The sequence below is a fragment of the Mytilus edulis genome, chromosome 10, assembly GCF_963676685.1.
Source record: "Mytilus edulis chromosome 10, xbMytEdul2.2, whole genome shotgun sequence".
NCBI lineage: Eukaryota > Metazoa > Mollusca > Bivalvia > Mytilida > Mytilidae > Mytilus > Mytilus edulis.
The window spans coordinates 37,600,234-37,841,962 of NC_092353.1; the positions used below are offsets into that span (position 1 = coordinate 37,600,234).

At 31.9% G+C, this 241,729-nt stretch overlaps 13 protein-coding genes and 1 long non-coding RNA gene across 20 annotated transcripts; 9 read left to right on the forward strand and 5 right to left on the reverse strand.

Moving 5' to 3' along the window:
• Nucleotides 1-7,914: 7,914 nt before the first annotated feature.
• LOC139491072 (uncharacterized) lies at nucleotides 7,915-11,726 on the reverse strand. Its single transcript, XR_011656456.1, has 4 exons — nucleotides 11,612-11,726; nucleotides 10,202-10,282; nucleotides 9,915-9,965; nucleotides 7,915-8,095 (listed from the first exon to the last, which is right to left on the reverse strand). It is a non-coding gene; the product is annotated as an uncharacterized lncRNA (long non-coding RNA).
• A 12,962-nt stretch (nucleotides 11,727-24,688) lies between these two features.
• Nucleotides 24,689-38,617, forward strand: LOC139491073 (serine/threonine-protein phosphatase 6 regulatory ankyrin repeat subunit C-like). The gene is made up of 3 exons (XM_071278378.1): nucleotides 24,689-24,909; nucleotides 28,572-28,669; nucleotides 35,829-38,617. The coding sequence occupies exons 2-3, from the start codon at nucleotides 28,627-28,629 to the stop codon at nucleotides 38,480-38,482; spliced, it is 2,697 nt and encodes an 898-aa protein (XP_071134479.1). The 5' UTR covers nucleotides 24,689-24,909; nucleotides 28,572-28,626; the 3' UTR covers nucleotides 38,483-38,617.
• Nucleotides 38,618-53,041: 14,424 nt separating this feature from the next.
• On the forward strand, nucleotides 53,042-57,604 carry LOC139491077 (uncharacterized). The gene is made up of 3 exons (XM_071278385.1): nucleotides 53,042-53,324; nucleotides 54,867-55,016; nucleotides 57,344-57,604. The coding sequence occupies exons 1-3, from the start codon at nucleotides 53,185-53,187 to the stop codon at nucleotides 57,462-57,464; spliced, it is 411 nt and encodes a 136-aa protein (XP_071134486.1). The 5' UTR covers nucleotides 53,042-53,184; the 3' UTR covers nucleotides 57,465-57,604.
• An 88-nt stretch (nucleotides 57,605-57,692) lies between these two features.
• LOC139491076 (uncharacterized) lies at nucleotides 57,693-62,251 on the forward strand. The gene is made up of 3 exons (XM_071278384.1): nucleotides 57,693-57,977; nucleotides 59,520-59,669; nucleotides 61,996-62,251. Exons 1-3 carry the CDS (start codon nucleotides 57,838-57,840, stop codon nucleotides 62,114-62,116), a joined length of 411 nt encoding a protein of 136 aa, XP_071134485.1. The 5' UTR covers nucleotides 57,693-57,837; the 3' UTR covers nucleotides 62,117-62,251.
• An 8,158-nt stretch (nucleotides 62,252-70,409) lies between these two features.
• LOC139491074 (copine-3-like) lies at nucleotides 70,410-94,320 on the reverse strand. 3 transcript variants are annotated; one of them, XM_071278379.1, is made up of 17 exons: nucleotides 94,196-94,320; nucleotides 87,080-87,379; nucleotides 85,784-85,863; nucleotides 85,164-85,276; nucleotides 84,395-84,519; nucleotides 83,477-83,571; nucleotides 81,385-81,468; nucleotides 81,082-81,147; nucleotides 80,238-80,339; nucleotides 79,816-79,894; nucleotides 79,009-79,065; nucleotides 77,629-77,799; nucleotides 76,348-76,500; nucleotides 74,965-75,075; nucleotides 74,243-74,371; nucleotides 72,371-72,569; nucleotides 70,410-70,579 (listed from the first exon to the last, which is right to left on the reverse strand). In XM_071278379.1, the coding sequence occupies exons 2-17, from the start codon at nucleotides 87,272-87,274 to the stop codon at nucleotides 70,503-70,505; spliced, it is 1,836 nt and encodes a 611-aa protein (XP_071134480.1). In that variant the 5' UTR covers nucleotides 87,275-87,379; nucleotides 94,196-94,320; the 3' UTR covers nucleotides 70,410-70,502. The 3 variants fall into 3 exon arrangements, with proteins under 3 accessions (XP_071134480.1, XP_071134483.1, XP_071134482.1); XM_071278382.1 differs by lacking the exon at nucleotides 74,965-75,075; XM_071278381.1 differs by lacking the exon at nucleotides 94,196-94,320 and having other exon boundaries at nucleotides 87,080-87,396.
• On the forward strand, nucleotides 91,666-93,010 carry LOC139491075 (uncharacterized). The gene has a single exon (XM_071278383.1). The coding sequence runs from the start codon at nucleotides 91,717-91,719 to the stop codon at nucleotides 92,386-92,388; it is 672 nt and encodes a 223-aa protein (XP_071134484.1). The 5' UTR covers nucleotides 91,666-91,716; the 3' UTR covers nucleotides 92,389-93,010.
• Nucleotides 94,321-97,120: 2,800 nt separating the features above from the next.
• Nucleotides 97,121-118,792, forward strand: LOC139492750 (uncharacterized). Its single transcript, XM_071280901.1, has 12 exons — nucleotides 97,121-97,238; nucleotides 100,464-100,621; nucleotides 101,169-101,408; nucleotides 101,755-101,893; nucleotides 102,362-102,661; nucleotides 102,984-103,306; nucleotides 115,599-115,748; nucleotides 116,016-116,255; nucleotides 116,638-116,776; nucleotides 117,113-117,412; nucleotides 117,660-117,779; nucleotides 118,440-118,792. The coding sequence occupies exons 2-12, from the start codon at nucleotides 100,484-100,486 to the stop codon at nucleotides 118,643-118,645; spliced, it is 2,295 nt and encodes a 764-aa protein (XP_071137002.1). The 5' UTR covers nucleotides 97,121-97,238; nucleotides 100,464-100,483; the 3' UTR covers nucleotides 118,646-118,792.
• A 6,406-nt stretch (nucleotides 118,793-125,198) lies between these two features.
• Nucleotides 125,199-131,889, forward strand: LOC139491078 (uncharacterized). Its single transcript, XM_071278386.1, has 4 exons — nucleotides 125,199-125,332; nucleotides 128,670-128,896; nucleotides 130,409-130,549; nucleotides 131,419-131,889. The coding sequence occupies exons 2-4, from the start codon at nucleotides 128,680-128,682 to the stop codon at nucleotides 131,589-131,591; spliced, it is 531 nt and encodes a 176-aa protein (XP_071134487.1). The 5' UTR covers nucleotides 125,199-125,332; nucleotides 128,670-128,679; the 3' UTR covers nucleotides 131,592-131,889.
• Nucleotides 131,890-137,884: 5,995 nt separating this feature from the next.
• On the forward strand, nucleotides 137,885-143,986 carry LOC139491079 (epithelial membrane protein 3-like). 2 transcript variants are annotated; one of them, XM_071278388.1, is made up of 4 exons: nucleotides 137,885-138,007; nucleotides 140,913-141,140; nucleotides 141,663-141,806; nucleotides 143,496-143,986. In XM_071278388.1, exons 2-4 carry the CDS (start codon nucleotides 140,924-140,926, stop codon nucleotides 143,654-143,656), a joined length of 522 nt encoding a protein of 173 aa, XP_071134489.1. In that variant the 5' UTR covers nucleotides 137,885-138,007; nucleotides 140,913-140,923; the 3' UTR covers nucleotides 143,657-143,986. The 2 variants fall into 2 exon arrangements, with proteins under 2 accessions (XP_071134489.1, XP_071134488.1); XM_071278387.1 differs by lacking the exon at nucleotides 137,885-138,007 and adding an exon at nucleotides 139,503-139,576.
• An 11,284-nt stretch (nucleotides 143,987-155,270) lies between these two features.
• On the forward strand, nucleotides 155,271-165,314 carry LOC139492417 (uncharacterized). Its single transcript, XM_071280617.1, has 4 exons — nucleotides 155,271-155,426; nucleotides 159,304-159,532; nucleotides 160,181-160,324; nucleotides 164,632-165,314. Exons 2-4 carry the CDS (start codon nucleotides 159,316-159,318, stop codon nucleotides 164,832-164,834), a joined length of 564 nt encoding a protein of 187 aa, XP_071136718.1. The 5' UTR covers nucleotides 155,271-155,426; nucleotides 159,304-159,315; the 3' UTR covers nucleotides 164,835-165,314.
• Nucleotides 165,315-177,523: 12,209 nt separating this feature from the next.
• On the forward strand, nucleotides 177,524-188,718 carry LOC139491080 (uncharacterized). Its single transcript, XM_071278389.1, has 4 exons — nucleotides 177,524-177,588; nucleotides 182,921-183,154; nucleotides 183,460-183,603; nucleotides 188,473-188,718. The coding sequence occupies exons 2-4, from the start codon at nucleotides 182,941-182,943 to the stop codon at nucleotides 188,664-188,666; spliced, it is 552 nt and encodes a 183-aa protein (XP_071134490.1). The 5' UTR covers nucleotides 177,524-177,588; nucleotides 182,921-182,940; the 3' UTR covers nucleotides 188,667-188,718.
• Nucleotides 188,719-191,764: 3,046 nt separating this feature from the next.
• On the reverse strand, nucleotides 191,765-200,225 carry LOC139491081 (uncharacterized). Of its 4 annotated transcripts, none has more exons than XR_011656458.1 (5): nucleotides 200,065-200,225; nucleotides 197,211-197,436; nucleotides 194,631-194,774; nucleotides 193,135-193,924; nucleotides 191,765-192,557 (listed from the first exon to the last, which is right to left on the reverse strand). XR_011656458.1 is itself a non-coding variant. In XM_071278390.1 (4 exons), the coding sequence occupies exons 2-4, from the start codon at nucleotides 197,413-197,415 to the stop codon at nucleotides 193,707-193,709; spliced, it is 567 nt and encodes a 188-aa protein (XP_071134491.1). In that variant the 5' UTR covers nucleotides 197,416-197,436; nucleotides 200,065-200,222; the 3' UTR covers nucleotides 192,101-193,706. The 4 variants fall into 4 exon arrangements, 2 of the variants coding, with proteins under 2 accessions (XP_071134491.1, XP_071134492.1); XR_011656459.1 differs by having other exon boundaries at nucleotides 192,099-192,557; nucleotides 200,061-200,208; XM_071278390.1 differs by having other exon boundaries at nucleotides 192,101-193,924; nucleotides 200,065-200,222.
• Nucleotides 200,226-205,734: 5,509 nt separating this feature from the next.
• On the reverse strand, nucleotides 205,735-217,965 carry LOC139491083 (uncharacterized). The gene is made up of 4 exons (XM_071278392.1): nucleotides 217,865-217,965; nucleotides 213,846-214,073; nucleotides 211,320-211,463; nucleotides 205,735-206,138 (listed from the first exon to the last, which is right to left on the reverse strand). The coding sequence occupies exons 2-4, from the start codon at nucleotides 214,048-214,050 to the stop codon at nucleotides 205,906-205,908; spliced, it is 582 nt and encodes a 193-aa protein (XP_071134493.1). The 5' UTR covers nucleotides 214,051-214,073; nucleotides 217,865-217,965; the 3' UTR covers nucleotides 205,735-205,905.
• Nucleotides 217,966-221,996: 4,031 nt separating this feature from the next.
• Nucleotides 221,997-227,572, reverse strand: LOC139491084 (uncharacterized). Its single transcript, XM_071278393.1, has 4 exons — nucleotides 227,420-227,572; nucleotides 227,068-227,307; nucleotides 223,094-223,246; nucleotides 221,997-222,275 (listed from the first exon to the last, which is right to left on the reverse strand). The coding sequence occupies exons 2-4, from the start codon at nucleotides 227,285-227,287 to the stop codon at nucleotides 222,058-222,060; spliced, it is 591 nt and encodes a 196-aa protein (XP_071134494.1). The 5' UTR covers nucleotides 227,288-227,307; nucleotides 227,420-227,572; the 3' UTR covers nucleotides 221,997-222,057.
• Nucleotides 227,573-241,729: the final 14,157 nt, after the last annotated feature.

Sequence of the window (241,729 nt, forward strand, 5' to 3'; positions counted from 1 at the left end):
TGTGAACTGAGTTTTATTGTGCTTACTGCTGTGTTTTTGTATTCTCCATTGGCTAGAGATATAGTGGAGGATTGAGACCTCACAAAACATGGTTCAACCGCGCCGCATTTTTGTGCCTGTCCGAAGTCAATTTCTTTGCCCGTCCAAAGTCAGTTACCTCTACCCTTGCATATCTTGTAGTTTTGTGTTTTGATTTTGGTTTATTTGTATGTTTCTGACGGATATGTGGGGTCAATTTTGCTTTACTGGTATACTTATTGGTGGTATTTGGCTGTGTTCTGCTCTTCGTTGGGTTGTTGTCTCTTTTTGGCACATTCCCCGTTTCCATTCTTTTTTCGAATGTGAATGGTAGTTCGATGGTCAGTATATATAAATCATGAAAGAAATTGACTCACCAGTGCACTCTAATTAAAAAAGTCGAAAGGCAAAATAAAGTAGGAACTTGAAGAGAAATAAGTATCTGAAATTGCGAAAGGTTTTGTTTATTACAGATGAGGTAATATGTCCCTGTGGTAACAAATTCTTAGGAAAATCATATCTCCCGTTTGAAAAAAAAACTGTATTCCAAGTGGAAAAACCTTATGAGTCTAGTAAAAAAAACGAACTTATTTCTAGGTGCCGCTTAATGTCCAATATTTAAAATGTATTACACTTTTTTCTCTACAAAAGATGAATCTTACCTTTATTATAACATTGTGGTTGTTGTTGTCTAGTAAACAACGAGTCCACTACATCTGAAAAAAAAGAAATAGGTTTCTTTAATATAGATTATTTAATATTTAACTTAAAAGAAAATCAGAAGTATACATTGTATATGGAGAGTTGTGTCCTCGGCACTCATACCACATGTTCTTATATGTATTGTATATAACTTAGATTGATACTAGTAATTGATGTTCACTTGTGAAATATGTCCTGAAAATAAAGTCATTTAATAGTAACATATTTCTAAATTTATTTTTTTCATCAATTTTATAAAAAAAAAGTCAGTTTAACCATGAAACATGTAAATTTACCAACATTTTAACCTAAACTACAAATATTGTATAATTGGAACTTACCAAAACTACTAATCAGAAACAACAGCACTACAACACCCATAAGAGCATTCTTTGTTCCCATCTTTGAACTATGTAGATTTCTTAAAATTGAAAAACGGAAACATTTTTAAAACAGATACACTTCTGAGTAATGCGTCCTTGACATTTTTATCGGGGAATTTTCTATTTGATAACTTTTTGATAATTACATTTGTAATGGTGACGGCTAAAATTGAAGGTAAATGATAATTCAACAGAGGATGACATCAACTTCAAAATATTTACAAAAACATATCTGAAATAACGCTTACTTTACTATGCCAGATAATGCAGTTTGGTATTGCATTTTTTATATACTTTACTTTTATAATGAAGTAGGCTTGTGAAGTATCCTTTTATGTGAATAAATATAAATATATTGAAGCGTTAAAATAAAAAAAAGTATTAATTTACTTTTGATCCGTACTGTTTATCTATGTTTTTGCCGTGTTTAGCTATTTAAACAAGCAGATAAGAAAACAAACGTATATAAAGTAATATATTATATTCAGTAAGAGCACGAAGCATAGACAGTGGAATAAAACATTCATTTCCCTTAGCGTTGAGAGATATGGAGATTTTTTCACCCTCGAAAAATCGGATTTCCCTCGAGCAAAGCCCTCGTCAAATATGAATATTCTTGGGTGAACAAATCTCTATATCTCCCGAAGGAACGGGAAATAAATGTAGAAACATACCCTACTAGATTACCCTGTATAAAATACGTCAGGAGCTACTGTAGTTTCCTCTCAAATTGAAATATCAACAACATCTTTAATTAGCTAAATTGTTATTTATATACATGAAAATAATAACGTAAAATGGTTTCCAAGGCTCAATTAATGTTCAGTCATGCGTACACCAACAAGCTGATATTGAATTGTTAGTTTTAAAATTGAATATGGAAACGTAACATAGAACAACACAATGCCACCAATTTGTTTTCAACACAGTAAGACAAAATCTAACTGGAGGCGTGTTTCAGCTGACCCTCTAAACAAAAATTACACCAGACTTCACACTACACTGCGAAATATTGAAATGAATCAAAGTAAAATAAATATGCATGCCTAAAAACATGAACGAAGGAAACAGGTTCCTGAATTTGGACAGGCACAACATACGGAGGGATAAACATGTTTTGTTAGATATCATACCTCTCCTAAACCTCTGGCTAATATAGATTTCATATCAAATAACGATAGAAGCCTGAATTATTTGTTTATATCATGTAAACAATTCAACGGTATACTGTTATGATGTTGTACCCGGTTTTAAAAATGCCACTGTTAATTTGAATTATGAACGCTATAACTTTATTGGGGTCTCATGGTTCATTCAACAAGTTCTCTTATGGTCGGTTGATAAGCATGGGATCGTACATGTATAACAAAAATCATTTGATAAGAAGTGATCGGAGTTAATACTGAAATCTTTGAAATTATTTACGAGGAAATACAATTGATCAAATGTCATTTAAAAATTGTTACACACAAACTTTTTGTCATCATGTCAACTACTATTTTCAGAAACCAAGCTTTCAAAAGTATTTTAAACGCGCAATACGAGTTATAAGCTCTTACCTGATGCAGTGTTACGGTGTTTAAATCTTGGATAAGGTATAGCTTGGCATAAAGTCTTTTATATACAAGAGTTTACACGAAATAAGACAACAAAAAGTATGATGTTTACATGTAAAAAATAAGTTAAAAATGACAATCAATCAAGAAATTTGATTGTGGTAGTCACAAACATACATATTTACATTGATGCAACAAAAACTAAAACCTTTAATATCTATAGCTAGCAAATGTTTATCATCATGCAAAGAAATGTAAATGGTAAGATTTTTCCATTCTTTTGCTTTTCCCTTTTATCTATCAATGTAGAACCTATTGATCATTATGGTTTCTTAAAGCAAATGTGTTTTGTAACTTGTTTGTTGTTCAGTTTGTGGTTTACCTTAAATTGTTTTCACTAAAAGAAGATTCATTTTCTTTGTTTCTCGTATGTATTACAGGACAAGTCAAAGAGACAAAGAACACAGTTGGTTCATATAGGATTGTTTAAAAAAAAACTAAAACCATTCGATTGTAGCAAAAATGTTGACAATTATATACTAGAAATCTAACATCTTGAAGATGTAAATTGTTTGATTAAATCCGATTTATTTGAAATTACAACGTTTGATTTATCGCTTCCTTTAAATAAATATTTTTATTTACGTTGTACATTCTTTTTTGATGAAACAAAGTTCTTCGAGCTGCATTTAAGTTAATTATACGAAAAACAGGTGTTAAAGGAAGAACAGTCAAATGTTGTAATGTTATAAAATGACAACAGAGACTTATACTGAGATTTAATCCAACACATCTTTTTAAATCTTAATGTGCACATCTGATTTATCACTGCCCTTAGAATAGCTAGGTTTCAGACACTGTGAAACCGGGAATTGATTGCTGATCAAATCAAAGAGTTTGTTGAATGAAATGGAGATGATCTCATGTTTCGGAAGAATCCTGATTCGCATGTGACACCTGTCATTTTGCTAGCTGAGTATAAAGAAGCCAGCAAGAAGTCTAATTTTGTAGTTTACATTCAGGGAATGTAGTTACAACAATTCGAACATATCTTCCGTCCTCAGTGAAACAAACATTCCGTAAAGGTCAACCTACTTGTGATGGCGTCCGTAAAATTAACGAAAGACTTATTTCAACTTTACCTCTCTGTGAGCAACAACTATCTTAAAGCAAACCTTGATAGGTAATATAAAACTGAAATAGCGTATCAACTTAAAGATATATACATTATTGCAGGCGCTGCTTGAATTTTACTAAATAGAAATGAAACTGAAATCGTTTCTTTCAAATTGTCGTAAAGTTTTGTTTTAACTTAGTACCCTCATTGTCAATTTCTACTTAACAGTATCTGTTTTATCCTTATCTCAAATTTGATTCTTTGTATAAGTTAAACATAGTCACTTCATATTGAAATGTTTAGTGAGAGGACATTATTTACTGTGGATTCATTATTTTTCGTGGGATATAAATAGCTAAATTGAAATTTAAAGAATATTTCATAAAAAAAAAGCTCATTGATGAACCAGGAACAAGGCAACATGGAGAGGAGCACAATTGGTCCCCATGGAAATTCCTATTGTTTATTGTAAGCATGTTTGTTGTCAATCAAGAAATATAGCATATTGATACTGTAAGTTTCAGATAGTGTTTTGTCTGCCTGCAGTGATGTAAATTTAACGGGCTAACTCAACACTACTTTAAGACACCATCGTTGTCATGGCCAAACATCACAACCAGCCTAATACTATAGTATAAAAAAGTCTTCCAAATCATGATAGCCCTCTGGGAGCTTTAATGACCTTCTTTCATCTGCTTGGGTGACATTATATAAGAGCTATTCTTATTTCCTGCCTAATAATTGTCTTACATGTTTTAAAGATTACGCTTATGAAGGGATGCATACATACATTTTCTCAACTATACATAGTGGTCAGTACAGTTTGTGATGTGACCATTAATGTCGTAACCTGAACATGACGAAAAATGAAAATTCCCTCCAATTTGGTATTAGTCTACTCTTTTACAAAATCTACAATGTTTGTAAAAAATTATAGGCAACGCCAGAGTATCGGTTTAAGCTAAAGTCAAACCAATCAGGTCTTTGATAAAACGTCGCTTTTATAAGTTGTAAAACTGTGTGAATAATCGGACAAAGTTCGTTTTCACTATAGATATTATCATGTCTATGGGTGAAGTAAAGTACGGTTTGTTTTAATGTATCATGTTTCATTCTTTTCATGTGTTGCTCAGAGAGTTCATTTCTACTTTCACTTTTATTTTCGTGTTCCGCTGCTCTCAGCTGCAACATATATGTTGTAAACGAAAAGGTTATGGATATGAACTCTTTTCATTTCAGGTATCGCGGCTGTATGTATATATTATACTTTTCTTTATAGAAAATATAGTTAGGACAGTGTTCGTTCTCACTGTTTGACCAGAGCCAGGGGGTACCTGGACATGTTCCCATCTGTGGTGTGACCTGTATATCGCTTTTAGCTCACACGTTTTATCTGTTAAGTATTCTTTGTAAGTCAATATCTCCCCTTTTTCCTCGACGGTTGTAAACTCTAATTTGTATTTGCGCTATTTTCTATTTATAACTGATCAAATAGTCATTGCTAAACTGTTACCATTACAGTCGCACAATTACCAGTGAAAGTAATTGAACGGCCTGCTATGAAGGTCGAATTTGTATCTCGTGTTAAAATCATTAATATACACACACATTATATTTAGCCCAGTAATGCTATGGCAGAGGCGTTACAATATGTTGTTGCTCAAATGGCTTCAAAAAATATTGTCTATGTGTCTGATCTTACTATACGAGTGTCTTATTTTTATAGGAAATTAGGAATAAAAAAGCACCAAGTTGATCCCACATACGAAAACAGCAAATCTAAGGACTAACCTTGTTTGTATTAGATACATTATCCTCACAAAACTCACTACATCAGGGGAAAAACTGGATCGATCCAATTTTTCCGGGAGGAAAACAAAAAACCAGAAGACCAAATTACAACAAAATTAACAATTATATGTCAACGTACGGCCTGCAACAATAAATAAAGCTCATACCGCATATTCAGCTATAAAATTCCCCGAAATGACAAAACGCAACACAATTCAAACGACAAAACTAACTGCTTAATTCATTTACAAAATAATGGACGAAAAACAAATATGTAGAACACCAACAAACGTCAACAATTGAATTACAGTCTCTAGAACCAGGACAGAAATACATAATAAACCAGGGTTAAATTATTTTGTAATGAAGTTCGGGATACTTTTAAAACTTTTAATATCTCTCGGAAATTAACTCTTTTTAAACTTTTTCATTTTTCAACCCTGTATATATGTACCACCATTTCCCATGTGAAATTGAATAATGTCTTAAAGATAGAATCGACAATGCATTTCAGCATGAAAAAGGTAGCATACTCTATTTTTTTTTAAATTTGGGATACTATACGGCATATTTGTTAAAAGTGACCAAAAAGGTAAACCATGGTACAAAAAGGAACGAGTATGCTGAAATTTTTGATTGACAGCATATTTGTTGAATTTGGAGGTATAATTTTTCAACAAATTATCGATATTCCTATTGGAAAGAACTGAACACCTCTCATTACTGACCTCTTCCAAATTTCATATGAGTCGAAGTTTCTTTGGACACTTGTCAAAAACACGAAGATCAAAATAGTCATTTTTTTTTTATTTCACATTCAGATATATTGATGATGTTCTTTCCATCAACAATCCAAACGTTTTTGGTTTGGATCCTTTGATATGTCCTTCAAGACTAGAAACAACAGACACGGCGGCGTCTTGCACCTCATGTATAGACATATATATACTTCATCCCAGTACCAGCGAAATGACAAACGAGACGATTTTAGTTTTGAAATTATCAATTTCCCCCACCTTCTTAGAAATATACCGACTTCACCGGTATATGGGATATACTCATTCGGTATTTACGAGTTAACAGCTGTTTTCCAGACTCTATACACCATCACCAGTGTCTGAGCATGAACAAGGATTTATTTAGAACTATAACAAAAAACGTCTCGTCTGTTTTTCTTAAAAAGATCATCGAGACCACAGTTATTTCGTAGTGTATTTCTTTTAGACAATAAATGAAATAAAAAAAAAACCCGACTGCGCTTTCTCAATAATAGTTTAACAGTGAGTTGTACTACTTTTTGACAAATTATATCAAAATTATAGAAAACTCCATCGGCACTAACTAAAAATATGGAGAAAGTTAGGTTAAGGGGGTCTTGAAATCTTTTGACAGCTTCCGAAGTGCCTCTTTTTAACCTTTTTCACCTGGACCAAATCACTACTTATTTTAATATCTTAATAATGGAATTTTAGGCGACTGTTATATAAGTCAGAGGTTTAGCTAGCTATAAAATCAGGTTAAATTCACTAATGTTAAGAAAACATATGACTCTATTTAAGTGTATCTACAGCATCACAGATCATTTGTAAATAAGAAGCGGTTGACAAAAAAAGTCGCAGAGTTCTTTAACATAGTAATGCCAATAACTTGTTGGAAAAAGCTTATATCCATGCTCGACAAATATGTTGTCATAAAGAAGCTTCAAAATGCTGCTCGCTTGTTCAACGGTTAAGCAGGTTTTATCATTTTTGTTCAATATTGACAAAATATGCAGTATGGTATTCAAAAGCAATAAATTGATAGAGTACGCTACATTGTACCGTGTTAAGCATCTTAAAAACAAGTCAAAATTAATATTAAGATCAAGACATTTTATTCGTCGTTCAAAATTTTTGCGGCGTACTTCCTAAAACTCAGTCTGGGTAGCTCATCTGCAAACAAAGTTCATCTTTTGCCACTTTGTTAACCATGGTTTGCCGAATGACTTAGTTTTAATCAGTTTTGAAATACCTCCTGCACTGCTGAAAACTGTTTAGGACTTGATTCATTCGTTACTTTTTTTCCTTTTTTTTGTTTCATCTACAAAAGCTTATTCTCCTGCTTTCGAATTCCTGTTGTATTTGATGTAAAGTTGTATTTGAAAACGTCACATTATGCAAAAGTCATGCCAAACTGTCGCAATTCAGCGAAAAAAAACATCCTACTACGGCGCGGACCATATCCCTTCAGCGTGATCATTGCACTCCATCGTCCCGATCACACCTACATATTTATTTAATATTACAAAGGACACATTTGGAAAAAAACTGACAAAAAAACAACAACAAAAAAAACCAACAAAAAAAACTAATGATAATTATTTATTATCGTTTTTTATGACTTTATGTCATTAATCGACTGTGTAGTCATATTGCCTTTCTTCCAATGTTACCACCATCTCCAGGAACAACGCCCAACACGACTCTTTTTAGAGAATGGTCGACAGACGCATCTTGGATTCCAACCGCAGTCCCATCTTCTCCAGCAAACTGAAATTTAAAAAACAAATATATAAAATAAACCATCAAGTTAACTATCAAGTTAATGTCAACAACAACAACAACACATTCAGTATTTAGTATTTAGTTTGGTACCAACTCAAGCTTCAAAGCCAGTACCATAATTGCATAAAACAACTTGTAATTTTTTTTAAAGATTATGAATGGTTGTACATAATGTTAAATAAAATCTTACAATATATAAACGAAAACGGTAAAAAAAAAGTATCAGATCTTGATATAAATATATATAACTCATGAATACTGGTTTAGACACAACAATGCTATATAAAGGTGAACTAAATGCATATACATGTACTAGGAGAAAAAATATCAATGTTAGAAGGTATACAAGCACACAATTACAAAATTTGAACATGCTTTAATGTTTTACAGATGGAGGAAATCTCAGACAATCGTGACGATTTTAAATATATTTCACATGATTTCAATTACTACATCAATTTCATCTGCGTTTTAAATAAAGATTTTTCAACTAGAGTTTTGATTTAATGTTCGGAATGTGTATCAACCATTATCAATGTAAGGTTTATAAATTATTTGATTGATAACATCTAACAAAATGTCTCACTTCCGATTGATTAACTGTTATTTGATGAATAGGTGATTTCTATTTTGACCTATTCCTCGGAAATATCGAGGTTTGAAAATAAAAAATAAAGCTGAAAAATTACATCTAAAGTTTTGTAAGCGCAGTTTGCGGGTGCGATCATCTACGCCAAATTTTATGGTGTATTTGAAGATTTCCACTTGAACTACGGATTTAGTTAAAAATTGTATGTTTGTGGTACAAGCTAGCAACAAATGATCAAAAAATATCGGGTAAACTGTATAAGTTACTTTGGTACATGCATAAGCATGAAGGTTATACTTTCAAGTTATGTAAAAATCTGTGTTTATTGATGTGGCTTTTGGGAACTATATAATATTCCGGTGCAAATTGATGAGAATTATATTAAAATTAATGTAAGGCAGCGTCTCCAGGACCAGTTTATTCAAAACTAGTTATCTGATATAAACAACTCATCAAAAGGGGGGGGATATTATTTAGACTTTAAAGAAGAGTTTTGCTTCGAAACATATCTGTTAAAATTAAGGGGGGGGGGGTCATAGAGTAAATATATGTAAATTAAGTGTATGTTATACAAAGTTTCCAATCGAAACAGGAAAATGGAGAAATGTACCGCGAAATGAGAGAATGTGTCCACTTTGTAAAGCTGGTCTTGGGGATATATACGACTATATATGAATGTACCAATTGTGAAGTTAAGGATTTAAGTGAGAAGTTCATTCCCCAATATTATTTAAGATATCCAAATGTAAAAAAAATACTAGGCATGCTCAAATATTGTAATAGTAATGTGCTGTCTAAGCTGTCAATTTTTATTCAAAAGGTAGAAAAGATGCTTGTCTAATTTGAAACTGTAAAAGACAACGATTTATTTCTGAAGATGTATAAGTCAACAATGTACACTGTTTGTCTTATGAACTATGTTGTAATAAAAATTGTGTATAATATGCCCCTGTTACGCATTCTTCTGTGTCTGAGTTTTCTTTAACAAACTATAAACTAACATAAATGTATATACAAGACAAAAAAAATCTCATAAACATATTTATAAAACTTTCTTCTTTTGCAAGGTCAGCAAACACAATTCCTATTTACACAAATCGTGGAAGAACTGGCCTTATCCCCTAACTCGGCATTCATTATTTGTACAGAACGATATCGTCCATTTGAAGAAAACATTCTTGCGCTTAAATTTACTCTTATCAAGACGAAACTTACTTCTGGGATAACATTGGGGTTGTTGTTGGTTAAAAAACGATTCTCCTAAATCTGAAAAAAGAACAAGTAAAAAATATATATATATAGTAAATACATAACATAAGCTATTAAAACAATTATATTATTTTAACTTATATTGCATATTACTTGTAACTTAATAATTACATACCTAATTTGCTTTTAACATCATTTTATGAAGAAAACTGAAGCCAGTGTTAGCATGAAACTTGTAAAATTTACAAAAAACAGCAAAAAAGAAAAACAAATATGGTATAATAGGAACTCACCAAAACTTCCAACAAAGACCAAAAGCATAACAGCAATCATCAGAGCATTCTTTGTTCCCATCCTTGAACTCTTGTGAATTTCTTAAAATTTAGAAAAGAGAAAAATTAACAGATACATTTCTTGAATATATTTCCTTGAAATTAATTGAAAGTAACTATATATTTGATATAAAAAAACATCGCAGGGATACTTTTAAAAATGACAATTGCTGGTAATCGCTTTCACCAAAGACACATTTCACTTAAATAATTTTGTTTTGTCATAGATTTCGAACAACGGTATACTACTGGTGCCTTTATTGAATAATCGATTAAATCAAATATCGGGAAATGCTTTTCAGTTGATGTTTTTCATGTCCTTATACTGCAGTTTGGTGCTGAATTTATTTTTTTGATTTTTTTTTATTGCATCAATATCATAGGTTAGCAGATGTTGACTAATTTAAAATAGATCACCGATTGTCCTAACTGTTTTTATGAAGAAGAAGGGCGAAGTATCTGTTTTATACGAACAACTGAAACACGTCCGCTACCAGAATACGTAGTAGAAAATTCTTCGGTGTTTCTTCGGGAATTATTCTCTTGGATAATTACAGCTTTAATTTTCTTCTAGTTTCAAATATTAGCAACGCACCAAAAAGATACTTTCCAGTGCTATCTAAAATGCTACATACAAATATATTTTGTTTATGGTTATTTTTGTTTTAGATGAGACTGTTGGTTTTCCCGATTAGATGGTTTTACACTACTAATAATTAGGGACCTTTATAGCTTGCTGTTCGGTGTGAGTATAGGCTCTGTATTGAAGACCGTAGTTGAACTATAATGGTTTACTTTTATATATTGTGACTTGGGTGGAGAGTTGTCTCATTGGCTCTCATACCATACCTTCCTATATCTGATTACAAAAATATATCTTATAGAGCATCACAAATTGAATGAATCTCTGAATAAACGCAAAGTAAGGAAAAATTGATGCTATTGATTGTTTTTTTTTTATTATTATTTTCCGCATAATTCATATGTAACCATGATAAAAGCCTTAATCATTTGCTTTTATAAGTTGAAAACAACAGAATAAATAACGGTATCCCATGATGAAATTGGGTTCATGTCAAAAGGCATTGTTATTTTTAAAAATATTAGATCACCATATCTTAATCAGGATCTTAAGGTAAGATTTGTAACCGTCGGTAAGTGATAAGCAGGTGATCTTTTCGTCAAAAGATCTTCTGACTAAAATTGAAAGTTAATTATAATGAATGATCAAGACTTATGAGGTAATGGAATTAATCAAATGTCTTTGTCAAATAATAACATCCATACAAAAGCTTCACATCTACTGCTGTTTTCAGATAACAAACTTTAAAAAACTTACTTTATCGAATAAAACGATTTAGCAGCTCTTACCTCTACAATGATATAGTGTTAAGGTGTCCGAATCTTGGAATAAGGTATAGCTAGGCTAGTCGTCTTTTATACGCAAACGTTGACACGCGACAAGACAACAAAAAGTATATTGTTGACATGTTCAAAATTAGTTTGATATGACAATCAATCAAGAAGGTTGATTGCGGTAGTGGTCACATAAATAATTACATTGATGCTACAAAAACTAGAAACCTAAATCATCAATAGCTAACAAAAATTCTCGTTAATGCCGTTTTTTATGAACGCATCAATTATTTATTATTTTGGTTTCTTTTATCTGCTACTTAAAGCTAATATATCTTTGATTTTGTTTGTTCATGCTGCGGTTTGCCTACTATTTATTTTACTTGAAGGTCATTTTTTGTTACTGATTCCGAGAAATGTCTGAAGTCTGCATGATATGAATAGCAAAACTAGTCGACAAGACGATGAACACAGTCGGTTCAAATAAGTTAGTTCCAATAGGATTGTGGTTTAAAAAAACACTTGTTCCAAAATTTACAAACATGTTGAGACCCCTTGGTGATGTCATTTGCAGAGGATTTATTTTACAAAGTATGATTTATTTATTCTTTTAAAAGCTAGATATAAGTTTATACGGTGGAGAAGTTGAACATCACTTCGTAAATGTAATTTTACGGACGCCATCATGAGTTAAGTTGTTTGACCATTATTGAATATTTGTTATACAGATGATATCGGATACGTTCCTTATATTTATGATGTCACTACAATCCCGTTCTCTATTCACGAATGTGACCTACTAAATTATACTATTTATCGGCTTTATAATAACCTGAGCAACACGATAGGTGCCACATGTAGAGGAGGATCTGCTTATCCTTCCGGAGCACCTGAAATCACTCCCAGTTTTTGGTTTGGTTCGTCTTGTTATTGGACCTCTATTTGCAAAATTAAGTCCTCGCATCGTTTTGATACGACTGTCGTACAAGTGAGAGATTAAGAGCTAAAAAAAACCAGGTTCAATCTACCATGTTATACATAACAAAATGTCTGTACCAAGTCGGAAATATGATAGTTTGATGTGTTTGATATTTGGTTTTGACATTTGATTAGAGCCTATCGTTTTGAATTTATCTCGGAGTAAAGTATTTTTGTGATTTAACCACAGATTACCATATCTATATAAATAGGGTGCAACTATTAATCCACCATTTGCCTCTGATGAAGGCCCTTTTCGACCGAAACCGGTCAGGCTATTAAACATCAACAGTCGCTGCTAATTATGTGTATTGGCATATATACTATATTTTTATGCTTTTACGTTTTTCCCTGCTGATACACATCATTGATATGGTTATTACTAACGAAAGCTCCATTTGGTGTTAATGTGTTTAGAGACCATTTATGTCAGTACACCTTTCCTATATTGGCTATTTTTGTGATTTTACTTTTTATTTTTGACATGGTACAAAGTTGAAATAGCTCTTTCAATCTGCCTTTTAGGTTTATAATGCGATAGAATGACGTAAAGGGTATAATGTTTAAAGCCTATTAAACGACGACAGAGACTTAGTTTGAGATTGAATCTAACAAATCTTTAATATTTTAGTATCCATATATACACCTCGACAAAAGTTAAGCAACACCTAAATATTGTTTCAAAATAAAATTTGATACTGCTTTGTTTCCATATATTGTGCTAATTTATTGTTTATTTAAGAATTCAGGTATATATTTTATTTCTATATATCTTTAAAAACATGTTTTCTTAGCTACACTCAAGTTTGTTTGGCAAGTTTCGTGCAATAAATGTAAGGTGTTTTGTTTTGGAAGATGCCTAGACGTAAGTTACCATTGCACAGAAATGTTATTGGTATGTGCACTACTGGTTTGAGTCTCAGCAGAATAACTTATCAATTTGGGGGTTGCATACAGTGTCATTTCGAGGTTATTTAAGACCCATAGAAAGAGTGGGACCATTGATGAGAGCGAACGTTCCGGTAGGCCACGTTAACATCTGCAAGAGAAGAAAAAGCTCATTCACAGTCAGCTCGCCGTCATCTATTTATTACTTAATGGCGCTTACGCGACAACTGATGAATATATGGTTGCTTGAGTCTACAAACTGTCAACAACAGCATTGATTGAAGAAGGGCAAATATTTCCTGTTAGAATATTTCGACGTTTAGTTCAAAGCACCAGATGACGTGAAGATGAAGTTTTCTTGAAGCGTGTAGGTTCCTCTCGCTACTGACCTAAATTGTACTTGCATGTATTCACAAATAGTCACTATTGAAATTTTAAGAGAATTTTGTGGATAGTACAGGGCAAATTTGTCAAAACCTTCAGTATTAGTTGAAATTTATCTTGTCTATTTTTTGCCAAAAATGTAATAGAATAAAATTCAATCATAAAAAGAATCTAACGATTCACATGGCAGTTAACATTATGTACATTAACTTATAAAAACACAAATTCAGTACACTTTATCGATATTTCGATTAGTTATGACTTCAGTTAAAACATTTCTGAAAAATATAAGGTGTGGCTTTACTTTTGGCGAGGTGTTTATGATTTATCACGTCCCTAGAGTAGGTAGTTTTGCATCAACTCTTAAGCCGGGGTATATTGCTTACCAAATGAATGTTTATGATAAGAAAGTTGATTATCGAATAGGGAAAACCCAGCAATATGACGTTGTTTTTTGGAAGGAAACTTGTCTAAGTTGGGTATCCAGTACATATATAGATGGTAGATTTGAAATGTAGCTCTTAGTTTTTGGTTAAAATTCTAAAAGAACACTAGTACTGAAAAGACCTCCGATTGATTTAAAAAAAAATGTCAATTAGACGCAAATACTATCACATGAATGTTGCTTTTAATTGACCAGTAAAAACTAACCTATAATTAATTTTCACATAAATAAGGCCGTTAGTTTTCTCGTTTGAATTGTTGTACACTGTCATTTCGGAGCCTTTTATAGCTAACTATGTGATATGGGCTTTGCTCATTGTTGTAAGCCGTACTGTGACCTATAATTGTTAAATTCTGTGTCATTTTGGTCACTTATGGAGAGCTGTCTCATTGGCAATCATACCACCTCTTCTTTTATATTTTATGTCCGTTGTAAATATGAAGAAGCAATGCACTAAATGGTCTAACATTTTGACAAATGTTTCTCTCGACAATTAAAAAAAGAATTATATGTCGTATAATAATTATATGTAATTAGTAAAAAAATACTGTCGTTAAAATATTTCCTGCTAAAACCTTTTATGATCTACGTTAAAGGAATTTGCATTAGGAAGACTGGTAGACTGGTATACTTGTTCATCGTGGTAATAATAACAGTAATGCCTGAGAGTAAATAGTGGTGTTTACTGATGCTAACTGAGTTTTCCGATGCATTTATAACGGATTGAAAAACAGCACAACATCGGTAACTATACCCAAACGGATAATACTATTAGTTAATAAATATACATGATCTAGGAGAGTACATTTGATTAGAGCATGATTTCAAGATAGTACGTGCTTGCTTTTTGCTTTTTGCGTAACAGTTATCGGTCTATATATATAGTCTTTGTAACAATTACAACGCATTTTAAGAAAAAATATATTTTTCTTTTTTTTAATTCAGCAGTTCTCGTAAGCTTTTTTCTGTAACTATGCTACTTTTTTGTATAGATATAAATCAGTTCGTTGGTTTCATGCTATAGTGTATTTACATTTATTAGCTGACTATATTGAATATTCATTATATCTATGGTCACATTAAAAAAGAAGTAATTTTCTTCTCTCATAAATTGATCGCGAAGAAACATTAAAGTAGAAATTTTTTTTGAGGAAATTGCTATAATTCCAGTTAAATGCATGTCGACCATGTCGACAGGGTAAGTGTCACTTAGCACTCATCCGTGCTATTCGAATCTGCATTCTTCAACCCATTCCTAATACATGTATACATTGAAACCTGGATAAACCGAATACTGCATAAACCGAAAACCTGTATAAACCAAAATGTTTTTAAGCACCGTCACACCAACTGTGTGCGTTGTGAACCTGATAAAACCGAATATTGGCCAAAACCGAACAAAATCTTAAGTCCCGCAGAGGTTCGGTTTATATAGCTATATATGTTTCACTGAACAAGCAAAATAAAATGCTGAGGTAGTAGGATGAACTCTGAACGAAGCGCGATCATGTTAGAGTATATATAAGTAAGCCGCCTACCAAAACCAATAACAAAATATAAGTACCTACTACTACACATTATTATATATCAGAAAAAGGGAATATTAAAACATCACTAAATTTACATATCAAACGAATCCTCTGCTTTTTTAAAATACCAAAATCATGTCACCTATATAAAGCTAGGAGTTGAGACCAAGACATATATCGGTTAAACAATTTATGATGATGACTACAAATGAATGTAGTATCCATATCAATCTCTTTTATTATTACCCTACTTAATTTTTTGTATTTAATTAGAAAGAGGAAACAGGTAAGGACGTTCTCTAGAAATATAGTTTATTTGTGTTATGTAGAATACAAAGCAGGACGCACACATAGAAAACTATTAGTCATCTTTCTTTTGTTTATGTTTTTTATTTCACAGAAATCTATGAACTTGCCACCGAATATGAATTCATTGCTAAGTTTTTAGAAACATAATTTGAATTTTAAATATGGATAAGTTTACAAACCAAAACCTAAAAAAATACCATACAAGCTTGAACAAAGGTTATCATGCGCAATTCAAGGTGAACAATTATTACAAAATTCATGGTTTGTAACAATGCATTGAGATGAATAAATTTAAAGGAGGTATGGTACGAGCTAGTTTGTTGCTCATGAAATCGCACGACTAGTAAAAGAATTCAGTTATTTCTAAATGATGTCAGTCTTATTGGTAATTGAACAAACTCATATCATCTGTCATGTTTTAGTTCAAAAAGATATTGTACACACATATATATCATAGTAAATGCATATTTTAGGACTTAATACCATTTTTGACCAAAGCTTTGGGTCATATCATTTTTGTTACTAGAAATTAATCAGTTGCATTATCTTATATATTGATAACAAATCAGACTTTATTGGTAGTATTAATCGTATTGTTTCGAAACATACATGCTAACTGTAAAAAAAAATCATGATCCAATATTATGCGAATCAAAGTAACTATAGGGGATTAAAGATACCTTTCTTGAAAGACACAATATGTAAACTTTCCCAAATCCATATTTAAAAAAAAGGAAAATAATAACATCACATTTGAAAAATATAAACAGAATGTACTTATGTGAGGTTTTGGCATTTGTGTAAAATTTTCAGACTCCTTGGTGTTTTCCCATACAATACATGGTAAAATATGTTGCCTCATAACATCTATTTGTTTGTTCAAACAAGATTAAATAGCTCATAAAAGATCATTTACCAAAATTATAGCAGATTGTTGATTTTCTTGCTTTTGATTTGAGACCCGAAAAATACCAATGCAAATATAAGGTGAAAGTCCGAGTCAGCCTTTTCCCGCCATAATTTATAAATCAAATATCTCGAAAAGGAGCTCCATGACCTATCAATATTTTTAGCTTATTTTGATCCTTAACTTTTACTCTTCCAACTTATGGTATCAATTTTAATTTCTTGATTGATTAAATTTTACCTAAGCTCACCTACGTACATCCTTAATGTTGTTTTATTTTATGACTTGTACCTGATGAGAAGATCTTGTTCATTCGGAAGGCATTAATGGATGGGAATTTTTATAATTAAAATGTAAATGATGTTTACGTAAAAAACATAAGTTAACAAGGAAAAAGTAAAAATATATGTTCAATCATTTTAACAAATTGGTATAAGTAATGTCATTAAAATGTATGCAATGTTTTGACAAATATGTTTAAACATAGCCAAGTTTTTTTTATCGACTGTTAACTGAAATTAAAAAAAACATTAAAGCATTATTTTTATCTACCGAAACTGTCATCTGGTATACCGCCGCACACATCACCGAATATAAAGTCATTACTGATTTATTAGAAACATAATTTAAATTTTGAATATGGATTGGTTAACAAACCAAAACCTTTAAGAACGTCATGATTATTTGAATAAGGGTTATCACGCCAAATTCCAGATAAACAAAGGGGATACAATCGTTACTAAAGATAGGATTTTGTAACAATGCTTTGAGATGGATACTTTTGAAGGTGGTATTATAAAAGCCAATTTGTGAGAGACATAGCCCAACTAGTAAAAGTATTCAATTATTTCTTAATGATGTCAGTCTAATTGGTAATTTAGCAGGCTCATATAATCATCCATGTCTTTAGTCAAAATGATATTTTACACATATAGCTCTTCATCTTTTATATAAGCTTTGGATTTCAAATATTTTCGCCACGAGCATCACTGAAGAGACATATTTTGTCGAAATGCGCATCTGGTGCAACAAAATTGGTACCGTTGATTTTATTAACATAATAGTAATATACATTTTGAAGGAATTCGTTCAATTTTTGATAACAAGTCTCACTTTTTTTTGTTGCATTTATCTTATTTTTTCAAACAAACAGTGTAATCTGCTTGGTCCGACACCTGAGAATTGCAAAATCCTGCTTTAACCAACACATTTTTTTCTGAACCAAAAATATGCCTCTCTTTGCAGAATAAACCTGAGTATTTCGACAAGAGTTGTTTTGGTTTTTTTTTAAACGGAAACTAGATGGTGGCTTTCTCTTATTGTTTTGTTTAAAATGAGTGAAGGTAAAGTAGCAGTAAATTAAAAAAAATAGAGATATTTGATTTCATTTAATAATAGTTTACGATGTTCCGATCTTATAAATTAGTGACGACAAATCATGGTAAAAAACAAATACCAACTGAAGGTAACTGCAAGAACCCTAAATGTGTCAGGCTGGGAATGTCGACTTGTTAAATGCCTCCTGTTTTGCATCGTCACCCGTCATGCGAATTTAAACTCAGTCGAAATGTCAAAATCGGGAATACAAATTGCCAATATCATAAGCACCTTTACACAATGCTACTCCTTTTTCAACTTTTAAACAGATATTTCGAATAAAGTATTTTTATTTACTTCTTCACGATGGTTGTTCTGGAAATCCATAGGTCCAAGAGATCATGGAGATTTCGTAAATAAAGGCAACAGTAGTATACCGCTGCTCGAAATCCATAAATCGGTTGAGAAAAAACTAATCCGGGTTATAATCTAAAACTGAGGGAAACACATCACATATGAGAGGAGAACAACGACACAACAGAAACACACTTTTTTTTATTGCATATAGGAGAACTATCCACCAAAGACCAAATGATGACTGTTAATAAAAATAACCCAAAAAATATACTATGCTTATAAATTGGTTAACTGGCCTTGTGTTTCGTCCACAAGAGACTATAAATTACGTTTTGGTAAAAATATTAAAGAAACACCTAACTGGTAATGGCAATTATAATGCAGAAAACGACCTGTTAGGTCCTGAAATGGAAGTTGGATTCATACAAAGACATTTTAGATTTTATGTTAAACAATATATATTTGCTCTTTGTGTTCTCAACAACCTTGAAATTTTACAAACCAAGAAACACACGTTCCCATTAAAGTACAATTGTACTGGAGAAAAAAAAATATTCATTTGCATGTAGTTTATCATGTTTACAAGGTTGTTTAATTTTTGTATGAAGTTTTTGTGAAATGATTTATTTTCCCTGCTCTATTAAAAACAAATAGATCTAAGCAATAAACATTTGTTATTTATTTTTGTTTACCTGATGAATGTTACGTTTTGTACATCAATTGAAGAATATATTTTTTACCGTGAGATGCATTTCTAATTCTCGTTTTGTAATTTTTTGTACTAGTAAATAGTTATGTAAGTCGTTTGTTTAAGTAAATAGTTATTTAAGTCTTTTGTATAAGTAAATAGTTATGTATGTCAGTGTCAGTGCAGATGCATGTTGTCGTTGAATTTGTCATTATCAATTATAAATATATCGGTTGGTGTTAGATTGTGTTTCAAGCAACTTTAGAGTGCAATTCTTTCTAACGAATACGATGCAAAACGGCTAAGCGCGCACACGTTTTGATCATTTGTTTATGACATACGTATGCAAAGTTTACATAAACTTTGACAAATTATACACTCGCTAAAAAATCGTCTACAGTTTGCATCAATGGTCTGGGCTGGAGGAAATCTTTGATATTACAAAATAGCATACAGTTAGACCAATTAAAATGTGTGAAATAAGACATATTACAAAATTGCCAATGTCAGTTTTTTGTAAAGTTTGCTTCCAAAATATTGTATGAAAACTTGAAAATCGTTGTAGAATGGCTTTGGGAAAAAAATAATTGTACATTTCTTTATTTCTGTGAAAACAATTTAAGTTCTTGGGTAATCCAGAAATGTCAAAGTTTTTATTTCACTGCTATTTACAAAAATGTTCAAGTTCACATACGACATTTTGGAAGCATGCATTTTGCCAAAATTTTCAAAGCCTGTGTGTGAGATATTTTTTTCTTGAAAAATTTTAGAAGCCCAGCGACGATAAGAGCAATCTGCAAAAAGACGAAAAATGCATTGAAATCTTCACCTTAGTGCCTATCATAGCATATAAACGTAACAAATATTCAAAACTATAACTCACTAAATAAAGGTTATAGTTGGGAGACTTTTGAAAAGGGACCCCCTTGCTTTAACAGTATAAAAATCCCAAAAAACTGTTTGTAATAATCTAAATTATAGGCAACATACTTTCATAAATATGAAATAAAATTAAACCGGTTTTAAGTCTTGAAATTTATTATTTAAGTTGGTTGAAGGAACCGTATTTAGTTATAATCCGCGTAATAAGTCTGTTTTCCAACAACATGCACATGCATTATTGAACGTTCAAACAGGGCCAGTAAACACTTAGAGTGCATTTATTTCTAATAGAAATGATGCAAACGACTAAGCGTGCACATGTTTCGATCATTTGTTTCTAACATACGTTTGCAAAGTTTACATAAACTTTGAAAAACTATGCACTCGCTAGAAATGCGTCTACAGTTTGTCGTTCGTCGTTTGTTAGTACAAACGCTACATTTGTTTCTAACTTCAACCTGATTAAATGATGTATTTGTTTCTACGTTTGTAAAAATTCTGTTTACCAACAACATGTGCATGCATTATTGAAAGTTCAAACAAGACCAGTAAACACTGATTGGACGATGTATTTGTTTTACTTCTGCAGCGTTTAGTAAAAACAACAACAAACGCCACACAACGTTTACAAATTTTTGGTTAGAAAGAAACGCACTCTGAGTAAACGATGTGTTTGTTTCTACTTTTGTAGCGTTCAGCAAGCGATAACAAACGCAACACAACGTTTTCAAATTCAGGATACAATTAAATGCACTCTTAGTAAATGTTTTACATGGGAAAGGCTTTTTTCATTCTTAAGTTACTTTTGTTTTTCATTGAGTTTTTTCTTGGACTCTTCAATTTCCACAGTTTTCAAGCCTAAATAGGAAGTAAAGAAATTAAAAATTTACCCCGAGCAATGAAACTTTAATACATGTGTGCGTTTAAGACAGGCTCGGTTATTTATCATTAATTTCACTGACAGTAGATTTGATTTATAAACTAAAAGAATAAAAAAAATCGTAAATGGCCCAGAATTTTGCAAAACAAACAACAATCACTAAATATAAAAATACAGTGATATTCATTATATCATTTACTGATGTAGTCACAATATCCCTACATTTTCTGCTGCCTCAAGGTAGTTATTAATTTGTATATATTTTTTTCCTCTTTTTTAAGATACTTTTATATCATTGGTGACTTGTCCTTAAATGGGCCACACACCGTTTATTTGACCGCTCGTGGCAATTTGCATTCGACCCATATTCTATTTTACTAAAATTGTAAGGTTTTTGTTCTGCTGGAAGTCGTTGGTTTCCTCAGAGTATACTGAGTTTCGCAACCAATGAAAACTGTCCGTCATGATAGAACAAAAACTGCGGAATGTCTCGTTAAAAACCAAGAATTCTGGTTTAATTTGATTACCTCATGTTTGACAAGATGGACCTGTAAAAAAAAAATCAGTGATCACTTAATTTATTTAGAAATTTTAAAAGAGCTCTAATGATTAATTCAACTATAGAAATATCCAACAAGTCTTTTTAGGCATTGAACAAAAAAGAATTGCAGTCACTTTCATAAGTTTTGAATATACATCAATGTCATCTTTCTCATTGTCAGAATCAAACCATTCTTAGTAATTTGGCCTTGTTTGGATGAATACTGTTTATATTCATGTATTCTAAAATCTGCATCGAAAGAGCTGGAAATGATTCCCTTGGCTTAAAAGAAAAGAACTTGATGTAAGCGAGATAACTTCGATCTTACTAAGAATCTGGATATTAAAACTCACTCTTATGATAATTCATTGAACTTTGAAATTTTAATGTCTAGATCGTCTATTTTTTAAAATTCTTTTCTTATGTTTAATCAACTAAAAGAAATGTAAGTTAATTAATACGGTATAAAGCATTGAAGCCAGGAATTTTTAAAGCTGACCTTTTCCTTAGAAAAATTAAACCACTTACTGAAAAGTGAGTACAAAATATCCTACGATAAATACAGTATCTTCTTTCAATAATATAGATTATCAACAACTCAAACTGATGAAAAGTTGTTATTTATGCGACAAAAAACGCAAGGTTATCATTGCATTTAATCAAACTCTAATATATTTTGGTTCAGAAATCATATTTATCTCACATTAAAGCTTAAGTTTATTGTCGATGATTCGCTGAAAATTAAGAATTATATTTTGAATAAACAACAAGCAGAAGCAAACTTGATTGGTTAAGAAAAGTGTGGACATGATAATATTTGCCTCAAGCAAGTTAATATTTACATATTAGAAGTAGACGAAAAATATATATTAAAACCATACATGGTTTCTACTTCTCTACAAATGCCTATATTTCTTTAATATTTTGAACCTGTCCACTCACAGTTATATTAACCACAACACATCAACGCAAATCTTTAGTATACTATGCATACTTTAGGGAGAATGACACGGATATCATCAATGCATTATTATAATATTTCATAAATAATAAAACTATTGTTTTTGCATGCATGGTAGTAAGTGCATTTGATAAATTATCAAACATAAAACATCTTATTTTACACTTAAAACGGCCTATAAGTGCCTATAAGTGCATCATTCCTCTTCCTGATATTCTACAAGTCAATTATAAAATATTAAAAGCAAATACAATTGAAATTAAATCTTATCAGTTAAATAAAACTTATTTGGTATATGGATTGCCTTAAAAAAAAGAAATGTACTATATGTATATAAAACATGCGTTTCTTACAAACCCATTTAAAATGTCATATCTATAGATTGTAAACGTATATTCATGTGCAGTGCAATAGTTTAGACTATGTGTGAAATATGGCATGTGCGGTAATACAGTAAACAAAAAGTATGATTTTTTTCAGCATATAAAATAGTGATAAGACCTTTGTCCTGTTTCAAAGCATAAAGCAACACTATTTATGCAATATGCTTATGAACGTACATGTACCAAGAAAGTCTGTATTACTCTATTTGGCCTTTTAAACAGTTTTTTTTATTCGAGCGTCACTGATGAGGCTTTTATAGACGAAACGCGCGTCTGTCGTAAATATAAAATTTTGATCCTGGTATTTATGATGAGTTTATTTTCAATTACTGTACAATTGACTATTAATCATTTAACTTAAACATACATGTTGGTGTGATTACAGTGTATTTCAATGCGACCAAGGCCATATCATTTGAACAGTCAGAAATACATTTATACATGAACCCTTACATCTTGTATCCTGAGGATAGAAAAGCCGTAAAGTTTTAAAAGGTTTTGATAGATTATCATAGCTGTATTTGGCACACTTTTACACCATTGGGTCGATGCTACTGCTTATAAACATTTCATTCCTGAGGGTATCACTAGCCCAGTAGTCAGCGCGTCGGTGTCAACATGAATATCAATTATATGATAATTTTCATAAATTAACTGTTTGAAAATTATGAACTAATTGAAATACTAAGGATTTTCTTATCTCAGGCATAGGTTACCATAGCCGTATTTCGCACAATATTTTGGGAATTCGGGTCCTCAATGCTCTTCAACTTTATACTTGATTTGTCTTTCTAACAATTTTGATTTGAGCGTCACTGATGAGTCTCATGTAGACGAAACATTTGTCTGATGTATAAAATCATACGCCGGTACCTTTGATAATTATTCACATCACATATTTTATTGTTATATCCTGTAAAAGCACAAAAACGTCATCATTCAGCTCAAAAACATATCAAACCTTTAAATTACTAGTAATTGATGAAGTTGACGTCATCTTTTTTTTGTTATTTAATGGACGTCACTCCATTTCTCAGATGACAACTGATATGTTCTAATTGTGTTGGCATACTACGGGTCATTTTCTAGTCGTATAATTTATGATTGCATGAAAATCAACCCGTAACATTAGGGGTTTTAGTTGATTTGTACAAACGGAAAATAAATATTTCAATTGAGGTTTCTGGAGCTAAATTGCAAATGCCTGTTATTAGTCCTGCTAAGTTTTCCTGTTACCTATTAATGTGCTTATAGTTCTGTGATTTTAATTGGAAATATTTGCCTCACAGTAAACATGTGTAGTAATTGCAAAACAACACATGATAGCATATTTGGGCGCATTTAAAGTTTTAATGACGATCTCAGTTAAAAGGAAATATATTCTTGCATATAACTAATCCCCTATGTGATTTTTAAAAATGAAACCATGTAATGCTCCTCATCCTTATATTTATCACAAATATACTTCTTTGAAAATCTCACTTAAACACTTAATGTCAATCTTGTACAATATATATATGCCGAGTAGAGCACTCGACAGGCCTTTACCTTTTGATACAAAAAGGAAATATAACTCAGTGTATTGTAATTGTAACGCGGTTTGATTTCAGTATGACGTATACTGTCGGTTAAATCTCTATTGTGTAACTATTTTATATATAAATATTACTTACAAGCACAATAACAAGGAAGCATTCAAATTTAGTTTTGTAAACAAAGTTATTCTTATTATCAAATTGATAACTCACGACAGATTTAAATTAGAAACTGGTTATTTCATCAGGGATAGCAGGAATGTTTCGTTAGACAAAAGAAGGTACCAGATGAGATATTCTCTGATGTGAACGGAAAACAAATCTTGAATGTACGTACTAATATGATTTTAATTGGCATACATATAGCTTTTTTGAATGGGAATTTTTCAAACAAATTACAAAGAACCTATCCAACTGAAACGGTATAGACATATTTGAAAGAAATTAAGAGATTTAACCATATGACATGAATTGTCATTGATATGGTTATATTTATAAATTTACTGTTTACAAATTTTTGAATTTTTTGAAATACTAAGGCTTTTCTACCTCAGGCATAGATTACCTTAGCTGTATTTGGCAAAACATTTGGGAACTTTGGTCCTCAACTTCGTATTTTATTTGGCCTTTTTAACTTTTTTGGATTCGAGCGTCACTGATGAGTCTTTTGTAGACGAAACGCGCGTCTGGCGTATATACTAAATTTGGTCCTGGTATCTATGATGAGTTTATTTATATAAAAGACATTCGTGCTATCTTAGAACTGGAATACCTTACATGATATGTATAAACTATATCAGCCTTAAAATGTGTACGCCAGTAGCACGTTTACGTTTACGTATTTACGAGACTCATTAGTTACACTCGACACAATACAGTTGAATGCATCTGCGGGTGCGGGAGTTTCTCGCTGCATTAAAGACCTATTGGTGACCTTGTGATGTTGTCTGTACTATAGTCGGGTTGTTGTCTCTTTGACACATTCCCCTTTTTCATTCTCAATTTTATGCTCAAACATTTGTCAAACAATATACTGAAATTATTCTAAAGTTTATTAAACAACGAATTCACCTGTTGTACGCTTCAGCATGTTGAAATTTATGTATGCTGTAACTGAAATTAAAAATATATGATTTTGAACACCGTCTTACTACTGTTGCCTTTATTTATTGAACAACATCCTTATATTTCGATTGAAAAATTTTGCTGCCGTCATAACGGTGAAAGGAAATCGTTAACAATAATATCATTTAAAATGTGGGTTAACATTGCGCGCATATTTGCACATGTATACTCCGTATTTTTGCTGTATTAGTTTTATAGTTTTTTGTATTACTGTTAATACGCGAGCAATGTCAGAATAGAAATATCTATATAGCTTATGTCTACTCAAGAAAGCGAGGTGTCAATTCAGTCTCAGGAATCGGGCGTTCACAACAATTCGTACGTTTACTATTGTACTCATCTCCACTGACGTGTCCTTAAAGCGTAAGCATTCATGCAAAACTATGAATGAAACTGCATTTTTGTAAGTGACTTCGAAGTTTGTTTAATAAAACAACAATACATAGTATACTTTCATAATTGTTTGCATCTGATCCTCAGGGTAACTATTTCTATATCTGATCATTATCAACGATCTGATTTGTTCATAATACTCAATGACAATTTATTATCCTGACTACATATATAATCATGTGCAAACATGTTTAATGAAACTATTTAGAATAACATATTCAAAACTGTATTTAAACAAATTTACATCTTGAAATAATGCTAAATATGTTAACTAATTCCCTTAGTGAGCACCAACACAGTAGTCAGCACTTCTTTGTTGATATGAACTATCACTGACTATGTCAAATGTTTAGTTTTCGAAACTATACGGGCTTTCTAACCAAAGGAAATAAAACCTTGTCAACGCCTTATAGATTTTTTAACTGTTATTATTCGAGAGACAATGATGAGTCTTTTGTGGACAACACTGCGTCTGGTCTACAAACTTTTAATTCTGGTATAAAGGAAGAGTTTATCAGTTATTGTACTGAGTGAACGATAAAAAAAAATGCAATACCGGAATATGCAAGCTGAGTGCAAATAGAAATGCGAATAGTTGACGTTAACGCAAATTTAAACAAAATTTAATGTTTACTTGTAGCGCCTTCTTTTCCTTTGAATAAATGATGATACGACGTACACTTGAAGTTAACACACGTCAAATTGTGTTGCGTCCGTTTTCATTCACTTCCTGACAAATACAAAATCATATAAAAAGAAGAAAAAACGGTACCAACAAGATAATCAAAATTCATAAGACCAATATTAAAACCTTGAAAAAATGAACAGAAATTCCTTTCTTTAAAAAAAGAATTAAAGATATACGTTAGTTTAATTGGCTGATTGGTTGGAAAAAAATACTTGTATATGCACAATTTGATATATTTTGTTATCGTTCATGAGATATGGCTACACAAATTGCACAGATTCTTTATATTACGACAGTTTATTGTTTAAAGTTATATTAATTGGTTTGCATAAACGGGTTGTCTATACAGATATATTTCGCTAGATAACACCACTTTTTTGCAATGTTGATGTGATGCTTTATAGAAACGCGGTTTCTCTCCGCCGTAAGATTCAATTTTGCATACGCTATCAATTTATTACTCTATGATACCATACAGCATAATTTGTCAATAGTGAACAAAAAGGTAAAAATGCAACACAGACGAACACGTGATCAAACACGTGATCAGTATGCTGGAGATTCTTAATGACAAAGTATTAGTTGAATTTGGAGGTAGACGTTTTCAACAAATTGTTGGAATTCCTATGGGAACGAACTGTGCGCCTCTCCTTGCTGACCTCTTCCTATTTTCGTATATATGAGTCCGAGTTCATTCAGACACATGTCAAAATCAAGAAGATGAAATTAGCTAGATAATTTAATTTCATATTCAGATATATTAATGATGTTTTTTTCATTAACAATCCAAACTTTTCTGATCGGGTTCGATTAATTTATCCACCCAGAGCTAGATATTACGGAAACCACAGACACGGCTTCCTGCGCTTCATTTATAAACTTATATTTAGAATGTGACATACGCAGACTCCTAAGTATCAGAATCAATGACAAACGAGCAAATAATCATTTTGAAATTAACAATTCCCTGCATCTTGAAGCAATATACCAACTTCACCTGCATATGCATATGGGATGAATATTTTCCAACTTATTCGGTATTCAACACCTTGCAGCTGCTTTTCAGACTTTTGTAAAACGTTTGAGTGGAAAATTGACGAACAAGGGGTATGTGCTGACATGAATTATCATTGATATGGTCATATATATAAATTATAATTGTTTACAAAATTATTTTTTTTAAATACTAAGGCTTTTATACCTCAGGAAAAGATTACCTTAACTGTATTTGGCAAACTTTTTAGGATTTTTGGCCTTCAATGCTCTTTAAATTCGTCCTTCATGTGGGCTTTTTAACTTTTTTGATTCGAACGTCACTGATAAAAAAAACCCGACGGGTACATCATGTGGAGCAGGATCTGAATACCCGTCCGGACCACCTGAGATCAGCCCAAGTTTTTGATAGGGTTTGTGTTGTTTAGTCTTTAGTTTTCTATGTTGTGTCTTCTGTACTATTATTTGTCTGTTTGTCATTTATTTTTAGCTATGACGTTGTCAGTTTATTTTCTATCTTTGAGTTTGACTCTACCTCTGGTATCTTTCGTCCCTCTTTTGTAGACGGGTCTGGCGTAAATACAAAAATTAATCCTGGTATCAATGATGAGTTTATTCATATTCATCGGACGGTACCAATACCTTGTTGATAAATATTCGATATCAACACGATGGTCTTGAAGTATAGATTATGGGAACTGACAAACTGTTTATTCTTTCAAGTAATAGTATTGATTGGTTTATGTAACAACGATTTGAATCAATAATCATATTTGTTTTTCTCAACAATAGAAATTCGAGAAGAAATATAAAATCCATATAAAAGAAGAACATGACAAATTAGACAATGGATTTAGAGGATATTGAAGTTATCTACAGGAGAACTGCAGGTAAATAGGAATATTTAATATAATACATATGTCGGATTTCATATGTCACCCATGACAGTATGTCCAACGTATACTTTTTCACAGTATATTGGGTCTTGAAAACAATATGAAATATCGACCGAACGATTTTTACCTATGGAATCATGTCCACAGATGTAAAGTAGTTTTTATCAAGGAAAGGACAATATTTGATATGAAAAAGTATCCATTATAGAGAGAAAAGTATTGCTCGTGAAAGAGTGTCTATTATTACAACTTATATAATGTTAATACAGCTTTATTTTTTTTATCTAACATGTCAAAACTGAAGTTAGAATTAACATGGGGATTTTATCTCTATTGTGTCTGAGTGATCAAATAAAAGCTGAAAATGGAAAGTATTAAGATAGTAATCTGGAGTATTGAATTCATACAAAATGTGATCATCGCCATGTGAAATTAAACCTACATTTTACAATATGTACTTATAAACACAAACAAAAATACATTAAGGTAGTTCGGGGGTTTAAATTTTCGCGCCGTCTGCGCATAAAGTTGCGCATTGATATCGTAAGTCATGTACATTGTCGTAATTTTCCATAACAATAAAATATGATCATTTAAATAATCTTTTTTATTCAAATACATTGAGAAAGAGTTGAATAACTTTTAAATGCCATTTTAAAACTTAATAAAGTTTATTGTTACTATTGTCATTGTCGAAAAATTACGTCCGTTCTAAAAATAAATATGGAGCATGTTTTGACGTAGGAGAAGAATGAAGAGAGAATAGCTCATATTAATCGAACACGTGAACTGCTTTTCATGCATACTGTAATGCAGATCGAAATTATAGATAACGATCTTCATTTTGGTAGCTTATGAAGCAGTTTCACCCTTGTCTTACACTAGAAAAGGTCCGACAAACATGCTAAAGATGGATGTAAATAAATCATAAAAGGGGGACATTTAAACTGAAAAGTAAGTACTAATGAATTGAATATACGTGATCAAAGAGCGATTCACGACCACTGAAAAATAATATGTAAGCGTAAAAATAGCGGATATAATTTAAAAAAAAATATCCGTGTCGAACAACAAAACAATGACCCACCCCTTTTCAGACTGAAAAAAAAATTATACATGTAAGTTAACCATAGGCATAGCTCATGGTACTTCTATCATGTAATAGATTTGAAAATTTGTGGACCTGAGAAATATCATCTGCATAGGGTTCAGACCATTTGCGTTTCTGGGAGAAAAGGTCATGATTCATGAAAGTAGGCGGTTTATATAATTACATTTATATGCAAACAGAATTTTCTTGTTGTAAACTTGGATTATTCGAACGCGAATGCAGTTGACTTTGCCCGGATTCCAGTTGTTACATTTTTGGTTTAAATAAGCATGCACTTAAAATTTAGAACATATCCCATCTATATAAAAAAGATGTGGTATGATTGCCAATGAGACAACTTCAATGTATCCACAACAGACCAAAATGACACAGACATTAACAGCTATAGGTCACCGTATGGCCTTAAACATTGAGCAAAGCCCATACCGTATAGACAGCTATAAAAGGCCCCGATATGACAATGTAAAACAATTGAAACGAGGAAACTAACGGCCTTATTTAAATAAGAAAATGAACGAAAAACAAATATGTAGCACATAAACAAATGACAACCACTGAATTACAGGCTCATGACTTGGGACAGGCACATACATAAATAATGTGGTGGGGTTAAACATCTAGACTGTAAAAGTCTGTATAAATTATTTTTAAAAATGAATCATTTCACAAAACTACCTTTCTTCCCCATGGTCTGAATGGAGGGTTCTTTATTTCATTCTTATCTAATTCTTTATACCATTTATCTCTATTTATTTTTTTGTTTTTTCCATTTTTCTGTAATTCTTATAAATTAACACCCGGTTTTTCTTCATTGTTACATGTATGTCTATTTTCTATATTTACAAATGTATTGTGAACATTACATGCATTATTCTCTATTCTTTAAACTTTTCCTGACCCTCCTATACTATATTTGATCCTACAGAACCTTCATGAGAGAAAAACAAAACTTTACTACCTACACAGGAAAAGGGGTCTTGTCATAAAATGATTTTTTTCTAAATTTAAAAGCTTGTTAGGTCTCTACAGAGTACTATAATATATATATATATAGTAGTTCAAAGTGCATATCTTTAATATGTTAAAGACATTAAATGCAAACTTTTAAAAATTACACCTGCGCTAAGTGAGTGTTATATTCTCTTGATGGCTTCAGACATTTTTTAACCTTTTTCAGCTGGTCAATTCATGATCAAAAGTTACAGTATAATTTCAACTCTTAAAATACTTCCTCTTTAAGCATGTTAAGGCATATTTTTTAAAGGTGTATGAAAAAAAATTGTAAGATGTGAAATGTTCACACAAGAGTCTATATTTTGTAAATAAAGATAAAATCAAAGGATAATAAATTAACTATGTTCCTATATACATTTGTAATAGGATAGTAGGAATTAACCGAACTTAACAAATTTTGTGTGACCAGAGCTTACTAAATTAAAAGCCTGTGGACCAAGTTTCATGCCAATTATAAGAGATATATTATAGACAAAATGTTTTTAAAGACTAATTTGATGTACATGTATCAGACATGTCGAATATATAAAAATTATTCAAAAGTCAAAATTATAAAAATGTATGAGTATGTGCCTTTTAGCATGTTTAGGAGGTTTTGAATAAAAAAAGGGGGGGGGGGCTTGTATGAACATGTGATATTTTCCAGTAATTTAAAACTCGTGAATGTTTTTGTTGAATAAATAATCCCAGTGGTGGATCCAGAATTTTTCATAAGTGGGGGCTCACTGACTGCCTAAGTGGGGACCCGCTAAGGTCATGCTCCAGTGATTCCCTATATTATTAACCAAATTTTTCTCAGGGCCGCCTCTGAATCCTCCCATTTGTACTTTAAATAGAAAGGAAATTACAAATGGCATAGTATATTACATGTAATAATTTAATAGTACGTTATGTATTAAAAAGTCTGAGGTCAAAAACACTTGAAATAATTCAGGGTCAATTTAGGCCCTAGCACATACATTGTATTTACATTTAGAAATGCATACTACAGCTGTAGTTATTAACATTTTCTTTTTTGGGGCTGATTTCTATTGCATGTAATTTTAGTCTCAAGAGGCATACATGTATATTTGAACCACTTACTATCCTACAGTAGAAAAGAAAAATAACATGTGAAATCATCAGTTACAAAAGATATTGTAAAATGGGAATAGACTGAAATCTTTAATTTTATGACAGACTTTTATGTACATACAAACATCGTCACATTTTTCTTGCTTCATAAAGGTTGTAAGACAAGAATCCTGACTGTCATGACATTCTGCAAATTTATCTGTGATAATCTACTTTTCGCCAGATTCAGAGTTCACAAATGAATAATACAAATTGATAAAACCCATATGTTGTACCAATTTACACCACTGTCCCAGGTTAAGGAGAAGGGTTGTCACCTTCAAACATTAAACCCATCACATTATGTTTGTGCCTATCCCAATTACATGAACCTGTAATTCAGACAGTGGTTGTCTTTTGTTGTTGTGTCACATTTTTTTTGGGGCATCATATTGTACATTAAAATGCCTTCAGTTTTCTCATTTGAATTGTTTTTCATTAGTCATTGAAGGGCCTTTTACACATAAAAACCTGTCAGATAGAAAGTCAGAATGAGACTTATGGATAAAAACTTAGCAGACTGTCAGCTCACACTTTTCATATGTTGTCACAATCATGGTTTAAGCACAATATTAACCAGATGCTCCGCAGGGCGCAGCTTTATACAACCGCAGAGTTCAAACCCTGAATGGTTTGGGCTAGTATGGACACATCATTCAAGCTGGATACAGCTCTGAATTTGGACTGTGATTAAATAGTTGACACAGCATAGGTTTCTGACACAGAATGAATGTGGTCTAATGAACTTAAAATATTTTTTTTGGCTTAAAATTGAGCAATTCACTTTGGCTGTTGAATATTAATCCTCTCAAAAAAAAAATATTTGAAGAAATTCAGATGTAGTTTCTGAAATATGAAAGAAGAAAAATTTCTAATGCAACAATTGCTACTCATTTAAATCCATCATAAAATATTAAAATATAAAATGCCATACAGTCATGGTTAAAATTAATATTAATTAATAGTAACTTCTAAAAAAAAATGGGGAATGTGTCCTAAGGGACACAGATGATGCCCCCGCTGTCATTTATTTTGCTCTGAAAATTCAATCAAAGAGATTTTATTATGTCTGTTTTCCCTATATTTAGCCTATTTGCACTAATTTTCAGAGGTTAAAAAATCTCTTGGATGGCCGGTGACCCCCAAATTTTATTCCAATTTTAAAAAATAGAGACATCAAGCTTTACAGTATGAAATAATGAGCAACTTCTGTCATTTATTTTGCTCTGAAAATTCAATCAAAGAGATTTTATGTCTGTTTTCCCTATATTTAGCCTATTTGCACTCATTTTCAGAGGTCAAAAAATCTCTTGGATGGCCGCTAACCCCCAATTTTTTTTTCAATTTTATATAATAGAGACATTCAGCTTTACAGTATGACATAATGAGCAACTTCTGTCATTTATTTTGCTCTGAAAATTCAATCAAATAGATTTTATGTCTGTTTTTCCTATATATAGCCTATTTGCACTCATTTTCAGAGGTCATTAAATCTCTTGGATGGCCGGTGACCCCCAAATTTTATTTCAATTTTATATAATAGAGACATTCAGCTTTACAGTATGACATAATGAGCAACTTCTGTCATTTATTTTGCTCTGAAAATTCAAACAAAGAGATTTTATGTCTGTTTTTCCTATATTTAGCCTATTTGCACTCATTTTCAGAGGTCATTAAATCTCTTGGATGGACGGTGACCCCCAAATTTTATTTCAATTCTATAAATAGAGACATCAGGCTTTACAGTATGAAATAATAAGCAATTTCTGTCATGTATTTTGCTCTGAAAATTCAATCAAAGAGATTTTATGTCTGTTTTCCCTATATTTAGCCTATTTGCACTCATTTTCAGAGGTCATTAAATCTCTTGGATGGCTGGTGACCCCCAACTTTTATTTCAATTTTATATAATAAAGATATTCAGCTTTACAGTATGACATAATGAGCAACTTCTGTCATTTATTTTGCTCTGAAAATTCAATCAAAGAGATTTTATGTCTGTTTTTCCTATATTTAGCCTATTTGCACTCATTTTCAGAGGTCATTAAATCTCTTGGATGGACGGTGACCCCCAAATTTTATTTCAATTCTATTAATAGAGACATCAAGCTTTACAGTATGAAATAATAAGCAATTTCTGTCATGTATTTTGCTCTGAAAATTCAATCAAAGAGATTTTATGTCTGTTTTCCCTATATTTAGCCTATTTGCACTCATTTTCAGAGGTCATTAAATCTCTTGAATGGCCGATGACCTCCAAATTTTATTTCAATTTATAAAATAGAGACATTAAGCCTTACAGTATGACATAATGAGCAACTTCTGTCATTTATTTTGTTCTGAAAATTCAATCAAAGAGATTTTATGTCTGTTTTCCCTATATTTAGCCTATTTGCACTCATTTTCAGAGGTCAAAAAATCTCTTGGATGGACGCTAACCCCCAATTTTTTTTTCAATTTTATATAATAGAGACATTCAGCTTTACAGTATGACATAATGAGCAACTTCTGTCATTTATTTCGCTCTGAAAATTCAATCAAAGAGATTTTATGTCTGTTTTCCCTATATTTAGCCTATTTGCACTCATTTTCAGAGGTCAAAAAATCTCTTGGATGGCCGGTGACCCCTAAATTTTATTTCAATTTTATAAAATAGAGACATCAAGCTTTACAGTATGAAAGAATGAGCAACTTCTGTCATTTGTTTTGCTTTGTAAATTCAATCAAAGTGTTTTTTTGTCCATTTTCCCTTTATTTCTATATAACCTATTTGCACTCATTTTCAGAGGTCAAAATATCTCTTAGATGGCCAGTGACCCCCAATTTTTTTGCATTTTTTCATTTACAATACTTCAAAGTTAAATTTCACAAAGTATAAGAAAATTCTGTCATTTTTGTTTCTATACCCCTGAACTACCTTAAATAGAACTAGATAGGAACTATGTGAAGAATAAAACATGTGTTTTTCTTTAAATTACCCTATCATGTACTATTCAAGAGTAGAACTCATAAATAATGTTCTTTCTAGATTTCACCTTCGTGCTCTTTTAATAAAGCAGTGCAGGAATAGGAGTGTGATTGTTATTGCTGGCTTTATTACGGAAGCCAGTTTTTATTGGTTTAGGAAGTTTGAATACCTAGAGAGAACCTACGACTTTCGTACATACAATTTGAAATACTTTTCAATAGAGGTCGTTTTTTATCATATGGTGATCGCTGTAAACGAGCTACTATAATTGCTCCCATCCGCTTTAATTAAACTGTAGGGGATAGTTATCGCATTGGCAAACATACCACATCTCCATTATTATACATATAAGTAAATAAAGAAAAAGACAAATTAGATAAATAAACATCTTTCATCGTTTTTAAATTGTTAAGAAAGTGGCTATCATACCACATATTTTATTATTTTATCAACTGCACCACATTCTTAAATGAATGTATAAAGAAGTTATGTCGTTCGATTTCTCGTTTTAATTGATTATTTCGCACGAATGACGGTATTGGTTTGGTTGTACAATGTCTGTTAACGTTGTTGTTTCATCTTTATGATTTATCGTGATAATTATAAATATTTTTTACAAAAATATTTTGCAATTTAAGAATGCAATAGAAGGAACGGGATTTATCTTTTATGAATAACCATGATAACAGTGTTGTACGTCAGAGGGGGGGGGGTCCGGTTTAGAACCCCATTTCTTGTTTTGACGATCATTGCATTAAAATGGGGACAAATGGTTGGAACCCATCCTTTTTCCTGTGTTGGAACCTCCTTTTTTAAAACTGGCTGGATCTGCCCCTGGCCAGACACGCGTTTTATCAGCAATAAGGCTCATAAGTGACGCGCGAATCAGTGAATTTGTGAATATTTATAGAAGTATTAAGAAAATGATTAAATTTGATTTTTATTAGGAGACCAGTTAGACGTTAGCAGTGATTCATCTCATCTCTCAACACTCATTAAATTGGGAGATATAAATAGAATCAGACAACTCTTAGAGAAAGGAGAATCGCCTGATGGAAGTAAAGACCAAGAAATACCACCACTTCATGAATCGGTTTATCAAGACAACATCGAAGTCTGTCAACTACTGATTACATATAACGTCGATTTAAATCAGCGGGATAAACATTCGTGCACCGCACTCAACAGAGCCGTTATAAAGCGATCATTTCCCATGGTTAAACTGTTAGTTACATCTGGAGCTGATGTCAATGCCACTACCTTATCTGGATTCACCCCTGCAATGTTAGCCTGCCATTCTAATGATATAGATGTAGCAGAATACTTGATCAATATATCAACAACAAAATTTGATATTGTTGATAAATATGGAAATAATATTCTCCATTGCTTATGCGCTTATGGAAAGGAGGAACATCTCGATATTATACTATCTTTCCTCAAGGAGTTTGTTGGTAGAGGCATTTCGATCAACGCTTTCAACTATGACGGGCATATGCTTTTAGACTTTAGTTATATATTTGGTGAAACATTTGCAAAGGAACTAATAACAATAGGAGCAGATGTAACGAAGTACGATGCTGATGGTCGTAACTACCTCAACCGATACTTAGATTTAGAGCTCAATGCTGACAACTATTTGATGGCGTTTGTGAAACATGGCTTTGGGATCATTCCTAAAAATATACTTAGACATTTAATGAATGAACCAGACAGAGCCGGGAAAACTGCTTTTATGAGAGTATGTGCTGACATGTTCAATTCAGTTGACGTCATTCAGATGTTTTGTGATGCAGGAGCAGACATTAATGCTCAGAATCATCTTGGAGAGTCCCCATTACATCTAATGTCACGTGACAAGTGGATACCAGATAAAGATGCAATTTTCTATCTTCTTCAACAAGGTGCAAATGTTAATGCTGTAGATATCTTTGGAAGATCTCCAATTTTTAAAATGAGAAAACCAGCAATCATACAAATATTTGTTGACTTTAAAGCTGATCTTAAAGTTAAGGACAAATGTGGCCGTTCGCCATTGATGGGGCTTCTCGTGCACGAAAATGCTGAACAAATTCAACTTCTTGTGAAAAACGGTTCTGATTGTAACCTTCAAGACATTTACGGTTCATCTCCGTTGCATTACATAGCGTGGTATAATTCAGTACCAATTGCAAACGTGCTTTTGCAGTCAGGGGCTGATATTAACCTTAAAGATCAAATGGGACGGACTCCATATGATCTTGCGAAGGCCTTGGGAAATTTAGATGTAGCTTTAGTTCTTATGAACGACTGCACGACAACATCATTCGATGCGGATAAGTCTATTTGTAGGTCTCGTAAAAAGAATGAAATAGAATACGATAACAAACTCATCGTTGAAGAAATAATATCTCCTACTGAAGATCCAAATGAAATGACGAAACACATTCTTCAAAGTTCGGGAATAGGAAAGTCATTAAATGCAGAAGCTGCTTCCATTGCGAGAACGGTTTTTGATTTTGTGTCTCGAATTTGTGATAAAATTGGAAAAATGGACTATAGATTTCAGTCGAGCGTTATTTTAAGTGGAAGCTCAAAAGAAGAAAGTAAAGTTGGTGATCCAAATGAGTTTGACTTTGTATGTTGTTTAGATACGTTTTCCAGTGTATGCATTTTGAAGGGACAAGCTTTATATGACAAACTTGGATTAGTACAAGTTCACCTGAACGATAAAGAAAAGATTAAAGAATTTCACCATTTTTTTAACGACGACTTCTCATTAAATGCGATCTACGTCAGTAATCGATTCTTCGAATTATTCCGACGAGTTTTAGAACAAGAGACCATGATCTGGTCTGATTTGCAGATTTTTTACGATGGAGAACTTGTAGATGTTAGTGAAAACCCGCCATTTAATATAGTTCTGATTTGGACAGGTAGTTTTTATAAAAACCTAAAAATAAGTTTAGATATTGTACCTGCACTACGCAAGGAAGGATGGTGGCCACAGTGTTGTAAATTTACAGCAATACCCTTTAACATCGACAATGCAGTAAAAGATGGTTGTTTTATTCTCCTGCAGTCAGGTGCGCCATCCACATTATTCGGTCATTTAGTATTAATGCGTTGCTCACTTGCACCAATTGAACATTATGTTGTTAACAATCTCCCCAGTATTCTAAAAGACAGTTATGCATTGGCTAAATCAATGCGCAGTGAATGTGTCTGTCCTCCAATCATGTTTAACGTTAATGAGTACGAGAACAATCGTGGTGCCGAAAGTGTTATAAGTAGTTACATGTTAAAAAATTCTTTACTACATGCAGCATTTTCACCAGAATTTTCTGACAATATGGCTGAGGCTATGGGTGACCTTTTGACAGATAGACAGAATGAGCTAATCAGACTTTGGACGCTTAATATATATAACACCCTTGAGAAATTTACAATTTCACAAAATCTCCCTGCATATTTCATGCCGGATCAAAATGTGTTTACCTTTGCAGATGTTTATACTTTAGATGTTTCTACAGAAGAGTTGGAACAAAAATGGGAAGAAAAGACCAAAAGACGTCTCATTTTCATTGCAATAATTAAGAGCCTTCTCAAAGGAAAACAATGATCTTCAGCGAATTTGTTTAAGTGTATTAGGATTTACTGATATTTATGAACACATAAAGCAAGAGGTCCATTTGTTTTCGTCGAAGCTACATATATGAGTTCTTTTCATATTTAAGAAATGATTTAAAAATTCAAATTGATTTTGATTTTCTAATATATTGGCCTCAAACATCACTGACGGAACAATTATTGTCTCAACGCAGATCTAGCTCTATCACAAGTGGTATCGATAGTGTTATTGCTACATAGAACTGATATTAGTTTGGAAGACAAAGTAACACATCAAGCAGTTCCTTCTTTTTTCCGATTTTCAGTTGTAGTTCATCGAGCCATGCAAAATTTTACTGAAATCTGTGGCATAGCCCATTTACTGTTTCCATGACCTTAAATATATCTATCCTAAAATCAAGTGCAACCTTTTTAGTCACTGGAAATGGGGAATATGTCAAAGAGACAAAAACCCGACCAAAGAACAGACAACAGCCGAAGGCCACCAATGGAACTTCAAATCAGCGAGAAAAACACGCACCCGAAAGTGGTCCTCAACTTGCCCCTTAATAAAATTGTGTACTATTTCAGTGAAAATGGACGTCACAGTAAACTCCAAAACATATAAATGAATTAAAATAAAACACAAAAAAAAACATACAAAACTAACAAAGTCCAGAGTCTCCTGATTAAAATGGCTATGATACATAAATTAACAACAGATAACAAATGATTACTACCAGTTACCGACATGTCAGCTTCATACCTTAATTCAACTGATTACAAGATTATGTCTGCATCCTATGAAAATCACGTACACCCCCCCCCCCCCCCTCCCATTAGGGGTATAGTATCATATCATAAACTATATGAGAAGAACGTAACCCCGTATCATGCCAGCAACTGCTTTTAGAATAAATGTGTTTATTACCGATGCAAAGACCCTATGAGTGAATCCATATTAATACAAAAACATGGTTAAATAAAACTACTGTGGATTTATTTATTTTCGTGGGTACCAACTTTCGTGGTGTGAGACATGCATATTCGTCGATATTTGATTTCGTGGTTTTCTGCATACATTTCTTTGGAAATTTTGTATTTCGTTGAATATTTATATTCATGGTTCCCCTGTACCCACGATATCAACGCAAATAGGTATACAACGAATATAAATGAATCTACAGTATTTTAATGCCTTGAATATGGTTCACTACTTAGCTTGATCAGACTGTACTGTATTAAACAAGTTATATTTCAAAGAAAATTATTGACACTTGAAATTGATATCATGAACAAATTGATTATTTTTTAATATAAGATTTTCTACATGTGTTTAATAATTATGTTTGTGCGGAAAATCAAGTATATTTGTCTAGTGTTTTAGAAACATTGTGATAAGCGTTTATAAAACATCATTATGAATGTTTATTACCATAATATTGCAAACAAGAACAATTGGACATCCCATAATCATCTAACTTATTCTGGAAAGAAACGACACAAGCACTATACAAAACTAGAGGCTCTCAAGATTCTGTGTCGCTCACCTTGGTCTGTGTGCATATTAAACAATGGACACAGATAAATTCATGACAAAATTGTGTTTTGGTGATCATGATGTGTTTGTAGATCTTAATTTACTGGACATTCTTCTTGCTACAATTATCTCTATCTATAATGAACTTGGCCCAGTAATTACAGTGGAAAATATATTCTAAAAATTTACAAAAATTTACAAAAATTTATGAAAATTGTAAAAAAATGACTATAAAGGGCAATAACTCCTTAAGGGGTAAACTGGCAATTTTGGTCATGTTGACTTATTTGTAGATCGTACTTTGCTGAACATAATTGAGTATCTATTATAATATTCAAGATAATAACCAAAACTGCAAAATTTCCTTACAATTACTAATTCTGGGGCAGCAACCCAGGTTGTCTGTTTTGTCTGAACATTTTTGGGCAGATAGATTTTGCCCTAATAAACAATTAATTCCCTGCCAGATTTGCTCTAAATGCTTGGTTTCCGAGATATAAGCCAAAATCTACATTTCGGGCCGGGCCACCGGACACATTTTTTAAACTAGATACTCAAATGATGATTGTAGCCAAGTTTGGTTAAATTTGGCTCTGTAGTTTCAGAGGAGAATATTTTTTAAAAGAATAATAACATTTTAGAAAAATGGTTAAAAATTGACTATAAAGGGCAATACCTCCTTAATGGGTTAACTGACAATTTTGGTCATGTTGACTTATTTGTAGATCTTACTTTGGTGAACATTATTGCTGTTTACAGTTTATCTTTACCTATAATAATATTCAAGATAATAAGCAAAACTGCAAAATTTCCTTAAAATTACTAATTCAGGGACAGCAACCCAACAACGGGTTGTCCGATTTGCCTGAAAATTTCCATGCAGATAGATCTTGGCCTAATAGATTAGTTTACCCATGTCAGATTTGCTCTAAATGCTTTTGTTTAAGAGTTATAAGCCAAAATCTACATTTTACCCCTATGTTCTATTTTTAGCCATGGCAGCCATCTTGGTTGGTTGGCTGGGTCACGCCACACATTTTTCAAACTTGATACCCCAATGATGATTGTGGCCAAGTTTGGATTAATTTGGCCCAGTAGTTTCAGAGGAGAAGATTTTTGTAAAAGATTACTAAGATTTACGAAAAATGGTTAAAAATTGACTATAAAGGGCATCAACTCCAAAAGAGGTCAACTGACCATTTCGGTCATGTTGACTTATTTGTAGATCTTACTTTGCTAAACATTATTGCTGTTTACAGTTTATCTCTATCTATAATAATATTCAAGATAATAACCAAAAACAGTAAAATTTTCTTAAAATTACCAATTTAGGGGCAGCAACCCAACAACAGGTTGTCCGATTCATCTGAAAATTTCAGGGCAGATAGATCTTGACCAGATAAACAATTTAACCCCCCTTCAGATTTGCTCTAAATGCTTTGGTTTTTGAGTTATAAGCCAAAAACTGCATTTTACCCCTATGTTCTATTTTTAGCCATGGCGGCCAACTTGGTTGGTTGGCCGGGTCACCGGACACATCTATTAAACAAGATACCCCAATGATGATTGTGGCTAAGTTTGGTTTAATTTGGCCAAGTAGTTTCAGAGGAGAAGATTTTTGTAAAAGGTAACGACGATGAATGACGACGACAGACGACGACGGACGCAAAGTGATGGGAAAAGCTCACTTAGCCCTTCGGGCCAGGTGAGCTAAAAATGAAAGAGAACACGATCATTTAAAGCGATCAGCATTTAATTATTGCTAATAAAGTATTGTAACATTTGGTTTCGAAAAGCAGACCAAAACCAAAAGTATTGTTACGGATTTGTTATTCTAACTTATTCATGTTTGATCATGTCTTTTGTGGGTCACGTTCTTTATATTGTGTAACAAAATGTAGATACTATAATAGATGGAAAGGCAAATGATACGGGAAATGGGGACAAATCCAAAGACTATATATTTTTATAATTGTATGATGTATGTGACAAGTGTAGAATTTACCATTTTAATGTACGAGTTGTACATTTAACTTACAGTCAAGTAAAACTAACGTGATTCTCTGGTTCCTTGTTGTAGTTATACCGGTATCAACGATCATAAGTCTCCAAGACATTTAGCTTTTATCCCTTTTTATTAACGGGTCACTTCAACCCTGGGGGGCCGCCATTGTTTATTTACAAAGTTCTTATAAAAGTCCCCGTATGTTTACAGTGCAGTTTGTGTCGTGACGTCATTTGACGTTAGAAACGTCAAAAGTGTGTCCAAATCGTGTCCAAAGTGTGTCGTGTAATATAAATTCATACGCGACATTCTCTCTTATTCAGTCTTGTTCCTCCTGGGCAGCCATATTGTTAAATTATAACAAACTAGCAGAAATAGAGAATTTATATATATATATCCAGTTATTTCGTTAAGGTTAGGTTCTAATAATTTAGGATTTTGAGGATTATTGCTAATATTTATTCTAGATCTTTTTATTATAAAGGCTCATTAGGATCACGCTAGCTAAATAAGAAAGTTCATTGTGAATATTTATACAGTACCGCCGATTGCGGAACACTGCGGAAACCGTCATTTTTAACTATAAACTGTTACATTTCTTCTACAAATATATTTTAAATATATTAACTTTATAATAAGTGTTCAATTTATGCTGAAATGTGTAAGGATTTGTAAGGATTATATGCTTTGATTATTTATTAAGTACTTTTGGTTATTACCAGTCCACTTACCCATTTTGAACCAGAGCTACCCCAGCCCCAACCCCACTCACCCCCCCCCCCCCCTTTTGTAACTATCACAGGTACCAGAGAAGAGTGATAGTGTAAACAAGCAATTTGTCAGGTCGAAAAAAAACTTAGTTTTTGTTGGATTTAAAAGATTTTTTACGATATAGATTATAGTCAGTAGTTGCAAAAGACTTTAATCTTCGTTATATACCTATATGGAGTTATTTTCTTTCAGAACGACAGGTCATTCTTTTTCAGAATCAACCCGGACGATACCATGTTTCAATGATATATGCTCCAAGGCATAAAATAATGACCTGTGCAAGGTCATTATTTTCCTTGATAAACATGCAATCTATGATTTACTTCAAAACTTTATTCGTCTAATAGTTTTTTGTGGCCGATTTGGAAATTTATTTTTTAAAGTTCAATCGATGAAAGGTGTAAAAGAAACCGTCATTGTAGTCCCGTATTTTAATTAGAAACAAATAACGTGAAGTTTTGTAATTTATCGCTACAATAAAGAAACATTATCATATATGTCAGATGAATTTAATGTAGACTTTCATAAAATAAATCCAGAATTAACATATTCGTGTGTAAGATTTTGAAAATCTTATTGAGTCAAACTGAAAAGGTTGACTGATTTTTGGTTGCTTGCTTAACGTCCAGTGGCAAATATTTCATGCATGTTCAGAACGATACACGTGTCAGTTCTTAACTTTTTAAAATTTACGTATACCTTTTCACGGCTGACACTCGGCTAACCGAGAGATTGGTCGGTTAATCTATTTTGAGTATGCGGCTATATCGGCGGTGGGTCTGTTAATCGGGTTGGCTAAAGTCTGTTAATCAGGTGTTATCGAGAAAATCATTGAAAATTCAGCATGTTTCATTGTATAACTTTTTAAATATATGTTTATTCTAAAAAATATTCATGTCTAACAAAACAATTCAATGTACTGAATCCAGTGGTGTAATTATTATTTTTCTGGCTTCGATGTACGATCTATAAAATGAAAAGGCGTTTTACTCGTCAATAAATTTATACACATTTTACACACACAAAATGTACACAAAATGACACGTTGGTTGAATTTACTTGCATGCAATATTTTGAACATCGAAAAAAGACAGGCATTATGTTTTTTAACCAAATTGATATCTATGTGTGAAAAATTTACACAAAAATCTGTATTTTGGTGACATAAATCAATTTTTATTTAAAATCTGGTCTGTTAATGGGTCGGATGTATAAAACCCGGTCTGTTAATTGGTCTGTTAAGAGTTATGAATGGCAATAAAAGTATAATTTTATTGCTATATGGGGTGTAATCGGATCAAATGGGTAAGCTCAAGACGAGTGGCTAAAATATACGGAAACAACACATAAACAATGAAACATAATATACAGTGGCGGATCCAGGGAGAGGGGGTGTTTCAGGGGGTTGTAACCCCCTTTTTTGGCTGATCAATGCATTTGAATGGGGAGATATAGTAGGGCAGACTTTTTTGAGCAAATGCCATATTCCGAAATAAGTGGAAATGTGTCAATACATTTCTGTGGAGTAAATGATAATCTTTCAATCAGTTCAATTGAGGTCTGGAGTTGGCATGTCGGCTAGCTGCTAGTAGTCTGTTGTTATTTATGTATTATTGTCATTTTATTTATTTTCTTTTGTCACATCTTCTGACATCAGACTCGGACTTCTCTTGAACTGAATTGTAATGTGCGTATTGTTATGCGTTTACTTTTCTACATTGGCTAGAGGGGTAAATTCAGTAAAAAATCTCCCATTGACTCGAATGCTAATCTATGTGTGGAAATAAATTTATACCTGATTTACCTTTAGAAATTAAAAACTTTCATATATCATTCATGAAAGTACAAATGTAGCCCTATTCTTTGCAACAATAAAAGCATAGGGTCATACGGCATTTTTGGGCATTCACATGGCCTTGTTTACAAACAATGTAGATTCGCACTGAATTCCTATACTGACCCATTACTTTTCAACCCTGTAGGGAAAAAAAAATATTATATTCAGCATTTTTTTTCAACTCTAGTTTTGATCCATCTACCAAAAAATATTTATTACAAACAATATCTACCAATCAGAAGAGCACACGACTTTACTTTTAGACAGAAAGCTCTCCCCCAAATGTGCGGTCCGTGATGACGTGTATTTATTTACTGAATCTACCTCTATAGATATAAGGGGAGGGTTGAGATCTCAAAAACATGTTTTACCCCGCCGCAATTTTGCGTCTGCCCCAAGACAGGAACCTTTGGCCTTTGTTAGTCTTATGCGATTTTCTAATTTTAGTTTATTGTGTATATTTCGGAGTTAAGTATGATGTCAATTATCACTGTACTAGTATGCATATCTTTTAAGGGGCCAGCTGAAGCGGTGCATTACATTTGCGCGCAGCTTTTGATTACATTTGCGCGCATATTTTTGACAGGCAAACTCAGGGAAACTCACGTAAAATACAGGTAATAATACTTAATTGTTTATATATTGGTTTAATTATTTAGCTGAAGGACGCCTCCGGGTGCGGAAGTTTCTCGTTACATTGAAGACCCATTGGTGGCCTTCGGCTCATGCTGCTCTATGGTCGAGTTGTTGTCGCTTTGACACATTCTCAATTTCCTTTCTCCATTTTATAACATATCTTTTCCATATTTGCTCTGGTATCATCCCTTGGCTCATATCGGCCCTCGGCTAAAGCCTCGTGGCCGATATAGGAGTTTCGGCATGACACTAGGACCACTATGGAAAGGGGCATGTTATAAGCTATACATATTTATTTCATCCAAGATGGTCGCTTACATCATGTGGATTCTGTTTTATTGTCACGAATGACACCAATTTGTCATCTACATTGGTAACCAGTTTATAAATCAAGAATAAACGTCGTAATGTAACTAAACATCAGTAAGTAAAATATATTGGGATGCAAAAAATAAAGAATAATGAGTAAGATCAATAAAATGTAGAGAAAAATAACATATCAATTTGAAGAATATAGACATAAACAACACCCCAAATCCTGACCCTCATGGTATACACGATAATCTGGATGGAGACATAGAATATAGAATTATAGATAAGGACAGTAGAGAGTGATGCATTGCTAAAAAGACAGAAAAAAATAATAATTGTTTAAGAATAAAGACATGAAACACCCATGGGGTTGAAACAGTAACGGATTGTTATGTACTCATATTGGTGATAAATGCTAGAAATTTAACTTTAAATGCGGACGACTGCAGTTCCCCTCTGCACTTATGTAGAAAGGAACTAAACGGAATAAAATGAATAAAAGCCTTATATAACCAAATGTAACTACATTCGCTCCTTTCTATTTACTTCTTTATAATGATGTGAAAACAACAGATGATTAAGTAATAGAAGAAAAGAACCAAGTTGATGATGCTGATGACCTAGAGTTGAACGTCCAGTGACAAATATCATGTGCATATGTGAACGACAACACCTTATAGGTATCCTGTGTTGTATTAGAAAGACACTTTCGGTCGGATTTGAGAATGTGCTATTTTGAACAGACACAAAAATTAAGGCTGATTGAAAACGTTAACAATAAATCAATGCATATTTCAACAAGCAATCCATATCACGCTATATTGAAGTGACTCACCCTTTAATAAAATGCAAAGAAAGTCAAAATAAAAATGCACTTACTAGAAGGATACTGTTGCAGCGTATTGTATTTTTTTTTTTACTCAAGAACATCTCATACTTAACTTTTTCAATGGGAAAATATAAAGGTAGCAAAACTATTGTCGTGGCTAAATAACTCTTAACTGACACAATTCCAATTGTCCAACCCATTAACAGACTTTATTCCTATAATTTTCACTAAAACGTGGCATTTCTCACGTTATATTACAATTATAAAATATTTACCATTGTCAATTTATATTTTAGAACCAAAGAACGATTTGTGTCCTTTAAATGATATCTAAAATTGTTTGTTTCACCTTTTATTACAAAAAATGCTATGCGTATAAGCATAAATACTACATACTTGCGCGACGCCTTTTGGTTTTACTGAAAACTGCGCAGACTATGAAATGTTTTTACAAGTGGAAAATGTTCTATGATATATATCATTTTGTCAGACACTTTTCTTTTGTGATTTGGTTCTTGTAATATACCAAAAATCTGTAAATTTTATAGAATTTAACATTTAAATTGTGCGTTTTACTCTTAACAGACTTTAGCCAACCCAATTAACAGACCCACCGCCGATATAGCCGCATACTCAATATAGATTAACCGACCTATCTCTCGATTAGCCGAGTGTCGGCCGTGCTTTTACTCTATCAAATGATCAACTAATAAGATAATCTTATATTCTATTGAATAACATTAACGTAACTCACGAAAGGGTCAGGTGCGGAGGGTATATAATTATATCCAGATTATCTTTTAATAAAATGTATTGCTATTCAAAAGACAATCTCATTCGATTCAAATAAAATTGTTAAAAAAAATAACCACTTTTCCGCGATAGAAATATCATAACAAATAGAAAAAAAACATACCCCTCCCCCTTTTCTATAAGCTACATTTGTATGTGGTACAATAAATTACTTACAATTACAATGTGTCTTGTATTTGTCATACACCGTTATCGGATGGTAACAATACATTTGTGTCTTACTTCATGCAGTTACAGTAATATTTTTATTGTGTATGTATAATAATTTTTAAAAGGTTTATATGTAAATTATTTAGTGAGTTTTATTTCACATTCTAAATGAGCCGCAGGGCGTATTTAAAACCTGAACGCATTAGAAAGGAATATCCCACTTTAGTGTTGTCGGTAAAATAGAATACTAAATTTTACAAAACTTTATAAAATTAATATTTTTTGACGGTATATAAGTCAGATAATGCATATTTTAAGGTTTTTCTTGTCGTAGAACACACCTCGGGGTGTCAGGATTGTTCAAAGAAAGACCTCCCTCCGGTCGGTCTTTCATTTGATCAATACTGACATCCCTCGGTGTGTTCTTCGACAAGAAAAACCTTAAAATATGCATTATCTATAACATAATACGTGATAATTAGTGTGCTTGGTTGGATATTTGTTCAGATAACTTAAATATGGATCAATATATGAACTTTCCTATGTGTACAAATGGCGGAAGTGGTCACTTCGTTAACAACTCAATGATGAATCCAGGACTTGTACCTGTAAGTACTTATAACTATTCAGTAGCATCTTCGTCTGAAAGAAAACGTCAGCTGTCAGATCAAATGTCAAATTATATTAATGAACCTGGAACAGAGCACAAAAAACCAAAATGTGATTCTAGCGTATCGAGTGCACCCATGTTTGAAAATACAAATAGAGTTGAGGCATTGATTTTACAGTTATCATCAAACTTTTCAAATATGAGTGAAAAATTAGATAAGAGAATTAGCGAATTGGAAACAAATTTTGAGGAAAGGGTTTCAGAGAAGCTCTCTGAAAAAATTTCTGTTATGATAGACAATAAAATGAAAGAAAAACTAATCGAAGTTAAAACAGAAGTTAAACATGAACTTGATGGTATGAAATCCAAAATAGAAAATTTAGAAAAACAGGTATCTGAGAATAAAACTAACAGTACATATAAAGATTCGTTGCGCAATAAATTCATTATCAAGAACCCTGAATATGATGATCGTGAAAAAACGGACCCAGAACTGACAAAACATAAAGTACAAGGTTTATTAAAAGACTGTTTAGGGCTCAGTAACGTTAAGCTACAAAGTGTCTCCAGAAAAGAAAGTAGAGGAAAATACCATGGCTTGATTATTGTGGAAACTGACACATTTGATAGTAAAAGGGATATTATGAAGAGCAAAGCTAAACTAAAAAACAATAGACTTTATGCTAATGTCTACATTGAGAACGACATGTCGCCAAAAACGAGGAACTTTCAAAGTACCGTTAGAACCGTTCTCAAAGAAATGGGCAAGGTAAAGAATTTCAAGTTTGTAGGAAATCGACTGTTACCAAAAGAAACATAGGACATACTGCGGCTTGGTGTATGGAATTGCAGGGGATGGTCCACCAAAACGAATGACAACTCAATATTCCGCGAGAAACTGCTAAATTATTCGAATTGTGATATTTTATGTATATGTGAAACATTTTTACGTGAAGATGAGTTTTTAACTGTTGATGGTTTTAGATTTTATGGTAGTATTATAGGAAATATATACACAAAAAAGCAACGCGAGGGTCAGCAGGGGTTGGTGTATTCGTGAAAGAAGAATTGTTGTATTCATTTAATATTGGTATTATAGATGATACTACGGAAGGAATAATGTGGTTGGAATTTTCAGATAAACTTTCCAAAAAATGCTTCTACGTAGTGGCATGTTATTTACCCCCTGCTGACACATGTAGGCCAGTGGATGCCGACGTTTATTTTCAAACTCTTTTAAACCAAATTATTCATACCAACATAAAGGAAAAATATTTATATGCGGTGACATGAACGCACGTGTAGGTGCTAATTCTGATTTTATAGAAGGCGTCGATTTAGTGAAACCATGAAATGTTATAGATCATGTAGAAAACCACCATGGTGATGTTTTCGTGAATTTTTTAAGTGATGTCAATTTTGGAATGTTAAATGGACGATATAATGATAACGAATTTACATGTATATCAACAAACGGTAAATCAGTAGTAGATTACATATGTGTTCCCTATGAGGATATGGAATTTGTCAGTGATTTCAAAATAGTATCGATGTCGGAAATTTCTAATGATATTACATATATTCCTGATAGTTTACCGGATCACTCATTGCTTTATTGTGATTTTAAATTATCTGTCGATTTAAACCCGAATTCACAGCATGCACCGATCAGTAATACACGTATAAAATATAATTTTGGAGCGGTTCCTAGGGATTTCTTATTGAATCAGGAAATTCAGGTGAAATTAATTGAAACAATTGAGAAAATTGAAAATTATATAGAAATATCAAATGACGTGCAAAATGCATACGATGAGTTTCAGGATTTAGTTAAATGTGAAATCAATAATAAATTACCAACTTATAACAATGCTGCTGGTCGTGATAAACGTAAGAAAATGTGTTATAAACCGATTGGAATGAAAATATTTCAGCCCAATGGAAGACCGTATGCAAATCGGAGAAGAAATGGTTACGTTTCACCGGTCCGAACTGTACAAAGCGTAAACTGAAGGAAGAATATTGTGTAGAAAGAAAAACTTTTGATCGCTTAAACAGAAAATTTAAAAGACAATTTCAGAGTCAAGAGCGACAGAAACTTGAAGACAAACTCGATGAGACTAATCAGCGTGACTTTTGGAAGTCAATAGGAAATTTAGGCATCGCTAGTAACCGTAAACGTTGTATACAATTAGCTATAGTGGACGAGGATGGAAACGAGGCAACGGATAAAAATGTTGTACTTAACAAATGGAAAAACGATTTTCAGACTTTATTCCATCAAAATAGTAACAGTGACTCGGACCTTGATGAATCAACATTTAATACTGAAGTCGATGTTTCGCCGTTAAACGAACCTATCTCCAGGGAGGAAGTTTTACAGGCAGTATTACGTGCAAAGTTGCGCAAGGCAGCTGGAATAGACGATATTCCAGCTGAAGTTTTGAAAAATGACACCGCAGTAAATCTATTATTCCAAATTATAAGTGGGTGTTTCAACATTGGTAGAGTTCCAACTCAGTGGACTAGTGGAATCATTAACCCTATTCTTAAACAAGGAACAGATGAAGACAGACAACCATTGAATTACAGGGGGATAACTTTAATTTCAGTGCCTTGCAAAATTTATTGCAATATTCTCAATCACCGTGTAAGTACCTGGCTTGAGAAAAACAAAGTTTTATGCGACGAACAAAATGGGTTCAGGAAAGGTCGAAGCTGTGAAGAACATATCCATTCTTTATATTCCGTCTTAAACGATCGTAAAATTTCTAGAAAATCGACATATGTGTGCTTTGTAGACATGCGCAAAGCTTTCGACACCGTACAACATAACTTATTATGGTATAAACTTCAGAAAATTGGTGTGCGTGGAAAATTTTTAGCAGCAATTGAGTCTTTATATAAGGAAGTCAAATGTACTATTCGTGTTAACAATGACCATACCCCGTGGTTCAACGTAGAGACCGGAGTGAAACAGGGCTGTATCATATCACCGACATTGTTTTCTGTGTATATCAATGACCTCTCACAACGTATCAATTCCCTTGAGTGTGGATTACAGCTTGATGATTTTTGTCTCAGTATACTGCTTTATGCTGACGACATAGCTTTAATTGCACACGATGAAAGTAGTCTTCAACGCATGCTTGATATTGTGTCTGACTGGTGTACAACATGGAAACTGTCCATAAATGTGAATAAAACTAAAGTCGTTCATTTTCGACCGCAGTCTTTCGATCGTTCTGAATTTAACTTTAAATGTATGGAGAATAATATCGATTATTGTGACTCATATAAATATCTTGGTGTCTGGATGGATGAACATCTTACATTTACGAAAAACTCAAAAGAATTAGCTAAAGCAGCCAGTCGTGCTCTAGGAAGTTTAATGACAAAAGTGGTATTAGCAGGAGGAATGACTCATAAGGTGTACACTAAACTTTATACAGCTACGGTGGAACCGATATTACTATACGGTAGTGGCATTTGGGGCACTAAATCGTTTAGTGCTATGTCAGCTGTACAAAACAGAGCCTGCAAATATTTTCTCTCCGTTGGAAAACTGACCTCGAATGTAGCTACTCGCGGTGATATGGGATGGACATCTTGTCTCACAAAACAACGAATACATTACTGTAGGCTATTGTGTAGACTTCTTCGCACCGAACAAAATAGAACATCATATAAAATATTGAAATGGACATCTAGGAAGAAAAAGGGCTGGGCTTTTGAAGTTGACAAAATTGTAAATAGTTAAAACATTAGAGATATTGTATATGACTTATTCCATAAAAACTGTTATGAGAACTGTTATTGAAAAATTGGTAGAACTCGACAATACAGAGTGGCACAGAGAACTTTTCAATGATAGGCGCAATATACAAAATGGTAATAAATTACGCACATATAGACTGTTTAAAAACAATGTAAAAACTGAACCGTATGTTTGCCTAAATATGGCCAGGCCGGAAAGACGAACTATGGCTCTGTTTCGGTCCGGTGCACTACCCCTTGCCTACGAGATCGGCAGGTACTCCAGGCCGCCTATTCCGATAGAAGAAAGACTCTGTGTGTTTTGTAACCTTGGTTATGTAGAAAATGAAAAACACTTCCTTCTTGAATGTGAACTTTATAGTGACTTACGGTATAATTTATTTTCCGAATGCTCTAAATATATTGATCACTTTATCAGTCTTGATATGGACGATAAATTTATACAAATCATGAACTGTTCAAGTATCCAACACTATTTGTGTAAAATGTTACATAAGTTTTTTATTCGAAGAAAATTATTTTCATAACAAATTTATTTTAATCAGAATTTACAACTGTTCTTTAACGTAAATATTTTTACCAGTAGAAAATTTTCATACAGGCAATAATTTTTAAGCTTTATATTACATTGTATACGTCAATTTTAATCATAGTCCAGAAATTATTATATATTCAGATTTTTAATTTGTTTTTAAAAACTTTGATATAAGAAAATTTTACAAGTATAAGAACTACGATATAGGAAAATTTTATAAGTATAAGAAACAATTTTAATGAGTAATGTTTAGTTGTTTTAACTATTGATCAGTAATTGTATAAAGTTTTATAATGTTAGTGTCTCATAAGTCAGTATTTATGGCTGGATATTGATTGTTTTATGTGTAAATATTATAATTGTTGTATATGTTTTATGACAATCAATATGTGACACTTTAATAAACAAATTTATATATATATAGTAACCAGTTGTTATTGACTATATATTTCGTTCCTGTATAAAGTTGTAGCTAAAACAGAGTCTTGTTATAATATAGTTGGGTCAGGGTCCCTAATAGACCTTGAGATGAGGAACTCAGATGACGTAATTAAAAAACAATATTAGTCCGCGATACAATTGTGGATGCTGTGATTTTAAAAATGGACATAAATGAACAATAAGAACTGTTTTATAGAGCTGATGTGATGAGAAAAGAAATATGTAGATTTGACCTGAAATAAATTATTAGAAAAGACAATTTTTTTATTGAGTTTTATGATCAGAATTTTGGGATTATTTCATGTGGAGAGTGACATTTTTCACCATCTTCCGGGGTCCAGCAATTTGCGAAAAAAGTAATCTCACTTGCCACCCCGAAAATTTAACCAAACATGTATAAATGTATCAGCTTCGATATGAGCCATCCTACATGTTCAAGTAAACGATATGGACTGAGCAATGGAGGAAAACGTTACCATTGTCGCCTATGGAGAATTAATTAAAAATGTTGACCCAAATTGTGAACTATTATTTCAAAGGTGTTGGAGTGTTTCATGGTTCAATGATCACAATTTCGGATGGGAGCTGCTGAAATCGAGGTCAGTTACACTCTTTTAGTGCTTTTTGATTAAAAAGAATACAAAATGGCTACCAATAATTTAGATTTTTATCAAATATATACCAATTTTATACTTATAAACAGTGAAGAGGCAGAAAATGGGGCATGCATTATTTGGACTGGGGCCACTCAGAGGAGAAATAATTATATTCTAGGGATGATCAATGTCACATACCCAAATGCCAAACGTACTAAAATGAATGTTGCACGTTTAGCAAAAATTTTGCAATTGAAATCTACTGATTTAGCCAAAAATTTAGATGCTTCACACCTTTGTCATAATGCATTGTGTGTGAATACAGACCATATTGTTTTAGAACCTCGGGAGATTAACAATCAAAGAAAAATATGTGTAGCTGCACACCAATGCACCACACATATTGTGCATGGCACAAACTATACTAACTGCATGCTGAATCTGAAATTGTGGTTTGTTATGATTTTGTAGTAAACATATGCACCTTGCACATTTTACCTCCACATTAATCATCTCTGAAAATACAAGTTTTTAACACAAGTAAAAAACGAAAATGGGAAACAAGCCCACCCTCATACCCCCAAGACACTGAAACAAACATGGCAAACATGTTTATGCAAGATTATAAGCTCAGTCAAACATTTATGTGGTTTTTTTCGCCAGTGTTTACTAATTTTTACAGTGCAAGGGGAGTAACTCTTGATGGTTTCATTACTGTGTCAGAAAACTAGGTCATTCAATCAACAGGTGATCACAGGAAGTTAACATGCGGTAGAGAACTAAATGAAAGTGAAACATAGAGACAAATCAATGAACAAAGTATGACAGTCATTAATTAAATAAGTAAACAAAAAACAAAAGAAAAAATAACAGAAAGGAAAAAATCCAAATATGACATCGAGTTACAAAGGCAAACTGTGAATGACCTAATGTTGTAATATTCATTTTACATGGTTTTATTTTGTTTATAATTTTGTTTCAAGGTATGTGTTTTCCAATAAATGCATGTACTGTGGCTGGATGCATGCATGCATGCATTGGGAGATATGAAGTGGTCTTTTTGTCTGATACAAGGTTTATTTCAGTGTCTTGGACCATTATCCCATTTTCATAACAAACTTAAAATAAACAAACTTTTTAATTTAAAAAAAAACACAACTAACTCATATCATGCTCATATATTCCTGAAAAGTGTTTGTTTTAATATAATATAAGATGTTTAGTATTCTCTGTAAATAAATAAATAACTACATATGCTTCCTGAAAGGCTGAAAGAAAACCATATTGTGTAACCTTTTAATATAAATGTTAATCTGGCCATGAACTACAACCTGGCTGTGGAACGAATTCTTTCGGACTTGAATTCTGACATAGCTTTGGTTCTAACTGATGTTTTTTATATCCACTAATCAACCTGTTTCGCACTCTCTTGTTTAACAAGAAATCGATAGCCTGTTTTTTACGAGCTTTTAACCTGTTTAATTTGACACGTAAACTTTTTTGATATGCACAATCATATATTTCACGTTTACGTATTTTTTTCAGAGCCACTACAGCACGAGACTTTCTACCCAGACCACAACCTACAGCTTTTAGGGTCTTAGCCAATGCAACATCCCGTTTATTATTGACTTTCAAGACTGCTGCAGATGCACGGCCTAAGGCATTGCGAGAAAAATTCTTATTCTTCGGTAGGTATGTAGAAATTGTCCTATTGACGGACTCACACTTATTTGTATTGCTGAAAAATTGCATCTGATTTAATGCGGTCTGAGACAGTTTCATTTCTAACAATGATTCTATTAATAATTTGTCAGTCTTATTTGGTTTCAAAGACCCATTTTGTAAACCATGACTGCTAAGGTTAATAGATTTGTACCACCAACTAGTTTTTATACCACCATTACATAGTGTTATGCTCCATCTACACGTATCGCTACAATTACCACTATAACAATTCACAACAGACTTAACAATGCGTGGCAAACATTTTGAAATTTGTTGTCGCTCACCATTATATTTTGCAAATAAACATTTCATTATACCATGTGAACGTAATTTTAAATCATTGGCAAAAGCTATTTTAATATCATTCCTCTGGGCCTTTGTAGCTCCAGGGAACATACCGACACTAAATTTTGCTCGCAATACCTCACGGAACTGACTTTGACCCCGGTGAATAGTATCTGCCAGTCTATTTACTGACCATAAAGGGTCAAATATTTCCTGCATTGCTTCTTGTAGACCTTGTACACTTTTTGCATCCCCATCAGTAGTACAATAGTCCACAAGTAAATCAAGTTTAGCAATTTTTTTTACCTATTTCATACCCAAGATCCTTCTCACTCAAAGGATCATACCTATTTGTATTTGATGTGCAGTACTCGTGATTAGGACATTCAATGTCATAACCTTTACCGCGTAACCATGCACCAACCCAGCAAAGTTTGTTTACAAGGTGAAAACCAATGATATCATGATTGTCAGTTTCATTTTCACAGGCAATACCAATGACTTGTGATGCATTTTGTCCCATTTTATGCCTACTTTTTATATGCACACTCTGATAGGTACCATCCATTTGTAATTTTACAGGACTATTTTTATTTAACCCTAAGGTTTCATTTCTCTTTCTGAAACTCTCAACCACTTGTTCGGTTTCATTTTCCGCAAGTTTTACAACCTTGTCACAAACAGTATTTGTTATTCTCTGCATTGTTCCTTTTGACATAGGAGGAATACATGAACTAGTTAAAAGTAGTCGCGCGCTATCATTACCAATATTACAGTTTATCACGCCAGTCTGAAACCCATAGTTAATTGTAGCACTCTTGCGACCAGCACGTCCTGTGTCAATTTCTCTAAATAGTTTATATTTTTCTGAAATAAATTTACACTTGGTACACTTCATTTTCCAAATCCAACCAAGACCCCATTGAGTCTCTTGTACCAGTTCAAAATGTGGAACAACACACTTTGGACTTTTATTTAAATGACATATTATAAGACTATTGATCATTAAAATATTAAGATCTCTATCTACTGTTCTATTTTCAGTACTTTTCTCCTCTAAATATTCATCTAAATAATCATCTGACAATTTATGCGGTCTGAGTAGTTTGACTGTAGTCGCACATTTTTCAGTTTGGGGAGCTACATAAGATTTTTTATCGTAACTCTCTTTTGAGTACAGCTTAAATTCCTTTTCTGTAAGGCGGGGTAACCAGACAGATTCTGTGGTGTTTTTAGGAGTCAAATCTGTAGTGGAATTAGAAAATTTAAGTTCAGGTGGTGCAGGTAAAACTTGCATAGATAAATTTTTTAAAACCTGTGTAGATGGAGCTGTAGATGGAGCAACACCATTAATAACACTACAACCTTGATCTGTTGTTAGGGATACACAACGCAATAGATGGGCTTGGTTACCAACCTTATATTGGTTTCTTTTCCTTTTCCCTTTCATTATTGAATAAATACACACTCTGTTATGTTTGTATAATTCTAAATTATGACATCATAAAGTCATGACGTCACAAAAGCGATGACGTCACAATGTTATCTTCACTAAAGAAAAGCACCATTTTTCCCTATTTGAACACTCACACAAAAAGAACTCTAAAATGGTTATTACTTGATGGATTTTAAAACTAAAACCTGTTTTAGAATTGTCTGTGAATGATCTTAACAGTTATTAAAAAATAAAAATGTTCTATTCCTTCTATGAAAGAAATAAATATCAAAAACATTATTTTCTGAGTGAAAAAATCCTTAAATCTACCTTATTTACAGTAAAAAACACAATATTTTCATGATTCATCATCTAAACATGATGATTTTTATAAAGTCAGTTAGGTAATGAAGGTTTGTTAAATGGCACTTTAAGCTATGAAGAGTCTTAATCAATGTCTAAATTGTGAATTGATAACATATGGATTTTGTGCTGTTTTTCTACTAAAAGATATAAGGAACAGTAATAAGCATGCTTACTTAAAAATACTAAAAATTAACTTATTTTATTTCAGATGCGGAAAAAAACTTCACAGAATTGTTCGAAAAGGTGTACCGAAGAAATTCATTCTGCAATACAAGTGGAATCTGACATTTGCTGATCTAATATGGGTCAGGGTCCCTAATAGACCTTGAGATGAGGAACTCAGATGACGTAATTAAAAAACAATATTAGTCCGCGATACAATTGTGGATGCTGTGATTTTAAAAATGGACATAAATGAACAATAAGAACTGTTTTATAGAGCTGATGTGATGAGAAAAGAAATATGTAGATTTGACCTGAAATAAATTATTAGAAAAGACAATTTTTTTATTGAGTTTTATGATCAGAATTTTGGGATTATTTCATGTGGAGAGTGACATTTTTCACCATCTTCCGGGGTCCAGCAATTTGCGAAAAAAGTAATCTCACTTGCCACCCCGAAAATTTAACCAAACATGTATAAATGTATCAGCTTCGATATGAGCCATCCTACATGTTCAAGTAAACGATATGGACTGAGCAATGGAGGAAAACGTTACCATTGTCGCCTATGGAGAATTAATTAAAAATGTTGACCCAAATTGTGAACTATTATTTCAAAGGTGTTGGAGTGTTTCATGGTTCAATGATCACAATTTCGGATGGGAGCTGCTGAAATCGAGGTCAGTTACACTCTTTTAGTGCTTTTTGATTAAAAAGAATACAAAATGGCTACCAATAATTTAGATTTTTATCAAATATATACCAATTTTATACTTATAAACAGTGAAGAGGCAGAAAATGGGGCATGCATTATTTGGACTGGGGCCACTCAGAGGAGAAATAATTATATTCTAGGGATGATCAATGTCACATACCCAAATGCCAAACGTACTAAAATGAATGTTGCACGTTTAGCAAAAATTTTGCAATTGAAATCTACTGATTTAGCCAAAAATGTAGATGCTTCACACCTTTGTCATAATGCATTGTGTGTGAATACAGACCATATTGTTTTAGAACCTCGGGAGATTAACAATCAAAGAAAAATATGTGTAGCTGCACACCAATGCACCACACATATTGTGCATGGCACAAACTATACTAACTGCATGCTGAATCTGAAATTGTGGTTTGTTATGATTTTGTAGTAAACATATGCACCTTGCACATTTTACCTCCACATTAATCATCTCTGAAAATACAAGTTTTTAACACAAGTAAAAAACGAAAATGGGAAACAAGCCCACCCTCATACCCCCAAGACACTGAAACAAACATGGCAAACATGTTTATGCAAGATTATAAGCTCAGTCAAACATTTATGTGGTTTTTTTCGCCAGTGTTTACTAATTTTTACAGTGCAAGGGGAGTAACTCTTGATGGTTTCATTACTGTGTCAGAAAACTAGGTCATTCAATCAACAGGTGATCACAGGAAGTAAACATGCGGTAGAGAACTAAATGAAAGTGAAACATAGAGACAAATCAATGAACAAAGTATGACAGTCATTAATTAAATAAGTAAACAAAAAACAAAAGAAAAAATAACAGAAAGGAAAAAATCCAAATATGACATCGAGTTACAAAGGCAAACTGTGAATGACCTAATGTTGTAATATTCATTTTACATGGTTTTATTTTGTTTATAATTTTGTTTCAAGGTATGTGTTTTCCAATAAATGCATGTACTGTGGCTGGATGCATGCATGCATGCATTGGGAGATATGAAGTGGTCTTTTTGTCTGATACAAGGTTTATTTCAGTGTCTTGGACCATTATCCCATTTTCATAACAAACTTAAAATAAACAAACTTTTTAATTTAAAAAAAAACACAACTAACTCATATCATGCTCATATATTCCTGAAAAGTGTTTGTTTTAATATAATATAAGATGTTTAGTATTCTCTGTAAATAAATAAATAACTACATATGCTTCCTGAAAGGCTGAAAGAAAACCATATTGTGTAACCTTTTAATATAAATGTTAATCTGGCCATGAACTACAACCTGGCTGTGGAACGAATTCTTTCGGACTTGAATTCTGACATAGCTTTGGTTCTAACTGATGTTTTTTATATCCACTAATCAACCTGTTTCGCACTCTCTTGTTTAACAAGAAATCGATAGCCTGTTTTTTACGAGCTTTTAACCTGTTTAATTTGACACGTAAACTTTTTTGATATGCACAATCATATATTTCACGTTTACGTATTTTTTTCAGAGCCACTACAGCACGAGACTTTCTACCCAGACCACAACCTACAGCTTTTAGGGTCTTAGCCAATGCAACATCCCGTTTATTATTGACTTTCAAGACTGCTGCAGATGCACGGCCTAAGGCATTGCGAGAAAAATTCTTATTCTTCGGTAGGTATGTAGAAATTGTCCTATTGACGGACTCACACTTATTTGTATTGCTGAAAAATTGCATCTGATTTAATGCGGTCTGAGACAGTTTCATTTCTAACAATGATTCTATTAATAATTTGTCAGTCTTATTTGGTTTCAAAGACCCATTTTGTAAACCATCACTGCTAAGGTTAATAGATTTGTACCACCAACTAGTTTTTATACCACCATTACATAGTGTTATGCTACATCTACACGTATCGCTACAATTACCACTATAACAATTCACAACAGACTTAACAATGCGTGGCAAACATTTTGAAATTTGTTGTCGCTCACCATTATATTTTGCAAATAAACATTTCATTATACCATGTGAACGTAATTTAAAATCATTGGCAAAAGCTATTTTAATATCATTCCTCTGGGCCTTTGTAGCTCCAGGGAACATACCGACACTAAATTTTGCTCGCAATACCTCACGGAACTGACTTTGACCCCGGTGAATAGTATCTGCCAGTCTATTTACTGACCATAAAGGGTCAAATATTTCCTGCATTGCTTCTTGTAGACCTTGTACACTTTTTGCATCCCCATCAGTAGTACAATAGTCCACAAGTAAATCAAGTTTAGCAATTTTTTTACCTATTTCATACCCAAGATCCTTCTCACTCAAAGGATCATACCTATTTGTATTTGATGTGCAGTACTCGTGATTAGGACATTCAATGTCATAACCTTTACCGCGTAACCATGCACCAACCCAGCAAAGTTTGTTTACAAGGTGAAAACCAATGATATCATGATTGTCAGTTTCATCATCACAGGCAATACCAATGACTTGTGGTGCATTTTGTCCCATTTTATGCCTACTTTTTATATGCACACTCTGATAGGTACCATCCATTTGTAATTTTACAGGACTATTTTTATTTAACCCTAAGGTTTCATTTCTCTTTCTGAAACTCTCAACCACTTGTTCGGTTTCATTTTCCGCAAGTTTTACAACCTTGTCACAAACAGTATTTGTTATTCTCTGCATTGTTCCTTTTGACATAGGAGGAATACATGAACTAGTTAAAAGTAGTCGCGCGCTATCATTACCAATATTACAGTTTATCACGCCAGTCTGAAACCCATAGTTAATTGTAGCACTCTTGCGACCAGCACGTCCTGTGTCAATTTCTCTAAATAGTTTATATTTTTCTGAAATAAATTTACACTTGGTACACTTCATTTTCCAAATCCAACCAAGACCCCATTGAGTCTCTTGTACCAGTTCAAAATGTGGAACAACACACTTTGGACTTTTATTTAAATGACATATTATAAGACTATTGATCATTAAAATATTAAGATCTCTATCTACTGTTCTATTTTCAGTACTTTTCTCCTCTAAATATTCATCTAAATAATCATCTGACAATTTATGCGGTCTGAGTAGTTTGACTGTAGTCGCACATTTTTCAGTTTGGGGAGCTACATAAGATTTTTTATCGTAACTCTCTTTTGAGTACAGCTTAAATTCCTTTTCTGTAAGGCGGGGTAACCAGACAGATTCTGTGGTGTTTTTAGGAGTCAAATCTGTAGTGGAATTAGAAAATTTAAGTTCAGGTGGTGCAGGTAAAACTTGCATAGATAAATTTTTTAAAACCTGTGTAGATGGAGCTGTAGATGGAGCAACACCATTAATAACACTACAACCTTGATCTGTTGTTAGGGATACACAACGCAATAGATGGGCTTGGTTACCAACCTTATATTGGTTTCTTTTCCTTTTCCCTTTCATTATTGAATAAATACACACTCTGTTATGTTTGTATAATTCTAAATTATGACATCATAAAGTCATGACGTCACAAAAGCGATGACGTCACAATGTTATCTTCACTAAAGAAAAGCACCATTTTTCCCTATTTGAACACTCACACAAAAAGAACTCTAAAATGGTTATTACTTGATGGATTTTAAAACTAAAACCTGTTTTAGAATTGTCTGTGAATGATCTTAACAGTTATTAAAAAATAAAAATGTTCTATTCCTTCTATGAAAGAAATAAATATCAAAAACATTATTTTCTGAGTGAAAAAATCCTTAAATCTACCTTATTTACAGTAAAAAACACAATATTTTCATGATTCATCATCTAAACATGATGATTTTTATAAAGTCAGTTAGGTAATGAAGGTTTGTTAAATGGCACTTTAAGCTATGAAGAGTCTTAATCAATGTCTAAATTGTGAATTGATAACATATGGATTTTGTGCTGTTTTTCTACTAAAAGATATAAGGAACAGTAATAAGCATGCTTACTTAAAAATACTAAAAATTAACTTATTTTATTTCAGATGCGGAAAAAAACTTCACAGAATTGTTCGAAAAGGTGTACCGAAGAAATTCATTCTGCAATACAAGTGGAATCTGACATTTGCTGATCTAATATGGGTCAGGGTCCCTAATAGACCTTGAGATGAGGAACTCAGATGACGTAATTAAAAAACAATATTAGTCCGCGATACAATTGTGGATGCTGTGATTTTAAAAATGGACATAAATGAACAATAAGAACTGTTTTATAGAGCTGATGTGATGAGAAAAGAAATATGTAGATTTGACCTGAAATAAATTATTAGAAAAGACAATTTTTTTATTGAGTTTTATGATCAGAATTTTGGGATTATTTCATGTGGAGAGTGACATTTTTCACCATCTTCCGGGGTCCAGCAATTTGCGAAAAAAGTAATCTCACTTGCCACCCCGAAAATTTAACCAAACATGTATAAATGTATCAGCTTCGATATGAGCCATCCTACATGTTCAAGTAAACGATATGGACTGAGCAATGGAGGAAAACGTTACCATTGTCGCCTATGGAGAATTAATTAAAAATGTTGACCCAAATTGTGAACTATTATTTCAAAGGTGTTGGAGTGTTTCATGGTTCAATGATCACAATTTCGGATGGGAGCTGCTGAAATCGAGGTCAGTTACACTCTTTTAGTGCTTTTTGATTAAAAAGAATACAAAATGGCTACCAATAATTTAGATTTTTATCAAATATATACCAATTTTATACTTATAAACAGTGAAGAGGCAGAAAATGGGGCATGCATTATTTGGACTGGGGCCACTCAGAGGAGAAATAATTATATTCTAGGGATGATCAATGTCACATACCCAAATGCCAAACGTACTAAAATGAATGTTGCACGTTTAGCAAAAATTTTGCAATTGAAATCTACTGATTTAGCCAAAAATTTAGATGCTTCACACCTTTGTCATAATGCATTGTGTGTGAATACAGACCATATTGTTTTAGAACCTCGGGAGATTAACAATCAAAGAAAAATATGTGTAGCTGCACACCAATGCACCACACATATTGTGCATGGCACAAACTATACTAACTGCATGCTGAATCTGAAATTGTGGTTTGTTATGATTTTGTAGTAAACATATGCACCTTGCACATTTTACCTCCACATTAATCATCTCTGAAAATACAAGTTTTTAACACAAGTAAAAAACGAAAATGGGAAAAAAGCCCACCCTCATACCCCCAGGACACTGAAACAAACATGGCAAACATGTTTATGCAAGATTATAAGCTCAGTCAAACATTTATGTGGTTTTTTTCGCCAGTGTTTACTAATTTTTACAGTGCAAGGGGAGTAACTCTTGATGGTTTCATTACTGTGTCAGAAAACTAGGTCATTCAATCAACAGGTGATCACAGGAAGTAAACATGCGGTAGAGAACTAAATGAAAGTGAAACATAGAGACAAATCAATGAACAAAGTATGACAGTCATTAATTAAATAAGTAAACAAAAAACAAAAGAAAAAATAACAGAAAGGAAAAAATCCAAATATGACATCGAGTTACAAAGGCAAACTGTGAATGACCTAATGTTGTAATATTCATTTTACATGGTTTTATTTTGTTTATAATTTTGTTTCAAGGTATGTGTTTTCCAATAAATGCATGTACTGTGGCTGGATGCATGCATGCATGCATTGGGAGATATGAAGTGGTCTTTTTGTCTGATACAAGGTTTATTTCAGTGTCTTGGACCATTATCCCATTTTCATAACAAACTTAAAATAAACAAACTTTTTAATTTAAAAAAAAACACAACTAACTCATATCATGCTCATATATTCCTGAAAAGTGTTTGTTTTAATATAATATAAGATGTTTAGTATTCTCTGTAAATAAATAAATAACTACATATGCTTCCTGAAAGGCTGAAAGAAAACCATATTGTGTAACCTTTTAATATAAATGTTAATCTGGCCATGAACTACAACCTGGCTGTGGAACGAATTCTTTCGGACTTGAATTCTGACATAGCTTTGGTTCTAACTGATGTTTTTTATATCCACTAATCAAACTGTTTCGCACTCTCTTGTTTAACAAGAAATCGATAGCCTGTTTTTTACGAGCTTTTAACCTGTTTAATTTGACACGTAAACTTTTTTGATATGCACAATCATATATTTCACGTTTACGTATTTTTTTCAGAGCCACTACAGCACGAGACTTTCTACCCAGACCACAACCTACAGCTTTTAGGGTCTTAGCCAATGCAACATCCCGTTTATTATTGACTTTCAAGACTGCTGCAGATGCACGGCCTAAGGCATTGCGAGAAAAATTCTTATTCTTCGGTAGGTATGTAGAAATTGTCCTATTGACGGACTCACACTTATTTGTATTGCTGAAAAATTGCATCTGATTTAATGCGGTCTGAGACAGTTTCATTTCTAACAATGATTCTATTAATAATTTGTCAGTCTTATTTGGTTTCAAAGACCCATTTTGTAAACCATGACTGCTAAGGTTAATAGATTTGTACCACCAACTAGTTTTTATACCACCATTACATAGTGTTATGCTCCATCTACACGTATCGCTACAATTACCACTATAACAATTCACAACAGACTTAACAATGCGTGGCAAACATTTTGAAATTTGTTGTCGCTCACCATTATATTTTGCAAATAAACATTTCATTATACCATGTGAACGTAATTTTAAATCATTGGCAAAAGCTATTTTAATATCATTCCTCTGGGCCTTTGTAGCTCCAGGGAACATACCGACACTAAATTTTGCTCGCAATACCTCACGGAACTGACTTTGACCCCGGTGAATAGTATCTGCCAGTCTATTTACTGACCATAAAGGGTCAAATATTTCCTGCATTGCTTCTTGTAGACCTTGTACACTTTTTGCATCCCCATCAGTAGTACAATAGTCCACAAGTAAATCAAGTTTAGCAATTTTTTTACCTATTTCATACCCAAGATCCTTCTCACTCAAAGGATCATACCTATTTGTATTTGATGTGCAGTACTCGTGATTAGGACATTCAATGTCATAACCTTTACCGCGTAACCATGCACCAACCCAGCAAAGTTTGTTTACAAGGTGAAAACCAATGATATCATGATTGTCAGTTTCATTTTCACAGGCAATACCAATGACTTGTGATGCATTTTGTCCCATTTTATGTCTACTTTTTATATGCACACTCTGATAGGTACCATCCATTTGTAATTTTACAGGACTATTTTTATTTAACCCTAAGGTTTCATTTCTCTTTCTGAAACTCTCAACCACTTGTTCGGTTTCATTTTCCGCAAGTTTTACAACCTTGTCACAAACAGTATTTGTTATTCTCTGCATTGTTCCTTTTGACATAGGAGGAATACATGAACTGGTTAAAAGTAGTCGCGCGCTATCATTACCAATATTACAGTTTATCACGCCAGTCTGAAACCCATAGTTAATTGTAGCACTCTTGCGACCAGCACGTCCTGTGTCAATTTCTCTAAATAGTTTATATTTTTCTGAAATAAATTTACACTTGGTACACTTCATTTTCCAAATCCAACCAAGACCCCATTGAGTCTCTTGTACCAGTTCAAAATGTGGAACAACACACTTTGGACTTTTATTTAAATGACATATTATAAGACTATTGATCATTAAAATATTAAGATCTCTATCTACTGTTCTATTTTCAGTACTTTTCTCCTCTAAATATTCATCTAAATAATCATCTGACAATTTATGCGGTCTGAGTAGTTTGACTGTAGTCGCACATTTTTCAGTTTGGGGAGCTACATAAGATTTTTTATCGTAACTCTCTTTTGAGTACAGCTTAAATTCCTTTTCTGTAAGGCGGGGTAACCAGACAGATTCTGTGGTGTTTTTAGGAGTCAAATCTGTAGTGGAATTAGAAAATTTAAGTTCAGGTGGTGCAGGTAAAACTTGCATAGATAAATTTTTTAAAACCTGTGTAGATGGAGCTGTAGATGGAGCAACACCATTAATAACACTACAACCTTGATCTGTTGTTAGGGATACACAACGCAATAGATGGGCTTGGTTACCAACCTTATATTGGTTTCTTTTCCTTTTCCCTTTCATTATTGAATAAATACACACTCTGTTATGTTTGTATAATTCTAAATTATGACATCATAAAGTCATGACGTCACAAAAGCGATGACGTCACAATGTTATCTTCACTAAAGAAAAGCACCATTTTTCCCTACTTGAACACTCACACAAAAAGAACTCTAAAATGGTTATTACTTGATGGATTTTAAAACTAAAACCTGTTTTAGAATTGTCTGTGAATGATCTTAACAGTTATTAAAAAATAAAAATGTTCTATTCCTTCTATGAAAGAAATAAATATCAAAAACATTATTTTCGGAGTGAAAAAATCCTTAAATCTACCTTATTTACAGTAAAAAACACAATATTTTCATGATTCATCATCTAAACATGATGATTTTTATAAAGTCAGTTAGGTAATGAAGGTTTGTTAAATGGCACTTTAAGCTATGAAGAGTCTTAATCAATGTCTAAATTGTGAATTGATAACATATGGATTTTGTGCTGTTTTTCTACTAAAAGATATAAGGAACAGTAATAAGCATGCTTACTTAAAAATACTAAAAATTAACTTATTTTATTTCAGATGCGGAAAAAAACTTCACAGAATTGTTCGAAAAGGTGTACCGAAGAAATTCATTCTGCAATACAAGTGGAATCTGACATTTGCTGATCTAATATGGGTCAGGGTCCCTAATAGACCTTGAGATGAGGAACTCAGATGACGTAATTAAAAAACAATATTAGTCCGCGATACAATTGTGGATGCTGTGATTTTAAAAATGGACATAAATGAACAATAAGAACTGTTTTATAGAGCTGATGTGATGAGAAAAGAAATATGTAGATTTGACCTGAAATAAATTATTAGAAAAGACAATTTTTTTATTGAGTTTTATGATCAGAATTTTGGGATTATTTCATGTGGAGAGTGACATTTTTCACCATCTTCCGGGGTCCAGCAATTTGCGAAAAAAGTAATCTCACTTGCCACCCCGAAAATTTAACCAAACATGTATAAATGTATCAGCTTCGATATGAGCCATCCTACATGTTCAAGTAAACGATATGGACTGAGCAATGGAGGAAAACGTTACCATTGTCGCCTATGGAGAATTAATTAAAAATGTTGACCCAGTTATTTGTTAAACTTATTGATTATATAAATCATATAAATATGTAATGCTGAATAACTCGTCAGTCTAACTTATTAAATTACACATATTAAGTTCGAGATAGACTTTATATTTATTGAAACGCCAAACCGCCATTTATACAGCTAGTTAGGCTACCCACCCCACCCCCTTTCTGCTATCGTTACCTATACAAAAAAGACTACGGCGGCAGTTGAGCTGAATATTAATCGATTAGTGAGACAACTGTTTACCAGCAGTCCAATAGTATATATTGACCTCCGCATAGCAGTCACAGTATCTGATATACCAGGCAACAGACAATAAAGAAACGCTACCAACCCTCGACCCGCTACAGTATTTATAACGATCAGCAAATAAATGAGTGAATTCTTTCAAAATATGTCAATATTTGTATAGAAAGAATATAAAATAAGCGAAAAACGTTCTTAAAAACAGAAGACTAAAAGTGACGTTTGAGTAAAACTAGCGGATATAGCACTTAATGATACATGGCTATTCTAATAGAGAAAAGAACTCGTAGAGTTAAATGTTACATGAATGTTTACACAACCAGTATGTTTAATATGTTACACAATTTATATCCGCTCTGGATGTACTAATTCAACCTTGACGTTCCATACATTTCCATAAATTTTGAAGTACGAATGTATTTTAGTAAAAAAAAAAAAAAAACACGTCTTTTGCATGTAATGTATCGATCATATTTGAAAGGTTGTTTAATTTTATTTTTTTAGTGCAATGATTTATTTTCACTGATCTATTGACAAAAGCTAAATCAAAACAATAAGCATTTATGAATTATTTTTGTTGACATGACAAATGTTACTGTTTATTCATCAATTAACAAATTTTCAACAAAACGTGTATTTTATAATTTTGAATTAAATATTGATATAAAATCAAAGTGACATTGATTCATTGTCATTTGATCTGCATTTTGTCGTTTAATGGTCATTGTCAGGTATAAATATAAGGGTATCTTGTTTTTTCTTGCTTGTGTTTTAGTGATTTCCAACCATTTCATCAATTTATTTTACACGGGACAGGTATTTTTATAATTCTAATAGCATTCGAACTATCTATTTCCACTATTTTTAACTTTGGTCGGTAACAAACATTATTCAAAGTCAAAAAGAAATTATACTATCATCAAACTAGTATATGCTATGGAGATAAGCTCAGTTAAAAGTCGTTAATGTTACTGCAAGTAAGCTTATTTTAAACTTAAATCATTAAAAAAAGCGCAAAGTGTCCAGCATTCTGAAAAGGTTTGAAACGAGCACAAATGCAGGGTGTACAATACGATAACTAGTAATGAATCCTAATGTGATAACTTTAAGGGCTCAATTTTCTTGGCTGAAATGAAGACACATTGTAACCTTGGTATCTTTTTTGCTCTTTTGGTGGGTTGTTGTATCGTTGACACACTCCCGGTTTCCATTCTCTATTTGAGCAGCTATTGTTCATAAAAACTCATGAGAGATACCAGGTTTACAATTTGTACATAAAACAACATTTTGTGTATTAAATACTCATCAGTGATGGTCGAATACAAAATAGTTCTAAAGGCAAAATAACGTACGACGTTGGAGAACATTAAGAACACAAGACTCATGCAAAAGGTTTTATCTAATGCGTTATATATTGAAAACAAGCACTAACGATTTTTTAAATAATTTTTTCATTTTGTGACGGGTATAAATTAAGGTATACATTAAACAAATTTCGGTAATTCTTTTTGTTTATTTTGTTATTGAAGAAAAACAACGATTATTTTATCAGCAATCAAAGATGGGCTTCAAAGTTATTGTGAAACTGCCTATTCCAGAGGTGGCGTAAATCAGATGTGAATATTAAAACATTCCAAAGATCTTTTAGAGTATATACAATCTAATTCTATTTCATCTTGCAATAGTATCAAACAATTTGACTTTTCCACACTTTTCACAAGTATTCCACATTCTAAACTAAAAATTTTCGTTAATTTTTTTACATAAATAAGGCTGTTAGTTTTATCGTTTGAATCGTTTTACATTGTCTTATCGGGGCCTTTTATAGCTGACTATGCGGTATGGGCTTTGCTCATTGCTGAAGGCCGTACGGTGACCTATAGTTGTTAATGTCTGTGTCATTTGGGTCTTTTGTGGATAGCTGTCTCATTGGCAATCATACCACATCTTCTTTTTTATAAAAAAAAAACAAATTGAAAGAGTTAGTATTGCTTTGTTTCATATAAAAAGAATGGCTAACGTAGATACAAGTATCTTGTCTTAAGGAGGGATAAATTTTACTCTGTAAAGGATCACTCTGATTCAAACAAAAATTCTCTGAAACTGACAGTATCAAAATGCTTGATTTCTTGATAGACAACATATTTGGTACTTTCGAAGGACGTGTTTTTCAACAGGCATTCCAATGGGAACCAATTGTGCCCCTCTTTTTGCCGACTTGTTTCTTTATTATAATGAGGATGACTTCATACAGGAACTTCTTAGGAGGAAAGATAAGAAGCAAGCAATATCCTTTAATACTTTCCGCTATATATATAGATGATATTCTCTCACTAAATAATTCCAAATTTGGTGACTATGTTGAACGCATCTATCCCATCGAACTAGAGATAAAGGATACAACAGATACAGTTAAGTCGGGCCCATATCTTGACTTACATCTAGAAATTGACAATTTGTTAATAACATGACGGGTGCCACATGTGGAGCAGGATCTGCTTACCCATCCAGAGCACCTGAGATCACCCCTAGTTTTTGGTGGGGTTTGTGTTGCTTATTCTTTAGTTTTCTTTGTTGTGGCATGTGTACTATTGTATAAATTGTTAACGTTATTTGTGATATCAAGACATTTTTTATTATTTTTCTATATCATGTATATGGAAGACAAAAATTATAACATACAAAATCGAAATTTATCAAATGCTTGCTATTCAAAATCCTGTTTAACAATGTACTGATTCATATATACAAAATAAGAATTGTTCAAAAATGTAGAAATTCAAATTCAAAAACAAAATTAAATTAAATTAAATTAGTACGTTAACACATATCTAAAGTGACCAATCTGACTCTCTCCTTCTCTTTCTCTGACTCACTTAAAAAAAGTACACACTCATACATTAAAATCTGACTAGAGTTAGAGTATCCCAGTATTAAATCATACTTATAGAGACTACCATGTTGATTTTCCATATGTTCAGAAAAAACATACACATGTATGTAAAACAAGGTTACTAAATACTATATGCACGTGTTTTTTAAAAAAAATTGATGTTATAAACAATTATCAATGTCTGAGTATAGATTCGATCCTGGTTCAATTTGTGCACCACATGTTGGGCATGAAGGACCTGCAATAAAAAAATCCGTGATCACTGATTCAGATTTAGAAATTTATAAGAGTTTACTTATTATAATTCTTAATTCAATTATAGAAATATCCGGCCATCCGTTTTGAGCATATGACATAAAATAAGGAAGTGCAGCTATATGGTGCAAGTACAGACTTTTCGTTTATAAATATTATATAGAATTCAGAAGATATACAAAGTGTCGTCAAACGGGTTGTCTGAAATTGCATACAATGTTCAGCACAACATGATATAACAAACAAAACTTCAAATCATTCCTCAACATAGACTCTTATTATGGACGAACATACTGGCAGATTTACAAACGAAATAATTTCTGCAACTCAGATGACTATTTAAACAGGTATTTCTGTCATTCGTTATTAAATTGTTTTATTCGATCAGACAGCCACTTAAAAGAAACTAGAGGCTCTAAATGTCCTGTGTCGCTCACCTTGGTCATTGTGCATATTTAAACAAAGGACAAATATGGATTAATGACTAAATTGTGTTTTGGTGATGGTGATGTGTTTGTAGATCTTATTTTACTGAACATTATTGCTGCTTATAAGTATCTCTATGTATAATGAACTCGGCCCAGTAGTTACAGTGGAAAATATTTTGTAAAAATTTACAAAAACCCAGCAACCCAACAAAGGGTTTCATGATTGGTCTGAAAATTTCACGGCAGATAGATCGTAATGATCAATTTTGTCCAGTAAGATTTGCTCTAAATGCTTTGGTTTCAGAAATATAAGCGAAAAACTGCATTTTACCCTATGTACTATTTTTAGCCATGTCCGCCATCTTGGTTTGTGGGCAGGGTCATCGGACACATTTTTTAAACAAGATACCCTTATGATGATTGTGGACAAGTTTGGTTAAATTTGTCTTTATAGTTTCAGAGGAGAAGATTTTTGTAAAAGATACCAAAAATTTACGAAAATTGTTAAAAATTGACTATAAAGGGCAATAACTCCTTAAGGGGTCAACTGACCATTTTGGTAATATTAACTTATTTGTAGATCTTACGTTGCTGAACATAATTGCTGTTTACAGTTTATCTCTATCTATTATAATATTCAAGATAATAACCAAAAACGACAAAATTCCTTAAAATTACCAATTCAGGGGCAGCAACCCAACAACGGGTTGTCCGATTCATCTCAAAAATTCAGGGCAGATAGATTTTGACCTGATTAACAATTTTACCTACTTTCAGATTTGCTCTTAATGCTTTGGTTTCAGAGATATAATCCAAAATCTACATTTTACCCCTATGTTCTTTTTTTAGCCATGGCGGTCATCTTGGTTAGTTGGCCGGGCCACCGGACACATTTTTTTAACCAGATACTCTAATGATGATTGTGGCCAAGTTTGATTAAATTTGGCCCAGTATTTTCAGAGGAGAATATTTTTGTAAAAGTTAACAGACGACAACGACGACGACGACAGACGACGGACACAAAGTGATGAGAAAAGCTCGAAGGACGACGGACGCAAATTGATGAGAAAAGCTAACTCGGGCAGGGTGAGCTAAAAAATAAACAAATTTCAATTAATCCAAATTGAGTAAGAATAACTGATCGTCTGTCATCTCCATGAACGATTCGAATAGGTACTCGGGTAGATAACAATCAGACCAGAAGAATTGCAGATGACTTTCGTCGTTTGTCTATTGTTGTTTTGATAAAACAATGTGTATACCGGTTCGTTAATCTTTGGTTGCATATTTAAACAAATCCAACATACAATATTTAACCAAACGGTATACAGTGTGTGTATACCTACCGTTATGGGACAATCCTGATAAGGACGCCGATGAAGTCACTTTTATCAGTTTTGAAGATACCTCCATGTCATCTTTCTCGTTGTCCGGATCAAACCATTCTTTTTCAGTGCGTAGAAGTTTTGCCTTGTTTGGATGGATGCTGTTTATTTTCATGTATTCTAAAATCTGCATTGAAAGAGCTGCAAACGATTCTCTAGCCTATGATAGTAAAGAAATTGAAACAAAGCGAGATAACTCTAATCTTACTAAGAATCTAATCCGTTTCGCAGGATATTAAAACTTACTCTAATGATAATACATAGTATTTTAAAAATGTAAATGTCTAGATCTTCCTTTTCTTAAGTATAATCGACCCAACAATCAAACTTAATTAATACGGTATAATGCATGTCAGCCATGCATTAAAGTTGACCTTTATAAAAAGAAAATATAACTGCTAACCGAAACGTGAGTGCATTGTATCTTACAATAAACGAAGAATATATGATTTAAGTATATATGAGTATTTTCAATAAATATTGATATGGACATTTTTGTAACTCAAAAACAATTGCAAAGTTGTTCATAATGCAACAAATAATTGAGATATAATAATAGCATTAAATAAAACTCGCTTATTTATTGGTTTAGATATAACGTTTATCTAACATTAAGTCTTTTGTCGAACTCGAAGATTCGCAGAAAATTGATGAAAGCATTATATTCAGAATTAACAAAAGTAGAATTAAGCATGATTGGGTTAGAAAAGAATATGCTAGGCAGTATGACACGGATATGATTGATGAATAACATTTCATAAATGACAAAATTAATAATATCTGTCACTTAGAAATCTACAACCTGTATCCGTATGTATTTTTACAATGATGGATACCGTACATGCGCAATGAAGATATATCTTGACATTTAATTTTTTTTCTTCAATGTGTTTTGTTTCAACATCAATATTAGAAGTGCATTTAATAAATAATAATATATTGCAAGGATTATTAAAGCTTATAGGTGATTTTGTACCTTCATAATATTCTACAAGACAGTTATATATATGATATTTAAAGCAAAAACAATTGTTATCAAATCGTATTACTTAAACAAAACGTTTTGAGAATGCAGATTGCCTTTTAAAAGTGTACTATATATATAAAACATGTTTTTTTTTCGTAAACCCATTTAAATTGTCATCGTATTTTCATATGCTGTTCAATAAAAATTCCTTAAGTTAGAAGTGACCTGTATGGAAGAACTTTGAAGAAAATTGTCTGATTTAGTTCTGCATAATATTAATAAAACCTCTTTATGCAATGCTTTAAAAACGTATCAGGTAAGAGCATTTACATTTAATGTACTAAATACTATTAATTATTTAATTGAAAGATATATTTTTGCTGTGATTAAATCGAAATTCAAGGAGATCAAGGCAAAATTATTTGAAACGTCAGTATAACATTTATATAATCAAATGCCATGCTATGTATTTTTAATCTTTATTTGTAGATAAAAATCAGATTAAGGAATTTTTAACATTGGCATAGTTTTTTTTTTACGCAGTCCTCTGACTTACAATTTCGACATCATACTTAAATATGATGGGTGTTTGAGTAAAAACGGCCGGAAACTTATATCAATTATATTAAATAGCATTGGACAGCATAATTTCAATCATTAGGTTCCAATTCAATCTTAGAAATCTATCCCATGAATTATAAACCCGTATTTTTGCGAATGAGTTTGGTACTCTATAATATAACAGTTAACTAGAAAATGACTGCACCAATAATATTTGTGTTGACTCTTAAGGCTTGCTAATTTCTTAGGCTATGGAGTGTTTTGTAAAGCAGGAGATAAAAAAAAACGAGAATGAGATTACTTACTGCAGAAATATTAGCACTTGTATTCGTATTGTCTTTTTTAAATGCTGCAAAATATGTATTACGCCGAAGAGCCTCTTCCTTTGTTTTGTCATTTTTCAATTTGACTTCTCGATCTGAATTAAATTGCCCCTAAAATAAAAGAAGTATAACACATGTCAATGGTTGTTGTAAGTTTAATGTTGACATGTCTTCAAAAATAACAGTTTAACACCATCAAAAATATCTATACATCACAGGGGATACGAACATAAGAGTTCGCAAAAGGTTCAAACAAAAACATGAGAGGGAGGGGGTGATAAGCTGCAAAAAAAACATACATACATACATACAAGGTCAGATATATAGCCTCCACTTCAAATTTGGGTTGATATCATATACTTCGGAATTATAGTTATGTTCTAGTTTTACTGACATCTGTGATTTTAACATATTACAATCGATTATATCAAATAGGGAAACAAACAGCCAAACACGTGTTTCGTGAAACACTTCATCTGGTTTATCCATATCTTAACGCTTGAAAAACATCAAACATTTGACTACAAACAAACCAACAGGAATTCATAGGCTTAACAAGTAGGTTTGTGTTAAAATGTGATGCTAATAAGTGTAATGTTGTTGTTTTATTATCTATATGTCTTTCGTTGTTCCATATATGATGATATTATTGTTATCCTTAAAATGAAAAAGTCTTTTTACAATTTTTTCTATTGCATTATTACCATTAATGAAAAATCCGCAGGTCCAACACCGATGATAATGATGGATAATGGAAGATGACTAACAGACACAACTCGACGTATGGTCCGGTCTAAGTCATTTATAACACCATCCTATAAGAGAAAAAAAAAAACCAATGGTTTACTTTATCTTTGTGAAAATCTATACTTATTTATCACACTCATACTTGTTAATGCATATGCATACATAGAAAGAGACGTGTAACCTGTCAACACACACAGTATCGCTTCTTTTGGATTTCACTGCCTAACGGAGTAGGTCCGGTAAGGTCCGATTTTGGCCTCAACTTACAAGTTCATCTGACGAAAGAATTTTCACACTTTTTAAACACTTAAGTGTCTATTTCAGTTGATTCAATTAGCTTAAGTGAAAGGTTTTAACTGATTTAGTCGTACAAAACGCTCCGATTCAAGCTGAAATATGAGGAATATTTGTCCCATTCAAGATTATAAAAAAAAACCAGAAAACGTTGGTCTCACTAGTAAACGAAATTCATTCTGAAACATTAATTTCTACCTTAAAAATCAGAAAAATAAATTGTTTAGCCATTTTCAGTCTTTCAGTGAATTTGGTACAGTTAATTTGGTTCTATTCCGTAGGTTTTCATGCAATTTAATACAAAAACAAACGAGGTTGACGTGTATGGGTAAATAACAACTATTAAATAGTGTGAACATAGAATAAGCAGATCTTAGCTGACTGAAGACAAATGGTCTGAACAGTACTGAAATAACTGCAGTGAATATTTGAACGAAAGACTGAAAATAAAATACCATTTTTTTTAAATCTAGCTTTGAATACTGTAAACATTTGTCATATGATAGTTCAAATATCGTAAACTTCGATTAAGGTTTGACAAAGTTTTTGCTGCATATATAAAATATATTTAACAACATTTAACAACAGATTGAGCCGTATTGTTGACTTCGATGACGATGAAATGTTTTGGAATCGCTAAATTATATGCATATAAATGTTGCAGTTTTGTTTTAGTCCTGTTTTTTAATCAGTACAATGATTTTGATAAAGCTTGATTTGTAGAGCATTTTAAAGAAATGCAAGGAGAAACACTAATTTTCAATGCAATTAAATCACGTTTTTTGCAATTTATTTTAAACAGTAAATGCTGTGTTTTTGTTGAATGCCCATTGTTGACTGTCTTTGTATTTATAACAATTATTCCGCTCATTCACCACAGAATTAGAACTTTACATAACATTCAAGTAGGGGAAAGAAAAATACAAGTTTTCTTCAAGTTAGAAGTAAAATTGAATGAAGATTGGTGGTAATGAACTATCAACTGATCAACATTGATTCGGATATTGTGAAATCATGAAAATATAACAATACAATTTATCCCTTACCGTAATGATCAGCAGTACAGTATACACTTGTTTATTCTGAGATGTATTTTCCCTCTCTGCTATATTCGCTGCCTTCTCAATGACATGTGCGACACAAGTAGGTCCACCAAATTTGAGATTACATACTGCAGTTTCGTATGCTTCTGTTACTGCCTGTATTATATGTAAATATAATAATTATACATAGGTATAGACTAAAGGAGTAGGTCCGATAAGGGTCGATTTTGGCCTCAAATTTCAGGTTCATCTAACGAAAGATTCTGGACACTTTTTAAACACTTAAGTGTCTATTTCAATTGATTCAATTAGTTTACTTAGTATATGAAAGATTTTAACTGATTTAGTCATTTTCAAAAACGCTACGATTCAAGCTTAAATATGAAAAATCTATCAAATATGCCAAACAACGTCACATTTCAGATGGTTTTTGAACATCCGTGTTCATCATCAACCTTTATATATGTTATGTATTATCATCAAGTACAACTTACATTTCAATATTATGAATGAACACGATTGCGGCCACTTTCATTTAAGACGGAAACAGTCTAAAATTTAACTAAAACGCTAAAATTTTGAAGATTTCAGTAATTTTACATGACTTAATGATGCTAGTACCCGATATATGTGCATTGTATTGTCAAAAACAGCCCATATTTATGTAACAGAAGCATTCCAGTAAATAGCTGAAAGATTACATTTTCAAAATTTTGTAAAACTTCTATATTTTTGGGTCAAAAAGGGGTTTTACTGAACCTACTCCTTTCATTTCAAACAGTTTAGTAAATATATAGTTGTTGTGTTTAACGACGCTGTCATTTAAATGAAATTTTCTTACTTCTATAGAATTTCAAAACTCACAATTGATTCATTTTAAAATATTGTTCTAGCTGAACTGAATATACGTTGTATGAAGTCAAAATTGGAACTATTAATAAAAAAAGATAGTTACCTTTGAAACATTGTGAAAAAATAAATGCAAGACAGGAAACCATAGTTGAAATTCTTGAACTGATATCTGAAGTTACCTTATATTTTTCTAATCGATTAAAGAGATTTGAACATTGGTAAACTAGTGTTGCCTATAGCTATATTTATCAGCAAATCAACTCCACTTTATTAGAAGTTATTCCAATGTAGATAGATTTACTCCCAATATTTTATAAGCATTTTTTTTTTGGTGATTTTTTTCTTAGAGCTTATAAACTGAAAACGTTATATAATACATCATTAATGTTCATACACTTAATGCCTATTAAATAATAAACATATTTCTTTTACCTTGATTCCCTTAACTGTGTATCTGTTTTGATCCCCTGTCAAAGGAAAACAGTATGGAAGATCCCTGTTTGTCCATTTAGCACCAAACCCAAATGCTGTTATTTGTCTGTCATGGTTGTACTGAGTGATTAAAGAACCGATTGTTTCTATTGCATCTAAATATTGATTGTCCTGAAGGAAAATATTGAACTAAACAATTAATTACGGGAATCTTGATCAATCAAATTTCCAAACAAAACTAATCAATTTACCAAATTTGATTATGTCAGTCTTGGTAAGCTATGCAATGTGCAATGTAAATGAATCTTTGACAATACAAGCATACCGTAGAGTATATACCTGACATTTTTGTTATTTACACCAAATCGTAAAGTAAATTTGAAGTAATTTAAAACATAAGCTATGTAATGTATTTATGATTTTTTTTTTTTTTACCTCAGAGCCAAATGTATGCAGCTGGATTTATACGAGAGAAGTTTATACCAAGTACACACTTCGTCTCGCTTACATGTATATTGGAGTTTGCACATTTTTTTGAATCTTTGAATCTGTCTAGTCTCAGATTGTATCATGAGAAAAATGAGGTAGTTGGCCATGCTTTAAATACATTTTGAAATACAAAACATGGACCACGTGGGTTCTGAACCTTTTGTCAAAAATTGCAAGTAAGAAGTAATAACACCCTTTCGTTAGATATAAGAATATATATGTGAATGCATTTATGAGTAATAACATAATTATCACTGATAGGTGGCTTACACATCCTATATATAAACATAGATCTATAGATTTGGTAACTTGTTGAGTTCCAGTCTGTGCAAAATAAATGCAATGATTTTTGAGATACTGACAATATCACATAAGGAGGATCGGGTTAACTAGTTTAAAGTCTAGTGGTAAAATATTATGTACACATCGGGACGAGAACGTGTTTTAGATAGGATATCAATTAACAACAACCGACTCTTTGGGTCAGATTTTATCGATCATTCACAAGATTGCAGTCAGGAGAAAGAAAAGACCTATCAGGCGTTGCTTTGGTCATTTACAGCGTTTTAAAACTTTGTGTTTGGTGGATTAATGAAAGACTGATTGATTGATTGATAATTGATTGATTAGGGATTTACATGTGTAAATGTCTGTCTCTGTCTTGTTCCTTTCACAGCTTATGTTATAGGATACCGACAGTTCTATACTACATCATTCTATTTTTACAAGAACCGTTATCCCTGATGAGTCATTATAAAAAAACAATAATGATATTATTTTGCTCTTATAGATAAAATAATCACCAAACGAAAGTATCAATTATATAAATGCAAACATAATGTGCAAGGAAAGAATGTATAAGAAAGAAACAAACAAATCATACTTACATACCCGTATATCAGATATGTTATGAAGCGATAATTCCTCGTCTATATTACCATTAGAGGCCTATATAAAATTAAAAAAAATATGAAATAACAGTTCAACATAACTTTTAATGACAGTGTGATAGTATTGTATTTTTTACTGGACTTTTTTAAGAGTCACAGCAATTTCTAGTATAGTGTAAATAAATAGATCAAAGCTTACAAATGAAGGTGACAGTAGTTTACCGGTGTTCAAATCTTGTACATCGAATAAAAGCGGGAAAGCAATCCATGACGTGACATCTGTGTGGTCGTGTATCAACCACTAGAAGCTGTTTGGATCGTAGTTTGGAAATTGGTTTGTTTTAGATCAATATTGCCAACCCTAAGTAGACTGTTTAACCGACAATCTTCTGGTGAAATGTCATTTTTTCCGGCGTTCTATTACAATACTTGCTTGCAAGTTATTTAAAAAATAGTCCGATGCTGATCATTTCGGATGCTTGCAGAGGTACAGAAGAGGTCATGACAAAACTATAGTAAGTTTATATGAAAGTTATACCGTATGTGAAAGGAAAAAAATCATTTGCAACTTTAAATTATCATACTAGGATTATCGGGGAGGGAGGGCATATAAATGAATAATAGAATGTGTTTTGGAGTTAAGTAATTCCTTTCATGGTGTATAAATGAATATAGTTATATAGTTATACTTTGTATTACTATGTCGTTTCGGATTTTTAATGTATTCAGGTTGTTGTTTAAGTGATGGTTACCTAACTTTATTATTTCTTCATATTAAAAATTATTTGTAAACAGATATTAAACTTACAGTAAAATCTATAGCTATTACTAAATTGAGCTCCAATCCACCACGTATAAAATCTAGTAACGTATAATGTAAATCTACCCTGTGGAAATAAAGAATATATCGTCAACATATGAAATCCCTATGTTCGATGTGTCAATCGAGGATATGATTGATGATTGATGTTTCCTAAAAAAAAATAATAGATCGACTGACCTATACGATATACATTTCAACTGTTTTTTATGAACAAAAGTTTAATTAAATTCATGATTATCACTTAAGACAAAAAAAGATATTATAATTTTCAGACAAATTTAACTGTAAAAATTTTTTTGTTCGTTGTAAGGATACTTAAAGTTTAATTTAAAAACGTTACTCATCATTCAGATAGCTTTATATATTTTTTTCTTTTTCTACTGACTGTATCAATAAAGTTAACTTACCTGAATTGATAAAAACGTAAGGAACCAGTATAAGTTGGTTTCTTTTTACCCGATTTCTCCTTCTTTGGACTAGATAATGGTACTTCCTTATAATGACCATTCCTGTTATTATAAATACAAATTTACGTATTTTCCAGTATTCCTGTTTGTTAAAATCAGAAACAAATTTCATAAATACAAAAAAAAAACCATACAATACGATATGTTCCACCATCTGTCGAACTAGAACTAGAACACTATCCATTCCAAAACAGTGCACGGAATAACAAAGGGCACATCAATAAGCGTTTTAAAAAAAGGTGTTAGAAAATTAAAAATAAATATAACAACAGAGTGAACGACAATAAAAAAAAACAAAGGTACACGTAAAAGACCGTTGCTAAAAAGACACAAAGAAACAGGATGCAAGTTCAATGTTCTTATCATGTGAATATAGAAATGATTACTCTAGTACTCTGTAGATGTGGTATGAGTGTCAAAGAGACAGATTTCCATCCAAATCACAATTTATAAAAGTAATTCTTTATACATTGTAGGTCAAAGTACGGTCTTCAACACGGAGCCTTGGCTCACACCGAACAGCAAGCTATAAAGGGCACTAAAAATTACTAGTATAAAACCATTTAAACGGGAAAACAAACGGTCTAATCTATTTAAAAAACAACAAACAAGAAACACTTATTAACCACTTCAACAATTGATTAAATATTTTGGGTCTTTGAAATAGTTAATATTTCTATGGATGTTTTATCGGGTGCTCAATAAAAGAGCTTGTCATTTTCTCCGTCTTCAAGAACTGTTCTAAATCTGGTATCTACAGTTACATTGTACCACATGTACTTACATAGGCTGATTGTTCATATCTCTGAGTGAGGTAATTTTTCTTCCTATCAAATGATAGTTGGAACCACTGAAAATAAGAAATAAAAAACAAAAGCGTTTTAACAATGAATACTCCAAGGACAATGATGTATCACTTTTCCACATAATCTTATCGTGTTTGCTTTTTTCAAATTAAGTAAAAAGTCTAATAGGTCTTACAACTATGCAATTATTCAGGATTGTTTAAGGTTTAAAAAAATGATGTGATGATGTTCTATTCCTGTTCAGAAATTATCATTTACATTGTATATTTTTGTTACCATACCTATAATGCCAACATGAGAACTCAATATTACGATCCCATTCTGTATTGCACAATTTTTGAAGTGAAATCTCAAACGGTCGCCACCTGCAAAACAAACAATTGAAAAAAGAAATAAAACGAACCATTGACAAATAATTTTACAGATAAATACAATGCATGCCCATTAAATGTTTATATTAAAGATTAAATAAACCACACATAACTGAATCTTAGTTACATTTAATAAACAAAAATAAAAGTAAATGTACATGAGACCATTTTTCTTCATTTTGCATGATCTCAGTTTATCAACATAAAACTTCATAGTAGAATCTCCTCATTTCATTTCAATTAATTATTAAACAAATGTAGCCAGGCAATGTACTGTTATGGTATGTACTAGTTTACTCGTTGTATAGTAATTAGCATGTTACCATTTCGGAGCACATTAGATCACCCTTTGTTTATGTAGGGTTCCGTGTGTGTTGGTCAGTCTTCAATTTTCTATGCTGAGTTTCCTATACTGTTGTTTTGTTTTTAATTTTTTACCATGACATTGTCAGCTTGTCTTGTGCCTATCTAGTACAGAAGCTGTTTCTATTAATGGAATTCTACGAGCAAAAATGACGCTTTAGCAAAATTTTGGCAATTCTAACCCTGGAAAACCCTGCATCTAGATCTCTTGATGATGAAAGTACATGTAGAAACATGTATCATGTAAAAAGTTAATAATTTCCCCTTGGAATGTGCATTTCATGTACCCAATAATTAAACCCGAGCTATCACAGGTTTAAGGGTATATAAGTAACAAAATTTATCGTTCAAATCATGACAACACAAAATAAAATATTTCCATTTGTAAATCTATAAATTAAAAGACACATTATATAAATTAAACTTTACTAAAGACGCTTTAAGTTATAAGTAAAGTTTATTGATTATTTTTATCTTTACATCCCATTACAGACTATAGTAACTTAACACAATAAGAACTTCGTAAAAGGCACATTACTTGTACTGTGAGAATTTAGATGGATCTTTAATTCGCTTATCATGGGTCAAAGATCATACACAATACAAATGGATATCCTGCAAAAGGTTTTCTTTAGTTATTAAAAAGTGTTATCCAAATTTAAAAAATGTGACAGATTTTATCTAAAACGAAATATTTAACTTCTACTTATAATACAAATAATTCTACCACACAGGCATAGTGCGTTCAAACTAAAATGCGACTTATTGTGATTGATGTTAAGATCTTTACATTATCTGTAAATGAATTTAACCGCAGTAAATCAACATCAGTGCAATTGATGGAATTGAATCTGGATATACTTGTACGTCTTCGAAAGCAACTTAAACTAAACACAACACCAAAATACCAAGTTTAAATTCAAAATGCAGTACATGTAACTGTATTTTATAACAGAAACGTGTGTACATGTGTACCAATATTTTGACATTTGTACCTTTGAAGTCTGTATGTTTTGTTCACACATCGTTGTCAATATGGTGGAATTTTCTGCGATTATCATACAAGTGAAAGGTTTAGCTAGCTATAAACCAGGTATAATCCACAATTTCACCATAAAAAATGCCAATACCAAATCAGGATTATTACAGTCATCCATTAGCTGCAGTAAAATCCTACCTCAAACATCCACTGACTTGTTTCATTCTTGATAACTCGACATGAAATGTGTACGCAAGGTAATCGACAAAACATAAGTATTTTTGACATATTGAAATCACCGTGTTCAATTATGGATGATCCACAACAGCAAAACTGAAGCTTTTGTGATGATAGCCTTATTTTCAATACGCTTTCAATGAACCCTGATAAGTTTTGTAAAGGGAGTAAAATTTTGTTTCCGTAAAAAAAAATTAGAATAAAAAATATAATATAATGTCCGATCTGCTTTAAAATTAAGATAGATGTTACTTGTTCCGATATAAGTAAAGTTAACCCTTTCATTATGAAAAATAGGTTAAATTGATACGAAATTATCGAATTTAAACAATTAATGATATTCCAATTGTCTGTTACAATTGCCTGATTTTCAAAATTGTATGATTACTTTTCCATATTTCGTTTTTTTTTTCTTTTTCTTACCTAGGATTAGTAGACTTATATACAATTTCTGTTCTGTAAACTGGAAGGTAAACTATATTTTCTATACTCCGTGATATTTCAAGATACACGTCTGGCTACAAAAAAAAAACATACATGGCTTGTTATATTTTTTTTATAATCATCTATTGATTATATATATGAATTGTCCTTACATTCTTCTAAAATTAACCTGGTTTACGAACCAGGGAATACTATACACATGTAATAGATAAAAGAGACTATGAGGCGAAATATACCATAGGGACCTTCAAAATCAAGTAAAAAAAACTGACAACGCCATGCCTAAAAAACTACAGACAAACGATAGTACACAAAGCACAACACAGAAAAAATATAACTGAGCAACATGAACCCAATCAAAAACCTTGGGGTGATCTCAGTGCTCTAGTGGGATAATCAGATCCTGTTCCACATGTGGCACCCGTCATGTTGCTCATGTTAGTACAAACTCAGTAATAAGTATAATGCGGTAGCTCACATTTGGGAAAATCATAATCGTTTTATACAAATGTCATCATACTTTTAGTATTACATAAGGATTGTTTTTATTTGAAACCGGAATCTAAGCGTTATCTTTTCTAAAGACATATGTTTAACGTAAAGTGATTAATGTTTCATGCATATCAGGACAGGAACAACATATTTTTTTTTGTAATAATGTGATACGATAATTCGGGTCGATGTTTTAACGTGCTAGTTTACACGGTAGCAATTCACTGGATTGTTGGTTATCCGCACAATTCTGTTTATTGTTACACGTAAACAGATGAGGCAAAAGTAGAATTTTTGATTGATAAAGACAATGAAAACTCACACATTCATTTTAAAGTAGTACGTATGTACGTGTTCATTACGATAAAGACTTAGTCCGAAAATAAATTCAGAGTTATTGTGTACCTTATTCATAGAAAATAGTCCCTTCTTATCCAGTTTATGTCCCTGAGCATGAATGCTAACTTTGTTTCTAGAGTCTTTCAATATTTCTGTTGTGATATTGATCATCCCTCGTGGACGCGAGTCGCCTGCAAAAATAAATGAAAACAACATTAATTTCACACCCGATTAGCGGCTAAAAATAAAAAAGAAGATGAGGTATCATTGTCAACGAGACAACTCTCCACAACACACCAAATGATATAGAAATTACCAACCATAGGTCAACGTACGGCCTTCAGCAATGAGCATTGTCCATACAGCATAGTCAACTTTAAATTTCCCCAAACTGACAAATGTAAAATTGCATCTATATAGCGGTTTATATGATAGAGGTCTTGAATTTTAAATATAATTATATATTTATATATACATATTGGCTTTTTGTTTCTGACTATGTTTTGTCCCATTATTCTTCTTTTCTTAAAATCTCTTATTTTTTTCTTTTGTTATTTTTGTCTTTATTTCCTTTTCTTTTCCAATTATTCACCTTTCCTTTAATCCCATATATGCAGGTAAAAATCAATGAGTACGGACTTTTAGAGGACGACGTAAAAATACCGCTAACGTCATAGTTAAAACGTTAAGGAAACATATTATTACCGTCACAAACAAGTCAATATACATTTGTACGTTCATGTACTGTGCGAAGCCAATGTTCTAACGGTCAATACAATCATATTGACTCTGCAAATAAGACAAAATTATTGCAGAAGACGTATTTCAACATTACCTGCAGTTCTAAGGTTTTTACTCGTTGTGCAGACAGTTTTTGGATAGTTTAACAATTTGTCGAGGGTCACATCAGTAAAGCCAACGAAGTCGTGATGTTTGAGATCTTGTGAACTGAAATGACAAAATACTAGATAATTCAATTTAATATTACAAATATAGATAACTCTTATCATAATGCAACTAGATAACATTGAAAGTTTTATTTTTAAATGATGTAAAATGAGTTATACATGTATAAATCATGTGTATATTGTGTTCATCGCATTTCTTATATTGGCGACATTTTTAAATTGGTAAAGCTGGGGTCACACATAATCAATTTTTACTGCCGTACTTGACATGACCATTCCCGATTAAACATTGTCAAAAGTCTGATGATGATTCCCGATAAGTAGGAATCTGTTCCGAACGTATATATGACTGCGGCCAGACAATGATAGGACATTCCAGATCATGGAGAATAGTAATCCGACTTTTATTAATTTTCGTGTCTTATCGCTGTCTGAACCCAAACGAGAGCCAAAACTGGCACTGTGTGAAGCCGCATTAATATCTGCATTAGAGACATTTAGAGAAATCAGTGGACAATAATACCTCAATTTTATTTATAATACATACCGACTGTCAATGTCATATAGAGAAAATTTCAAATGCTGTGTAACTGACGGTTCTAAATTGACGATGAAGGAACTAACAAACTAAAAAAAAAAAATGCAAATTATTTGTACACCTTTCGTGAAATATCATCCAATACAAAACCTTCATTGTCAAAGTTAGTAATGCCTAAAAAGTCTATAAGCAAAACACTAAATCCATCATTTATTAAAATACACGAAAATGAAAAATAAGTATTCTCTAAATTTGTTATCTCTCCATCTAAAAACGGGTCTGTCCAAGTTTTATAAAATTCCAGGATTATTTAATTGACAAAATCAGTAACGCCTAAAGCAGAAACTTTGACAGTAGACTGTATCTCAAGGTCAATATAATATTAGCATCAAATGCAAAAAAGAAAAAAAAAACATGATATGTTTATGTCAATTAACTACAGTTGAATAAAGCCAAACTAAATTAAATTTAAATGGACATCTATGAGAAAACCATGCAGATGGTGCTCCATGCAAAGTTGTTTGATTTTGATAAAACTTTGCTGACATGTTCAGGTTGACCTTATATGAAAGTCAAGCAAGTTTGAAGCCCTTATACTGCTGGTAACCATGGCAACGATAGAAATTTAGGGTATTTCCCAGTTTATTTATAGATGCATATACTGAAATGCATAGATTTCATAGATTTCTCAAATAAAAATAAATACTATAAAACTTCTGAGTGTTTAAATACTTTAATAGCACAGATAGGATGTGTATGAAGTATAAATCACATAATTTTATTAAACATAATGATATATATAGAAAATAAGGGCGTGGCAAAACACATAAAGTGATAAAAAATATGGCCTTTTCATCAAATCACACTAAAACAGACACTACAGCCCAAAAGTCGCTTTAATTTACCCTAAATGTCAGACATGCATTGCATTTTCTTTGGTTCAAAATATTTTGAAGGGATTTCGGTTGCAAATTAATTTTATAGATTTTATTGATCATTTAGATAGCCTCCCCCCTTTTTTTTTGGTATTTTCGCAATAAATTTAGGAAAGTCTCATATTTCAATTAAACCAAGCATTCAAAAATAAATACTTCAATTATACAGATTGTATTATGCAAAATAGATACATTCTAGATTTTGTTAGGCTGTATGTCACAGTGGGAGGAGAATAGTTAAAAAATCAAACTGAATTCGGCTGGCAAGATCGATTTCTGTCTATTTTTTAAAATTCAAATATGCAAGGATCTACTTGAGGTATACGAGGTAACACAAACTCTATAATAATTATATTTGTCTCTTACTTACTCTAGGATTCAGTGTATTCCGTATTGCCTCTGTTCGTCCATATTCCTTCCACTGTCCAAATTGTTTTATGGACATAACACACATTGGATCAGTCTTAGTGAATTCATCCAAGTCAGCAAGATTGTTACAACTGATTAAAATTTCAATCTTAGATCCAGAAAGAGCTAATAATGCAGGGTCTATTTCCGATGTCATAGTAACTAAACATAGACAATTCCTCTATAAGTGTAATATATTTAATGCCATTTTTAAACTGTAGAATTCAAACCACATTTCATTCGGGATCTTTTCAGTCTTGTCCTGCAAAATATGTACATATATGTAATTGTATAGTCGTGGTACATAAAGGCAACAGTAGTATACCGCTGTTCAAACTCATAAATCCATGGACAAAAAACAAAATCGGGGTAACAAACAAAAACTGAGGGAAACGCATAAATATAAGAGGAGAACAACGACACAACACTACAATGTAACTAACACACATAGAAACGGACCATGCATCAGACAAAATCCCACGAGAATAACAAATATAACATCAAAACCAAAATTAATACATGAATTTGGGATAGACAAGTACCGTGACACGTCTTATCATAAATGTATGACTGGATGTACTTAATTATTCACAATACCTGTATATTATGAATGTCTATAGTTTCAGGTATCATATCCATTTAAACTGTCATGGTTTATAAATATGTAATGGAGAAATTTGCCATATTGTGCAAATAATTAAATTACTGGTATTACTACATCTTTTCGGTTTAAATCTCAAAATCAATAACCTATAACCCTTTACAAAAGAAGGGTTATGAGATAAATTTTCTTGTGATATAACTACATACTTCAACTGTCGCGAATTGTCCATATATCAAAGGGATATTTGTCGTGCTGCTGTTCGTACAAGGATTGTGAACTAAAGGCACAATAAGTAAATTCCTACAGACTATTTTACTCCTAGCGAGTTCTTTTCAAAGTTCTGGTATTGTAATGCGATTGCTCTCTGAACACGAACCGTTCAACGTTATCCCTAAGTGAGAGTTAGTCCAAATTTTCCTTCGTTCATTCTTTTTAGAACCTACCTAACTATATTATATTGACACTGTTCGGATTACTCGCTATTTGAGTACTTAGTCCAGTTTGTCCATCAAATGTCGAATGCAATTAATAGTAATATTAAGATGAAAATTAGTAAATCTATTTTTGATGACTTCAATATTAATATTAATGTACGACTGAAACCACTCTGATTTGTAAATTACCGAACAATTATCATTAACGAATGATTTGTTAACAAGGAGACTTAAGTGTCTGTATGTTTGATGATTGCGTGGCATGGAAATTATCTTCTTGTTTGGGCACTACAGTTCCTATTGTCCGAAATTGATTTTATAATGTTCTACTGCACATCCTATTACCGACTATTTGTTCTACAAATGCAACACCGCGACAGGGGACATATACCAAAAAGTCCTCTGTACATGATTGCGAATTACATTGTGTTGCAATGACGAATGGAACGGCGCACAAGCACTTAATTGTGACTGTTTTAACTAAATTTTAAAAAAAATTGATCGTAAAGTATAGCGAAACTATATGATTTTACGTGTTGTTTTTTTTTATCGATTTCAATTTTGTAATATTTGCACTTGTACACAATGTCCTACAGACAGTTACACTGGTAATAAGTTGGACTAGTATATTCTTAAAAGAGGGTAGTATACCTAACCTACAAATTACTTAATGCCTCAGCTTACAAGCAAACTTATCAAAGATATTACTTTAACCGACACAATCAATGCATTTTGCTGTAAAAATGCTTAAAATTTTGTCGTCTGAGTACTGTCTCGTAGACGCATACTCATATTCTTTAACACTATATCAAAGGATACGCTATAAGAAATAGGGGACGGAGAGGAGTACCTAATAAAGGGAACGAATATTATAAATTTAGTAATATGCAAAATAATTTAAAAATAGAATTAAAATAACATGCGTAAGTTACCTACAAAAATATAAAATTAAACAAGCTAACAAAATACATACCAATTCTAAATAAAAGGTACAAGGTCCGAGTATAAAAGTTGCGATATTTCCCCTGTTAAATATTTTATCACTATCAAAATATTTTATGTCCATATTTTGACCTTTTAACTTATTTGATCTGCTTTAAATGAAAGTGAAGAGTTAATCTTAATTGAAATTCATTATAATGCTATAAAAATACAAACCGGGTTCATCATAATGCAATGAAAATACAAACTTGTTTTTTTCACACTCAAAAGAATAAATCCCAGTTTGATAAATAAATGACTAACAATATTTGTGAATCCGCTTAATGATCGATGTTTATACTATTGTTATTGTGTTGTGTTTAAAACTTTAAACAACAAGATTTTTGTTTTGTCAGGTTGGTTTATCTAAGGCTTTGAATTTCAGGATGTTAAGATATTGTGCGTCTTGATTCAAAGAAATAATAAACTGTAGCCTACGGGGTCAATCTATCATATTGAAAATATAATAGCTCAATATTTCTAATATTTTATACATACTTATGTGTTGTACACATTGTATGTAGATTAAATTCTGTCTATATAAACATCATATCCATACATTTTACGGGTAATGTGTCTTTGAAGGAAAATAGTTTGAATCTGTATTTTTATCAAGCTCGCTTCGCTACGCAGAAGCGTTCTTAAATAATCACAAGCGCACTTTTTCTCTTATATAATTTTATTTGTCTTTTTTATGTGCATGTTTTTTACTATATCTACTTTGTAATTTTTAGTGAGGTTTACCTTGAATGCAATAGTCCATAGAATATACATTTACAAGGCCCATAACTCCGAGGAAAATAATTTATCAGCTATTATATTCGGATGCTAATGGAGGCCTAATATTTCTACGCCCCCTCCCTTTCCCTGCGTCGTGTTGCGGCGAAGGACAACATTGCTAAGTGATATATAATGGAGAGAACGAACATATTTAGATTTTGAATAAACTTAAAATAACTAATTTTAAAAATTGTAAGACGGTTAATGCACGACTTTTTGTGTATGTTGTTTCGGTCCATGCTATGGCCCGGTAAAAGAAACTAACGCTACTCAGTACGGAAAGACACAGATGTACATGTATTAACAAAAGAAATTTAGGTAGGAATATAGCAACTACATATAAATTATACACAAAATAGTTATGAAAGTTCCAGAACTAATGTTTTTTTTTTCAGTAACCGAGAACAAGTCAAAAATCACATTTAACAGCCAATTGGATTTTGAAGAAATCAAAGACCAGCTTTATACATTCTATCATTCTGTGCATCCGGGGGCTAGTGTTGCTATGTATCTGAATTGCATTATACACGGTTAAGGATTCTTGTCTTTTAACTCTTGTTGATATATCGTATCTAATTTTATTAGTAAATTATTTTATATGATGACGGACTGATAATGTTTAAAAAGTCGTCCAGTGGCAATATTTCGTGGATATCAAAACAATACCATACAAGTCATTTTAAGTTTGGCATAGTTGGTGTTGATCCAAAATCGATTGGACTAGAGGCGAGCATGCTTCCACGAGACCACCTAGACGGTTATGTTACTGTCATAAAATCATATCACAATAAAAATTTGTGGCAGGGATTCTACAAACTTTTCTCTAATTTACATCAGATACAATAAACTCTCTTATGTTTTTATAAATATATCATTTATCTTATTTTGATTTTTCGATGAATTACAAGATCCCGAACAGATTTTCTATTGATTGTTTTTGGTCCCCGAGAAGATATTAGTATTCGCTTTGTAAATTTCAGATCATTATCAAAACATAATAAACGTCCAACGACTTATGTATATTTCAACTGTTATAATTGATTTAATCAGTTTCAAACTAAATTTATTTCTTTAATGAAAAACAAACACAATCAACAGTAGAAATAATACAACACGAATGTGTTTTCATTTAAATTGATTTGATTTCTATGAACCAAAAAAAAAAAAATGCTATAACTGTTTGACTCGATTTTAAAACAAATTCAAGCCTTATAAGGATCACGTTTAGGTAGATTGTAATTTAAAAAAGTACTATCCATGTAAAAGAACAAAACTTGAGTGCTATCTGACATGCTCGATTGTAGGATTTAGGATACGACTTCATGCACTTTGTATAAAATAAATTTAAAAAAAAATGAATGATCGATGGTTCAATAGACAATTTTTATACCATACTCAGCATGTTCAATATTATAGAAACCCCACCTTGCATGTCTCGTGATAGCGTGTTCGCCTAAAGTGCGGGACGTCGTGTGTTCGAACCCACCATATTCTTTAAATGATTAGTATTTCCTGCTTCTCCGGTAAGCATGTAGTATGAAGGGCAACTTTAAAGTTCGGGATTTGAAATATTTGCCACTGACATTCAGCTAAAGATAAATAACCAATAATTATTATATAATTCAATTGTAGAAGTAAAGTGAAATACAACTTCACAAATTATTTTTGTCTTTTCACATTGAATATGACGTTCCAGTTACAATTGGTCCAGAAGGAGTTACGGTAAGGGGGCATATTTTGTGACGTCGCTACTCTCTATTAGTAACGGTTGTGGTGGCGACACGATGGCCTGATAGAATTATGGAACCCATTGAAGATGCAGTAGAAGAACTGATACCAAAATTTTATAGGCAAGTTACAACATTTCAACAGTTAGGTAATGCCACTGTTTCGTGTATGGAAAGTGTCAAAGTCATGCAAAAAGCTTTAAAAGGATTTAACGTTACAGTATTGGAACTATGTGGAACAGACTGGTCAAAATATGGTCATTTTAAAAACGTCCTGAAGGACAGTGTAGATTTATATTCATTGCTAGAGGAAGATATTGCCAAACTTGGCAACGGGTTCCAACAGTTCGGTGAACATTTTCATTTAGTTTTGGAGGCAAGGGAAGCAAGAAAAGAACTGAAAAAAGAATTAAGAAATGTCAGAGAACATGTCGAACAGGTTTATGAAAGTGACAGAGCCCCTATTTGGGAAAAAGAACAAGCATATCAAACGTTAAAACAAAAAGAGGAAGAAAGCATCGAATTAGATAATCTCGTAGTACAAAGGATAGAAAGTCTACAGATGAAACAGAAGTTGTTCCTATACAACCACTATAGAAAGTTCCTGTCAGCTCATAGAATATTTTATCAAGAATGTTTAATAGTGCAAGATATGATTGATGACTGCCTAGAAGATTTTCTACCAAAGAAGAAAAAAGACACTACAGAATTGTCAACCCTTCCATATAAAGAAATCTGGAAATAAAGATAATTGAAAAAAGGTATAAATGCAAAGCAAAAAATACAAAAGTCACGTTTGTTTATCTGAAGAAAAAAATCTTTGAAAATATAAAAATGAATACATTTGTGTATATACAGCAGTATATAACTTTATTGACACAATGATATATTAGGGACGACTTCAAAAGTTCAATGTAGGATAACAAACTTAATTCATATATTTTTTTCACTGACCCCCTTCTTAATTTGGGAAAAATTGATACCAATAAGGATATATATACATTCGATGTCAATTAAACAAAACTTGCTTCAATTTTGACCCCCCTCCCGCCCCACCCCCAAACTATTTGAATTAAGTTTTTTTTATCCTTCATTAATTTTTTTATGTCGTCCCTTATCAGAAACATGTATTCAATGTTTATTAAATAACTATTTCATATATCTCATATGGCTATTTTATTGTGTAAAATACTATTAGATAAATTTATTTTAATATTATTTGATAACTTAACCATATTAACCAGTTTAAAAAAATCTTAGTATAAATGTCAAATCAGTATTACTGAAAGTTATAGATGTAATCATAATTGTTGAAGATTTGTATTATTATGTAAACAAGTAAATACAATAAATATTCTTGAGTATAAGACACCCTTTAGATCTTACTTTATCACGAATAATAAAATCATTCAGGACTATTTACAGTACCGATCTGATTAATTTTATCTCATCAAATAACCATAAACAAGACTTCATCATGCTATCTACAGATTCAGGTTTTATAAAAACCATCTTCGCTGCACAAGGATTACGGCCCAGGAGGAGAGTGGACCGTGGCCCTTGGCGAGCGAAGATGTATAATAAAACTTTTGACTTTATTTTCATGGAATAAAGACGTTCCTAAAATTACTTCCATAGGAAACTAATATTTAAAAACAAAGCAGATTACATTTCACGACAGCCCCGGCCCATTGGCCATTATATAAAATGTTGGTGTACAGATATGAAATGATACTGCACAAATATATATAAGAGATGGTGATCTATTGTATATAATACAAAAGATTTAAGTGGACCAATTTTATTTTCAATGCGAAAGTTTTTCGACCCAGGATGCGACCATTCTATACGATTATATTTCTTTGAATAAAATCATGGCATAAGCAGAAATCAACTCAACAACACAAAAAGAATTAAAGCCAGCAATTTGTTTACATACTATACTATATCTTGTCTTGCCGTGTCTACTTTATATCTTTTATGACAGGGTCAGGCAAGTGAAAAATAAAATCCCATTTCCCGTTTTATATTACTTCGTGTTCATTACAGATAAAGTATGAATACATTTAACATAGATCTCCAAGCGACTGCAAATACCATAACAAACAACATACATGAAGTGTCATAAAAGTTTAACAATTATAGTATCTGAGCCTATTATGCTCCGTGTTGAAGGCGTACATGTACTTTGACCTATAATGGTTTACTTTTTACTAATTGTGACTTGGATGGAGAGTTGTCTCACTGGTACTCGTACTACATTTTTTGTTGCGGGTTTCGACATAACAACAACCTCTCTGAAATATTTCAAATTGACATAACATTTGACAGATGTAAACCAGAAAAGTCCTTTTACAAAAAAATACACAAAAGTACCCCCCTTAAAACCCAAAATAATTTAGAATGTGTTATAAAATGTGCTCCTTATTAAACTTTTGAAATACAAAGAAAGAACCTTGAAAAAAAGTTTCTAATTAAAAAAAAACCAACTAAATCAGACATATCGAGAAATTATACCGGTATGTAAATATTCTGTGCATTAAATATCTTACCTTATATTATATTTTAGATTCTTTATTCATATCGCACTGTTGGGAAGAGTTACTATTTATATTTGCAAACAACTCCGTTGAGGTTTAATCTCGTTTAAATCCATTTTATGTAAATATAATTCATCCGTAGTACATTTAACAATAGTTATCGAAGTAAAAACATGCACTGAGGGGACTTAATATATAGGTAATACACATATTGTGTAGAATTTTAAAAATCAATATTTGATCAAAATATTATCATTGAGTATTTAAAGTATAAAGAAAGGTTAAAGATCAAATACAGGTTCCATTTTGATAAGCTGAATTAAAACTTTTTGAGATTATCTTGACATGAAATTGATTAGTTACATGTAGCTGACCGAGTCAGTATCTCATAAAGCTTGACAGTTCTAATTTGCCTAAAGAGAGGCTGAAGATAAAAAAAAAAAGGGGGGGGGGGCTAAGAGCGTATTCCGAACGTACTAAAAGCGTTAATATAAGTTGTTTTTTCCGGCTTCGGGCTTTGGGTGATTGGAAACAATGCTCTCAGACTTTCCTAGTTTCTAGATTTGGTAATTCGAGATTGTAATAGTGTTCCATCTTAATGTGTCATCGGTCTTTTTTTCATTTTGTATTTTAGACAAAAAATCCAAGAATAACTATTATAGACACTCTTATCTTTCTCTTAGCGAGTAATAAGATATTCTATTGGCTTAAAGGATAGATTAACTGTATACCACCATCTTGAAATGTAAAAAGGTCTGTCATTAGTTTTGCTTAAGTCTTCAAAGGAGTAGGTCCGGTAAGACCTCTTTTTGGCCCCAAAATATAGCGGTTTTACAAAATTGTTAAAATGTAAACTTTTACTTAGTTATTGGATAGTAGAATGGTTCTGCTACATAAATATGGGCTGTTTTTGACAATACAATGCACATATATTGAGTACTAGCACCATGAAGTCGTGCTAAAATACTGAAATCTTCACAATTACAGCATTTTAGTTAAATTTTAGACGGTTTCCGGGTAAAACGAAAGTGGCCGCATTCGTGTTCATCCAAAATATTGAAATGGAAGATGTATTTGATGATAATACATAACATATGTAAAGATTGAGGATGAACACGGATGCGGCCACTTTCGTTTTTTACAAAAACCATCTGAAAAGTGACATTTTTTCGGATATTTGGTAGATTTTTCATATTTTAGCTTGAATCGGATCGTTTTTAATGACTTAATAAGTTAAAATCTTGCACATAAATTAATTGAATCATATGAAATAGACACTTAAGTGTTTAAAAAGTGGTCAAAATCTTTCGTCAGATGAAACTGAAATTTGAGGCCAAAAATGGTCCTTACCGGACCTACTCCTTTTTTAGACAGATTGGCAATTACGTGATGGAATGAAGAAAAATAACTGAATTATTGAATTTTTCAAACTGAGTTATCAAATACGAAATTTTTGTGTGTGTATGAATCAAATTGTCTACTTTGCCTCTTAAGGGGAGATCATTCAAACGGGTTGATATGGAAATTTTCAATATTTTACTTGTAGCAAGTAACAAGGTCGGTCACACATTTGTTTTCTCTTGTTTTATTCTTAAATCGTATTTAATTTTCCAGAGTAAATATAAATTTGAATCGTTCACCTTAGTGAGATGAAAAACATTTGCAACCAGAAGTGACGTATGGTTTTTTTAGGCCATGCTAGAACGAAAGTACCGACGCACTATTCACTCGGATAACTCTAAGGTCTGACGGTTTGGAGATAACAGTGTTGTGTTTTAAGATTTGCCTACGTTTTGATGTCATCTTTATTTCGAACACTATCTGCATTTATTGTTTAAGGCTTATTCGAAACTCAGTGAACCTCAAAAATGGTACCTAACCAGTCAATCGATAGCTGTCGTCTATTAAAGGCCCTGAAATGAAAAATGTGAAACAACTGAGTAAACGAACGCATTCACTCACATACCAGAAACAATCTACAAAATACAGTTGTGACAGACATCAACCAACGATAACCACTGAAGTATACGCTCCTAACTTGGGACAGACACATAAAGTATGTGACTTGGTTCAACATTTTTGAGGGCGGCAAGCCAATTTTAGACAATGGTACATGCAACAACACAATAGAAGAACAAACAATATAAAATTATAAACTAAAAACAAATACCCGGTATGAAAAAAAAAAAAAAAAAAAACGACAACAATGTAACTACAGGCTCCTGTCGTTTCCATTCTCAATTTTATTCCTCACAACAACAAAAAGACCCCAATTATAGATCTAAGAGTACTCGCAGTTAACTGTAGCTAATTTAAAGCCAATAACAACAACAAAAACACGATAAGTATTTTCTATTAAGTCCCTTTCTTTCCGAATTTCAGATGTTGTCTACTGGACTCTAAGCAAACATCAATCAACGTTAACTGATTCGCAAACATGTAATTTTCCAAGCCGGTGATTATTTGATGAGGTTATATTATCAAATGAATTTTCCCACCCCAACAGAAAACAGGAATTACTGTTGACATTGTTTTCCTACAGAATATTGAATTCCATACTTAAACTCTAAGAGGTTATTAAATACAAAAAGGTATTTGAATACATTTTTAGTTTTTGATTATTTTTTTATGAATAAAAGTTCTTCTAAACTTGATCTATCTTTCTGCTGAGGATCAATACGTTTAGGCAAAAGCCTGAAAATCTATAGCTATATTACTTATTATAGAAATATCCATATTAGGAATAAGAAGTTTTTTTAAATGTAGATTTATGTATAGGTATATATATCTACCTGTAAGAACTAAATTTAGAATTAAGGTAAAAACGGATCGGTAAAAATAGCTCTTAGATCAGATTGTGACTATTCGAATAAGGAACATGTGTAACCTTTTATGTCTAAAATGAAAACAGTTCTCCATATATGGGAACTTGCAGAGAAGTATTCAAAGAGATGACACAGCCAATATAGTATAAAGTGAGCAACCTGAAGATTGATAGGCATATGTAAGTTCTGAAGACTTAAAGATCTGTATAACTCAAAAGGAAGAAAAAAAGGTTAGTACATTCATAGATACAAAGATTTGATTAGTAAATTTGGCTGTACCTGTAAAAAACTTTTTTGGTATTTCACATCCTAAATTTTACGGTAATGTTGTACTTAAAGCGAGGAAATCACTATGTGATCCGTGTAAGCTTATCGAACCTTTAAACAAGTAAGGGTTATCGTACCAATATTGTAATTAGATCTCTGAATATAGTTTACATTGGCACTAATATCGATTTTGTCATTAGCAAATTAAAACATAACTAAATTATATCTCCTTTTAAGGCGGGATGTATAAAGACACACACACGTTAATTTTTATCTGTATAGAAGTCGCTCCTCACTACCCTACTACCTGTCGATACATTTATTTTTGGCATTGCACAAGTCATGTCTTCTCTGACTGTTCATGACTTTAAAATGCTAAATCCCTGTATTTTAGTTGATTTTAGTGTCTAATGCATGATTTTTTATTATCAATTGTAATTGGCTTTTAACTAGCTGTCAGTAACTGCGAGTACTCTCAAATCGTATTTTCTTGTTAATTCGACCTGTTGATACGGTTTATAATGCTTTTTTGTTATTTTATATTAAAATGGATCTTGTCTATATACCAGCTTTGATTATTTGGAATATCTACTAATTTTCACTTCTTCTTATATTTGTATCAACTTCAAGATTATTCTCCTTAAATCTGTACACGGAAGTTTTAGCTAGCTCTAATTGTATAGTTTTATTGTTGATATTCACCCCAGTTTGTATCTAGTGTTAAATTATGTATTTATATGACAGAACTTTCTTGCAATTCCTAATTATTGTAATAATTTTATACACATAAGTAGTATACCTAAAACGACAAAGTTCATTTACCTGTATACATTATTAAAACCGTTTTTTTTCAAGACAAGACAAGACAAAACAATTTTATTCCTTAAAACCACTGTATACACATTGGTGCAAAGAATGAAATAACAATACATAGTATACAAAATAAAGTGTGCACATTACAAGATAGGAATGTTACTATTTATATAAATATATATATTATATACAAGAAGTTATTATAATTGAAAAACAAATAGACAAAGGCTAACCAGGAAGACCTGCTACTGAATTTATAACCTTTATTTTAACCCAAAATATTTTTTGACTTATTTCTATGTGTTGTTTGGAATAATTTACAAAATTTAATAATATTTACTCTGTTACAATAACAGTTATCCAAAAACAGTTTACTTGAGTCGTCTAGGGATCTACAATTCAAAAGAAAGTGAAATTCATCACCTAATTTTTGACATTGACATACATTACAAAATCTCATTTCTCTATCTAAACCTATCCATCTTCCAGTTTCAATTGGTAATCTATGATTACCAGTTCTAAATCTACAAAATTTGTGACCCTATCTCTATTTGGTAATATATCTAAATATTTTTCGAATTCAAACTTATCCTTATATAATCTGATAAACCTTTTGACGAATTACATATAGCTGAACGCCAGTTCTGTTGAAATTGATCAAATAGTTTCTGTTTTAAACTATTACTTAGCCATTTTGTGCTGAAGCCAGTTTGTGCTAACTAGATATTACAATAACCACATGTATCAAGAATATTTTTTATAAAACATAACCCATTCAGACTTACAATTATTCTGTGAATATTTTAAAAACATAAAGTTATACAAAATGTGTGACAGCTTATTTTCTTTGCCGTGGACAATTCTACACCAATAATTTACCATACGTATTTTAACATAGACTACCATGGGATACACACCAAGTTCACCATATACCATAAAGTTTGAAGTTGACTTTTTCAAGTTCAGTAGTATCTTGCAAAATTTCAAATGTACTCTCTCTATAATATCCATATTACTGAACACCCAAAATTCACACCCATAAAGTAAGATCGGCTTCACTATCTTATCGAACAAATCATACTGACATCCCACCGAAAGGTTATGAACTCTCCCCTTCTTAAGTACATCGTACATGGCACGGTATGCCTTAGTAACTAATATCTTTTTAGTATTTGCAAAGCTACCTGTCCTTGAAAAAGTCAATCCCAAATATGGTATTTCTTTGACAACACCTAATTCAATATTATCAAAATAAAAATGAGGAGTGTAAGTTAAACGTCCACCAGAAAAAATAATAATTTTCGTTTTACTAGAATTTACACTAAGTTTCCAAAGTTTACAATATTCACTAAATGCATTAAGTTGAGATTGAAGAGATTCAGCTGATTCAGCAAATAGAACTGTATCATCTGCATATAATAAAGCAAACAGCTTAATATAAATATTCATCTCCTTCTTAATTTCTTCAGATATACTACTTAGTCCCAAAACATCATGTATTTGTATAAAAGATTCCAAATCATTCAAATATAAGGAGAATAAAAAAAAAGTGATTATTTTCGAAGGGTTAAATATTTCGGGGTGGTGTCTTGCCGTGGTTTTGTTTGGACTTTTTGTTTGCTTTTTGGCCTTGAATGTTTGTCCCTAATATTTTATTAACTGTGAATTTGAATTCAGATATCGCAGATCAAATTTATTCGTTCATAGTGTGTAAATTTACGTTTTTTGATTGAGTTAAGCCTGCCAATTGATATTTTATCGTGTGTTTTTCTATATTGTGATGTTATGCTATTGTTTCAGAAAAAGGGAGAAGGTTTGGTACCATTAAAACGTTTAACCTCGCTGCAAATGTTTGCACCTGTCCTAAGTCTGGAATCTGGAGTCGATTTCACAAAAAACCTTACGACTAAGCGGATTGGTCTTAAGTTATGAACAAATCAGTTTGTTTTTTTTGTGAAATCGACTCCTGATGTACAGTAGTTGTCGTTTGTTTATGTAATTTATATGTGTTTCTCGTTTCTCGTTTTTATATAGATTAGACCGTTGGTTTTCCCGTTTGAATGGTTTTACACTAGTAATTTGGGGGCCCTTTATAGCTTGTTGTTCGGTATGAGCCAAGGCTCCGTGTTGAAGGCCGCATATTGACCTATACTGGTTTACTTTTATAAATTGTTATTTGGATGGAGAGTTATCTCATTGGCACTCACACTATATCTATTTAGTACATTTACACTCATAATTTTTCAATATTTCTTTCTTCTAGTATGATAAAGTTGAAAATCCAATGTTCCTGCATTCGTTGAATTTGACTTCTTGCTTCGAAAAATATATTATAATACATGAATTCTGTTTTATGTGATATTTGTGTGTTTCAGAATACATTATAATCTACAAAATGCCATTCAACGTATATGATGATGAAATTGCAGCAGTTGTCATTGACAACGGATCCGGAATGGTTAAAGCAGGTTTTGCCGGAGATGATGCACCACGAGCAGTATTTCCGGCCATAACTGGTCGTCCTAGATACCAGGTAAGTTTTCATCATGTAATTATTTTTAACATTTTTGTTGTTATTTTATTGTTGTGTATTTTTTTTTCTCGTTTAAACACTGGCTGTATGACCGTCAAATGTATAAAACCGAGTTGAAACTGTTCAGTCTTTTTGTGAAAAAAAGAAGAGAAAAAACGTTTGGAAGGGAAACAATATAATATGATACATATTCCTTACTGAAAAACATTGCAGTTAAGGTATGCTATAATGATCAGATATCGAGGAACCTGTAAACTGAGTTATTTTTTATTCGTATTCTTCTTGGCAAACACTTAGAGCGAAACATTTCACCTCACTGCAAGGTCATTGCACCCATTCTTGACGTTCCCCTTTCTTTGGCATTTATTTAGCTTTTTACTTTCAACACACTTGTTTAAAAATTGAAAGACAGTTCTGGTTGACTATATTTTCAATGGTTCATGAAATTATCAAATTCAATATTTAATTTTTATTAAGATCCTGATTTTCAAAGGGTAGGACATGTACATGTTTGTATTTCACATGATGAACTTATTTTATTTTATAGTCGGTGATGGTTGGAATGGGAAATAAGGACAGTTACGTTGGAGATGAAGCACAGAGTAAGCGTGGAATGTTAACCTTAAAATATCCCATCGAACATGGAATAGTTACAAATTGGGACGATATGGAGAAAATATGGCATCATACATTTTATAATGAACTCAGAGTGGCTCCAGAGGAACACCCTGTTATGTTGACAGAAGCTCCACTAAATCCTAAAGCAAATAGGGAACGTATGACTCAGGTAAAGCATTATGATATTCATTGTGTAGGTTTATAATGCATCTAGTATGAAGTCATCTGTTGAATTTGAAAATATAATACGAGGAGTAACAACACAATTAGTAGTGATTTATTATGTTGACTCCAGATTTATCTGCATGGTCTCCCTAGTATAATTAACATTGAATAACGAACATTAATTTTTACGAGGAGTATCGAAAATATATACATTGTATCAAAGTCGACAATCGAAAATGTGATGTGTGCCCTTTGTGTATGAATTTTTCACAGGTACATTTAAGTTTCAAGTTGGTTTACAACATCAGTAACACAGATATCAATACAACATCTTTTAACATTTTTTTCAGATTATGTTTGAGACATTCAATAGTCCGGCTTTCTATGTCAACATCCAGGCTGTCCTGTCCCTGTACGGTGCTGGGAGAACAACTGGCATAGTCCTTGACGCTGGTGATGGTGTGTCTCATGTGGTGCCTATCTATGAAGGTATGTATTGCATATATTATCCAAACTATAGGAGGCATTTGTCGTTTGTATGTTGTAATGCTACCATTTGTAACATGAATAGCAATTTATGTTGATCTTCAAGTGAGTTATCATAGTTAACTTCATTTTTTTTTTAGAGGAGTGCGTTAACTTATTGATGTTTTAGTTATTGCACACTCCAATCCTGTCGGTTGTGTTTTCTCATTTAAATAGCAAAAAAAGGGAGGAGCTTAAAGTTACAAGAAAAAACATTGCTTTTCAATATTTCCATGCAATTGTACACATGATCTATGGTTTGCATATGCATGTTACACTTTACTTTCTGTTTCAAACGACATAAGAATTTTTTTCAAGGAGAAGAAAAATTTAAACAACGAAATCGGATGCTACAATTTTCTTTCTAGATTCACTGTAATGATCTATTCTGTTATATCTTTACGTTACAAACATATCTTTTTTTCTCTTTAGGATACGCACTTCCACACGCAATCAAACGTCTTGATCTCGCAGGGCGAGATTTAACAGCATATTTACAACGTATTCTTCACGAAAGAGGTTATAATTTCGTCACCACAGCTGAGAGCGAGGTTGTAAGAGATATTAAAGAGAAAATGTGCTATACCGCACTTGATTTTGAACATGAATTGGACGCTTCTTCTAAATCAACTGCTATTGAAAAATCATACGAACTACCAGATGGAACCCTAATAACCATTGGGAATGAACGTTTTCGTTGTCCAGAAGTTATGTTTCAGCCATCCTTTACTGGTAAGTTCCTTTACTGGACACAGACCATTGTATCATATTTAAATCCGCGAAAAAACATTTTCTGTTTTTATATTTAACAAGAAAATTAAGTTAAAGAAAAAATCATTAAGAACACATGTAACATCGTCATATAAGTATTTAAATCTGTATTGCAGTGTAAATCAATTTGAATGAAATTCGGTTATTTTAACCCCTGGCTGTCATTATTTTAGACGTTTGCGTCCCGGGTGAAGTTTTGAACACAGAAAAGCTCTTAGAATTCACAAAGTGTAATTCTTAAAAATATATAACTTAAAAAAAAACAATTACTTTTCTATTGCAGGAATGGAGTCATGTGGAATCCATGAAATGATACACAATTCAATCATGATGTCTGATATTGACATTAGAAAAGATTTATACAACAATATTGTCTTGTCAGGAGGGACCACTATGTTTCCAGGTATTGCTGACCGTTTAAAGAAAGAAATGAACGCTATAGTTCCAAAGTCAATGAAAACAAGAATCATTGCTGCACCAGAAAGAAAGTATTCCGTGTGGATTGGAGGTTCCATACTTGGTTCATTATCCACATTTCAACAGATGTGGATATCGAAGATGGAATACGATGAATGTGGTCCAAGTATTGTTCACAGAAAATGCTTTTAACTGTCATTTGATATTATTTATACAGTGAAACGTTGTGGTTTTTTAAGATTTGTCAAGTGAAGCTATGTTTTTTATGTTTTATCATTTTATGTTGTTAAGTTTATCAAATAAAATAGAAATACTTGTACAAATTAGTCATATAGAGATATAGGAAGATGAGGTCTGAGTGCCTATGAGACAACTCGCCATCCAAGTCTTAATTTGTATAAGTAAACCAATATAGGTAAAAGTAAGGTCTTCAACACAGAGCCTTGGTTTCTCATTCTGTAGTTTTCTATGTAGTTTTTTGTGTACTGTTGTTTGTTTGTTTTTTGTTGTTGTTGCTTTTGAATCTCCCTCTTGATATTATTTCATTTGCCTCTTTTATACCTTTGTGGCATTAAGACAACTTGTCGTGAAATTGTTCACATGTGTTGCACGTATTAGCTCGTTTAGGGTAAAAAAAAAAATCATACCTTTTCCCTGGATATGAAAACAGTTTATAATTTACTACATTGCTCATCACATGATATTAAGTTGTATTAAAATAAAACTTTGTAGTTGGGTTTACAAAAAATACTGATCTGAAACAATATAAAATAATCATAACCTACCAGATTAGGGGAAGGTTGAGCGCTCACAAAAATGATTAATCCCGCACTGTTTTTTATATGAACCTGTCCGATACATGTCAGGAGCCTGTAGGTCAGTGGTTGTCTTTGGTTTATGTCTTGCAAGGGTGCTTCCGTGTGGATGATTTTCTCGCTGTGTTGATTGATTGGTTGTATGTTGCTTAACGTCCAGTTGCAAATATTTCATGCATGTTCTGGACGATGTTAAGTTGAAGACCCATAATGATTGTTGGCCTTGGGCTGTTTTCCGCTCTTTGGTCAGGTTGTTGTCTCTTTGACACATTCCCCATTTTCATTCTCAATTTGATGTAAGAAAAATAATCGTAAAATATTTCATAATGAATTTGGTCGTTAATTTTCTGAATTGAATTAATCTAATATATTTATCGTGTTGTGGCATTTTTAGGTGACTGTACGGTATAGGTTTTTCTCATTGTCAAAGGCCGGGTGGTTGTCTACAATTGCTTACATCCACTTTATTTGAATTATAGAGGGTAGTTGTCTCATTGGCACTGATCATAACGCATCTCCTTAATTTTTTTGTTTAGAATTTCACTTTCGTTTTAACCAAGACATTGTGTTTATTTGACAGAAAAATGCACATCAGATGTTGGACTATTGAGAGTAATTAAAGATCTAAAATATTTATAACCATGTGTTAATGAATCTTGTCCTTTTGAAATACTCATACGCAAAAATAAATGTGAAAAACGGACAATAAAATATCTGCAAGTACTCGCAGATCTGTACTTTTTTTTGTGGGGATGTATTGGTACCTTGTCCGCTCTGTGTTCTTGTCAGAGATGTATTTCTGCTTTGTATCCACTTGATGAGTAAGGCCCTTTTCATCTCATTTTAAAGTCTGTTCTTATTTAAAACTCCTCGCCCTATTATGTATATGTCCCTGTCTCAAGTCAGGAGTCACGAGTCTGTATTTCAGTGTATGTCGTTTGTGGAAGATATTAGCAAGCAAAATCGAGGGAATTGTGCAAATGATGATACAAGCATGAAAATTACCACAAAGCATCATTATTATATACTTTGTAAGAAATAACTGCTGGCCAGAGCTCTGACTGCTGGCCATTGAAAAAAATATTTTTTTCAAGATGGCGACGGCCATTTTCTAAAATGGCTGTTTTCTTTAGTTTGAAAATACTGATTTTTCTGAAAAAACTTTTCTTTGAACTTCTTTTAGTAAAAACCAATTACCAGGTTTGGTGGCTATCTTCCTTATATCACATATTTATTAAAAATGAATATTTAACATATCCAGTATTAGCGCATGCGCGAAAATTTAACAAAATTCTTTGAAAAACATTTGAACTATTTACTATATATATTTAGTGTTTTTGGATTTCTAATGATATTATGAATTGGTTTAATAACATTTTTCAAGGTTATGATACACATGTGTTTCACACTTTTGCGCATGTGCAAACTATTTATAGACATCATGATCAAGAGCGATTTGTATACACTACCAGGCAATTCTCAGGTATTCGATGGTTAAGGCGAAAATGCAGTTAATGTGGAGAAACATCAAATGTAACTGCAGATCAGCCACTTTTGAAAATGCCTAAGCAAATTCAGTGGGAATGACCTGATTTGTAAGGAAAATATAAGTGTATCGTCATGTTTGGTGGATTGCACATTGAAATGACTTGTTATAAAACTCAGGGTGATAAATTGCGTGATAGCGGATAGACATGTTGTCTTACTGAAGCCAATATTGCAACACCAAGAACGGCAGATTCTTTTTATGTATGTTCAAATGTACATCGGACTATACAGGCGCATTAGACAACTGTATGTATTTTGCTTAAAAATTGTTAATTTCAGATCTCAGAATATATAATTATGTCATGACTCTGTGACGTTCAGTGATTTAAAAGACTGGTGTAAGGAAATAGAGTCATCTCGACCACAGTTTAATTCCTGGCGTTCAATTATAAATTAAGAACTTCTTTTGATCTTGGTATTATGCTCATTTCATGAGTTAGAAAGTCCATATAAAGTATGATAGCGTATTGTTTTAGGTCTTGATCGTGTAAATTATGCTCGATCGTTACCGACTCATCTCCAAGATATGACTTCCTTTCCCGAACATCACCCACAGGTGGCAATGGAATTTTAAAATGATAATTTTACTGTACGTAAGACCAGTAAATTTCTTTCTTGTAACACAATTGATCAGGCACAAAAACAGAATAATGCAACTGTGAAGGGCAATATTGGTGCCATAGGATTAACCGAAGATCCCATTTTGACAAATAGATGGAGCTGGACCAGGAGTCAGTATACTAGAAGATTATTTTGAAAGATCTAGTGGTTTGGGTCATTATAAAACAGACGAACGACATAATGAAGACTCTACGAAAACACAAAAAGATTTCTTTAAACAGCTTTAAAGGCTTTGCAAGTATGAACGAGTTTGGAAATTCATTTCTAGAAGAGTCGTCAGATTTGTAAAAAAAATACTTCATTTAGGAAATTGTTGATTCGGAAACAGGTAAGATATGTAAATAAACTCCAAGATATTGGTCCAAACAATACGAATATCTTTTGAAGCAAATGCAAAACGAAGGAAAAACTGCTTTTTATAACCAAATAAAAAAGAACAACTTCCTATTTAGCAGATACACGAATGTTTGTCCATGTTCTACATGATTATGAAAAGTGTTGTAAAATGTAATTTTATGTAGTACTGACACAGATGTAATAGTATCAAGAATTGCAGCAATCGCAAAATTAGGTAGAACAAATTGCGGATAGGTTATGGAAGGAATAACGACTTTTGATGGCTTCCTGCACGTGACATATCACATGCGTTTAGTCCTTGTGTAGCTGATTTTCCTTTCGTCCATGCATTTAGTGGATGTGACACTTTGTCGAATTGTCATGAGAAAGGCAAAAAGTCAGCTTGGCCAACAACGGAAGGTTTTCCAGATGTAAAGGATGTTTTTTTAAGGCTTAATTATGGAGCGAGGCACGATGTGAATTGTTTGCCAGGAAGCAGCGGCATTGTGATGCAATTCCGCCTACAAGAGGTTCTTTTCCAGAGCACATCAAAAGAGAAGTATATCAAGGAGGAGTTGCTTGGGCTCAGCCTGATTCATGTATTTGACAGGTACGTGTTCCAAGTCATGAACACTGTGGTTGGATGAAAGAAAGAATCAATGACAGTTGGAAACCAAAATGGACTTCTTTGACTGCCGTTGCATCCTCGTGTCAGAAAATTTTGAAATGCGGAGCCGAAAACCGAGCTGTGTTGGTAACTGTAGATGCTACCGTTCGGACCTTCCTTGTACGGGTTGTTGTATAGGCAACTATCAGATAATTATAAAATATGTCTTTTTAACCAAACTAGGCATTTAAACTTAACAAAGAGAGTTAACACTTGTTAAGTTGATGGAAATTATAAAAATATTTTCTACGTATTTGCCGCCATTTTGGAACCGGACGTCACTATTTTTTTTCTTTTATGTGTTGTTTCGTCGTACTTAGGAACTTTTTTTTTACGTTTTATCATAACTTACATTGGATTATACATCCCTTGTGAAGTTGCTTGAAAGTATAAAAATTGAATTTTTTTACTTTTTTGTCGGCATTTTGAAACCGGAAGTCACCTTTAGTTTCATTAATGTATTGTCTAGTCGTAATTTAGGAACTGTCATTTACTTTTTATCAAATCTGACATTGGATTTTACATATAACACACCTTTTAAAGGATTAACGAATTATTGTCAATTTGTAATGACGCCATTTTCGCAATGTGTGGTGGCCATCTTGAAAAAATGATTTTTTTTTTCTGGCCAGCAGCGGATTTTTTTTAGTATCATTTAGTCAAACTTTATACCAAATTTCATGCTTGTATCACGATTTGCACAATTATGTCCATAATATCTCCCACTATTGTTGCTGTGTATTATATTTGTTTTGCGATCATCATATTGTACATAATCAAACCGTTAGTTTTCTCGTTTAAATTTTTTTTCATTTGTCATTTTTGGCCCTTTTATAGCTGACTATGCGGAATGGGGTGTTGCTAAACGGCGGAAACGGAAAACGGAAACAGAAAGATATAACCAAACTCCATACAGCGTTATCGTTCGGGTCATACTTTCCTTTCTCTACAAAAAAGAAAGCGTAGCCAGATGTCACCACTGTTTCGGAGTTTGAGATATAATATCTTTTCTTTTTTGTTATTTTATCTACATAGGTATGCTTTATATAGTATTGCATATGTTAACCAGAAAAAAACCAAGAGGAATGAATTTAAAGTAAAAGATTTTGAAGCATAAAGTATTGAAATAATTACCAGGAGATGTTGAGACTATGTTTTTGAAATATTTGATAAAGTCATGTGTACGTCGTTCGTGCGATTCAGGATAGTCTTTTCGACTTTTTTTTAAAAGTTTGATCAATGTCAATAAGATAGCAACCCAACAACACAAAATAAATCTATATAGGCCTAAAAAGGATTGACATCAGCCTCGATTCTATAAATAGGATGTGAAGTAATAAACTTTTGGGGAAATCCTTTGCATCATTTTTTTTTCTTTTTTAATTGCCTTGAATCAAGATGAGTGTTGTGGTGTATCTTGTTGCGTTATTCTGCATTGGTGATTTTCGTTGTATCTTTTCTCGTATAATGGAAAGAAAACGTAAAAGAAACCTAATAGGAAAATGGTGTATGGACAAAATTCGATATGGAAACCAGGGAACTAGAATAGAAACTTGTATATACTTTATTTTTATGAAAACAAATTGAGAAAATCTCTCACTATACAAAGCCTTTCTCACCCTTTAACAATACTCTAGGATTTGTATAGTAAATCCTTGCAATACTGAAGTCAACTGATGATGTTTGGAGTTACATAGGAAAAGCATTATATCTCCTAGAATTTAAATTAAAAATATACGAATTGATGTGCAAAAAGTGGCGAACAATTTGTAGCCTACATGGATATGTACCATTTTGCACAGTGCCATCACCAAGTTAGTTGTAGTCATGTCCTAAGGTTTTCAAAATCAAGTTGTCTACGCTGCTTCAAATATCATGCCGCTTAATTCTTCTCTGAAAATTCAATTCCTCTCAATTGTGTATAGTCAGCTATAAAAGGCCCCGAAATGACCTGGGACAGGCACATACATACAGAATGTGGCGGGGTTTAATATGTTAGCAGGATCCCAACCCCCGCCCCTAACCTGGGACAGTGGTATAACATTACAACATAAGAACGAACTAACTATAAAAATCCGTTGAAAAGGCGTAACTCCTCAGATGGACACAAATACAATTGGACGTGGCCGGGTACTTCTACATCCCAATAACGAAAAGACACTAGATACTTTTCTGCGAGTACTCGCAGTTAACTGATAGTTATTTCAAAGCCATTAACAACTAATAAAAAAAATCATGCATCTAAGACGTAAACCATTAATGAATGATATTATGATAATCTAGACAATAACACATTATGTTGGACTGTACTATATGCTGCAGCATCTTGCAGAGAATGCATGTTTCAGATACTTAATTTGCGGAAATATACAAATGTCTCCTGTTGTCCATTCATCAGGTATCAAGCTGGTATTGATGATTGTTGAAAAATTGGTCAATAATCATGATAGCTGCTAATTCATTTTATATTTTTTAGATCTATTTTTTTAACATTCTATGGCCTATTTCTTCTTGCCCTCATACTTTTTATGTTTTGAATCCATATTCTAATTTTGTTCTCGCCCATACTTAAGTTATTATGTCTTTCCATTTTGGATGTAACGGTTTTTTTAGTGGTACATATTTAGTTGATGTCTTCTTGGTTGATACAATTATAGTGAAATGTTCATTCAATGTTTTTCCTCTGTCATGGTCGTTTTCTGCTGGTACTCAAACCTGCTTTAGTCTTTAGTGGTTTTGTCTTTGTTAACTTTTACAAAATTCCTCATTATATGCAGTCTCTGAAACTAATGGGCAAAATGTTATTGAACATATGTCTTTTAGGGAATCGCCTGATAGTTTTGGTTAAACTCTGCAACAATCACCATTGGTGTATCTAATTTAAAAACTGTGTTGGATAACCCTGCCTGTCAGCCAAGTTAGCCGACATGGCTTAAATTAAAACATAGGTATAAAATGCAAGTGCTTTCTATTAAGAAACGTTATGAATTACGAAAACCGGATGTGAAAAACATGTCTAATCTGACATCGGACTCGGACTTCTTTTAAAATGAGTTTTACTGTGTGTATGCTTCATATGTGTTTTTTTATTTAGTGGTCAGCTGATACCACCTCCGGGTGCGGGATTTTCTCGCTGCGTTGGAGACCCATTGGTGGCCTTCGGATGTTGTCTGCTCCTTTTGTTAGGTTGTTGCCTCTTTGACATATTCCCCGTTTTCATTCTCAATTTTATTGGAATGTTGAGCTCTACCTAATGTCCATTCACGTAAAAAGAGTCAAATGACTTCTTACAGGAGTTAGCGACCTTATATGACGAATTTTCTCGCTTGCATTTTCGACTGTTATATTGAAATATATGGTAAATAGATAAAACGTTTAATTATCAAAAATTAGCAAGGTCTATTGATTTTCATAGTTCTTTATTTCTCCCCTTAAATTCAGTCTACATTAAAGTTTCTTTCCGTTTCCGTTCCGTTTTCCGTTTCCGCCGTTAAGCAACACCCTGCTGAATGTGGTTTAATCCATTGTCGAAGACCGTGTGGTGACCTATATATATATAGTTGTTTATTTCTGTTTCTTTTGGTCTTTTCCGGAGAGTTGTCATATTGGCAATCTTACCACATCTTCTTATCTTTATAAATACAGTCATGTATTAAACGCAGTTCCTAGTATACATTTAAATAACAAACAACATCCGTCGTAAATAAGCATCAAACCAAAATTGCAGCATTTTTGTATGTAAAATAAAAAAAAAAGGATGCGGTATTATTGCCAATAACTAGAGACAACTCTCCACCAGAGTCCAAATGACATAAAAGTTAACAACTATAGGTAATCGCACGACCTTCAGCCATAAGCAAAACCCATACCACTTACTTAGATATAAAAGGCTCCGAAACAAAACAAAAATAAAAATGTAGAACAAATCTGATACGACTACAGAGGTCGAACCCGACACAATATTCAAGTGTGATACTGTCTGAATTTCGATATGACATGAATTATATGGGGTTCTGACACAAAATAAATGTGGTGAAAGATCTTAACAATTTGAAATGGGTTAAAATATTTGTATTAATTTTCAACTGAAGATTTCTTGCTATTGCTCAATACTGTCATATTTTGCAATACTTTGCTAGTGCGCAAGCATGTGATATCGTGCATTACTGTGCAATAGAAATTTTCTTGCTGATGTGCAATACCGTGTTAATGCGCAATACTGTACGTTTGAAGATTTCTCGCTATTGCGCAATACTGTGCTATTGTGCAGTACTATATACGTATACGATTGAATATTTATTTCTATTACACAATACTGTTCAATTGAAGATTTCTTGATATTGCACAATAGTGTGCTATTGCGCAATACCATGCAGTTGAAGATTTCTAGCTATTGCTCAACACTGTGGTGTTGCACAATACTTATATAATCTGTTTTATATTATAATTTACACATCCTGTTTATAGTGTGTATCTCTTGCCATATCAGTATTTTTTTGCTTTTATGTACGGAGTTATTACCTCAAAACACGTTCCCTGCCTTCCTTTAGTATGGTACCTTGCAGTACAGGTGACCTTAGATAATATCGGTTCTCATGTTTTAGGTACAATATATTTTTATTCTTGGCATTCAATTTTTTTGTTTAGAGGGTTCCTGGCGATGGAAAAATCCAGAACTAGCGCTTCAAATACATGCACGAAGGTTTTTTTAAAAACATTATTATTATGATATATATTAATATGTTCAGTAGGTATTTTCAGAATTTCAAGGTTAACACAGTTTCTAACAAATTAAATTATTTAAAGTTAATTTAATTCTTGAGTACCATTCTCTTTTACGCTGTTTTTCTACGCATATATATGTTCAATATTCACGCTGATTAATACTTCTTGTAATGTTTGAGGAAATTTTCCAAATATGGAATTAGGATCTCCAATATCCGTAGTCTGGAAAGTTTTACCATATACAAAATTGTAATAACTTTAAATCTATACTATTAAACGAGAAGACCTCATTTTTGGTGTCGCTTCTCTCCTTTCTAAAATAAATTAATCAACACGCCTCTGTGTCCTATAGGTACAGTGCATAGTCGCATTTGTCATCCATTCATATGATTATTCAGATTGAGTTATTTTGAGAGAAAAACGAGAAAAAGGCATCCGGATATTGTCCCGTCATTGGACAAAATTTTAAGTCAGATAAGACTTCCGGTTTGCGTTTTTCTGTATACTTTGAACATACATATATACAAAGAATAAAGTGTATTTTCAGAATTCTATCTGCTATCATTTTGAAGTTTACTATCCACGGCGGTCACAGAGTTTATTAAATAGAGAGGGTATGTATACTATATCAATGACCACCATGGATCGATTAGTAAACTTAGAATTGAAAGTAAATACACTATATTTATATAGTAATGAATGTTCATAATATACAGATAAGCGCTAAAAATATTCATGTGAACTTTTGATACCTTTTCTGAAATTCTCCAGTCATTAAATCTTTTACAAAATTCATTGATTACAAAAAAAAGAAGATGTGGTATGATTGCCATGTTCAGACAACTCTCCACAAGAGACCAATATGACACAGAAATTAACAACTATAGGTCACCGTACGACCTTCAAAAACGAGCAAAGCCCATACCGCATACTCAGCTTCAAAAGGCCCCGAACTGACAATGTAAAACAATTCAAACCAGAAAACTAGCGGCCTTATTTATGTACAAAAAGTGAACGAAAAACAAATATGTAACACATAATTAAACAAACGACTACCACTGAATTACAGGCTCCTTACCTAAATGTTCATAACATACTAAATGAAAACTTTGTTCATATTGAAATTGATAGAAAACCAAAAATTGGGAATTTTGGAAATAAAGGAGGAGGGATTAAGAAAAAAGCATTTTCCTGTCCAAAACAACCTATATATGACTTATGATACTTTTGCTGAAATTCTCCAGTCATTCAATATTTTACAAAATTCTTCCAACAACACTTTACATACTTTAAACTACGCTCTGAATACCCACGATTTCGCGGGTGTGTTCTAGTAAGTATTGATTTTGACTGACTGACAGCTTTGTTGTTTACATTAATATGATGATCATACAATTATTCCAATCAGAGTTAAAAATAGATATCAGGTACATTGTATGAGTTGTTGGACTAATCGGATGTTGGACTATTAATTGCGCGTAATTAAATGATAGAGTTTTGAAATTTAAAGATTGAAAATGTCCATAACCTCTGTGTTAATGAATGCACTGTTAAGTCTGACAAATTGTTGAAACCTGAACCTTTTGAAATACATAAACATAAATGTGAAAGATGGACAATAAAATAACTGCAAGTTCTCGCAGATCTATACTTTAGTTAGTGTTTTCTTCTTTTTGGTGTTGTTGTGGGGATGTATTGGTATCCTGTCACGTCTGCTCTGTGTTTTTGTTAGATGTATTTCTACTGTGTATCCAGCTGATGAGTTAAGCCCATTTCATCTGATTTTTTTCTCTTATATTGCACTGTTACACCACTGTCCTATGTTAGGACAGGGTTGGTGCCTTCAAATTCAAGTAACACAGCTACATTCTGTATGTCAATATGTTCTAAGTCAGAAGCCTGTAATTCAGTGGTTGTCGTGTGTTGCTATATACATATATCATATTTGTTTTTCGATCATTATTTTGAACATAAATCAGGTCGATAGTTTTCTTGTTTGAATTGTTTCACATTTGTTATTTCAGGGCCTTATATAGCTGACTATTCGGAATATGTTTTACTCATTGTTGAAGACCGTGCGGTTACCTATGTTTTTTTTTAATTTCTGTTCCATTTTGGTCCCTTGTGGAGAGTTGTCTTATTGGCAATCATTCCACATCTTTTAATTTTATAAATACAGTCATGTATTCGACGCAGTTTCTATATGTATACAAAGACAACATTAATATTGTCATTCGTAAATTAACCTCAAAATAAAATTTCAGCATTTTTGTAATAATAGAAAAAAGGATGAGGTATGATTGCCAATGACTAGTAACAACTCTCCCCCATATATAGTCCTAATGACAAGACCGTGATAAAAGTTAACAACTGAATCGCACGGCCTTCAATAATAAGCAAAACCCATACTACTTAGTTAGATACAAATGGATTTGGAAAAACAAATGTAAAACAAATGCAAAATCGCTAAATTGCGAAAACATGAAAACGCGAAAGAGAAGTACAAATCATCAAGTTGACTCGCGTTTTCGCGTTTTTAACTTATGATGTTTTCGCCCTATAAAATAATTCTGAAAGGCAACAATGCGAAAACGAAAAATGGTCTTAATAGTTCAATTATAATTATAGTAATTAAGAAAATATTTGGAGAATTCAAGCTGCAAATCGCTCTGATTAATTTGAACTATTAAGATAAATTTGGCATTACTTTTTATGTTCCTTTTGATTTTATCGGTTCTTATGTTTTAGTTATAATATATTTACATCCTTCAAAGTTGGCTTTCAACTTTTTGATTTGCGATGGAAAAATCCACAAATACCGCTTCGAATATAAAGTTAACACGAAAAACATATCATGTTATCAATTATAATTAGTAGTATTCTCTAAGTCTTCCTCTTTCAGAATTTCTGACAAACTTTATGTGTTATAAATTAATTTAATTCATGGGTTCAATTATCCTTTTACGCAGTTATTCTACATATAAATAATTTTAATATTCATGTTGATTTAGCTGTTGTCGTGTTTACATTTATTCATAGATACTCGGTTCTGAAGGAAAATTTCCAAATACGGAATCAGAATCTTCAATATCAGTAGTCTGGAAAATTTTACCATATACATAATTACTGATCTACGAATTTGTTTACATAGCGAACAATTTTCCAATCAGAGTTAAAAATAGATTACAGGTAGAAATAAATTGTGAATCAAAACTAATGGGACATAACTCTGTTTAAAAATAGTTATGACCTTTCTTTGAATATAAGTAAAGGTATATCCTTTTATGTCCAACAATAAGAACCTTTGCCCATATATGGAAATTATCAAAAACGATAGTCAGAAATAAGAGTAAGCACAGTTTTGGTATAAATTGAACAGTTATTCTGTAGATTGGCATAAAAGAAAATCGAAGCAGGCCTATAGATACAAATTAACGAGGAAAAAAAATATGTAAGTACTGTTAATAATCCAATGCTTCATAAATAAATTGAAATATGTATCTTTAATTTCTCCAAATTAACTTTTATTAATAAGTTAATGTTTATATTCAACTGCGTTAGCTTTAAAGTCAAATTGAAGTGTAGTTATTTAATCTTATCAGAGTCCTATATAATACTACTAAAAATATTTTATTTCCCCCTTTTTTCGCTATAATTATGAAATCTTCAGGCGACTTTGATCTTATTTACTTCGATAGTTTAACCATTTTGAATAATATATGAAATATGTACTTTAAAATGACTAATGTTCAATAATTTTACATTTTAGAACATAAGAACCATGCCTTTCAACATAAATGACGAAGACATTGCCGGAGTTATCATTGACAACGGATCTGGAATGGTAAAAGCAGGTTTTGCCGGAGACGATGCACCACGAGCAGTTTTTCCCGCCATAACTGGTCGTCCTAGATACCAGGTAAGATGATTTTTAATAAAAAGTATTTTAATTAACAAAAGTTTTTGTCGGTTAATATTTTGTTATAAATATTAAAAAAAAAAAAACAGAGAGAAAATCAAATCACTTACAAATAAGATGAACTTTTTTAGACATGTTAGAAGATCAATTTATTCCTTTTGAAAAGTATTTATCAAAATATTTTGATGAATGGCATGAAGAACTTACAAAGTTATCGTATTTGTTGCGATTCAAAGAGAATAAACATGTATACTTTATTATTTGCAGGGTGTAATGGTAGGGATGGGAAATAAAGACAGTTATGTTGGAGATGAAGCACAGAGTAAGCGTGGAATGTTAACCTTAAAATATCCTATAGAACATGGAATAGTCACAAATTGGGACGATATGGAAAAAATCTGGCATCATACCTTTTATAATGAACTCAGAGTGGCTCCAGAGGAACACCCTGTTATGTTAACTGAGGCACCTCTAAACCCTAAAGCTAACAGGGAACGTATGACTCAGGTATGAGAAATCATTCGTTTTCTTTTGGTTATTTTTAAATCAATTGTTTAAACTTTAAACAGTTTGCAATAACAATGAATAAGGCCGTGTCATACCATCGACTGCATTTTTATTCTTTATGAAAAAAGATTATGTACATAATTTTTTTAACAAATTTGTTTATACCAACTTAAATATTTGAGGAAAACACTAAAAAATAATATTGTAATTTATAAACATTGCTTTATTTACCCTTTAATTAGATTAAACGGTGTTGAATCATGCAGGCAGATGTTGATAATATTCTGTTCACAGCTGCAAAGAATCTATATGTATGTAAAAAAGATTTCTAAAATCTTAAAAGACACTAATCAGTTATAAAAATACAACCCTTATATTTCAGATTATGTTTGAAACGTTCAACAGTCCAGCTTTCTTCGTCCAAATTCAGGCCGTTTTATCTCTGTATGCCTCTGGAAGGACAACTGGAATAGTTTTAGATGCTGGTGACGGAGTATCACATGTTGTTCCCATCTATGAAGGTATTGACAATATGTTTTGGTTTCAATTCGACACGATTAAACAATTATGTGTATGTCTTCATATTAATCGTTTGTATAACATATATGTAATATTTGTCGCAGTACATTTATCAAGCAATTAACTTCACAATTAACATTAGGATTTTGATTTAAAAAATGCAACAATAAATACTTTATCACTGAATTAGAAATATAAGAGAAGAGACAATGAATAAAATATCCTTTTTGAAAGGAGCCCGAGACTATAAAAAGATATGATAATGTCAAAGAAATGCCCATTAAAGATCCATCTGTAAAAATAGATTGATTAACAAACTATTTAATCATTTTTTTCAGGATATGCGCTACCACATGCCATTAAGCGTCTTGATCTCGCAGGGCGAGATTTAACCGCTTATTTACAACGTATCCTCCACGAGAGAGGTTATAACTTTGTCACAACAGCTGAGAACGAAATTGTCCGCGACATTAAGGAAAAGATGTGTTATACAGCACTTGATTTCGAACAGGAACTTGATACCTCCTCCAAGTCATCCAATTTAGAGAAATCCTATGAATTACCGGATGGAGCTGTGATAACCGTTGGTAACGAGCGTTTCCGGTGTCCAGAAGTAATGTTCCAGCCATCATTTATTGGTAAGAAATTCAAATTCCTTTTGTAACAAAAATTCGCAAATTGTAAATATTGTCACTGCATGACAAAGATTATTATGATAATGAAATTAAATTCGAAATTTTCATTGCAAGGTATTGATCATGTGGTAAACTACTACGGTTCTTCTAGTTGCATTGTGCATTTTAACGTTTTGTATCAGATACTAAAATTCGTTATTCTTTATCTTTCATTATTTACTATTTCAATTTTGTATATTTTATATTATAGGTATGGAATCTTGTGGAGTCCATGAAATGGTCCATAACTCTGTAATGATGTCAGACATAGATATCAGACGAGAGTTGTACAACAATATCGTTCTGTCAGGAGGGTCTACAATGTTTCCTGGTAAGTTATTTTGTTAAATTTCTGTAGGAGGTTCTACAATGTTTTGTCAAATTACGTTGCTTCTTGTGCTCTCAAATCTTTTGATATCCTTGGTTTCCTAAATTGTAAATTCTATAGTGTACCTGACTATTTTGAAAAATATTTTTGTTAAATTGTTTGAATTAGAGGATGATTATGTTTTCAATTCCTCTCTAAGGCAAGGCTTAATGTAAGTTTCTATTATAAAACATGGTAATTTAGGTTATACTGATATAGACAGCAATCCCACAACATAGAATAACAAATGCATTTCTAGAGACAACATATGGTTATCAATTACACACTTTGGTGAGCTTTAAACCGTTCTTAAATGAAAGAATTTTATGAGACCATAAATGATCTGGCATTAATCACAAATGCCCTAAGGATATAACATAAAGATTCAACTTGCTACAACCTCTGATGAAGTTCCTGACTTTGAAAGACACATACACGTGTTGGAGGTTTACTCAAATTTATACATTTTGATCAGTGCAATAAAAGTTTAAAATGCATTGAAGAAAAAAAATAACACTCTGACTAGCGCAAACATTCAACTCGATTTCTGTTAATAATATATATCCACTTTATATGAAATGATATCTTGTATAAGATGTTCAGTATCTACACTTCTTATTACAGGTATTGCAGATCGTATGAAGAAGGAATTGGACGCCATAGTTCCTAGTTCTATGAAAACTAAAGTTATCGCACCACCAGAACGAAAATATTCCGTATGGATCGGAGGTTCAATTCTTGGTTCATTATCTTCTTTCCAACAGATGTGGATATCGAAGATGGAGTACGATGAATGTGGACCAAGCATTGTGCACCGGAAATGCTTTTAAATCAAAATACAATACCTTGACTTTTTTTCATGAACAATTTGACATCCTTGTCTTTCATTTTACTTAAAATTTCATTCAAACTGTGATATTTCATATGAGAACATTAAGTTATAGAGTAAGTGAAACTGCTATAATTGCATTTACATGTATTAATCATATTGTCATCATCTAAATGTGTAGAACTTTTGTTTTTTTATATTTAGATAACAATTATTTCAAAACTAAAAATGTTTTGAAAATTATAACTGTGCGTATGTTGTTGCATTTTATATGAGTTTACCGTAATATATGTTATCATATCATATCATGAATAATAATGTTGTGTTCTATTCTATATGTTTATATTGTGACCGAATATCTGAACTGTATTTATATGTAAATTAAAAAAACCACTATTCACTAATGTTATGTTTTGAAAATAAATTATATTGAAGATTTTTTCATTTTTACCTACTTATCACTTTAGGCGACAAACACAGATGCGCAAGCAAGCACGCTGACCGATGTCGCCCTATGACTCTATTGGTTAAAAAAGAAAAGTTTTGAGGCTGGAAAACCGGGTTTGGACACCAATTATGGAGCTACATGTATATAAATGATAATTAAATGCACTTTTTACAAGTCGAAGTTCTAAGTTTACATTACCCCAAGGGTCTATCTTGGGTCCTATTTTATTTCTCATTTATATAAATGACATAGTTAATGACATCGAATGTGATATAAAACTTTTTGCTGATGACACCTCAATTTATATAGTGGTTGATAACGAATATGAAGCGGCAGAAAAGTTAAATAAAGATATTGAGAAAATACATAATTGGTCTAAGCAATGGCTTGTCAATTTCAATCCAAACAAAACAGAAATAATGACCATTTCAAAAAGGCTTCAAAAACCCCACCACCCGCCAGTGTATATGGATACTAATATCATAAAAGAAGTTGAGTCGCATAAGCATTTAGGGGTTATTATAAATGAAGATGGAAGCTGGAATAATCATGTAAAAATGATTATTGATAAGGCAATTCCTAGATTAGCATTATTCCGGAAGTTAGTTTAAACTTAAAAGGAAACATTTAGAAACTATTTATTTATCTTTCATTCGCCCAGTCTTAGAATATGGGGACATTGTCTGGGATAATATACCTAATTATTTGAAAACATCTCTGGAAAACTTACAACTAGAAGCAGCAAGAATCGTTACAGGTGGTACTAAGATAACATCGAGACAGTTGCTGTACGATGAAACCGGTTGGGAAACTCTCCAGTCTCGGCGTGACAAACATAAGTTATTAAAATTTCATCAAATGTTTCACGGAGATTGTCCTGATTATCTTTCTGTGTTAGTCCCAAATCAGAGACTAGATCTACACGACCACAGGACCAGGGGGTCTTCAAATTTACAAACTGTATTATGCAGAACAAGCTATTATCAAAAGTCATGTCTACCAGCCGTAGTAAACCTTTGGAACAATATTCCTGACGACATCCGTCTAAATCAATCAAAATCGGGTTTTAAGACTTATCTCTCTCAAAATATTAATAAAATACCATTGTATTTTCACTTCGGCTGTAGAAGGGAACAGATATGCTTAGCAAGAATAAGGCTCCAGAGTAGTGTTCTAAGGGACCATCTATTTAAAAAAAAATCTAATCGAGAACGCACTGTGTTCCTGTGGTCGAGTAGAAACTACTTCTCATTATTTCTTCAAATGTCCAAAATATAATGAAAATCTTAAGATTATCTTATATGGGGATGGTCTAAAAGCTGACGAGGACAATATGCAAATATTTCATAAAGTTTCTGAATACATAAATAAAACAAAATGTTTTGAAATTTTACCTAGTATATGTATATATATTATATATTTATACTTTTTTTTTAAATATGATGTAAAATCGAGTGGATTGTCCGTTGTAATTGATTGTGGTCGAACGTGTGTGTTGGTTCCAGTGACTGTCTAGAAAAGTAAATAAGAGTTGACTGTTTTTGTCGTTTGTTTTTTTTTTTGTTTTTTTTGTTTTTTTTCCCTCACTTTTTATTGTTTTCCTTTATTTTATTTGTTTTGTATTTTTTGTATATTTTTTTTTTTATTATTATATTATTTTTATTTGCGTGTGTGTGTGTGTTTATTTATTCAATGTATCATATGCTACCATAAAATGAATATACTGTTGGCACGTAATATTGTATGTTAAATAGATTTTTTTTTTTGTTTTTTTTTTAGGGAGACGGATTTATAAAAGTTTTTCCAAACTTGTTTCCGAATCCCATATTTGAACTTTATGTAACATTGTAATATTTGTCTTGACATTTTTCATTAATAAATACTGTTTAAACTAAGTTTACATTGTTTTTCAACCCGCTTTTTTAGTGACGTAATCGCACAAAAATAGATTAAAGAAAAAATAGCTCGAGCAGGAGTATAAATGTTATTTATTTTAAAATACTGTGAAAGTACTTTAATTTCGTGACTACCACTTTTTATGGATTTCGTGAGTGTTTTATCAACTATTTTAAGTGTACAAACATTGTTGTCCAAATCAAGACACGGAAAGATTCCCATGTAGGTTTGATTACATGTCTTCGGGCATACATGTATATTCATTTTAGCTCCATCATGATTTTCGACGGAAAAAGAATCATATTGCGTTATTGTCTATTTATATCATTTGTTGGTGAATACCTTTTCCTATACGTGACACGTTTATGGGCCTATTAATACCTTTGCGAATAGTTATTTTTCTGAATCTGATCATTACTTGATCTTTTGTTGATAAGTGTCATTCTTACAGAAAAATGTGCTATGATTGAAATACATGGTTAATTTCCGTCAATATAGACACTTTGTAAGGATATATGAATCATATAAGCTAGTTTCGAAGAATCTTTGTTTGTCATGGCTTTAAACTTAAGTCGTCACTCGATTTATTTTCAGAAAACTACAATCTAAAATTAAAGATCCCACGAATATGCAACTTTTGCCCAAACCCCAAAACTTGATACCCACAGGTTCTTGTTCTCAGTAATTAATTTAGCAACCTTGATATCAAACCAACAAAGCATGCTGAAGGGGATCATTATTCAAATTGAAAAGATAAATTCTGCTTAGTGTGTTGATGTGACTGTCCACAAGGCGTTGCTTCGCAGAACAATTTCTCTAAATAAACAAAAACGTAAAGTTTCAAAACATTGACACAACAATTTAATGAAAACAAAAAAGACACACATGCACATTTTTATGCCCCACCTACGGTAGTAGGGGGGCATTATGTTTTCTGGTCTGTGTGTCCGTTCGTCTGTTCGTCCGTTCGTCCGTCCGTCCGTCTGTCCCACTTCAGGTTAAAGTTTTTGATCAAGGTAGTTTTTGATGAAGTTGAAGTCCAATCGACTTCAAACTTGGTACACATGTTCCCTATGATATAATCCTTCTAATTTTAATGCCAAATTAGAGTTTTTACCCCAATGTCACGGTCCACTGAACATGGAAAATGATAGTGCGAGTGGGGCATTCGTGTACTGGGGACACATTCTTGTTTTAATTTGCTATAGTTTTTTCCTTTAACTAAAGATGCAGTTTGTTTCACAGGGAAGCAGCACATGGCATTTTATTTAAAATTTGTTTGCTTTGATATACAAAATAATGAGATGGAATGATAACAAACGGGTCAATTCAAGTATCCACTGAAGTTGTAATGATGTGGATATAAGCAATAGTAGGCCTCCAATGGCAATAAAAGAGAAGATATATATATATATAAAAAAAACCTTCGTGTATCGCTATAACGCTTGCGTAATTTCAAATCCATAAACTAATTTGTTTACTTTTCTATCTTATCGATCCATAATGACATTTATTACGTATAAAATATAATAATGTCATTAACCTCATACAGGTATTGATTGAATATACTCAAACGTTTCGTAATGAGGTTAATGACATTATTATATTTTATACGTAATAAATTTAATTATGGATCGATAAGTTTGAGTATATTCAATCAATACCTGTATTTAGATTTCTAAATATTCTAAAGTGCAAATTAAGACCTAATTATGAACGTACTATTAATCTCGTATATATGTATATGATAAATGGAAAGGGTACTCCTGATGATCCTCCCCAAGTAGATAATGTTAAGAGTTTTGCCTGAATGATTTATTTGACGAATCTAAGCGTTTTTAACGTGCACTTAGGTAAATATTGACAATGCAGTTTCCCATAGCAACTCCTTTTGCGGCTAAAACTGTACCACTTTGTGTTTTCCTCGGAATTCAGGTTGGCTGCTATGTATGTTTGTATATCTTGGTTCAATACTGAGATGAACCATAGAGATCATATCAGTGAACCAGTATGCAAACAAAATACAATATCTAGGAATATTATATAACTTCCAAAAAAAATCGTGGTTTGTGAAACAGCTGTATTTACAAGAAAGGTTAAATAACAAAAATACTCCGAGGGAATTTTAAACGGAAAGTCCTTTAGCAAATGGCAAAATCAAAAGCTCAAACTCATCAAACGAACGGATAACAGCTGTCATATTCCTGACGTGATATAAACTTGTTCTGATGTAGAAAATGGTAGATAAAACCTGTTTTATAGCTAGCTAAACTCACTTGTATGACAGTCACATAAAAGTGCAATATATTGATATGCGAACAAAACAAACAGACATAATATGTTAAAAAGTCAAAAAGAGGGGGACAGCAAAGTGCAACCTATATTTGAGATTTCATGTCTTTTGATGTTTAACAGAATATAGTGTTTTTATTCACAGTTATTAAAATAAACATAATTCATAGCTGTGCCTCAGTCTGTTATATTATTTTAGACAGAAAGGAGTGTTAATACTGTAAAAAAAATTACGTATAACATGTTGTATACGTAAAAGATGATTTATTTTAATGAAATGAAAATATTACCCCTGTTTTGTACAAGACGGATACGCTTGACCGGATTTTTAACGTAATAGTTCACAAACTAACAGTTCGCAAAGAGAACTTGTCACTCCGCCCAAACCCATTTTGTTATGACTCCGAGGCGACCAGTCTTTTCTCTTACTCCTTGATGACGTGAGCTTAGCGAAGACACAGATGTTGTTGCACAATACTTCAAAAATCAATTGATTATCATAATAGAAAATACTATTCCACTGAACTACTTTTTACAGTATTGTTTGTTGTGTAATATCTTCATACCTAAACTCAATGGTAGTCAAATGTTCAATTAACAATAAAACGTTGTGTAATGGAAAAAATCCTTACATTATAGCTGAGAGACAAATAAGTTATGAAGTCGTTGTATCTCAATTTCATTTACTTTATTAGATATAACAACCTTGCGTTGTCCTCTCCTATACCGGTATATAATATTTTATGGAACGACCATTGAAATATTCAGTTTTTTTTCTCATGTTGATGTTATCTTCGTATAATTATATGCAATCCTCTTCCTAGCGAGGCTAAATTGTAAATAATTACAATTGAATGTTTATAACAAGTACAGAAAAGAAAAATGTAATATTTAAAAATAAAATACTATTACAAGCATTATCTTGATTTCAAATAAACTCATAATAGATACCAGAATTGAAACTTCTAAGCAAGGTTTTTTTTTTAAATACAAAATATTTCATACTAAAAGAAGTATAGCCTTCACAGTTCAAATTAGCTGATAGGTTAGGGATGTATATCTGGGGTTTTTTTTTTCTTCTACTGGGGTCTGAAATTTGCTAAAATTAATAATTCTGCTGTTCCTGTGAATACTGAGTACTTAGTATTTTTTTAGGATGCAACAAACTATTTTTAGTTTCAAAGATGTATTGTTGTATCTCTGGCTTGTATTGTTTATGCTGCAGTCACAAAAACGCAGAGTCTGGTGTTACGGCTTACTTGAGGGTTTACCACAATAACAAAAAACAACCTAACAACAATGTGCACCAAGGATCTACAATGTATGAGTTTCAATGACATTAAAGAGTAAATATAAACACTTATTGTCTCTTCGACACATTCCCCATTTACATTCTCAGTTATAATTTTTCTTCCTTACAATTATATATATATATACATTGTATATTTAATTATATGCATATAATTTGAATTGACTTTGCATACAGAAATTTAGTCACACTATGCATACAGTAAACTGTGAAATTATGCTGAGTCATCATATTCACGACCCATGAATTTTTCAATCTTTATGAAATATTTAGAAATCTTTGTTATTGAGTTAGCTTCATAAAAATCTCTGAAGATAAACCAGATTTGGTGAAAATCTACACGCTCTTTTTTTCCAGCCGATATAGTATTATAATACTACTGACACAACTGCACTCAGCACAGTATTTTTCCATTCCTATAATAATCTAAATATTATTATTGGTATTTTCCCGTTTAAATGAGATGACTACAAAATCTATTTATAAATAATTGCGTTATGAATGGAGAAGATTGATACAAATATTCCATACCATCCAGGATGTATGGAAAAACACTTCTTTATAAAAATAAATTCTCTATATAGACATAAAGTGTAACGATGCATTAATTAAGCTATATATTTAAGACCTTCCATTAAAATAAATCATTAGTGTAAACATTCTTTCTTGTGTTAAAAGTTAACTTAAGGCTATCGGATAGTGACAATAGTTGGAGCATACATTCAGTAGTTCTCGGAAATATAGTAGGTTTATTTCTATTTTGTTGCTTAATGTATAGTTGATATATAATGTGTGCATCAATAGGCACGGCTGTTATTCGGTATATCGAAAAAAAATATCGTGAAAGAATACATAACGGTGGTCAAGTATTGCGATCGTATCGTGAATGTAATTAATTGTAATTATACTTCAAAACCTGTGTAAAAAGTCTGCTGTATTTTTAAAACGCGGAACAAATCCGAGAAAAAATATGTCTGTCAAAATGATGATTTCACTTTTTCAATAATACTGTGCAATAAGATAAAGAAAATATGTAGTGCTTTAAGAGAAAACACAAAATGCTATTGGATTCATTAAGTAAAATTCATTTTTTGTACCTATAATGATCACATTCCGATAGATGATTATATTCTTTGGTAAAGCTGAAAAAACAGTAAAATAAAAAAGATCTTTTCCTTGAAACCGTTTGTTTTGTGTTTGACAAATTAATCGTGAAAGATCGGGCTACGTATTCTCTTGGCCGTGAATGACAAGGCGTGACCAGACGGGCGCAGGACGTTTTCCCTCTTTTACCTGTAACACATGACGACATTTCCACTTTAAACACTATATGGACATTTGCAATTGCGCTTAGTGAGAGACAGTGAAGTTTTGTAAAAAGTAGGGACCCTATTTTTTTATTGTATTATTATAGTTACAATTTCAATACAGTTTTTTAGGTTATTTGCGGTATCATGTGTATCCTGCGAGATGCATCGGGTTTTGTCATTATATTGCTGATGAGCCGACATACCACATGTAAAATAAATATTATGAAAATGTATTTACAATTCTTTATTCTTTCCCAGGTAAAAAACTTAATTTTATTATATTTTTCATTTTAAAGAAAGTTATAATTTCTTCTAAACTTTTTGGAAATTTTAAATCTTTAGTTAATTTTAATTGATTAATTGATGAATTTAACTGGTAACATCTTAGTTTGTTTGTTTTTATTAGGTCTTTCCACTTTTCTGTGGAAAGACCTATTGTTTTTCTTCTGATTATTTTTTTCTTCTTCCGCCAAATTTTGTTCTTGCGATAAACATTTGTTTCGCAATATGTCGCTTAGATATTTGGTATATGATATCAAACAGTTTATGCACTTTGAAATTTACCCTGCGTAACTGAATACTTTTCTTTGTAGGAGTTATCTCCCCAAACACTGTTTTCCTTGTGATCACAACTCCTTCGCAACCGTAAAAGATTACGACAAATTTATTTTATAAAATTGCTCGTTTAATCCTTCGCATGATTTGTCCAATTTCGACCGAAGCAATATGAACGCTCCATATGAGAGTTATTTCCCTTTTTGTATTTGGAATTTTGAAATGTATTTTAAACTGGAACACCATAAGTGATAGAGACCTAGGATCTTTTGATTTGAGGTCCTTGGTCCAAAAAAATGAAAATTAGGTCAAGGTCAAAGGTCAAGGTCATATTCTAATTTTTGAATTAGGCTTATTTCCACTCATTTCCAGAAACTGTATAAGATATCAACAATTTTTTTTGACTAAATTGTTAGTTGCGACATGTCCTTACTTAATAATTTTAGTTGAAAGGGTGTGTAGACAATGGATGGGAGTGTTTGCCCCTATCATATCTAAAATTATGTGTAAAGTGATATAACTTATTAACCATACATATAAGAGACCTAGGGTCTTTTGATTTGAGATCCTCAGTTTGTGACCTTGAAATTGAGGTCAAGGTCATAGGTTAATTTGACGTTCTAGATTTTGACCTTTGCTTTAAATACATATCTATACATCATAAAGCCATATTAACAGACATTTTAGACTGATATTTAATATTTTAATATCAAAATATATATTAACTGGTGGAAAGACCTTCAATTGTTCTCTGAACAATTGGTTTTTAATTATTTTTAATAATTATTTTCATTTTTATTATCAACATATATCGTTTAAAGCATTAAGTATTTACTATGCACCAGTTTAAACTATCGGTAGAAAGTAGTTTTGTTGATTAGTGTATTATTGTTTATCTCATGAAATGTATAGGAATGTACGAATAACACTTGTCTTCAGAGAACAAAGGAATTCACGTGATACCTCGATATAGAGCTGTGCTCTAGTAGAAAATACATAGAATGCTTTATTACATTTATATTAGTGTTATTAGATTAGTTTTTATATATTTTTATGTAGCCCTATACTCGTTAATTAGTTATTATTTTGTATTATTTTTTTATCTCATGTTTCCCTTATCGACCCTCATGTTCATTACGAATTGGTATCAGTGAAGAGTTTCCAAGATAAAAATAGATTACCGTAAATGTCCTAATGTACGTCCTGAGAAATAAAAACATCTTTAATTTACGGAAATACATACGGTCTGTTTTATAGTGTGTATATATACTCTGTATGTACTGTATATTTATGTATTGCAAGTAGTGAGACTTTAATAAAATATTGAATCTGATATACATAGAATGTTTTGTGAAAAGAAAGATTAGTTAATTAAATAATGTTATGACAAGTTATTTGATTTAATTAATGAAATAACAAATGAAAAGCGTAAAAAGTATTTTAAGACCCATTAAAGTAATTACATAAGTTCAATTGACTCCTAGACATAACAGAGTTTAAGAAATGTATTAAGTAAATTATTCATCAAGTACAATCATATGGTTATTAATTATGTCAGATATTATGTTATTTGTAAAACCTATGAACAGTATGTTAATTCTTTTATATTATATTGCTGATAAGCCGACACCACATAAAAAATAAATATTTTGAAAATGTATTTATAATTCTTTATTCTTTCCCAGGTACCAACCAGACCCGGGTAACATTAGACTTTAATGCACCTGTACAAATTCACAAGACATTTTCACTTTCTACTTATAACTGTAACCTGTAATGTTAAATTTTTGTAAAAAGTCATGATAAGATCTGACTTTTGTTGTTTTGTAAAAATGGTGGACTTTTAAACCTTGAGATACTGATCATAATATTGAACCATTTTAACAGACGGTTTTATTTTTTTCGTTTAACTCATTATAAAGTTTAGCAATTAACCTTGCGAATGTCTACACGACAAAATTTCATTCACGATCACATAGCAGAGCTTTCACGATCAATCGCAATACTTGACCACCGTTGGGTATTCTTCCACGATAATCTTTCTCGAGATACCAAATGTATCACGGTTTGGCATAAAATCCTGCTGAATATTTTATTATGATTATCGGCATAGTAAAATCTCAAAATCTCAAAATTTCAGCCAAGAAACAAAAGAAATATATATGGCCACATAATAAAGTGTGCCATTTAAAAAAACATTCTTTCTCTCTTGCAGTCACCGAAAAATGGTTTCGAAAGTTTTAATGATCAGTTTCATATTGATGCTGATAGCTTTGCTTGTATATGTGATTGGTTTTTCGACTCCACATTTCGTTGATATTGAACAACCACCTTCCAAGATTTATGGTGGACTATGGGTACGCTGTCAATCGTTACATGATGTGAAAGATTGCATGGATACAGCTGATTTCACAGGAACAGAAGGCAATTTAGGAAATAGAGGTACTCTACTTATAGCTTAATTGTGTATGTTTTAAAAAATAAATTATTCATCCTTGTAAAAACACAATTAGACATTTAAAATGCACGTACATTAATTGGCTTATATTTCTTTTAGAATATAATACACAATAATACTTTTCCTTGTAAACATATCAAAAGTTATCAATCTCAGACCTTAATGTTAATAAAAATGTACGGTTTATTTGCATTAAATGTCTGCTATTTAGAAACAACAATCAAGAAATAACACCAAAATTATAAACTAATGAACGATTGTTTATGCTACTCAAAAAATCAACGTTGAGGATCTGGATAATAAGGTTAGAATTGTGATCTTGTATTTTGATAGTGATAGCTATTTGTTGAGACCATTGTGCTGTTTGTTTAGGAATGCTTATAACTTAAGTTGGAATGACATTTCCATAGCCATACTCATTCATTTGATATTTCAAGACTAAGTATATTATCATACATACCCAACTTTCGGATTAAATTTTACATGAATCCTGGTGACATAATGTTTTATTCATTTTTGCTGGTCGTACGGTGACGATAGCTATTAATTCTATCTAATTTGGTCTCTGGTGGAGAACTGTCTCATTGATAATTAAACCACATTTTAAATTTTTTTTACGTATACATATTTAATAGAGAATCAAATCAAACAATAAATGAAACAAGTTGGTTAAGCTTAGTGTTTCAGTCTCGAGTTGCATAAATTTAGGTATTCGACTGACACTTGGTGAAGAGGGTAAGAGACATGCGTGTAACATGTTAGCTATTAACCGTTCAAAAAAGTTGTCGGAATACGATACCTGTTACGATTAGAATCATAGAATTGTCTTTGTTGAAATGCTTCATTTTAATTTTACTTTAATATTCCCTATTTCTTAACTTTGATAAATTTTGGTTTTTATTATTCAAATCGTTGATATAAATGTTTCATATTTTTAATACGTTTTGATTTCTTAATTTTAATCTGTATGATAAGGCGTTGCTTATTAGATTAGCATGTACGTTGCTTTTTAATAATACTTTTTATGTTAAGATAAATCAGGTGACTTTTTACATGTAATAATAAAGTTTGCAACCACTGGGTCGATGCCACTGCTGTTGGGGTTTTCATTCCCCGATGGTATCACCAGCCTAGTAGTCAGCACGTCTTCTACTGACACGATTTATCATTGATATGGTCATATTTATAAATCAACTATTTAATTGAAGTTTTGAAATACTAAGGCTTAAAGTTTTCTACATTAGGAACATATTACATTAGCTGTATTTGACAAACTTTTAGGAATTTTGGTCCAGAAGGCTCTTCAACTTCGTACTTTATGTGGACTTGTACCTTTGTTTAATTCGAGCGTCACTGATGAGTCTTTTCTAGACGAAACGCGCTTCTGGCGTAAATACAATAACTATATTCATATTGTATTATATATTCTATCGTTTTAACGAAATAAATCTTAGTTTGAGCGATTGGAATATAAATATATTTTTTCTCTTGCACAGGATGGTTTAAGACGTGCAAAGCAACAAGTATCCTCGGGTTTATTTCCCTTTTTATGGCAATCATGTGTGCTGGTTTAAAACTGTGTGATTTCATGGAGAGAAGATATATCATAGCTAGTACATGCATGACAATTGCCGCAGGTAAGTTTCTCTTTGGACAAAAACGCTTTATATTGTGTAGATCTTAGCAACATTCTCATACAGATCAAATTTATTTACAACTCATTCTTTGAATTTTCAAGTTTATGGATGTCATCATGCTAAGGTTAGTTCATCGTACAATGGAATATCTGTCAAAATATGTTCAATTTAAAACACGAATTATACCAGTTTTATGCATTATTGCCTTATATCTTAAAATGTATAAAAGATACTAGAACATAATAAAGGAAAAAAAATCAGCACAGCAAGAACTCCGATTAAATCAACAGAACCAAACTGTTCATCCGACTCCCTATTTGAGTTATTGCTCTTTTATTACTATTTTTTACAAATGTATTTCTTTTTTGCCTTAAAAAAAAACTTAAAAAAAAAAAAATGATCTACAAGACAAGTTCTAATAAGTCAACAAAAATGACATCGTTTATCGACTCATTTAAGAAGTTATTGATCTTTAAAGGCGATTTGTTTATTATTTTTTTTACCATGAAAAACTGTAAAAGACAGAAAGAAACTTTGAATAGAAAAAATGATCAGCAAGACAAGATCAAAACATACACTATAATGACCGAAACCTTCAGTCGACTCCTTTGTTTAGGGAATGCCCTTAAATGATAATGTTTACGGTTTTTATGCATTGCTTGAAAACTACAATATATTTTTAAAAAAAATTAAAAGGGGAAAAAAATCAGCAGGATAAGATCTATACAAACGTCAAAATGAATGAAAGTGTAAGTCAACTCAGTAAATGAATTGTTTTCTCTTTAATGCCGATTTTTACTCAAAATTGGCCATTTTTGAAGATTTTCATAAATAAAACAGATGATTGATACACTTTGTTTTTATTTCAGTGGTGTTCATTCTTGTCGCTGTGATAGTTTTTACACAGAATGTGGAAGAAGTTACATTTACTTTACCTTACAAATATGGCTTTTCGTTTGCCTTAATAATTGTCGGAATGTGTATAGCAGTGATTGCTGGTGTAATTATGGTTGTGGAGTGTTTTATGGGTGTACATGAATGAGTGATGAAATTATCAAAAGCTATATGTTTAAAACTACAGAACAATTATTTATTTAAAAGACTTTTTTATTGATTTTTTATAACCTCGAAACTGCAAACATTAGACAAAACAATGGTAAGAAAAATAACATGTAATATATCAATGTCTTAAGATAATAATAATAATATACTAGTGACTCCTTCATTAAAAGAGAAAATACAGACAGAGAAAAACTTAAGAGACTGATTGTAAAAACACTGTACGGTCATATTACTGTATGTTTTATTCCATAATTATGAAATAAAGACGTATTTGATAATTTGTTGTTTTGTATTTTCAATTTTGTTGTCGAATATACAAGTTATATAAGGTTTTTTTCATCACTAACTTCATATCTTGATAACCTCGATGATAGCGGTCCATCAACATGTTATAAATGTGGTATACCGAATCCACAAGAGGCCAACACTTACATGACATAATAAATACATTATAAGTCGAGATGTAATCCCAATTAGACAATCAATTTGGTTACAAATTAAAACATAAATCATATCTGGTACATCCATTTACTATATACAAATTAAAGCATGACTACCATCACTTAAAGCAGGAGAATACTATTACCGTATGAAATTTGAGATACCAATTGTGCTCACTTTCCCTTTCATGACAATGTTTGTTGAGTGATTTGCTGCATGACAAAATATTTAATATGAAATATGCATAACAAAGACTCTTACCCTATCGACACAAGAAGTCTCTCTCCGTTTGAATTTCCTGCTATTCCATGCATTGTCCCCTATAGGTTTCTGTATTATAAAGCGTTTTAAACATTGTTAACGTTTACGGTCCTAACTTGCCTATTATTTTAAAACTTTGAATAATAATGCAGAGTATGAAAACTTCATCAATAATTTAAGATAGATAAACATTCCATGCATTTTCCTCTATAGGTTAGTATATTATAAAGCGTTTTGAACATTGTTAACGTATTTTCGGTCCTGATTTGTCTATTATTCTAATAATGCAGAATCTTAAAACTTCATCAATAATTAAAGATACATTAACATTCAAATATTTTGAAAATCACTATTAGACTCCACGTAAAAGAAATTGCCCTTGCAATACAATAAAATTGAGATTTGAAATGAGGAAAGTGTCAAAGAAACAACAACCAGACCAAGAGCAGAAAATAGCCGAAGGCCACCAATGGGTCTTCAAAGTTCGGAGAAAATTCCACACCCGGATGCGTGCTTCAGCTGGCTCCTACACAAAAATGTGTACTAGTTGAGTGAAATGGACGTCATAATACAAGTTTGTTTTCATCACAAAATAAAATAGTCTTCTTATATCTTGAAAGCCTAACAAATATACAATTGTTAGCAAAACAAATATCGTCAACACAACTTCATAAAAGAATTTGAAATAAGCATGTAAATGTACTACATGTATATTGTGTTACATGACCAGAAGTGCCAATAGACTGTCATATGAATCATCGCCATGGAAAAGGGTTTTGATAAATATCAACCTTTTTTTTCTCTTTATGACCCCCCCCCCCCCCCCCCCCCTTTTTAACCGATTGAACAATTTCGAACAAAACATCGTACTAACGTTTCAAATGTCTTACGTTTGATTTTGTCAGTTTTAATAAACTTTTGGAGTTTACCCAAACCTATGAGTGATATCGAGCCATAACTATATCATTAGTTTGTGTGTATCGTATACACTTTCACTAAAATAGAAGAAACAATCCGTAAGAAACAATTCGTTCACTATAATGCCTTGTTATCAAAATCTATTGTAGCAAATTATATATATATATTTTTTTTTTAAGTGATACGTTTATTGTTCTATTAACACTTTTGTTAATAGTTAGTCTGATGATTACCAGTATTCGATCTTTTGTTAATTAGAATCAATCATACAAGTGATACGTATGCTGTGATTGAAATACATGTTTACTTTGCAATTTCCGCCAGCCGAGACAATTTGTAAGCATAGAGGATTCAGCTTGTTTGGGAGAATCTCCATTTCTGATGACTTCAAAGTCTTCACTCGATTTTTGCAGAAAACACTAAACCAGAATTTAAGAACCCATGAACATTTAACTTTTGTCAAAAAACCAAAAAATTGATACCCACGAATAAAGTACTTTTTCACAGTTTTTAATTTGGTAGCCGTGATATCAAACCGACAAAGCATGCTGAATTGGATCATTATTCGAATTTAATAGATACATTCTGCTTAGTGTGATGATGTGATTTTCCACAAGGCGTTGCTTCGCAGAAACACATTCTCTAAATAATCAAAGACTTAGAGTTTCCGACTTGACACGACATGTTAATGAAAACAAAAAAGACATCCAAGCACATTTTGCTGATTCACTTTAACCAAAGATGCAGCTTGTTTTACAGAGAAGCAGAGTGTACCCTTCTTAGTTTAAGTTTTTGGTTTGATATAAAAATAAGGAGATGGTATGATAACCAATGAGGCAAGTATCAAAGTTCAAATGAAGTGGATGTAAGCAATTATAGTCCTTCAACGAGGAGAAATAACACATACCGAATAGTCGTTTGTAAAAGGCCCCGACATGAAAATATGAAACAATTCAATTGGGAAAACTAACGGCCTAATTTATGACAAAGCAAATCACTTAAAAAACATGACAGACATGAACCACTAAATTATATTATGCATCGAATTAAGCCAATAAAATTGATATTTAATACTGTATTTTGCATTTTTTAATGTTACACTTGTCTTAGATTGTCTCAGGTTAAGCTGAAGGTGAGCACCAGTTAAAACATTTAAACCCTCTGCATTTTATTTACCTGTCCTAAATCAGAAGCGTGTTGTTCCGTGTTTGTCGTTTGTTGGTATGGTTCATTAGTGTTTGTCGTTTGTTGGTATGGTTCATTAGTGTTTGTCGTTTGTTGGTATGGTTCATTAGTGTTTGTCGTTTGTTGGTATGGTTCATTAGTGTTTGTCGTTTGTTGGTATGGTTCATTAGTGTTTGTCGTTTGTTGGTATGGTTCATTAGTGTTTGTCGTTTCTCTTTTTATATATGTACTACCTGCAATCAAATTTGGTCCTTGTAGCACCTCAAGATAAATGATTTAAAAAAATGGAAAGCAGTTGAAGTTTAATATTACTTATAGTTTTGTCGACTACAAACAAGAAAGTGCCAATATGTCTTAATTTGTTTATCCTGGTACGAGTATGATATTTGAGTACTTTTTAACTCCAGAGGGATTTTCGTATATGAAAGAAAAGGAATTTTATTTTAAACAGAGACATACAATGAATTGCATTATATGTCTGTGGTTTAGAATTGCAAAATATGTTGTCGGCATTAATATAAGGTACCAATATTCTTTCGCAACAACAACATTTCGATCCTAGTATCAAGAGTTATAACCCAAACATTGGTAGATATATAAGATAAGTGTGGTTGGCACTTTAACGCGTCCGTAATTTCAAATCCATTCACGACTTTGTTTACTTTTCTATCTCATCGATCCATTAATTACATTTAGCATATAAGAATGTCATTAACTTTATTACGAAACGTTTAAGTAAATTCAATCAATACCTGTAATTCTAAATATTCTAAAGTGCAAATTAAGACCTTATTATGTACTATTAATCTCATATTTATGTATATGATAAAAGGAAAGAGTACACATGATGATCCTCCTCAAGTTATATAATGTGAAGTGTTTCGCCTGAATTATTTATTTGACGAATCGAAGAGTTTTACGTGCACTTAGGTAAATATTGACAATGCAGTTTCCCACAGCAACCCCTTTTGCGGCTCAAACTGTCCAATTATAGGTTTTTCCTCAGAATTAGCTTGGCTGCTATTCATATTTGTTTATACTGGTAACATTATTGCGATAAACCATAGAGATCATATCTCGGAACCGTTAGGTAAACAAAACAAAATATACAGGAGTGTTATATATCGCCTCTCAAAAAGAGGCGTGGATTGTGAAACAGCTGTACTTACAGGAAAGGTAAAATAACAAAAATATTGAATTCCAACGAAAGCAAATGGCAAATTCAAAAGCTCAAACTCATCAAAAGAATGGATTACAGCTGTAGTATTCCTGACTTCATATAGACATGTTCTTATGTAGAACATGGTAGATTAAACCTGGTTTGTAGCTAGCTAAATTTCTCACTTGTATAACAGTTACAAAAAAGTGCATTATATTGATGTGCGAACCAAAGAAACAGACATAATATGTCAAAAAGTCAAAAATAGGGGTACAGCATAGTGCAACATTTTATGTCTTTTGATGTTTAACAGAATATAGTGTTTTTATTCACAGATTTTTAAGTAAACATAACTAGTAGCTGTGCCAAAGCCTGTTATCTTATATTTAAAAGACAATAAAGGAGTTCTTGTACTGTAAATAATATGCTTATACCTTGTTGTATAAGAAATAGAAGAGGGACGAAAGTTACCAGAGGGACAGTCACACTCACTAATCGAAAACAAACTGACAACGCCTGCCTAAAACTGAAAGAAGACAAACAGACAAACAATAGAACACACGTCACATAATAGATGACTTGTTTTATTTAAATGAAAATATTACCCCTGCTTTGTACAAGACGGACACGATTGACCGGATTTGTAACGTTATTATCCTATAGTTGTACCTGCGTACTATACAATCATTTTGATAGCGCGATCTAAATGTAAATAATTACAATTGAATGTTTATAACAAGTACAGACAAAACATGTAATATTTCAAATTAAAAAACAAGCATTATATTAATTTCAAATAAACTCGTCATAAAAACCAAAATTGAATGTTTGTATTTGGGCTAGACGAGCATTACGTCTACAAAAGACTCATAAATACGCTCGAATCAAAAAGTTAAAAGGCCGAATTAAGTACAAAGTTGAAAATTTTTGCGTCAAATGACAAATTGAGTAATCTTGTCACAATAGCATATCTCTTACCATACATCTTAATAAATGAACTAGAAATGTTTAAACCGGGCCATATTGGCAAAACTTTAATGTATGAAGTTACACGTTTGATATAAAAAGTTTACAAAATTTATAGAACAAATTTCTTTTTAGTAATGTTTCGTCTGTTTATTGTCAAAAAACTACATATATAATAATAATAGTAAGTAAGTTCATAACTATTCATAGTACATCAGCAAAATCGAGACAAGTACATAAAGTTGATATTTAGAATCCTTTTATAAACATTTAATATAAATAATAATAATTTTAAAAAAAGAACAAAAAATCTTAATCTGAGGTAGCATGGATTGGGTAGATATGTTTATTATGTGAAAGTTAACTTATAAAATCATTGTATTAGTTGGAGCCAGGGGTTCCAGCAGGCGTACGCTCTTAGCAATGGTTTATTTCTATAAAATATTATTTTTTCAAAAAACAAATTTTTAAGTTTGATTATTTTAGATAATTTTATAAGGCTACAATATCTACTTTACCACTTTGTTTTTTTTAATAGAACAAACTGCTTAAATCTGATTTTTCCATACCTTCTACGCAAGGGTGTTTTTTTTTCAATGCAAAATATTTCTTACTGATAAAAGCATAGCCTTCATAGGTTAAAATATATGATAGGTCAGGGGTTTCTATCTGGGGTTCTTTCTACTGGGGCCTGAATTTTGCTACCTAATTCTGCTGTTCCTGTCAGTACTGAGTACTTAATATATTTTTAGGATGCAACACACTTTTTTTAGTTTCAAAGAGGTATTGCTGTATCTCTTGCTTGTATTTTTTATGCCACTATCACGAAAACGCATAGTTTTGTGTTACAGCTTACTTGAGGGTTTTCCACAATACAAACATAACCTAACAACAATGTTCATCAATCATCTATGAGTTTCAATTACATTGAAGAGTAAATTAAGAAATTACGCTGAGGTATTATATTCACGACCCATGATTTTTTGAAATCTTTATAAAATATTTTCATAAATGTTTTTTATTGAGTAAGCTTCACAAAATCTCCGAAAATAAACCAGATTATGTGACGATCTACACGCTCTCTTTTTTCACCCGATACAGTATTATAGTACTACTAACACGACTGCACTAGGTTCTGTACTTTTCCATCGATATAATGACCTAATTATTATTATTGGTACTGTTTAAATGAGATGACTACACAATCTATACACAAATGATTGCGTACCGAAAGCAGATGATGGATACAAATCTTCCATATCATCCAGGATGTTTGGAAAACAATTCGTTTTAATATATATTCTCTATAATATAAAATGCAATGATAAACTAAGCTATATATATTTAGATATCTCTTTTAAAAATCATCAGTGTAAACAATCTGTCTTGTGTTCTAATGAACCTAAGGCTATAGGATAGTGACTATAGTTGGAACATACATTCAGTAATACCCGGAAATATAGTAGGTTTGTTTCTTTTTGTTTCTTAATGTATTGATAATACATAAATGATTGGTGTATCAAGTCCTCTCTAAAGGGGCCAATTAAGACTGTTGAATTTACGACATATTTTCTAAAGGTTGTATTGGTAATGAAAATATTTTTTTTAGTGAGGGGTTGTAGCATTAATTTTATGAATCTTTACAAAATAATAAACATCATTTTTTGTATGCCCTTTATTCCCCATTTGCAATCTCAATTATAAATTTTCTCCCTTACAATTATACATAACAATAAATATGCATATACTATGACTTGACTTTGCATACAGGGATTTAGTCACACTATATACATATTCACGACTCATGCTTTTTTCAATCTTTAAGAAATATTTAGAAATCTTTGTTTTTGAGATAGCTTCATAACAATCTCTGAAGATAATTAACAAGATTCGGTGAAAATCTATACGCTCGTTTTTCCCACCCAATATAGTAACTAAAGTATATTAACTACTAACACAACTCTACTCAGCACAGTACTTTTCCATTCCTATAATAATCTAAATATAATTATTAGTATTTTCCCGTTTAAATGAGATGACTACAAAATCTATTTATAAATAACTGCGTTACGAATGGAGAAGATTGATACAAATATTCCATACCATCCAGGATGTATGGAAAAACACTTCTTTATCAAATAAATTCTTTTTGATATAAAGTGCAATGATGCACGAAGCTATATTTAAGAAACTCCCATTAAAAAAATCATTATAGTAAACATTCTGTCTTCTGTTTAAAGTAGCACAATACAAAGATTTTTTTACTTCCAATCACTAACCTTTGAAATGCTGTAACTTTCTTATGAATGCATAGAACATAATAAAAGAGGTATATATAGATAGATAAAAGATTAATCATTTAAATGAATGCAATATTTTTATTATGCAATCATTATGTAACCAATTATTATGTAATTAGTGGTAAAATCTGGGTAAGTTCACTTGAATGAATTTAGCTCTATCATCTCTTTAACTATACAAAAAATTTTAACAAAATCTTAATCAACACATCATGGGCTTCAAAAAAGTGTCTCAGATTGTCTCTATTGTATTGCATACTCTCATAAATCTCTAATTAGTGTAAACATCCCAACCACATAAAAGAAGATAATGTTTAATTAGGTGTAAAATTTGTTCTATACATTCTATCTGAAATCTGAGACACCCTTTTGTAGATAATGGCCATAGGAACAACATATAACAAAATCAACCCTCTAGGGATACCTATGCAGAAGCTAATTTCATTTGAAAGTGAAAATTTGGTGAAAAATATTTTAGACACTGTTAACATTATAATTGGTTACATAATTGTTGCATAATACTAACATTGCGTTTATTTGAAAGAGTAATCTGTTAGCTATCCAAAACTACCACTTTTATAAATTTTCAAGCATTATTAAGAAAGTTACAGCATTTTAAAACTTGGGAGTTGGAGTTATAAAATCTTTGTATTGTGCTACATTAAGTTAACTTAAGGCTATCGGATATATAGTGACAATAGTTGGAGCATACATTCAGTAGTTCTCGAAAATATAGTAGGTTTATTTCTATGTTTTTGCTAAATGTATAGTTGATATATAATATGTGTATCAAGTCCGCTCTATAGGCACGACTGTCATTCGGTATATCGAAAAAAAATATCGTGAAAAAAACAATCTAATCAAAATTAAATCCTTTCATTGCTCCTGTTCTGATATGTCGCGCATCAAGGCCTTGATGCGCGACATATCAGAACCGCATCAAGGCCTTGGTGCGCGACATTTCAGAACAGGAGCAATCAAAGGATTTAATTTTAATTAGATTGGTGAAAAAATACATAACGATGGCAAAGTATTGCGATCGTATCGTGAATGTAATTAATTGTAATTATACTTCAAAATCTGTGTAAGAAGTCTGCTGTATTTTCTAAACGCGGAACAAATCCTAGAAAAAAATGTCTGTCAAAATGATTTTGCTTTCTCAATAATACTGTGCAATAAGACAAAGAAAATATGTAATACATTATGAGAAAACAAAAAGGCGCAACATCATTCTTTGGGATTCATTAAATAAATATACAAGTTTTATGCCTATAATGCTCACATTCCGATAGATAATGATATATTTGAAACTAAATCTTTGACGAAGCTGATAAAACAATAAGATAAAAGAGATCTTTTCATTGAAACCGTTAATTTTGTTTTTGGTAACATTTAAATTTGATGTTCATAAAAATTGATCGTGACAGATTGGGCATCACATTCTTTTGGTTGTGGATGACAAAGGTGTGACCAGACAGGTGCAGGACGTTTGCCCTCTTTTACCTGTAACACATGAGGGCATTTCCGCTTTAAACACTATGGACATTTGCGCTTTATACTTTAATGCACATGTACAAATTCACAAAACATTTTTACGTTCTACCTATAACTGTTAACCTGTAATGTTAATTTGTTTTAAAAAGTCACGAAAAGATCTGCCTTTTGTAGTTTTGCTAAAATGGTGTACTTTTAAAACTTGAGATACTGATCATAATGTTGAACCATTTTGACAAACACTTTATCTCTTTTGTAATTTTTATCGTCTAACTCATTATTAAGTTTAACAATTGACCTTGCGAGTGTCTTCCTGTTAAGATTTCATTGACGATCCCATACCAAAACTCTCACGATCAATCGTAATACTTGACCACCGTTAGGTATTCTTTCACGATAATTTTTCTCGAGATACCGAATGTATCACGGTTTAGCATAACATCCTGCTGAATATTCTATTATGATTATCAACATAGTTAAATCTAAAAATCTCAGAATGTCAGTCAAAAACCAAAAAAAATACATAGGGCCATATCATGAAATCTGCAATTTAAAAAAAAATCTTTCTCTCTTGCAGTCACCGAAAAAATGGTTTCGAAAGTTTTAATGATCAGTTTTATACTGATGCTGATAGCTTTGCTAGTATATGTGATTGGCTTTGCGACTCCACATTTGGTTGATATTGAACTACCCCCTTACAAGATTTATGGTGGACTATGGGTACGCTGTCAATCGTTAAATGATGTGAAAAATTGCATGGAAACAGCTGATTTCCAAGGAACTTTAGGCAATTTAGGAAATAGAGGTACTCTACTTATAGCTTAATTATGTATGTTTTATAAATAAGTTATTCATACTGGTAAAAACGCAATTTAAAATGCTTGTGCATGAATCTACGCATATTTTTCAAAAAAGAATGACAAGCACTCGATCATTTCAGTTTATATAAACCAGAATTAAAGTGCTGTTTATATGAAATATATTTTTTTTATGATATTTGTAGACGAAGTATATTTTTGATACAGAGCTAAAACGTTTGATTAATTCTTACATAATCTCCGGTCACAACATGTTTTTGGTTTTTTAATTAATCAAATTTCAATTGGTTGATATATTTGTATTACGTTTTCATTTCTTATTTTTAATCTGTATGATCGGTCGTGACTTTTTGAATGATCATGTACCAATTTTGTAATAACTGGTTTATGTTAACACACATTTACAACCATGTTTGATATTTAAATTGTATTACATTTTTATAGATATATTTTAGAGATACAATTTTTAGTATGAAAGTTAAGATTGCAAATATTTGTTCATTGCACAGGATGGGTTAAGGCTAGCAGAGCAACAAGTATCCTCGGGTTTATTTTCCTTGTTACTGCAATCATTTGTGTTGGTCTAAAATTGTTTGCTTTCAAGGAGAAGACATATATTCTCATAACTGGTATTTGCATGACAATTGCCGCAGGTAAGTTTCTCTTTCAATAAAAACGCTCTATAAAGGTGTAGTTCTTAGCATCCTTCTAATACAGATTGAATTTAATTGACAAATAATGCAAGATATTGATGATATCACGCTTAGGTTAATTTACCGTTGCATGGCACATCTTTCAAAATATGTTATATGTTTGGAAGCAACAGTATGGTTCATTTTATTCTGTGATTGCGATATAATCGAAATGTGCTTTTGAAACTTTACTTTCAACGCGATGGGTTTCGTTAGCTACTAAAGTAATGGCCAATTACGTTTTGTCTCATCACTTGGCGTACTTTGTATGTCATCGTCTCTTATCATTTACACATACCCTCTCCCCTGAAACTACTGTGCCAAATTTAACTAAACTTGCCGACACTTTTCATTAGGGTTTATAGTTTTGAACATGATGACCGACATGCCTAGAAATACAACATACGAGTAAAATGCAAGTTTTCATCATGCTTCAAAACTGCTTTGAAAAGAAAAAAATGTGACAGGGCAAGACTGTTCATAGTTTTCTTTCATCTCGTAAATTTTAACAGATAGTCTCAAACTTTAAAAAAGCAAAACTAAGATCTACGAAGACATGACTAAACTCGTACGACAACTCCTTTTAGAGTTGTTGCCCTTAAAACACGATGTTTACCAATTGTATGCATTATTGCCTTATATCTTAAAATGTATCAAAGATAGATATAATATAACAAAGCAAAATAGTCAGCACTGCAGAAACTCCAATTTAGTCAACAGATCCAAAATGTTCATTCGACTCAGAGTTATTGCTCTTGAATAACGATTTTTACAAATGTATTCCTTTTTGCCTAATATTTTAAGAACTATAACAAATAGATAGTAACTTTAAAAAAATGATCTGCCAGACAAGTTCTTCTAAAAAGTCAACAAAACGGAAATAATTTATCGAATCCTCAATGAAGTTATTGACGATTTTGTTTGACCATGAACTTGAAAACTGTAATAGATAGTAAGAAAATTTGAATAGCAAAAATTATAAACAAGACAAGGTCAAAACATACGCAATAATGACCGAAATCTTCAGTCGACTCCTCTTTTGAGTGATCGCCCTTAAATAATAATAAATAAATAAATAATAAACACCGTTTTTATGCCTTTTTTGAGACCTCCAATAAACATGATAATAAAAACTTCAAAGTGAAAAAGAAGTCAGCATGATAAGATATATACATACGTCAAAATGACTGAAAGTGTCAGTCAATTCTCTCTAATGTTTTATTTTACTCAAAAGTGGCCAGTGTTGAAGATACAGTTGAGAAACACAGGATCTGAAAAGTTTTAAAAAAAGTGCGAGGTTGTGGCTAGCCGCTTAACCAGTTTCAACCCACCACTATTTTCTTAAAATGTCCTGTACCAAGTCAGAAAAATGGCAGTTGTTATCTTATAGTTCGTTTCTGTGTGTGTGTTGCATTGTATTTTTTTTTTTTTGCATTTACATGTTTCTGTTGTTTCGTTATTTTCCTCTTAAAGATGTGTTTACCTCAGTTTTAGTTGGTTAATCTCAATCGATTTATGACTTTTGAACAGCGGTATACTACTTTTCCTTTATTTCTAAACAGCTATAATTATGACCATAACGATCACAGTTACAAAATACAATTTATAAATAAATAAGACAATTGATACACTTTTTATTTTTTATTGTAGTGGTGTTCATTCTGGTCGCTGTGATAGTTTTCACACAGAATGTGGAAGAAGTTACATTTCAATACCCTTTCAATTATGGCTTTTCGTTTGCCTTAATAATTGTCGGAATGTGTATAGCTGTGATTGCTGGCGTCATAATGCTTGTGGAGTGTTTTATGTAATGTACATGAATGAGTGCGAAAATTATCAAAAGCTATATGTTTAAAACTACAAAACAATTATCATGATTATTTGTTAAAAGAATTTTTTATTGATTTTGTATTACCTCGAAACTGCATACATCAGACAAAACCATTGTAAGAAAAACAAAATAACATGTAATATATTAATGTATTTAGATAATAATAATAATATACAAGTGACTCCTTCATTAAAAGAGAAAATACAGACAGAGAACAATTTAAGAGACTGATTGTAGAAAACACTGTGCGGTTATATTACTGTATGTTTTATTCCGTAATTATGAAATAAAGATGTATGTTATAATTTGTTGTAATATATTTTTATTTTTTTTGTCGAATATACTTATTAAGTTATGTGATGTTTTTTCATCACTATATATATAGCTAACTGCATATTTTAATAGCCTCAATGATAGCGGTCCATCAACATGCTATAAATGTGGTATACCTAATCCACAAGAGGTCAACACTTACCTGGCATAATAAATACATTATAATTCGAGATGTTATCCCAATTAGACAATCAATTTGTCTACAAATCAAAACATTTGTTTCCGATAAATCATATCTGGTACATCCATTTACTATATACAAAATAAAGCATGACTACCATCACTTAAAGCAGGAGAATACTATTACCAATTGTGCTCACTTAACCCCTTCATGACAAGATTTGTTGAGTGATATACCGCATGACAAAATGTTTAATATGATACATGCATTACAAAAGACACTTACCCTATAGACATACGAAGTTTCTCTCCGTTTGAATATTCGATCCTAATCTGCCTATTATTTTGAAACTTTGAATACTAATGCAGAAACTAATAACTTCATCACTAATTTAAGATACATAAACATTCAAATATTTTGAAAATCACTACTTGACTTCACATCAAAGAAATTGCACTAGTAATACAATAAAATTGAGATTGGGAATTGGGAGTGTGAACAAGAGACAATAACCCCACCAAGAGCAGAAAATAGCCGAATAGATATAGGAAGATGTTGGGTGAGTGCCAATGAGACAACTCTCCATCCAAATAACAATTTAAAAAGCCACTAATGGGTCTTCAAAGTTCCGAGAAAAATTCCGCACCCGGAGGCGTGTTTCAGTTGGCTTCTACACGAAAAAGTGTACTAGTTCATTGGACATGGACGCTATAATACAAGTTTGTTTTCATTCACAAAATAAGACAGTCTTCTAATATCTTAAAAGCCTAAAAAAATATACAATTGTTAGCAAACCAAATATCGTCAACACAACGTCGTGAAATAATTTGAATTAAGCATGTAAATGTACTACATGTATATTTTGTTGCATGATCAGAAGTGCCAATAGACTGTGCATATTTTGTTGCATGATCAGAAGTGCCAATAGACTGTGCATATGGATCATATGCCATGTTAAAAGTTAGTCAAATGATTACTAGTATTCGATCTTTTGTTGATTAGAGTCATTTCTACAGGTGATACGTTTGCTGTGATTGAAATGCATGTTTACTTTGCAATTTCCGCCAGCCGAGACAATTGTGTAAGCATAGAAAAAACAGATTGTTTTGGAGAATCGCCATTTCTGGTGGCTTCAAAGTCTTCACCTGATTTTTGCAGAAAACTATGAACCATAATTTAAGAACCCATGGACATTTAGCTTTTGCCAAAAAAACAAAAAAATGATACCCACTAATAAAGTACTTCTTTACAGTTATTATTTTGGTAGCCGTGACATCAAACCCACAAAGCATGCTGAATTGGATCACTATTCAAATTCAATAGATACATACTGCTTAATGTGATGATGAGATTTTCCACAAGGCATGCTTCGCAGGAAATAATCCGACTTGACAAGACAATTTAATGAAAACAAAAAAGACATCCAGGCACATTTTTCTGATTCACTTTAACTATAGATGCAGCTTGTTTTACAGAGAAGCAAAATGTACCATTCTTTTTTTAAGGTGGTATGGGTGTCTTCCTCCATCTTGGATTGTAAAAAACAGAAAATCAAAGGTCCAGATTTTCCATCAAGTTAGCAAAATTTGATGCAGGAATGCAGATGTTTAATGTACATTTTCATTTAAAAGTACCAATTTATAAGAATATAACTTCTAAATATTGATATTTTTGCAAATGTTAATTATTTTTGGTTGTTTTTAATTTTTTTTTTAAATTGGCATTTTAAGGGGAGGTAACTCTAAAAAAGTGCATTTTCTGAAGGATTCTGTATGGAATTTTCCTATTTTGTATTTTAGCCGGAAAAAACGTACGGTGACCCTATCTTTTCTTTTGATATTCTCAAAGCAGTGTCTGAAAGCTATCTTCTCCTGAAGTATTTAACAATTCTATCATTTTGTTTAGTTTCTAATCACAAAATGGTATTTTTCCTGTATAATCCATACAAAATGTGTCATTTTGTCCCGTCCTGTAGCTTGAGAAAATGCGCGGTGACCTATCATTTTTATTATATTTTTCAACATGTATCAATAGATACAACGTTTTGGCAAAGTATGAACAAATTCTATCATTTTTATTTTAGACTCCCATACCACCTTAAGCTTTTGGTTTGATATGAAAATAAGGAGATGGTATGATAACCAATGAGACAAGTATCAAAGTTCAAATGACAAAAAATGAATGAAGTGAATGTAAGCAATTATAGTCCTTCAACGAGGAGAAAAACACATACAAAATTGTCGTTTGTAAAAGGCTTGAAAAGTATGAAACAATTCAATTGGGAAAACTAACGGCCTTATTTATGACAAAGCAAATCACTTAAAAAAACATGACAGACATGAACCAACAACAACCACTGAATTATATTATGCATCGAATGAAGCCAATCAAATTGATATTTAATACTGTATTTTGTATTTTGTAATGTTACAATATTGTCTCAGATTGTCTCAGGTTAAGCTGAAGGGTAGCATGAGTTGAACTATGTGTACTATTGTTTGTCTGTTTGTCCTTTTCATTTTTAGCCATGGCGTTGTCAGTTTATTGTCGATTTATGAGTTTGACTGTACCTCTGGTATCTTTCGTCCCTCTTTTGAAACGTTTAAACCCTCTGCATTTTATTTACCCGTCCTAAGTCAGAAGCGTGTTGTTCCGTGTTTATGGTTTGTTGGTATGGTTCATTAGTGTTTGTCGTTTCTCTGTTTATATGTGTACCTGGAATCATATTTGGTTCTTCTGGTACCTCAAGATAAATGATTAACAAAATTGAAAGCGTTTGAAGTCTACGATTACTTATAGTTTTGTCGAATACAAACAAGAAAATGCCAATATTTCTTAATTTTTATAATATCCTGGTACGAGTATGATGTTTGAGTACTTTTTAACTCCAGATGGATTTTCGTATATGAAAGAAAAGGAACTTTATTTTAAACAGATACATACAATGAATAGCATTATATGTCTGTGGTTTAGAATTGCAAAATATGTTGTCGGCATCAACATAAGGTACCAATATTCTTTCACAATAACAAAATTGCGATCCTAGTATCAAGAGTTAAAACCCAAACATTGGTACATATATATAAAAAAAAAGTGTGGGTGACACGTTTCCGTAATTTCAAATCCATACACGAGATTGTTTACTTTTTTTTAATCTCATCGATCCATTAATTACATATAACATACAAGCGTTAGCCTTTCAAAAAGGGCTATAGTCGACTCTTAGCTGATGAAAATGGAAAGTGCTCTCGCTTTGTAGATTAATTCATTTACTAGAATAGTCACGTGCATCAATCAACAAATTTTACCACACACGTGAGGTCACACGTTATGAAGTAGTATATCGTTTAACGTTGTTGTTTACTCCAGAAGATTCGACTATTTATAGATAAAAGTTACCTGTGTAAAATAGAGAGGACAAATCCGATACTCTACGGGAGTGAAGGACATTTACTAGGTTTGGATTGTCCTAACCAATCAATAAACTTTGATTATTCACGTCTCGTAATATCTTCCAATCAGGTAGCAAGATATATTCACGCACTTACTGTTCATCGTTCAATTCTTAATATCGACTCCTAGGAGTCGATAATAAGAATGTCTTTACCTTTATTACGAAACGTTTGAGTAAATTCAATTAATATCAGTCCTGTAATTCTAAATATTCTAAAGTGCAAATTATGACCTAATTATGTACGCACTATTAATCTCGTATATATGTATATGATAAATGGAAAGGGTACCCCTGATGCTTCTCCCAAAATTAATAATGTTTAGCTTGCACTAAGGTAAATATTGACAATATAGTTTCCCATAGAAACTCCTTTTGCGGCTTAAACTGTACCACTTTGTGTCTTCCTCTGAATTCAGGTTCGCTGCTATTTAAGTTTGTTTATACTGGTTAAAGTACTGAGATGAACCTTAGAGATCATATCTGTGAACCAGTACGCAAACAAAATACAATATATAGGAATAGTATATATCTCCCTATAAGAGGCGTGGTTTTTGAATTAACAAAAAAGGTAAAATAACTTAAATACGGAAATCCTAGGATAGTTCTAATAGGAAAGTCCCTAAGCAAATGGCAAAATCAAAAGCTCAAACTCATCAAACGAATTGATAAAATATGTCATATTCCTGACTTAATAAAGACATGTTCTTATGTAGGCATTGATAGATTAAATCTGGTTTTATAGCTAGCTAAACAACTCACTTGTATGACATGCGCATACAGTTCCAATATATTGATCTGCGAACAAAACAAATAGACATAGCATGTTAAAAAGTCAAAAAAAGGGTTACAGCAAAGTGCAACCCATAATTGAGATTTTATCTCTTTTGATGTTTAACATAATATAGTGTTTTTATTCACAGTTATTAGAATAAACATAATTCGTAGCTGTGCCAAAGCCTGTTATCCTAATTTAGACAGAAAGGAGTGTTACACTTGTAATACTGTAAATAAGATACTTATACCATGCTTTATAAGTAATAGGTTATTTGTTTGAATGAAATGAAAAGATTACCCCTACTTTGAACAAGACGGACACGCTTGATCGGATTAGTAACGTTATAATCCTATTGTTGTATCTGCGTACTATACAATCATCTTCCTAGCGCGGCCAAAGTGTAAATAATTACAATTGAATGTTTATAAGTACAGATACATAATGTAATATTTCAAATTAAAATACTTGTACAAGCATTATCTTAATTTCAAATAAACTCATCATAGATACCAGAATTGATCTTTCGTAGTTGCGCCAGACGCACGTTACGTTTACAAAAGACTCATTAGTGACGCTCGAATCGAAAATGTTAAAAAGGCCAAATAAAGTACAAAGTTGACAATTTTGGCGTCAAATGTCAAATTCAGAAATGTTACAAAAATCTTGTAACAATAGCATCGTCTCTTACCATATATCTTACATAATTTGACAAATAAATGAACTAGAAATGTTTAAACCAGGCCAAATTTGCAAAACTTTAATGTATCAAGTTACAAGTTTGATATATAAAGTTTACAAAATTTATAGAACTAACTGCTTAAATCTTATTTTTCCATAACTTCTCAGCAAGGGTGTTTTTTTTTCAATACAAAATATTTTTACTGCATAGCCTTCACAGGTTAAAATGATAGGTCAGGGGTTTCTATCTGTTTTTTTTCTACTGGGGCCTAAAATTTGCTAAATAATTCTGCTGTTCCTGTCAATACCGACTACTTAGTATATTTTTAGAATATAGCACACTATTTTAAGTTTCAAGAGGCATAGTTGTATCTCTTGTTTGTATTGTTTATGCCACTGTCACAAAAACGCACAGTCTGGTGTTACGGCTTACTTGAGAGTTTTCAACAATATAAAAATAACATAACAACAATGTTCATCAAGAATCTATGAGTTTCAATGACATTGAAGAGTAAATATAAGCACTTATTGTCTGTTCGACACATTTTCCCATTTGCATTCTCAAGAAAAGTTTTACCTCTTTGCAATTATAGATATATGCATATAATATGAGTTGACTTTGCATAAGGGATTTAGTCACACTATGCATTGAGTAAACTGTGAAATTATGCTGAGTCATCATATTCACGACCCAATATTTTCTCAATCTTTATGAAATATCTATTAAACTTTGTGATTGAATAAGTTTTATTAAAATCTCTGACGATAAACCAGATTTTGTGAAAATCTACACGCTTTCTTTTGTCACCCGATACAGTATTATAGTACTACTGACATGACTGCATTAGGCACTGTCATCATATTTAGAGCCAAATATTTTTTCTCAATCTTTATGAAATATTTAGATATCTTTGTTATCGAGTTAGCTTCACAAAAATCTCTAAAGAAAAACCAGATTGGGTGAAGATCTACACGCTCTATTTTTTCACCCGATACAGTATTATAGTACGACTAACTCGACTGCACTAAGCACTGTACTTTTCCATTTATGAAATAACCTAATCATTATTATTGGTACTTTCCCGTTTAGATGAGATGACTACAAAATCTATACACAAATTATTGCGTTACCAATGTAGAAGATTGATACAAATCTTCCATATCATCCAGGATGTTGTTGAAGAATCTTAATAAATCATGCGTTGTGTTTACTATACGTTTAATCGTCGTGATAGCTAATGCATATAATATAACGTTACAGAGTAAAGCGTTATGGTAACAACGTTACCATGCTGTTACCATAGCGTAATGTTTGTACATCGTATAAGCCAATCATTATATGGCATTTTAACGTGAAGTAAATTAATTCCAAATAACTTCTCGCGAAAATTATAACCGATAGTCTGAAATTTGAAAAAGCAAAAAATTATCAAGATTCACTACTAAATAAAATAGAGTAAAATCGTTAAACAACTCTTGTTAGAGTTATTGCCCTTGAAAACGATTTGTACCAAATTATGCATTATTGCTTTATATCTTAAAATGTATAAAAGATAGATAGAATATAACAAAGGAAAATAATCAGCTCAACAGGAACTCCAATTCAGTCATCTTGTTCATTCGAATCCTTATTAGAGTTTTTGCCCTAAATAACGATTTTTACAAATGTATTGCTTTTTGTCTTAATATTGTAAAAACTATAATATTTAGATACAAACTTTAAAAACCAAAACTAATATGCAAGAAAAACTGACATTATTGATTGACTGCTTAATGAAGTTTTTGCCCTTTAATGACTATTTGCTAGTTTTTCTGGAAAACTGTAATAGATAGAAGGTAACTTTGAATCGCAAAAATTATCAGAAAGACAAAATAAACAAATACGCTTTAATTGCCGAAACCGAATTCAGTCGGCACCTATTTTTCAGTGGTTGTTCATAAATGATAATTTTTTACATTTTTATTAATTTTTTGCCGAATATCTTAAAAACTATAAAATATGAACGAAAATTAAAAAGAGAAAAAAAATCTTAAGGATAAGATCTACATACATTTGTCAAAATTACTGAAAGTGTCAATAAACTTTGTAAATAGAGTGTTTCCTTTTTTAATCCTGAGTTTTACTGAAAAGTAGCAGTTGTTAAAGATGCAGGTGCAATACACAGTCTCTGAAGAACCTCATTATACGGTGCATATCGAGACACAATAAAAGTAGCGAGTTTAAGTCAGATAGTATTTTTATGCAGATTAATTTTTATCATCATAAATTTTCTATCCCTTCTTCTGGTCCTGGCCTTTTTAAAATATATTTGGCATGCTGAGTAAATCGTTCTGTTTTTCGCTTTAGTATAGTAGCTCTAATGCATAGACGATACTGTTTAAGATGATAATCATACGGGATGTTAGGATCAATGATACATAAACTATTATCATAATATGAGTGCGTACATTTTATCTCATTTTACAATGTTGATTGATACTTTCCTGTTTGCTTTAACCGGCAATTTTTAGATTTAGTTATAAGCAAAGACCCCTATTTTGGCTTGAATTGGTTGTGGACAATTTACAGTTTATGTTACACTTGTTTATTAAATAAATATGTACAAAATTTTCTCAAAAAAAGCAACTAAATAACCAAAATGTATTCTGCATAGTTTGATATTTACATCTATACGTAGAAACTATTTCGCTTTACATATGAACTACTACCCAGTATACTTTGTGTGTTCCTTTTGGCCGGGCCCGATTTGGTGGGGTTAAAAATTACAAAGTATACCCGATTTGATTTGAAAAGAAATCTGCTCAAACTGATGACAGGGCCGCCTACAATTTGCATTGAGGTGAAAATATTTTCAATTTATTTTATTGTTTTGCTCCATGTTGAAGGTATTCATGTGAAATAAAGATGAAGAACAGCAATAAATTCTCTGTTGTGTTGGCTTTTTGGGGCTTTCTGTGCTGTGTATAGTCCGATGTTTTAGATATCCCATAGTCTTTCTTCTCTATTATAAATATTGAATACTACAAAAGATAGCAAGCTATATTATCCCGAAAAAAGTTTGCAGTTCTGTTCAAAGTTATATCATGTACATAATTAATCAGTCGTTTGATCTGTTAAATCTGTGTAGCAGATTTCAACGAGGTAATACTTCCACTATTGATTGACAGGTGTAATTAACATATTTGTAACGAGTGTTGTTTACATAACAATATCCGTAATGTCCAATTGCTTGAGATGTCTTCGATGCTAATGAGATTAACTTGAGTCATGATTTCTAACATATCTGTTCATTTAGAAATACAGTTGAGATTAGAAGTATCGATATGTCGTCTGTAAAATCCGTGTTTACAAATGATTATCTACATATCCTATTCATATTATTATGCTATGAATAGTAAGAGTTTCCTTGAAATTTTCGCTGTCGTTTTATTTTCACGTTTTAAGTCTTACCGCGAAAATAGCGAAAACTAAACTGCCGTGAAAATTTCCCTGTTTACAGTATATAAAACTGATATACTTTTTTTTTATTTCAGTGGTGTCAATTCTTGCCGCTGTAATAGTTTTCACAGAGAATGTAGCAGAAGATTTACCTGGATTACCTTTCAAATATGGCTTTTCGTTTGCCCTAACAATTGTCGGAATGTGTATAGCTGGGATTTCTGCTGGCTTTATGGTTGTTGAGTATTGTATGGGTGTACATGAATGAATGCTGAAATTATCAAAGGCTATATGTTTAAAACTACTAAACAATTAATTATTTTAAAGAAATTGTTATTGATTTTTTCACCTCGAAACTGCAAACATCAAATCAAACATTTATATATTCATTTAGTCAAATAATAATAATATACAAGTGACACCTTCATGAACAGAGAAAATACGGACAGAGAAAAATTTAATAGACCCATTGTAGAAGACACTGTAATGTCATATTAATATTTTGTTATTCCGGCATTATGAAATAAAGATGTACACATTACTTTTTTTTATTTTCAAATTTGTTGTCGAATATACTTATTAAGTTAAATAAATTGTTTCATCAAATCAGTACCAAATCACTAACTGCATAGCTTGATAGCCTCGATGATATCGGTCCATCAACATGTTATAAATGTGGTAAACCTAATCAACAAGAGGCCAACACTTACTTGACATAACAAATACATTATATGTATCCGGGATATAAAAATACAAGGGGGAGGTTTCATTTATAACACATAATTATGATGACATGAACTATTGAATGACATGAATACAGACCAAATTAAACACCCACACCGCCTACTCAAAAATTATACATACAAACATTAACAAACTTCAAGAACAAAACACAGGGTTAAAAACGCATGGTCACAATCTGAAATGTGTTAAAACCATTTTCTTGTAAGTACAAACGTCGATTCATTTTTGCCAATATTGACCAACTGTCGAGATGTAATCCCAAATAGACAATCAATTTGGCTAGAAATTAAAACATTTTTTTTCCGATGAAGTTTAAATCTGGTACATACATTTACCATATAAAAATCAAAGCTTGACTAACATCGTTTAAAACAGGAGAATAGTCTTAGATATGCGAGTCACCAATTGTGTTCAGTTTCCCTACCATGACAATGATCGCTGAGTGATGATTCGCATGACATATTGTTAGTTATGACACACGAATAACAAAATATTCTTACCCTATCAACGCATGAAGTCTCTCTCTGTTTGAATTCCCTGTTATTCCATGCATGTTTCCCTCTGTTTGATTACATGTAAAAAGCAATTGCCCTTGCAATACTATAGAATTGAGATTCGAAATAGGGAATGTGTCAAAGAAACAACAACCTGACCAAGAGCAGAAAATATCCGAAGACCACCAATGGGTCTTCAAAGTTCCAAGAAAATAAAGACATATACAAACAAATGATTAGTGAAAAAGCTTTTTAGGAAAATCGTTTTTCATCCATTTTGAAATGAAAGCATGTGATTAGGATATATATAATCAAATTTGTATAATTATACATATAATTACTTATGATGATGTATAATGATAAATAAGAAAGGAGGAGGTCTTATAAAGGCTTCTATATGACTTCTAAAAATGGCAAAAAGCGCACTTTGTCAATTGGTTTTAAGTTTATTTCAGATTTACTGAAAAATATATAGGCTGATATTATCTGATCTGGACACACTGTTAAAAATGTTCTGTAAACATGTTTGAAATTTGAGTTATTAGATATACACAGAAACGTGATGAAAATAACTATAAACACCACCATTTGATTAGTTTATCGTTTTCCTGTTATCCAGTCCTCACATACATGTAGGCCAGAAACCAAATAATATCGATTATCTTCTAGCTTTTGCGGTGTATGGGTGAGAACCTAAAAAATCCGAAACAGTGGAAACGTCCTTCTTGCTACGCTTTGTTGATCAATAATTATCAAAGGTACCAGGATTATAATTTAGTACGCCAGACGCGCGTTTCGTCTACACAAGATTTATCAGTGACGCCCATATCAAAATATTTATAAAGCCAAACAAGTACAAATTCGAAGAGCATTGAGGATCCAAAATTTCAAAAAGTTGTGCCAAATACGACTAAGGTAATCTGTAACTTGGATAAAAAAATCCTTAGTTTTTCGAAATATTCAAAGTTTTGTAATCAGGAAATTTATAAAAAAAAAAAAATGACCACATTATTGATATTCATGTCAACACCAAAGTGTTGACTACTGGACTGATCAAATCAGCGACCGCTGATCAACATTAAAACATCCGGTTGAAATATGCAATCAAATTTAATTGACTGGGAAACAATCTAAAAGCTGTTTAAGTGAATTTAAACGTTTGTTGTTTTCACGGCCATCTCGGATTCCTTTCAAAATGAGTGTGCTATGAAAAGACTTTTTAGATTATTTCAAATAAGCCCGAGTTAAAATAAAGAATGATGATCAGATATTCTGCTTTCAAACAATAGCAAATATAATGAGACATGCATAATATATTGTCAAAGCTGATTCTTAATCTTATGACATACTGTCAAACTTATAGCTGACATGATTCCACTCAGCACAGTACTTTTCAATTCCTGTTGCTATTTCAACATTATGATTTGTTTTTTATTCCTGTAAACTAATCGACCTCAAAATCTATTTATATATAATTGAGTTCCGGAAAGATAAGCATGACACAATTCTGTCATATCATCCAGGATATATGAAAACAAACTTCTTTATGTAATATATTTTGTATAGTATAATGCATTTAATATGCAATAATGCACTGAGCTATTTATAAAAGAATCGACAAAACGAAATCATCAGTGTAAACAGTCTTTTTGATAATTATTGTTTGGACTATAGTGACTATTTGTAGCATACTTTCAGTTCTCTTAAATACAGTAGGTTTATTTTTTAATGTTGCTTAATATGTAGGTGATAAATAATTTGTTTTGCATTATTATATTAGATATCAAAATAAGAAGATGTGTTATGATTGCCAATGAGTCCAAAAAATTCACCAGTACAACTATACGTCACTGTGGGGCTTTCAACAATGATAAAAAACGATACTACATAGTTAGCTATATATTACACAGCAATGGCAAATATAATACACTTTAAATTAGAAAAAAATGCGTCCTGACAAATTAACATGTACAAAACAATGAGCAAAATGAAATATCATTACACGGAACCAACGACAACCAATGCACTACAAGCTCCTGACTAATAAACTAAACTAGTCAACAAAAGAAACGATACACGACTTTGAAATAAGATTTATCAAAAAGTGTTACATATAAAACAAAATGATATACACTATTTTAAAAAGCTTTCATTTGTAATGTATGCACATGTGATAATAAAAATCAAAACTTTTCGGAAAGTATCTAATTTCCGTGTAAACGATCATAGGGTGTAAATTAGTTTTCCGGAAAGTTGATTAAAAAATCGACACATATTTTTTTTAAGTACTAAATAAAATTTCAAATTTGTTTGAAAATATTCAATATGCTAATCAAGTTATGTTCATGTTGTAACTAATGGGTTGAAATATTGTTTTTTTAAATTTTTGGGAAAAAAAGTGTTTTTTTAAATCTCATAAATTGCAAAAAAAAATTGTTTTATTTTCGTCTCAAATCAATGCTTTAGATATGAAAACAATACACAGTAAATTTGGAACCTTTCGGATTAGTTTTATGATTGTTACCGCTTTTTGAATATCACTTTACACATACTGTCTATGGTAAATCAGTTGATAATGTACACATTTTAACGATTTCTCGTGGGGTCGAACTTTGCTTAACTAATAAACGAACAAACTGTATGATTTTTAAAAACAAATTGATGGCAAAAACTGTCTTTACCTTTAAATGAGAGGTTGGCATCATTAGTTGGAACTTCTGTTTTTAAAATTGTCGTTTTATGTAAATTTTGTAAAAAAAGGAAAAAATCGCGAAAAAACGTCACAAAAGCAAAAAAATTTTTTTTTTTAAACGGATTTATATTTCCATAATGATTAAGTATTACTTCCTTCAATATTGGTCCAATGAACGGAAAACTTTATCTTTAATTTGAAAAAAGTCTTGTATCGTTTCTTTTGTTGACTAGTATACATAATGTGACGGTGCTTAACTAGTTTGTTGGCGCCAAACCGCCCCCTTTACTATGACTGTGCTCTAGCAGTACAACATAACACAACGTAAATTCTATCCGGGTTATTTCAAATGTCGTATTCAAAGTGATATTGCACACGGTAATGGCACTACCGAGTTATACACAAAGTTCCAAGTTAAAAGATGGTTTTGGTATTGTTCAAACTGATCATTCAAGAAAAAACAACTACCGTGAAAATATCGCTAACGGTAAACTTAGTATTTGCATTATTCTGATAAATATTAATTTTGTAGATATTATCAGAGTTGCTTCATTAGACATTTTCATTTTCCCAAACCGATGTTGGCATTAATAAATAAAAAACGGTGATATCCAAATTTTTTAGAGTTAAAATAATATGTGAAAATTAAGTTTTGAATTAAACATTCTAATGGAATAAATAAAAAATGCACATTTTGCATGGAGGACCAACTTCTCTTAATTTATTACTTCAATACTCGGAAGATTTTCCAAGTACTTTAACACATATATTTGTACTACTAGTTGCTATTGTTACAATCAGCACAGTATTTTTCCATTGATTCAATTATTCCAACGTTATGAATTTAGGTGTTTCCCCCGTATACATGAAGTACAAAATTAAAATATATTTATAATTAATGGTGTTCCAGAAGGATAAACATGATAGAAGTAGGACACATCATCAAGGATATATGAAAAGAAACTTTCTTTGATGGAATCAATTACCTACAATATAAAAGTACAAGGATTCTCTGAACTTTACAAATCAATTATTTATATAATATAAAAGTACAATTATGCTATGGGCTATATATTCGAAAACAACAACAAAAAAATCATCAATGTAAACAATTTTTTTGGTATTGATATTAAGTTAAGGCTACCGGATAGGTACATTATTTGGATCATACAATCAGTAGTATTTGAAAATTAATAGGTTAATTTCGAAATTGGTGATCAATATATAACTGACACAACAACTATGTATACATGGTATAGGGTTTATTAATATTAAGGATTTATTGATTTTACTATACACCAGTTTTAAAGATTATATTTGTTATGCAAATTCCTATTTTAAGCTTTTGAATGAAAGGTTGTAGCATTCATGAATCTTAACATCAATAATAAACAAGATTTGCGATTTTTGAGATGTATTATTTTATTGAATATGTCTATGTATCTTATTATTACAGTTTACTCAAACGAAAAATAGACATTATTCACACACATCTTTTTCCCGCAAAATATGGATGCTTAATTTAATATATCGGACTACATTATTAAAGAGGCATTAGCTAGAAGATACCAAATATTAAAATATGACTATTTTGTTCAACCATAAATGAAAGTGAAACAGTGAAATAAAACTTCGCATTAAGCAGCCAGTGTAGTTCATCGCTGATGAATTATTAATTGCAAGTAAATAATTTGGCCTCATTGAATCCGTATTCATGTGACCTTCAATTTAAGCCCTTAGCTAGATATGTGTTACGCATGCATTAGGCGTGTTCAGCCATTAAAAGAAAAGCAATGCCAAGATTGAAAATGAAACAAACATGACAAAGGTGAATCATTTTGTTAACTGATTCGATCCACAAAAAATATTCGCATACAGTTAAAAACGATGATTAACTTATTTTTTCAACCTATGACATGAAATCAAACAAATCCAATTGCACGTGGTCACATAATATTAATGTTTATGTTTATATGTATTTGTATAATTCAGTCTGTGCCAAATTGTTTTAGGGTTTGTCTGACTGAAAGAAAAAAATTGTATTTTTCTACTAAATATTCAACCAAAATATATTAAAATTCCTGTCTGTCCGAACGAGTTTTTGTCTGACATTTTGTCTGACATTTTGTCAGTCAGACAGAGTTTGGGATACACTGATAGTATATCGGGTTATGTGACCGTTGACAGTCTTCGGAGGTTATCTCAATGTATAATAAGATGGCATCAAGACTAAAAATACACATGAGATACTGATATACATTATCGAGTCCATGCATTGTTAACTGTTTATTTCAGATTTTTTGTTATTTGAATATTTTTTAAGTATGTTATAAATGAAATATGAGAATATGAGTCGAAACAGTGAACATGAATTTGACAGCCTATGACTTTTGCAGAGGGATTGCTTAATGACAGGAAAAGTCATTCGGACACAATTCGTATATAAACCCTAACGTGTCAACATGTCCATTCTTCTATTATATAATTTTTATAATAAATGGATAAGATTACAATTTGGAGCTTGAATGTTCGAAAATAGAAAAAATAAATTGTTCAATTATCATGCCTCGATTTAATCTTCTTACGAAAATGACAATATTAGCTTACTTTTTAAAAATTCCTAATGACTACATTTGATTGTGACGTTGTTAAATGACCACATTGCAACGATTTGCTAAATCTAACAAAAAAAATAATTTCTTGAATCTATTAGAAAAACTGGTGTTTCACAAACATCGCTTTAAAATGATTGTTTGTCAGATTGTACATAAGCATTAACTACACTGACAAACCGAATCGGAATGTCAGTAGAGAGCAAAGAATGGCAAAAGGCCAAATCATATAAAGTCTGAAATATATGTTTTTACTAAAAATTGTTTTTTTTTTCTCTTTTGCAGTGAAAAAAACAAATGATTTCGAAAATGTTAATGACCAGTTTTATATTGATGCTGAAAGCTTTGCTAATATATGTGATTGGCTTTTCGACTTCACATTTTATTGATATTAAACAATCATCTTTCAAGAACTACTACATTGGACTATGGATAAGCTGTGAAACTTATCTTTCGATTAAAGATCTGTCAGCATGCCAGGATTCAGTTGAGTTCTTCAATTTAGGAGATAGAGGTACTATACTTACAACTTAATTAAGTATGTTAGATGTATACTCGTAATTATAAAAACGCAACAGCATTTTCAAAATGCTTGCACAAGAATCGACTAATAATGTTTCCATAGAATGGCAAGGACTCGATCATTTACGGTGACATCAAAAGCACATAGTTGAATGAAACAAGGTAAATGCAATATAAAAGAGGGACGAAAGATACCAGAGGGACAGTCAAACTCATAGATTGAAAAATAAACTGACAACGCCATGGCTAAAAATAAAATTACAAACAGACAAATAATAGTACAGAAGACAAAATATAGAAAACTTAAGACTAAGAATAAAAAAAGACTATAGATATCCTTAGTCGTAAAATGGAATGTAACTTCACTTTCTGTGTTTCTTGAAAATTGCGTGGGGGTCTCTATTCATCTTTGTTTGTCAAATTTCAGAAAACCTTTGGTCTAGACTTTTAATGAATGTGCATGCAACATTTGACACTGAACGTTAAGCAACCAACAATCAATCAATCAATCAATTCATCAATCATGTTACAATAACGTTTGCTAATCATATTGCATTTATGATATTGTTTAAATTGGCATGTTTTAGAAATATCATTCTTAGTTTGATAACTTTAGAATGTAAATATTTTTCTATCACAGTATGGTTTAAGGCTAGCAGAGCAACAAGTATCCTCGGGATTATTTTCCTTTGTGCTGCGCTTATTTGTGCTGGTTTAAAACTGTTTGTTTTCAAGGGGAAGAAATGTATTCTCGACGCTGCAATTGGAATGACATTTGTGGCTGGTAAGTTTCTCATTCAATACATTTTGACGATAATCTGTTGTGTGAAGAAAAAATATTTTAATTAAAAAAGATAAAATTCTGAGCAATATTCTTTTACAGATCAATTATTATACAACTAATGCATGTACCTTGGAAGTTTCACGGATGCCGTCATCGTAAGTTTGCCTAGTATTGAGTATCTGTCAGTTAATTCTCCATATTTCGTATTAAGACAACAACACCTTTTTTTCTGAATTTATTGAGATATCAACTTAATTTTCTTTCGATTAGCAACAAGGCAGGTTCAACAAGCATAAAGGGCAAGAAAACTTTCTCATATCGGCATCGATCGCCCGTCATCGTGCGTTTACTTTTACTGAAATCTCCATCTCTGAAACAACTGGGTAAATTTTAATTACAATTGGCAACAATCATAATTAGGAAATTTAGCCTTTCAAAATAAATGTCCGATATAACAGCTTTTCAGCAAAGATTGTCGACATTGCTTAAATTGAACATAATAATGAAAAGAAAGCTTACTGCTCCTTGTGACTCAAAGCTCTGTCTTGAAGACAGTTCTTTGACCTATAACGGTTTACTTAAAAAAAATTGTGACTTGGATGGAAAGTTGACCCATTGACACTCATACAACATCTTCTGATAACTATTTGCTTATTATTTTAAAAACCGCTTCAAAAAGAGAAAATCTGACAGGTGCAATAATATCCAGAATATTGAGCTCTACCTATTATTTACTTTTATCAAAACTGTCAGACGACGTCTTGTATGAGTGTTTGTCCTAAAATTTAAAAAAATACGAAACACATCAAATTAATGGATAATAACTGTCATATTCCTGACTTGTCAACCTGGTTTCATAGCTTGCTTAACCTCTTACGTGTATAAAAGTACTTACAATTCCATTTCATTGACAACAATGTATGAACACAACAAACATACACAATAGGTTAAAATGCCAACAGTAGGTTAGAATAAGGGCCGTCTAAAATTTACAGTCAGGTGAAAGTTGCTGCTTTTTTTTGACGTGCTCTATTTTTAAGTCCTCACTATAATAACATTAACGGTTCCAATTTTTCTGCACCAGATGCGCATTTCGACAATAAGTGTCTCTCTTCAGTGTGACTTTGGCATTAAAAACAGAAAGAAAATCGCTGGTCCGTCTACGTTTATATAAAAAAAGATGTGGTATGATTGCCATTGAGACAACACTCCACACGAGATCAAAATGACACAGAAATTAACTACAATAGGTCACCGTACGAACTTCAACAATGAGCAAAACCCATACCGCATAGTCAGCTTTAAGAGACCTCGAAAAAGCAATGTGAAACAGTTCAAACGAGAAAACTAACGGCCTAATTTATGTACAAAAAATGAACGAACAAGAATATGTCCATAGTACACGGATGCCCCACTCGCACTATCATTTTCTATGTTAAGTGGACCATGAAATTGGGATAAAAACTCTTTTTTGGCATTAAAATGAGAAAGATCATATCCTAGGAAACATGTAAACTAAGTTTCAAGTTGATTGGACTTCAACTTCATCCAAAACTACCTTGACCAAAAACTTTAACATGAAACTTGCACTATCATTTTCTATGATCAGTGGACCATGAAATTGGGGCAAAAACTCTAATTTGGCATTAAAATTAGAGAGATCATATCATAGGGAACATATATACTATGATTGGACTTCAACTTCATCCAAAACTACCTTGACCAAAAACTTTAACCTGAAGTGGGACGAACGGACGAACGAGCGGATGGACGAACAGACTGACGAACATACCAGAAAACATAATGCCTCTCTACTACCGTAGGTGGGACATAAAACAAATATGTAACACATAAACAAACGACAACCACTGCCTTTCAGCTGGCTCTTGGGACAGGCACATACATACAGAATGTGGCGGAGTTAAACATGTTATGTTTTTTTTTGTGGTGCATATACATATGTTGTGTCATTGATCCATGATTTTTTTCTATTATAAATATTGAATAATTGAAGAGAGAGCAACGTTAAACTAGCTTAATGGTCTGTTTAAAATAATATCAGAATTTTTTTCTGATAAAGTTTAATTGGACGCATAGCAGGAGACGTTTACTTAGTTTTATTTCCTTTGGAGTTCATGCAATGCTATCAAGTCTTATTAAATATGTTACCTAGATGTAAAAAGTAAAATCACTAGAATACATAACTCTGAGTAGAATTCAAAAAGGAAAGTCCCTAATCAAATGGCTAGGTCAAACACTCAAATACATCAAAAGAGTCCTATTCCTGACTAGGTACAGGCATTTTTCTTCTGTAAAAAAAGTACTGGTGTAGAATCGTGCGTTTGACGTCACACAGGTAGATATAAACTAATGTTGTCGTTCAAAGTATGACTAGAAACATAAGTAAAGAGTCCTGTCAAATGGATTTCACAAAAAACAGACTTCACAATAAAGTGATGAAATAAAATAAAATCATTTTGTCGTTCAAGGTATGACATACATATGAATACAGAGTCACGTCAAATGGATACAAAAAACACAGATTAAACAGTAAAAGTACTATTGATAAAGACAAATAAAAGAATACTACATCACGTTGTTAAGATGATGATGTACGCAGAATCTATACTTCAAGACCATCATGTATTATTTGTGTACGGAATATTTATCGACAAGGTCTTGGTACCTTCCGGTGAACCTTAAAAACATTAACACTTCAGATTTTTCGTAATTTTATACAACATTCCATCATAGAAAAACAACCTTTAGCCAAAGACATACAGCTAAAATTGTGGTCGGTGGATGATATAAAACGGTTTAAAAATTTTAGTGGTTTAGATATTAAATCACAATTTATTTGGCTTATGTCTGCTGAAGATATTTTCATACTCCAGAAACTCGGAGAATTATTGGAAAATTTATCCTCATATAGGAAAGTTTCCTTAAATGATATATAGATGTGTAGTATTGCCCAGTGATCCCCCTTTTCTTAGCCTAGTTATATTATTAAATACTGTGCTTGTTGTATTCTTCTGCTTGTCTTAGCTTAATTATTATTTTGTTTTATAACATTGTTCTGCTCCTTGTGAGCTTTTTGATTAGCAATAAAAAAATATTTGAATTTGAATTTGAATTTGTGCGATGTTTTTTAACAGAAAACCAAATAATCTGTCTATCGCACAATTCGAGCCCTTTTTCTTCCTTTCGACTGTTTTATGATTGGATGCACTTACGAAAGCAAGCTTTTAGTCTTAGATACATGATGTACTCAAAGTGTTTGAAGGACGTCATGTTAGAATCTCATATATATACTTACTGTCTTATTTGTTGTTTGGATGTCCGGTCTGTGTTTTTGAAAGTTATTTTCTACTTTGTATCGAAAGTGAGTTCAACCCTTTTCTACGAGTTCTATAGTTGGTTCATATGTTATGCCGTTACAACGTTGTCCAATGTTAAGGAGGCATTGGTATCCACAAACAAGTGGAACTTGGCTCATACTGATGTGCCTGTCTAAAGTCAGGAGTGTGTAATGCAGTGGTAGTTGTTTTTTTTTTTTTAATTGTAAAGCATACTGTGGAGTCATTATTATTCGTTGTATACAAATTCACGTGGATTTCGTGGGAACAGTTGAACCACGAAATTAAATGTCCAACGAATGACAAATTTTCTTGTGGCTTGTATGCAGACTTCGGCAAACAACGAAATCAAATATCCATGAACATGTAAGTTTTCCTCAATCCACGAAAATTGGTACCCACGAAAATAAATGAATCCACAGTATTTGTCTTGAGTTAATTTTTTTTGTACATACACTTGGCCGTTAATTTCTTTTTTTGAATTAATTCTACATTGTCATATCGTGACATTTTATAAGCTGACTATGTGGTATTGGTGTTGCTCATTGTTGAAGGTCGAACAATTACCTACATTTGTTAACCTCTATGTTATGTGTTCTCTGGTAGAGATATATTTCTCACTTCATTTAACAGTTTTTTGCCATAATATGAAACTGCGGATACTTATCATAACGCTTTGTGTCGTTGCTAAGAAGTTCTCGTCGAATTACTTAGCATGCGTGGTTGTGTGCTTTCAATGCATTCTGGTAACATCTCTACCGAGCTGAACATACTGTCACGCATTGATGTTTTGTCATGAAGTGAATATGTCGTTGATGGATGATTTTGTAGGATTAAGAGCGTGACATATTTCGTTAGACATTATCTAGATTGCCAACATGTAATTCGTAAATATTTTATAAATGTGATAGACAACTGACATACTTAACTTTATATTCTTTTCCATTTCAGTGGTGTTTATTCTTATTGCTTCAATAGTTTTCACACATAATGATGATGACCATTTTGGTGCATTAGGATTATATTTCAACTATGGCTATTCGTTGGATTTAACAATTGTTGGAATGTGCACAGCTGTAATTGCTGGTGTCTTCATGGTTGTTGATTATAATACTGGCTTACATATAGATGATGGACAAGTGGCAAATTATTAAATGCAATATGATCAGATTTATACTGCCAAACTATCATTTATTTGAAAGAAACTGTTATTAAGATATGTATTTTGTAACTGCATACATCTGACAAAATAATTATAATAAAACAATGTAGTTTAACAATGTATTCAGATAATAATATAAATGTAATAAAAAAGGAAAGAAAATACGGACATAGAATAATTTTACAGGCTGACTTTAAAAGACACTGTTTCGTCATATTTATATTTTGTTAATCCGGCATTGAAATGGAATGATGATTTCCCCACGATTTACTTTAGATATTTCTGTATGCTACTTAGATTATAATTACTGGAAAAAACATAAAAAAGGATTGTTAAAATGCTTGCACATGGATCAACTAATAAATTCGCAAAAGGAATGGCAAGGACTCGATCTTTTTCATTGAAATAAATAGCAAAAAAATATGTTAAATTATGTTAAATACATTTAAATAATTAAAACAATCGAAATGAATGGTGTGACTGATTGTCATTTGTTCTTGGGTAAAACAATAACGTAAAATGTTATGGTTTTTCAGCAAATTGGAATATAACTATATTTAATACCTCATTTGTTATCGGTCACGATAAAAACAGAAAATATTCAGCCTATATTTGAATGAAACAGGCAAATTTATAGACATACTTGTTAGTGATTTGTTTTAAAACTTCATTTAAATAGAAAACTGTAAAGTTTTATGTTAAATTTACGAGAGGTTTTTTTTATAGTATAGAATATCGTTTGATTTAAAAAAAAAAAACATGTTTTACTTGTTTCCTTATAGAGAACGTACATGTAGTTCAGATGATTACATTTATTTGATAGAGAACGTTTATAAGTCGTATATTTATAACAAGAAAAAAAGAGCTAACCTCAAACGTTATTTTTATTTTACAAGAACATTATTTTTCTCTGTTTCCTTTTCAATTACCATCAAATTCAAACCTTAATTTGAATATAAAATGTACATTTTTGAATTCTGGCTGTGCTAAGAAAAGATGTAAAAAAACAATAGTGTAGGTCGAGATCTTGTGCTACTCTTAATCTCCGCTAAGACATTGCGCCGTGTAAATAAAAGTATCCTAGAATTTGTCCTAGAATATCTCTTCAGATTTTTTTAAGGATGTACTAATGACGTGTCTGAGACATGTCTAAGGATGTAAAACAAAGCTTTCGTAGGTCAGACCTTACTACAATTGTCCTACACCCATATAATACAAACACATGTATTTCATCATTGAAAAACAAATTCGTAGGGAATGACATATATGTGTTGTTTTTTCAGTATATATGTTAAGGGAGAGAGAATGCATCTTTTGTGAACAAAAATATTTAACGCAAAATATAATTTTTAACATAATACCTATAGATACGTTAGTGTGTATGATGAAAACATATAAACTTTAATCATTTCTTTTCACATTTCAGGCAAAAGTCAAGAAAACTAAATCTTTTTTTTAAGCACACGCTTGTAGCATAGTTTTTTTTAACCTATTTCGGGAAAAAATGCCGAATTTAAATCTACAAGCAAAAATTGTTATGAAATTTCATTAGAAAACATAACTAAAGGTTTCTCTGTGTAAATACAGCTGTTTAACTAACCGCGACTCTTTATACATAATATTCATAGATGTTTAGTTTTGTTTAATTATTGGTTTCAAGATATGATCTCTATGTTTCATCTCGTAGGGAAATAACGTTGGAATGTTACCAGCAAACCTGAATATGCATAGCGGTCAAATTGAAACCTGTGGCAGACCTAAAGTCAAGTTAGGGGTATAACAGAATTTTCGTATAAGTTTACACTCTTAGAAGTTTGGGGCATACATGTACATTGTATAAACGTTTATAATATACTTCACAGCCCTATATTTTGACCTTATAAAAATAGCAGTGCATATGTACTTTCTTTTTTAGGCTGGTACGATGCATACATACATGTTTTAGAAAACAACTACCATACGGTCTCAATCCATCTGAATATCGTGCTTTTCCTTTGATTGTTTCCGTATAAGATTATATATCCAATGGGAAAAGAGTTTTGAACATCGTTATACTATTTTAGGCCCTTATTTGCCCATCTATTTTTTTTTAATAAAAATGCAGAAATTGTAAACACTCTCGTAAGTACAAAATGACTATTTGTCTTTTTATTCTTTTGAAAGAATTCCATCTTTTAAACGAATGAACCATTTTATCTTAATCTTATACATACGTTTCTAATGTCTGACGTTTGATATTGTCAGTTTTTATTAACTTCCCCTTGTTCAATTTGCCTAAATAAAGGCAACCGTACTATAATGTTGTTCAATAATCATATTTCGATTAAGCAAAACCATATCCGGATTACAAATCAAAATTGAGGGAAACGCATATCAACTATAAGAGAAAAGAACAGAAACGAAACGAAACACTTAACAGACTAAACAAACAAGCTCCAACATATATATAGAAACGAAGAATTTGATAACAGCTGCCATATTCTTGACTTGATCAGGAGATTTTAAGAAAAAATGTTCGAATAAACCTATTGCCAGCAAACCTGAATATGCATAGCGGTCACATTGAAACCTGTGGCAGACCTAAAGTCAAGTTAGGGGTATACTAACTGTAAGGCAATGTTGAAAATACCACTAAAAATTACGACAGTACGTGACAGGAATAGTGTACAAATAAACGAAAGAACACTCAGGATAGAGAAATACGTACATAAATAATATAATAGTACATCACAACATCTAATGCACAGACTAACAACGGACAGATTTTACTCAGAGTACTCCACGATAGAATTGTTAAGTGAGCATCACATGAAATTGTTAACGTCACAAAAAAGTGACGCCACATGTACATTTCTAAAAAAAAATCCATATGGGACAAGTATGTTATGGTGTTATTTTTTTTGTATATTCCTACCATTACAAAAAATATTGATACAGAATATTGTTAGTAATTATGATGTAATTATTTGTGTTTCTTCTAAAAGAGGGACGAAAGATACCAAAGGGATAGTCAAACTCATAAATCTAAAACAAACTGACAACGCCATGGCTAAAAATGAAAAAGACAAACAAACAACAGCACACACGACACAACATAGAAAACTAAAGAATAAACAACACGAACCCCACCAAAAAACTAGGGGTGATCTCAGGTGCTCCGGAAGGGTAAGCAGATCCTGCTCCACATGCGGCACCCGTCGTGTTGCTTATGTGATAACAAATCCGGTAAAAAGTCTAATTCGGTAGGTCACATTCAGGAAAGGGAAGGGAATTGTAGTTACGACGTAAGGAACATATCCGATATCCTTTGTGATACGGTTATTCCATAATGGTCAACCAACTCGTGATGGCGTCCGTAAAATTTACGAAGGGATGATTTCAACTTCACCATTTGGAAATCTTGGTTTAATAGCTTCCTTGTGAGCATTCTAAATATCAAGTTTTTTTGTAATACTGTATTTATAGTGATTATATTTTAGATCGTAATCCAGTTACGTTAAAATGTATATCAACTAACTCAAATAATTTTTTTATATCTAGATAAGACAAATCTACGAGGGTCCAACACAAGATCTTCATAACTCACAAATCAAAATTCTTACGAGGTTAACATATACTTATTAGAGTTATTGCCCTTTTGATAATTGTCAACAGAGAAAAAGAAATCTTTGAAGATGTTGACTAAATGTTTTTTTCATAGTCAATAAAAGCTTATTCCTGCCAAAAATATTTTTAAGAGGGGCAAAAGATAACAGAGGGACATCCATCTGATATGCGGAAACTTAAGGGCATACGATACAGTTTTGATCCCGTATTTACAGTTTGATGAAAATTTCTATATAGGCTAATTTTTGCCTGATTAAATCAAATATATAATAAAAAATATACCTTCATGTGCTACTTTTTGAGTTAAATGAGGTCGAAATTCTGTATATTTGCTAAAAATTCGGATTTCTGGCCGTATTTTCCCTTTCGAAAGAAATCCATAACTTATTTGTTTTAAAAGATAAACACAAATTGTTTTCTGTTAAGTAATTTGTAATTTCTGTATTTTATAAGTATCCTAAAAATTTATGTCTTTTTTACTAAAAAATAAGTCATATTTATCAAATTGTCATGAATTGATAAAAAAACGTAATTTTTTGCCGTATATTTATTAAAATTAAAAAAATTGCACTATTTACAGTTTTATAAAATTTGGTCCACATAATCTCCCTGCAAAATGAAACAAAATGTCTTTTTAAAAAAGAGGGGTCCATGAACTCGTTTTCAAGTAAAATTAGTTTGAATGATAAAAATCAGTCGAAAACTGCATCTTTTCCCGATAAGTCACCGTTTGACGTCGCGAAAATAACATTTTACGTTAGCAACGTCATTACCTTCCCTGTAACTGTATCGTATGCCCTTAACTGACAACGTCATGGGTAAACTAAAAAGACCAATAGACAAACATTAGTAAATAAAACACAACATATACAACTATAGATTGAGCAAAACGAACCCCACCAAAAACTGGATGTGTTATCAGAATTTTAAAAACATACTTTTAAATTCCAAATTTTCAAATTCACTTTCTATAAGTTGACATTCAAATCTTTTTTTTTTAATTTAGAAAATATGAAAACAATTGACTAAACACAATATAATTATATAATTAAACAATTATATCTAATTTGTCTATACTCGTGCTATAGTTCCTTATTTAAAAAGACACGGTCAACATTCGCTCTATAATTTTCCTACTCTTAAAATGTATTCCTAAAATGCAGTTTTTTGAAAATTAATGATAAGACACACAGCCAGATTGATTCTAAATTTTGTAATATTATAAAGGCTATATTTCATGATATCACAGTGACAATCATTAAAAGTCTAAATACAAGAACTGACAGTAATATATACCTATTTTTTCTTAATTACGATGGGTCAATTTACTGGTCCTTAAATTAATATCGGAAATTAGTTTGACATTGTAATAATTTAAATAATATTAACTTACAAAGATTTAAATCAGTTCAAGTATGGTATTCAAATGTGTAATATAAATTAAAAACAACCGATTTTGATATTCTTTACTCACTCATCGTATTTCCATTTATTATCTCAAGGATTGTAATAAACTCGCATCAGAGGAAAAGGTGGTTTACAATAATTCAATTACACAGGCGTGTCTGGATTTTAATAAAATTTAAACTTAGGAAATATAGTAGGTTGAACAAACTTCACATAACTTCAGATGGAAAGCTCTTTCTAATGTTAACAGATAGTTTTCGTCAACCATTTCTCTATAAGGTTCTGCCCTTAACACAGTTGAAATGGTACTGCTTTCAATGCATTTGTCGGTAAGTTGATATGTGTGCTATGTCTGAGGTCATAGTCATTAACAAAAACCGTGCATAGTACATTTTCACAAATAAAAAGAATTACACAAATAAAAAAAAAAATCCTTTATCTTATTTAGTCATTACTCCAGTCAATTTCTTAAAATGTGTTCTTGTTATAAGCAATTGCTCCTAATTTGAGATGTTACACAAACATGATGCTAGAAATAGCAGCCATATTGGGTTTTATTGAACCCACCCCTATTAGGTTATCAAAATATATAACATATGTGAACAGTCTGATAAGATCTAGAGAGAAGCATATGGCCTCTTAATTTGCAAAAAGTACAATTCTTCAATACTTTCAAACGCATATCAGATTAACTGAATGTATATAGGTTGATATTATCTGGACACCTTATTCAGTAAAATTTTTAGACATATTTTATATTTTCAAAATTGGAATACACAGCCATTGTGCACGGACATGTTTTAACATTAGACATACAAAAAAATACCTATCCGATTTTTTAAAAGACATGTTTTTGCAAATCATATTTTATGGCAAACCTCTTTGTCGATCTGAAATATGTATGACATTGATCATAAAATGCTGCTAATTTGCAGTTCTGATTGAAATGAAAGAAATGTTTAGTTCACATGCAAATACGTACAACACAATATGAACATTTTAAAACAGATATTAGACATACTACGTTGTATGATAAATGTTTAATTCATTATAGTATAGTGTTTCATGCGACCTTCAGGGCCTGATCATAAATTAACTTCTACTATAGAATTACATAAACACCGAGTAAATTGATATGTCAATGAATTATTTAATGTTTTAAACAATCATTTTATAATTAATCGGTTGAAAGAGGGAGAAGACATCAAATTTTCAGGACATGATTATTAGTCGAAAACGCAGAACTGTACTATCACTGTCCCAGGTATGGGGAGTATTGATGCATTCAATATGATTTAAGCTCGCCACTTTTTTATCTGTTTATCCATCCGCCCCATGCAATTTAGGAGCTTTTAACTTTCCCTTTCGCCATAGATTTTTCGCCCCTCTGGCCATGTTATCAATCGGGGAAAAAGAATAAGGAATAAATGAGCACTCGAGTAATTCAATATACAAATTTTATAGATATGATATTCTCTCCAAGAAAATAACAACATATTAGTTGTTATCTCATTTACATTTGTTTTTTTACATCTTATGTATTTAAAGATTTTTTTTCTTCAAATAATCGATCATAGATATTTTCTATAGAACTTTTAACAATACCATGAAATTCATTACATGATGTCACAAAGTATATCGGTTTTTAGATATTCTAAAAATATACGTGCAATATGCTTTTTGCTTTCCGCCGTTTTCTATCTACCTTCGAAATTATAGTTTATCGTGTGACTATCCCTTAACGAATCAAATTAGTTAAAATATACGAATTAATAATGTTATACGGTATATTTTGTTAAAAGTGAACAAAAAAGTAAAAAATGCTACACAGAGGAACAAGTGATCAATATGCTGGAGTTTCGTATTGACAACATATTTAGTGAATTTGGAGGTAGACTTTTCAACAAATTGTCGGCATTCCTTTGGGGAGGAAATCTGCACCTCTACTTGTTGACTATCCTTATTCTCATATGAGTCGGGGTCTTCAATCACTTGACAAAAACAAGAAGATCAAAGAAGTCAAATCATTGAATTTCACATTGAGATATATTGATGATAAACTATTCTGATTGGGTCCTATTAATATATCCTCTGGAACAAGAATTAAAGAGACAACAGACACGGCTTTTTGACTTATTTTTAGACTTATACCTTGAATTTGACATAAACAGTCATCCCAGTACCAGAAACTAATGCAAACCAGACTATTTTAATTCCCCAGCTCATTCGGTATTAAATAGTTGCAGGTGCTATACTGTCAAATGTCACAAGTGTCTGAGAAGTCATTTGATGAGCCTGGGGGTATGTCGAAGAACGTGTGCTGGTATTTTCTAAAACAATTTCATCGGAAGATAACAAGACCTAGTTAATAGATATTCCGTATTGACTTAACAAATAATAAGCGATGGTTTTGAAGAATAATTATAACTTTTACTGTGTATTTCTGTCTTACGTTTTGCGGATGTGTGTTTTGTCTTTATGCTCTTTTGTTTTTCATTCTTGACATATTAATTTGCTTTTATAGTTATTAAGATTATAATACTGTGTTAACTGATACACCCATATTTCTGACAATTTTACCTAATATGTTCACCTAATTGTTGTCAATTTAATAACATTTTATGCGAATTTCAAACAAGTGAGAGGTTTAGCCAGCTATAATACCAGCTTTAAACCGCAATTTTATAAACAAGAAATTGTCTGTTCCAAGGCAGAATATGACAGTTGTTATCCATTGTTTTGATGTGTTATAGGTTTAGAATTCCCTTTGGAGTACGTTATATGCTTTTTGGTGTTTTTTTCAACTTTGTTGTTCAGAGGTTGTTTTAAGCTCATTTGTGTAATAATTGTTTCCGTATCTTATTTTTCTATACATCAGGATGCTATTTTTCTCTTTTAAAATGTTTTGTAGTATTCACGTCGGAGCCTTTTATGGCTGACTATACGGAATGAACTGTTGTCGTTGTTGAAGACCGTACGGTTGCCTATAACTCAACATATTTGTCTCAATGACAATAATACCGCATCTTCTTTTTTTTAATACGAATCGTCTTAGCGAAAAAAAGACATGAAATTACCAACAGTCATACTAAATAGAAAAAAAAAAGATACAGGAAAATGAATCCCCCATGAAACCTGATTAAAATTCAATAGCTACGAACGGATAGGAAGTTGATGATCATCAACATTTACGAGTTTCCCTAATGAGATGTCAATACGGTTATGAAAAAAAACCCAACAGGAAACGTTCAAGTGGACTGAATACCTAAATTACAAAACGACTAACCAAATCGTAAAGCTGCCAAGACATTTCGTCGACTACAATACCATTTTTGTCGTAAGAAAATGTCTGTACCAAGTCAGGAATATGACAGTTGTTGTCTATTTGTTTGAGCTTTTGATTTTGTTATTTGATTAGACTTTCCGTATATGAACTTTTCTCGGAGTTTTTTTTTGTCATTTTCCTTTTTAAAAAAAGTACATTTCTTGTTATTGGATTGTTTTTTAAGTCAACATCTTAGCTTTCATTGTGGTCAACCCACTTTGAAAGTTCTTTTTAAGTAATATTAAAATACTGATGGGAAAAAATTAAAATAACAAAAATACCGAACTCCGAGGAAAACTCAAAACGGAAAGTCCCTTATCAAACAGCAAAATCATACAAATGGAAAACAACTGTAATGTTCCTGACTTGGGACAGGCAATATTGTAATGCCGGCATTCCCCCCTTTTTATATGTAAACCTATGTCTGTATAGTTTTCTTGAAATTATTGAGAATAAACGGTAGTTGTTACTGAGATGTTTAATGTTGCAAGCAATGAAAGACTTGTAATTTGCTATTTTGGCTTTTGTTTCCATGATACGACATATTTGTGTATATTACTTTGTTAAGAAGTTTATTTCACGTACAGATTCCGTATTTTCGCGGTAGTTACCTTATTATACTATAAACTCAAATAAAACTGCTCTAATGATCTACTAATAAACTTAGTCACAACCCATCTTTATTGATGAAGATCAATCTATTTTTACAAACAATATCAATATTACGAGAATTTCCCTTATGTGTCCCAGGGTTGCCGATTGGTAAACAATATGTAACAAGCTCTGCCACTGGTCAGTCGAAAGTATAAATACAAAAACAACAACAGAAACGACGGAGTGTTGGGTTGACAATGAATGGGTAGTGACAAATTTAAATAGAAGCTGGAATATGTCTGAGAAATACAGACAAGCGTTGAAAGTTAACTTTGTTTTAATTAATGCCCGCGTCACACTGTCCCGATTTTTATATACGATGGACACCCGAATGCGAAAATTGTAAGTTCGTACGAAGTTGGTCCCGATCTCGTTAAAATACCAAAAAGTGACCGAAGCAAGTACGATGAATAAACGAAGTCTATACGATGGTGCCAAAATTATATACGATAGCAAAAGATGGACATACGAAGATTAACCGAAGACGGGTATTTAAGCTTCATATCTCAGCCGAAGCCTACACGATGCATTACGAAGGCTACACGATGCATTACGATGATGGCGTGATGGCCATACGATGGCTAAAAGACGTCGTGTACAGCTTACGATGCATTTAAATTATATACCGAAGGCATCACGCGTTTTAAATTGTTTGATCAATATTGAATATATATGATATTGTACATTTAAGGTAGATAGGGTGTCTTCCTCCATTTTGAATTTTGAAATACCAGAGAACAAGGTCTAGATTTTTGATAAAATGTGCAAATTTTGAAATTAGTAGGTAATTCATGTGTAAGATTTTTCATTATGATATAGATAAAGCCATGTTTTATCATATTTATGGTTGTATTTCACAAAAAAACAAATACTTTTGTTTGATTCATTTTTTCCAACTTTGCCAAATAAGGGGAGACAACTCAAATGCAAGGGCAGATAATTCAGATAGTGTTACTTTTACAATAGAATGTGTTAGGAATTTACCCATTTAATTATGTAGCAAGAAAACGAGTCAGGTGACCCCATTTTTTCTTCTTCTTATCTGAAAGTATAATATTTGAGCTATCTTCTCATATTTTATCTCAAAATTCTATGGTGTAGATTTCGTTTGATGACCGAAAATTGGGTTTTCCATGCATAATCTTTACAAAATTTGACAATTTTGCACAACCTGTAGTGTGAAAATAAGTCCGGTGACCCATTCTTTTTATTAATTTTCTTAAACAAGCAGGATATGAACTACATTTCGGCAAATTATTAAGAAATTCTATGGATTATAATTTAGACACCCCATCTACCTTAATTTCTGGTTTAATCATAAGACGGAAGATGGACTTGTTTTTTTCTACTTGAAATATCATAATACACAGGAAATTGGTTGCTCATTAATTTTTTTACCTGCTGGTTCTAAAGACAGTATTCAAGGTATTTCTAGTAACTGAATGATTTGGTTGATTTCTAAAAAAAAAAGTTTATGTATCAAATATACATATTCAATTTACCATTTTCTGCATGTGTCATATACAAATATAGTGTCCATATTTGTCCCCAATATGTTACATACGAGGGGATGCCACGATCGGCATTGCCTTGTTTGAACTGTAAAATGTGTGCACTAGTCTGAATAATCACCCATAATTATGCCCATGTTTACTGTTCTATCTTAAAGGTAAGGTAATGGGTTCGTTGATCCCTTTTATTCAAAAAGAGCTCTTTCCAGGAGAATATCATAATAATATGGACAAAAGGAAGGATGTGAGAAAAGCAACAAATGCGGCAAAATATGACATATAGTAAACAAAATGGTTATGGAGTAAACATTCGTGTGACAACAACTCAGACGATACATAAAAAAATCAGAATAATGAAGAAAAAGTTGGTTTCCTTATATACGTGTACCTGCAGTGTTGGTGTACGAGGCGCGTTTATGATTTTCATTATGTTACTTGATATGAAAAATTGACAAAAAATAATATTTTACTTGTAAAAGTAAATCCTGATCCTGTGATAGCTGCTCTTCTTGTTCCATTTGAATTAAAAGAAACAACGCTGTTGCCTTTCTTGTTCTCATAAAGTCATATGATATGAGCTCCATGTTTTGTGAACGTCTTTCTTAACTGTCGTATTAGACTGACCAGTGCATATCGCGCATGGCAATTTAAATGTATTTTAGCCCGAAAATTAACTTACATTTAGCTGGATTTATTGCCGTCATAGTTCCATCTTGTCGCCTTCGTACTTTTATTCGATGGCAACACGACGGGATTACGAGGTCTTCACGAAGTCGTGTTGCCATCGCAAGACCTTCGGGTGGCTTCGTGATTCATTCGTGAAGAAATCGTAATGTCTAAACTGCCCGATGGAAACGATGGAAACACGAATGCAATACGATGTTCAAAGATGCATTCCCGGTGACATTACGATGGTGAGGATGGTGATACGAAATCAATACGAACCTTCAACATCGGACGCACCTTCGGGGATTTTTTAACATGTTAAAAAATTTAGAACCCTTCCCGAAGTTGTCCCCGAAGGCTAGAAAAGGTGGCCGATGGTTCTACGATGGTTAAAGATGGTACTACGAATAGCCCGATCTGGATACGATCAGTCCCGATTTTGAAAATTACCATAATCGTGTTGCCATCGGCGTAAAAATCGGGACAGTGTGACGCGGGCATAATATTGTCAGTGCCGGTGACGGTGCTAAATACGGGTGACGGTGACGGTAACCAATATTGTCACTGGTCACGGTGACGGTGCTTAATACGGTTACCGGTGACGGTGACAGTGCTAATGAAGGTTCACATTAAGAGTTCTGTTGGCGATTTTGACATGATTAATATGTCATTTAATGTTTATACTAAGTTGTTGTCTTCTTAGTTCATTAATGTAGAAGGGTGTTTTATCCTTTAATTGCTATTATAGAAATATGAAAAAATAAGTGACAACCTTGTTACTTGACTGTTGAATTAAACATGTACTAGTTGTGTGTGTCCATGTAAGACCAACCTTAACCGGGGACCTGACCAAACCAGTGACGGATCCTGCAAGACCCATTCTCTCCGGCGTGGATTATTTTCATATTAATGAAATATGAAATTTTATTTTATTCAGATATTTTATTTCATAACTGAGAATTATATATAAATACAAGTATACGTTTTCCCTTTCTGTAACGTGTTTTGGTCCGACGGTTTATTGTGGACGTCAAACCTTACACTTTATAGATCCTTTAAATCCTTTTTTTCTTTGTAACCCTGTGTTCTCTGGTGGCCGACCCTAGCACCAGGGTGGCGGCGTTACAGTTTGGTGAAAATACCGAACTCCGAGGAAAACTCAAAACGGAAAGTCCCTAATCAAACAGCAAAATCAAACAAATGGATAACAACTGTAATGTTTCTGACTTGGGACAGGCAATATTTTAGGGTTTTCGAATTTGAGAGAAACAGAAAATAAATTAGCAAACAAACTGTTTTTATTTCTTCCGTTCGAAATGCAATATACAAAAAAATTAAACTGCGATCATTTATATTAGTTTCACCACCTGATATCAAATAAATACCCTTCAAATGAACATGTTTTAACTTATTCTGTAAAAACCTAGTTTAGTATGCTGAAAAATGAATAATTCAGATAACATGACCGTCTGCAATTTAAGCTAAACATTTCACATACAAAAAAAAGTATATAACTAGTCGACATAAAGCACGTCAATTAAATTTATCCGGATTTAGGAATAGAACTATTGATAACAGTGAGTATAGCTAGATGAATTAAAAATAAAAACGATATATAATGCAGTTCTTCTGTTTCGCTTAAATTTGACCATTTTCACAATTCGATTTTACTCACTTTTTAGCCCAATTTAGCAATTTTGTTAAAAATTGGAGAGTGTGTAAACAAACAAAACATATCTTTCAAGTGGTCACTACTATTTACTATTTTGATTGTACCAAGTTATCAGATAATTTAAGAAAACATGATGAGTATCAGTTCACTTTATTTTCAAATTTCATCGGTTTAAATATTTTTAGTATAGGCAGTTTACTTTATTTTATTTTGGTAATTTCAACTTTTACATTTTTCTTTGATATATTTTGGTACGCTATATTCGTGTTCCTGGAAGATTGGAGACTTCCAGTATAATTACTAACTTGACGTTTAACCTGATTGCAGTCAGTTATTGTCAATCTATGATTTTTTTTTAATACGTCGCTCAAGTTTTAACTTTTAAGTTAGTGTTCTAAGACTTTAATTCTGTGTCACTTTAACCCTTTATGGAACAATTGCATAAATTGAATTACCATGTAGTTGCCGATGATGTCAGAAGATGAAGGGATGAGTTGACTGGTCATAACCTTTATCAGCCCACTGAATGTTCTAACATGTGTTTATGAAACTGACAACATTGTGGAATATGAAAGGTGCTCAAAGTGATTTTTCTTTATTGAAAATATATATTTCTTTGGTAATCATTAAAGAAACAGATTCTTACATAGTTACTTGAATTTGGGATTTATTCGATTTTGATAGTTAAATTATCAACTTTAAAGTTCATGACAAGGCTCAACCTTTATAATTCAATAGTTTAATTTGATAAATCCGATAATTCTCTATTACCAATGTTACAAACTATATCTAAAACTTGCACTGGAAACCTCATCCAATACATATTAAAAAAAATCATGATTTGACACTTCAGATCCCGCCTATATATCTATTGTCATAAAATCAGGTATAAACACGCATCATTATCATACCATACGATAGATTTGAGTTATCCTTCATGGATTTAATGCCAATTATTTTTTCAATAGACTACGCGGATGAACGCATTGTACAGTCGTTCTAAAGTTATTGTGACAAGTCTTGCTAGTAGTCGTATAGAAAGACTACAACCATAACCACTGGCACCCATCGTCATTAAAGATTGTAAGGTTGAAGAGCATAAAAAATGTAAAAGACTTATATTATCTTTGTAAATAAACTCATCATAGTAACCAGGATTTAAATTTTGTATTGTAATTTATTTTCCAAGTATATTAAAACGTAGAATAGTCTTGTTAGAAACCAATACTTTTAATATTCATGTAGGTCATTATTCCATTCGAATGTATTCATTTATCAGTTATGAATGCATTATGTATGTATTTATCAGTTTTTAACATGTCAGTGTGCTGATAAGTACCCGTTTGAATTTTTTAAATGTCATTTTAAAAAGTCGCGGTTCAAACTATTATAAATTTGTTTATGCACATGTTTTCTCTTGTTGTTATACAAACAGCTAACACTAGCTTATAAAAAATGGACGGCTTCTTTGGCTTTTAATAGTGTAGCTTGTACTATCTCATTGGAATTATTGATTCTCTAAGGTCCATAACGGGTTTTACATCCCGTCAATTCGGTACTTTTGGTAATTTTATCTATAGTAAAGTGCAAAATTTTAATTTACATAAAGGTACTGCAAGGTGTTCAAGTGTATTGCAAGTAATTTATGTTTACAGCAGTCAGTTGTTAATGGAATAATTAAACAAAACGGGCAATGCTGTGGAACATGATGCATTACTGAACGAACTTGTAAAAAATAGATTAACTAGCTAAAAATAAATTCAGAAAATAATTCATGGAAGCTATAGATTTGCTTGACAACCCTCAGGAAAAAACTCAAATTTCACGGTGTTATTGTCCAACAAATCTATGGCTTTTATGTATTGTTTCGATTCTAATAGGAGAAAATTCGGTAATTTAAAAACTGAATCGAAGGTAAAATTGTTGTATATATGGCTGTTTTAATTTACCGCTGTGAGATAAAAGCTACCAATTTCAAATAAGTATAAGTCTTACTTGAGTTATTTCTTAAAAAAACAAATAGATACCATGTGTTCAATTCTCATAACTCGTAACCCAACATTATATTTTTTTTGCCTACTATTTACTGAAAAATCCAGAGTTGATAGTAACTAAGGAGTGAGCCGCAATGTTCACTTGGTGAAATCCACAAATGTGCGAATAATACAATAGAACAAAATAATGAAACAACAATTTCCAAATAAACTGTATTCATCCAAACTTAGGACGTATACGTAACGGAAAAATTTCCAGCTTCCATCGAGAGAGTTTTCATTCGTATGACATTCCTATAGATGGTCGGTGGATTTCTCTGGGCACTCCGCCTTCCCCTACCAAAAAAATATTGGCCGCCACGAAATAGCCTAAATGCGGTGCTCAAAGTGGAGTTAAAACACAAAAACAAATCAATCATTCAATCATTCGTATGTTATGACATGTCGATAATGCGCCAAGATCCTTCAATGAAAGGAGTAGGGGCAATAAAGCTCTTATTTGGTCAAAAAAATACTGCACATTTTAAAATTATCATACATATTCTTAAATTACTGACAACGTCTGTATTTTTCATAGTTTTGTGAAAACAGAACATATTATGACGTAATTGTGATGTAATCAAATAAAAAATCTTTATATTTTTTTTTCATATTGCTTGAATCTATGCATTTCTAAACATTATGTGCCAATTAGTTACCAAACAACATTTTATTTTCCTTTCACTGAATTTTATCATATTTTGATTTTGAACATTTTTCAAGCTATATTGCGATTAAATATCTTTATTACAAATTAGAATAGGAATAACGGTGCTGTTGTTCTCTTTTCAACGCCATGCAGTTATTAATATCATTCACATAATGCACGTCAAAACATGATAGACAGCAATAAATATCGTATGAAAACATAGTTCACGAAAGCAAGCTCATGGTAGTGAATATTGTTAGCATTTAGGACATGTTTTCTTATTCAGTTATATTAACCTGTGTGTACATGCAATTGTATTTTTAAGGCGAGTTATACGACAACATCATTAAAGGATATATGAGCCAGTCCATGCGAAAAGGTACAAAAACGAAAAATTTACGAAATTCTAAAAAGTGTGCATAATTATTGGTAGTAGGCTTGTGATTTATAAAACACATTTACTTTTCCTCATATCATTAAGCTGAGAGCTACACGCACCTGTAAGTGTTGAGACCTTCCCTCCCTCAGTTTTATCAAGATTTTAAATGAATTATTTCATATATTTCAATCATTTTCAAAGTACAGTTTAAATGGCTTGATTTACCAATTGATAATGTTAACCCCGGTAACAGTGGGGATAATACTCTCGCTTACGATGCTGATATCATTGCAATCTAACTGGGCAACGGTTCGAATCCCATGCAATTAAGGTTGATATATATAATATTTAATAACTTGATATAATATTTAATAACTTAACTTAACTTAACTTAAATTAAGGTTGATTTATATAATATTTAATAAATTAATATAATATTTAATAAATTAATATAATATTTAATAAATTAATATAATATTTAATAACTTAACTTAACTTAACGTTCATTTTCTAAAACACAAGATGTCATAGTTTTTGTATTTTTCCTCATGTTTTAATGTTGTCTTACTTTCTTTAAATTATTGACTTTTGTCTCTGTAGTGTCGTAAATTTTTAAGTTTCTGGTCGGTATAGCATTAGTTCGGGGAACAACTGATTTTACACTTGCTCAAATACCAAAAATTCAGATATTTCTACGTCTTTTTTCTGTTTTAATTGACAATATCGGCATAGAATTGACAATCTTATGAATGTTTACATTACTGTATTCTTTTTTGGATAAAATCGTTTTTCAAAAATACTATAACAAACTTTGATAACGTGTCCTGTAAAGTTTATCAAAAGGACTTTTTGTACCTTTTCGCATGGACTGGCTCATATAATTTCATTTCATGATAAGACCAAAATACTTTTGTGTGAATAATTTCTATACTGATTAAAAAAATTACCCAAAACATTAATTTCGTATTTAAACTGTGAATAAGCGAATGGCTATCACTTTACTAAATATGAAAGAAACACAATGACCTCACAACAACATTGTAATCATGTTTCAACACATAAACAACCTTGGTTTGATTGATTATTAACACAAGAGTCTTTACGGCCCCAAAATAAATGTGAATAAACTCATCATAGATAGCAGGACTTAATTTTGTATATACGCCAGACGCGCGTTTCGTCTACAAAAGACTCATCAGTGACGCTCGAATCCCAAAAAGTTAAAAAGGCCAAATAAAGTGAAGAGCACTATTTATACTAACCATGTTTTCCTTATGCATGACAAAATATGTTAAACATATTTCAAAAATCTTGCGAGGAATGTGAAAAAGATACTTCATTGAATTTCTGCAGTTGTAATCATACATTCACAATCTTTTACTATGTCAATTTGACCCATACAAGTTATATTGGTTAATAGATCGATTGGTATTTAATGCCATTTTTAATACTATTGGTCATAGCGTGGTTTTCGGTCTTACAGAAATACAGAAAGGAGAAGATGCTTAGGCATGGAAAACTAAAAAGTTTTTTAATAATGCTCACCTACCATGTGCTTGATCGAACATCATTCATCATACCTCAAATCGCTCAGCGAAGATCGACAAAGTTTAGTTCATGTTTTAACTAATATTCTATAGCTGTATCAATTGGTAATTCATTTCTACAATAAACAAGGGATGTAAAACAAATACAGTTACATATACAAATGATTTTATATTCAGAGTTTGTCTTTTTTATTGTCTTTTCGAAGGAAAGATCAAACACCTCAAAATATTGTATCAATTTTAGGATTCATCATTTATTTCATTAACACGTTCACAATATCCATGCACAATTCTGGTCTATTTTAGGACAGTGTATCAACGTAAACGTAATAATAACTTGTTGGTTTTGTACATTTGCTCTGCCATGCATAATCGCTTAAAATCCATGTCGTACTGGCTCTGTTGGAAAGTTGTGTCATTTGCAATCAAACAATTTCTACTACATGTAATTTAAAACTTATTCACTTTCTCGTGTATATTGCAACCAGATGCTTATTTAAGCCCAGTCCAAAACAAGTTAAACATGTCTTAATTAATTTCTTATCATTGTCTATGAAGTCATATCGTTGAAATGTACATCTTTAATTTTTGAAAGTACAAATTCGTATTTTATTTTATTAATTTTTCAGACTTGTTATTTCGGATAAAGATGGCTATAGAAATATCTAAGATTTTGTTGATCAGCTTTATACTGATCCTAGTAGCATTTCTCTTTGATCTTATTGGATTTGCCACACCAAACTATATCACGGTTGATGCTACGGTGATTAAAGTCAATGCGCATGCTGGATTATGGAAAATTTGTACCACTACCCTTGGTGTTAAATCATGTGCGGATATATCAGGAACCGTGGAAGATAAAGGTATAGTATGAATAATTAATTACTAAATAATACAATGCACGACTGTTATAGTAAAATATATAGATGGAGGGTTATAACAACGTTGACTGGCTATACAGTCCTTGCACGGTCGGCTAATAGTAAAATGTTATAATGTAAATACTTATATATCCGTTTTTATCAACTGGTAAACCATATACGCCGAAATGTCGTTATTGTAAAGCCGATTGTTTTTTATATGCAATCTGCACCCTCAAATTTTGATGCAACCTTTGTTATTCCATATTCTAGCATCTAAGGTTAACGTTGTTATTTTTCTTCTATAGATTGGTTTAGAGCATGTAGAGTTATGAGTATCTTCGGATTAATTTCCCTTCTGGCTGCAGCTGTTTTGACTGGATTGAAGTTGTTCCTTCTCCGAGAGATGAAGCCAGTATTCTTTGCTGCTATTGGAACAACATTCGCTGCTGGTGGGTATACAGTGATTTTTTAAAATGTAATATCAGTAATAATGAAAAAAAATATTGTCGGTTTTAACCAGGTTTAATGCTTAGGTCACACATTCACGGATCACCTCGCCGGATCCGCTACGGAGTAAATCTCACGGATGATCAAGGTAATAGAGTTTCCGTAGTCTTATACGGATCTTATACGGATGCACAACGGTATGACGACGGGTTTTGACGTTACATCCACGGATAATGAAGGGCGGGGTTCATTTTGGCGACATGAGTGATACGGGTTCTTACGGTAAGCCACTGTAAAATACGGAAACGACACGGTTTAGTACGCAACGACACGTGTCATAACGTATGTACTGCGTATAAACAACGGTTTACTACGGTATAAGTTAGGGCTAGTACGAATGAAAACGGTCTGAAACAGAATAGTACGAATCGTCACATTTCCATAATTTACTTGTTATTCATCATTTCTATATGGCAGTTAATTGAGATTATTTTCGATCTTGCTAAATTAATCATTTATCTGTCTGTCTGTACTATGTAGTGTTATTCGTAATCCTTGGACCAATAACATGTAGCAGTTCTTGAAACATATGAAGGATTAACCTTTCAAAGTTATTAAATGTAGCTGAATTTTCCGCACACAATTGAGTCATGAGGGGCTCAAACTGGCCATGGATAGGGAATTCAGTCCCTAGACCACCATCTACTCGGCCTCCTGTCACCTCTTCGTCTGTCATCAAGTATCTCGACCTACCTTATCATTTTGTGTCATATCAATATCCAATTCCATTCAATTATTTGCAAGCAGCAGTTCTTCATGTTGGATAATCATTATGTATGCATTAACATCAAGACACAGAATAAGTAGCTATAGGGCCCTTTAGGCATGAAGTATTTATACAGAAGCTAGCCTTATATTAGTCTGTCGTCGTTACAGACACAATAATGTGGATTCATTATTATTAGTTTGAACCAATATTTTTGGGTTTCATGGGTAAAGGTGAACAACGAATTTTAATGATCAACGAAAATCAAATTTCTATAAAGTTGTTTCCGAACTTTGAACCTTGAAATCAAATATCCAAGAAAATTCGAGGTTTCCGAATTCCACGAAAATTGGTACCAACGAAAATAAAAGAATCCACAGTATTCCGTATTTTGTCGTGTTGTAACGTAGTAAACCGTAATAGACTCTAAGAACCCTGGCTGATACCTAGCTATCCGTATTACAACGTAATAAAAACGCCCCATTGCGTAGCACATTCGTAACAAATTGTATTGTGTCCTTACCAAAACAGTTAGAAAGCAGGCCACGGTTTGACCCCAAGTTTATCAGCAACAATAGAGTAACGTGACCGTGAAAATTCAGTGAAAAAACGGACGAGACAAACCTCATTTTTACTTACTAAATACTATTGTCGTAATTAAAATTATTGACCCAACTATTTTTGAATATACATAGTTTTTTCTCGTCAAAACTTACACATCAAATCAATTTCCTTTATTATATATTTTATCTTTAAACTTGAAGTTTGAGTGAAAATTGTCAAGTCTCCTGATCGAAAAATCTAAATATTTACGAGGAAACTTAAAATGATGGGCTGAATTTAAATTTGATAAAGCATCTCATTAAGACAAACACTCGATATGAATATCTCGGCAATATAACGTTGGATACGCAAACGTCATGTTATTTTCAATACGAAGCGGTGGTTTTTATGCCGATTTGTGCAAGTGATAATATTTCTCCTTAATATCACCAGTCAAAAATAAAAACCCAGCAAAATGCATAAAAATTAAAAAAGGAGTTTACTTTACAAAAATTAGAAAGAAAATAAACGAAACTCGATTTGCAACTATGTTATAATAATATAAAGGAGAGATACTTCCCTATTTTTCAGAGATTACTAAATGTAAAAATTAAAAGACAAAATATTAATAAAAAAAACCCAAATTAGAAATGTGGATAATGGCACCTAGATCTACATGTAAACCTAAAAACCCTAGCTATATTGAAATAAATTAGATCTGGCTGATGAAATATACTTTGTATTTTTCATAATTGTATATGGGATCATTCCTAGTAGAATTTTTTTAAACACTTCTGATAATATTGAATGCAATAAAACATATTTTATCATATTTGAATAATCTTTCTGAAAATTGATATAATAATTAGTACTGATCATTTATATTTTATATTCTATAAAGTGGGACCAAGGGTCACAATAATTTTCTTCAAATTAAGAGAGCCTTTAAACTCAAGCCTATGTTTCTTAGTCGAACAGTGAAATACTGCCTAGAAACTATCCTACAGAAAAGGGATAAGTTTTATACCAAAATTATTGACAGAAATTCTGTAAAAAACATTATACTTCAAATTATAAGTGAAAGTGACACAATTTTGAATTTCATAATCATTATTATTGTAAAATTAAACTATTAGATTAGCTTGCACAGTAGCCCTTTGTCTTATTTCTCAGGGTATTTTATAGATAATGAAAGTAAACTTTTTGGAAAAAATGGGGCTTCTTCTCTTCAGGTTGCTGTATCAGCTGCTTTACATATTTATTTAAACAAAGTATTGTATATATATTTTACCTAAATAATTGGATATTAATCTCAGAAATGGAATGAAATTGGTGGGACAAATCTTGTGCATTTTACTTTAATAATGATCAATGATGCTTAAATTTGAAAATAATTTGCCATTTGAATAAATTCAATTTTGTAAGAACACACCTCTATGACTTAACTTCTTGTTTGGGTTGATAAGCTAGTTTTTGCTCTTATTATTGTAGCTTACTTAGTAAAGAGATAATAATATAAGCAAGATTTTATTTTATAGAATATAAATATAACTAACTGACCTTCATTTCCTTTTTTCATATGTTTTTCATATGTTTTTTCCTATAGAATTGTCTTTGCAATGCATTTTCTATTGCTATTTCTTGTGCTTTTGTCCATCCATAGGCTATCAATTATTTGTCAGATTTGTCAGAATTTTCCAAGACATATAGTTTCAAACGCAATAAAGAAGATCTTTGTTTGTTGTTTCACTTTTCCAATGTGTAAATTTTTACTGTGTACATGACCCTGACACATATTTTGTTATAAACGTTATATGACGAATGTTGAAAAAGAAACCAATGTCACCGTCAATTTGTGTTTTAGTTACTTTAAAATACAGGTATCGTATGGAATTGTGAAAATCCTCAACTTTTAATCAAAATTTCATTCATATCTTTAATAAAATCAGTATTTTAGAGCACTTTGAAACAGGTACAACGAAAAGAAGCTTAACTTCACTGTTTTGAAGTAGAAACGCAGCTAAAACCAGATACAAATTGACATGACTGGTGGTCACTTAAATTGATGTATAAAAGTAAAAAAATGATGGCTTAAAAAGTGTAGAAATTTGAAATAGGTTTCCCGGTTTCATTTAAGATTTTAACCGTTCTTTTCTGTGTTTGGATACGCAAACGTCAAGTTAGGAAAAATCGATTTATTTGGCGAACAAAAAAGATAGCTATTTTTTTTTTAGAACGGACAGGATAAAGGAATAGCAATAACAAGCTATTTTTTGTAATGTTTGTATGTCGTAAAGAAATTATATTGGTCACAAAACCTACAAATTTTAAAATTTAATTATAATGAAAGCATGACAAGTTGAAGAAAATACTTTAAACGTCAATCTTTTAGCCGATTGATTTGGCGGACTTTTTGACGTTATGGACGACTGTAGCGCCACTTAATTAATTCCCTCTGCTTTTGTTGCTGATAAAGCTTGACGACAACGGACGTTTCCAATGACTTGCTATCCAACTGAAAACGGGGTGTAACCGTAATAGTACGTAGTTCTCCGACAATAGCCGTAGCAATCATTTTGGCGTACGAATAAGTACGGATTAATACGGTTTTGATAGGGACAATAACGAATTAGTACGGTCTTATACGGTTTAGTAAGGAGTTACTACGGTCATTTGATCCGGAGTCAAATTTTGCGCATGTTTAAAAATTGTCAATGATATACAAGTACTACTACGATCTACTACGTATGATTACGAAAACAATACAGATATCTACGGACTAATACAGATTGCCACGAATGATGCCGGATAGTATCCGTAGTTAATGCGGTCTACAATCCGTGAATGTGTAACCGAGGCATAAGATAAAATTAATGCAAAATAAACATTTATTTACTGATCTCTCATAATCATAATCTAATGATGTAGATATCTGTATTGTTTTCGCATTTTAGTTTAATTCGCATTCGAAACGTTTAACGTCCTAACGTCAATTCTAATTCGAATTACAATGCACTTCAAATTCGCTTTACTGTCCAAACGACGTTAACTTTTAATTCGTATTCACAAAAGCGTATTTCTAATGCGAATTAGATAATTCGAATTAGCAAATTCGAATCAATTCGAATTAAAAAAGATTAGTTTATGAACGCGATTTGTGAATTCGATTCGCATTCGATTCGAATTCAGTTCGAATTAAATGTACGTATGAACGAGGCATAAATCAGAGGCTCCGCGTAATATTTATGTTCTTGATAAAATATGGACAATTTTGAAGTCAACTTAAATCATGATCTTCTTTATGGATGTTCATGTGGTACAAACATCAGTTATCGATCTGGGATGTATTACACAACTCCTGTTTTAATAGTGATATTCGAACAACATCTGTTTTACAGAAGCTCCATTAAAAGACTTTTAGTAACTTGCATCAATTGAACAGCGTAACATATGTTTTTTCATGTAAGTGATGTATTTAAAAGACTTTTAAAAACAAATCTTATAAACTTAGTTATCAGTTAAATTATTGTAACACTTTTTTCTTATTCTTGCTACATTTCAGCTTTCTTTATTCTTGTGGCTAATTCACTCTATGCAGCCAATCGCGACGATGTATCTGTACCAGGATTTACCCCGAACTATGGTTTTTCATATGGATTAACTCTAACTGCGATGTGTATTGCTGTTGTTGCTGGAATCATCATGATCGTTGATTTGTTTATGGGAACAAGTCTTTCAAAGGTCCAAAGTAATTGATTTCAATTGAACTTTTTAAAATATAAAACATATGAATAAATGTTGATAACAATTTTGTTTTATTTCGTTTTATTTTAATTTTTAAAATACTATATCATATTCAATGTATATTGTATGAACCTATATCAGTACTTATTTGTTGCATTTTCACAAGAAACATTCAAGAGAAAAAACTAGTGGAACAGATACTGCACACTCTTACTTTGCACTTGATATTTAAAAAAATAGTAAAATCATAACAAAACTGAACTCCGCGGAAAGTCAAAAAGAAAAAGTCCCTAATCAAATGTCAATATCAAAAGATCAAACATATCAAAAGAATCGATTACAACTGTCATGTAACTGGCTTGGGACATGCATTTTCTTATGTAGAAAACGTTGGATTAAACCTAGTTTTATATCTAACAAAACCTCTCACTAAGAGTAAGATAGTTGTATCTGATTCCTGGTCAGGTTCGTGTGTAGTGTGTTTTTATTATTCAGTGGTAATTTGTTTATTTCTTAAACTCATCAAGTTCGTTGTCTATTTGATATTTCTTATTTATTTATCTTCAATGTGTTTTCATATGTTTGCAATATCAAGAATTGGCAAATTGCAATAAGGTAGCGTGAACATAAAAAGCAAAACAATGTTTCTTCTTTCGGAGACTGTTTGCTTTTACTTTGACATCTGATTGATGTAACTATTAAACGAAAAAAGTTCTTTAACAGTACTCCTTAATACATACTGATAACGCAAGAATATGAATAAATAATAAACTAACCAAGTATTCACTGCATGCACAGACTGATTTATTGCCGGTCAAAGTACCATTTACAAATTAACCAAAAAGAAATCCGTAAAAAATGCAGAAAAAGATTGGATTCACATTTGAGAATGTGTTTTACTCTTGTATAATTCCTTTTAGTACTACAGCTCTGGTGTTTGGTATTATGATACTTGTATTATGATTATCGCAGAGTGCGTTATTTCTGTGGCTTTCAACGGTTTGCATCTACGATAGGTTTGAAAATTTGACAAGTAACAGCCTAAGCGAAGGCATGTTTGCTGAATAAGGTACGCCTATAAACCCGTCTCATTTTTATGATGACATAACACATGAAAAGAGTTTTTAGATAGAAATATAGATATCAGCTTAAAAGATTCATACCAATTATTGACAATCTTTATATACTACAAAATGAGAGGCAAAAGATAAAAGAACGACGTCTGCAGGGATTATCAATAATGCTAAAATCATTTTTTTTTTAAATATAAATCGAATATAATAAATAAAAAATCTTTCTTTTAAAATTTTAGAAAACATTTGTTTTCAGTCCATGTTCATTAATCAAATCTTACGTAACTGTATTTTTTTAAACGTGTTTATCTATCAAATATATGATATTTTATTTTGATTTAATGTTCGCAAAAGTATAAATTATTCGATAAACTTTTCCCTTTGCCGTATTTCGCACAATGTTTGATTATTTTGGGTCCTAAATGCTCTTCAACTTTACACTTGTTTGGCCTTCTAATTATTTTGACCTGAGCGTCACTGATGTAGACGAAACGCGCGTCTGGAGTATCAAATTATAGCCTTTTACCATTTGTAACTATTCGACCATATTAACTCATATAAAAATTTCTAGAATTAAAAATTAGAAATAAAAATATCAACATTTTTATTGATAGTCATAACTTTATTTGTAATCAGTGATTTATAATGTCTTTATTAACAGTGTCATTCGACGCCTCATTCTGATTGTGCCTGTACCAAATTAGACGCATTTAGTGTAGTGAATATCTTTGGTTGATGTCTGTTTTTCTTGAATTGTTTTTTCATAGACTAGGTTTTTAATTTCTTCAATGAAATTGTGTTACATGTTTCATGACAAGGCGCATTTTATAACCGACAAAACTGTATATGTTTTCTTATTGTTGGTTATCTATATTGGTAACAAACACTTTATTTGAACTTTGTTGGAAAATTGTCTCATTGGCAATCATACCACATATCTTTTTCTAATTATGCCAAATGCACATTCAAGTTTTGAATGTAATGAGAAGTATTCTGCTGTAAAAAAAAATGGCAATGAAGGTTATTGAATAATTGTTTCTTTTTAACAATTACATATTTTAAAGTTAGCAAACACATGCAGCTACATTTTTTTGTAAACGTACAGAAAAAAACCAAAAACACATGTTTGACAGATTGAACCCAATTTTGGAGGACAAAACATTAACAGCAATGTTTTGATACAGACTTTGCATGTAAATCGCATAGAGGGGGACCCAAAAATATAATGGTCATGGTTCATAAAAAGGATATTGCCTAGCTACGAACAGATTTTTCCCATAGTCCTAAACAAAAACCAATTTAAGGTGAATTACTCACTTTTAGCACCTTCTTAAATCAGATTCAATATGCGAAGGATAAGTGTTATTTGTGGATGCTGTTGCAAAATGGAATTTGAGGCAGAGCAGGGACTTAGAGGTCCTATGGTCAAACCTAGACTCTCAGTTATTAGAAGCCGCCCAACGACCTCCAGCAATTGTTAACAGCACAAGATAAAATTATGCAAGCCTGTACTAAGTATCGCAGGCTCACAGACGAGTACTTGACATTTCTGAAAAATACAAAAACATTAGACAGCCTTCAAGACATTGATACGTTCAAATTCTCAACGGATATCCGAATGTCTAAAGTCGAACTGGCAATTGAGACTTTGCACGAGCATCGCCTTACCTTGACAAAGGCTAAATCTACAAAAACGAGGACATCTAAGGGCAAGACCACCTCGCACAGTGGGAGCTCACACGTCTCTGACATGTCGAGCCTAGCAAGGAGAAAACGTGCCAAGGCAGAGTCAGCTAGATCAAAGATAGCCTTTGCCGAACAAGAAGCTGCCCTTCTAAAGCAGGAAGCCGTATTGCAGGAACAGACCCTATACAGACAAACATAAATCAAAGCCGAAATAGAACAAGTAGCCATCCTTGCAAAACGGGAGGCCGTTTGCAGGAAAACTCAAATGAAACAGGAAGCCACACGTGCGGTCCGAGAAAAAGCCGAACTTAAGGCCGCTAGGAACATTCTCGAAGCAAAAAAGGAAGCGGCTCTCGTTTTCGTTTTTCGTGTTGACTGTTTAATATTAACTTACAAATTTTAAATACAAGGCAACAAAAAAAAGCAATCTCACGAGGTCAAAATTATGTTGTTTCGTACAGGGAAAAATATACCGTGTACATAGTTCATGTTTGCTGCTGAGAGCCAAAGGTGTTTTTTGTCAATTATGGAGTAACAGGAAGGATCATTCATTTATCCAAAAGTACGGACAGATTAACAAATAATATTCCAGGGTTTAATACTAGATTTGAATCTGATTTACATATTGTGAACGTTCTCTAAAATGATAGCCAAGTTGGTTGCATTATGAAAAAGAACAAAATTATGTTTTTTGCATGCAAACTTTATTCTAAATTTTATTTGTGACACCCGTTAACTATAATAACTTTTAACTATAACTCAGTTAAATAAAGGAAAACGTTATAATACAATATATGTTCCTACTGCAACCGAACCCTTGTCTGCGAACTCTATAAGAATTTCGTATAAATAAAAAGAAATATGACTATATTCAATAAAACAATAACCCAACAAGACATTAAAACATCAATTTTTCTATTTCAAATATGTTTATGAAATTCGAATAAACGAACAATTTAGACTCTTGGAAAGACACAAAAATACATTTAAGGCATAATCCATAAATTCTGATTTACGAGAAGACTTTAATAATGGGTAAAGAAGCAACTCTTTCAGATTGGAACTGTTTCATCATTTTAATTTATGTTTTCAAATTCATTAGATTACCTTTTCATATCTGTTCAAATAAATGTTATCTTTTTTTCTGATATCAGTATTTATCGCTATTTTACAGATTTTTCCGTTTATCTTACTGAATGATAATTTCTTTTCTCTGCACAGTAGAGTGATGTGAAAAATTATCGCTAGAACCTAAGGTTGCACGTGCCCTTGTCAATGAAATTAACAATGTCGTCGTAGGTAAAATAGCGATCGGCAGATTATCGTTATTCAGCTCAACTCGTACTGGCTCAAACGAAAAAATCTCGTTCAGATTATTAACGATAATCTATAAGTAATAAATAATAAACAGATTCAAGATACCAAGTTATGAGTTTTTAAGCTAGACTCCTATTGACGGCGTTGAGCAGCTGTCAAAATAACTTTTCATAGTATCCAAACCATCTTGACGTTTTGTTCGAATTCTGAAAAAGTGCATTTATTTAGTTTCGGTTTGTATTTGAAAATTTTAAGTTTATAAAATGACTAAAGCTTAAAAAAAATGTTAGCAATAAATATCATTCAAGAGTATACAAATATATGAATTATATCATAAAATTCCATCTGCAATTCAAACCTTTTTATAAATAAAAAGCGATACCTTTATCTTTTTTCACACCTACGAGGTCCAATTTGTTAGCCGGCATGATTTGAAAACGAAGGGTTAATGAATTCAACTTTATTTATAACTAATATTCGACAATGTTGTAGATTAAACATAACACCATTCCAGTCACTTTTATTTTCCAGATAATTGATATTTTCAATTATTAACAAGTTTTGATTCGAGTCTAATGCCGATATCAAGAGTATATGTCACATGTAGTTTCCGTTTGAATTGTGTATGTATGAATGGTATGTATCTTCATCGTTTAATAGATGCACAGCCATAGGTTATGATGTAAATTAGGATATTGAACAAACTGTACCGTTACAGATTAAATTTTCCTACACAGTTCAAAAGCCTGGCAAACTCTTACTTCCAGAGAGTTAACATTTCATAACCAAAAATAACTGCAAAACAATAAAATAAACAAACATACAATCACCTAATTTGATCATCCTCAAATGTAACAAAAGAATACTATCAGATAACGAATAAAAAAAACTAAAATGAGGACTTGCCGTAGGTATTTTGATTTAGTCACAGGCCTATGTTACCGCTTGTGTCAATACACTAAAGTTCATCCAGATATTAGAAGCTCATATTCTTATTTGCTGTGTCTTTAACACGATTTCGAATGTCATTTTTCGTCTTTATGAGGTCATAAATTAAGACAATTTCGACAACAGCAGCTAGACACATTCCTCCTATGAAAAATGCAAGTGAGTAACCATAGTAGAAATCTAATCCTGATGTGATGTCATCCACATTCCTCACATATAAAACAACTCCTATGAGAATAAACACCACTGAAAGAGACATATTGATTTTATTAACATGGTTAGAGAGACATAGAAAAATTTCACAAATTTAAAATTACATTTTTATTGTTTTTTTTTTTTTTTTTTTTTTTTAATCCATTTAACATTAACGGATACGATAATAATGGATATTAGATTTATACATTGACTTTTTTTACCCCTTTTTTGTAAATGACAAACATTTTTTTTTAAATAAGTTTGTTTGTTGTAATTTTGTCTAGTTAATATATCAAGTACTGTTGTCTGCAGTTTGTCTCTTTTGTTTAGAAATAATTGTTAAAATATTGTCTCTAAAAACAAATTAAATGCGTTTTACTTATGAAATTATATTTCTATATGATATATTGATATTAAATGTATTTCAACAAGAATATGTTGAACGTATTATATTAGTCCAATTCAAAATGCAGGAAATGGCAGATATGATTTAATTTTCATACTTAAACTTGGAATGGCAATTGTCTGTTCTATGGTCGGTTTGTTGTCTCTTTGACACATTCCCCATTTGCACTCTCGATTTTATTTACTCATCACAGATTTTTTGCGGATTATTGACAAGAAATGTATGTTAAAATTACTCTTATACATAAAACACTTTAAAGAAAAGTATTAAGACAAAGGTTAAAAAAAACATTACTAAAAGAGGTTGGTCCAGCATTGTGAAATGTTTGCAGATTCCAAAATATAGACTTACCTGCTGAGAATACACCCACGATTGTAGCAATTTGCAATATTTTGTGTTCACGCAGCTTTAATAATCTTAATGCAATACAAGCTGTCGATGTTAAGATAGCAACTAGCCCAAAGATACACATTACTTGACAAATTCGAAACCAATCTGGAAGAACAAGTATAATATAAAAAAGTCTTTTTGCTTTTTTGATTTATTCCATGGCAATTTTCTGAAATTTATTCAACTTTATTATCTTTCACAACTTAGTCTAGGAAGTCTGTGGATAGTAGGAGCTTTGTTGGAAAGTATTATCCTGTAAAAACTAAGGTTGTGAGTATCAAACCGACACTTGGCAGGTACATTCGACCCCAATCGTAATTGGCTAAGTTTTCTTACCGAAGGTTTGTGGATCCCTCCGGGCACTCCAATTTCCGCCAATCATAAACACTGACCGCCATGATATAGCTCAACAATCAATCAATTAATTAATGAATTAAGTTGGATAGTTTTCTCATTGGCAATCAATTATTAATCTTATTTTGTGGATATTACCATTACAGTTTTAAAGAACAGTAACAGAAAAATCAACACTTGTCTACATTGTTGTATATTGTTTCATGATTCTTCACATGCTGTTGTTTATATTTTTCGTTTTCCTTTAAAGTGAACAATCCAAGTACAACAACCAAATTAAGTGTAAATAGACATGTTAAACTTTAAATGTGAGGACTGTGTCGAAACACAAAAGAGATTACCTGTGTATACATTGAATATTCTTTAAAAACTGCATTGATACTTTTGGAGGCAATTCCGCCGTATGGAACGAATATTCAGAAACATTTTTACCATAAGAAATATAAGAAATAGATATTAATAAATTCCATAATATTTTTAAGAAACTCTAATGCAAAAGATTGGGGGGGACGTCATGTAAATGCAACGGAGACACGGGGTACATGCGTGTGTAAATATTTTGGGCGAGCCCTTGCAAAATTGATAGAAGTTGCAAATAATCTTAAGTATTATAATCTGCTTTACAAATACCTGTTCGTGAATATATGTAACGGTCATTTTTATATAGGTATGAAAAGCACACAAAGAAGTGTATGTATTTTGATCCAGTTGTTTGCCACCTAAATTTTTATCTGACGGGGTCTGCTTTAAAACACATAGACATGAGTTTTATACAATTTCAACTAGAATCATGTTGCATTCTAGTTTAGAAAATTTATACTCCGGTCACATAGCTTCGAGGGCATGACTTTTCTTCCTTTATTTCCTTCCACCTTTATCTTAATTTAGTTTCAGCTCAATTTGTATTTTCTTTATAAGGTGTTTGTGATTGATTGATTATTGGTTGCATAACGTTCAATGGCAAATATTTAATGCCTGTTTAGAACGATAAGAGGTTTGTGTAAAATATAACTTACTACTCATCAGTTGAACATTCCAGCAGAGTTTCAAAAGCATTACATAATGACTTTGCATTTACACCTTAACACCACCTTATGCAGATATTTTGTATTTTACAAATTCCTGGTAAGTTTGGTTGAAATTCGCTAACCGTTTCATAAGAAAATGACAATAGGAAAATTAACACCGATGGCCGATGGGTCTTTCCTCTATATAAGCTAACAATGCTAGGGGTTTCCTGAAATAATAATTATGGCGTTTTTATAGATGTGTACTAACCAGTTGGTGTTTTTTTTAGGGAGAGGGAGGGGGATAGGATTAGATTTGAAAAAGGCATCAACTAAGAGCTAAACAACGAGCAGAAAGAAGAAAATGTAAAAAAAAAAAGAATTTCCGTATATCAGAGTGGCGGGTATATGTCGAACACGATATAAGGCGCTTCAAAACTTTCAGAGTCAATGGAAGCTTATGGAGACACCCGAGAGAAGAAATCAATCAGACAATAGAGCGTAGTATGGGATTCATAAAGCCATACATTAAACTTTTTCATGAACTGTAATACAACAATACAATTATTATCTAACTGGCTTACTATCTATATATAATCAATCTAGAATCGAATGAACTTGTATAACTCTCAGCCTCCCTTTTTCTATCCCATCCACTATTGCACGCGTACAACTTTCAAGTCGTATGATAGTCAACAATATCACAAAAGCAAATGTCATAATATTAGGATGTTACGTAAATGTGATTTGAATTCACCAAGACGCACAGGATTTAATTTTTATCTATAATCAATGTTTTGACACCGTCCCCAAATTTAAAGTGTAATTTGTCAACCTCAGCGACGAGAATATACCTTTTCGTAACATGTCTAATAAGAATCAAAGATTTAAACAATCTTATTACCACCAGTCGCGGCATTGTAATAAAAAACAAAAAAATTATCACCCAAGTCTAGTTTTTATAATAGATCCTGTCAGTGGGTTCGTGTTGCTGTCTTAAGATTTCTGTGTTGTGGCTTGTTGATCGCTGTGTGTCTTTGTGTTGTTTTTTCGGGTTTTTTTTGCATGGTGTTGTCCGTTTATTTGAAATATTTTATTATATATTCCTTTGATATCTACTACTAATCTTTTAATTATGATGTTCATTATTTACTATGTATCAGTTATAAGAGTAACGTACCGTTTTCTGCATAGGTTGATGTGTTATAGCATATTTTTCCATAAGTGGAAGACGAACATCGTTTCCATAATCCGCTGTTGCTGATAAAAGTTAAACTTTCAATCTTAATGAGGTAAGGAGTGGCAATTCCAATCATATAACATACGGAAGCTATGCTTATTATCAGAAGAGACGGTCCTAATCTTTCGCAAAATCCATCCGCCATCTTTAGTAGAAAAAGACAATCCTCAAGGAATATATACGTCAAAAAGCTATAATCGAACAACAGAAAACTTTTTCAACTTCTATGAGTCAAATTTATTCTGAAAAACAAAGTATACCTATTTGTCCTGAATAGCGAAACTTACTTTACCACATTTAAAAAAAAATCATCATTACTGCAAATCAATTATTTAGAAAAGAGTCTTTATTCTAATGGGTAGTCTGATTGTAACCCTATATGCCGATTGTTTTTCGTAGTCATATACATCATAATCTTGTCAATTTCTTTCCTTTCACGTTCATGTAATGATTTATGATGCACAAGAAATACAGCGAGTGTGTGCATGTCCTATATTTTAGTGAATTCGACATCAAGGATACTACGGAAACTAGAAGGTACGTTTCTTCTCTAGATATCTAAATTGTATTGTTGTCTAATCTATATTTTTTACAGATTCAATTTAATTCCCAGTCGTAATATTTTATCTCATTTATATTCACGTACCGAAAAAATGCACATAATAGGTGATGCGTCCACTGATTATGCCCTTGATATCGCTCCGTTCGAAATTCATGCGTTTCCATCAGTCTGATCCCAATAAAGATGTCTAGTGTTTCTAAAAGAATACGAGTGAAACCTTGGAAAAATCATAAAGGTATATGATGAATGGCGTATTCACCATTTCTGTCAGACTGTTTAAATGTTGCGGGGGAAAGTAGGGATCACATACAACAAAATTTTAATAGTGTCTCAAATGAGAATTGATAAATTTCAATAAAATATTCTACGAAAATTATATTTTGTTGCCGGCAGAGAGGTGTTGTTTCAGGATCAGAAACAACACATTAATAGTAAGGCTATGAAGGAGTGGAATTATCAAATTGGAGCTATAAAAAAAAATAGATATGACCGATGTCGATGATAAACTGGAAAGAGTAAGATTCTGAAAGAAACGAACCTACAGGGAGACACCTTACCTAGTATGCATCTAGTGAGATATACAAAAATGTCGGAATGAATAAGAAAATAAAACTATGAAATCAAAATGTTTTAAACTGTGAACATCACAGAGCACATTAGATCGAAGTGTTTAGTAAAAGTTGGTAAGATGGGCGTATGCTCATTAGGTTATTCACGTAAATAATTTGAACTAATCTATTATCTGTTACGTAAATATTTTACCGTGTTGTCTGTAACACTAAGAAATATTCCGCAATTTCATATCAAAATCCACGTCAATTTTTTTCTTAAAAAAATGTGTTTTCTCCCTAGTGATAAATGATGAAGCATAGAGATTTTACAATAAATGAACCTTATGCTAAAACTCCTTATGATCGGGTAGCCAGTCTTACGTTTTATTACATGCGCAACAAGACAAAAAAATGGAGAAAATGTTATGGTGGGACATCCAACGAAAATGACGAAAATGAAACACCCATTGACGAACAACGGTCTACGACACATTACACAACTCAACAAAAGGAACCATGAAATATCCCGGGTGATTGTTTTAGCTCTGAAACGGTAGATATAGCTTGATCCACTCTTGACGTGACGACGTACGTATACGAATCATCTGATTTAATATTTACATTGTACACCCGTAACACGAAGGATGCCATATTTTGACCAATATCGATTAGAGTTCTAATGCATATGAAAGGTGGTTTGTTTCGTGTTTTTTATAGTTTTGTTTGTCTTTTGGACGTTTTCCTTATTGAAATTGCGTGGGTTGTTTTTGTTTTATAATTATAAGCTTGACTGTCCCTTTAGTATCTTTAGTCTTTCTTTTACATAATTTTCATGGCAGTCAAATCTTATAAGTAAGTCTTTCATTAGAAGACATTTTTTTGTGGGAATTAAATCTTCCGTTTGATGACTTTGTTTTGTGGTAATTCAAAACAGAAAATGACGAGAACACGTTATATATAAGTGGTATGCGTCCAAAGCGTTTTATTTGATTTTCCCTTCATCCTAAAGGATAAAAACTTATAAATCATAAATCAAAGCCAAGGACGTATAAAAATATAAACACCTGAATTAATATCTGACATAAAAGGGACCAAAAACAATAGCCAAATGCATCTAAGGACATATTTGCCTTAGGAAGATGAACGCTTGGTTTCTTAATATATTTTTTTAGTTAATAAACAGAAAATTTCAAAAAGCTTCGTAAATTTCAAGAACTATCAACATTTATATTAAACAGTACCTTAGTTTAAACATATAAAACAGTACCTTACCAGCTTATCTATTAAATCTATTGTATAAAAAAGTGTCACAGAAAGATTCATTCGTCAAGTATTTATGGCAGATATTTTGAAATATTTATGAACTCATCTAAAGGTAATTCGAGATTAAGATAGATAACCAGTTGAACAAGATTTTAAACACATAGTTTTACATATCAAGGTTCTATTAACTATTTTTTTTCTGAAGAATGGATTCCTATTTGTTATACTGTACTCTTTTTAATTTTTCTGGCAATACACGTTTAAGATAAAAGAAACAGTTTTACATGTCAGTACATTCTTTTGTTATTAAATTGATACAATTGGAAACCGGAGACGCAATACTTGAAGAAAAATCCGCGTATTTATTATTATGGATAATATATAACATTCCTAATGTCAAAATGTTCAACTGACCTACCTGATTATTGCAGTTTACAACTTTTACCAAATCATATTTCGAATAGTTTCAAGACTTTAAGTGTTCCTGTTTGTTTCTATTAATCATGTGTTATGAAAAGTATGAAAATATCATGTCATTTTTCTTATTCCTTTCAATGATTTCTTTGTTGAATTTTATTTGTTCGAAGTAACCCGATCACTAGTATTTATACATTGAGGTCATTCAAGCTTAATATTCATACAGTTGCACCAAAGCAAAAAAAAAAAACTATTGTTCGATCATACTGTACACTTGTTGTTAACAAAACGTCGTAAAGAATTACAAAGTCAAGACATGAAAGCTATACAGGGACACAAATGGACAAAACAATGATCAGACTAAGTTGAAGCGCCTTGAACTACACATACAACTTTATGAATTTCATTGAATGGCTTCATAATGTACACGGCCAACTCATAATTTACAAAACGTCACATGTGTCTGAGCAGAAAGTTGGTGAACCAGGCCTAGGGTTATGTTTAAAAACGTCTCATCCTTTATCTGTAATGCTCATCTAAAGATACCAAGACCATGTAGAGAAATATTCCATATAAACGTCAAAAATAATACATGATGGTCTTTAAATATAGATTCTAGGTACTAATGTTTGTTTATCATCCTAGTTACGTGTCATAGTGATATTTTTATTTGTCTTTGTACATTATTTACCTATACTGTTAAGTCCATTGTTGGTAATTTACATGCCCAATGTTCAAGATGATCATTCATTGCATTCTTATCTTTTATTTTTGCTTTGTACTTTTTTTTTTATCATAGCAGATTTTATACAGAAAACCATCTTATGATGCACAAAAATAGGGTATACATAATATAAAAAAAACGAAAGAAAAATCTAGAAATTCAACAGACTATAAATAACAATAATACGGAATGTTTATCCCACCAAAAACAGACGCATTACTGAACAGCAACAGGATAGATTTGACCTTCATAGCTAGTAATATTTAACAAACAAGAAGCATGTAAAGGAAAATATATAAACTTGATAGCTATATAACCAATATAACTGGGGAAATACTGTGGTTAAGTACCATTTCGTATCAAAACCTATTGTTGGAACCCATCCCTTAAAAATTGTTGATTCATTATAAGGAAAGTAAAATAAATAGAAATAGAAGTATAATGTTTATTAGAAACATAGACGTCACTGCATATGCGCTTATATCTAGCAAACTGAGATATTTAGGCTTTACACAAAGTCAATTTCAATGAAATAATGCCATCAAAGTATTACAAATGCGTTCCGACTGTAACAAATGTTTAAAAAAGTTCTTATTAAATAAGTGTCAAGACATATACATGTAGATGAATGTAGAAAGAATTTTGTTGGTTAATCGTTATAGAATAACCGTTTCACAAATTATATCGGATATGTTTCTTACGTCGTAATTACAATTGCCTTCCCTTTTTATGGATTTGACCTACCGGATGAGACTATTTAGTGGGTTTGTATTAATATGAGCAACACGATTTTGACGGTTTCTCTGGTATTGTTCGTCCACTTTTTCTTTTGCTAGTGTTATATATTATCAAATGTTTAAAAAGCCACATTTCCTTGAATGTCAAATTGTCACTGTTGATAGTAATGATTTCTCGTTTCCTATATTGGATACCCATCCATGACACAAACACCGAATGCTCACAACTGAAACCCCACAATAAGTAAAGGAACAGGTTTGTTTTTGCTGACATAACTTTTGCTTGACTTTATTTGTTTTACGTAGTTTTCCCTTAATTTTGTTAAAAGATTTTTTTTTATCACAGCTTTTTATATGACAATTATCCTCTCACAAAGTAATTCAAGATTACTTCGTATTGCAGTTTAATCATTCACTTCACACTTAATTAATTCAGGACAAATCATAATTCGTCTTTCATAAAAATATGGTGTGAGAGAAGACAAGTTACGCATTTGTTTTGACATGACATATCATTGATTTGTTCTTTTTCTACAGGTGATTCAATGTTGAATTCTTCCCAAAACTAAGGCTGTTTACCCCAGGATAAAGATTACCGTAGTTTTCTTAGCCTTTCTACTCGGTCAATATCTCTTATTGCGGGATAAATTGTACTCAACTAGGTAATGTGTAAAATATATGTACAGCGATACTGAAGGTGTTGCACATTGGGAATTGCTTCTGATTATTGTAATTGAAAAATATAATCAGATTCTTGATTCGCAGTTTGACCTACTGAGTTATTCTGGATAAAATTACAAATACTAACACGTTTTATTGAGAATAAATTAATATAGCAATATGAAATAAACAAACGCATTTCTTTCAGGAACAATCAAAAATACAAAGTTTATCAAAGAGGGACGAAAGATACCAAAGGGAAAGTCAAACTCATAAATCGAAAATAAACTGATAACGACTGGCTTAAAATGAAAGAAGACAAACAGACAAACAATAGAACACATGACACAAAATAGAAAACTGAAGAATAAGTAACACGAAACCCACCAAAAACTAGGGGTGATCCCAGGTGCTCATCAAGATGAGTATACAAAAAGATCACAAAATAATATTTGTAAACATCAGAACTATGAAACATGTAGGTCAATATTCGAAATGCGCCTAAAATATGATATGTTCACAAAAATCTCTGTGCAGTGATAATCGACATCGTGCAAGAATTTGATTTAATGTAACACGTCATATTAGCTCATAGACATACTGTTGTCATATGACCGTGACGTCATTAATTGAAAATGGAGTACTCAGTCTATTCAAAATAACCTAAAAACTTGAAAAATGTGTGTCACACTTTTGAATAACCCGCCAGGAAAGGGGGACTTTTCGACCTTCAACATAGAGGATTACAAACAAAGGTGACTCTGGCTTTACTGGCTGTTAAGTTGTGTAATGTTTCCTAAAGACCTTAAGACAAAATAGGAAGTCACGTCGAAACATTGCAAATTTCCAGTTTTTCTCCAGTTTATAACATGTAAGATGTAGTTTTTATTCACAACTTTTTGGAATTTTGGATCTTCAATGCTCTTCAATTTTGTACTTGTTTGGCTTTATAAATATTTTGATATGAGCGTCACTGATGAGTCTTATGTAGACGAAACGCGCGTCTGGCGTACTAAATTATAATCCTGATACCTTTGATAACTATTATAGGCATACTGTGTGGTATAGTATTTAGTTTCTACTTGCATTTGCTCTTAACTTGTGAGTCATAACACTAGATTTATAATGACAAACATCTATGTTTTTTCATAAAAACATGTATTTGGTGGCATTTCTCTCGAATTCATTAACGTCATGATCGTAATATATTCTTTTTTACATCCTTTTTTTTCAATTATGAAACAAGTATTATAATTAAAAACCATAAACCTTGAATAAAGAGCTTAGTGTATCATTAACGATACCAATGTTGATGCTTCAAAAGTGCATGTTTATGTTTCTTCATTGTGCTGTAGGTAAAAATATTTCAATTTCGCAACATCGACTACAAAAGTTGAATGTAAAACCTTTAAAGAGTTCCGTTAAACGTATGCCAATAAGGTACTTATTATAGCCTGTCCTTCTGTAAAGGTGTGATACCACCAATTAAAAGTCCCATCTGTTCAACCAAATTTTGCAATTTTCACAGCTTTCTAAATATTTTACCTTAAGTTTAACTTCATAGAAACTAGGTATAGCCTGAATTGTACAGGTGTCACCTTTCTGCATGCCAATTTTCAACATACATTCAAAATCATATAAGAAAGAAGAGAGCTCCCGAAATGAGGTACCACTAAAAATAACCCCTGGTTTTCTGGAAATCTTAAATTAGTATACCATGGAGCGCATTAATCCTCAATTTTAAATGCAAACTCCTAGACAGGTAAAATTTGGCTCAAAATGGTCTTAATATATTTCTCTTTCAACAAAAGTTTCATTTCTGCAAATTTGTCGGTTAGTTTAGGTGAACAATGACATCAAATGCACTATTTTTTGTCCGAGTAGGCCTACTTTCACATACGTTCTAAATTTGAGGGAGTAATTGGTGGTATGACACCTAAAGAGACAAAAAAGTTGATTAGAAATCTTTTGTTTTGCTTTATTCTTAATCCTTAGTCAATTTGAAGTTAAAAACAGCCTTTCTGAGCATAATGCGACTTATATTAAAAATTTCACAGCTCAATTTAAACTGACTGTAATGTATGAATTTGATAGAAAATACTTAACAATTTCATTTTGGGCTACAGGAACATAAAGTTTCAACATCAAGATCAATTTTTGCTGATTTTTACTTGTTTGTTCTACTACTTAAAAGACTTTCAATAATTTTGCAATGCATTTAGTAAAAAATCCATGGTATTGAAGTGTCAAGGAATATTGACCCCCCCCCCTTTTTTTTCATCTTGTGTCAGTAAAGTACTAAAAATTGATCAAAAGTGCAGTCATGGTCATTTAACTGTTTTTATTTACAACAGTTAATAAAATTTAAGATATAAAAATTCCATTTGGAATAATAAATGGTATTTTTGTGAGTTTCTGCAGTGTTTACATTAGGCTATGCTATCTGCCAAGTACATAGTATGACGCATTGATATAAGGGGTAAAAATCAAATAATTTCATTAAATCTGCATGACAAAATTTGTTTGGGGGTAGCAAATAACCTATGTTATAATGTTTAACACCACAGAAACAACTGTCTGTGCATTTGTAACAATTTAGGACATTTTTTTTAATATAAAAGCATATTGTCAGGGTGAGAAAAGCTAAATATAGCACAAACTCAAGTTTTAGGCTTTAAATTTGTAATATGTGACATTTTGCCCCCAAAAAGATTGAAATGTGGCTACTATTACTTCAAATGATCAGTTAAGGCCAAAAAAATCAATTGTTTTCTGAATTTGATGTTTCACCGCATTTCGCTTAAAGGTGTCATACCACCAATTAAAAGTCCCTATCTGTTCAACCAAATTTTGCAATTTTCACAGCTTTCTAAATATTTTACCTTAAGTTTAACTTCATAGAAACTAGGTATAGCCTAAATTGTACAGGTGTCACCTTTCTGTTCAAAATCATATAAGAAAGAAGAGAGCTCCCGAAAGGAGGTACCACTAAAAATAACCCCTGGTTTTCTGGAAATCTTAAATTATACTTAGTATACCATGGAGCGCATTAATCCTCAATTTTAAATGCAAACTCCTAGACAGGTAAAATTTGGCTCAAAATGGTCTTAATATATTTCTCTTTCAACAAAAGTTTCATTTCTGCAAATTTGTCGGTTAGTTTAGGTGAACAATGACATCAAATGCACTATTTTTTGTCCGAGTAGACCTACTTTCACATACGTTCTAAATTTGAGGGAATAATTGGCGGTATGACACCTAAAGCAGACCGGAATAGCGACATAATTTAGGACAGAAAAAGAGATAGGTAAAAATAGGCAAAAAATCGTGTACGCTTGTAACACTTTTCCGTCCTTTTTCATACAAAATAGTTCTAATGGTACCATAGTTAATTTATATCAAGAAATAAACATACTGTTTCAACGTTATTTTAACGTTATAACATCTATTCAAATATTGAGATTTTTTCAAAATTCTATATTTTGTAAATTATATTAGTAGAATATCAATGAAGAAAGTATAGCAGAAAATTCGTGATAACTAGTATTCGTTTTTTTTTTATACTTCTATTGATGTTTTATTTTCATGAAACAAAACTGAAAACAATATGAGCATTGAAATTGCCAACATATTGTCAATCATCTAAATATGAAACCTGAAATACTAATAGATAATTACATTCAACGAATGCAATTTCAAGTTCACGATGATTTTTCAGGTTTTAGGGTTTCTCAATGTTTGCCTTTTGTCCTTGTTTCTTTTCGACGTCGACTCGACTTCGAATGTTATTTTTTGTCATACAAAGGTCAACAAGCAAGATGAAGTCGACCAAAATAGCAAAACACATTCCTGTTGCGCAGAATCCAAATGAGTAACCATATTCGAAGTATTGTTTTGCTGTGATTTCATCTGTATTCCTCGAATATACAGCAAGGCCTATCAGAATAAACACCACTGAAAGAGAGAAATAAATCATATTAGATTTTTGTAGGGCTAGGACGAACTTTTCATCAGATTTTGGCACATCCTTTTGAAGGTTTGGGTCCTCAATGCTTTTCCATAAACTCATTATAGATATCAGGAAAAATATTTTACATATACGCTAGATGCGCGTTTCGTCTACAAAAGACTCATCAGTGACGCTCGATTCAAAAAATGTTAAAAGGCCAAATATAGTACGGTGTTTAAGAGCATTGAGGACCAAAAATTCTTAGGTCAATAAATTATTGAAGTGTTTATCAACAAATATTTTGCGCTCGATCTTTTCAATTCAATTTTATGGACAAACGAGCCGAAATGCATATGATTTTTTTTTGGACCACTTGATAGATATAAACCTATGGTTTCAGGAAAGGTATCACTGTAATTGATTGAAATTTTCCTTTGGACCAAACTTTGGAGACTTCTTTGACATGTTCACCCCCTTTTTTGCAATATTTTGTATAAAAGAAATGCAGATTGTTGCCATGGTTACACCCAAAAGGAATTATATTTCACCATTATGACCATTAGAAATCAAATCTATGGAAGATTCTCTTTCTATTAATATATACATGCATAACACTGTGTATTGTTACCTTATGTAGACGAAACGCGCGTCTGGCGTACTATAACATAAGCCTGATACCTTTGCTAGCTATTATCAAATAATTGTATTGGTTCCTTCCTGAATTGTAGGTTCATCGACAAATGTACCAAGTATCTATGTATACAATGGCGACGAGTTTTCCTGTCCTCTAAGTGAGAACTACGCCTAATCGTTTCACAATTAAAATAACAAGAACAAGGTAGCTGCATAATTTTTGCATTTTCATCATTTAAATCGCGGTTCTGACTTGATAACATGGATCAAAAACCTTATGAAATTCGTTTATATTTTTGTATCTTTTGCATCCACAATATAATAGTGTTCATGCTAAATGTTGAACTACGTTTTACTGCTTCATATGGTGTTCTTTCGTTTTCATCTGTTATATATCATCAATGTTTTACGCTCTTTTACTAAAACAAACCAGACAAACAGAAAAAAAACAATAGAACACAATAGAAAGCAATACACAACATATAAAACTAAAGACTAAGCAACAGGAACCCCACCAAAAACTTGGGGTAGTCTCAGATGCTCCGGAAGGGTAAGCAGATCCTGATTCACATTTGACAACTTAAAGCATTTGTTTTCACGTATATTGATATTTCATTTTCAAATATAACTATAAATTATCAAACAAACTAATGGGCGTCAAAATAGTGAAAGTACATTCAAAAAGGAATAAAAATATCTATAACGACCATTTAATGTATTTAATAATTGCTGAAATTTTATATATCTTTAATATGTATAAACTGTTTCAATTTTGAAATTACAATGTTCGTATAACCTTTAGACCAGCTATTGAACAGAGAATGTATATACATATATTGAAGTTGTTGCGTGTTAGGTGGTATGTTTAAAACCAAACAAACACCAAAGTGTACGACAAAAACAATCATTATGGTAATCCTTTACAAAGTTTCGATATGTATAATACCTTTACCAACTTGATCTTCAAAAGTTTCATAACAAAGGTATAGGAGAAAAGTAAAATTCAAATAGCAAAAAAAAGAGGCAACAGTAGTATACTGCTGTTGAAAAACCTAAAATTTTCAAAAAGGTCACGACTGTATGATATAATGGTCAAATAGTCAATGAATAAATATGTCATTATGTTATGTATTGATATTAAATGATTCCAGTGTTATATTACAAACTTGATAATGACATTTATCGCTATTTTGTGCATTTTTCCTTTGATCTTTTTTTGTGATAATTTTTCATATCATGCTACTTGCTTGAGATGGAAAATTATCGCAAGAAACTAAGGAGACACGTGGCGTTGCTAATGAAATTGTCAACGTCATCATAGGTAAAATAGCGATAAACAGATTATCATTGGTCATCTCAACTCGATTGCTTTTCTCGCTTTCGCGGTCCCGTCTCAAGCAAGAAAATCAATCTCGTTGAGATTATCCACGGTAATCTATAAATATATCAATATTGAGAATCAAAATAATATTGTGTGAACGTATTGAGACAGACATGTACAACTCACAAGGATTCCAAAGACATTATTTGGACAAAGTGTAATATACTTTAACTTAACACTTACCTTCGCACGAAAACGTTACGTTCATTCTGTATGATATAAATGATACGTTTTGACTGAAAGGTATCATACTGTACTTCTTGCATGTAATTATTGTATGACGTAACAAATAAAGTCACAAACATACTAAAGTCCGAGGAAAATTCAAAACGAATCAATTGGCAAAATTAAAGGCTAAAACACATCAAACGAATGGTCAACAACTGTCATATTCCTGACTTGGAACAGCATTTCTTATGTAGAATGGTGCTATAAACCTGGTTTTATAGCTAGTAAAAACTCTCACTTGTATGACAATCGCATAAAATGTCATTATATTATTTAACGATGTGTGAACAAAACAAACAGACATTAAAGGTAATTATGACAAAAAAGTGGTACAGCAGTCAACATTGTGTTATTATCTTAATCACTTTAACCATGAGATAAGTTAAACATTTACCATGACACAATAACAAAATGATGGGATGATAAGGTACAGAGCCACGTCATATGCAACAAACAAACACAAAAAAGGCATTTAGACTAATCATATTATCAAAAATGAAAGACAAAAATACAAATATTATTATAGAACAATGACACAATGACGGGATGTACAGAACCACTTCATATGGATACCACCAAAACATATTTAACTTGGTTTTTCAAGACGGAAGATTATATAGACAGAAAAAGAAGTATACTTAACAACAAAATTATTTTCATCTACCTGTTTATAATATAACGGAATTTTTTCATAGTAGATGGTTTTCTAACATTGTTTAACATTTCACAGCGGTTATATACTTTTACTCTAATTATTTATCCCTTATTTTTATCAACTAATAGATGTATGTACATTGTATCACAAATCAAATTTATTCGTTCATTGTGTTAATTTATGTACCAACGTTTTTTTATTGAGTTTAGCCATTCCAATTTATATTTTATAGTGTGTCTTTCTATGTTACGATGTTATACTCTTGTTTCAGACATTGGTATAGGTTTGATATCATTTAAACGTTTAATCTCGATACAAATATTTTCACCTGTCCTTAGTCAGGAAATTGATGTTCAGTGGTTGTTTTCTGTTTATGTGGTTCACAAGTTTTTCTCGTTTCTCATTTTTTATAAAGATTTGACTGTTGGTTTTCCCGTTTAAATGGTTTTACACTAGTATTTTTGGGACACTTTAAAGTTTGCTGTTCGGTGTGAGCCTAGGCTCCGTGTTGAAGACCTACCTTGACCTATAATGGTTTACTTTTAAAAATTTGGACTTAAATGAAGAGTTGTCTCATTGGCACTCATTCCCAACCTTCCTATATATATAACAGTAAAAGTAATATTTAGAATGACAAATTAAAGAATATACGCTTCAAATATCATCGCATGTTTTTCTTGTATTAAGTTAACACGTTTTGTCTTAAGTATTCAATATAGTGTTCTTTCAAGGTAGATAGGGTGTCTTCCTCCATTTTGTATTTTGAAATACCAGAAAACAAGGTCTAGATTTTTGATAAAATGTGCAAATTTTGAAATAAGTAGGTAATTTATGAGTACGATTTTTCATTATAACATAGAATATGCCATGTTTTATCATATTTATGATTGTATTTTACCAACAAAAAAAAAACTTTTGTTTGTATCATTTTTTACCAACTTTGCCAAATAAGGGGAGACAACTCAAATGCAAAGGCAGATAATTCAGATAGTGTTACTTTTACAATAGAATGTGATAGGAATTTGCCCTTTTTATTATGTAGCAAGAAAACAAGTCCGGTGACCCCATTTTTTCTTCTTCTTGTCTGAAAGAATAATATTGGAGCTATCTTCTCATATTTTATCTCAAAATTCTATGGTGTAGTTTTAGTTTTATGACCGAAAATTGGGTTTTCCATGCACAATCTATCCAAAATATGACAATATTGCACAACCTGTAGTGTGAAAATTAGTCCGGTGACCCATTCGTTTTATTAATGTTCTTAAACAAGCAGGATATAAACTACATTTTGGCAAATTATTAAGAAATTGTATGGATTATAATTTAGACACCCCATCTACCTTAACGTGTTCGTTTATCGTCATTTTACGGGTTTATCGTTGATTTTCTTTGACCCTTCGTAACGTCAGCTTATTTTTCAATCTGTTTTGTATACCTTATCTTTGATAGTAGCAGGCATCTAGTCTTCAAGTTCGTGGTTTCTTTCCATATCATATTTAAATTTTGCCTTTAAATAGTCCGAACTTGTACGCATGTTTATCAAGATGACAATTGTTTTATTTTACAAAATTATGGTTTTCAACAACATAGCATTGAGATTGTGTGAGCAAGCAGACTGAAAAATGGAATATTTCTTGTTAATCTGTATACGTATGAAGTGTAAATTAACTCACCATAGATACCAGGTTTAAAATTTTATATTCATGCCAGACGCGCGTTTCGTCTACAAAAGACTCATCAGTGACTCTCGAATAAAAAAATGTTAAAAAGGCAAAAAAGAGTACGAAGTTGAAGAGCATTGAAGACCAAAATTCCTATAAGTTTTGCCAAATACAGCTTAGGTAATATATTCCTGAGGTAGTTATTTGATACTATTGTAACAACTTTCTAAGTAAATTAATATTTAAAGGGCAACAGGTGTAATGGCTATTGTGGTCATGCTGTGAAAACAAAGTTTGATTGAAGCACTGACCCATTTGTTCTACATTGCTATTGACTGTATCTGATTAAATTGTCATTCCATTAATATGTGTCATGTCCTTGGTACTTTAGCTTGTGATCTCTCATATCTCAAGGTTGTAAGCAACCAAGTACCAATCAGTATGTGCTCAAATCACATATTTTGACAATTATAATAATAACTATAATAATGCAATTGTACTAAGATTGTGTCATTTTTCTGAACAAAAGTGGCCCTATTACAGTGCTGACTATTCTGACAGAGTCATTACCTATTTTTCTGTTATTTCCGATTAAGTATAGTCTAGCCCAATCAAAGCTTAAACTTACCAGCAGAGAAAGTAGCCACGATAGTTGCAATTCGTAATATTTTGTTTTCAGGATGCTTAATCAACCTCAATCCAACACAAAATGTAGATGTTACGATAGCAACGAGTCCAAGTATACACATGGCTCTAACTATTATAAACCAATCTGAAAAGAATTTAACAAAATAGACATAAAAAAGTCATTGAAGGCCGTACCTTGACCTATAATGGTTCACTTTTATAAATTGTTATTTGAATGGAGAATTGTCTCATTGGCACTCATACCACATCTTCCTATATCTTATCAATGCTGGTTGATTGTTTTATAAGACAACCCGTGTGTGCTTCAATTAAAAAAGTAAGCGTCTTTAAAAGAAAACTCAAAACTCAAAAACAAAGCGGCCAATTATAAGAATATTACAGATATAAATCCACTCATCATAGATTCCAGGATAAAATTTTACATTAACGTCAGAAAGTGCGTTTCGTCAACAAAAGACTCGTCAGTGAAGCTCGAATCTAAAATAGTTTAAAATTCCAATTAAGTAAGAAGTTGAAGAGCATTGAGGACCAAAATACCTACAGGTTTTCTTAAATACAGCTAATGTAATATATTCCTGAGGTAGAAAAGCCTACATTGTATATAGTATTTCAAAACCTCAAAAGGTTTGTAAACAGATAATTTATAAGTATGACTATATCAATGATAATTCATGTCAGCACAGACGTGATGACTAATGGACTAGTGATACAATTTAAAATCAGAAATAACAAATTAATAAATGACTATTATAAGTTTATATAAAAGTAAAATAGTAAAAATTAACGAATGAAGCAACTTTTTATGTATAAAAACTTAAAACCTTCACTTGAAGCAAACTTCGTGAAGTGACCATGGTTTTGAAATAGAAATTAGTCGTTAAACTAAAAGTCCTCGAGAACAATGACTGTATAAAAAATTAGTAAAGTCATCGAATAGAAATTTTAATTTATTTTCAATTGCAAGGAAAACAAAAATATCATAAAAAATCTATATAATGATATACAATAGGATGATGAACATTTCAAGCATTTCCCTGATGAACAAAAAATATTTAATAAATCAAACCCGGCTTCCTTTAAGCATGCTAGAATTGTTGACTTCTTTTTTAAAGGTCATTAGAACTGAGGTTAGAAGTCTCGTGGCAACATGACTATTGAATATTGTATTATTGTAAATCTATCACTTTTAATTTTTATATATTGTTTTGTTTCATATTGTCTGTTTGCACTTGCCACAAACCCTGTAAATGTTCAATATCAATAAAAACATTGAAATTGAATAAAAGTTATACTACAATATGAATGTTAACTGTATATAATGTTAACCTTTAAGAAAATTGTGAAGTGACATTTTTTAAACCTCTAATTAGGTAACAACCCTTTGAATTGAGTTTCATTTTTTATTCAGTTTTTTTCATATCATATATATATATTAAACAGTACCTTAAATTCGATTATAGCCTGACGATCATGGAGTCTTCCAATCAAATCTACATCAATATGGTATTTGAATAGATGTGAATTAGTGGAGGAAAAACTTAAAAGAAGAGGAGAAACAAGTTTTCCTTTGATATCTTCCTCACTCTAAAACCACGAAAAATGAACTAAAACAAACACTTGAAAACAAGGTCTGCTTAAATCCCAGACTTGCGATTTTATGATATATGCATCGTTCGGAACACCATAAAATATGCATTTCCTTAAAACAGAATGCATTGACTTCCTTAAGAGGCTACGTCGTAACGTCGTTATGAGGACTGAACCATATCTCAAATCATCTCAGTCTATTCATATAACTTTATTATTCTGAACACTAAATTATTATTCGGAAACAGGGAATGTTTTGCCAGTTTTTCTGCAAAAGTTCATTATGACAGTAATAATAAAGGTAGGACAGGCAAATCATATATCAATCGTTGAATCGAACTCACATGAGAACTGTTACCTCCCTGGTGAATGTAAAAATGAATTGTACAATTAAATACCAGATATCAAATTCAACTTTTAAATAGTTGGTTCGTCAATGCTCTTCGTCTTAATACGTGTTTTTTTACTTTTTTACACTTGAGCGTTACTGGTAGTGGACTGAATGCGCTCACAGAATTTCATTCCTGGTAGCTATGATGAGTTTATGTAAACCGCTGGGTCGATTTAACTTATGTTAATTTCTCGTTGTTACAATGCTTTAAAATGCAATTTAAAATATTAAAATTATTCCAGCTAAAACATGTTTGTGATATGGGATAGAGAAATATGTTTTTAACAGATTACTTCCATTTGATAAAATACCATACCCTTATATTGGTCGTTTATATACATTTTGTTATATCCTATAGCTTATCTCGGTATGGTTTCAAATTGAAAGAATCTAAACGCGCGTACACTCACAAAACAAATAATAGTAAATAGTGAAAGACTTTTTGAAAGTAACCCCGTTGATAAATAAATTTAAAGAGAATTAGTCCAACATAGTTAGTCTATGTAATCAATACTTTGTATTACAAACCTTTTCCTGCATAGCTGTTTATCGTCGCACAACATGTTTCACCTAATATATTACCGCATTCTGCCCATAACCCACTGTTGGTTTTAATGATCAACACCTCAGTCGTAACGAAGTAATTAGTCGAAAACCCAATTATATAAAATATTGAAGCTGTGGCTAGTATCAAGACAGAGGCTGATAATCTGAGATCTGATCCATCTCCCATCTTTTTTTGTAAAGAAACCAAATCTGAAAAGATCAACTCGTCATCATACATCATACTATCTGTGTTCTATGTATAATTTTTAAACTGTAAATGATATAAATCTTCATGAGTTTTTTTTTTCTTTTTTTTTTGTTAATATCTTTTATCATTATATTCATGTAAAGGTAATTTTGTCAATTTGTTTCTCCCTTGGCGATTCATTTGTTTATTATTTGATCACTGCAATTAAATATATTGTGTTTATGAGAAGTTCGAACTTAATAAATTATGAAATAGTTGCAGAAGATTTAAACCCCAGGTAGTAAGTTCTACTTATTTTATCTTACCCCAAGTAGTAAGTTCTACTTATTTTATCTTACCCCGAGTAGTAAGTTCTACTTAGCAACCGTTCAATATTTATCAGATGGATGGGCCGGTGCAAAATGGGGCGGGGCAAGCACATTTTTGTGGAAATATTTGGATGGGCAAGAACATTTTTTTGAATATTTAATGGATGGGCCAGAACATATTTTATAGGAAAAATTTTGCTATCAATTTTATTGGTTTGTAGGATATTTCTTTTGCGGGGACTCAAAACATGTCTCAACAAACTGGTAGCTTGGTTCATTTCTGACAATTTTAAGGATTTAATTAAGGAATAAAAAGCTAGAAATTTCTGTTCAGACTATCTTTTAATTTATTTTGACCTTATAGAATACCAAATTGTTTAATAGTTTGGTGTATTGCGGTAAAATTTATGGATTTAAGTAATAGGTAAGAAAAAAAAGCTCAAATTTTTAGATAAGGCTAAATTCAGATAGTAAACTTTAAATTTTTTTCTAACTTTTTCAAATCAACTTAGATTTTCCTAAAACTCTACAGCTATCTCATTTATATATTGATCTTATAGAAAGCCAGGTTGCTTGGTAGTTACGTGTATTGCTGTTAAATAATTTATAGATTTAATTAATAGGTAAGAGAAAAAAAGCTCACATTTTAAGTTTAGGCTGAATCTAGATAGTCATCTTTGATTTTTTTATAACTTTTTTAAATCAACATGGACTTTCATAAAACTCTACAGCTATTTCATTTATATATTGATCTTCCAGAATGCCAGGTTGATTGGTAGTTTGGTGTATTGCTGTCATTCTTATGGATTTAATAAAAAGGTTAAAAACAAAGCTCAAATTTTCAGTTTAGGCTAAATCCAGATAGTCATCTTTAAAATTTAATAACTTTTTCAAATCAACATGGATTGTCATAAAACTTTACAGCTATTTCATTTATATATTGATCTTATAGAATGCCTAGTTGTTTGGTAGTTTGGTGTGTTGCTGTCATTTTATGGATTTAGTTAATAGGTTGAAAAAAAGCTACAATTTTAAGTTTAGACTAAGTTCAGATGGTCACCTTTCATTTTTTTTATAACTTTTTTCAAATTAACTTAGATTTTCATATAACTGTACAGCTATCTCATTTATATATTAATCTTAAAGAATACCAGGTTGTTTTATAGTTTTGTGTTAAGCTGTCAAAAACAGCTGCATCATTAAAGTCAAAAACATGTCTGCCTATATTTGCTTAAAAAGACCATATATTAAATTTCTTTTTCGAAAAGTAGAATAGATAAAGGGACATTGATATTTGAACTATAAACATGTTCTGTTATTAGGAAAATAATCAGATATTCAGTATATGATAATATGTTTACTAGTCCAAGAGTTATTGTCCCTTAATTTAAATTATTTCCTTTATTTTAAATCAATATAGTATTTGAGGCTGTACATATAAAATCAAATCTGTACATGTATATTCATACTGGTTTTGAAAATCAATAAAATGTATGGTTCTGATACACACATAGATATATACATATAGAATTAACTAGCACATTTTAAATTTTGTATAAAGTATATTCTTTGATTTCAAGACATAAAAATTAAAAAACTTAAAAATAGAAAAAGAACCTAAATCATTTTTGATTATCTTAGAGTTTTAGAGGGGCAAGGACTTTTTTATAGCTTTTTTTAGATGGGCAAGGACTTTTTTTCAGAATGTAAAAGGATGGGCAATAACTTTTTTGATGAAACAATATTAAGAATGCACCGGCCCATCCTTTTGATAAATATTGAACGGTCCCTTATTTTATCTTTCGATGAAATGTACACCCGGTAATAATGGTATCAACACTTTTAAGTATTTAGGTGAATTTGATCTCTAAATGACCCTTGTGTTTCTCCTAATAACCTTCTGATGTCGTGTTACTTTTTAATCATGACGTCAAAGTTTTGAGTTGTGATGTCATAGTATTCCGGAAGTTGTGATGCCGTAGTTTGTGCCGGAATACATTTTGTCCCTCTTTGGTTAAGGTAGCAATACACAGTTAGGAAAAAAACTTAAAATTGACACTCATAATTTTTAAACATCCTCTTTCCCCTCCTGTCTAACAAAGAAGGCTTTATATGTGTGTTATGCATGTAAATACTTATAGAAAGAGAATCTTCCATATATTTCATTTCTAATGGTCATAAGGGTGAAATATAATCCCTCTTGGGTGTAACCATGGCAACAATCTGCATTTCTTAGATACAAAATATAGCAAAAAAGGGGGGTGAACATGTCACAAAAGTCTCCAAAATTTGGTCTAAAGGAAAATTTCAATCAATTACAGTGATACCTTTCCTGAATCCATAGGTTTATATCTATCAAGTGGTCCAAAAAAAATCATATGATTTTCTGCTCGTTTTTCCATAAAATTGAATTGAAAAGATCAAGCGCAAAATCTTTGTTGATAAACACTACAATAATGTATGGACCTATGAACGGTACGGATAGGAAAATACGGACGACTGTCAATCATATAAATGGCCTATAAAACATGTTAAAAACAATCAAAATGTTCATATAAACCCCACTAAGAAGGCTATATTATTCTTCAATTATCTAAAACTCAATTATATTGTACAAAAACTTTCATATTTAAAAAATTCACAGGGGCCATAATGCGAAACTAAACTTCTAACTGTGTATTGCTACCTAACCCTCTTGCTGCAGGTGGGACACATGTCCATGGTTAAATTTATGCAAACTTCTCATCAAGGTTGTATCTCTGTCAATTAAAAGACCGAAGATTAAACAGTGTAATGTTTTTCTCCAATGTGTCCCAAATGTAACGGTCATTATGTCGTAACGTTACGTCATATATCGAATGACGTCGTTGTTTTGACATGTTACGTCACAGACGTCGAGCTGTCGTATTTTCCGGCATTTGAAATGCAACCTTGATAAGCGGTCGGCAGCAAGAGGGTTAAAAGAATGGCCGAAAATTTTGCATAAATAAGGCAACAGTAGTATACCGCTGTTCAAAACTCATAAATCCATGGACAAAAAACAAAATCGGGATAACAATCTAAAACCGAGGGAAACGCATTAAATATAAGAGGAGAACAACGACATAACACTAAAATGTAACACACATAGACAAAATCCCACGAGAATAATATATATAACATCAAAACCAAATACATGAATTTGGGATAGACAAGTACCGTGACACGTCTTATCGCAATGTGAATTTACACTCAAAAATAAGAGTAACATTGCATAAAAGTGTAAACACGTCTATCTTCAATTCTGTATCATGTTTCGTATCATCAAAATTAAAACCACAAGAAATTGTTACAAACAGCAAACTCTACTGTGAATGCTCTTCTAAAATACAACGTATGTTATTTTCTATTAAATGCAACATAGATATAGATGTATACTTTGAGTCAAGTTTTTGAATTTCATAGGACGGATAATATCGAACCTAGAGAATTGCCAAATTGCTTACCTTATTACAGTTTTCAGTTTTTGGAGTTTCCAATTTTGGTATAAAAGGTAATATTCCAAATGATTTAAAGTTTCCCTATTTGGTTTTTTTAATAATATTCATACACATGATGGAACAATAATAATGTCAACTTTAATTTTCCTTTCAGTAATTTCTTTGTTCATTGGTGTTTGTTCGAAGTAATCGAATATCTTGTATTTATGAACACACATTTGGGTCAATCGGACTTACTAATTAAACAGTTGCACTGAAGATTAAAACTATAGGGGTACTAGGTTTCGTATAAAAAAAAAAACTAAATATAAATAGCCATTGAGGGATATCCCCTTTTATTTACATAGTTGGTGAAAATGTTACAATTTCTATTTGTATTTGTTAATTAGAATTGGTTAGTTAACTTTCAATTTAAAAATGTTGAAAAATCATAATGATTTTAAAATGAAAAAAGACAACACTGTAGACCTTGTTGTTGTTGTTTTTTTATTTTGTTTTGGCGTAGGTAAAATTAAAAGCTCTTACAGGCGAATGTATCCTAGGTGATATTACAGTTCAGTGATAAGTTAGAATTGACAGGAAAAGACATCCTCACAAAAAGGGTTCGCATATTTCCACTCGGGATGCAAGTAACCATTTCTGTTCGGAGGTTTTATGATGTCAATAATAACTTACCATTTGACTTTTACTATAACTACAAAATAAATCATTTAGTTACTCTTTATGAGCACGTTACCTGCATACAAAACAAACACTAGCATCACTACACTTCGGCAACCACAGAGCGCATGTGCGAGGAAAATATCGTAAGGATATGAAAAGGTAAAAACAGTGGTAATAAAGATAAGTTTATCTGATTCTGAAATGTAAAATCTAATACACGAAAGCATTAAACAAACTTCAGCAATAAAACATAAAAGTTATTTACCATGGCCTAATTTTCACTGCGTGCAATATTCTCTTTCGATTACCAGTATTTGATATGCTTTCGTGATAATGATAAATCAAAACATAGACGACTTAGATAGTATACATATGCCTAGTTTAACCTTTTCTCCTCAGTAGAAACTAGTCTTTCAACACAGTACATGATATATAAGGTATAAAGATGGAAGTGATTGCAGATTACCTTAATTATATACAAGTGGCAACTTTACGACAGATCCATGACCCATTGAATCACCAGTGAAGGTGATACACCGATGAAAACATATATTATATTCATAATTATTCTTAATATCAGCACAACAATGTTAATTTGCAAATTTGCAGAAGCGAGTGTGGATCTTCCCTCGCCGCGGTTCAAACTCATGCTATTGGGATATCGATACAACATGGCCTGAACTGTATCCAGCGCTAATCTGCAATCAATTTTATCTGCATGTCTTATATATCATGTACTTTGTTACAACTCGGGATTATACTGACGAGGAAATGATACATATATATACACGGAAAAGAAATATTTGGCGGAAGAAGACAAAAGAATGTTATTTGAACAAAATCAATTGGTGAACTATAGAAAAGTGTAAATGACTAAGTTTTTGGGACTTTAATTTACTATTGCATTCACATTAATGGTGAATATCTTTACTATTAATTGAAAAGACCTAATGTTGTGTGTCGTTTATCTTCCTTCCACAATAAATTAATCATCATGTCTCTGTGTCCTATTAGTACCATGCATAGTCGCATTTATTATCCTCGCTTATGATTATTCCGTTTTTGTTATTTTGGGAGCAAATTGGGAATAAGTCGACCGGATATTGTTTCCGTCATCGGACAGATTATTGATTTATGGCCACAGACCACACTTAATTTCTCTATTCTTTCTTAATAACTTTTTGTCTCATTTAAAAAAAAATTGCACCATGCCATTTTGGTAAATCTTTTGTGTGTGAAATGTTTAGTACTAGTCCAAAAATATATCCGAAATTCAGGAAGATTGAAACAATCACTCTTACAAATTTAGCCAATACACATCCATACCCTTATGGACAAGTCAAGAGATGTTCCGAAAACTGTAAATATGACCTCTTTGCACTTGGCTTAATCACTCTTTTATATCAAATCAGTAAAAATATAACATCCAAAAGTTTATTTCACCTCTTTTCTTTCATCTCCCTCCCCCCCAAAAAAAAGAAATGAATGAGGAAGGAAAAGAATAAAAATTAAGAAAAAATAAACTCTTAGACTAATTAAAAGGAACTATATTGAATTTCTAATTAAAAGGAACTATATTCGACAACGAAATACGGGGTCATTGATTGTGGTCTAGGGCTTCAAAGAAAAGACTTCCGTTTAGGACTGTTTAAAATTAAACATAATTTTGCCGCGGTTAAACTAATTAACAACCCTTAATTCTAAAACTTGACGGCATACAATGGTTACATCATTATTTCCTTGATTGTGGGTTGCTGCTTAAAAGGAACTAAGAGTTCAAAGGGATGAAGCTAAATTTGTCCCTTCGGAAATTGAGCGACGCCCACACGAGTTTGGTGACCGTTCAGGCATATCTGATTCACTTAAGCGGGTTATTTAACAGTGTGCACCACATTTTTTATGTTATTTCGAATAGACAGAAAAACATTATAGTCATTTCTTATAATTTAATTCTAAATTCCATTTTAAACCGTAGAAAACCATGAAAAAACGTAGATGACGTCACGGTCACATGATTAAATTATGTCTATGGGCTGATAACAAAATAACGTCAGCCAATCAGAAGACGCGTTACATTCAAAATTAAATTATAGATGCATATATTCCAATTATCGTAACAACAAACCGCTTTTATGTGACCTACATTATCAAACGTATTATCAAGTTTGTACTTATATGAGTAACACGATCTGCGTCACTTGTCACAGTGGAGCAGGATGATCTGCTTGCCCTTCCGGAGCACATACTATAAACCCCGGTTTTTTATGAGGTTCGTGTTGCCCAGTCTTTAGCTTTCAATGTTAGTTTATATTTGAATTATGAGTTTGAAAGTCCTTTGGTATTGTTCGCAAGGAGCATATGGCGAACCTAATATTTATCTTTCGAGTGTAAGCTCATATAAAGATACAAGAAGATGTGGTATTATATGGGTGCCAATGAGACAACTCTCCATCCAAGTCAAAATTTATAAATCGTCTCGAAGTGGAGAAGAAAGGATAAAACGCGAAATAAAGTATCCACGAAAATAAATTGGTTTACTGTATTTGAAAGAATTCAATTGGTAATATTTCCGAAAATGAAAAAGATATTAAATGCATTATTTTTCGATTATCAGTTCAACGAACCAAATATGTATGCGAAATTTTATGAAAACTTGTGGTATAAAGATAAGAAGATGTGGTATAATTTAAATGATACAAACTCTCCTCAAGAGACCACATGACACAGAAATATAGAATATCCATACCTTGTCTCGAATTATAAATTTTATTTAAACAAGGCTTTGAAACAGATAGAAAGCCAGGCAAAACACGGTCTGTGACTGTATATCACAAATGAATATACGGTCAATTCAATTTGACTGCGCCAAAAAAAAACAGCTGCAACATAAACTACTGTACCAGATAGGAACAAGATTGAATTTGGCGCCATTATTTGTTCGCCTTTCCTAAATATTTTTTCACAAAAAAACTTAAGACTTAGATTGATCGTAAGTATATTGAATTGTTCATGAATTACGATCAATCTTAGTCGAAAGTTTTTTTTGGTGAAACTCCTCTTATTAAATGGTCGGCGTTTTTGTTGTTCTTCATATTTTTTTTATTTTTTTTCGTTTAAATTTTTAAATAGTTTGTTATTGTGTTGTGCTATTACATTGCTGCTCGGGCTCATGTAAGGGAAGGGTTGGCGCCTCCAAGCTAGTTTAATCCCGCCTCATTATGTATGTGAGAATTTTGTTTCAGTTGTTGCCTTTGATGCACGTCTGTCATATTATTTTTTTTTGCAAATCGCTTTTGTGGAGATTAGGCCGTTAGTTTTCTCAATGGAATTGTTCATATCTTTTTATATCGGTGTCTATAATTGACGACTATGCGTTAAAGGCTTAAATTTGCCTTTCATTTATTGAATAAATATGGAAAATCCTTACCCCAAAGCAAGATCATAACCGATCCATACATTGTTAGGCTATCCGACATAAGATTTGTGACACTTTAATAAGATCAAAGAGAATAATTTAACTTATTTGACACATAATATTAGTTATGGGAAATCAGTGGTTGACGGTTCCTCTTTCTTTCCAGCACACACAATCTATATATGAGATCCATTATCTGGAAGATGGCGGCTAAACCAGTGAGACACATTGCTATTACGCATAATGTATATGAGGAACCATAAAATGGTTCAAAACTTCCCCCAGCTATTTCACGTGCAATATCTGGATACACAGCGATTCCTATGGAAATACATACCACTGAAAGAAAAAAATGGGTCATATTCGAAATAACGTAAAATATGTGATGCACACTTTAAAATAACCTGCTACGCGGGTTATTTAGTGTGCACCACATTTTTAAATGTTATTTCTTCATAGACAGAAAAAATATTACAGTCATTTCTGAATTATTTCTCTTCTTTTTTCTTTTATTTAATTATATGCATAGAACAAACAACAAGGTACTAATACATATCTGAAACCCAGTCTAAAACGATGCGCTGATATATGTTTTGATGACGACTTTAACATTTTTGTCTTACATTTCTGGTACATGTATACTCTGAGCAAAAGCCTAATAAAATCATTAGAAATTAAATAGATAGCACTGTTTCTGTTGTTCCTCATTTTCTATCTATTTTCAGGTCTGCAACAACGTACAACGATGTCAATAAAATATCGTATAATCATACAAATTTTCCACTCGTCTTATGATTTTATCATTGTAATTTTAGTCTGTTCTAAAAAGGTGTTCCTCGATGTTTTGTCTGTGAACTGTGTGTATTCCTTTCAATTTCTATTATCATTTTTGGGGGAGGGGAGGGGGGAGTTAATGGTTGTTTGTCATTTAAAATTACTGGCACTTGCTAGTAATTTTTTTTTCACAGAATCTGAGATGCGATTTGTGGTCTTTAAAGTTGTTGAAAAATTAATCGTTTCAGATTATAATGCATTTTGTGTAATATTTATTATTCAAAACCGTACAACAACACATTGTGATTGGTTACATTATCCTTAAACAATTGAAATTCAACCAATGAAGTGATGTTATTTATCAATTTGTAGATTAGACTTACCAGCAACTAAAGTAATCACAATTCCAAAAATTCGTAATATTCTTCTTTCAGTTGGCTTGCATCGTAGACACAAACTGAATGCAACACAAAATATCGATGCTAGGATAGAAAGGAGTCCAAGGATAAGCATACACTTACATACTTTTAACACATCTGAAAGCACAAGTACAAAAAGTATTAAGCATCTATACTATTAAATGAGAAGACCTCATTTTTGGTGTCGCTTCTCTTCTTTCCACAATAAATTAATCATCATGCCTCTGTGTCCTATGGGTACAGTGCATAATCGTATTTGTCATCCATTCATATGATTATTCAGATTGAGTTATTTTGGGTGAAAAACGAGAAAAAAGACGTCCGGATATGTTTCCGTCATTGGGCGAAATTTTAAGTCAGATTAGACTTCCGGTTTGCGTTTTTCTGTATACTTTGAACATACATTAATACTACGAATACAGTGTATTTTCTGTCTTATATCCGTCATTGGACGAAATTTAAGTCAGATTAGACCTCCGGTTTGCGTTTTTCTTTTTACTTTGAAACAAATACATATACTACGAATAAAGTGTATTTTTTGTCTGATATCATTTTCAAGTTTACTATCCACGGCACAGCAGTCACAGGGTTTATTTAATAGAGAGGGTCTGAATAATATATTAATGACCGCTGTGGATCAATTATTAAACTGAGAATTGACTGTAAAAAGAAAATACACTTTCGGGACGTCTGGAACGGGTGTTTTTAAGATCGAAATTTCAGGATTGACCATTTCGGGATCCGGGATTTCTTTTTTCGAATTTCGGGATGTCGAGATATTTAATTTGTATAATAAATTCATAATCTCGGGATTTCATGTTTTCAAGCCCGGGATATTGGGATCAGGGCCCCTACGCAGTGGCGGATCCAGAAATTTTCATACGCAGGGGCCCGTTGATTGCCTAAGAGGAGCCCGCTTCGGTCATGCTTCAGTGATTCCCTATATAAGCAACCAATTATTTTCCAGAAAAGGGGGGGGCGCCCCCAAATCCGCCTCTGCCCCGACCCCATCTTTAATGAATGTTCATAATATACAGATAAGCGCTAAAATTATTCATGTGTCATTAAAATTAATAGAGAACAAACAAAACAAAAGGATTTTTTTGTGGAAAAAGGAGGAGCCGGGCTAGAAAAACAATTATCCTGTCCCAAATTACCTATGACTTTTGATACCTTTTCTGAAATACTCAAGTCACTAAATGTTTTACATAAAAAAAGAAGATGTGGTATGAATGCCAATGAGACAGCTCTCCACAAGAGACCAAAATGACACCGAAATTAACATTTAAAGGTCACCTAACGGCCTTCAACAATAAGCAAAAGCCGATACTTCATAGTCTGATATAAAAGGCCCCGAAATGACAATTTAAAACAATTCAAATGAGAAAACTAACAGCCTTATTTATGTACAAAAAATGAACGAAAAACAAATATCACTGAACCACTGAATTACAGGCTCCTGACTGGAATGTTCATAATACATGTGCACTAAATGTATGTTCATAATGAAATTAATAGAAAACAAAAAATGTGAATTTTGGGAATAAAGGAGGAGGGTTAAAAAAAACATTTTCCTGTCCCCAAGTACCTATGACTTTTGATACTTTTCCTGAAATTCTCAAGTTATTAAATCTTTTACAAAATTCTTCCTACAACACTTTACATCCTTTCAAATACGCTCTAAATGCCCGCGATTTCGCGGGTGTGTTCTAGTATATTAGATATTATTATACCTCAGTAATCATTTTCTATATCAAATAAGTACACAGTAGTCTGACTATTCTTTAAATTCCAAGTGATTAACTGTTTGACAGATCAATAGTTTCCAACTATTTGACCACAAGCATCATTTTATTTCCCGGAATTAAGTATTTTTAAAATATCGTGAGAGAGTTAATACAACGATCGTTTTACCTATTCTATCTTGGGTTGACTTAGCGTTTCAGAATACATATGCAGCAAATGTGAAACAGCATGGTCGTGTTTCTGCTTTTTATATTACGGTAGTTGATTTGTCCCCGCCATTTATTGTCTGTGGTCTTTTTCGATATAAGCAATTTTATAACATTTTTGTGCTGATATTTAGAGTAAGAATGAATATGATAAGTGTTTCAGTCATGTATCATCTTCACTAGTGATCCAATGGACGGATCTGTCATAGAGTTTTCACTTGTTTAGACGTACTTATATATATACGTATATAGATGTGCATTTTATTTCTGGGGACATCTATAGACTTCATGTTAAAGAGAAAGTCCAAATAACTTTATTCCCGGGAAATAATGGTGCGGACTTCGCTGACTTCAAATACATTTTAAACAAAGAAAACGAATCTCCAGAGACTACATTTTTATTATTTTATTTTTAGTAAGAGTTGTCCTTTCATGTTCCCGATGTTGTTACTAAACATCTACAGGCATAGTTTCAAGAACCAGCTGATCATCTACTATAACAAATCGGAATATTGTATGCTTTGGGTTAATACTGAATGCAAGATTATTTATTTGGGGTGATTTTCCTAGTAGCGTTAATATTCTTTCTTAAACCACGAGGATGTGCTCGATTTTGTTTCATTTCGGAAAAAGCGTCATTTTAAGAACCAACTCATTCGATAAAAATTAAATTAAAATTTCAGGAGACTATAATAGTCATTTGATACATACATTTGTACCTATATATATTTTCATGGCTTTGTTAATTCAGGGTATCAAAATTCGTCTCATTTATAAAGAATGAATAGATATACGTCAAAAATATAATTAAAACAAGAACGTGTCCATAGTACACGGATGACCCACTCGAACTATATCATTTTCTATGGTCATTGGACCATGAAATTGTGGTAAAAATTTTAAAATTAGACAGATTATATCAGAGGGGACATGTGTACTAAGTTTCAAGTTGATTGGACTTCACCTTGATCAAACACTACGTTCAGTCGACTGTGAAATTGGGGTCATCACTATAATTAAACACTACCTTGATCAAAATTTTTAACTTGAAGCGGAACAGACGAACGGACGAATGAACGAACGGACGCACAGACTGGAAACATAATGCCCCGTTGTGGAGGTAGTCCTATTATATAAGACTTCCGAGGTTCATATCATTTACATTCAACGTTTTTTATCAGGTTATTTTTTTTTACTATCAACGTTGAACCCCGAAAAATGCGTTTAACTGGTGGTATTTTTGTGTTCCTTGTACTCAAATTTATAAATTGGTTTTACATATTTCCATATAACATGCATACTCAAGGTATATTTCAAGGTTCCGTTGTCCTATTAAAGACACTTTGTTGCAAATTTTTAGTTATGTCAAAATTGCGGTTTTTTTTATAAAACTATCTCAATGTGTTTATAAAGCATACAGGAGGCCCGATAAGACCCCTTTTTGGCCTCCAAAATATAGCAGTTTTACAAATTTGTTAAAATATGCTTCTTGCTATATATTGGGGCTGAAATGTTTTTGACAATACAATGCACATGGATCGTGTACTATCATCATCAATTCAAAATTACTACAATCTTCAGTGTTAGCAGTTTTGCTCATTTTTAGACCAAATCAGTCCAAATGTGTCACATAAACTAATTGAAGCAGATGTATCTGAAATTTTAGGCCAAAGTTGACCCTTACCGTACCTTTTTCATTGTGAGCTGTTAGAAATTATTGATAATTCTGTTACAGCGGATTTCAGTGAGTATATAGCTAAAGGTAATATCTTTGGTTAGCTTGCTTGCTAGCTGAACCGTGAAGTCATTCTTAGGTCAGGTCAACTACCCTCGTAAACTAGTCCGACAGATTACTTTTTGATATTTTGATATAATAGAATTTACCGTAAGACCTAAAGACTTTCCGTAAAAGTTATCAGAATTTAATGTTTATGGAACATACCAGGAAGGGGAGAAGATTACATTTTGTAGTAGGTATCAACAAACCTTTTTCTTTTGTTACTCTATTGACTGTTTCCTCACATTCTACTCCACGATCACCAATGTAGTCAAGGCAATGTTTCCATAACCCGCTGTAGGTTTGATATCTATCATGAGTAGTCTCACTAAAGTAAGGCGTCGAAAGTCCTACTATAAATAATATCGAAGATACAACTAGAACCAACAAAGAAGCTCCTATAAAAATCAAATCCGGTTCATCTTCCATCTTTTATAGGGAAACCAAATCTAAAAAAGAATTAACACATGTCATAATCATTCACCACAACATCTAAGACTTCGAATTCATTATACAGTTAAATGTTATTTTCAGCTTGGCATCATTAATTTAAAAACTAACCTGGCTCGCTTGATGATTTGTGTCAGACAGTATACCGTCATAGGAATGGTCCTGTGTGTGTTTTGATTTTTTTTTTCTGTTGACAGTGCAACAGGAATTTCGGATGATTTGTTTATCAGATAAGTAGAATGACGTCGTACGTAACAACCATTGTCTTACGTTACAATGTTGCAAGATACTGCAGTGCGAACATGTATAACGTCAAAAATGGTTTTCGGGGTATCTCCGTCATTAATCTGCGACCGCGCAATTTTACTTCACTTTATATCTTATACTGCTGACTAACATTGTCATCTATTCATTTCACGGGGAAATCATTTAAGAAATATTTTCCGACGGAAACTATAAGATTTTCTAGTTTCTTCGAAAAAAAAAAATTTCATTTTCATAATTATCTAAATTATTTATTTTCGTAATATATCTGATAAAAAAATGTTTTCTAAATAAAAAATTTCTATTGTTAATACTGATTGTTCGTGTAATCTAGTGTAAAATGTAATATGGGTCTTTTTGCCCCGTGTTGAAGGCATCATTGTGACTTTGCGATGAAGACAATCAATAAAAGCGCTGCTCTTTTGCTTTTTGTGCTTTTTGCTGTTTAGGTAGCACCCCACAGTTAAAAAATAAAATAAAAATGAGCCACAAAATTTTTTATCATCTCCTATTCCTGGATTCCTTATACATTGACCTAACTGTTTGTGTTGTACATGATTGTGCATATGTATGTAATCAGTATCTTCCATAGATTTGATTTTCAAAAGTTTAAAGGGTGAAAAAATAATTCCTTTTATATGTATCCATGGCAACATTCTGCATTTATTTACCATAAAGGATTGCAAAAAGGGGGGTGAACATGTCACATATCCCCCAAAATTTGGATCAAACTAGAATTTCAATGCCTTTGAGTGATACCTTTTTAGCAACTGTTGACATAAATCTTTCTTAAATGATCAAATAAAAAATGGGTGTCTTTCGCCTCATTTTTTTGTAAAATCTAATCACAAAGTTAGTGCCAAAAAAAGTTGGAAAAAAACATTAAAATAATTGCCGGACCAATGCATGGTATGGACATGCAAATACGGACTGTCATACAGAAAACAGCCTATATTACATACATTACATAATCTTGATGTTCATATAAACCAAATACGACGGCTATTTTAATACTCAGTTATCAAAAAATCCACAGAGGTCAAAATGCGAAACTACACACCTAACTGTGGAGTGCTACCTTAGGTACATGTATATGTCATGGACACAAACCCAATATCCAGTGATAAATTTCTGTATCTTCCCTTTACATTATATATGGGTATAGCTGTTGACGTTTTACTATAATCGAACGAGAGATCCAAAATATTTATTTCTAAAGTCAGAGAAACTTGCATCTTGCATATATACATTGTACTTACGAAATAGTTATCCCATTTTGTGTTCTAAAGAAAGTATTTTTAGAACTTCTTTGTCCAAAGTAATACCAAGGAATTTTATATTTAAACTAGAACATACCCGTGATATCGCGGGTCCGTGACTGAATTAAAGTATATAACTATGCGTATCCCTTATTTTAGTATTGGTATTGTCATCTTATAAAGTCATGCCGATTATAAAATGCACAGTTTCTCTGCTTTCAAAATATTTCTGTTTGAACCCGTCGACCTGGAACCTATCAATTATTGGTAGTATTAATAATTTGGAAAACGAAAGGGCCTGGAATGGAGTACTTTTTACTCAACAGTATACAGAAAAATTCTAAATACACCGTTTGGTGGTGTGCCTGTCAGATGCGGAACGTACAGATAAGGTAATAGGTAACAGGTGAATATACTATTGGTATCGGTGTCGGATTCGATCCGGAACTTCTTATTTATTGGTAATATTAATTACGTGGAAAACAAAGGGGCCTTGAGTGGTGTAATTTTTAATCTACACCATTGTACTATATTAGTTATATATAAAGTTGAATTCTTTGATTCATCGTTTTTACGTGATGACGGCTGACAAATTGGACCTCGTCATTTTAGTATTATAGATATACAATTCCTTGGTAATACTAATAATCTAAGGTATCTTTTTCGTCCGCTTTAAGTATAATGTATCAAAATACAACATATGTATATGCTCTTATATCAAAATTTTGGTTCCATGCTCCAAAAGCGTCCTAAATTTTCAGTTTTATGACATTGTGGCAGAACTTATGCCTCTCAAGCAGAACAGCGATTTTTTCTGCATTAATTTAGTTGTCAATAGGAAAAGGGACGTAAACTATCAAAATAGAAAAAGTCATTTTATACAGTGTATTGCTCCACTATTTCATAAACGAAAGTTTCAATAAAAAAAAATATAAGAATATAAAATAATGTTTTACCTAGAAACACTATTTTTTATATATATTTCATATCTTTAAAAAAGATGAAATACATATTGCTAATAATTCAATACGCGCTTCAGTTATATCTACGTCAGGTAATATATATTTACAATTGATGATTAGACCCCCCCCTTTTTTTTTGCTATTTTATTTTGTCATTGCTAATAAATAGTCCAACTTTGACATTACAATTGTTTGTGGTCTTCTGCGGTATTCTGCATTCTAATTTGCTGATCTGGTCAGGGGAAGTTTAGTTGCCTGAAGAGACCAGAAATAGTAACTTTGAGCACCAGGTCGCTTGGTTTTTTACTACTTGAACTGAATTCTTTATATATATACTAACTTTCTCATGTCGGTTGATTATTTAAAAAAGCTCGACAGAGTTTATGCTGTGTCATTGTTTTGAAATCTATTTATATTTATTTGTAAGATGATAGTTTATATAACATTTTGTCCTTTGTTGTCATAATGATCGCGTGACTAGACCTGTGTCCAGTAAATGTGATAAATAATGTCTGTCGTATTGTTAACTTTGTGATCTTTCCTTGTCATTTAACCTTAATAGAATTTAATGTTTTAAATTACTAAAATAATCTTGAATTTTTGTAACGGTACTATTCTTTTACGGAAGTTGATATAAATCGACTTGATTGACCATGACACACAAATAATTGTATTGTTGCAATTTGGAATTCCACTTTTATAAGTATCATTGCACTTGGTAGTTTCGGACCATTGCTTATATTTGGCTTTTCTGTTTTTGTCCTTTTGATTATTCTACATAGCTTCTATAATGTTTTTACGTATTTTTGAAATAATAGAATCATATATTATGCTCAGATATATACACATAAACAAGAAGATGTGGTATGATTGCTACTGAGACAACTCTTCACAAGAGACCAAATGACTAAGAAATTTTAAACAACTATAGGTCAACGTACGGCCTTCATAAATGAGCAAAGCCTATACCGCATAGTCAGCTATAAATGTAAAACAATTCAACCGAGAAAACTAACGGCATAATTATTTTTTACTTCATTGTTTTTCAATTATGTTAACAGCGATTGTCTCCCGTGCTGTGTGGAGGCTGTAGAAAGTTTCCCATGCTTGGAATGTATGATTTTCATATTTTTAAACTTATGGTGTATTCATTATTGAGATAACGTTTCTTATGTCGTCAAATCATTCTCTCAATTTTAGGCCTGTTTATCTATCACAGGCACTTGTCTCAGAATTTGTTTTCCTATATGCCTTAATATAACACAAGGTACTTAATTAAGGGCATACGATACAGTTTTGAACCTGTATTTACAAGTTGATGAAAATTTGCATATAGGCTATTTTTTACCTGATTAAATCAAATATGTAATTAAAAATATACCTTCATGTGCTACTTTTTGAGTAAAATGAGGTCGAAATTTTTGTATATTTGCTCAAAATTCAGATTTGTGTCCGTATTTTCTTTTTCGAAAGAAAGACATAACTTTTTTGTTTTAAAAGATTAACACAAATTGTTTTTTGTTAAATAATCGGTAATTTCTGTATTTTATAAGTATCATTAAAAATTAAGCAATTTTTATTCAGAAATAACTCATAATTATCAAATGTTCATGAATAGAGGAAAAAACGTCATTTTTTGCTGCATGTTTATCAAAATTAAAAAAAATTGCGCTATTTACAGTTTTATAAAATTTGGGTCACATAATATAATCTCCTTGCAAAATGAAACAAATTGCTGTTTTAAAAAATAGGGGTCCATGCACTCGTTTTCAAATTAAATCAGTTTGAATGATAAAAATCAGTCGAAAAATGCATCTTTTCCCGATATGTCATAGTTTGACGTCGCGAAAATAACATTTGACGTTAGCAACGTCATTACCTCCCCTGTAACTGTATCGTATGCCCTTATTTAAAAAAAAATCGTATTTTTGACGTCGGTAAATAGTGGGTGAAAATATCACAAAAGTCCAAAATTTGGTCCAAAGGAAAATTTCAATCAATTAGAGTGATATATCTTTCCTGAAACCATAGACCTTTTTCTATCAAGAGGTCCAAAAAGAAAATCATATGCATTTCTGCTCGTTTTTCCATAAAATTGATCTAGCTTCAAATCTTTGTTGATAAACACTACAATAATTTCTGGACCTATGGGCGGTACGGAAAGGAAAATACGGACTGTCAAACAGGCAAATGGCCTGTAAAACATGATCTAAATGGTCATATATATAAACCCACTTCGAAGGCTGTATTATTCTTCAACTATCTAAAAATCAATTTAATTGTTCAAAAACTTTCATATTTAAAAAATTCACCATGGCCATAATGCGACCCTGAACATCTAACTGTGTATTGCTACCTTAGTTTCTCTATTGACCCCCCCCCCCCCCCCCACCCCCGGTCCCCTTCAATTGTTAGGATGGCTATTTTGTACAGATCGTGTTTTTGATAAATACTACTTGAGAAAAAAAAACTTAAGTTACTTAATAATCTATTATACGTAAGATGTTTATAATGATATAACTCATACGCAAGGGAATGAAAGTTGTCTCTCTTCCTACAGAAAATCTTTAAACATAATATCAAAAATATATATGTAGGACTCGGAGGGTACGATTGGGACGCTGAAGAGCGATTGTCAAGCTGAATGCGATTGTCTACGGCAAAGTATGATGGTGTTATCGTTGAAGCGCGATGGTGTATATGACACGTGATGGCTAGTTTAAAATAAAAAGAATGTTTAATAGACAACTTTGTTGTTCGATGCACTTCCGTCAAAAACTTTGGTTTTATTGGACATCAATCGTGCGTTTAGGGGCGTCGTCACTTCCGTTCTAATGTTGAGCGAATGGTTAGAAAACCATCGTGCCAAGAAATCCTCACTAAAAATTCCGGTTGACCTCCTACGGCATCTATTAGTAGTTAAAGATTTGATTTCATTCAACAAATTAATTTTTGACCTGCATGTACGTGTTGCATAGAACACGGCCATATACCAAATAGTCAACATTAATCATCAATGCAATTTGCTCTATGGGATGTTTTCAAAGTTTTAACGGAGGCAATTTCTTGGCATGACGAGACAGCATCACAGCGATAAAAGAATATGTTTGAAAGAACTATGCACTCGGCTACCTTTTTTTCTTCAATTCGTTTTTTAAAACGTCTTGGTTTCTTCAATTTGAATAATAGAAAACAAGACTATATATCAAACGCAAACTGGATAAAGTGAGAAAAAAATTTCTTTCATTAGTAAAAATTACTGCTTCATTACTTATTTCAGGGTTCGAACCCAACACGTGGTAGCTTGGTTCGTCTCCAATCTTAATTGACTAGGATTGACAGTTTCCTTGCCGAAGGTCAGTAGTTCTCTTCGGGCGACCCAGCATTCTACATTAAAGCTGGGCGCCATGAAATGGCAAATAACGATAAAAGTGGCATCAAAGACCAACAATAAATACATCAATCATTGTACATCTTAGACGTTTCACACACAGATCGATCATAGTTTAGTCAAACACGAATCTCTTTATTTGAAATTGAATCTGATACCCGTAGTAGCAATTTTTCTCGCATCGTACAACGATTAATCTGGATAACACTGTAATATGTGCCGCTGGACCTGAAAAAGATTAACCTTTAATAATTTTGAATTGACAGAAGAATATATTTTAAGGCAGAACTATATAAAAAAATGTGTCAGATATTTTAGGGGAAATATTTTATTAGAAACCATTAAAAGATGAGGAGATATTCTACATTTCCAAGGGTTAGGCAACATAGAAGGGGACTATCTTTAAAGGTTGGTTTTCCCATCATATTGTATCATATGTGGCAACCTTTTGCTTAAATCTATAACATATTAAACTTTTCAAAGTTATTTAAGTTCCATTACTAACTTACAGTCGACACCTTATAATGTAGAATATCTTTTTTAACCAGAAAAGGGTGTTTTCTAAGTTTTCTATGTCAAAAGATTGCAAAATTTCTGAGAAGGAATGGAGCAGTCGCTATTCGAAGTCAGCATTCGTTAACTTAGTAGACATGTCTTTGACAAGCAATACTTTGAACCACTGACAGGGTTTTAAACGATCTAATGCGAAAAAAATTACAAAATTAAAAACAGAGTATTGCCCCTGCCAACCTGACAAGTGTAGGTTTCAGCTCGAGCGTTCCCAGTGTAGACATTTGTTTCAGTTGAAAAATTCGAGGTACAGAAAATCAGATCACTTCGTCTTTTTCTATTAAGTTCTTTGAGTCTCTTTTTTGCTTTTCTTTACCTTATTATGCATTATATAAAACTTTAACTTCAGGTTCTAACATAATTTTTACGTGTGCATTGTGCTTCAGTATGAAATTATGGGGTTGATACAGGCACCTAGTGACAGAAACAACAAAAAGACATGTACTTTGAATTTTTGAAAAACTAAGGCTTTTCTACCTCGGAAATAGTTTACCTTTGCTGTATTTGGTAAACAATTTAGGAATTTTTGGTCCTCAATGCTCTTCAACTTCGTACTTTATTTGGACTTTTAGACATTTTTTTATTCGTGCGTCACTGATGAGTCTTATGTAGACGAAACGCGTGTCTGGCGTGAATACAAAATTTTAATCCTTGTTACTATGATGAGTTTATTTGCAACCACTGGTTCGATGCCACTGCTGGTGGAGATTTATTTCCCCGAGGGTATCACTATCCCAGTAGTAAGCACTTCTGTGTTGACTTGAGTTATCATCGATATGTTCATAATTATAAATTAACTGTTATCAAAACTTTGAATTTTTGAAAAAAACTTATGCTTTTCTACCCCTGGAATAGATTACCTTAGCTGTATTTGGTAAAAATTTTAGGAATTTTTGGTCCTCAATGCTCTTCAACTTCGTACTTTATTCGACCTTTTAGACATTTTTTGATTCGAGTGTCACTGTTGAGTCTTATGTAGATGAAACGCACGTCTGGCGTAAATATAAAATTTTGATCCTGGTATCTATGATGAGTTTATTTGCAACCACTGGGTCGATGCCACTACTGGTGGAGATTTATTTCCCCGAGGGTATCAGCAGCCAAGTAGTCAGCACTTCTGTGTTGACTTGAGTTATCAACGATATGTTCATAATTATAAATTAACTGTTAACACAACTTTGAAATTTTGAAAAACTAAGGCTTTTCTACCTGAGCAATAGATTACCTTAGCTGTATTTGGTAAAACTTTTAGGAATTTTTTGTCCTCAATGCTCTTCAATTCGTACTTTATTTGGCCTTTTAAACATTTTTTGATTCGAGCGTCACTGATGAGTCTTATGTAGACGAAACGCGCGTCTGGCGTAAATATAAAATTTTATTCCTGGTATCTATGATGAGTTTATTTGACGGTAAACCAGATATATGCGAGATTTCCTCACGGGTGAAAGGAAGAAAGACCAGTCACATTTTGCCTTACATTTGTTTTTTTTTCCCTCTTTTAATTAAAAGATCACTCCGTCTTTTTCTATTTAGTTCTTTGAGTCTCTTTTTTGCTTTTCTTTACTTTATTATGCATTACATTAAACTTTAACTTCAGGTTCTAACACAATTTTTACGTGTACATTGTGCTTCAATATGAAATTATGGGGTAAACGTCAATGATACAGCCACCTAGTGACAGAAACAACAAAAAGACATGTACTTTGAATTTTTGAAAAACTAAGGCTTTTCTACCTCAGGAATAGTTTACCTTAGCTGTATTTGGTAAAAATTTTAGGAATTTTTGGTCCTCAATGCTCTTCAACTTCGTACTTTATTTGGACTTTTAGACATTTTTTGATTCGAGCGTCAATGATGAGTCTTATGTAGACGAAACGCGTGTCTGGCGTAAATATAAAATTTTAATCCTTGTTACTATGATGAGTTTATTTGCAACCACTGGTTCGATGCCACTGCTGGTGGAGATTTATTTCCCCGAGGGTATCACTAGCCCAGTAGTAAGCACTTCTGTGTTGACTTGAGTTATCATCGATATGTTCATAATTATAAATTAACTGTTATCAAAACTTTGAATTTTTGAAAAAAAACTAATGCTTTTCTACCTCTGGAATAGATTACCTTAGGTAGCAATACACAGTTAGGAAAAAAACTTAAAATTGACACTCATAATTTTTAAACACCCTCTTTCCCGTCCTGTCTAACAAAGAAGGCTTTATATGTGTGTTATGCATGTATATACTTATAGAAAGAGAATCTTCCATAGATTTAATTTATAATGGTCATAAGGGTGAAATATAATCCCTCTTGGGTGTAACCATGGCAACAATTTGCATTTCTTAGAAACAAAATATAGCAAAAAAGGGGGGTGAACATGTCACAAAAGTCTCCAAAATTTGGTCTAAAGGAAAATTTCAATCAATTACAGTAATACCTTTCCTGAATCCATAGGTTTATATCTATCAAGTGGTCCCAAAAAAATCATATGCTTATCTGCTCGTTTTTCCATAAAATTGAATTGAAAAGATCGAGCGCAAAATCTTTGTTGATAAACACTACAATAATGTATGGACCTATGAACGGTACGGATAGGAAAATACGGACGGTCAATCATATAAATGGCCTATAAAACATGTTAAAAACAATCTTAATGTTCATATAAACCCACTAAGAAGGCTATATTATTCTTTAATTATCTAAAAATCAATTTTATTGTACAAAAACTTTCATATTTAAAAAATTCACAGGGGCCATAATGCGAAACTAAACTTCTAACTGTGTATTGCTACCTTAAGGATTAACATTTTTTTTTCCCAATTCCACTTTAAATGGATTACTGTTTTCTACTAGCTAAAACGAGCAAATTGGCCTGCTAGTTTTGAAAATCGGTTCAGAAATAAATATTTTATGAAGGTTAGCAGTTGACACTGAAATGCAACAAAAAAGTGATTTTATGAAACATGCCATGTCAAAGTGCATTTTCTCCTTTTTTAGTCAAATTTCTAAAACTATACCTTCTAAGCCTGTCTTTTCTTGTTTAAAAACTTAATTTAACCTTAACAGTAGACAAATTTTACAAGTTAAAGCTATTTTAAAGCTCTAGAATGTCAATTTTGTTGTGTATTACCATACCTAAGCCTTGGTTAAAATTTAGTAAATACTGAATTCATTTATAGTAGCGGGAAAAAATTTAGGCTTAATTCATGCTAAATTGTGACTTTATACTTGCTAAAATAATAAATTTGATTTAGTCGCATGAAAAAATATAAAGCGTTCCCTTCTAAGGTTTCTACATAACGCGCAATCTTCTTTTCCAAGGGGTAGACAATAAAGTTTCAATTTATGACGGAACCAAGTCTTTGTGTCAAAATGTCTATATTGGTTGCTAAGGACAATAAACAACAAAACTAACATATATTGTCATTCTAAACGTTGTTTCTTCCTCAGAATTGTATCTATAACCTAGTTATCAATAGATTTGTGGTATGATTTGTCTAAAAAAAAGCAATTCTTTGCTTTGTCAAATGCCATAAGGTAGCAATACACAGTTAGGAAAAAAACTTAAAATTGACACTCATAATTTTTAAACACCCTCTTTCCCATCCTGTCTAACAAAGAAGGCTTTATATGTGTGTTATGCATGTATATACTTATAGAAAGAGAATCTTCCATAGATTTGATTTATAATGGTCATAAGGGTGAAATATAATCCCTCTTGGGTGTAACCATGGCAACAATTTGCATTTCTTAGAAACAAAATATAGCAAAAAAGGGGGGTGAACATGTCACAAAAGTCTCCAAAATTTGGTCTAAAGGAAAATTTCAATCAATTACAGTAATACCTTTCCTGAATCCATAGGTTTATATCTATCAAGTGGTCCCAAAAAAATCATATGCTTATCTGCTCGTTTTTCCATAAAATTGAATTGAAAAGATCGAGCGCAAAATCTTTGTTGATAAACACTACAATAATGTATGGACCTATGAACGGTACGGATAGGAAAATACGGACGGTCAATCATATAAATGGCCTATAAAACATGTTAAAAACAATCTTAATGTTCATATAAACCCACTAAGAAGGCTATATTATTCTTTAATTATCTAAAAATCAATTTTATTGTACAAAAACTTTCATATTTAAAAAATTCACAGCTAGGGGCCATAATGCGAAACTAAACTTCTAACTGTGTATTGCTACCTTAGCTGTATTTGGTAAAACTTTTAGGATTTTTTGGTCCTCAATGCTCTTCAACTTCGTACTTTATTCGACCTTTTAGACATTTTTTGATTCGAGTGTCACTGTTGAGTCTTATGTAGACGAAACGCGCGTCTGGCGTAAATATAAAATTTTGATCCTGGTATCTATGATGAGTTTATTTGCAACCACTGGGTCGATGCCACTGCTGGTGGAGATTTATTTCCCCGAGGGTATCACCAGCCCAGAAGTCAGCACTTCTGTGTTGACTTGAGTTATTATCGATATGTTCATAATTATAAATTAACTGTGAACACAACTTTGAAATTTTGAAAAACTAAGGCTTTTCTACCTCAGAAATAGATTACCTTAGCTGTATTTTTTTTGCCTCTTTTAATTAAATTGAAAAAAAACACTTTCAAATGTAGAGTTCATTTCATACAAATATTCCCGGCGGAAGAACTCGCAGCAACACCCCCCCCCTTTTTTTTTCGTGCTCTCCGATTCAACCCGTAAATTAAGCTTTCCAATCTAATCAAAATTAAAACCTTGCTTTCTAACCGATCTATTCATGTACTGGACCGGCAACTTTCTTCATTTAATTCGAAAATATACAGTTGCGTTATAAAACATCCATGTTGTCTGCTTGCCTGCCCGAAAAGAAAGAAATAACTCCAAGATACAATATTCCTGCATCACGTGATTTTTTTCCACGTGGAAGTTACTTTAGAATGAATACCGAATATGGTGAAACTACAATTCAAAACATAAAGTCCGAAGGCACATGGAAGAAACGAAGGCTTTTTTTTTGGCAAAAAGGTGTCGTGGTAACCTTCTATGTGTTTATAATATACATGAACTATTTGCCACTGTCCCTTTTCTGTTCTATAAATATAGTATTGACAGTTTCCTTGCCGAAGGTCGGTTGTTCTCTTCGGGCGACCCAGCTTTCTACCATTAAAAAATTAAAATAAGCTGGGCGCCATGACATAGCAAATAATGATTAAAGTGGCATTAAAGACCAACAATAAATATAACAATCATTATACATCTTATACGTTTCACACACAGATCAATCATAGTTTTGTTAAACACGAATCTTTATTTGAAAATGAACCTGATACCCGGTAGTAGATTTGTTTCCCGCATCGTACAACGAGTTATCCGGATAACACTGTAATATGTGCCGCTTGACATGAAATATCTAAATTCTAAACGGTCGTGGATGAAAAATACGTTTCAAATCACACGCATTTGAGATCCTTGCATCTCACAAAAAAACAAAATTATTATTTTACAATAATTATAACCAAATTAATAACTATCATAATGTTAATTGTTTTATACTGTTTTATAACACGCCCACTATCACATACAAAAATACCGGAAAAAATGTCAATGAATCTTATACAGAGTATCAGTGCTTATACTTTCTATTTACTATTTCTTGGATAAAAACACCACGTACATGCATAAATATTAATTTCACTCGTGAATGAGAATTTTCGCTTTTCTAAGTAAGATATTGGCATGTGACTTTTAAGCACGGTCATTGAGAGTATGTTCAGATATTCATGAAACTTCATAAATAAGATATTCTTCAAAACCAAGTTTCTCTATAATAGAATATTTGGATTAATTTAAGTAAAATCAGGAAATTCTTAAAATTTTATATGTTTTATGAGACTAAGAATAAGTCTCTATGTAAAAGGGCCCAATGAAGCTGTGTGTTACTCTAAAGAAAAATATACGAAACTTTCTTTAAAGTTGCATGCCACAGGGTTTCACTTCAAATGGAAATTGGACTTTAAATTTATCCATACATCATCTACCATGAGTTCATACAGAGTCAATAATGAGTTATTAAACCAAATTATAAAACAAAATGAGTGGTTAAATTTATATTACTTTTGGTTGGTGCAATTTGCATTAGAAATCTGGTTTATACAAACTGGGATTTGCAAACGAGTTATGAAAAAATTATGTATATTCTTTTAGTGACCAGCGATCTTAGGTTTACTATTGCTTTTCTTGTTTTTTAGTTTATAAAACAATCCCTTAAATTTCGATCCTTTAGTGTGTCATGGGGTCATGGTGTCCTACGACTAGTTTATTCTTGAGTACTTAACTAAGAATTATTCCTATGAGGCATGCATAAATAAAATGACTTCTATTCAACAACGAATGATATATAATTCTTTCGAATTCACTGAACAAAATTTAAATTAAGTTTACAAATGCTGATTCAGATATTTCTTAAGGTTATACTAAGTATACATTTTGACATGCAGATACATGTACACAAATTGTAGTTAATAGAGATTTCCGGGCTAGACACATCTTGAAGGCTTTGTTACAATAATAATGATATTATTAGTGATATAATGCTAATATTAATTATTATAACCAAACAAAAACAACAATGACATAACTTATCAATTACAGGCGCAGCTATAATGTTGCTACACAGAAATGGAATTTTCATATTGGGAAAACCCGAAATCATCTAGTAATTTGTCGCAAACTTAAGTTCTCAATCAACCTTCAAGTGTCAATATCTCGATCTAAGTAAACTTTAAGATACGAGGCAGACTTTATTTCCAGTTCAATCAGGTAGACGCAGAGTAAAAAGTAACCAATTTGCCAGATTTAGCGGATAGTGAAATTAAAGGATAAAGCCTCATGCGATTACAGGAACAAGTCGGCAAGAGTTGTATTGTTTATACAAGTCATTTACATATCAAACAGACGTCTTTAAACCTTAAAGTCAAATACAATGCGTTTCTTAGAATTCAGCCTCTTTGTGTTTAGATTTATTTATTAAAACTGTAAAATAAGTCATGGTTACCCTTTGTACTGAATGTATGTTATAGTTGACATAATTAATATGAAGTCATATTCCATTGAGTTGAACAATGAAACATTATTATAATTATTGAAACTATTGCAAATTATAATTATATATTTATATTATATTATGAACCGATGTTAGGCAGCAACCATTTTATTTTCGGGGGGGGGGGGGGGGGGGGGGCGCGGGGCTATGGGTTTCCAATTTTTGGTGAAAAAAATAATTTGATTTGAACCCTGAGAAAAAAAATTGTTTGTTTCACCCTCAGCTGACACTATATGTAATGCTAAAATTGAAAGAAAAAAATTGTTTTCGGTTTGTCGCTAAAAAAATAGATTGTTCTTCCCCAAAGGCGAAAAAAAAGTTTGTACAGTAAAGAAAAACATAAGCCCCCCCCCAAAAAAAATCAAATGATTGCTGCCTTATAGGAACGATTTATAAGTGATAACTATTACATATTAAATCACATTCCCATTCTTCAAGACAGATGTCTCATTTACAATAATTCACAAAATTTTCATTCATACTTTTCGTTAAAAATCATTAATCTATTTTTATATATTGCAAACTTACGAATTGCATTGTTTCTATTTTAAGCAATTTTTTTTTTAAAGTTTTAATGCAATCCTTTTCCGAGTTGTGTCATAGTGTACCGCAACTAGTGTAATCTTTCGTGTATATAATGAAATGACTCAATTGTTCATTATTTGCATATAGCATACATGTATTAAAAACTTGACCTTATTTTAAACTTCATACTTAAATACAATTTAACATTCGTTCAGTTTTCTCAGTAAATTATTGCAGTAACTAAATGTGGATAATTATGATTTATTAATAATATTAATTAGACAATATACGTATAGTGTCTTGAAATATGAAATTTATTTGTATGAGGCTTAGAAACGGGAAAATGCGAGGTTCTACCA

Bases quoted from the DNA above. Each gene is read 5' to 3' on its own strand.
- LOC139491078 (XM_071278386.1), top strand. From the start codon at position 128,680: ATGGTTTCGAAAGTTTTAATGATCAGTTTCATATTGATGCTGATAGCT. The intron at 128,897-130,408 runs GTACTCTACTTA...TCTCTTGCACAG, and splicing joins AGGCAATTTAGGAAATAGAG to GATGGTTTAAGACGTGCAAA. The intron at 130,550-131,418 runs GTAAGTTTCTCT...TTTTTATTTCAG, and splicing joins ATGCATGACAATTGCCGCAG to TGGTGTTCATTCTTGTCGCT.
- LOC139491076 (XM_071278384.1), top strand. From the start codon at position 57,838: ATGGAGGAAAACGTTACCATTGTCGCCTATGGAGAATTAATTAAAAAT. The intron at 57,978-59,519 runs GTCAGTTACACT...TATTTTTTTCAG, and splicing joins TGGGAGCTGCTGAAATCGAG to AGCCACTACAGCACGAGACT. The intron at 59,670-61,995 runs GTATGTAGAAAT...ATTTTATTTCAG, and splicing joins AAATTCTTATTCTTCGGTAG to ATGCGGAAAAAAACTTCACA.
- LOC139491079 (XM_071278388.1), top strand. From the start codon at position 140,924: ATGGTTTCGAAAGTTTTAATGATCAGTTTTATACTGATGCTGATAGCT. The intron at 141,141-141,662 runs GTACTCTACTTA...TTCATTGCACAG, and splicing joins AGGCAATTTAGGAAATAGAG to GATGGGTTAAGGCTAGCAGA. The intron at 141,807-143,495 runs GTAAGTTTCTCT...TTTTTATTGTAG, and splicing joins TTGCATGACAATTGCCGCAG to TGGTGTTCATTCTGGTCGCT.
- LOC139491074 (XM_071278379.1), bottom strand. From the start codon at position 87,274: ATGACATCGGAAATAGACCCTGCATTATTAGCTCTTTCTGGATCTAAG. The intron at 83,572-84,394 runs GTACACAATAAC...TTTTTTTTGTAG, and splicing joins GACTATTTTCTATGAATAAG to CCAGACGTGTATCTTGAAAT. The intron at 76,501-77,628 runs GTAAAAGAAATA...CATATAATACAG, and splicing joins ACACAGTTAAGGGAATCAAG to GCAGTAACAGAAGCATACGA.
- LOC139491084 (XM_071278393.1), bottom strand. From the start codon at position 227,287: ATGGAAGATGAACCGGATTTGATTTTTATAGGAGCTTCTTTGTTGGTT. The intron at 223,247-227,067 runs GTTTGTTGATAC...TTGTGCTTTCAG, and splicing joins TAGAGTAACAAAAGAAAAAG to ATGTGTTAAAAGTATGTAAG. The intron at 222,276-223,093 runs GTAAGTCTAATC...TTTTTCTTTCAG, and splicing joins TGTGATTACTTTAGTTGCTG to TGGTATGTATTTCCATAGGA.
- LOC139491083 (XM_071278392.1), bottom strand. From the start codon at position 214,050: ATGGGAGATGGATCAGATCTCAGATTATCAGCCTCTGTCTTGATACTA. The intron at 211,464-213,845 runs GTTTGTAATACA...AATTCTTTTCAG, and splicing joins AAACAGCTATGCAGGAAAAG to ATTGGTTTATAATAGTTAGA. The intron at 206,139-211,319 runs GTAAGTTTAAGC...TCTCTCTTTCAG, and splicing joins CGTGGCTACTTTCTCTGCTG to TGGTGTTTATTCTGATAGGC.
- LOC139492750 (XM_071280901.1), top strand. From the start codon at position 100,484: ATGCCATTCAACGTATATGATGATGAAATTGCAGCAGTTGTCATTGAC. The intron at 115,749-116,015 runs GTAAGATGATTT...TATTATTTGCAG, and splicing joins CTGGTCGTCCTAGATACCAG to GGTGTAATGGTAGGGATGGG. The intron at 116,777-117,112 runs GTATTGACAATA...CATTTTTTTCAG, and splicing joins TGTTGTTCCCATCTATGAAG to GATATGCGCTACCACATGCC.
- LOC139492417 (XM_071280617.1), top strand. From the start codon at position 159,316: ATGATTTCGAAAATGTTAATGACCAGTTTTATATTGATGCTGAAAGCT. The intron at 159,533-160,180 runs GTACTATACTTA...TTTCTATCACAG, and splicing joins CTTCAATTTAGGAGATAGAG to TATGGTTTAAGGCTAGCAGA. The intron at 160,325-164,631 runs GTAAGTTTCTCA...TTTCCATTTCAG, and splicing joins TGGAATGACATTTGTGGCTG to TGGTGTTTATTCTTATTGCT.
- LOC139491077 (XM_071278385.1), top strand. From the start codon at position 53,185: ATGGAGGAAAACGTTACCATTGTCGCCTATGGAGAATTAATTAAAAAT. The intron at 53,325-54,866 runs GTCAGTTACACT...TATTTTTTTCAG, and splicing joins TGGGAGCTGCTGAAATCGAG to AGCCACTACAGCACGAGACT. The intron at 55,017-57,343 runs GTATGTAGAAAT...ATTTTATTTCAG, and splicing joins AAATTCTTATTCTTCGGTAG to ATGCGGAAAAAAACTTCACA.
- LOC139491075 (XM_071278383.1), top strand. From the start codon at position 91,717: ATGGAACCCATTGAAGATGCAGTAGAAGAACTGATACCAAAATTTTAT.
- LOC139491073 (XM_071278378.1), top strand. From the start codon at position 28,627: ATGGATTTAGAGGATATTGAAGTTATCTACAGGAGAACTGCAG. The intron at 28,670-35,828 runs GTAAATAGGAAT...GATTTTTATTAG, and splicing joins TATCTACAGGAGAACTGCAG to GAGACCAGTTAGACGTTAGC.
- LOC139491080 (XM_071278389.1), top strand. From the start codon at position 182,941: ATGGCTATAGAAATATCTAAGATTTTGTTGATCAGCTTTATACTGATC. The intron at 183,155-183,459 runs GTATAGTATGAA...TTTCTTCTATAG, and splicing joins AGGAACCGTGGAAGATAAAG to ATTGGTTTAGAGCATGTAGA. The intron at 183,604-188,472 runs GTGGGTATACAG...GCTACATTTCAG, and splicing joins TGGAACAACATTCGCTGCTG to CTTTCTTTATTCTTGTGGCT.
- LOC139491081 (XM_071278390.1), bottom strand. From the start codon at position 197,415: ATGGCGGATGGATTTTGCGAAAGATTAGGACCGTCTCTTCTGATAATA. The intron at 194,775-197,210 runs GTACGTTACTCT...TTGTTCTTCCAG, and splicing joins ATCAACCTATGCAGAAAACG to ATTGGTTTCGAATTTGTCAA. The intron at 193,925-194,630 runs GTAAGTCTATAT...TGTCTCTTTCAG, and splicing joins CGTGGGTGTATTCTCAGCAG to TGGTGTTTATTCTCATAGGA.